The sequence below is a fragment of the Hypanus sabinus genome, chromosome 11 (assembly GCF_030144855.1).
Source record: "Hypanus sabinus isolate sHypSab1 chromosome 11, sHypSab1.hap1, whole genome shotgun sequence".
NCBI classification, from domain to species: Eukaryota; Metazoa; Chordata; class Chondrichthyes; order Myliobatiformes; family Dasyatidae; genus Hypanus; species Hypanus sabinus.
The window spans coordinates 11,875,238-12,148,054 of record NC_082716.1 but is presented as its reverse complement, the minus strand read 5'-3'; the positions used below and the strand labels follow the sequence as shown (position 1 = coordinate 12,148,054).

Sequence of the window (272,817 nt, the reverse complement as noted above, 5' to 3'; positions counted from 1 at the left end):
AACCATTATCCATTCCAACCAGTTTTGCTCTCTGCCCCTGGCTTTTGCTGGGGTTGAAGAAATAACAGGCAGGACAGACAAAGTTTGAGGAAGTAAAGTAAGCCAAAGTCAGTATGGCTTCCCTGAGGGGAGATCTTCCCCGACAAAGCTGTTGGAATTCTTTGAGGAAATAAAGAGAGTCAGTGCACGTGGTTTATTGGATTTATGGAAGGCCTTTGTCGAGGTGCCACAAATGAGGTTGCTAAATAAGAGCCCGCAGTATTACAGGAAATACTTGCAGGCATAGGAAACTGGCCAACTGGTAGGAGGCAAAACGTGGGAATAAAGAGTCTTTTCCAAATGGCTGCTAGTGACTAGTAGTGTTCCACAGGGGTATGTACTGGGACAGCTTCTTTTCATGTTACATGTTAATGATCTAGATAATGGAGTTGACGCCTTTGTGGCAAAGTTTGTGGATGATACGAAGGTAGGTGGAGGGGCAGGTAGTGTTGAGGGAGCAGGGAAACTGCAGAAGGATATAGACAGATTAGGGGAATATGAAAGGAAGTGACAGATGGAATATAGTTTAGGGAAGTATATAGTCATATATTTTGGCAGAAGAAATAAAGGTGTAGACTATCTTCTAAACAAAGAGAAAATTCAGAAATCAGAGCTTCAAAGGGACTTTGGAGTCCTCGTGCAGAATTCCTTAAAGGTTAACTTGTAGGTTGAGGAAGTGGTAAGGGAAGCAAATTCAGTTAGCATTCATTTCAAGAGGACTAGAATATAATAGTAAGGCTACAATGTGGGCTGTACTTGGAGTATTGTGAGCCGTTTTGTGCCCCTTATCAATGAAAGATTGTGCTGGCATTGGAGAGGATCCAGAGGAGGTTTATGAAAATTATTACAGGAATGTATGGGGTGTTTGATGACTTTGGGCCTGTACTCATTGGAGTTTAGAAGAATGGGGGAGGGAGTTCATTGAAACCTATTGAATATTGAAAGGGCTAGATACAGTGAATGTGGAGAGGATGTTTCCTAGTATGCTGGAGTCTAGGACCTGAGGGCACAGTGTCAGAATAGAAGGACACCCTTTAGAATGGAGCTGAGGATGAACTTCTTCAGCCAGAGGGTGGTGAATCTGTGGAATTCATTGCCACAGACAGCTGTGCAGGCCAAGTCATTGGGTATATTTAAAGTGGAGATTGACAGGTTGTTGATTAGTCAGGGCGTTAAAGGTTATGGGGAGAAGGCAGGAGAATAAGAATCAAGTTTAATATCATTGGCATATGGCATGAAATTTGTTGTCTTTGCAGCAGTAGTACAATGTAATACATAATAATAAAGAAAAACAGTTGCGAAATACAGTAAGTTTATATATATTAAATAGGTAAATTAAATAAGTAGTGCAAAAATAGAAATAAAAAAGTAGTGAGATGGTGTCCATGTGTTCAACGTCCATTCAGAAATCAGATGGCAGAGGGGAAGAAGCTGTTCCTGATTTGTTGAGTGTTTGGCTTCAGGCATCTGCACCTCTTCCCTGATGGTAGCAATGAGAACAAAGCACAACATCGGTGATGGGGGTCCTTAATGATGGATGCTGGTCTTCTGCACAATAGTTGTTGTCAGTCTTTGTTTGTGCATAGTTTTTCATAAATTCCATTGTATTTCATTATTTTCTTGTAAGTAGCAGCAAGGTGGTAATCCTTAATGTTGTATATGGTGACGTAATATGTACTTTGTTAATAAATTCACTGACTGACTTTGATCTACCTGTTTCTGCAGTAGGCAAATCTGCAGTGGGCCGAGATTGTCTGGAAGGCTGGAGGTAATATATACCATAACCAGCCTCTCGAACTACTTCATGCTGACCAGAAAGGAAATATTCTAACCAATCTCACCTCTGCTCAGGCCACAGCTTTGTCAGTGCAGTACTAGAGGAACTTCTCCAGGTGGATTCTGTTAAATATTCAACAGGGTTACACTCAATGGCCTCAATATTCTCTCTCAAGTGTTAATTAACCTTCCTTTAGAAGGCACTGAATGGTTTTAATATCGCCACTTTTGTACACTTAGTGACCACTTCATTAGAGACCTAATAAAATGGCTGCCAGGTGTAGGCTCTTTGTCCTCTGCTGCTGCAGCCCATCCACTTCCAGTCTCGACATGTCGTACACTCAGAGGTGCTCTCCCGCACACCACTGTTGTAACTTGTGGTTATTTGAGTTACTGTCACCTTCCTGTCAGCTTGAACCAGTCTGGTCATTCCCCTCCGGCCCCTCTCATTAACAAGGCAGTGATGTTCACTGGTTTTATTTTTGTTTGTTTTTTAATACCATTCTTTATAAACACTGGAGACTGTTGTGAATGAAAATCCCAGCAGATCAACAGTTTCTAAGATCCTCAAACCACCCTGTCTGGCACCAACAATCATGCCACAGACAAAGTTCTAAGTTCAAAGACTGTTCATTACAAGGAATGTATACACGATACAGACTTGAGATTCGTATCCTTATAGGCAGCCACAAAACAAAGAAATCCAAAAGAACCCATTAAAAAAAAACAACAAATACCCAATGTGCAGAGAGAAAAAGACAAATTGTGCAAACAATACAAGTAAGCAAATAGTAGTTAGAACAAAAGTGAGTCCTCAGACGCAAAGCCCGGAGCAGGTCAGCAGCTTCAGCCTTAGTTCAGCTCACAGCAGAACTAACATCATGGAGCCCACAGACAAGATGCTCAGAGCAGCTGGGGCAGGCCACAGCCTCAGGCTCAGTGCAGCAAAGAGCAAATTAAATGTCATGGAGCAGCACACAGAAGCGGCCCGGCACCCTGCCTTTTCAATCCATCTGGCCCAGTGTTTAAATTGTTTAAATTTAAATTTAAATTTAAATTGTCCCATCTCGTTTCTCGCTCTAAGACCCAGACTCTGTCGCTTTGATACGCTCTGGGCCTGGACCCTCTCACCACCTTCCAGCCCATACCCGACCATCCCAAATTGGTCCAATGAGATTGATCAAACCTCACTCTCAGTTTAGGGGGTCGGGCCCCAACTCTGTCTTTTCTCCTCTCTGCTCACTCCAACTCCCCCTCAAACTTGCCTCAACCTCTCTTTAACTCTGTCTTGCACCCACATGCTTTGACTCTTGACTCAGCCTCGCCTTCATATGCCAGTTCATTGTTCGCAGTGATCGTTTACCATAATTTTTTTTACAGAAAAAGTATTAATAATATATTTAGTTGTATTTGTTGCTTTGGGACCAACCAGTAAATTGTGGCCTGCCTTCAGCAGTACCATCTTAAACCAGAAGCCCCATTCTGATGTTTGGACTGAACAGCAACTGAGCCTCTTGACCATGTCTGCGTGCTTTGATGCATTGAGCCACATGACTGGCTAATGAATTACTTACATCAACAAGCAGGTGTACAGGTGTACAGTACCGTGGCCACTGAGTGTATGCCTTATTATTGAAGCAGACGCCTCCACCTGCTGGTCATGGAGTGGAATGACAGTGTAAAGATTAAAGTTTGGCTGGATTTGACATCCAAACACACAGTGTTTGTGTCAATGACTGATGCAGTTCTACATGTGCTGGTGTCAGCCTGTGAGTGTCGTCGTGCATGCTTCTTGAGCAAACACAGTACGGCGACGGCTTACTAACTCATATGTCTCTGAAATGTGTGAGGAAGCTGGACCCCCTGAGGTCAAAGTTCAAAGTGCATTTATTATCAAAGTATATAAACTGTATAGTTACACCTTGAGATGCCACTTCTTGCAAACACCCACGAAATGAAGCAACACAACAGAGCCCATTAAAAAACCCCACAGAACAAACACTGTCAAATACCTAAACTGCGAAAAAAAGAACAAATCATGTCAACAATAAAAAAGTAAACAAATAACACACAGAGAACATGAATTGCAAAATCCCCGAAAGTGGGCCCAGAGCCACAGAGCCAGGTCAGTGCTGAGGTGCTTAAGCGAGGAAATGCATACGGTCACGGAAATGGAATGCCAATCTGACAGCTGGCACTGTAGAATGTTGTGTTAACTGCTATGTAACCATGAAGCTGGGGAGGTTTGTATATCTAACTAATTTATTTATTTATTGACATACAGTGCAGAATAGGCTCTTCTGGTCCATTAAGCCACATTACCCAGCAACCCCTGATTTAACAGTAGCCTAAATCACAGGACAATTTACAATGACCAAGTTAACCTACCATCCGGTACATCTTTGGACTGTGGGAGGGAACTGGATCACCCGGAGCAAACCCACGTGGTCACGGGGAGAACGTACAAACTCCTCACAGGCAGTGGCGGGAATTGAACCCAGGTCGCTGTAGAGCATTGAGTTATGCGCTGCACTACCGTATATGGAATGAGCTGCCAGAGGAAGTGGCCGAGGCAGGTGCGTAAACAACATTTAAAAACCAGTTGGACTGGGTACATGGATGGGAGATGTTTCGAGAGATATGGGCCAGAGCCAGAGGGTGGTGAATCTGTGGAATTCATTGCCACAGACAGCTGTGCAGGCCAAGTCACTGGGTATATTTAAAGTGGAGATTGACAGGTTGTTGAATAGTCAGGGCGTTAAAGGTTATGGGGAGAAGGCAGGAGAATAAGAATCAAGTTTAATATCACTGGCATATGGCATGAAATTTGTTGTCTTTGCAGCAGTAGTACAATGTAATACATAATAATAAAGAAAAACAGTTGCGAAATACAGTAAGTTTATATATATTAAATAGGTAAATTAAATAAGTAGTGCAAAAATAGAAATAAAAAAGTAGTGAGATGGTGTCCATGTGTTCAACGTCCATTCAGAAATCAGATGGCAGAGGGGAAGAAGCTGTTCCTGATTTGTTGAGTGTTTGGCTTCAGGCATCTGCACCTCTTCCCTGATGGTAGCAATGAGAACAAAGCACAACATCGGTGATGGGGGTCCTTAATGATGGATGCTGGTCTTCTGCACAATAGTTGTTGTCAGTCTTTGTTTGTGCACAGTTTTTCATAAATTCCATTGTATTTCATTATTTTCTTGTAAGTAGCAGCAAGGTGGTAATCCTTAATGTTGTATATGGTGACGTAATATGTACTTTGTTAATAAATTCACTGACTGACTTTGATCTACCTGTTTCTGCAGTAGGCAAATCTGCAGTGGGCCGAGATTGTCTGGAAGGCTGGAGGTAATATATACCATAACCAGCCTCTCGAACTACTTCATGCTGACCAGAAAGGAAATATTCTAACCAATCTCACCTCTGCTCAGGCCACAGCTTTGTCAGTGCAGTACTAGAGGAACTTCTCCAGGTGGATTCTGTTAAATATTCAACAGGGTTACACTCAATGGCCTCAATATTCTCTCTCAAGTGTTAATTAACCTTCCTTTAGAAGGCACTGAATGGTTTTAATATCGCCACTTTTGTACACTTAGTGACCACTTCATTAGAGACCTAATAAAATGGCTGCCAGGTGTAGGCTCTTTGTCCTCTGCTGCTGCAGCCCATCCACTTCCAGTCTCGACATGTCGTACACTCAGAGGTGCTCTCCCGCACACCACTGTTGTAACTTGTGGTTATTTGAGTTACTGTCACCTTCCTGTCAGCTTGAACCAGTCTGGTCATTCCCCTCCGGCCCCTCTCATTAACAAGGCAGTGATGTTCACTGGTTTTATTTTTGTTTGTTTTTTAATACCATTCTTTATAAACACTGGAGACTGTTGTGAATGAAAATCCCAGCAGATCAACAGTTTCTAAGATCCTCAAACCACCCTGTCTGGCACCAACAATCATGCCACAGACAAAGTTCTAAGTTCAAAGACTGTTCATTACAAGGAATGTATACACGATACAGACTTGAGATTCGTATCCTTATAGGCAGCCACAAAACAAAGAAATCCAAAAGAACCCATTAAAAAAAAAACAACAAATACCCAATGTGCAGAGAGAAAAAGACAAATTGTGCAAACAATACAAGTAAGCAAATAGTAGTTAGAACAAAAGTGAGTCCTCAGACGCAAAGCCCGGAGCAGGTCAGCAGCTTCAGCCTTAGTTCAGCTCACAGCAGAACTAACATCATGGAGCCCACAGACAAGATGCTCAGAGCAGCTGGGGCAGGCCACAGCCTCAGGCTCAGTGCAGCAAAGAGCAAATTAAATGTCATGGAGCAGCACACAGAAGCGGCCCGGCACCCTGCCTTTTCAATCCATCTGGCCCAGTGTTTAAATTGTTTAAATTTAAATTTAAATTTAAATTGTCCCATCTCGTTTCTCGCTCTAAGACCCAGACTCTGTCGCTTTGATACGCTCTGGGCCTGGACCCTCTCACCACCTTCCGGCTCATACCCGACCATCCCAAATTGGTCCAATGAGATTGATCAAACCTCACTCTCAGTTTAGGGGGTCGGGCCCCAACTCTGTCTTTTCTCCTCTCTGCTCACTCCAACTCCCCCTCAAACTTGCCTCAACCTCTCTTTAACTCTGTCTTGCACCCACATGCTTTGACTCTTGACTCAGCCTCGCCTTCATATGCCAGTTCATTGTTCGCAGTGATCGTTTACCATAATTTTTTTTACAGAAAAAGTATTAATAATGTATTTAGTTGTATTTGTTGCTTTGGGACCAACCAGTAAATTGTGGCCTGCCTTCAGCAGTACCATCTTAAACCAGAAGCCCCATCCTGATGTTTGGACTGAACAGCAACTGAGCCTCTTGACCATGTCTGCGTGCTTTGATGCATTGAGCCACATGACTGGCTAATGAATTACTTACATCAACAAGCAGGTGTACAGGTGTACAGTACCGTGGCCACTGAGTGTATGCCTTATTATTGAAGCAGACGCCTCCACCTGCTGGTCATGGAGTGGAATGACAGTGTAAAGATTAAAGTTTGGCTGGATTTGACATCCAAACACACAGTGTTTGTGTCAATGACTGATGCAGTTCTACATGTGCTGGTGTCAGCCTGTGAGTGTCGTCGTGCATGCTTCTTGAGCAAACACAGTACGGCGACGGCTTACTAACTCATATGTCTCTGAAATGTGTGAGGAAGCTGGACCCCCTGAGGTCAAAGTTCAAAGTGCATTTATTATCAAAGTATATAAACTGTATAGTTACACCTTGAGATGCCACTTCTTGCAAACACCCACGAAATGAAGCAACACAACAGAGCCCATTAAAAAACCCCACAGAACAAACACTGTCAAATACCTAAACTGCGAAAAAAAGAACAAATCATGTCAACAATAAAAAAGTAAACAAATAACACACAGAGAACATGAATTGCAAAATCCCCGAAAGTGGGCCCAGAGCCACAGAGCCAGGTCAGTGCTGAGGTGCTTAAGCGAGGAAATGCATACGGTCACGGAAATGGAATGCCAATCTGACAGCTGGCACTGTAGAATGTTGTGTTAACTGCTATGTAACCATGAAGCTGGGGAGGTTTGTATATCTAACTAATTTATTTATTTATTGACATACAGTGCAGAATAGGCTCTTCTGGTCCATTAAGCCACATTACCCAGCAACCCCTGATTTAACAGTAGCCTAAATCACAGGACAATTTACAATGACCAAGTTAACCTACCATCCGGTACATCTTTGGACTGTGGGAGGGAACTGGATCACCCGGAGCAAACCCACGTGGTCACGGGGAGAACGTACAAACTCCTCACAGGCAGTGGCGGGAATTGAACCCAGGTCGCTGTAGAGCATTGAGTTATGCGCTGCACTACCGTATATGGAATGAGCTGCCAGAGGAAGTGGCCGAGGCAGGTGCGTAAACAACATTTAAAAACCAGTTGGACTGGGTACATGGATGGGAGATGTTTCGAGAGATATGGGCCAGAGCCAGAGGGTGGTGAATCTGTGGAATTCATTGCCACAGACAGCTGTGCAGGCCAAGTCACTGGGTATATTTAAAGTGGAGATTGACAGGTTGTTGATTAGTCAGGGCGTTAAAGGTTATGGGGAGAAGGCAGGAGAATAAGAATCAAGTTTAATATCACTGGCATATGGCATGAAATTTGTTGTCTTTGCAGCAGTAGTACAATGTAATACATAATAATAAAGAAAAACAGTTGCGAAATACAGTAAGTTTATATATATTAAATAGGTAAATTAAATAAGTAGTGCAAAAATAGAAATAAAAAAGTAGTGAGATGGTGTCCATGTGTTCAACGTCCATTCAGAAATCAGATGGCAGAGGGGAAGAAGCTGTTCCTGATTTGTTGAGTGTTTGGCTTCAGGCATCTGCACCTCTTCCCTGATGGTAGCAATGAGAACAAAGCACAACATCGGTGATGGGGGTCCTTAATGATGGATGCTGGTCTTCTGCACAATAGTTGTTGTCAGTCTTTGTTTGTGCATAGTTTTTCATAAATTCCATTGTATTTCATTATTTTCTTGTAAGTAGCAGCAAGGTGGTAATCCTTAATGTTGTATATGGTGACGTAATATGTACTTTGTTAATAAATTCACTGACTGACTTTGATCTACCTGTTTCTGCAGTAGGCAAATCTGCAGTGGGCCGAGATTGTCTGGAAGGCTGGAGGTAATATATACCATAACCAGCCTCTCGAACTACTTCATGCTGACCAGAAAGGAAATATTCTAACCAATCTCACCTCTGCTCAGGCCACAGCTTTGTCAGTGCAGTACTAGAGGAACTTCTCCAGGTGGATTCTGTTAAATATTCAACAGGGTTACACTCAATGGCCTCAATATTTTCTCTCAAGTATTAATTAACCTTCCTTTAGAAGGTGCTGATTGGTTTTAATATGATTTGGATAGGGAAGTTGTAATAATCCCATCCTCACCCTCATCCAGCTGGTAGGACCTGTAACATTGGCTCAGTGCTGCACTCATGTGGACAATGCTGGTAATGCTACTGCTATCTTCAGAAACAGTCCCTTTAGTCCATTGAGTCAGTTCTGACCACCAAACATCCACTTACACAAACCCTACTCTAATAGCCGTGTATTCTCCCCAAGTTCACATCAAATCCCACTGGATTCTACCCCTCACCGGTGCACTATGGGCAATTAATAGTAGCTGGTATTTGGGATCACGGGGAGACTGGTGCACCTGTTGAAAAGCCATGAGCCACAGGAGATTCACACACAATGCTCATGAAACTCAGCAGGTCGGGCAGCATTTATGGAAGTGAATAAACAGTCGATGTTTTGGGCTGAGACCCTTCATAGGGACTGGAAAGGAAGTGGGGAAAGCTGGAAGGTGATAGGTGAAGCCAGGCGGGTGGGGTGGGAGAGGGGGGGCTGAAGAAAGAAGTTGGGTATTGATAGGTGGAAAAGGTAAAGGACTAGAGAAAAAGGAGTTTAGTAGGAGGAGAGAGTGGACCATAGGAGAAAGGGAAGGAGGAAGGGCACCAGTAGGAAGTTGACAGGCAGGTGGGAAGTAGAATTAAGAGGCCAGGGTGGCGAACTGAGAAGAGCGAAAGGGGAGGAAAAAAGATTACCAAAGGTTGGAGAAATCGACATTTGGGTCACAGGGAGAAATTGCAAACTCTATATAGACAACGCCAGGTGTCAGGAATGACCTAGGTGTCTGTAACTGTGAAGCCATCGCTCTACTAGCTGTGTCAATAAGCCAACTTTATTGCTTCTTATTCCGGGAAATAGATCAGTGTTAAGCGCAAATTTAGTCATCAAAATAGTTTTGAGCTATGGTTTCCGTCGAGATTGAGATCTTGTTTATTATGGTTCATAAGGATGGGTTTGGGGCCAGAGGGGAGTTAGGGGTAAGTTTAAGTTTTAGGGACAGGGATGTGGGGGAGTTAGAGATCAGATTAGGGTTTAGGGACAGGGATGTGGGGGAGTTAGAGATCAGATTAGGGTTTAGGGACAGGGATGTGGGGGAGTTAGAGATCAGATTAGGGTTTAGGGACAGGGATGTGGGGGAGTTAGAGATCAGATTAGGGTTTAGGGACAGGGATGTGGGGGAGTTAGAGATCAGATTAGGGTTTAGGGACAGGGATGTGGGGGAGTTAGAGATCAGATTAGGGTTTAGGGACAGGGATGTGGGGGAGTTAGAAATCAGATTAGGGTTTAGGGACAGGGATGTGGTGGAGTTAGAGATCAGATTAGGGTTTAGGGACAGTGATGTGGGGGAGTTAGGGGTAAGTTTAAGTTTTAGGGACAGGGATGTGGGGGAGTTAGAGATCAGATTAGGGTTTAGGGACAGGGATGTGGGGGAGTTAGAGATCAGATTAGGGTTTAGGGACAGTGATGTGGGGGAGTTAGAGATCAGATTAGGGTTTAGGGACAGGGATGTGGGGGAGTTAGAGATCAGATTAGGGTTTAGGGACAGTGATGTGGGGGAGTTAGAGATCAGATTAGGGTTTAGGGACAGGGATGTGGGGGAGATAGAGATCAGATTAGGGTTTAGGGACAGTGATGTGGGGGAGTTAGAGATCAGATTAGGGTTTAGGGACAGGGATCTGGGGGAGTTAGAGATCAGATTAGGGTTTAGGGACAGGGATGTGGGGGAGATAGAGATCAGATTAGGGTTTAGGGACAGTGATGTGGGGGAGTTAGAGATCAGATTAGGGTTTAGGGACAGGGATGTGAGGGAGTTAGAGATCAGATTAGGGTTTAGGGACAGGGATGTGGGGGAGTTAGAGATCAGATTAGGGTTTAGGGACAGTGATGTGGGGGAGTTAGAGATCAGATTAGGGTTTAGGGACAGTGATCTGGGGGAGTTAGAGATCAGATTAGGGTTTAGGGACAGTGATCTGGGGGAGTTAGAGATCAGATTAGGGTTTAGGGACAGTGATCTGGGGGAGTTAGAGATCAGATTAGGGTTTAGGGACAGGGATGTGGGGGAGTTAGAGATCAGATTAGGGTTTAGGGACAGGGATGTGGGGGAGTTAGAGATCAGATTAGGGTTTAGGGACAGGGATGTGGGGGAGTTAGAGATCAGATTAGGGTTTAGGGACAGTGATGTGGGGGAGTTAGAGATCAGATTAGGGTTTAGGGACAGTGATGTGGGGGAGTTAGAGATCAGATTAGGGTTTAGGGACAGGGATGTGGGGGAGTTAGAGATCAGATTAGGGTTTAGGGACAGGGATGTGGGGGAGTTTGAGATCAGATTAGGGTTTAGGGACAGGGATGTGGGGGAGTTAGAGATCAGATTAGGGTTTAGGGACAGTGATGTGGGGGAGTTAGAGGTCAGATTAGGGTTTAGGGATGGGGATGTGTGGAGTTAGAGGTCAGATTAGGGTTTAGGGACAGGGATGTGGGGGAGTTAGAGATCAGATTAGGGTTTAGGGACAGTGATGTGGGGGAGTTAGAGGTCAGATTAGGGTTTAGGGATGGGGATGTGTGGAGTTAGAGGTCAGATTAGGGTTTAGGGACAGGGATGTGGGGGAGTTAGAGGTCAGATTAGGGTTTAGGGACAGGGATGTGGGGGAGTTAGAGATCAGATTAGGGTTTAGGGACAGTGATGTGGGGGAGTTAGAGATCAGATTAGGGTTTAGGGACAGTGATGTGGGGGAGTTAGAGGTCAGATTAGGGTTTAGGGACAGGGATGTGGGGGAGTTAGAGATCAGATTAGGGTTTAGGGACAGTGATGTGGGGGAGTTAGAGATCAGATTAGGTTTAGGGACAGGGATGTGAGGGAGTTAGAGATCAGATTAGGGTTTAGGGACAGGGATGTGGGGGAGTTAGAGATCAGATTAGGGTTTAGGGACAGGGATGTGGGGGAGTTAGAGATCAGATTAGGGTTTAGGGACAGTGATGTGGGGGAGTTAGAGATCAGATTAGGGTTTAGGGACAGTGATCTGGGGGAGTTAGAGATCAGATTAGGGTTTAGGGACAGTGATCTGGGGGAGTTAGAGATCAGATTAGGGTTTAGGGACAGTGATGTGGGGGAGTTAGAGATCAGATTAGGGTTTAGGGACAGGGATGTGGGGGAGTTAGAGATCAGATTAGGGTTTAGGGACAGGGATGTGGGGGAGTTAGAGATCAGATTAGGGTTTAGGGACAGTGATGTGGGGGAGTTAGAGATCAGATTAGGGTTTAGGGACAGTGATGTGGGGGAGTTAGAGGTCAGATTACGGTTTAGGGACAGGGATGTGGGGGAGTTAGAGATCAGATTAGGGTTTAGGGACAGTGATGTGGGGGAGTTAGAGATCAGATTAGGGTTTAGGGACAGGGATGTGGGGGAGTTAGAGATCAGATTAGGGTTTAGGGACAGGGATGTGGGGGAGTTAGAGATCAGATTAGGGTTTAGGGACAGGGATGTGGGGGAGTTAGAGATCAGATTAGGGTTTAGGGACAGTGATGTGGGGGAGTTAGAGGTCAGATTAGGGTTTAGGGATGGGGATGTGTGGAGTTAGAGGTCAGATTAGGGTTTAGGGACAGGGATGTGGGGGAGTTAGAGATCAGATTAGGGTTTAGGGACAGTGATGTGGGGGAGTTAGAGGTCAGATTAGGGTTTAGGGATGGGGATGTGTGGAGTTAGAGGTCAGATTAGGGTTTAGGGACAGGGATGTGGGGGAGTTAGAGGTCAGATTAGGGTTTAGGGACAAGGATGTGGGGGAGTTAGAGATCAGATTAGGGTTTAGGGACAGTGATGTGGGGGAGTTAGAGATCAGATTAGGGTTTAGGGACAGTGATGTGGGGGAGTTAGAGGTCAGATTAGGGTTTAGGGACAGGGATGTGGGGGAGTTAGAGATCAGATTAGGGTTTAGGGACAGTGATGTGGGGGAGTTAGAGATCAGATTAGGTTTAGGGACAGGGATGTGGGGGAGTTAGAGATCATATTAGGGTTTAGGGACAGGGATGTGGGGGAGTTAGAGATCAGATTAGGGTTTAGGGACAGTGATGTGGGGGAGTTAGAGGTTTACCGTCCACTCTGCGGTTGAAGGCCAATGATGTGGACAGGTGACGAAGGGCATATGTGGATGTCAGGCTATCTTAGGTCAGTGGATCCTGGGCTTGGATGTCCATGAAAGCTCAAGGCACGAGGGCCAATGAGTTGGTGCAGCTGGGGTTCAGGCCTGGAGCTCAGGGTTCATTCATTGGTTGATCCTGGTGCTGTAGACTGCAGCCCAAAGCTCAATCAGAAGTCTCCAAGTCGAGGCCCAATTGCTGACTGGAGGCCCGTTCTGTAGTTGGAGGACTGCCCATGTGGGTGGGAGAGAGGGAGGGAGGAAAGGGACTTGTTTTGATGCTTGTTGCGTTCTGTTTTGTGGCACAGTTCTGTTGAACATAATGTATACTATGTTGGTGCTGGAGCATGCGGTGACACATGTGGCCAGACCCACCACATCCTTGGGTTGTGTTGGTTGATCACAAATTTTCTACGGAAGTGGTTTGCCACTCTGGGCACTCTCTCTACAAGATGAGTGACACTAGCCAATGTCAATACTTTTTGGAGATCGACTGCCTGATGTTGGTGGTTGCATAACCAGGCGCACCAGCTGCTCTTATGACAATCCACCGCCTGCTCCCAATGCTTCACGTGACCCTGATCGGTGGGGGGGGGGGGGTTTAGCAGCTGCCACACCTTGTCCAAGGATGACCTACAGGTGAGCAGACAGAAGGATACATAATATAGAGGTGGGAAAATTGTTTGCACTGGTAGGTGAAAATAGAACTAGGGGACAAGGCCTCAAGATTCATAGAATATAGAGTACTCCAGCAGAGTTCAGGGCCTTTGGTGCATGATCTTGTGCTGATATTTTAACCTACTCCAAGATCAATCTAACCCTTTCCTCCTACATAGCTCTCCATCTTTCTACCATCCATGTGCCTTTCTAAGATTTTCTGAAAACCCCTGAAATTACGAGCCTCCATCACCACCTCTGAAAGGTTGTTTAAGATCTCACCTATCTCCTCCGGCTCCACTCAAAGACAGTTACCTTGGTCTTTAAGGGGACCAGTTCCTCCTTTGGTCAGGACATATATCCATCCCACCACCCACAGGGTCCATGTACATGCATCTGTAAAGGGGGTTTCTTCTTTTTTCTTTGTTACTGTGTATGTAATCAAAATGGCTTCTTTGTTTTGTTAAAAGCAGGAATGCTTCTTTGTTGCGAGAGAGTGCTGGAAGCTTGTTTGGGTTAAAATTTACTGATAACGAGAATTGTATTCCTTTGTAAACCAATTGGGATTAATGTTGTTCTTTCTTCTGAGTCTGTAAGCTATTGTTGACGGGCTTTTGGGCAGATCGGCACGAGGGGTTGAGAGAGAGAGGACACGATGCTGTAAGCTGGGCGAGGAACGGACCCCAAGCGGGGGTCCAAGGCCAGGAGGTACTCCGAGGAGAGGAGATGAAGCAAGATGTGCTTGGTTGACCACTTCAGATGGTCCTAAGCTGTGAGTCGAGGAGTTCGGAGGGGATCGAATGGTGGCCAGAAGACTTCAGTAATTGAGCTCCAACAGTTGTGCATGAAGTGGTTTGGACCTTGATAAGTTTGGCGCCTTTTCTTTACTTTTTTCTTCATATATACTGTATTGTTATTAATCACTTAGTTATAGTAACCTTTATAAATTGTACTCATTTAATTGCATATGGTGTATGGTCTGTTTTTGGGCAAGGCGGGGACATCACACAGCATCCACACCAGCTGATTACCCAGTTTGGCGGGGCTGAAGGCTGCTCCCCCTAGACGAGAACGAGCTGAGCGAGCCTGAGGCGACCCAGGGGGTTACATTGTGGGGACTCGTCCAGGATTGATTTCTGTGGAAGCTGCGTGATCACCCTCTTTAAATTATGTCTGCGGCGAAGAGCTGGTGTGCCTTTGTGGGTGTGCGATTGATGGTTATCACTGTGTGTGTGTTGGGTGGGGTGGCTGCTGTTGGTAGCCCAGAGGTCGTTGTTCGAGTTCCGACTAGCGCTGACGAAATGGTGGTGGGACCATGGGTTGTCCGTACTGTTTGGACAGTGAGGAGTGACAGGTTGGGATGTTTCAGCAGTGGTGAGCTCCGCCCGGTTGTTGGAATAATGTCCAGCCCTAAAGGGGCGGAGGCGTGGGCGGAGCAGACCCCTCAGTTGTTGGGTGAGTGGCAGTGCTTGGCTGAGGGAAAGCAACAGGGATTGGTTGAAAGTTTGAGTAGGCGGGCTGGTGACGTTGTTAGAACTGTCGGGTACAATTACCTCGAAGTGATAGCTGCCAGTTCCGGGAAAATGTGGGAAATTGCGTGTGTTTCGACTGGAAGTCAAATGCCGCAGCTGGGGGGCGTATCATATCCATGGCAGGAGATTAGTGGAAAGTTTTCAGGGTTTCCCTTTTGGCTAGGGGGGCAGATAAATTGCCAGTTTGTTTTATAACCGTTATTGGAAGCATTTACCCTTGACGACATTGAGGGCATTGGAGATTTGGGGTACCAGTGCCGGTGATTATCCAGACGACGGTTGTTGGTCAGTGAAAATGGAGTTCTTAGAGGCAAATGTGGGGGTGACTGAGGTTCGTGAATCGTTAATACTGATGTGTCTGGACACTGTTGAGACGGACAGCGCTTCGTTCTAGAGAGAACCAATATCCTGCTGGTGCGCTTGGGGGCCTGCCCGGAGGAGGCGGGTGAGCGCTGTTTGGAGGCATTGTCGATGCACCCAGAGTTTCGAGCTGCTTGTGTGGACGTGTGTAGCAGCATTGGGCCGATACCAAATTCAAACAAGAGCCGGTGGTGGAACGGCCTGGGGGAAGTATCTGAGGGTGAGACCCGCTTCGTGGACGCTGCGAAATACCACGAGGGAGGGGAGTTGACCGCTGAAGACACCTTGGAGAGAGAGAGGTTGCGGCGACTGGCCCCTACAGCCGTGGAAGATGTAGGCAGCGTGTGTGTGGATTATAGTGCACTGAAGAGGCGCACTGTCAGTGACCAGAATATGGCCCTGAGGGACGAAGAGGCGATGGCCTGTCTGAGTGGTGCGAAGTGGTTTAAGGTGCTGGATCTGAGGAGTGGATGTTGCCAGATCCCGATGAGTGGGGCCGACAAGGAGAAGACGGCCGTTATAAGTTCCCTAGGAGTCTTCCGGTCCGAAAAGATGCCACAGGGCATATCTGGAGCCCTTGCAACCTTCCTGCTGGGCAGGTGGAAGACCATAGGGGATGTGGAGGCGTTTGGAGTTTTGGTGTATGTGGATGATCTCCTGGTATTTGGATTTGCCTAGGAGAATATGAAGTAAGGTCGTTACAGGAACGGCTGAGAACTACAGAGTTAAAGTGTTTTCTGGACACGTGCCAGGGCTGGCGAAGGTCGCAGCTCGTGAGTGACTGTCTCTATGGAATCAAGTTTGAAATGAAGATGGAGATTCTGGAGAAAGTTGATCTGGAAGAAGTCATGAGGAAGAAAAAGCTGAAGAGAAGTGCAGTGAATACTGAACAGGAGGCTGACCAATGTTGAACTGCTGCTTTTCAGGTCGGGGTGGAAGAAGCTGTTAGAGTAACTGCGTCCCAGATTGAGGTGGCCGGGATGCGTGAGTCAGAACTGCTGAGCCTGTGGCGAGAGTTGCAAGGGCCAGAGAAGAAGCTGATATCTCAATTGCAGGAGGCTGAAGAGACTGCAGGGGCAGTGCAGGCCACGTGTTTCCATTTGGAGAAGATCAAACAGCAGCTACCGATCGCAGAAATGAGGAAGAATACAGATTCGATGGATAATGTGCTGGATGTTTGGTACATGCTGCCTTTTACTGACTTTCCCTCGATTGAGGAAGAGACCTTAGGCCCTTCTCCCATTGAGTCAGGTGTAGCGGGGAGGGTTAGCTGTGTGCAGCGTGGGGCATGAGTGAGAGGTTGAGAGAGGAGTTGGTAGTGGGCCCAAGGTATCCCCAGTTGTGTCTGAGCCTGAAGGGTTTAGGTGAGGGGGTACGTAGGTCTCAGAAGGGTTAGGGAACTCCCAGATAGTTGGCTTATGTAGCGCCTGAGGAACAGGGCATGAGGTTTTACTGTGTGGGGAGGAGATGTCACTGTTTGTGTTTGGGTTACGGTGTGTTGGCAGGAAAGGTGGCGAGTTATTTAGTAGTCATGAGGACATGACTTTTATTTGGTGGGGGGAGAGTGTAAAGGGGGTTTCTCCTTTTTTTCTTTGTTACTGTGTATGTAATCAAAATGGCTTCTTTGTTTTGTTAAAAGCAGGAATGCTTCTTTGTTGCGAGAGAGTGCTGGAAGCTTGTTTGGGTTAAAATTTACTGATAACGAGAATTGTATTCCTTTGTAAACCAATTGGGATTAATGTTGTTCTTTCTTCTGAGTCTGTAAGCTATTGTTGGCGGGCTTTTGGGCAGATTGGCGTGAGGGGTTGAGAGAGAGAGGACACGATGCTATAAACTGGGCGAGGAACGGACCCCAAGCGGGGTTCCGAGGCCAGGAGGTACTCTGAGGAGAGAAGATAAAGCAAGATGTGCTTGGTTGACCACTTCAGATGGTCCTAAGCTGTGAGTCGAGGAGTTCGGAGGGGATCAAATGGTGGCTAGAAGACTTCAGTAATTGAACTCCAACGGTTGTGCACGAAGTGGTTTGGACTTTGATAAGTTTGGTGCCTTTTCTTTATTTTTTTCTTCATATATACTGTATCGTTATTAATCACTTAGTTGTAGTAAACTTTATAAATTGTACTCATTTAATCGCATGTGGTGTACTGTCTGTTTTTGGGCGAGGCGGGGACATCACACAGCATCCACACCAGCTGATTACCCAGTTTGGCGGGGCCGAAGGCTGCTCCCCCGGAACAGGGGTCGGCAACGTTTATCACTGAAAGAGCCATATGGACCCATTTCCCACAGAAATGAAAACACTGGGAGCCACAAAACCCGTTTGACATTTAAAATGAAATAACACTGCATACAATATTTTTTTTTGCCTTTATGCTATGTATAAACAAACTATAATGTGTTACATTTATGAAATTGATGAACTCCTGCAGAGAAAACGAAATTACATTTCTGCATGCAACAAAAACATTTTGAACTCCGAACAAAAGACGTTGGGTTGAAGGTTACTCCATAGTTAGCCTACCTTTGATTGAAAAATTAAAAGAAATCGCGCACTGGTGGGTGTCAGGGATTGACAGTGGTGACGTATATTAATAGCGATAAAAAACACGTTGTGGCGGTGTGCTACACGCAGCGCTAAGATAACGACACTGCAGTCAAAGATAACTTTATTCGAACTAAACAGCCTTGCTTTAAAGCCTCCCTCAACCCGCCCCCCCCGTGGGCGCAGATGCTCCAAAAGACACGTACTCACAAACCCCCGTAGGCTATCTCCCTTAGCCGGAACGGTGGCTAATTGTGAGCCGGTTCGGATGTGCCAGGAAATGGGGTCTCCACAACGTTTTATTTAGATTGTACAAGATCACCATAATCTTCAAATTTCGAATTACATTTTAAAAACTAACAAACCACGGGGAGCCGCAGCACAGAGATGAAAGAGATCGCATGCGGCTCCGGAGCCGCGGGTTGCCGACCCCTGCCCTAGACGGAAACGTGCTGGGCGAGCCTGAGGCGACCTGGGGGTTACACGTCATTGTGATAAATAAATGAATCTGAAGTTACATCTAGCCCTGCGTGAGAAGGTTGGCAGGTTTCACTTCCTGAACAATTTCAAATTACTTTCTAGGATCTGGTCGTTTCTTGCAAAGCACCAATTAGTATTAGAAAAGCTTATTGTTGAGGATTCCTGCAGCCCTGGCTATTCCTTTTTCTCTTCTACCTTCTGGGAGAAACCCAGAAGAGGACTACAAACTTGCCATGGTTTGGAGGCTTGCTTGCATTGATGACCTGGAGAGCTACTTTGGTTGGAGTCAGGGATTTATGCTTTGGCTTTTGGTAGGGTCACCCTTGCCAAGCAGGTCAAACGGTAGAGACCAGATGAAGAGTGGTCAACCGGCCCTCCAGGTTCAGGTCTACAACCGTGACTGGTAAAAGAAAATTATTACGGAAGCAGCAATGAAGAATCCTTCAATATCTGAGTGCGACGGTATTCCTGAATCTTAACCCAGGGCATGCATGGCTGACAGTAGTGACAACTGAGAAGAAGCAACTGGCACGATGAAGGAAGCCCTGAACACCACCAGAGGTAGAGGACCTTCTTTGCTGCCCTAAATGCTAGGGTATAACAGGCAGTAAATAAATAGGTCTGGGAGAAGATACAGGAACTTGAAAGCCCAGATGTCCTGACTTAAGACCAGCTTCTTCCCTACAGCTATACGACACTTGAACCAATCAGCTCTTTCACATCCTTTTCCCGGCGGTTCTGCCATTCTCAAACTCTTAATTCTACCCCTACTGTTATTATACTAACCCTAGTTCTTGTTTCTGACTACAATGCAGTCTCTTCACCACTCTGCCATATTGTGCTCCCAAATGTCTCTATTATATTTATTAATGTTGTTCAGGGTTTTCCCCAATCAGAAGCCCTGGATGAACAATGAAACGTGGACCCTGCTGAGAGCCAGGTCAGAAGCATTCAAGCCTGGGTATCAAGAACGCTACAAGAGGTGCAGGTATGATCTCTGGAAAGCCATCTCTCGGGCAAAGTGGAGATTCTGGACTAGACTGGAATCAACAAGCGGAGCTCGTCAGCTGTGGTAGGGTTTGAATTGCCATAAACTCTTATAAAATTAAGTCTTTCAACATAGGAGACAGCAGAGCCTCACATCCAGATGAGCTCAATGCCTTCTATGCTCACTTTGATCACCAGAACAGGGAGGAGCCATTGAACAACCCCATGTCTCCCAAAGATCCTTTGGTCTCAGTATCCAAAGATGACATGTGGGCTTCCTTCAGGAGAGTGAATCCAAGGAAAACATTCAGTCTGGATGGAGTGTGGAAGACCTGTGCTGGTGTATTCACAGATATCTGCAACCTCTTGCTCGTGTGGTGCCCACCTGCTACAAGCAGACATCAGTCGTACCAGCGCTCAAGAAGAGTGTGGGAACCTGTCTAAATAGCTGTCGCCCCGTGGCACCCAGTGATGAGAGGCTGGTGTTGAAGCTCCCATCTGAGTGGCAACTTGGATCTACTCCAATTCGCCTACTGAACCAACAGGTCTACAGTAAATGCCATCTCATTGGCTCTTCACAATACCCTGGAACATCTGGACAGCAAAGATGCATACATCAGGATGCTCTTTATTGATTACAGATTGGCATTTAATGCGATCATCCCCTCTAAAGTAATCAGTAATCTCCAAAACCTAGGCTTCGATAACCTCTGGTGCAATTGGATCCTTGATTTCCTCACTTCAAAGGTTTCAAAGGTACATTTCATGTCAGCGAAATGTATACAATATACATCCTGCTTTTTCTTTGCAACCACCCACGGAAACAGAGGCATGTCCCCAAAGAATGAATGACAGTTAAATGTTAGAACCCCTAAGTCTCCCCCAGCTCCCCTCCCTCCCGTACGTAAGCAGCAGTAAGCAACGATCTCTCCTCCCCCCACCAGCAAAACACAGCGTCGGCACCCACTACCGAGCTCTCAAGCGAAGCAACAGCAAAGACACAGACTTGCAGTACCCCAAAGACTACTTGTTCACCCGGTATTCGACACACAACAGGCTCTCACACTCCCTAATAAGGGAGAAAGAGGTGTCTCCGTTCCACAGCAAGGGCATTTCACTGTGAGCTTATTGCCTTTCAGATCGGCAAGAACATCTCCTCCAGTGGAGCACCACTGTGATATGTACTTGGCCCCCCTGCTCAACTCGTTTCACACCTACACCTAGGTACCACTTCAACATCATATACAAGTTTGGTAATGACACCAATGTTATGGGTGTATCAATGGTGGTGATGAATCAAAGGTGGAGACTGAGTAATAACAACAATCTCTCACTCAATGTCAATAAGGCCAAGGAACTGATAGGAGGCTTCATGAGAGGGAAACCAGAGGATCATAAGCCTTTAGTCATTGGAGGATCAGAGGTGGAGAGCGTCAGTAACTTTAAATTCTTGGGTGTCACTATCTCAGAGGACCTGTCCTTGACCCATCATGTTCGTAAATATCGATGTGGAGAAAGCCTCTACTTCCTCAGGGGTCTGCAGAGATTCAGCATGTTATCGACAACCTTGGCAAACTTCTAAGCATGATTGGTGGAAAGTGTGCTGACTAGTTGCATTACAGCCTGGTGTGGGAACACTGATGCCTTTGAGTGGAAAATTCTACAAAGGTAGTGAATTCGGCCCAGTATGTCATGAGTAAAGCCCTCCCAACCATTGAGCACATCTACATGAAACATTGCTGTAGAAAAAGCAGCACCCATCATCAAAGATCCTCACTACCCAGCCCATGCTCTGTTCTCACTGCTACCATCAGGTAGAAGGTTCAAGTGACTCAGGACTTGCACCAGCAGGTTCTATAGATCTGCTAAGTTTGGCCCACAGAAAAAAGAGTCACAGTATTGTATGTGGTGACATGTATGCTCTCTGATAATAAATTTTACTTTGAACTTATAGAATCAGAAAATCATAGAGCACAACAGCACAGAAACAGACCCTACATCCATCTAGTCCAGGGGTCAGCAACCCGCGGCTCCCCGTGGTTTGTTAGTTTTTGAAATGTAATTCGAAATTTGAAGATTATGGTGATCTTGTACAATCTAAATAAAATGTTGTGGCGACACCATTTCCTGGCTCACAATTAGCCACCATTCCAGCTAAGGGAGATAGCCTATGGGGGTTTGTGAGTACGTGTCTTTTGGAGCATCCGCACCCACGGAGGGCGGGTTGAGGGAGGCTTTAAAGCAAGGCTGTTTAGTTCGAATAAAGTTATCTTTGACTGCAGTGTCGTTATCTTAGCGCTGCGTGTAGCACACCGCCACAACGTGTTTTTTATCGCTATTAATATACGTCACCACTGCCAATCCCTGACACCTGCCAGTGCGCGATTTCTTTTAATTTTTCAATCGAAGGTAGGCTAACTATGGAGTAACCTTCAACCCAACGTCTTTTTTTCGGAGTTCAAAATGTTTTTGTTGCATGCAGAAATGTAATTTTGTTTTCTCTGCAGGAGTTCATCAATTTCATAAATGTAACACATTATAGTTTGTTTATACATAGCATAAAGGCAAAAAAAAAACCGTTGTATGCAGTGTTATTTCATTTTAAATGTCAAACGGGTTGTGTGGCTCCCAGTGTTTTCTTTTCTGTGGGAAATGGGTCCATATGGCTCTTTCAGTGGTAATGGTTGCCGACCCCTGATCTAGTCCATGCCAACCTATTTCTCTGCCATTGACCTGAACCGGAGCCCAAGCCCTCCATACCCCTCTGTTAGCGTACTTATCCAAACTTCTCTTAAACTCCTCCTCAGGTTCATGAACATCATCCTGGGAATGAAAGGCTTAGCATTTGAGGACTGTTTGATCAGAATCAGAACCAGAATCAGGTTTATCATTGGCATGTGACGTGAAATTTGTTAACTTAGCAGCAGCAGTTCAATGCAATACATAATCTAGCAGAGAAAGAAAAGAAAAACATAAGAATAAATAAACAAGTAAATCAATTACGTATATTGAACGGATTATTTAAAAATATGCAAAAGCAGAAATACTGTATATTACAAAAGTGAGGTAGTGTCCAAAGCTTCTAAGTCCGTTTAGGAATTGGATGGCAAAGCGGAAGATGGCTCTGGGTCTGGAGTTCAGAAGAATGGAGGGGTGGGGGAACCTCATTGAAACCAATCAAGTATTGAAAGGCCTAGATAGAGTGGATGTGTAGAAGATGTTTCCTATCGTGGGTAAATTCAGGACCAGAGTAGAAGGATCCCCCTTCACAGCAGAGATGCAGAGGAGTTCCTTTCTTTACTCAAGGGTGCTGCATTTGTGGAATTCATCGTCAGAGTCATTGGTGGAAGCCGAGTCATTGGGTATATTAAAGTGGAGGTTAATAGGTTCTTGATTTGTAAGGACGTCAAATGTTACTGGGGGAAGGTAAGAGAATGGGGGTTGAAAGGGATAATATATCAGCCATGATGGAATAGCAGACAGACTTGATGGACTGAATGGCCTAATTCTACTCTTATGTCTGATGGTCTTAAGTGTTGAAATTGAACTTGATACTTACCTTGTGTGCTTCACATAAGTAAGAAATTTCATTACACACTGGTGTATATGGCAAAAGAAACTAAGCTATTGTAAAAATTACTTTTTAGCAAACAAATTGGGTTTTAAAAGTCATGTGGACTTTTTGGGAGAAAATTCATCTTTTCGATTACGAGTGTTTTCTTTTCCAGATCAATGGTGTTCATTCCACAGAACCCGGACATCAGACCTGCTCTTCTCGTCCGAACTCACTGGCCACTTTATTATATTCACTGGTTCTTTAATTCATATATCGAATCAGCCAATCATGTGGCAGCAGCTCAATTCATGAAAGCATGGAGACATGGTTAAAAGGTTCCGTTGCCGTTAAGAACAAATATCAGAAGGGGAATAAATGGGACCTAAATGACTTTAATCATGGACTAATTGTTGGTGGGGTGGTCTGAGTATAGTAGAAACTGGTGATCTGGAAATTTTATACACAATATTCTCCAGTGTTTCTGGAGAATAGTGTGAAAACAAACAAAATAAAATCGAATGAGTGGCAGTTCTGTGGCCGAAATTGCCACAGAATGGAGGTGGGAGGAGAATGCCCAGTCTGGTTCAAATTGACAGGAAGGCAATAGTAACTCAAATCATCATGCGTTACAACAGCAGTGTGCAGAAGAGTTCTTTAAACGTACAACACGTCGAGACTTGTACAAGTGGTTGGGCTACAACAGCAGAAGACCACGAGTCTGCATTTAGCGGTGACTAAGGGTTTGCTAAGTGTATTAAATTTACAAAAGCTCGACCAATTTCAGTTTCGTTTTCCGATTAAACTAGATCAGTTTAGGAAGTAGCCACTCCTCGCGTTTCTTGTCCTCCTATTCCTCTCTCCAAACAAGCGGACGGATCCTCTAGCCTTTCGACATTTGCTTCTCGTCTCTTATCTGGTCGAGCGTTGCTTGTGCGAAAAACCAGGTGAAATGTGATTTTTTTCCCTCTCGCTATTACTGTTATAAATACAATTATATTGTTCTTATTAAGCACCAAAGCGGAGCGATAATCGGGGAAACTAGCAGAGCGAATCTTGGGCGGCAGTTTTTGTGTTGATTATTCGGCGGCCTATTAAGTGATTTCGTAAACACAAAAAAGTACACTGCAGATGCTGAACATGTACAACAACCCGTACGTGTTACTTAAGTGATTCGTCGGAATGTTGGCAGGAAGAAACTTTGCAAAGAGACTTTTGTCGGATAGAGCCCGCTAGGCGGACAGTACCTTTGGAATGAGAAACAGCTAAGCCTGCGACTCGGTGATCTTCCCCGAGGACCCACCTCGTTGCAGGCTGCCAGGGCGGCGAAAACAAATGATCACTTTTGAAGGCTGACCGCAAAGTTTCTTGCTGAGTGTGTGGCATGAGTGGTGGTAGAATGTGGTACTTTAGGGACACTTAAGGAACTCTTGATAGGCACTTGGATAATGGAAGAATGTAGGGCTTTGTAGGAAAGATGGGTTATATGGATCTTGCAGTAGGGTACTCTCACTTAGAGGTCAGACTGTCCCAACTACTCCTTAAAGGCTGGGTCACGTCCCCATTTCTCCTCCATGGCATGCTTAGCTGTCAATATCCGCTATTGAGCAATGGGATCCTCTTTCCTAATAAAGAGGACATACTTCCATCTACCAAACTAGCTTAAACACTGCTAATTTATTTTTAATGATACACATTTAAATCTAGACAAAATTCTTAAAACACGTTCAAAACTCATGGAGGATTTTCACCTTATAAAAGATGTCCTAATCGCAAATGATTTCTAAAGCACTAAGGATTTCCAAAACACAGGTATAATTCCTAAAGGTTATAAAGAGAATCTTGTGAGTTGCCAACGAATTAGCCATCTGTTGCAGAAACTGAAGGCAGCAGAAATCATGCCGGTGGGTAGATGGACTGAATGCACTCAGTCTTTTTTTACCCCAGAGATGGGGAATCAATAACTGAAGTGCAACACACACTAAGTGTGGGAGGTCAGACAGCATCTATGGAGGGAATAAACTGTGGGCAATTCAGGGTAAGATCCTTCATCAGGATTGAAAAGTATGGGGGCGAGGGAGGTGTACAGGTTGGAAGTAAAGGGGAAGATGAATGGATGGGGGAAGGGGGTGAAGTAAGAAACTGGGAGATAATAGGTGGAAAAGATAGAGCTGAAGAAGAGGGAATCTGATTGCAGAGGACACTGGACCATGGGAGAAAGGGAAGGAGACTTCTTCCCAGGGATGCCACAAGAGGACACAGGTTTAAGATGCTGGAGAGTTGGTACAGAGGAGATGTTGGAGTAAGTTTTTTACACAGAGAGTGGTGAGTACGTGGAATGGGCTGCCGGCAACGGTGGTGGAGGCGGATACAATAGGGTCTTTTAAGAGATTTTTGGATAGGTACGTGGAGTTTAGTAAAATAGAGGGCTATAGGTAAGCCGGGTAATTTCAAAGGTAGGGACATGTTTGGCACAACTTTATGGGCCGAAGGGCCTGTATTATGCCGTAGGTTTTTTATGTTTCTATGAAGTGGGGAACCAGGGAGAGGTGATGGGAAGGTTATGAGAGTGGAGGAAGAGTAACCAGAACAGGGAATGGAATAAGAGAGAAGGGGGAGCACTTTCCCCAGGGTAGCCATAGCTAACACCAGAGGAGATCCATTTAAGGTGAGTGCAGTAAAGTTAGTGGAGAGGTTGGCACTGTTCCCTCTAAGCTAAGAGGGTGTGCAACCGCACGGTAACTGAAATCCTGCCACACACATACCCTTTGTTGCAGAACAGCTGTAATTTTATTTTATGTAATAATAATATAATTTTGAAATACCCTTTAATTATGTGTTAATAAATAATGTATAATCCATTAATTTTCTAAATAAGAAACATAACACAGCCTTTACTTTGCAACAGTTTAGAGCGCAATGTATTTACATTGTCAATGTTTCAAGTTGCAACACTCATAAATTGTAACAATAAGCACAGAATGGATGTCAGTAGATCAATGTTAATAAACTGCCAACCCACTGAACGCCAATGGTGTCCAGTCAAAATGTTTTACTGTTGCCATTTTGCCTATCAGTTGCTTTGACTTCCTGACATTTACTTGTGTTAGTTGAGCTTTCTGTTTGATGTGTGTATTACAAAAAAAACATTTAAAGTGTGATGCATTTTTCAGGCCCTGTTCAGAGTAATGATTGGTCTGTACAGCTGTAAAATAAAAACTAGAGAAGATATTTGATGTCAGTGGTAGGTGCCTATCACACTGTTGGGGGTTGTGGCAGAGGCTGAGAGAGACATTTAGGAAATCCTTAGATCACCATTTGGAGGTAAGAGAAATGAAGACTGTGAAGGATTTATTGTGAAGTAGGATTGTATGTATCAGCCCAATGTTGCTTGTTAAAGAGTCCGTACTGTGCTATACTGTTTTATATTCTAAGGTGACCCCTCATTTTCCTGTTCTCTAGGGAATAAACTCCTAGTTTGCATATCTGTTTACAACCTGGGCTCTTGAGGCCTGGAAACATGGTAATAAATCTTGACATCATTCTTGTAAATTGTGCTGTGATGAGTTTGTGAAAGTAGATTTTAATCAAGTGTTTTTACTTTTTCAGCATGTCTGTGATAATATCTCATCTCACAGAAGAAGACTTGAAACTTGTGTTTGAAATTCTTGGTGAAATCAAGTTACACCTTCTCTATAAAGCCAGTGTCCATGGGTTTAGTAAGGATTCCTTCAATGCTAAATGCTCTCAGCAGGGACCAACATTAACCGTAGGTTATGTAGACTCAAATTACATTTTCGGAGGTTACATTACCAAAGATGTCAATTATTCTGTAAAAGACAATAAAGCTTTCCTCTTCCAAATAACTGGCAAAGAGTCAACAAGAGTGCTTTCTAAGTTTGATGTGAATCCAGGTGCTGAGGCCTTTACTTATTCAAAGAATGGCATCTGTTTTGGTGATAGCCTTGTGTTCTTGTTCAATAACAAGCCGATTATGAAGATTAGGACTGGCAAGTCCTACAACCTGGATTATACTGGTCCAATTTGCTGTGATAAACCAATCGCTCTCACCGAATTAGAAACTTACAGAGTGGAAGGTAAACTCACCCATTTCATCCAGAATAACTGGGAACTCAGGGGAAAGTCCACAAACAAAGCTAAACTTGATAAATTTCTCATCTTTTGCAGAGTTAAAAGTCCCCTTGAGGAAAATGGATTGGTCACCAAGGTAAGTTTCCTAATGAAAATTACTTCTTAAATAATGGATAGAAAACTAAACTGAGAAAAACCAATATAAAGTAAATCAGCAGTGATTTTTTTTCCCAAAGTCAAACCATTCATTCTTTTTCAGTGCATGGTTCAGAACTATTTTGATGCATGGAACTTTACAACACAGTGCAGGCGTTCAGTCCAGTGTTGTGCTGACCTTTTCACCTGCTCTAAGATCAATCTAACCCTTCCCTCCTGAAAATCCATCTATTTTTCCACACTCCCATGTGCCAATCTGAGTTTCTTGCATGTCCCTAACATATCTGCCTCTACCACCACCCCTGGTGCCTACCACTCTATAAAAAATACATATCTCTGACATATAACAATTACTGCACAGAAACAGGCCATCTTGGCCCTTCTAGACCGTGGCGAACGCATACTCTCAACTAGTCCTACCAACCTGCACTCAGCCCATAACCCTCCATTCCTTTCCTGTCCATATACCTATCCAATTTTACTTTAAATGACAATATCGAACCGGCCTCTACCACTTCTACTGGAAGTTCGTTCCGCACAGCTTCCACTTTCTGAATAAAGAAGATCCCCCTCGTGTTACCCCTAAACTTTTGCCTCTTAACTCTCAACTCATGTCCTCTTGTTTGAATCTCCCCTACTCTCAATGGAAAAAGCCTATCCACTTCAACTCTATCTATCCCCCTGATAATTTTAAATACCTCTATCAAGTCCCCCCTCAACCTTCTACGCTCCAAAGAATAAAGACCTAATTTGTTCCACCTTTCTCTGTAACTTAGGTGCAGAAACCCAGGTAACATTCTAGTAAATCTTCTCTGTACTTTCTCTATTTTGTTGACATCTTTCCTATAATTCGGTGACCAGATCTGTACACAATACTCTTTGGCCTCACCAGTGCCTTGTACAATTTCAACATTACATCCCAACTCCTATGCTCAATGCTCTGATTTATAAAGGCCAGCATACCAAAAGTTTTCTTCTCCACCCTATCCACATGAGATTCCACCTTCAGGGAACTATGCACCATTATTCCTAGATCACTCTGTTCTACTGCGTTCCTCAGTGCCCTACCATTTACCATGTATGTCCTATTTGATTAGTCCTACAAAATGTAGCATCTCACAATTAGCAGCATTAAACTCCATCTGCCATCTTTCAGCCCACTCTTCTAACTGGCTTAAGACACTACACCGGATAAATCTGTAACCGAAGCTTTTTTTAGACAATAGACAATAGGTGCAGAAGTAGACCATTCAGCCCTTCGAGCCTGCACCGCCATTTTGAGATCATGGCTGATCAATTACTATCAATACCTGGTTCCTGCCTTGTCCCCATATCCCTTGATTCCCCTATCCATAAGATACCTATCTAGCTCCTTCTTGAAAGCATCCAGAGAATTGGCCTCTACTGCCTTCCGAGGCAGTGCATTCCAGACCCCCACAACTCTCTGGGAGAACAAGTTTTCCCTTAACTCTGTCCTAAATGACCTACCCCTTTTTCTCAAACCATGCCCTCTGGTACTGGACTCTCCCAGCATCTGGAACATATTTCCTGCCTCTATCTTGTCCAATCCCTTAATAATCTTATATGTTTCAATCAGATCCCCTCTCAATCTCCTTAATTCCAGCGTGTACAAGCCCAGTCTCTCTAACCTCCCTGCGTAAGACAGTCCAGACATCCCAGGTATTAACCTCGTGAATCTACGCTGCACTTCCTCTACAGCCAGGATGTCCTTCCTTAACCCTGGAGACCAAAACTGTACACAATACTCCAGGTGTGGTCTCACCAGGGCTCTGCACAAATGCAAGAGGATTTTCTTGCTCTTGTACTAAATTCCCTTTATAATAAAGGCCAACATTCCATTAGCCTTCTTCACTGCACTTGCTCATTCACCTTCTGTGACTGATGAACAAGGACTCCTAGATCTCTTTGTATTTCTCCCTTACCTAACTCTACATTGTTCAGATAATAATCTGCCTTCCTGTTCTTAGTCCCAAAGTGGATAACCTCACACTTATTCACATTAAACGCCATCTGCCAAGTATCTGCCCACTCACCCAGGCTATCCAAGTCACCCTGAATTCTCCTAACATCCTCATCACATTTCCTTTGTTTTTACCCTCCGTGCATGCTAAAATGGGGTTTTCATTCCTCGAAACTGGAGATTTTCAGAAACGCACTTCAAAGTGTGTAATTTTGAAAACATCAGTGTGGACGGGGTAACCGAAGAAATCTAACAATGCTGTCATGGCGTACCAGAACAGATGGTGACGGCAGCGCAGAGTTTCATTGTTTTCATGAACGAAACCTCCAACACCAAAACAACAATGGCAGACGGCTTCATGTGGAGGTTTTCTGTGTATTCCTCGCAGACATTGTTGAAAACTTCCTTTCACTGTTGTTGTATGAACTCTAGTTTTTGACCAACGTAAATAGAACAATGCCACAGTGGAAACGGAAATAGTAAACCACTTCCTCTTCGGTTGTTTTCGGTAGATGTGTCCTGTGCATGCCCAGGAGGAGGAGATTCGCCGAAATATCCATTTTATTATGGACAGAGATATTTTTAAAAAAGCATAGTGTGGACGCCCATAATTTTTATGCAAAACCGGCGTTTTCAAAATTATCCAGTCTAGTGTGGATGTAGCCTAAATCTCTCTGCAAGCTTTGAAAATCTACTTCATCATCTACAACACCACCTGTCTTAGTATCATCTGCATACTTACTAATCCAATTCACCACCCCATCATCCAGATCATTAATGTATACGACAAGCAACATTGGACCCAGTACAGATCTCCGAGGCGCACCACTAGTTACCAGCCTCCAACCTGACAAACAGTTATCCACCGCTACTCTCTGGCATCTCCTATCCAGCCACTGTTGAATCAGTTTTACTACTTCAATATTAATACCTAACAATTGAACCTTCCTAACTAACCTTCCATGTGGAACCTTGTCAAAGTCCTTACTGAAGTCCATATAGACAACATCCACTGCTTTACCCTCGTCAACTTTCCTAGTAACCTCTTCAAAAAATTCAATAAGATCTGTCGCTCCTAATCAGACCATGTCTATCCAGTTAATTATATATACCATCTCTAAGAATACTTTCCATTAATTTACCCACCACTGACGTCAAACTTACAGGCCAATAATTGCTAGGTTTACTCTTAGAACCCCTTTTAAACAATGGAACCACAAGAGCAATACGCCAATCCTCTGGCACCATCCCCGTTTCTAATGACATTTGAAATATTTCTGTCAGAGCCCCTGCTATTTCTACACTAACATCCCTCAAGGTCCTAGGGAATATCCTGTCAGGGCTCGGAGACTTATCCACTTTTATATTCCTTAAAAGTGCCAGTACTTCCTCTTCTTTAATCATCATAGTTTCCATAACTTCCCTACTTGTTAACCTTACCTTACACAATTCAATATCCTTCTCCTTAGTGAATACCGAAGAAAAGAAATTGTTCAAAATCTCCCCCATGTATCTTTTAGCTTTTCTAATTTCTTTCTTAAGATTCTTTTTACATTCTTTTTATTCCTCGAGCACTTGATTCACTCCATGCTGCCTATATTTATTGTAGATATCTCTCTTTTTCCGAACCAAGTTTCCAATATCCCTTGAAAACCATGGCTCTCTCAAACTTTTAACCTTTCCTTTCAACCTAACAGGAACATAAAGATTCTGTACCCTCAAAATTTCACCTTTAAATGACCTCCATTTCTCTATTACATCCCTCCCATAAAACAAATTGTCTCAATCCACTCCTTCTTCCTTTTGAATCTCCTCAAAGTTAGCCTTTCTCCAATCAAAAATCTCAACCCTGGGTCCAGTCCTATCCTTCTCCATAATTATATTGAAACTAATGGCATTGTGATCACTGGACCCAAAGTTCTCCCCAGCACATACCTCCGTCACCTGACCTATCTCATTCCCTAACAGGAATTCCAACACTTCCCCTTCTCCAGTTGGTACCTCTATGTATTGCTGCAAAAAACTATCCTGCTCTCACTTTACAAACTCCAAATCATCCAGCCCTTTTACAGTATGGGCTGCCCAGTCTATGTGTGGAAAATCAAAATCTCCCACAATCACAACCTTGTGCTTACTACAAATATCTGCCATCTCCTTGCAAATTTGCTCCTCCAATTCTCGCTCCTCATTAGGTAGTCTATAATACACCCCTATAAGTGTTACTACACCTTTCCCATTCTTCAGTTCCACCCAAACAGCCTCCCTAGACGAGCCCTCTAATCTATCCTGCCAGAGCACTGCTGTAATATTTTCTCTGACAAGCAATGCAACACCTCCCCCTCTTGTTCCTCTGATTCTATCACAACTGAAGCAACGAAATCCAAAAATATTTTGTTGCCAATCATACTCCTTCTGCAACTATGTTTCACTAATAGCTACAACATCATATTTCCCGGTATCAATCCATGCTCTAAGCTCATCCACTTTTCTTACAATGCTACTAGCATTAAAATAAATGCATTTAAGACATTTTCCACCTCTTACTCTCTGTTTATTACTAGCGGTGCAAACAACTTTACTATCTTTTTCTTCCTTCTCCCCTACATCTGTTCCTACACCAGTTCCCCTCCGCCCTAGTATCTAGTTTAAATCCACTAGAGCCTCTCTAGCAAACCTACCTGCAAGAATATTTGTCCCCCTCCAGTTCAGATGTAAACCATCCTGCTGGAACAGGTTCCACCTTCCCTGGAACACTGCCCAATTATCTATAAATCTGAAGCCCTCCCTCCTGCACCATGTCTTCAGCCACATGTTGATCTGTGCTATCTTACTATTTCTAAACGTGCCTGCACGTGGCACTGGGTGCTATCCTGAGATTGCTATTCTGGAGGTCCTGTCCTTTAATGGCGCCTATCTCCTTAAACTCACCTTTCAGGAACTCCTCACTCTTCCTACTCATGTTATTGGTCCTTACATGGACCACGACATCCGGCTGCTAACCCTCGCTCTTGAGAATACTGAGAACTTGATCAGAAATAAGGCGGACCTTGGCACCAGGGAGGCAACAGACCATCTGGGATTTTCGATCTCTTCCACAGAACCTCTTATCTGTTCCCCTAACTATCGAATCCCCTAACACTACTGCTCTCTTCTTTTCCATCTTTCCCTTCTGAGCTGAGGGTCCAGTCTTGGTGCCAGAGACGCAACCACTGCAACTTGTCCCTGGTAGGTCGTCCCCATTGATAGTATCCAAAATGATATACTTATTATTGGTGGGAACGGCCACAGGGGTGCTCTGCTCATTCTGTCTAATCCCCTTCCCTCTCCTGACAGTCACCCAGCTACCTGTCTCCTGACTCTTAGGGGTGACTATCTTCCTGAAACTCTTGTTTATTTCTGCCTCTGCCTCCCGAATGATCTAAGTTCATCCAGCTCCAGTTCCCTAACTCAGTTTGTCAGGAACTGCAGCTGGATGCACCTCTTCCAGGTGTAGTCATCAGGGACAACTTTCCTGCTGCCTCACGGGTGGACTTACACGTGCTTGCGCAGTCGTGCCCTGTTCAACTGCCGAAGAAAACAAAACACCCCCCCCCCCCCTATACTATCCTCCAAACAGGTTTACATTTATACCCTTGGGGAAAAAGTCTCTGGCTGTCATTCAGTTTATGCCTCTTATCATCTTGTATCAAATCACCTCTGATCCTCCTTGGCTGCAAAGAGAAAATCCTTAGTTCACTCAAACTATCCTCATACGACATGCTGTCTAGTCCAAGAAGCATCCTGGTAGATCTCCTTTGCACCCTCTCTGAAGCAATGATGAGGAGACTAGAACTGAATGCAGTATTCCAAATCGGGTCTAACCCAATTGAGGTGCCACATGAACTTGGGGCTTTTGAATTCGATCCTCTAACTAATGAAGGCCAACACACCATATGCTTTCTTAATTTCAACTTGCACAGAAGATAGATAGTCCCTTACAGTGGCCTGTCTCATTCTTGCAGGCTGAGTTTCAGATCCTACCATTTTCTGGGTGGAAATAGTTTTCGTTGTCTCCTTCTAAGCATGATCTTAAGTTTGTTCCTCCCGATTGTGCTATTTATGGTTAAAAGATGAAGGATTAAAGATTAGCTTTATTTGTCACATGTACATTGAAACATCGCAGCAGACAGTGAAATCTTTTCCTTTGGTGCTGACTTAGCATGCCTACAATTCACTAATAATAACCCGTGCATCCTTGGAATGTGGGATGAAACCAGCGCACCCAGAAGAAACCCCTACGGTCAAAGGGAGAAAGTACAAACTTCTTAGAGTGGAGGGAACTGGTCCCCGATCAGTGATCGCTGGCGCTGTACACATCAATTAAATCACCTCTCGGCCTCTTATTTCCCAAATAAATTAAGCCCTGGCTTCTCCGATCTTTTCTAATGGCTAGAACACAGACAAAGTCGTTCAGCCCCTTGTCCAGTGCAATCTGTAATTCATCAGCCTGATCTGAATGCAGTATTCCCAGTACGTTTCTTTATTCATTCAGGGGATATCATAGTATGATAGAATTCACCCTGCAATTTGAGAAGGAAAAGCAAAAGTCAGATGTATCAATATTACAGTGGAGTGAAGAAAATTACAGAGGCATGAGAGATGAGTTGGCCAGAATTGATTTATTGGAAAAGGGAAAGGAATAATAGTAGAGCAGCAATGGCTGGAAATTCCAAAAGTAATTTGAAAGGCACAGGATCTCTGCATGCCAAAGAGAAAGAAGCATTCTAAAAGAAAGCTGTCACAACCGTGGCTGACTAGAGAAGGCAAAGCCAACATAAAAGCCAAAGAGAGATTATATACTAGAGCAAAAATTAGTGGGAAGTTAGACCATAAGACCATAAGATATAGGAGTAAAAGTAGGCCATTTGGCCCATCGAGTTTGGTCCACCATTCAATCATGGGCTGATCCAATTCTTCCAGTCATTCCCACTTCCCTGCCTTCTCCCCAAACCCTGGCTAATCAAGAACCTATCTATCTCTGCCTTAAATACAACCAATGACTTGGCCTCCACAACCACTTGGGGCAATAAATTCCACAGATTTATCACCCTCTGACTAAAGTAATTTCTCCGCATCTCAGTTCTAAATGGATGTCCTTCAATCCTGAAATCCTGCCCTGTTCTCCTAGAATCCCCTACCATGGGAAATAACTTTGCCATATCTAATCTGTTCAGGCATTTTAATGTTTGGAATGTTTCTATGAGATCCCCCCTCATTCTCCTGAACTCCAGGGAATACAGCCCAAGAGCTGCCAGATGTTCCTCACACGGTAACCCTTTCATTCCTGGAATCAATCTCATAAATCTTCTCTGAACCATCTTTAATGTCAGTATATCCTTTCTAAAATAAGGAGCACAAAACTGTACACAATACTCCGTGTGGTCTCACGAGTGCCTTATAGAGCCTCAACATCATATCCCTGCTCTTATACTCTGTACCTCTAGAAATGAATGGCAACATTCCATTTGCCTTCTTCACCACTGACTCAACCTGGAGGTTAACCTTAAGGATATCCTGCACAAGGACTCCCAAGTCTCTTTGCATCTCTAGATTTTGAATTCTCTCCCCATCTACTGGTAAATAATAGTCTCCTCATTTATTTCTTTCACTGAAGTGTGTGACCATGCACTTCCGAACGTTGTATTTCATTTGCCACTTCTTTGCCATTTCCCCTAAACTATCTAAGTCTCTCTGCAGGCTCTCTCTTTTCTCAACACGACTTGCTCCTCCACCTATTATTTTATCATTGGCAAATTTAGCCAAAAATCTATTAATCCCAATCATTGACATACATAGTAAAAAGCAGCGGCCCCAACACCGACCCCTGTGGAACTCCACTGGTAACCGGCAGCCAGCCAGAATAGGATCCCTTTGTTCCCACTCTCTGTGTTCTGCCAATCAGTCAATGCTCCACCCATGCTAGTAACTCCCCTGTAATTCCATGGGCTCTTATCTTGCTAAGCAGCCTAAGTGAGGCACCTTGCCAAAGGCCTTCTGAAAACTCAAGTACACCACATCATCTGCATCTCCTTTGTCTACCCTGCTTGTAATTTCCTCAAAAAAGTGCAGTAGGTTTGTCAGGCAGGATTTTCCTTTCAGGAAACCATGCTGGCTTTGGCCTATCTTGTCATTGCCTCCAGGTATTCTGTAATCTCATCCCTAACAATTGATTCCAACAACTTCCCAACCACTGATGTGAGGCTAACAGGTCTATAGTTTCCTTTCTGCTACCTCCCACCCTTCTGAAATAGAAGAGTAAAATTTGCAATTTTCCAGTCATCTGGTACAATGCCAGAATCCAGCAATGCTTGAAATATCATTGCTAATGCCTCCGAAATCTCTCCAGCTACTTCCTCCAGAACCCGAGGGTGCATTCCATCAGGTCCAGGAGACTTATCCACCCTCAAACCATTCAGCTTCCTGAGCACCTACTCAGTTGTAATTTTCACTGCACAAACCTCACTTCCCTGACACTCTTGAATGTGCTGCCAGCGGTGGTGGTGGGGCGGAAACGATAGGGTCTTTTAAGAGACTCCTGAATGGCTACATGGAGCCTAGAAAAATAGAGGGCTAGGGGTAAAGCCTAGGTAGTTCTAAGGTAGGGGCATGTTCAGCACAGCTTTGTGGGCCGAAGGGCCTGTATTGTGCTGTAGGTTTTCTATGCTTCTACGTCCAGTATACTGCAGATGTCTTCCACTGTGAAGACTAATGCAAAATACGCATTCCGTTCCTCTATCTCTGCATCTCTCATTACAGTATCCCAGTGTCATTTTCTATTGGTCCTTTATCTACCCTCAACTCTCTTTTACCCTTTATATCAGGTGTGACCAACCTCATGCGTCAATTTTCCACGCATGAGTTCAGATGGGCCATACAACTCTTGTACCCTCATTCAATTCTTGCAAAAATATGTTAATATAGACATACTTAGCATTTTTACATGATATATTGATTTAATATAAAAACAAGATAAACATTACTTACCTTAAGACTTTTTACAAATATATGTTGTCTTCTGTTGATTTCTTCCTTTTTACTACTACTATGTCGACTCAGGCCTGGGGGGCCTTTTTCTTAACCACATATTCCAAGGTTGTCAGGCCGAGGTGTGGTAGTGGTGACAAGCTCCCACTACCTAAAAGTGCTCCTCATGGCATGCGCTTCAAATAGCCTCTGACAACCAAGTCCAACTCCTGGCCTTCTCATGTGGCTTCGCCTCTAAGTCTGGCGGAACTGTTTCTACTGACAGGAGAGGGGCGAAGGCAGGTCCAGGTGCCTTAAAACCAGTGCTTCGGGTGGATGGAGCTCGTCAGCCTGGGAAGGCAGTCCATCTAAGACAGGGAAAACTCTGATTTCAAACCTCCACTGCCTTGTGGCCATACCCACTCGTGGGAAAGGCTTCAGGAGTAAACCCTGAGGACAAATCCGGAGCTGGAGTCCCTAAGGCAGTCCGGCGTTGTCCTCAGCCTCGATCTGGCAACTCCTGCGACAGCACTGATGCCAAGCTGTATCGGCCCTTGCCCTTCCCTTGGATAACATTAGTCGGGTGGTAAACACTGCGGATACTGTGGTCACATCAACACATACAAACAAGCTGGATGAACTCAGCAGACTGGGCAGCATCCGTTGAAATGAGCAGTCAACATTTCAGGCTGAGACCCTTCTGCAGGACTGAAGAAGGAGGGGGCAGGGGCCCCATAAAGAAGGTGGGGGGGGAAGGTAGAAAATCAATCAGAGGAAAGATCAAGGGGTGGGGGAGGGGAAGCAGGGCGGGGATAGGCAGGAGAGGTGAAGAAGGAATCTAAGGGGAAAGCACTATGGGTAGTAGAGAAAGGCAGAATCATGAGAGAGGTGATAGACAGCTAGAAGAGGAGACAGTAAAAGTGGGATAGGGGAAGGGAGAAGGAGGGAATTACCAGAAGTTGGAGAATTCGATGTTCATACCAAGGGGCTGGAGGCTACCCAGACGGTATATGAGGTGTTGCTCCTCCAACCTGGTTTGGCGTCATCATGGCAGTAGAGAAGGCCATGTATGGACATATCCGAATGGGAATGTGAAGCAGAGTTGAAGTGGGTGGCAACCGGGAGGTCCTGTCTATTGTGACGGATGAAGTGTAGGTGCTCGACGAAGAGGTCCCCCAATCTGCGTCGGGTCTCGCCGATGTAGAGGAGGCCGCACCAGGAGCACCGGATGCAATAGATTACCCCAACAGACTCACAAGTGAAGTGTTGCCTCACCTGGAAGGACTGTTTGGGGCCCTGAATGGCAGTAAGAGAGGAGGTGTAGGGACAGGTGTAGCACTTACACTTGCAGGGATAAGCACCAGGTGGGAGATCTGTGGGGAGGGACTTGTGGACCAGGCAGTCACGGAGGGAACGATCCCTGTGAAAAGCAGAGAGGGATAGAGAGGGAAATAGTCTGTTCCCAAGATGAGGCTTTCCGTTCCAGGACATCATAAATGTCTTCTTTCTTTAAGAATCGTGGTTTCCCTTCTGCCATCATCAATGATGCCCTCACCTGCATCTCCTCCATTTCCTGCACATCAGCCCTCACCCCATCCTCCCGTCACCACAACAGGGACCGTGTTCCCCTTGCCCTCACCTACCACCCCACCAGCCTCTGGATCCAGCATATTATCCTCTGCAACTTCGCCACCTTCAACAGGACCCCACCACTGAGCACATCTTTCCCTCTCTACCCCGCTCTGCTTTTCGCAGGGATCGTTCCCTCCGCGACTGAGCTAAGCTAAGCTGACCTTTCCATAATAAGCTGTAGGTAGAGCAAAGTACTAACCCTACAGATATGCTTTCTAATCCTCAAAAAATGCAAGGAGAAATGAAGTCCACTTGTCTGCTTGCCCACTTACCTCACCAAAGCCCGCTTTTGCCGAAGCCCGAATGAGCCAATGCCCTATCACTCTAACTCAGACCACTCTGATGATGACTGCTCTCTAGGCTCTGACTCCCTTTTATGCCGGAACCTTTCCTGCTCTCCAACACAGGATTGGTGCGCCGGTTATGGCTGAGTCCCCGCAAAGCTCTCCCTTCGCACCCGGACCTGTGCGCTGCCTGTGGAGGCGGCTTCTTTTTCATTAGTAGAGGATTGGGAAGCTTTTAAGTACTAACAGAAGGCAACTAAAATAAAAATCATTAAGAAGAAAAAGATGGAATAGGAAGGGTGGCTAGCTATTACTGTTAAAAAGAATACCTAATGTTTCTTCAGATACATAAAGAGTAAGAGAGGTGAGAGTCTGGAAAATGATGCTGGAAAGGTAGTAATGGGGGACAAACTGAATACATATTTTGCATCACTGTTCACTGTGGAAGACATTAGTGGAATGCTGGAGGTATCAAGGGGCAGAAGTGTGTGAAGTTACCATTAGTAGGGAGAGGTTCTTGAGAAAATGAAAGGTCTGAAGGTAGATAAGTTGCTTGGATGAGATGGTGTTTAGAGGGTTTTGAAAGAAGTGGCTGAAGAGATTGTGGAGGCATTAGTAATGACCTTTCAAGAATCACTAGACTTTGGTGTGGTTCCAGAGGACTGGAAAATTGCAAATATCACTTCATTCTTCAAGAAGGGTGGTAGGTAGAAGAGAGGAAATTACAGGCCAGTTAGTATGACCTCAGTGGCTTTGGGGTACAGGATGCACATGGTTAAATAGTCCATAGTCAGCATGGTTTCCTTAAGGGAAAGTCTTGCCTGAAAAATCTGTTGGAATTCTTTGAAGAATTAACAAGCAGGATAGACAAAGGAGAATTATTTGATTTTCAGAAGGTCTCTGACAAGGTGTCACACATGAGGCTGCTTAACAAACTATGGCGAGCCCGTGGTATTACAGGAAAGATTCTAGCATGGTTAAAGCAGTGGCTGATTTGTTGTTGTTCCTTTCTGCACTTTGTGTCACATCGGGCAGCAACCTTGACATTTCTTTTGCATTTTTGTCTTTTTTATGAGGCAGAATTGTTAGGTTATCGCTTAGCCAGCACAGATAGAAAGTGTGCAAGAAGCTAGCCAGATTTGAACCCTGGACCATTCGCCTTGAAGCCCAGTGTGGATGTCACTACATCACCAGTTGGCTAGTGGCTGATTGGTAGGAAGAAAAGAGAGGGAATAATGGGATCCTTTTCTGGTTGGCTGACAGTGTTCAGTGGTGTTCCAAAGGGCCTGTGTGGGACCACTTCTTTTCCGTTATGTCAATGACTTGGGTGATGGAATTGATTGATTTGTGGCCAAGTTTGTGGATGATATGAAGATAGATAGAGGGCATATTGTTTTGAATAAGTAGAGAGACAATGGACTAAACAGATTAAGAGAATGGGCAAAGAAGAGGCAGATGGAATACAGTGCCAAGAAGTATATAGTCATGTACTTGGGTAGCAGAAATAAAAGGGTTGACAATCTTCTAAATGGAGGGAATATTCAAAAACAATCTGAGCTGCCAAGGGACTGGGGAGTTCTTGTGCAGGATTCCTTAAAGGTTAATTTGCAGGTTGAGTCAGCGGTGAGGAAAGCAAATGCGATGTTAGCATTCGTTTGAAGAGGACTAGAGTATAAAATCAAGAGCGTAATGTTGAGGCTTTATAAAGCACTGGTAAGTCCTCACTTGGAGTCCTGTGAGCAGTTTTATGCCCCTTTTTCTAATCGAGAATGTGCTGACATGGGAGCTGGTTCAAAGGACATTCACAAGAATGATTCTACAATTGAAAGGCTTGTCAAATGAGCAGCGTTTGATGACTCTGGCACTGTACTCACTGGAATTCAGAAGAATGAGGAGTGATCTCATTGAATCTTACTGAATGTTGAAAGGCTTAGAAAGAATGGATGTGGAGTGGATGCTTCCTGTGGTGTTGTGGTCTAGGACCACAGGACACAGCCTTGGAATGGAGGGGTGTCCTTTTAGAATGTAGATGAGGAGGAATTTCTTCAGCTAGAGACTGATGAATCTGGAATTTGTTGCCAGAGGCAGCTATGGATGTCATGTCATTTGGTGTGTTTGAGGCAGAGGCTGATAGATTCTTGATTAGTCAGCAAATGAAGGGATACGAGGAGAAGGCAGGAGGTTGGGGCTGAGAGGAAAAATTGGATCAGTCATGATGAAATGACGGAATAGTCTTGATGGGCTAAGTGGCTTAATTTGCACCTATATGGATCTTATGGGATGTAGGCTTCACAGGTTGAACTGACATTTAATTGGTCCTCCCTACTTGAGAAGCCCTTGAGAAGCTGGTGAGCTGCCCTCTTGAACAACTGTAGTCCTTGAGGTGTGGGTACATCCACAGTGGCATTAGGGAGGGGGTTCCAGGAGTGACAGTCCAGCAATGGCAATATATTTCCAGGTCTGGATGGTTTGTCCCTTTAAGGGTGACTCCTAGGTAGTGGTGTTCCCCTGTTTTTCCAATTCTTGTCATCTAGCTGGCAGAGGTGTTGGGTTTGGAGGGTGAGTTTCTATAGTATGTTCTGCAGATGGTATAAACTGCTGCTGCTGTGTGTCTGTGATGGACTGAGTGAATAGTTGTGGAGTGGGCTTCTTATATGGTGCTAAGCTTAGAACCATAGAAAATTACAGCACAGAAACAGGCCCTTCGGCCCTTCTCAGCTGTGCCGAACCATTTTTCTGCCTAATCCCACTGACCTGCACCTAGACCATATCCCTCTATACTCCTCCCATCCATGTACCTGTCCAAGTTTTTCTTAAATGTTAAAGGTGAGCCTGCATTCACCACTTCAACTGGCAGCTCATTCCACACTCCCACCACTCTCTGTGTGAAGAAGCCCCCTCTAATGTTCCCTTTAAACTTTTCCCTTTTCACCCTTAACCCATGTCTTTTTTCTTCTCTATCCTCAGTGCAAAAAGCCTGCTTGAATTTACTCTAACTCTCTCCATCATAATTTTATATACCTCTATCAAAATCTCCCATCATTCTTCTACGCTCCAGGGAATAAAGTCCTAACCTATTCAACCTTTCTCTGTAACTCAGTCTCACAAGTCCTGGCAACATCCTTGTAAACCTTCTCTGCACTCTTTAAACCTTATTAATATCCTTCCTGTAATTAGGTGACCAAAACTGCACACAATACTCCAAATTCGGCCTCACCAATATCTTATACAACCTCACCATAACATTTCAACTCTTATACTCAATACTTTGATTTATAAAGGCCAATGTACCAAAAGCTCTCTTTACAACCCTATCTACTTGTGATGCCACTATTAGGGAATTATGTATCTGTATTCCCAGATCCCTCTGTTTTACTGCACTCCTCAATGTCCTACCATTTACCTTGTATGTTCTACCTTGGTTTGTCCTTCCGAAGTGCAATACCTCATACTTCTCTGCATTAAACTCCATCTGACATTTTTCAGCCCATTTTTCCAACTGGTCCAAATCCCTCTGCAAGCTTTGAAAATCTTCCTCACTGTCCACTACACCACCAGTCTTTGTATCATCAGCAAATTTGCTGATCCAATTTATCACATTATCATCCAGATCATCGATACAGACGACAAATAACAATGGACCCAGCACTGATCCCTGTGGCACACCATGAGTCACAGGCCTCCACTCAGAGAAACAATCCTCCACTACCACTGTCTGGCTTCTCCCATTGAGCCAATGTCTAATCCAATTTACTACCTCACCATGTATACCCGGTGACTGAATCTTCCTAACTAACTTCCCATGCGGGACCTTGTCAAAGGCCTTACTGAAGTCCATGTAGACAACATCCACTGCCTTCCCTTCATCCACTTTCCTAGTAACCTCCTCGAAAAACTCTATTGGATTGGTTAAACATGACCTACCATGCACAAAGCCATGTTGACTCTCCGTAATAAGTCCCTGTCTATCCAAATAGTTGTAGATCCTATCTCTTAGTACTCCTTCCAATAATTTACCTACTACTGATGTCAAACTTACTGGCCTATAATTTCCTGGATTACTTTTAGATCCTTTTTTACACAACGGAACTACATGAGCTATCCTCCAATCCTCTAGCACCTCATCTGTGGATATCGACATTTTAAATCTATCTGCCAGTGCCCCTGCAATTTCAACACTAGTCTCTTTCAAGGTTCGAGGGGATACCCTGTCAGGTACAGGGGATTTATTTACTCTGATTTGCCTCAAGACAGCAAGCACCACCTCTTCTTCAATCTCTATAGGTTCCATGACCTCCTTACTTGTTTGCCTTATGTCCATAGACTTCATTCCAGTTTCCTTAGTAAATACAGATGCAAAAAACCCATGTAAGATCTCCCCCATTTCTTTTGGTTCCATACATAGCCCATCACTCTGATCTTCAAGGGGACCAATTTTTATCCCTTACTATCCTTTTGCTTTTAATATACCTGTAGAAGCTCTTAGGATTATCCTTCACTTTGACTGCCAAAGCAACCTCATGTCTTCTTTTAGCCCTCCTGATTTCTTTCTTAAGTATTTTCTTGCACTTTTTATACTTGTCAAGCTCCTTATTTGCTCCTTGATGCCTATACCTGTCATATATCTCTCTCTTCTTCATCAGATTTCCAATATCCCTCGAAAACCAAGTTCTTTATTCTTATTTACTTTTCCTTTAACCTTGACGGGAACATACAAGCTCTGCACTCTCAAAATTTCTCCTTTGAAGGTCTCCCATTTACCAATCACATCCTTGCCAAAGAACAACCTGTCCCAATCCACACTTTTTAGATCCCTTCTCATTTCTTCAAATTTGGCCTTTTTCCAGTTTAGAACCTCGACCCGAGGACCAGATCTATCTTTATCCATGATCAAGTTGAAACTAATGACGTTATGATCACTGGACCCAGAGTGTTCCTCAACACAAACTTCCATCACCTGTCCTAACTTGTTTCCTAACAGGAGATCCCCATCACCTGTCCTAACTCATTTCCTAATAGATCTTGAATGTTGTGGAAGCTACACTTGGCCAGGCAGATGGAGAGTGTTCCATCACACTCCTGACCTGAGGTGTTGAACAGGCTTTGGGAAGTTACTCACTGTAAGTTCCTAGCCTCTGACCTGTTCCGGCTTGCTCTTGTAGTCACAGTGCCAATGACTACCCCAGCTCAATCGTCCAGCGTATTGCAACACACAAAATGCTGGAGTACCTAAGGGGGTCAGGAGGGAAATTGGTCATTAATATTTTGGCTGGACACCCCTTAGCAGGACTGGAAAGAAAGCGGTGAGAAGTTGGTATATACAGGTGAGGGGAAGAGGCAGAGTAAGAGCTGGTGGGCGATAGGGAGGGGCAGTGAGAAGTGGTGTAATTTATTGCATTCCGATGCTTCCAGTGTGGCCTCTGCTACATCACTGGGACCCAACGCAGACTGGGGGATCGCTTCATCAAGTGGCCACACAATGTCTTTCATAACAGCCAGGATCATTTGGTGCCCAACTATTTTAACTCCGTGTCTCATTCCCACGCCTATATGCCTGAAATTGACTGATATAAATGTGCTTGTCAACAGGAGAAAAGATGAACTACTTGACTTTGTCAAGACATACAACCCATTCCTAAACTCGAGCATTCGGCCAACAATTTTACTCATTGGACCTCTAGGAGCAGGAAAATCCAGTTTCATCAACTCTGTGGACTCGGTTTTCCATGATTATGTGACCAATCGGGCTTTCGCTGGAAATACCACCACCAAAGTAAGAATACAAATGTACTTCAGAACCAGAAACGCAATCAGGTTTAATAACATTAAGTTTATTTGTCGCGAAATTTGTTGTCTTTGCGGCAGCAGTGGTATGTAGTATATAATAAAGAAAAAACAGTGAATTACTCTGTGTGTGTGTGTGTGTGTGTGTGTGTGTGTGTGTACACACATATATATGTATAATATTAGTTTAATTAAGTAAATTGGAAAATTAGAAATAAAGTACAAAAATACTGAGCTAGTGTTCATGGGCTCAATGTCTGTTCGGAAATCGGATGGCAGAAGGGAAGAAGCTGTTCCTGAATCACTGAGTGTGTGCCTTTAGGCTTCTGTACCTCCTTCCTGATGGTAGCAATGAGAAGAGGGCATGTCCTGGGTGAGGAGGGCCCTGAATGATGAACGCTGCCTTTTTAAGGCATTGCTCCTTGAAGATGAGCTGAATACTACAAAAGCTAGTGCCCATGATGGAGCTACCTAGGTTTACACATTCAGCATCTTCTTGTGATCCTGTACAGTATTCCATCAATACCAAACAGTGATGCAGTCAGTCAGAATGCTCACTGTGGTACATCTGTAGAAACTTGTGAGTGTCTTTGGTGACATACCAAATCTCCTCAAACTTCTAATGAAATATTGCTGCTGTTGTGCCTTCTTTGTAGCTGCATTGATACATTGGGCCTAGGATAGATCTTTGAGAGATTGACACCCATGAACTTGAAATTGCTCACTCTTTCTTTTGATGATCCCTTGATGAGGACTGCTGTGTGTTCCCTTGTCTTACCTTTTCTGAAATCCACAATCAGTTGTTTGATATAATTGACATTGAGTGCAAGGTTGTTGATGCGACACCACTCGTCTAGCTGATATATCTTGCTTCTGTACTCCTCTTCATCACCATCTTATGCTCTATTATGGCCTTAAGCAATACAAATGATCTCTGGCCTCCCACATCATGCCCTTCTGACATCCTGACAGATCAATGGCCATCGACAGGCTTTGAATCATAGAAAAGTACAGCACACAGACCCGCCCTAGACCGTGCCAAAATCATTTAAACTGCTGACTCTCATTAATCTTCACCGGGACCATAGCCCAACATACCCCTATCGTCCATGTACCTAGTCAAACTTCACATAAATTTTGATATTGAGGTCACATGCACGACTTGTGCTGGCAGCACTCATTCCACACTTCCACGACTCTTTGAGTGAAGGAATTTCCCCTCATGTTCCACTTCAACTTCTCACCTTTCACCCTTAACCCATGAGCTCTAGTTGTAGTCACAGTCAATCTCAAAGGAAAACATTTGCTTGCATTTACCTTATCTGTACGCCTCATGATTTTGTAAACTTCTATCAAATTTTCTCTCAGTCTTCAATGTTCTAAGGATTAAAGTCCTAACTTATTCAATCCTTCCTTATAACTCAAGTTTTCCAGATCTTACAATATAGTTGAACATTTTTGCTGTACTCTTTCAATTTTCTTACACGTTTCCTGTAGGTAGGTGACCAGAACTGCATACAATACTCCAAATTAGTTCTCACCAATGTCTTGTATAACTTCAACACAGCATCCCATCTGATGTGCCAAATACTTTGATTTATGAAGGCCAATGTGCCTAAAGCTTTCTTTACAATGCTACCTACCTATGATGCCACTTTCAATGAATTATGTAACTGTATTCCCAGATGCTTATGTTCTGTCACACTCCTCAGTGCCCAACCATTCACTGTGTAAAACCTACCCTGGTTGGTCTTACCGAAGCACAAGACCTTGCACTTATCTGCATTAAATTCCACCTGCTACTTTTCAGCACATTTTTCCAGCTGATCCAGATCCTTCAAGCCATGACAGTCTTCTCTGCTGTCCAGTACACCCCAATCATGGTGTCATCTGAAAATTTGCTGATCCAGTTAACCACGTTATCACCCAGGTCATTGATATCGATGACAAACAACAATGGACCCAGCACTGATCCCTGTGGCACTCCACTGGTCACAGGCCTCCAGTCAGAGAGGCAACCATCTGCTACCGCTCTCTGGCTTCTCCCACAAAGTCATTGTCTAATCCAATTTTCTACCTCATCTTGAATGCTGAGCTACTGAACCTTCTTGACTAACCTCCCGTGTGGGACCTTGTCAAATGCCTTGCTAAAGTCCATGTAGACAATATCCATTGCCTTGCTTCCATGTACTTTTGTGGTAACTTACTCAAAAGTTTCTATAAGATTGGTTAGACTTGAACTACCATGTGGAAGCCATGCTGAATATCCAATTGTACAGAATACTTTCCAATAACTTTCCCACAACCGATGTCAGACTCAACAGCTTATAATTTCCTGGTTTATATTTAGAGCCTTTCTTAAACAGTGGAACAACACTGGCTATCCTCCAATCCTCTGGTATCTCTCCTGTCACTAAGGATAATTTAAGATGTGCTAGGGCCCCTGCAATTTCTGCTCATGCCTCCCACTGAGTCTGAGGGAACACCTTGTCAGGCCCTGGGGATTTATCCATCCCGATTTGCCTAAGGACAGCGAACTCCTCCTCCTCTCTAATCTTCATAGATGAAGTTGGTGCAGCTTTGCCTCACTTCTATAGACTCTGTCTGTCTCCTGAGTAAGTACAGATGCAAAATATTTATTAGGTGATCCCTTGTATAGGAGAATTTCCTGAACATTTGAGGAATCTGCAGCATGATCTTAGCGAGAGGTAAAGACTGTTTACGAACCTTGACAGGGAAATTGCCTTCCAACTTCTCCAGGGATGATTCCCACTACCCTCCTGCTGTGGGGTTGACCTGTGAATTCTGTATTCAGTACCAGTAGGCAGTGTTAAACCATGGGGAAAGTGGGCTGTTGGAAAGTACAACTGTTGAAACTTCGGTCCATCCGTACTCCCATTCTAGAAGTTGGCAGGTTTCTCCAATGTGTTTTTAAATGACGTCAGAGTTGACAATGCAGCCTTGTGTTTCAATTACAGTTTTCAAAGTACTCCTTCCAGGCAGAAAAAGCGACAGCAAGCCTAATCCTCTGTGATACATTGGGCCTTGCAAAAGATGGAGAATTTGGGATTTCCGATGAACAGATTATCAACATTCTTAATGGATTAATTCCCAACCAACATCAGGTATCGATGACTCTCTGACTCTAATAATAAATTCAATAGTAGATACAGAAGGGAAGCATGGTATGGCATAGAGCAGAGAAGAGTACAGCACAACAACAGGCCATTCAACAGTGTCACATCGAACCAGCTAAAAAGCAAATCGAAAACACCCAAGCACTATACCCTCCTACCTAATTCCATGTCCATTTCCCTCCATCTTACCTTACATCCATGTCTGTCCAAACATTTCTTGGAAGCCCCTATTGTATTTGCCTCTACCACCATACTAGGCAGCGCATTCCAGCCATCCATGACTCACTGAGTAAAAACAAACGTACCCCTCACATCCCCCTTGAACCCACCCCTTCTCACCTTCACTGCATGCTGTCTGGTAAAGACTGGCTCTGAATCCTGCCAGGGGAATAGCCTTCAAAGTGCTCCAGCAGTGATTCCTGCTGTCAGAGTAACCTATGATTTGTGTATTCATTACCAGCAATCACTGTTAAACCATAGGGCAAGTGGGCTGTTGGGTTCTGTGTTGATCTACCAAGCATTGTGGGAATTCTGTGTTGGCACTGGAACATGACAACATGTATGGCAAAGATGATATTGCAGTCAGAAATATTGCTAGAACAAGTCCTAAAGTGACAATAGTGGAAGAGGTAGAATTAAGGATTTGAGAACTTGACGACACCATTGGGAAGAAGATGTAAACAGGTAATTATGTCAGCAGTGGGGGTCCTGGGTCTGAAAGTCTTGGCTTTCAAGCTCATGCATCTTATCCTGGAAGGTAGAATAGAGAAAAGGGAATGGCTAGGGTGGCAGACATCTGCGACAACACTGTTCGCTTTCCTGATGCTAATTGTTGCATTACATGACAAGATCAGCTCCCAGAAAAGAACTTGAAATCCTACAGGAAATGAAGTCTCCTATCCTAGAACATAGAACATAGAATAGTACAGCATATTACAGGCCCTTCAGCCCTCAATGTTGTGCCGACCCTCAAACCCTGCCTCCTATATAAACCCCTCACCTTAAATTCCTCCATGTACCTGTCTAGTAGTCTCTTGCACTAACTTCACTAGTGTATCTGCCTCCACCACTGACTCAGGTAGTGCATTCCATGCACCAACCACTCTCTGAGTAAAAAAAAACTTCCTCTAATATCCCCCTTGAACTTCCCTCCCCTTACCTTAAAGCCAAGTCCTCTTGTACTGAGCAGTGGTGCCCTGGGGAAGAGGTGCAGGCTATCCACTCTTTCTATTCCTCTTAATATCTTGTACACCTCTATCATGTCTCCTCTCATCCTCCTTCTCTCCAAAGAGTAAAGCCTTAGCTCCCTTAATCTCTGATCATAGTTCATACTCTCTAAACCAAGCAGCATCCTGGTAAATCACCTCTGTACCCTTACCAATGCTTCCACATTCTTCCTGTAGTGAGGTGACCAGAATTGGACACAGTACTCCAAGTGTGGCCTAACCAGAGTTTTATAGAGCTGCATCATTACATCGCGATTCTTAAACTCTATCCCTTGACTTATGAAAGCTAATATCCCATAAGCTTTCTTAACTACCTATCTACCTGTGAGGCAACTTTCAGGGATCTGTGGACATGTACCCCCAGATCCCTCTGCTCCTCCACACTACCAAAATTTACTTTGCACTCTGCCTTGGAGTTTGTCCTTCCAAAGTGTACCACCTCACACTTCTCCGGGTTGAAGTCCATCTGCCACTTCTCAGCCCACTTCTGCATCCTATCAATGTCTCTCTGCAATCTTTGACAATCCCCTACGCTATCTACAACACCACCAACCTTTGTGTCATCTGCAAACTTGGGTGCAAACCCACCCTTCTACCCCAACATCTAGGTCATTAATAAAAATCACAAAATGTAGAGGTCCCAGAACAGATCCTTGTGGGACACCAGTAGTCATAACCCTCCAATCAGAATGTACTCCCTCCACCATGACCCTCTGCCTTCTGCAGGCAAGCCAATTCTGAATCTACCTGGCCAAACTTCCCTGGATCCCATGCCTTCTGACTTTATGAATAAGCCTACCATGTGGAACCTTGTCAAATGCCATATTAAAATCCATGTAGATCACATCCACTGCACTACCCTCATCTATATGCCTGGTCACCTCCTCAAAGAACTCTATCAGGCTTGTTAGACACGATCTGCCCTTCGCAAAGCCATGCTGAGTGTCCCTGATCAGACCATGATTCTCTAAATACACATAGATCTTATCTCTAAGAATCTCTTCCAAGAGCTTTCCCACTATCCCTACTACCTTTTTTGAACAAGGGGACAACATTCACCTCCCTCCAATCTTCCGGTACCATTTCCGTGGACAACGAGGACATAAAGATCCTAGCCAGAGGCTCAGCAATCTCTTCCCTCACCTTGTGGAGCAGCCTGGGGAATATTCCGTCAGGCCCCGAGGACTTATCCGTCCTAATGTATTTTAACAACTCTAACACTTCCTCTCCTTTAAGTACAACATGCTCCAGAACATCAACCTCACTCATATTGTCCTCATTGTCATCAAGTTCCCCCTCATTGGTGAATACCGAAGAGAAGTATTCATTGAGGACCTCGCTCACTTCTACAGCCTCCAGGCACATCTTCACACTTTTATCTCTAATTGGTCCTACCTTCACTCCTGTCATCCTTTTGTTCTTCACATAATTGAAGAATGCCTTGGGGTTTTCCTTTACCCTACTCATCAAGGCCTTCTCATGTCCCCTTCTTGCTCTTCTCAGCCCCTTCTTAAGCTCGTTTCTTGCTACTCAATATTCCTCAATAGACCCATCTGATCCTTGCTTCCTAAACCTCATGCATGCTGCCTTCTTCCACCTGACTAGGTTTTCTACCTCACTTGTCACCCATGGTTCCTTCACCCTACCATTCTTTATCTTCCTCACTGGGACAAATTTATCCTTAACATCCTGCAAGAGATCCTTAAACATTGACCACATGTCCATAGTACTTTTCCCTGCAAAAACATCATCCCAATTCACAACCGCAAGTTCTAGCCTAATAGCCTCATAATTTGCCCTTCCCCAATTAAAAATTTTCCTGTCCTTTTTGATTCTATCCTTTTCCATGATAATGCTAAAGGCCAGGGAGCGGTGGTCACTGTCCCCCAGCTGCTCACGCACTGACAGATCTGTGACCTGATCCAGTTCGTTACCTAATACTAGATCTAGTATGGCATTCCCCCCAGTTGGCCTGTCAACATACTGTGTCAGGAATCCATCCTGGACACACTTAACAAACTCTGCCCCATCCAAACCCTTGGAACTAATCAGGTGCCAATCAATATTAGGGAAGTTAAAGTCACCCATGATAACAACTGTTATTTTTGCACCTTTCCAAACTCTGCCTCCCAATCTGCTCCTCGGTATCTCTGCTGCTACCAGGGTGCCTATAGAATGCCCCCAATAGAGTAACTGCTCCCTTCCTGTTCCTGACTTCCACCCATACTGACTCAAAAGAGGATCCTGCTACATTACCCACCCTTTCTGCAGCTGTAATAGTATCCCTGACCAGTACTGCCACCCCTCCTCCCCTTTCCCCCCCTCTCTATCCCTTTTAAAGCACCGAAATCCAGGAATATTGAGAATCCATTCCTGTCCTGGTGCCAGCCAAGTCTCTGTAATGGCCACTACATCATAATTCCATGTATGTATCCAAGCTCTCAGTTCATCACCTTTGTTCCTGATGCTTGCATTGAAGTACACACAGCTTAGCCCTTCTATCTTACTACCTTTACATTCTTTATTTTGCATCTCTTTCCTCAAAGCCTCTCTATATGTTAGATCTGGCTTTACTCCAAGCACTTCTTTCACTGCTCTATCGCTCCGGGTACCATCCTCTTTGCAAAATAGTTTAAACCCTCCCGAACCATGCTAGCAAACCTACCTGTAAGGATATTGCTCCCCCTCGAGTTCAGGTGCAACCCATCCAATCTGTACAGGTCCCACCTTCCCCAGAAGAGATTCCAATGATCCAAAAATGTAAAACCCTGCCCCCTGCACCAAATACTTAGCCCCAAGTTAAAATGGTATGATGTTCCTATTTCTGCCCTTACTAGTGCGTGGCATGAGTAGTCACACATTCAACTGCCATCTCCTCCAATTCTTACCATCACTATCACACAGCGCTGGCAGCAATCCTGAGAATGCCACCCTTGAGGTCCTGTTCTCAGCCTTCTGCCTATTTCCCGAAACTCACACTTCGGGACCTCATCCTTCTTCCTGCCTATGTCGCTGGTCCCAACATGTATCACGACTTCTGGTTGCTTTCCCTCTCATGCCAGGATGTCTTGCACCTGGTCAGAGACATCCTGGACCCTGGCACCTGGGAGGCAACAAACCATACGGGTTTCCTTCTCACGTCCACAAAATCTCCTGTCTGCTCCCCTGACTATTGAGTCTCCAATGACGACAGCTCTCCTCTTCTCTGTTGCACCCTTCTGCACCACAGGGTCAGACTCAGTGCCAGAGGCCCTGCCACCGTGGCTCACACCTGGTCAGTCGTCCCTGCCAACTGTATCCTGGATGGTAAACTTATTATTCAGGGGAATGGCCACAGGGGTGCTCTGCACTACCTGTCTACTCTCCTTTGCTTTTCCCCCTCAGACTGTCACCCAATGACCTGCTTCCGGCAGCCTAGGTGTGACTATCTCCCTGTAGCTCTTATCTATGACTGCCTCATTCTCCCTTATGTCGAAGGTCATCCAGCTGCTGCTCCAGATTCCTCACACGGTCTTCCAGATCGCCCAGCCGCAAGCACTTCCGGCAGATGTGACTCTGCGGGAGAGCGGAGTTCCCCCAAGACTGCCACATCTCACAGGAGAGGCACATCACCGTCTCAGGAGGCATTGTAAAGACTAACTGGGAACAAGCTCGTCCTCTGCCTCTTCTCGTCGAAGCCTCTGGAGTCAAAGCCTCAAAGCTCCACTCCTTCACTGGCCCATTCACTCACTGGCCGCTATCCTCATCCAGGGCTACGTGTGACTTCAGATTCAGATTCATATTTATTTCTCATGTGTACATCAAAACTTGCAGTGAAATGCATCGTTCGTGTTAACAGCCAACACAACCTCAAGGATGTGCTGGGGGAAGCTCACAAGTGTTGCCATAACAACACAGAACCCAGAAACGTGGAACACAGCAGGCAACAGAACAACAACAAGATTCACCAAAGGTCAATTTGCCGGTGGAAGGCAAATATGATGTTAATATTCATTTCACGAAGACTAGAATATGAAAGCAAGGATGTGATGTTGATGCTTCATAAAGCACTGGTGAGACCTCACATGGATAATAATGAGCAGTTTTGGGCCCCTTAGAAAAGATGTGCTGAAACTGGAGAGGGTTCAAAGGAGTTCCACAAAAATGATTCCAGGATTGATCAGGTTGTCATATGAAGAGTGTTTGATGGCTCTGGACCTGTATTAACTAGTGGGGTGACCTAATTGAAACCTATCAAACAATGAAAGACCTTGATAGAGTGGATGTGGAGAGGACGAAACCTAGGACCAGAGGGCACAGCCTTGGAACGGTGGGACATACATTTTCAACTGAGAGGAGGAGGAATTTCTTCAGCCAGAGTGGTGAATCTGTGGAATTCGTTGCCACAGACAGCTGTGAAGGCCAAGTCAATGGGTATATTTAAGACAGAGGTTGATAGATTTTTGATTGGTAAGGGTATGAAGGAATGTGGGGGCAGGAGATTGGGGCTAAGGGGAAAAATGGATCAGCCATGATGAAATGGCAGAGCAGACCCGATGGTCCCAATGGTCTTAATTCTACTCCTGTATCTTATATTCTATTGTCTTAAGAAAGCTATCTCCTTTCCTCCCTCCCACATCCCTCCGAACTACTGACACAAACAGGCCCCTAGGCCTCCAGTCTCTATGTGCCAGCCATCGGGGTACAACTTGGACTACTGATCAGATTATTTTATTCTTGCCATATGATCTCGCCTCTGCCTGTTCTCATTGAAGCCTGTTGAGCTGAAGCCTCACCACTCTGACTCAGACCAACCCCATGATGACTCTGCTCTGCCAGGTGTTACCTCTCTTTTATGGAGACTGGGTTTTTCAACCTCCACTCCAGGCCTTAGCAAAAATGCTTCACTGTATCTGTGCTGCTGTCCACTGACGACAAGTAGGGTCATCGTCTCGTAAAGACAATGTCCAGAAGAAAGCAATGGAAAACCACTTATGTAGAAAAATTTGCCAAGATTATTGTCATGGAAAGACCATGGTCACCCACATCATACAACAGCGCCAACAAACGAATATATTAAAAATGGCTGACTGACAACCAACATGCAAATGCGGATAAATTGTTAAAACAAAAAAATACTGAAAGCAGGAGTTGTAGGCCCATGAGTTGCAGAGTCACGAGGGACTGGGCCCATTAAAGATTGTCTATGTGTGGGGCCAGGTGAGTTTGAGATCCTAATTAACCTGCCAGAGGTGGTAGTGGAGGCAGATAAATTTGGGACGTTTCAGTAAATCTTAGATAGGCACATGGTTGATAGAAAAATGGAGGGCTATGTGGGAGGAAAGGGTTAGGTTGATCTTGATGTAGGTTAAAAATGATTGCACACATTTGCAAGTCAAAGGGCCTGTACTCTGCTGTAGTGTTCTATATTCTGTGAATTTTTGAGACTATGTCCCCTAGTTAATTGTAGGGGTCCATGACAATTTAAAAAGTTGGAAAACCCTGCTGTAGAGGGTAATGAATTTCAGGCAATAAATTAATGCTTTGTTACTGTATTGTTTAAAAATTTCTCTTGCAGTTCAATTCACCTGCAAAAATTGAACATGAAGAAAACCGTCCCACTAGTCCAACTGTGCACTGTGTTGCCTACGTCATCGATGCAAGCCAATCTCCCATTCTTCCCAGGCCAATGAAAAAAAGAATGCTTGACATTCAGTCACAAATTAAAGAACTGGGTGAGCTTTGTGGTCTCAACTATCCATTGTGGATTATTGTCCTGTGGGGGCTGTTGGCACACATTTTACATGCCACAGTCCTGAGGAGACGCCGGATTGCTTGGAGTGAGAGTTCTGGTCTCCATACTTGAGGAAGGATATACTGGCTTTGGAGGTGATGCAGAAGAGGTTCACCAGGTTGTCCAGAGATGAGGGGGTTAGACTATGGGGAGAGATTGAGTCGCCTGGGACTGTACTCGCTGGGATTCAGAAGAATGAGAGATCTTATAGAAACATATAAAATTAGCAATGGGATAGATAAGATAGAGGCAGGAAAATTGTTTCCACTGGTAGGTGAGACTAGAACTAGGGGACATAGCTTCAAGATTCAGGGGAGTAGATTTAGGATGAAGATGAGGAGAAAATTCTTTTCCCAGAGGGTGGTGAGTCTGTGGAATTCTCTACCCAATGAAGCAGTGGAGGCTACCTCAGTAACATATTTAAGACAAGGTTGGATAGATTTTTGCATAGTAGGAGAATTAAGGGTTATGGGGAAAAGGAAGGTAGGTGGAGATGAGTCCATGGCCAGATCACCCATGATTTTATTGAATGGTGGAGCAGGCTCGACAGGCCAAATGACCTACTCCTGGTCCTAGTTCTTATGTTCTTATGACACAGGTAATTGGGTGACCATCAGGAGCAGAAAAGGGAATAGGTAGACTACCCCTGTGCCCATTCCCCTCAACATTTGGGACTGTTAGAGGGTGTGACCTAGCAGAGAAAAGGCACAACAATCAGGTTTCTGGCACTGAGTCTGATTCTGTGGCTCAGGAAGAAAGTGGAGGGAAGAGGGGAGCTGTAGTGATTGGTTAGGGGAACAGAAAGGATATTCTGTTGATGAGAATGAAGTTCCTGGATAGTTTGTTGCCCTCTGGGTGTCAGGGTCCAATCCTGAGGATCGAATCCTCAGCATTCTCAAGTGGGAGGGTGAGCGGCCAAAGGTTGTGGTCCATGCTCCAGGGTTCTGGAATCAGGATTGCTGCCAATGCCACACGCTAGTAAGGGCAGAAATAGGAAGATCATACCATTTTAACTTGGGGCTAAGGATTTGGTGCAGGAGGAAGGGTTTCAGATTTTTGGATTATTGGGCACTCTTCCAGGGAAGGTGGGACCTGTACAGAAAAGACGGTTTGCACTCGAATTGGAAGGGGACTAATATCCTAGCTGGAAGGCATGCTAGCGTTGCATGGGGCTGGGTGTTAGGGTTTAGACAGATAGTGGATGTTGTTTAGACTACAGACAAAGTCAGAACTCAAAAGTTGAATTGGCGAGCCTAATGTTGGAGCAGACTTTGTTGGACTGTACTGTGTCAGAATGGTTCTTTGAGGCTTTAGCTCTTCATAGCTTCAGCAAGGAGAGGCTTGAGTGAGAGAAGGCAAAAAATAAACTGGAGATAGATTTTTCCAGTTTATTTAATTTTTTTTTATATACGTGAACAGTTAGAACTGTAGGGATGCCAAACAGGATAGTGAAATGCTCCTCTTGTGGGATGTGGGAAGGCAGCGCCAGTGTCCCTGACAACTTCACCTGCCAGAAGTGGATCCAGCTGCTGCTTCTAACGCTCAGTGTTAAGGAATTGGTGCTGGAACTGGATGAACTCTGGATCATTCGGGAGGCTGAGGGGATGATAGACAGGACATATAGAGGTACCACTGAGATGCAGGACAGGAGATTGGGTGACAGGAAGGGGGAAGGGATTAAACAGCCAGTGCAGAGTACCCATGTGACCATCCCCCTCAACAACAGGTATATCACTTTGGAAACTGTTGAGAAGGTTTCTAGTACTGCGTAGGGTGGTTTGTTTAAACCAGAGTTTCAGGGTGATGGGAATCAGAGAGCCAGAACAGATATTGGAAAGGATGTGGAGACAGATGGTGAAGTCACAAATTGAGCATGGTGCGACTAATGCTCTGAGCTGCATAGATTTCAAAAAAAGTATTGTCAGAAAGGCAGATAAGCTCAGCTTAGATCACCACATAGAATTATGGCATCGTAGCCATTAGTGACACTTTGTTGCAGGAGAGGCAGGACTGGCAGCTGAATATTTCAGGGTTCCATTGTTTTAGATGTGATAGAGCAGGAGGGATTAAAGGGGATGGGTGACGTTACCAGTCGAGGAAAATGTCACAGCAGTACTCATTGAGGACGAACTGGAGAACTGGTCCAGTGAGGCTTTATAGGTGGAACTGAAGAATAAGAAAAACATTAGTGGGGCTACTCAGAGATCACCCAACAGTCCATGCAATTTAGAGGAACAAATTTGTAGAGCGATCACATACTGTTGCAAGAAACATTTGGTTGTTATAGTAGGTGATGTTTAACTTTCCACATTGATGGAGAATCCCACACTGTAAAAGGACTATATGTGATTGAAGTGACTTTGAGTGTGGAATAATTGATGGTGCTAGTTTGAACCAATCTGGCCATTCTTCTCTGACCTCTCTCATAAACAAGGCTGTTTCATCCACTGAACTAGAAATTTTTTCACACCATTCTCTGTAAATTCTAGAATTTACATGAAAATCCCAGCAGCTCAGCAATTTCTGAGGTACTCAAACCACCCTGTCTGGCACCAACAATCATTCTAGTCAAAGTAATTTAGATCACATTTCTTTTCCATTCTGGTGTTTGGTCTGAACAAAAATGGAACTTCTAGAGCATGTCTGCATGCTTTAAAGCACTGAGTTGCTGCCACCTGATTGGCTGATTAGATTTTTGCATCAATGAGCAAGTGTATCTAATAAAGTGACCACTGAGTAGACCATAAGATATAGGAGTAGAATTGGACCATTTGGCCCATCAAGTCTGCTCCACCATTTCATCATGGCTGATTCAATCTTCCTCTCAGCCCCACTTTCCTGCCTTGTCCCTCTATCCCTTCATGCCCTGACCAATCAAGAGTCTATCAACCTTTACCTTAAACAATCATACAGTTTTGGCCTCCACATCTACCTGTGGTAACGAATTCCCTAAATTCAACACTGTCTGGCTAAAGAAATTCCTCTTCATCTCTGTTCTAAAAGGACACCACTCTCTTCTGAGGCTGTGTCCTCTGGTCTTGGCCTCTCCCACCATAGGAAACATATTTTCCACATCTGTTCTATCAAGGCCTTACATCATTTGATAGGTATCAATGAGGTCACTCCTCATTCTTCTGAATTCCAGCAAATACAGGCCCAGAACAATCAAGTGCTCTTCATATGACAAGCCTTTCAAACCTGGAGTAATTTTCGTGAACCTCCTTTGAACCCACATCAGTTTCAGCATATGCTTTCTTAGACAAGGGGCCTAAACCTGCTCACTATATTCCAAGTGTTTTATAAAATCTCAACATCACATCCTTTTATATTCTAGTCCTCTTGAATTGAATGTTAACATTGCATTTGCCTCCCTCACCACAGACTCAATCTGCAAATTAACCTTTAGGGAAACCTCACATGTCCCTTTTCACCTCAGTTTTTATTTGTATTTTCTCTCCATTTAGAAACTACATGTCACTTCCTGACACTGTATTCCATCTTGTCATTTCTGTGCCAATACTCCTAATCTGTTTTAAGTCCTTAAGTAGCCTCTCTACTTCCTCAGAACAAATTGCCCCTGCACCTATCTTCGTATTGTCTGCAAAGTTTGCAACAAAGCCATCAGTTCCATCATCAAAATTATTGTTTATGTTTGTATGCTCATGGATGCTTGTGGTTTACATTTTGGCTGCCATATTTCTTTTATGTCAACAGCGGCTTCACTTCAGAAGTAGTTTATTTGCTGTGAAGCGTTTTAGTTTTGAATATCTTTTCACTGTAAAATGCTGTTGATAGGGTGGAGACCCTAACAAACAACTTGCTTCTTCTTTTAGACATACCGCAGATCGTTTTACTAACAAAGGTGGATAAAGCATGCAGTTTAGTTGAAAAAGATTTGAAAAATGTTTATCGGAGTGAACACATTACCAAAAAGGTATTTGCTTCATTTCAATACCATTATTATAGAGATAAAATGATATAAGTTAAAATGCACTTGTCTAGCTTGATGGTGGATGTGATTTGGAGGGATGTGGACCTAACATAGGAAATTGGGAGCTGTGCCAGGCATGGATTGTTGCACCAACAACAATCTAAACCCATGCTTTATTGCTCTTTGACTCCGTGTCCTTTATTTAAACCTTAATTTGCTCATAGAGAGTTTCAAGGCAATGCAGGTGGTGGAATCTGGAGCAATGCACAAGAAGTCAGAGGAACTCAACAGGTCAGTCAGCTTCTTTGGAGGAAAATAGACAGCTGACATTTAGCCAAATCTTCTCATGTGGGCCATCGAGATCAATTGGAAAGTCGATGCTTCATTTCCATTTGTAAACATTATCAAAACCTCCAGCTTTTTGTCTACTACTTTTATGTAGAATTTGTTCTGTTTATTGCCAATAGCTGAGAACACAACTCAGGCACTTGATGGAAATTAATTTCTAGAGCTTGGGAGAAAAACTGGAGAATGGGACTGATTAAATTTGTCTACAGAGGTAGTATTGCCTCAGTGGCTTTCCTCTGTGCCTCAAAGTCTCTGCCCTTTGCTTTACAAAATGTCTGGTGCTGAATCTAGAGGGTAAGATCTGGTCTGGATGGAAGCCTTGAATTGTCAATACAGTTGGACAAAATTTCCCTTCCTGTTGAAAAACTCTTAACGGCAATGAAGGTAATTGAGAGCAGGGCTAGGAATGATTTGTCTCAGTGCAAGATTGATGAAGAAAGCGTATTCTCCCACATTCTAAAGATGTACAGGCTTGTGTTGGTCTGTTGTAGGCATGGTACTTTGGTATTTGAAAAGTGGCACACTTGTGGCACTCAAACAATGACTGTAAGTTGGAATGGGTGCAGAGAAGATTCACAAGGGTTTTTCTAGGACTGGCTTGATTATAAACAGAGGTTGGATAATTATTTGCTTAAGCTCAATGTCCATATTGGGGCATAGATCGCTGACAGCAGCTCACTAGGTTCCTTTGTCCAGGGCCAGTCTTACAAGTTGTCCCCAGTTGTAGACCCTCTTTGAAGATCCTTCCTCTCCCAGGGATGAGGTGCTTGGAGCTTCTTCTGGCATTAGTGTAGCTCTGGGATTTTTACATGTTGCTAGCCCCATGCCCAGACCTTCTCCTTTCACATCCATGTGTGGGACCAACCATGGCGGACTGAGAGACTGGATAGGCTGGGTGATGAATGAGGTCCTTAAGTTCAAAGTTCAAAAAGGTCAAAGTTCAAAGTAAGATTTATATTACCAGAGTACATACATGTCATCACATACAACCCTGAGATTCTTTTTCCTGTGGGCATACTCAGCAAATCATTAGAACAGTAACCATAAACAGGATCAATGAACCACAACCTGTGCAAATGTAAATATGAATAACTAGCAATAAATGAAATGATAGAGCATGTATTAACAAGATAAAGAGTCCTTAAACTGAGACCATCGGCAGTGGGAATGCCAGAAATAGAATGAGTGTAGTTATCCCCTTTTGTTCAGGAGCCTGATGTTGAGGGGTAGTAACTGTTCTTGAATCTGGTGGTGTGAGTCCTGAGGCTCTTGTACCTTGTACCTGATGGCAGCAGTGAGAAGAGAACACGGCCTGGGTGGTGGGAATCTCTGGTGGATGGATGCTGCTTTCCTATGACAGTGTTTCATGTAGATGTGCTCAATGGTTGGGAGGGCTTTACCTGTGATGTACTGGGCCGAGTCCACTACCTTTATTAGGATTTTGTAGGATGTTTCAGAGAAGGTGTACCATCACCTAACATCTGTCTGACAACAAACCCAGGTGTATATGGTTGAGCATCAAAAACATTACTGACAGTTCAAGAAAAAACTGTGCTGATCGTAGCAGTGACACCTCCCTTCCTGACCCCCCGAACAACTTTTATGCTCGCTTTGAGGCCTGCAACAGAATGCCAGACATGAAAACCAGCCCCCTCCCAGGTGAGCAGCCATTGTGTGTAACAGCAGCAGACTTGAGGTAGTTTGCAAAGAGTTAACTCCCATAATGCTGCTGGGCCAGACAACATCTCAGGCTGGGTACTCAGTGTGCACGTCAGCTTACTCGTGTCTCCACGGACATCTTCAACACTTCACTCATCCAGGCTGCTGTCCCCACATGCTTCAAATCATTTGCCATCATCCCTGTACCAAAGAACTCTACACCTTCAGAACTAACCAATTGCCTGTTGGCACTGACACCAGTCATCATGAAGTGGCACATATCAAAACTCCATTCTGGCCACACTGGACACTTGACAATATGCTTACCGAGAGAACCGCACCTTGACAAATGTCATACACCTGGCCCTAATGCCTCTAGAAAATAAGGACACTTATGTCAGTATGCTGGTTCTGGATTTCAGTTAGGCATTCAACATTATTGACCGCAGTGCACAATTTCCTACTCCTCGGTCTAAATACACCTCTGGGCTTCCTATTGGACTTCCTAACTAACAGACTTCAGAATCAGGATGCAGAACCACTCCTCCCTCCCCATAATGCTCAACATGTTGCCCCCACCCCTCCCCGGCTGTGTAGTGAGCCCATTGCTGTACACTCTGATCAGACATGTCAGCACAGCCAGACATCTGAGTATCATGGTGTCAAGTTCGCTGATGACACGGCAGTGGTGGGGCTCATCACCAATAACGATGATATGGTCTACAGAGAGGAAGGCAAGTAACGTCATCCACAATATCAATGAGATGGTTATCGACCTCAGGAGAATTTGCACCATTCACACCTCTCTTCACAGCAGTGGAAGCTGTGAGCGGTTTCAAAACTCTTGTGAGCAAACCTCTCATGGTCGCAGAACACATTTGACACAATAAAGAAAGCTCAACAACATCTCTGCTTTCTGAGGAGGCTGAAGAGAGCCTCATCTACTGATGTGCAGTAGAGAGCATCCTAACAATCTGCGTCACTGCATGGTACAAGAAGGTGTTGTAACTGGTAGACAAAACTGCCAACGCAACTCTGGAACATGTCAAGGACAAGTATACAGAAAGGTGCCAGAAATAAAAGCCTGTAACATGATGAAGGATCCTACCCACCCTGTTTGTCCCATTCCCATAGAGTCATAGAGTACAGTACAGAAACAAACCCTCAGCCCATCTTTCTTTTTCAGGTGCCTTGCCATTTGGCGTGGGCGATCATGTCTCTCCATCCATCGTGGTCCCTGACCCTCCGAATTGTAGTTGTTGCCTCCCCTGTTTCTAACCGTGATCCATCTATCATTTTCATTGCCTGTCTGCCTCTGCTTCTTTTTCCTTCCAGCTTTTCAGTTGTAACTAAATGTCCTAATGTCTCTCTTCGCATGATGTGTCCAAAGAAGAAGAGGTATATCGTGGTGATAAGGGATTCGTTATAGGAATGGACAGGAGGTTATGTGGGCAAGAATGAGATTCCTGGATGGTATGTTGCCTCCTGGGTGCCAGGGTCGAGGACATTTCAGATTGAGTCCACACCATTCTTAAATGGGAGAGTGAACAGCCAGAATTCATGGTCTGTGTAGGACATGGGTAGGACAAGTGACGATGTTCTGCATTGGGAGTTCGGGGGGTTGGGTGCTAAGTTAAAAGGAAGGACTTCCATAGTTGTGATCTCAGGATTGCTACCCTGGCCATGTGCTAGTGAGGCCAGAACTAGGCAGATTAAGCAGTTTAATATGTGGCTAAGGAGTTGGTGTAGGAGGGAGGGCATACGACTTTTGGATCATTGGGCTCTCTTCCAGGGAAGGTGGGACCTGTACAGAAGGGATGGTGTGCACATGGACTGGAGGGGGACTATTCTCCTAGCAGGAATGTTTGTTAATTCTACATGCAGGGGTTTAAACTAGAGTTGTAGGGGGTGGGAACTAGAATGCCAGGATAGTTAGTGGAGAGAGGTTGTGGAGGCAGATGTTGGTCAGACCTCAGACAAAGTTAGGAATCTCAAAAGGTTGAGCATGATGCAGCTAGTGTCCTGAGTTGTGTATATTTCAATGCAAGAACTGTCGTAGGAAAGGCAGATTATAGTTCTGAAGAGGAGGTAGCTGGTTTAACAAACAGAGGCAATGAGTAGTGAAGAGAGACTGTTGATAGGGCAAAACTATGGTCAACAGGATGATTTGCAATGTAAAAGGTGGACAAAATCAAAAAGGGTGAAGCAGGACTGAAAGTGCGCACAGTATATGGAATGAGGTGGATAACTTATAGCACAATTACAGATTGGCGTGTGTGATGTTGAGGTCATCACTGAATGACAGCTGAAAGAAGATTATAGCTGGGAGCTTAATGTCCAAGGATACACATTGTATCGAAAGAAGAGGCAGGGAGGCCGAGGAGGTGGTGTGCTCTGTTGGTAAAAAAAATGAAATTAAATCATTTGAGAGAGGTGACATAGGGTTGGAAGGTGTTGAATCATTGTGGATAGAACTAAGGAACTAAAGGGTAAAAAGACCCTGATGGGAGTTGTATACAGACCCCCAAACAGTAGTAAGGATGTGGCTTACAAACTACAATGGCAGATAAAAAAATGCATGCCAAAAGGACAATGTTACAATTGCCAAGGGGCATTTCAATATACAAGTAGACTGGGAAAATCATGTTGGTGCTGGATTCAAAGAAGGGGACTTCCTAGAATGGCTAAAAAAATGGCTTTATAGAGCAGGTCATGGTTGAGCCCACTAGAGGATCAACTATTTTGGATTGGGTGTTCTGCAATGAACCTGAATTGATTTGAGAGCTCAAGGTAAAAGAACTCTAAGGTATTTGTGATCATAATATGATTGAATTCATCCTGAAATTTGAGTAGGAGAAGCTAAAGGCAGATGTATTGGTATTACAGTGGATAAAGGGAATTACAGAGGCATGAGAGAGGAGTTGACCAGAATTGTTTGGAAAGGTACACTGGCAGGGATGACAGCAGAGCAGCAAACACTGTAATTTCTGGAAGCAATTTGAAAGGCACAGGATATATATGTCCTAAAATGGAAGAAGTATTATCAAAGAAAGATGACATAACTGTGGGAAATGAGAGAAATCAACATTAAGTTAGACCAAAGCCAACATTAAAGCCAAAGAGAGGGCATATACTAGAGCAAAAATTTGTGGGAAGTTAGAGGATTGGGAAGCTTTTAAAAACCAACAGAAGGCAACTAAAAAAGTCATTAAGAAGGTAAAGATGGAATTATGCAAGTAAGCTAGCTAATAATATTAAAGAGGATACCAAAAGTTTTTTCAGATACATGAAGTATAAAAGGGAGGTGAGAGTGGTTATTGGACTGCTGGAAAACGATGCTGGAGAGTTAGTAATGGTGGCCAAGGAAATCAAACTGAATAAATATCTTGCATCAGTCTTCACTGTGGAAGACACTAGCAGTATGGTGGAAGTCCTTGGTGTCGGGGTTATGAACTGTGTGAAGTTGCTATTACTAAAGAGAAGATTCTTCAGAAACTGAAAGGTCTGAAGGTTACTGGGGCCAGATGGTGTACACCTCAGGGTTCTGAAAGAGGTGGCTGAAGAGATCGTGGTCATTGGTAATGGTCTTTCAAGAATCACTAGAACATAGAACAGTACAGCACATTACAGGCCCTTCGACCCACAATGTTGTGCTGACCCTCAAACCCTGCCTCCCATATAACCCCCCACCTTAAATTCCTCCATATACCTGTCCAGTAGTCTATTAAACTTCACTAGTATATCTGCCTCCACCACTGACTCAGGCAGTGCATTCCACGCACCAACCACTCTCTGAGTGAAAAACCTTCCTCTAATATTCCCCTTGAACTTCCCTCCCCTTACCTTAAAGCCATGTACTGAGCAGTGGTGTCCTGGGGAAGAGGTGCTGGCTATCCACTCTATCTATTCCTCTTAATATCTTGTACACATCTATCACATCTCCTCTCATCCTCCTTCTCTCCAAAGAGTAAAGCCCTAGCTCCCTTAATCTCTGATCATAATCCATACTCTCTAAACCAGGCTGCATCCTGGTAAATCTCCTCTGTACCCTTTCCAATGCTTCCACATAATTTCTATAGTGAGGCGACCAGAAGTGGACACACTACTCCAAGTGTGGCCTAACCAGGGTTTTATAGAGCTGCATCATTACATCGCGACTCTTAAACTCTATCCCTCGACTTATGAAAGCTAATACCCCATAAGCTTTCTTAACTACCCTATCTACCTGTAAGGCAACTTTCAGGGATCTGTGGACATGTACCCCCAGATCCCTCTGCTCCTCCACACTACCAAGTATCCTGCCATTTACTTGTACTCTGCCTTGGAGTTTGTCCTTCCAAAGTGTACCACCTCACACTTCTCCGGGTTGAACTCTATCTGCCACTTCTCAACCCACTTCTGCATCCTATCAATGTCTCTCTGCAATCTTTGACAATCCTCCACACTATCTACAACACCACCAACCTTTGTGTCAGCTGCAAACTTGCCAACCCACCCTTCTACCCCCACATCCAGGTCGTTAATAAAAATCATGAAAAGTAGAGGTCTCAGAACAGATCCTTGTGGGACACAACTAGTCACAACTCTCCAATCTGAATGTACTCCCTCCACCATGACCCTCTGCCCTCTGCAGGCAAGCCAATTCTGAATCCACCTGGCCAAACTTCCCTGGATCCCATGCCTTCTGACTTTCTGAATAAGTCTACCATATGGAACCTTGTCAAATGCCTTACTAAAATCCACTGCATTACCGTCATTTATATGCCTGGTCACCCCCTCAAAGAACTCTTATCAGGTTTGTTAGACATGATCTGCCCTTCACAAAGCCATGCTGAGTGTCCCTGATCAGACCACGATTCTCTAAATGCCCATAGATCCTATCTCTAAGAATCTTTTCCAACAGCTTTCCCACCACGGAGGTAAGGTTCACTGGTCTATAATTACCCGGACTATCTGTACTACCTTTTTTGAACAAGGGGACAACATTCACCTCCCTCCAATCCTCCAGAACCATTCCTGTGGACAACGAGGACATAAAGATCCTAGCCAGAGGTTCAGCAATCACTTCCCTCGCCTCGTGGAGCAGCCTGGGGAATATTCTGTCAGGCCCCGGGGACTTATTCCTCTTAATGTAATTTAACAACACCAACACCTCCTCTCCCTTAATATCAGCATGCTCCAGAACATCAACCTCCCTCATATTGTCCTCACCGCCATCAAGTTCCCTCTCATTGGTGAATACCGAAGCGAAGTATTCATTGAGGATCTCACTCACTTTCAGGCACATGTTCCCACCTTTATCTCTAATCAGTCCTACCTTCACTCCTGTATTCCTTTGGTTCTTCACATAATTGAAGAATGCCTTGGGGTTTTCCTTTACTCTACTCATCAAGGCCTTCTCATGCCCCCTTCTTGCTCTTCTCAGCCCCTTCTTAAGCTCCTTTCTTGCTACCCTATATTCCTCAATAGACCCATCTGATCCTTGCTTCCTAAACCTCATGTATGCTGCCTTCTTCCATCTGACTAGATTTTTCACCTCACTTGTCACCCATGGTTCATTCACCCTACCATTCTTTATCTTTCTCACTGGGACAAATTTATCCTTAACATCCTGCAAGAGATCCTTAAACATCGACTACAAGTCCATAGTACATTTCCCTGAAAAAACATCATCCTAATTCATACCCGCAAGTTCTAGCCTTATAGCCTCATAATTGCCCTTCCCCAATTAAAAATTTTCCTGTTCTCTCTGATTCTATCCTTTTCCTTGATTATGCTAAGGGCCAGGGAGCGGTGATCACTGTCCCCCAGATGCTCACCCACTGAGAGATCGGTGACTGACCTGGTTCGTTACCTAATACTAGATCTAGTATGGCATTCGCCCTAGTCGGCCTGTCAACATACTGTGACAGGAATCTGTCCTGGACACACTTAACAAATTCTGCCCCATCCAAACCCTTGGAACTAATCAGTGCCAGTCAGTATTAGGGAAGTTAAAGTCACCCATGATAACAACTCTGTTATTTTTGCAACTTTCCAAAATCTGCCTCCCAATCTGCTCCTCGGTATCTCTGCTGCTACCAGGGGCTCTATAGAATACCCCCAACAGAGTAACTACTCCCTTCCTGTTCCTGACAAACCCAGACTGACTCAAAAGAGGATCTTGTTACATTACCCACCCTTTCTGCAGCTTTATCCCTGACCAGTAATGCCACCCCTCCTCCCCTTTTCCCCCCTCTGTATCCCTTTTAAAGCACTGAAATCCAGGAATATTGAGAATCCATTCCTGCCCTGGAGCCAGCTAAGTCTCTGTAATGGCCATTATATCATAATTCCATGTATGTATCCAAGCTCTCGGTTTATCACCTTTGTTCCTGATGCTTTTTGCATTGAAGTTTCTAGATTCTGGAATGTATCCACAAGTTGGAAGTTTGAGTTGGTTATTAAGGATAAGGTCTCAGGTTATTTGGAGGCACATGATAAAATAGGTCATAGCATGGTTTCCTCAAAGGAAAGTCTTGCCTGACAAATCTGTTGGAATTCTTTAAAGAAGTAACAAGCAGGAGAATTGGTTGATGTGCATTTGGATTTTCAGAAGGCTTTTGACAAGGTGCCACACAAGAGACTGGGTAACAAGATATGACCCCGTGGTATTACAAGGAAGATTCTAGCATGGATAAGGCAGTGGCTGATTGGCAGGAGGAAAAGAGTGGGAATAAAGGGAGCCTTTTCTGGTTGGCTGCCAGTGACTAGTGTTCCACTAGGGTCTGTTTTGGGACAGATTCGTTTTACTTTATATGTCAGTGATTTGGATGATGGAATTGATGGCTTTGTTGCAAAGTTTGCAGAAGATATGAAGATAGGTTGCTATGAGGAAGTAGAGAGGCTACAGAAGGAGTTAAGACAGATTAGGAGAATGGGCAAAGAAATAGCAGATGCAACACTGTGTTGAGAAATGTGTGATCATGCACTTTGGTGGGAGAAATGAAAGAGAAAATACAAAACAGAGACAAAATACAAAAAACTGAGGTACAAAGAGGACTTGCCAGTGCTTGTGCAGGATTCCCTAAAGGTTAATTTGCAGGTTGAGTCTGGTGAGGAAGGCAAATGCAATGTTATCTTTCATTTCAAGAGGATTACAATACAAGAGCAAGGATGTAATGTTGAGACTTTTTAAAGCACTGATGAGGCCTCATTTGGAGTATTGTGAGCAGGTTTGGGCCCCTTAGAAAGGGTGTGCTGAAACTAAAGAGGGTTTAAAGGAGGCTTATGAAAATAATTCCAGGATTGAATGGCTTGTCATATGAAAAGTGTTTGATGGCTCTGGGCCTATATTCACTAGAATTCAGAAGAATGAGGGGGTGATCTAATTGAAACCTGTCAAATGGTGAAAGGCCTTGATTGAGTGAATGTGGAGAGGATGTTTCCTATGGTAGGAGTGTCTTCAGACCAGATGACACATCCTCAGAATATGGAGCATCCTTTTAGAATGGAGATAAGGAGGAATTTCCTCAGCCAGAGAGCGGTGAATCTGTGAAACTCTTTGCCACAGGCATCTATAGAGGCTAGGTCTTTTTGTATATTTAAGGCATAGGTTGATGGATTCTTGATTAGTCTGGGAATGAGGGGATGGGGGGAGGAGACAGGAGTTTGGGGCTGAGAGGAAAATTGGATCAGCCATGATGAAATGGCGGAGCAGACTCGATGGGCCAGACGGCCGAACTCTGCTTCCATATCTTATGGTCTTATGGGTAGCAATCCTAAGATCACAACCCTGGAGGTCCTGCCCTTTAACTTGGCACCTAACACCCTGAGCTCCCTATGCAGAACCTTGTTACTCATCCTACCCATGTCATTGGTACCTACATGGACCATGACCTTTGGCTGTTCACCTTCCCACTTAAGAATACTGAGGATTCGGTCTGCGGTATCTCGTACCCCGGCACCCAAGAGAATCCGTTCTCGCCCACAAAACCTCCTGTCCATTCCTCTAACAAATTACAGTGTTCCGCTTCTCAGCCCCCTTCCCTTCTGTGTCACAGAGCTGGACTCAATGCCAGAGACCTGACCTCTGTGACTTTCTTCTGTTAGGTCAAGCCCCCCAACAGTATCTAAAGTGATATACCTGTTGTTGAGGGGATGGCCACAGGGTAATCTGTACTGGCTCCTTAACCCTTTTCCCCCTCCTGTCACCCAATTTCCTGTGTCCTGCACCTTGGGTGTAACAGCCTCTTTATATGTCCTATCTACCACCCCCTCAACTTCCTGAATGATCTGGAGTTCAACTAGTTCCAGCTCCAACTTCACGTGTTTGTTAGAAATTGCAATCTTCAGGGACACTAGAGGTCTCCCTGCCTTCCCACATCCCACATCCCACAACAGGGGCATTCAGTTATTCTGCCTGGCATCTCTACTGTCCTAGAAGGAAAAAAAAAGATTACCCATAGCTTTTTTTCTGCTGTCTTTGACTAAAGCCTCTAGATCACAACTTTTAACTGTCCACTGCGATGAGTGCCACTGTGCTTGCCAGTGTTCCTTTAATTTGCTCTTGCTAATTATTTCCAAATGTCAGATTGTCAGTGGTCAGAGCTCATTTACACTGCTGTGATCAGCCACTTGCCTTTTTCTACTAAGGCTGTGGACGTCAATGAAATCCCCTCCTTGCAAACTTCTGATGTCTGGATTGTTTGCTGGTCAGAGCTCAATCAGGGAGGAGGCTACATAGCACCCTACTAACTCAAAAGTCAGTTACTTTCCCTAAGTGGTAAGGATAATTAACACACCTCCAATGTCCTCTAATTTATTATTTCCTGTCAGTCACCTTGTGCCTAGCGTCTCTTTATGGACATACAATCAATGTATATGTTATCTTGCGTATTTATTTATTGTGTCTTTTTATTAGTGTGCTTACTTTATTGTGATATTTTTTGCTGCATCAGATCTGGAGTAACAATTATTTTACTCTCTACACTTGTGTACAGGAAATGACATTAAACAATCTTGAATCTTAATGAGATTAAAGACTTAGATAAGGAATAACCATTGGGAAAGGAGAGCTTGATGAGCAACCTGTCTTAGTCTGTTCACACACTTCTAATAAACTGTATGCTCTTATTCTCAGATAATGGAAGTCGGAGAACAACTCAGAATCCCAGTTTCCTGCATAGTCCCCGTGAATAACTATTGGTTCTCTGATGAGCTGGATTGTGTGATTGATATTCTATTACTCTCCGCCATCAAGCTGATGCTGCAGTCTGTCAATTCCTGTGTTGAAAACATGGCTAATTTATCTTTAGGATGATGCAATTTTGGGTGATGGTCAAGCTCAATGTAAATTTTATTATGCAAGTACATATATATCTGAGATGAATATTCTTCTGGGCATACTCAACAAATCTATAGAACAGTAACTACAATAGAATCAACGAAAAACCGCCCAAGCAGGTCTTTCAACCAAAGTGCAGAGGGGAACAAATTGAAAATGCAAAAAGAAGAAACAATAAATAATAATAAATATACAATAAAGTTGTATGGCTGTTGTTGAGGAGAACTGACTGCTTAACCTATTTCATTCTTTTGACTGTCACCCAGTTTCCTGTGTCCTGTACCTTGGGTGTAACTACCTTTCTAAACAGTTCAACCTATCTATCACCCCCTCAGCCTCCTGAATGATCTGGAGGCCAGTTCCAGCACCAACTCCTTAACGTGGAGTGTTGCAAACTGCAGCTGGATGCACTTTTTGCAGGGACACTGGAGATCTCCCTGCTTTCCCACTTCCTGCAAGAGATGCCTTCAACTATCCTGCCCAGCATCTCTACTGCACCAACTGTGCAATTCTAAAAAGGAAATAATATATAAACAGAAAAAAATATCTACCAACAACTTTTCACCCTCTCTCACTTAAGCCTTTCCTTGCTAAAGCCTCAAAGAGCTAAAGGTTCAATTCCCTACTCTTAACACTCTCCACTCCATCGAAGGCTGCTCCAACAAAAAAAAACCCTGCTTGTAATGAATGTTAACATTGCATTTGCCTTACTCATCACCAACTCAACGCGCAAATTAATTTTTAGCAAATCTTGCTCAATGACTTCCAAGTCCCGTTGAACCTTGGATTTTTGACTTTCTCTCCATTTAGAAAAGTCTATGCTAACATGTCTTCTATAAAAATACACTTCCCAACATTGTATTCCATCTGCTAATTCTTTGCTTATTCTCCAAATTTAAGTCATTCCGCAGCCTCTCTGCTTCCTCAACAACACCTGACCGTCCATCTGTCTTCATGTTGTCTGCAAACTTGGCCACAAAACCATCAATTCCATCATCCAAATCATTGACATACAGCATGAAAAGAAACTGTCCCAACACAGACCCCTGTGGAACTCCACTAATCTCCAGCAGCCAACCAGAAAAGGCTCCCTTTATTCCCACTCTTTACCTCCTACCAATCAGCCACTGCTTTATCCATGCAAAAACTTTCACTGTAATACCATGGCCTCTTAACTTGTAAAGTAGCCTTATGTGTAGCACCTTGTCAAAGGCCTTCTGAAAATCCAAGTGTACAACGTCAACTGATTCTCCTTTCTGATTGCTATTTCTTTAAAGAATTCCAACAGATTTGTCAGGCTTAAGGAAACCATGCCTCCAAGTACCCTGAAATGATATCCTTAACAATTGAATCCATCATCTTTTGGAAGAGGACAGTGAAGCTTTGAGAGGAAGTGTGGCGGCGGCCATTTTCAAATTGTCCAATTGCGTCTCAGATCGGAGTTCTGAGCGGCGGGACTGCGCAGGCACGTGAGGAGGCCTGGGAAGGTGGGAAGATATAAAAAAGGAGAGACTGAGTGAGGTAGTTCTCTTTTTGAAGAGGACAGCGAGGCTTTGAGAGGAAGTGCGGCGGCGGCCATTTTCAAATTGTCCAATTGCGTCTCAGATCGGAGTTCTGAGAGCCGGGACTGCGCAGGCGCGTGAGGAGGCCTGGGAAGGCGGGAAGATATAAAAAGAATGCAGCCTTAAGAAGCGGGCAGCCTCGTTTGCGGGCAGCGGAGTGCGCCGGGAGCAGAGTGTAGAGCTTGGGCTCAGGGGGCTTAGGCAGAAGAGGGCACAGTAGGCTTATCTTTTAGTTCTTGTTATTTTTCAGGAAGTATGAGTGTGAGGGCAGCTTGTTCTCGGTGTCGGATGTGGGAGGTCCTGGAGTCTCCGAGCCTCCCGGCCGTCCACATCTGCGCCAGGTGCACCGAACTGCAGCTCCTGAGGGACTGAGTTAGGGAACTGGAGCTGCAGCTCGATGACCTTCGCCTGGTCAGGGAGAGTGAGGAGGTGATTGAGAGGACTTACAGGCAGGTGGTCACTCCGGGGCCACGGGAGGCAGATAGGTGGGTCACGGTCAGGAAGGGGAAGAGGCAGGTACTAAAGAGTACTCCGGTGGCTGTACCCCTTGACAATAAGTACTCATGTTTGAGTACTGTTGGGGGGGGACAGCCTTCCTGGTGGAAGTGACAGTGGCCGGGCCTCCGGCACAGAGGACGGCCCTGTAGCTCAGAAGGGTAGGGATAGAAGAAAGAGGACCATAGTAATAGGGGACTCGATAGTCAGGGGTTCAGACAGGCAGTTCTGTGGAGATGATCGGGAGTCCCGGATGGTAATTTGCCTCCCTGGTGCCAGGGTTCGGGACGTTTCTGATCACGTCCAAGATATCCTGAAGTGGGAGGGTGAGGAGCCAGAGGTCGTGGTACATGTAGGTACCAGTGACATAGGTAGGAAAGGGGAAGAGGTCCTGAAATGAGAGTATAGGGAGTTAGGAAGGCAGTTAAGAAGAAAGACCGCAAAGGTAGTAATCTCGGGATTACTGCCTGTGTCACACGACAGTGAGAGTAGAAATGGAATTAGGTGGAGGATGAATGCGTGGCTGTGGGATTGGAGCAGGGGGCAGGGATTCAAGTTTCTGGATCATTGGGACCTCTTCTGGGGCAGGCGTGACCTGTTCAAGAAGGACGGGTTACACTTGAATCCTGGGGGGACCAATATCCTAGCGGGGAGGTTTGCTAGGGCTACAGGGCAGACTTTAAACTAGTAAGATGGGGGGGGCGGGAATCAATTTGAGGAAACTATGGGAGAGGAGGTTAGTTCACCAGTAGAGCAAGTAAAGAGACAGTGCGTGAGGGAGGAAAGGCAGGTGATGGAGAAGGGATGCGCTCAGCCCGAAGATATAGGGGAGAAGAAAGAAAAGGATAATAAATTTGAATGCATTGTTAGGGATGAAGAGAGAGGAGGAGGTGGAGAGTATCTTAAATGTATCTATTTTAATGCTAGGAGCATTGTAAGAAAGGTGGATGAGCTTAAGGCGTGGATTGATACCTGGAATTATGATGTTGTAGCTATTAGTGAAACATGGTTGCAGGAAGGGTGTGATTGGCAACTAAATATTCCTGGATTTAGTTGCTTCAGGTGTGATAGAGTAGGAGGGGCCAGAGGAGGAGGTGTTGCATTGCTTGTCCGAGAAAATCTTATGGCGGTGCTTTGGAAGGATAGATTAGAGAGCTCCTCTAGGGAGACTATTTGGGTGGAATTGAGGAATGGGAAGGGTGCATTAACACTGATAGGAGTGTATTATAGGCCACCTAATGGGGAGCGTGAGTTGGAAGAGCAAATGTGTAAGGAGATAGCAGATATTTGTAGTAAACACAAGGTGGTGATTGTGGGAGATTTTAATTTTCCACACGTAGACTGGGAAGCTCATTCTGTAAAAGGGCTGGATGGTTTAGAGTTTGTAAAATGTGTGCAGGATAGTTTTTTGCAACAATACATAGAAGTACCGACTAGAGATGGGGCAGTGTTGGATCTCCTGTTAGGGAATGCGATAGGTCAGCTGACAGATGTATGTGTTGGGGAGCACTTTGGGTCCAGTGATCACAATAGCATTAGCTTCAATATAATTATGGAAAAGGACAGGACAGGACCTAGAGTTGAGATTTTTGATTGGAGAAAGGCTAACTTTGAGGAGATGCGAAGGGATTTAGAGAGAGTGGATTGGGTCAAGTTGTTTTATGGGAAGGATGTCATAGAGAAATGGAGGTCATTTAAGGGTGAAATTATGAGGGTACAGAATCTTTATGTTCCTGTTAGGTTGAAAGGAAAGGTTAAAGGTTTGAAAGCACCATGGTTTTCAAGGGATATCAGAAATTTGGTTTGGAAAAAGAGGGATGTCTACAATAGATATAGGCAGCATGGAGTAAAGGAATTGCTCGAGGAATATAAAGAATGTCAAAGGAATCTTAAGAAAGATTAGAAAAGCTAAAAGAAGATACGAGGTTGGTTTGGCAAATAAGGTGAAAGTAAATCCGAAAGGTTTCTACAGTTATATTAAAAGCAAGAGGATAGTGAGGGATAAAATTGGCCCCTTAGAGAATCAGAGTGGTCAGCTGTGTGTGGAGGCGAGGGAGATGGGAGAGATTTTGAACGATTTCTTCTCTTCGGTATTCACTAAGGAGAAGGATATTGAATTGTGTAAGGTGTGGGAAACAAGTAAGGAAGTTATGGAACCTATGACAATTAAAGAGGTGGAAGTACTGGCGCTTTTAAGAAATTTAAAAGTGGATAAATCTCCGGGTCCTGACAGGATATTCCCCAGGACCTTGAGGGAAGTTTGTGTAGAAATAGCAGGAGCTCTGACTGAGATCTTTAAGATATCATTAGAAACGGGGATTGTGCCGGAGGATTGGCGTATTGCTCATGTGGTTCCATTGTTTAAAAAGGGTTCCAGAAGTAAGCCTAGCAATTATAGACCTGTCAGTTTGACATCAGTGGTGGGTAAATTAATGGAAAGTATTCTTAGAGATAGTATTAATAATTATCTGGATAGACAGGATCTGATTAGGAGTAGCCAGCATGGATTTGTGCGTGGAAGGTCATGTTTGACAAACCTTATTGAATTTTTTGAAGAAGTTACGAGGAATGTTGACGAGGGTAAGGCAGTGTATGTAGTCTATATGGACTTCAGCAAAGCCTTTGACAAAGTTCCACATGGAAGGTTAGTTAAGAAGGTTCAGTCATTAGGTATTAATGCTGGAGTAATAAAATGGATTCAACAGTGGCTAGATGGGAGATGCCAGAGAGTAGTGGTGGATAATTGTTTATCGGGATGGAGGCCGGTGACTAGCGGGGTGCCTCAGGGATCTGTTTTGGGCCCAATGTTGTTTGTAATATACATAAATGATCTGGATGATGGGGTGGTAAATTGGATTAGTAAGTATGCCGATGATACTAAGGTAGGAAGTGTTGTGGATAATGAGGTGGGTTTTCAAAGCTTGCAGGGAGATTTATGCCAGTTAGAAGAATGGGCTGAACGTTGGCAGATGGAGTTTATTGCTGAGAAGTGTGAGGTTCTACATTTTGGCAGGAATAATCCAAATAGAACATACAGGGTAATTGGTAGGGCATTGAGGAATGCAGAGGAACAGAGAGATCTAGGAATAACAGTGCATAGTTCCCTGAAGGTGGAGTCTCATGTAGATAGGTTAGTGAAGAAGGCTTTTGGAACGCTGGCCTTTATAAATCAAAGCATTGAGTACAGAAGTTGGGATGTAATGTTAAAATTGTACAAGGCATTGGTAAGGCCAAATTTAGAATATTGTGTGCAGTTCTGGTCACCGAATTATAGGAAAGATATCAATAAATTAGAGAGTGCAGAGACGATTACTAGGATGTTACCTGGGTTTCAGCACTTAAGTTACAGAGAAAGGTTGAACAAGTTAGGTCTCTATTCATTGGAGCGTAGAAGGTTGAGGGGGGATTTGATCGAGGTATTTAAAATTTTGCGAGGGATAGATAGAGTTGACGTGAATAGGCTGTTTCCATTGAGAGTAGGGGAGATTCAAACGAGAGGACATGATTTGAGAGTTAGGGGGCAGAAGTTTAAGGGAAACACGAGGGGGTATTTCTTTACTCAGAGAGTGATAGCTGTGTGGAATGAGCTTCCTGTAGAAGTAGTAGAGGCCAGTTCAGTTGTGTCATTTAAGGTAAAATTGGATAGGTATATGGACAGGAAAGGAGTGGAGGGTTATGGGCTGAGTGTGGGTAGGTGGGACTAGGTGAGATTAAGAGTTCGGCATGGACTAGGAGGGCCGAGATGGCCTGTTTCCGTGCTGTGATTGTTATATGGTTATATGTTATATCTTCTCAACTACTGACATCAGTCAAGCTGGGCTATAATTTCCTTTCTTCTGCTTCTCTCCCTTTTTGAAGAGTGGAGTGACATTTGTAGTTTTCCAATCCTTCAGAATCATGCCAGAATCTATTGATTCTTGAAAGATCATTACTAATGGCTTCACAATCTCTTCAGCCACCTCTTCCAGAACCCCGGCGTGTAGACCATTTGGTCCAGGTGGCTTATCTACCTTCAGAACTTTTAGATTCCTAAGCACCTTCTCCCCAGTATTGGCAACTTCACTCACTTCTGCCCCATGACACTCTCGAACATCTGGCATACTGCTAGAGTCTTCCAAAGTGAAGATTGATGCAAAATACTTATTTAGTTCAACCATAAATTCTTTGTCCCCCATTACTGCCTCTCCAACATCATTTTCCAGCCATCCGATATTCAATCCCTGCTCTTTTACACTTTATGTATCTGAAGACACTTTTGGTAACCTCTTTAATGTTATTCAGTAGCTTACCCCTGTACCAGTTTCTCAGGTCACATGTTCATCTGCCAAATACTTCTATTCTTACCCTTACTAATGTACACATGGCACAGTTCGCAATCTGGAGGTTACTAGAAGTCCTGCTTTTCCTCTTCCTACCTGGCACACAAAAATCTCTCTTCAGGACCCCCTCATCTTTCCTACCTACATCATTGGTGCAAATAGGTACCAAGTTTCTAGTTGCTTTCCCTCCTCCTTTCGAATGCTGTGGACCTGATCTGAGACATCTCCAACCCTGGCACCTGAGAGGCAACGTACCATCTGGTGTCTCTATTGTCCCCACCATCCCTGTTCAACTATTACCACTGCAGTCCTCTTTATCTTTCTTCTCTTCTGAGCAACAGTGGCAGAAGACGAGAGGTGAAGAGGATTGCAGTGGTGATAGAAGATTCCAGTGCCAGACTGTATGCCAGAGACCTCTCCTTAATAGATTGTTCCTCTCAACAATATCCAAAATGCTATACTTATTATTGAGGGGATGACCTCAGAGATACACTTTACTGGCTGCCCATTCCCCTTCTTCCTCTGACAGTCACTTAGTTACCTGCCTTCTGCAACCTAGGGGTGACTACCTCCCTGTAGCTTCTGTATAACACCTCCTTATTCTCCCATATGAGCTGAAGGTCATTGAGCTGGAGCCCCAGTTTCTTAACATTCTCTGCAGCTTGGGAGGTTATAGCTCTCCCAGAATTCCAATATCTTACACAAAGAACGCAACACTGCCTCTGAAATCATTCTCACTGATAGATGAGGAATGAAGAATATAGAAGAAGAAAAAATACCTACCTCGCCCAAGCCTGATCTTTTCAAAGACAAAGACTCACCACCCTAACACTGGCCCACTCCAACAATGGCAGCCCTGCATACCCCTGCCTTACTTTTATTTGCCCTTGGTAATAAATTTTATTCACTGATTGGCTGTAGTTCAAATTTGGAAAAGTACTGTGAAGTGCTGCTTCAATCTTCAATCTCGGACTGAGTGAAATTGCATCCCCTTATGCTCCCGTTCACTGAGTGACCACAGTTCAAACTCCAAAACTTGTCTTGAAGCACTGGTTTTTAAATCTTCTATCATGAACTGTGTGAAACTACCACTTCTTCTCTTTCTCCCATTCACTGATTGGCCACAGTCAAACTCCAGGCCAGTCAGGACATTTATGTCCATATGAGAGACAAGTACATCTCTGCCTTTTTCTGTCCTGCTACAAGTACACTGAGTGGTAACTTTATCAGGTATCCCCAATACCTAAAGGAGTGGCCACTGAGTTCATGCTTTACTACTGCTGTAGCCCATCCATTTCAAGGGTCGCAGTGTTGTGCATTCAGAGAAGCTCTTCTGCACACCACTCTTGTAAGGCATTCCTGACAACTTGAACGAGACTGGCTATTCTCCTCTGACTTCTTTCAAAGTGTTTTCACCCTCAGTACTGCTGATCCTTTTTGTTATTTTGCATTGTCTTCTGTAAAATCTAGAAACGATTGTGAGTGAAAATCCCAGGTTCTGAGATACTCAAATCACCCCATCTAGCACGAATAAACATTCCATGGTCAAAGTAACTTAGATCTCATTTCTTTCCCATTCTGATGTTTGGTCTGAACAACAGCTGAATCTCTTGCTTTTATGAATGGCTGATTAGATATTTGCATTAATGACCAGGTGTACAATAGACCTAATAAAATGGCCTCTGAGTGTAAATTGAAGATCAAGGGTACTTTATGGCAGACACAAGAGGCAGCAGATGCTGGAGTTCAGAGTGATAAACAGACTGCCTGATATGGAAACATCAGAGCTTCGGAAGAGAAAAGCTCACAAAATGTGGATACTGTCCAGTCTGTCACAGGGAAAGCCCTCCCCACCATTGAATACACCTACAAGAAGTGATGTCACAGGAAAGCAGCATCTATCATCAAGAACCCCCACCATCCAGGCCATACTGTCCTCTTGCTATTGCCATCAAGGAGTTGTCTTTGGTTCCACACCATCAGCTTCAGGAACAGTTACGGGTGCCCCCTGCTTTACGAAAGTTCACTTTAAGCCACTTCGCTTTTATGAAAGACTTACCTGTTTTTGTTAACCGAAAGAAATCCAAAGAAGATTTTCACTTTTATGAAAACGGCACCCCCTTTAAACTTGTGTTTACCCCGAGAAAGACTACCATGACTGTGAACCCTTGCGCAGGCAGGTGTGTGCGCATGCGTGTATGTGCCGATTTTTTTCTACAGATCGGTTTTGGCTAATTCTTCCTGATTCTGTTAAGTGAAACTACACTGTACATACATTATTTCTACTTTATATAGGCTGTGTAGTTAACATATCATTCTTGCTTTTACTATATGTTAGTGTTATTTTTGGTTTTATGTCTTATTTGGTAGGTTTTTTTTTGGGTTTGGGAATGCTCAAAAATTTTCCTATATAAATTAATGGTAATTGCTTCTTTGCTTTACTCCATTTCGGCTTATGAAAGGCTTCATAGGAACACTACTTTCAGACAGCGGGGGAAACCTGTATTACCCTACACTCTCAGGCTGCTGAACCAGCATGGACAACTTCACTCATTTCAACTCTGAACTTTCACAACCTATGGAACACTCCCAAAATGCTGGGGGAGCTCAGCAGATCAGGCATCTTCTGTGGAAAAGAGTACAGTTGATATTTTGGGCCGAGGGCTTTCATCTGGACTGGAGAAAAAAAGATGATGAGTCAGTGTTAGAAGGTCGGGGGAGAGGAAGAGGAGGAAGAAACACAAGGTGAAGTAAAGAGTCGGGAAGTTGATTGGTGAAAGATAAAGTGCTGGAGAAGGTGGAATCTGATAGGAGTGGACAGAAGGCCTTGCAAAAAAGAAAAGGGAGAGGAGCACCAGAAGGACAGGTAAGGAGAAAAGGTGAGAGAGGAGGAAATGGAAATGGGGAATGTTGGGATGGGGGATTACCAGAAGTTCAAGAAATCAATGTACCTGTCATCATGCTGGAGGCTACCCAAACAGAAAAGAAGGTGTTTATCCTCCAAGCTGAGTGTGGCCTTATCGCGACAGTAGAGGAGGCCATGGACATGTATGTGGAATGGTTTTGGGAAGTGGAATTAAAGAAGGGTGGCTACTAGGATATCCTACTTTTACTGGTGGATGGAGCATAGGCGCTTGGCAAAGTGGACTCCCAATCTATGTTGGGTCTCACCGATATACAGGAGGCCACACGGGAGCATTGGACACAGTAGATGACCTCAACAGACTCATAGGTGAAGGTCATCTCATTTGGAAGGACTGTTTGGGGCTCTGAATGGTAGTGAGAAAGAAGGTGTACAGGCAGGTGTCACACTTGTTCCGCTTGCAGGAATAAGTGCCAGGAGAGAGAACAGCGGGGCGGGATGAACGGACAAGGGAGTCATGTAGGCAGCGATCCCTGAGGAAAATAGAAAGTGGGGGTGGAAAAGATGTGCTTGGTGGTGGGATCCTGTTGGAGATGGCAGAAGTTAGGGAGAATTGAGTGTTGGATGCAGAGGCTGGTGGGGTGGTTGGTGAAGGCAAGTTGAACCCTATCCCTGGTGGGGTGGCAGGAGGATGGGGTGAGAGCAGGCATGCATGAAATGGAAGCAATGCAGTTGGGGGCAGTGTTGATGGTGGAGGAGGGGAAGCCCCTTTCTTTGAAGGAGGAGGATATCTCCATAGTTCTGGAATGAAAAGCCTCATTCTGAGAACAGATGTGGCAGAGATGGAGGAAGTGAGAGAAGGGAATGAGTTTCTTACAGTTAACAAGGTGGGAAGAGATATAGTCCAGGTAGCCATGAGAGTCCGTGGGTTTATAATAGACATCAGTAAATAAGCTGTCTCCAGAGATAGAGACAGTTCGAGAAAGGGGAGGGAGGTATTGGAAATGGACCTGGTAAATTTCAGAATCAGGTTTATTATCACCGGCATGTGTCATGAAATTTGTTAACTTAGCAGCAGCAGTTCAATGCAATGCATAATATAGAAGAAAAAAATAAGTAAATCAATTGAAGTATATGTACATTGAATAGATTAAAAATTGTGCAAAAACCCAGAAATAACACATATTAAAAAAGTGAAGTGGTGTTCACGGATTCAATGTCCATTTAAGAATCGGATGGCAGAGGTGAAGAATTTATTACTGAAATGCTGAATGTGTGTCTTCAGGCTTCTTCACCTCCTACCCAATGGTAACAATGAGAAAAGGGCATGTCCTGGGTGATGGGGGTCCTTAATAATAGATGCTGCCTTTCTGAGACACCGCTCCTTGAAGATGTCCTGGGTACTTTGTGGGCTAGTACCCAAGATGGAGCCGACTAAATTTACAACCATTTGCAGCTTCTTTTGGTCCTGTGCAGTAGACCTGTCCCCACCCCCTGCCCCGCCATACCAGACAGTGATGCAGCCTGTCAGAATGCTCTCCAAGGTGCACCTGTAGAAGTTTTTGAGTGTTTTTGTTGACATACCAAATCTCTTCAAACTCCCAATGAAGTACAGTCACTGTCTTGCCTTCTTTAAAGCTGCATCAATATGTTGGGACCAGGTTAGCTCTTCAGAGATCCTGACACCCAGGAACTTGAAACTGCTCACTCTCTTCACTTCTGATCCCTCTATAAGGACAGGTATGTGTTCTTTTGTCTTACCCTTCTTGAAGTCCACAATCAGCTTTCATCTTACTGATGTTGAATGCAAGGTTGTTGCTGCAGCACCACTCCTCTAGCTGGTATATCTCTCTCTCCTGTATGCCCTCTCATCTCCACCTGAGATTCTACCCACAATGGCTGTATTATCAGCAAATTATTACAGTAGATGGTATTTCAGCTCCACTTCGTGGCCTTCTCCCTGTAACCTTTGGTGCCATGGCCAATCAAGAACCCATCAAAGTCCGCTTTAATACACACTGGTCTCCACAGTTGCCTTTCTACAAATTCACCATCCTCTGGTTGAAGAAATTTCTCCACATCTCTGTTTTAAATGGATGCCCCTCTATCCTGAGGCTGTACCTTTTTGTCCTAGACTCCCTCATCACGTGAAACATCCTTTCTACATCTACTCTGTCTTGGCCTTTCAATTTCAACAGTCTAAATTCCAATGAGTACAGACCCAGAGTTATCAAATATTCCCCATATGATAATCCTTTCTTTCCTGAAATCATCCTTGTGAACTCCTCTGAACCCTCTCCAATGACAGCAAATCTTTTCCTAGCTAAGGAGCCCAAAACTGTTCACAATACTCAAGGAGAGGCCTCAGCATTACATCTCTGCTCTTCTAGTCCTCTTGAAATGAATGCTAACATTACATTTGCTTTCTTCACTTCTGATTCAACCTGCAAGTTATCCTTTGGGGTGTTCTGCACAGGGACTCCTAAGTCCCCCTGCATCTCAGATTTTTGGATTTTCTTCCTGTTTAGAAAATAGTCTGCACATTTATTTCTTCTACCAAAGTGCATAACCATGCATTTTCCAACATTGTATTTCATTTGCCACTTTCTTGCCCATTCTCCTAATCTGTCTAAGTCAGGGGTCAGCAACCATTACCACTGAAAGAGCCATATGGACCCATTTCCCACAGAAAAGAAAACACTGGGAGCCACAAAACCCGTTTGACATTTAAAATGAAATAACACTGCATACAATGGTTTTTTTTTGCCTTTATGCTATGTATAAACAAACTATAATGTGTTACATTTATGAAATTGATGAACTCCTGCAGAGAATACGAAATTACATTTCTGCATGCAACAAAAACATTTTGAACTCCGAAAAAAAGACGTTGGGTTGAAGGTTACTCCATAGTTAGCCTACCTTCGATCGAAAAATTAAAAGAAATCGCGCACTGGCGGGTGTCAGGGATTGGCAGTGGTGACGTATATTAATAGCGATAAAAAACACGTTGTGGCGGTGTGCTACACGCAGCGCTAAGATAACGACACTGCAGTCAAAGATAATTTTATTCGAACTAAACAGCCTTGCTTTAAAGCTTCCCTCAACCCGCCCTCCATGGGCGCGGATGCTCCAAAAGACACTACTCACAAACCCCCATAGGCTATCTCCCTCAGCCGGAACGGTGGCTAATTGTGATCCGGTTCGGATGTGCCAGGAGATGGTGTCGCCACAACGTTTTATTTAAATTGTACAAGATCACCATAATCTTCAAATTTCGAATTACATTTCAAAAACCAACAAACCACGGGGAGCCGCAGCACAGAGATGAAAGAGCCGTGGGTTGCTGACCCTTGGTCTAAGTCCTTCCGAATTCTACCTGTTTCCTCAACAGTGCCTGCCCCTCCACCAATCTTCGTATCATCTGTAAACTTGGCAACAAACCATCTATTCCATCAGCTAATTCATTGATATACAGCTTAAAAATAAGTGGTCCCAACACTGACCCCTGCGGATCATCACTAGTCACTGGCAGCCAACCAGAAAAGGATCCTTTCATTCCCACTCACTGCCTCCTACCAATAAGCCAATGCTCTAACCATGCTAGTAACTTTCCTGAACTACCTTCTTATAAGGAAGGGGCTTCCCTTTTTTCATCATCAATGCAAAATGTCTTCCTCCTTTAAAGAAAGGGGCCTCTCTTCCTCCACCATCAATGCTTCCCTCAACCACATGTCTTCCATTTCACACACCCCTGCCCTCACTGCATCCTCCCATCATTTCACCAAAGATAGGATTCTCTTGACCTCACCTACCAACCCACCAGCCTCCGCATCCAGCACATAATTCTCTTGGACTTCTACCATCACCAATGGAATCCCATCACCAGGCACATCTTTCCTTCCGATCAACCTTCTGCTTTCGGCAGGGATTGCTTCCTTTGTGACTCCCTCGTCCATCCCTTCTGATCTCTCTCCTGGCACTTACCCTTGCAAGCAGAGCAAGTGCTACACCTGCCCCTACACCTCCTCCCTCACCATCATTCAGGGTTCCAGACAGTCCTTCCAGGTGAGGCGACACTTAACCTGTGAGTCTGTTGCAGTCTTATACTGTGTCCGGTGCTCCTGGTGTGGCCTCCTGTATATTGGTGAGATCCAGCATAGGTGGGGAGAGAAAGCAAGATCTCCCAGTGGCCACCAATTTTAATTCCACTTTCCATTCCCATTCCAACTTGTCAGTCTATGGCCTCCTCTACCGTCGTGATGAAGCTACACTCAGAGTGGGGGAGCAACACTTTATATTCCATCTGGGTAGCCTCCAACCTGATGACGTGAATATCGATTTTCAAACTTCCTGTAAAGCTTGCCCCATCTCTCCTTCACCATTCCCCATTCTCATTTTCCCCTCTCACCCTATCTCCTTACCTGCCCATCGCCTTCCTCTGGCGCTCCTCCCCCTTTTTTGTTTCTCATGGCCACCTGTCCTCTATTTTGAGGTAAGTTCTGATGCAGCATCGTGACCTGAAGCAAGAACAATTCCACTTCCGCTACAGGTGTTCTTCAGCCTGTTGAGTTTCTTGAGCAAAGTGTTCTCTGCCACTTCATGGTTGCAATCAATAATCAAATTCTATTCACAATGATTAGATCATTTTGCTTGGTAAATGCAGATTTATTGAATTCAACAAACGAATGTTTCAATGTATCTAAAACTAACTCATTAAAAAAATTTATTAGGTGCATTTTTACTTCATTGCATTATTTTCCCCCTCTAACTTGCACCTAAGGCTTGTGCTTTGAACCAATTAGAGAGAAGTTCCCAGCGCTCTACTTATTTACATTCTGAACTGCATGAACATTCAACAGGAACGTCAAAGGGAATTGTTACATCCTCACTCTTCTGGGCAAAGGTGGCAGATTTCAGCTGTTCATCTGTAGGGCTTGCGTGTGAATCTGCAAAGTATTAAGTCATGTTTAATTCACCGTGAAGGAAACTAGATAATCGTGCATTGTAATAATGATAATTATAATAATAGTAATAATACTTTATTGATTCCAAGTGGGAAAATATTTTGTTACAGCAGCAACATTTAAAAACACACTTAGCAGTGTGCAGACTTAACTAATAATAAATGCAGAATAATAGTATACACAATAGTTTACCAATGTGCAATAATAATGTCAGAAATAGTAAAACACAGACTATTGTACTGTGATGTGTGTTCTTCTGTCGCATAGGGATGAACTGTTTTATGTGCTTATTGTGGATCTGAATGGGTCTGTTTGAAAGGGTGCTCCGCTGCTTATTCAGTAGGTCACAGAGAGGATGTGCCTGATTGTCCATAATGGATAACAGTTTGTTTAGTGACCTTCTCTCCAACACCAACTCAGAAGAGTCTGCTTTGCAGCCAAGGACAAATGCAGCCTTTTTGATGAGTTTATTTAGTCTTTTTGCATCACTTGTACCGATGCTGCTTCCCCAACATAAAGCAGCAAAGAAGACTGAACTCACAACAACAGACAGGTATATGTGTCCGGGATAATGTAATACCGAGGCTTTATAAGGCATTGGTCAGACTGCATCTGGAGTATTGTGAGCTGTTTTGGCCTCTATCTAAGAAGTGCATTGGAGAGGGCTCAGAGAAAGTTCATGAGAATGAACCAAGAATGAAAGGGTTAGTGTATGAGGACCGTTTGATGTCTCTGGGTCTGTGCTCATTGAAGTTCAGAAGAATGAGTGGGGATCTCACTGTAACTTATTGAATATTGAAAGGTTTAGATAAAGTGGATGTGGAGAGGATGTTTCCTATAGCAAGGGAGACTAGGACTAAAGTGCACAGTCTTGGAATACAAAGATGTCTGATTACAACAGAGATGAGGAGGAATTTCTTAAGCCAGAGGGTGGTGAATATGTGGAATTTATTACCATAGGTGGCTGTGAAGGACAAGTTAATGGGAATATTTATGTGGATGTTGATATGTTCTTGTTTAAGACCATAAGACATAAGATATAGGAGCAGAATTAGGCCATTTGGTCCATCGAGTATGCTCTGCTATATCATCATGGCTGATACATTTTCCTCTTAGCCACAAGCTCCTGCCTTCTACCTGTATACCTTCATACCTGGACTAATCAAGAGTCTACCAACTTCTTCCTTCCTCCTCATCGCTGTTCTAAAAGGACACCTCTCTATTCTGAGGCTACGTCCTCTGGTCTTAGACTCCCCCGCCTTAGGAAATATCCTCTCAACTCTATTGAGGACTTTCAAAATTGAATAGGTGTCAATGAGGTCACTCCTCATTCTTCTGAATTTTGATGAATACAGGCCTAGAGCCAGAAAATGCTCATCATATGACAAGCCTTCAATTCCAGAATAATTTTCGTGAACCTCCTTTGAACCATCTCCAATGTGACGACATCCTTTCCTAGATAAGAGAACTAAAACTGCTCACTGTACTCCAAATGAGGCTTCACTAGTACTTTATAAAGCCTCAACAATACATCCTTACTTTTATATTTTAGTCCTCTCAAAATGAACGCTAACATTATATTGCCTTCCTCAACACTATCTTAACCTACAAATTAACCTTTAGGGAATCCTGCATGAGGACTCCCAAGTCCCTTTGCACCTCAGCTTTTTGAATTTTCTCTCCATTTAGAAAATAGTCTATGCTTCTACTTCTTCTACCAAAGTGCATGACAATACAATTCCCAACACTCCATCTGCCATTTCTTTGCCCATTCTCCTATTCTGTCTCCATCCTTCTATGACCTCTACTTCCTCAAAACTATCTGCCAGTTCACCTATCTTTATATCGTCTGCAAACTTGGCCACAAAACCATCAGTTCCTTCATACAGGGGTGTTAAAAGTTATGGAAGAAGGCAATTGTGAGGGATAATAAATCAGCCATGATGGAATGGTGAAGCAGACTCGGTGGACCCAATAGACTTACTCTGTTCCTATGTCTTATGGAATTGGGGTATTAGGGTCAAAGTATACCGCTGTTATTGACCTTGCAATAGCAAGTCTGTCCATGACTAGCAATAGAGCTCGGCCCATGTTGAAAACCTGCCACCTCACTCTGGACTCTGCTACAGTTCTTGGTGCCTTGGAAAAGCAGCTAATATAATCAAAACTCCACACACCCAAGACATTTTCCCTTATCCAACCCTCCATCAGAAGATAGAAAAGCTTGGAAACATTCACTACTAGGTTCAAGGGCACCTACTATCCTGTTTCAGACTTTCAAATCTACATCTTGCATGCTAAAGACGAAACTTAAGATAAAGATAAATGTTAAAGTTACAGTTTTAAGATAGCTACCGATGAGAATAAGTGTTGACTTTGCAGAAAAGTATTAAATTGGAGCAGGGCAAATTATCAGAGCATAAGGTAGGAACTAGGGAAAGTTAATTTGAGACAAATATATTTGGGCAAATCCACATCCGCTATGTGAAGGGTTTTTAAAGACCAGCTGCGCAGAGTACAGGGCAGGTATGTTCCAGTCAGAAGGAAGGATAAGGAAGAAAAGTTAAGAGAACCTTGGATATCGAGAGAGGTGATGAATTTAGTCAAGAAGAAAATGTAAAGCACGTAAAGCTTAGGAAGCTTGAATCATGGGTGGAAGGGCAGGTATTGTGCTGTAGCTTTTCTATGTTCTATGTTCAAACAGAGTCATTGAGGATTATAAAGAAGTCAGAGAAAATCTCAAGAAAGGAATTCGGAAAGCCAGAGGGGTCATGAGAAGTCCTTGGCAAGTAGGATTGAAGAGACTTCCAAGGCCATTCTATACATACATCATCAGTATTTTACAAGGAGATGGATGTGGAGGATAGGGAGATCAGTGCTAGGCATATTAATTGTTAGGGCATTTTGAGGTAAAGGAGGGAATAGTGTTGGGTCTTTAATAGAGCATTAGGATGAATAAGTCCACAAGCCTTGATAGGACATACTCCAGGTTATTGACGTAGACAAGAAATGAGATTGCTGGAAACCCAAAGCTATAAGCACAAAACGCTGGAGGAATTCAGCAGGTCAGGCAGCGTCTATGGAAAAGAATAAACAGTTGACGTTTTGGGCCGAGACCCTACATCAGGACTGGAAAGAAAGAGAAGTCAGAGTAAGAAGCTGGTAGGTGATAGGTGAAATCAGGAGAGGGAATGGGGATGAAGTAAAGAGCTGGGAATTTGGTTGTTGAAGAGATAAAAGGCTGGAAAGGGGGGAACCCTGATAGGAGAGAAAGAAAGGGAAGGGGGAGCAGCTCCAGAGGGAGGTGATGGGCAGGTAAGGAGATAGGTGAGAGTGGGAAACAGGGAAGGGGAATGGTGAAGGAGAGGAGGGTGGGCAATTACTGGAAGCTTGAGAAATTGATGTTCATGCCGTCAGGTTGGAATATAAGGTGTTGCTCCTCCTGCCCAAGTGTGGCCTCATCACGGCGGTAGAGAGGCCATGTACTGATGAGGTTGCTGGTGCCCTTATCTTTATATCCTCTCCACAACAGGTGAGTTCCCGGAGGACTGGTGAGTAGCTCATGTTCCATTATTCAGGAAGAGAACTAGGGATAATCTTGGAAATATTGACTGCTGAGTCTCACATCAGTGGCAGGAAAGTCACTGGAGAGAATCCTTAGGGATAGAATTTAGGAGCATTTGGAAAACCCTGGCCTACTTAGAGAGTGCCGGCATGGATTTGTGTGGGGCAAATCATTTCTTCGTAACAACTGAGATTTTTGATGAGATGACGAGGGTGACTGATAAAGGTAGAGCTGTGGATATTGGCTACATGGATTTTAGTAAGTCATTTGACAATCATGAGAGGCTCAGCTAGAAGATTAAGATTCATGGGATCTATGGTGAAATGGCCATTTGGATTCAGAACCAAATAGAAAGGTAGTGGTCGAAGGGACTTATTCTAGCTGGTGGTCTGAGATTTGTAGTGATTGAAGGACTTATTCTAGCTGGTGGTCTGTGATTAGTAGTGTTGTAGTGATTGAAGGACTTATTCTAGCTGGTGGTCTGTGATTAGTAGTGTTGTGCGGGGATTGGTGGTGTTTCGGACACCATAGAAAACTGGCAAAGAATACTATGGGATGTTGATCAGGTACAGGTTTAGGCAGAGGAATGTCAGGTGGAGTTTAACCCGGCCAAATGTGAAGTGTTGCACTGTGGCAGGTCAAATGTAAAGAGATAGTACACTGTTAAGATCAAAACCCTTAACAGTGTTGATGAGCCAAGGGAACTTGAGGGCCAACTTCATAGCTCCCTGAAAGGGGATACACAGGTTGATAGGATGGTTAAGAAGGCATATGGCTAGTTGCCTTTATTAGTTAAAGCAATGAGTTCAAATGGCAGGAGGTTATGTTGCAACTTTATAAAACTCTGGCTAGGTCTCATCTGAAGTATTGCATACAGTTCTGGTCGCCCCATTACAGTATAGGAAGAACATCGAGGCTTTATAGAAGATGCAGAAAAGATTTACCAGGATGCTGTTTCGATTAGAGCATATGCTATAATGAGATATTGGACAAACTTGGGCTGTTTTCTCTGGAGTGGTGGAAGCTGAGGGCAGATCTGATAAAAGTTTATAAGATTATGAGAGTTATAGATAGAGTAGACAGACAACATCTTTACCCAAGGGTTGATACATCTAGTACCAGAGGGCATGCATTTAAAAGGAGAAAGGGTAATTTCAAAGGAGATGTGAGAGGCAGGTTTTTTTTAAAACACAAAAATTAATTTATTTAGAGATACAATGTGGATTAGGCTCTTCCAGTCCAAGAAGCTGCACTGCCCAGCAACCCACCTATTTTTAATCCTAGCCTAATCCAGGCCAATTTATAATGACCAATTAGTCTACTAACCAGTGTGACTTTGGATTGTGGGAGGAAACTGGAGCACCTGAAGGAAACCCATGTGGTCACGGAGAGAACATACAAACTCTTTACAGAGGGCACCAGAACTGAACTCCGAACTTCAACGCCCTGAGCTGCAATAGTGTTGTGCCAACCGCTACACTACTGTGGCACCCTCGTGGAGGGTGATGCCTGGCGTGCTGGTAGAGACAGATCCAACTGGGGACTTTTGAGAGACATTTAAACAGGCATATGAATGTGAGGAAAATGGAAGGATGTGTAAACAGAAAGGATTAGGTTTGAAGGTCATTTGTTTACTAATTTAATTGGTTCAGCACAACGCTGGGGCTGCAGGGCCTGTTCCCGCATTGTACTCTTCTATGCTCCATATTCTGCACTCCGTCATTGCTTTTCCCTCATATAGTCTTAAAGTACTTAGGTTTTGAAATGATCTGTGTAAATGGTGTGCAAAGCAAAACTTTTTCTTCATTGTACAATAATAAACCATTTCCAATTCTACCTGCAACATTGGATATTGTCAGCATTATTCTGCCCTCATTCAAGAGTTTTCACCATTCTCTTAAGATAGGCAGATAGGTAAACTCCAGTCCCAGTGTAGTTGTAGTTTGAAGCCAATTTTGTTGTTCACGAATGCATTATAGAATATAAGTTGAGAAATAATACAGGCTTCTAGGCGTTCTCATGAGAGATAGATTCAAATATTGATTAAAATTTCTTCAAATCGAAGCAAAGCACTTTTAACTAATAGTGACTAAATGAAATGTACAAATAATATAAACAATGGCTGACCTGATGTCAAAGTTCAATAGCTTAGCAACACAGTAATCAGTAATGAACAACAGCTGTAAACTTACAAGTAGTCAGTGAGATCTAGCGGCTAGAAATAAAATAGCAAACTGAATCGGGTGGGGACATAATAAGCATATTGCTAGGTCTTGATGAAGCTTATTAAGAATTCTTAGGTCATTTCCTCACTATCTTAAACCAGCTCTCTTCAGGGGGCAGTGAGGTGTCAAATAGATTACAAAGAGTTCTTAAAATTCATTTGCATGATATGCTTGTCAGAGTAGACTCACATTTATGTCTCATTCTTGTTGCCCTTGAGAAGATGGTGGTCATAGAAAAAAACATATTCCACCAAAGCACGCAGCGTAGGTCCTTTGGCCCACATATTGTGCCAACCTCTTCACCTACCTCCTCACTTCTCCCCATAACCTTTGATACCCTTACTAATCAGGAACCTATCAACTTCTGGTTTAAATGTACCCCAGTACATAGCCATACTTGGCCTCTGTAGTCATTTTTGGCAATGAATTCCACAGAGTCACCACCCTCTGGCTGAAGAAATTTATCCTCATCTCAGTTTTAAAGGGACATCCTTTTATTCTGAGGTGTGCCCTCTGGTCCTAGACTCCCCTACAATAGGAAACACCTTTTCCACATCTGCTCTTTAAGCCTTTCAATAATTGATATTATATTACAGCACAGTGCAGGCCCATCGGTGCATAATTTTCAGTGGACTTTTTAACCTACTATAAGGTTAATGCAACCCTTCCTGCCCACATAGGCCTCCATTTTCATCCTCTGAGTTCCATTAATCTTGCTAAATAATGGAACTCGCGTTCATGATTGTCCATGCTGGGAATTTGTTTTTGTATCTCCAGGTATTAAATTTTAACAACAGCCTTTCATCCATGTATGATCCAAATATCTCTTAATTGTTGCAACTAAACCCAAATCTACACTCACACCATCCTCTGAGTGAAGAAGTACCTCCTCAGATTCTCCTTAATATTTCACCTTTCAACCTAATCTACTCTCACCCAACCTGAGGGGGGAAAAGCTTCAATAATTTGCTCTGTCTATACCCCTCATTATTTTGTGTACCACTATATGATCTCCCATCATTCTCCGGTGCTCCAGCAGATAAAGTCCTCACCTAACTCAGGTCCTTAGGTTATCACAATGTCTTAAACAAATAGTGCAAGAGGTGGTCTGTAGTGTTTCATTGCCGAGGTAGGGTTAGGGTGGTGCAGGTTAGTTCAGGAACCTGATGCTTGTCAGAAAGCAGCTATTTCTGAACCTGTGTGGTGTGGGGGCTTTGGGATTCAGGCACTCTCACACCACCTCTGGAAAAGCCTACTACAGAAAGTTGCAGACATGGCCCAGTCCGTTACAGGAAAAACTCTCCCCACCATTGGGCACATCTACAAGGTAGCACCAATCATCAGGGACCCCTTCCATCCAGGCCATACTCTCTTGCTGCTGCCATCAGGTTTGATCCCAACATCACCAGGCTCAGGAACAGTTCAATCATCAGGTGTGGATAACCACCTGAACACCTACCACGACCTAGGTACTCACTTTCAAGAACTCTACAACACATGTTCTCAATACTATTAGTTATTTATCTATTTATTCATTTTTTTGGTATTTGTACGGTTTGTCTTTTGCACTTTGTTGGTATGTGTTTTTTCATTGATACTATTCTTGCTGTGTACAAGAAGGGCCCGAGTCTCCTCTACTTCCTGAGGAGACTGAGGTGCTTTGGAGTGTGCAGGCCTCTCCTTCACATGTTCTATCAGTCTGTTGTTGCCAAAATAATCTTCTATGTGATGGTGTGTTAGAGAAATTACATCAACATGGGTGATGCCAACAGGTTCAATAAACTGATTAGAAAGTCTGGCTCTGTTATAGGAGTCAAACTGGACACACTGGAGGCTGTGGTAGAACAAAGTACCCCATGGAAAATCCTGGCAATTCTGTACAATGTTTCTTACCCTCTGTGTGCCACCTTGGCTGAACAGAGGAGCACTTTTAGTAATAAACTAAGACAACTACGCTGCTCCAAAGAGCACCATATGAGGTCATTTCTGCCCTCGGCCATTATGCTCTATAATGCGTCAACCTATAGCTGAGGAAGTGATGATCCCAACCTGTTAGACTGTTTGAGGCAACTTATTTTTTATTCTTTCTTACTTGTCTTTTGATATTTATATATCTGTGCACTTGTAATGCTACCGTGACACAGTAATTTCCTTTGAGATCTTTGTATCTACTGTGAATGTCCACAAGAAAACCTCATAGTAGTGTATGCTGATATATTAATAGTTTGGTAATAAATTTATTTTGAACTTTCAATTTAAACTATTTTGTTGTTATTTTGGGTGACATTGATTGGGGTGGTCTGAAGATAATGAATGAGACAGTACCGGATTGAACTAGAACTGAGTTGAATTGAATAGGCCTGAAATCTCTCAATTTTGTGTTTTATATTCTGTGTTTTTCACTTGCTTTTGCCGCTTGCATGATTTATTTGTTTTGTATGTTGATGTTTTTCTTTGAATGGGTTCCATTTTTTTCTTTGTTTCGTGGCTGCCTACGGGAAGACAAATCTCTTGTTGTATATTGCATATATACTTTGATAATAATTGTACTTTGAGTCTTTGAATCTTCAAAGTTCAAAGTAAAAACTTTATTATGAAAGTACGTATATGTCTTCATGTGACATGCAGTTTGGCATTTGGTCGAATGTTCTAGCACTCTGCTGTCCTCGAGAGCACAAGCTGCCTCGTGGTGAAGATCAGAGACCATGGTCGACTCCATTTTGAAGCGTCAAGGAAGATTGAAGCATCAAGCTGAATGCAGAGGAGGTTAGCGGTCACTCTCCACGGTGGCCATGGGGTTGACGGTAGGCGGTAGCTGAGTTGGCATGGTGTTTCGGATCTGGCATGGTGGTCGCTCTTCAGGGAAAGACCGCGTTTGTGCATCCACTCTCCTCAATGCTGACGAGAGGATGTTTTCTAAGTTCTGAAATTGATGTGGTTATTGGACTGTAGTTGATATTGGCCTCCTTTTGTCTTCTGTGTTTTCTTTCTTGTTGCTGATTGGCGGAAGGGCAATACTTTTTACATGAAGTAGGATTTGGGGTCTGATGTTCTTATTGGTGTTTTTCTGTGTGGGTGAACTGCTAGTTTTGTGTGTGAGAGAGAGGTTTGATGCTATTGTCGATGGTCTTTCTTTGAGAGGGAGGGGGTTGGGGTTTGATGTTACTCGCTGTTTTTTGCGAGGGAGGGTGGTTGGGTGTTTGGGGTTTGATGTTCTCGCTGCTGTTTTCTGGGTTTTTGATCTGTTAGTTTTTGTGTGAGGGAGGAGGTTGGGGGTTTGGAGTTGATGTTCCAGCTGGAGGGCGATATACTAGATTTTTATTTGAGGGAGAAGGTGGGGGGTTTGGGGTTTGCTAGTTTTGCTTCTTATTCTTTTCATGCATGTGGGGAGGGGGTTAATTTCTTTTCTTTCAACAACGTCCATGTTTTTCTGTATTTCGTGGCTATCTGGAGAAGACGAATATCAGAGTTGTATTGTACATGGATAGTTTAACAATAAAATGAATCTTTGAACCTTTAAATCATTTATAACCTTGAGATACATTTTCCTGTGGGCTTACTCAGCAGATCTATAGAATAGTAACTATAACAGGTTCAACTGGAGTGCAGAAAACAACAAACTGTGCAAATGCTAATATGAATAAATAACAATAAATAATGAGAACATGAAATAACAAAGTAAAGATTCCTTAAGGTGAGATCATTGGCTGTGGGAACATCTCAGTGGATGGGCAAGTGAGTGTAGTTATCACCCTTTGTTCAAGAGCCTGAGGGTTGTGGGGTAGTAACTGATCTTGAACCTGGTGGTACCTTCTTCCTGATGGCAGGAGTGAGAAAAGAGAAGGCCAAGGTGGTGAGGACCTCTGATGATGGATGCTGCTTTCCTATGACAGTATTTCATGTAGATGTGCTCAATGGTTGGGAAGGCTTTACCTGTGATGTACTGGTCTGAATCCACTACCTTTTGTAGGATTTTCCATTCAGAGGCATTGATGAATCTAGTTCACGTTGTGAACAAGGCCATGATAGAAACATAGAAACATAGAAAGTAGGTCCTTACTGCCATTCAGTATGATCATGGCTGATCATCCAACTCAGAACCCTGTACCTGCTTTCTCTCCATACCCCCGATCCCTTTAGCCACAAGGGCAAATATCTAACTTCCATGATAAATGGGACATTCTTGATTGTATATAAAACTAGGCACCAATGTATAGGTGTTGGGTGAATAAGTGACACCTACCTTCTCTTCAGTCATGATTCACACTGGACCGTTGGCAGTAGTAATGAGATGGAATAAATCAACACAATAACTCAAGTCTCGGAAACTTACTTACCTATTGGTATGCAATGGAAACTATAGTTGATTGGGACAGTCTTAACTCGTGAACATCCACGATCACAATCCACTATTGGCTCCGTTGAGTAGCATTGCACATCCTTCCCAAGTATTTTCACTGGTTCATCGAGTTTCACATGCTGTTTTATTAGTTTACAGGCTGCAAAAATGGTAAAGCACGAGTTAGATAATGACTCTACTGTGGACAGTCCCAAGCCTGGCTGTGTAAGAAGGAGGGCCAGACATGGGGCTAGCAACTGTAAAAAAAAAGTGCAACAGAAACAGCAACAGGTTCTCCGAAGATCTCATTCCTGGGAGAAGGGGGGTCTTTGCCGAGGAGATGTTGGTGTCAAGTGGTGGAAGCAGAAGCCCCAGGGCTGAGCAAACTTTGGCCAAGGACTGAGGACTCTGGCAAGCTGCTATCGTCAGCCTATGCCCAGTAGAGACGATGGCTTAAGAAGGAAAAGGGAAGAAGAATTAGATATGAACACATTGGAGGCTGGTTCTTTCTGATGGCTGTGATGTCAGGGTGTTTGAGCAGGAAGCCATTTTGTTACCTCCCCTTGGAGGTCCCAGACTCAGATGAAGCATAATGAAATGAGATATTAATGACGGGACCTGTGACAGAAGCCATCAGACAGGAATGTGATTCATAGTGCAGTATACCATGAAAATAGGCCATTCAGCCCATCATTTCCTTTAGCTGGGAAGAACATAGGGGAGATTCATGGGAATGTTGCCAGGTCTTGATGGGCTGTCTTGTGGAGAGAGCATTCTTTGGTGCATAGGAAAATGAGGGAATGGCCAATATAGATTGGGAATGGAGAGCATGCTTCCTGTAGTTGGAGAGTCTAGAACCAGAGGGCCAGCCTCCAAATGAAAGGGTGTCCCTTTAGAACAGAGAAGAATATAGAGCATAGAACAATACAGCTCAGGAAGAGGCCCTTCAACCCACAATGTCATGAATAACCAAATAAATTAATAATCAAATGGCCAACTAAACTAATCCTTTCTGCCTATACAATGTCCAGGTCCTTACATTTTCCTCACATTCATGTGCTTAGCTAAACATCTCTTAAAAGTCCTTTATATTTCTGCCTCTGCTAACCCCACCCCCAGGCAGTGCATTCCAGGCACCCAGCACTCTCTGTATGAAAACCTTGCCCCTCATATCCTCTTTGATATTGCCCTTCCTTACTTTAAATGCATGCCCTCTGGTGTTAGATGTTATAACCCTGGGAAAACTGCGGAGGAATTTTGTTAGCCAGAGGATGGCGAATCTGTGGAATTCATTGCCACAGATGGCTGCAGAGGCCAAGTCATTAGGTATATTTAATGCAGAGTCTCATAGGTTCCTGATTAGTAAGGGTGTCAATGGTTTGGGGAGAAGGCAGGAGAATCGGATGGAGCAGGAAAATAAATTAGCCATGAGTTAATGGCAGAGCAGACTCTACGGCTGAATGATCTAATTCTGCATCAATATATAGGTGCTGGAAGCATGGCAATACTTATGTGCTGTCCCCAGCTCATCCTCGAACTGTGTTGGCTATTGATGCAAATGATACAGTTTACTGTATGTTTTGATGTTTATGTGGCGACCCATTTCCTGGCACATCCGAACCGGCTCACAATTAGATAGCCTACGGGGGTTTGCGAGCACAGAGCTTTGGAGCCTCTGCGCCCCGGGGGGGGGGCAGGTTGAGGGAGGCTTAAAAGTGAGGCTGAGGATTTCGAATAAAGTTTTTTCCTTCGACTGCAGTTACCGACTCCGTGTCGTAATTTTAGCTCTGCGTGTAGCTCACCGCTACAATTGGTGACCCCGACGGTCCAAACAATTTTTGGACCAGAAATGACCGACGCTGCCTCTGTTCATGCGGTTTTGTTGAAACTGCCGGGTTTCTGGACACAGCGACCGAACCTATGGTTCCAGCATGCCGAAGCCCAATTCCATGTTCGCCAGATCACCTCCAGCCTGTGGTCAGCTATGGCCAGCCTTTTGGGTACTCAGCTGCACCACACAACTGCCTACCACCCACAGTCGAACGGGCTAGTGGAGCGTTTCCACTGTCACCTGGAGTCGGCCCTCATGGCCCGCCTGCGAGGAGCCAACTGGGCGGACGAGCTTCCCTGGGTCCTACTCGGCATCCGCACAGCGCCCAAGGACGACCTGCACGCCTCGTCGGCCGAGTTGGTATACGGCGCGCCCCTGGTCGTCCCTGGGGAGTTCCTACCAGCCCCACAGGGGCAAGAGGAAGATCCCGCAGTGGTCCTGGGCAGACTACGCGAGAAGCTCGGTAACCTGGCCCCCATACCCACTTCACAGCACAGGCGGAACCCGACTTGCGTACCCAAAGACCTGCAGAACTGTAAGTTTGTGTTTGTACGAAGGGGCTGGCATCGGCCACCGCTGCAGCGGCCATACAAGGGGCCTTTTATGGTGCTCCGGAACAACGGGTCCACGTTCGTGCTGGACGTTGGGGGGAAAGAGGAGGTTTTCACGGTGGACCGCCTCAAACCGGCCCATGTGGACCTGGCGCAATCGGCTGAGTTTCTGGCACCTCGGCGCAGAGGCCGACCTCCCAAGCAGGTTCTGGCCCAGACTGTGGACATTGGGGGGTGTATCGCCGGTTCTGGGGTGGGGGTTATGTGGCGACCCATTTCCTGGCACATCCGAACCGGCTCACAATTAGATAGCCTACGGGGGTTTGCGAGCACAGAGCTTTGGAGCCTCTGCGCCACGAGGGAGGCTTAAAAGTGAGGCTGAGGATTTCGAATAAAGTTTTTTCCTTCGACTGCAGTTACTGACTCCGTGTCGTAATTTTAGCGCTGCGTGTAGCACACCGCTACAGTTTGATGTACATGTGACAAATAAAACTAATCTTATGACCTGTAGTTTTAGACTTCCCCTCCCTGAGATAAAAAAAGGCTGTGATCCAAGATGGCACCAGCGACCAACACGACTAATGATGTCGTCTTGCAGAGAGCTCACAGGATGACTTCTTCTTCTTTTAGATATTTTTCTACTGCTAACCTGTGTGCAACTGGAGCCTGTAATTTACATGATAATGATGTGTTTTTAGGCTGATGGAGTGATCTGGCGCTTTTGCTGTGTCTGAGAGAACTCACCGAGGCTGGGAATGGAGCGTGCGGCCGAATGGCAGAGCACAACCCATGATCAGCGACAATTTTTGATCAACTCGCCGATTAAAGCATTGGACATGTTCGGAGTCAGCTAGGATGAAAGTGGAAGGTGAGCAGGTGCTTAGTGCCATCTGCCTGCGTTTAATCGATCTTTCTCTCCCTCTCATTTGGTGTTGCCAAGGGACATTGCAGAAGTCTTGAGTACTGGGGAAGGTTTGATTGGTGCAGTTTGTGGATTTGACTAACTTTTAGGGGAATCTGCAGTTCATGTTGTAAGTGTTTCTGGTTACTTCTTATTTTAATTGCTATGTTCTGAGATTTTGATTGGGGCAGACTGGCTCTGCAGACTACAGTCAATGACCGACACAACACTTAAAATTAACTGTATTGAATGAAACTGAGCATTTCTAGACTGTTTCAAGGTCTGCTTTGATTTGATGTTTAATATTCTGTGTGTTATTCAGTCATTTTTTGCCATTTGCACGTTTGTCCTTTTTTAGTGCTTTGGGTGTGTGATGGTATCAGAAAGGATCTGGCACGTGTGGATGGGGACAGGCTGTTTTCTGGCAAAGGTGTACTCGGTAAATGGGAGGCCCTCCTAAATGAAATTTCGAGAGTACAAAGCTTGTACGTGCCTGTCTAAACGAGATAAAGATAACACGTGTGGGGAACCTGGATTTTTAAGAGATATCGAGGCCCTGGTTAAGAGAAAAAGGTGAATAGCAAGAATAGGCAGGTAGGAACAAATGAGGTACTTATGAAGTATTATAAATGCAAGAGAACACTTAAGAAACCAGGAAGGCTAAAAGATGGCACGGAGTTGCTCCTGCAAACAAGATGAAGGAGAATCCTATGGGATTCTACAAATACATTAAGAGCAAAAGGATTCCTAGGGACAAATTTGGTTCTCTGGATGACCAGAATGGTAATCAATTTGCAGAGTCAAAACTGATGGGAGAGATGTTTGCATCTGTATTTACTCAGTAGATGGATACAGAGTCTATAGAAGCGAGGGCAAGTGACATCAACTTCATGGACCCTGTAGAGATTACTGAGGAGGAGGTGTTTGCTACCCTGAGGCAAATCAAGGTGGATAAATCCCCAGGGCCTGACAAGGTGATCCTTCGGACCCTACAGGATGCAAGTGCAGAAATTGCCAGAGCCCTAGCAGAGATAGTTAAATCATCCTTAGTGACAGCAAATGTACCAGAGGATTGGGATATAGCTGATCACAAACAAGCGAAAATCTGCAGATGCTGGAAATCCAAACAACATACACAGAATGCTGAAGGAAATCAGCAGGCTGGTCAGCATCTATGGAAAAAAGTACAGTCAACATTTCAGGCTGAAACCCTTCAAGGAAGTTATCAAGAAAGCGGATCAAGGCAAGGCAGTGGATGTTGTCTACGTGGACTTTAGTAAGGCTTTGACAAGGTCCTACATGGAAGGTTGGCCAAGAAGATTCAGTCACTCAGCATTCAGGATTAGGTAGTAAAATGGATTAGACATTGGTTTTATGGGAAAAGCCAGCGAGTGATGGTAGAGGGTTGCCTCTGACTGGAGGCTTGTGACTAATGGCGTGCAGCAGGAATCGGTGCAGGGTTCTTTGTTTGTCAACTATATCAATAATCTGGATGATAATGTGGTTAACTGGATCAGCAAGTTTGTGGATGACACCGAGATTGAGAGTGTAGTGGGCAATGAGGAAGACTATCACGGCTTGCAGAGGGATCTGCATCAGCTGGAAAAGTGGGTTGAAAATGGCCGATGGATTTTAATGCAGACAAGTGTGAGGTTTTGCACTTCAGTAGGACCAACCAGGATAGGTCTTACAGACTGAACAGTAGGACACTGAGAAGTGTGGTAGAACAAAGTGATCTGAAATACAGGTACATAATTTGTTGAAAGTGGTGTCATAAGTTGATACGATTGTAAAGAAAGCTTTTGGCACATAGGCTTTCATAGATCAATGTATTGAGTACTGAAATGAGATGCTATGTTGAAGTCAATTAAGATCTCAGTGAGGCCTAATTTAAAGCATTGTGTGCAGTTTTGGTCATCTACCTACACAAAATATGTAAACAAGGTTGAAAGAGTGCGAGAACATTTACAAGGATGTTGCCAGGTCTGGAGGAACTGAGTTATAAGGAAATATTGAATAGGACTGTATAAGGACTGTATTCTTTAGAATGTAGAAGGTTGAGCGGACATTTGATAGAGGTATACAAAATTATGAAGGGTATGATTAGGGTAAATGCAAGCAGGCTTTTTCCACTGAGGTTGTGTGGGACTACACCTAGAAATCATGGCTTAAGGGTGAAGGGTGAGAAGTTTAAGGGAAACATGAGGGGGGAATTCTCAGAGAGTTGTGAAAGTGTGAAATGAGTTATCAGCACAAGTGGTGCATGTGAGCTCAATTTCAACATTTAAGGGAAGTTTGGTTAGGCACTTGGATGGCTATGGTCCTGGTGTAGGCCTATGGAAGTAGGCAGTTTAAATGGTTTTGGCATGGGCTAGATGGGCCAAAGGGCCTGGTTCTGTGCTGTACACGATATTTTCCCTGGCATTTCTTTGTTTTATGTCTGTCTGGAGGAACTGAATCTCAGGGTTGTATATTGCATACATACTTTGATAATAAATATACTTTGAATCTTTGACCTCATAATCCCCAAAAATGAATGCCAGATTTCTCCTTAGCTGTTCCTGCTCATTTTAAATGCAGGAGATATTTAGTGTATCAGATTGTATCACTGGAGCGAAGTCATGTTAATGATTCAAATCCACAACGCTTCATCAGAACCAGATAACATTAAGTGAACTTCTTACTGTCATTGCAGTGTTCGCTGGGTATGAGCCAAGAGAGTGCAAACTTGAGAACCTCCTTGGTTTTCCGCCTGTTTGGTTGCTGATACTCGTTACTCCCTTGCCCGCATAATCCGCATGTGGTCCCAAATATCGATGGCATAGCGGCCACCTGGTTGAGGCAGATAAAGAGAAATCAGAATCAGGGAAGCTTAGACAAATCATTCCATCTCCTTCATTATGGTTCAAGAACTTAATTATTGTCATTTAACAATAGACATGCATACGGCTAAACAAAACATTGTTCACTTGAGGCCAAAGAGCAAAGTACTTAACACACAGTCACACACGTCACAGGTAGTTATGATCCAGCAAATATAGTCACTAATAATATTAGTACAATTCTCTTAGTGGCATGGCCTGTCGATCGACAGGTTGACATAAAGTGCAAGGTGCACGTTTGTGTAAGGTAGGATAATGTTACTGGCACGACTATAATAAAACAAAAGCAGATATATAAATATGTGAAACAGCAGCAATAAAAGATAAAAAGTGACCTGTGCAGGAAGGGAGTGGGGGTGGGGGTGGTGTCAGCACATTCAGACAGGGTGCACCTGTGTGCTGTGTAGCAGCAGAGTGTAAAGAAGTCTGACATCCTGGGGAAAGAAGTTGTTACCCAGCCTGACAGTTCTGGTTCTCATACAGTGGTACGGTCAGCTTGACGGCAGGAGGTCAATGAAATCTCCTCGTCCAGTCATGGTGTTCTCAGTTGTTGAGTTGTAAGACAGAAACAGGCCCTTTGGCCCGACTTGTTCCTGCTGACCATTGTACTTCAAGTCAAGTCAAGTTAATTGTCATGTGCGCAAGTATATGTACAGGTCCAACCACAGCAGCATCATGGGCCCGGACGTACTGGCTACATACAGAGTCAAGGGCAAAATTATGGGCAAGCAGGTACAGACCACACACCGAATCACAGGCAGATGGGTACAGACTACACACCAAATCACAGGCAGACAGGTACAGACCACACACCAAATCACAGGCAGACGGGTATAGACCACACACCGAATCATAGACAGATGGGTACAGACAACAAACTGAAACACAGGGAGATGGGTGCAGACAACACACTGAATCACAGGGAGACAGGTGCAGAACACACACCAAATCACAGGGAGACAGGTACAAGCCACACACCGAATCACTGACAGATGGGTACAGACCACACACCGAATCACAGGGAGACAGGAACTGACCTCACACCAAATCACAGGAAAACGGGTGCAGACCACACACTGAATCATGGACAGACAGGTACAGACCACACAACAAATCATGGGGAGATGGGTACAGACCACACGCCGAATCACAACCAGAAAGGTACGGTTCACACACCAAATCACAGGCAGATGGGTGCAGACCACACACTGAATCACGGGGAGACGGGTACAGACCACACACCAAATCACGGGGAGATGGGTACAGACCACACACCAAATCAAGGGCAGACGGGTGCAGACCACACACAGAATCATGGGGAGACGGATACAGACCACACACCGAATCACAGCCAGACTGGTACAGATCACACACCGAATCACGGCCAGACGGGTATAGATCACACACCGAATCACAGGGAGATGGGTACAGACCACACAACAAATCACAGGGAGTCAGGTGCAGAGCACACACCAAATCACATGCAGACGGGGACAGTCTACACAATGAATCATGGGGAGACGGGTACAAACCACAGACCGAATAACAGGAAGACGGGTACAGACCAGACACCGAATCACAGGCAGATGGGTGCAGACCGCACACCAAATCAAGGGCATACGGGTGCAGACCACACACTGAATCACGGGGAGACGAATACAGTCCACACACTGAATCACAGGGAGACAGGTACAGACAACACACTGAATCACAGGCAGTCGGGTATAGATCACACACCGAATCACAGGCAGACGGGTACAAACCACACATTGAACAACAGGGAGACAGGTACAGACCACACACCAAATGACAGGGAAACAGGTACAGACCACACACCAAATCACAGGCAGATGGGTAGAGTCTATACAATGAATCACGGGCAGACGTGTACAAACCAAACACCGAATAACAGGGAGATGGCTAAAGACCACACACTGAATCACAGGCAGATGGGTACAGACCACACACCAAATCACAGGCAGACAGGTACAGACCACACACCAAATCACAGGCAGACGGGTACAGACCACACACCGAATCACAGCCAGATGGGTACAGACAACAAACCAAAACACAGGGAGATGGGTGCAGACAACACACTGAATAACAGGGAGACAGATACAGACCACACACCAAATCACAGGGAGACGGGTACAGGCTACACACCGAATCACTGCCAGATGGGCACAGACCACACACTGAATCACAGGGAGACAGGAACTAACTTCACACCAAATCACAGGCAGATGGGTGCAGACCACACACTGAATCACGGGGAGATGGGTACAGACCACACGCCGAATCACAACAACAAAGGTACGGACCACACACCAAATCACAGGCAGATGGGTGCAGACCAAACACTGAATCACGGCCAGACGGTACAGACCATACACCGAATCATGGGCAGACGGGTACAGACCACACACTGAATCACAGGCTGAAGTGTGCAGATCACAGACCGAATCACAGGGAGACAGGTACAGACCACACACCAAATCACAGGGAGACAGGTAGAGACCACACACTGAATCACAGGGAGACAGGTACAGACCACATACCGAATCAAAGGGAGACGAGTACAGACCACACACTGTATCACAGGGAGACAGGTGCAGAGCACACACCAAATCACATGCAGACGGGGACAGTCTACACAATGAATCATGGGGAGACGGGTACAAACCACAGACCGAATAACAGGGAAACAGGTACAGACCACACACGAAATCACAGGCAGTCGGGTATAGATCACACACCGAATCACAGGCAGACGGGTACAGTCTACACAAAGAATCACAGGGAGACGGGTACAGAACACACACCAAATCACAGGCAGACGGGTACAGACCACACACAGAATCACAGCGAGACAGCTGCAGAGCACACACCAAATCACAGGCAGACGGGTACAGACTACACAAAGAATCACTGGGAGACAGGTACAAATCCTACACTGAATAACAGGGAGACGGGTACAGAACACATGCAGAATCACGGCCAGACGGTTAAAGACCACTCATAGAATCACAGGCTGATGGGGACAGACCACACACTGAATCACAGGGAGACAGGTGCAGACCACACACTGAATCACAAGGAGACGGGTACAGACCACACACCAAATCACTGGCAGACCGGTACAGACCACACACCAAATAACAGGCAGACGGATAGAGATCACACTCTGAATGACGGCCAGATGGGTATAGATCACACACCGAATCACAACCAGATGGGTACAGACTACACAATGAATCACGGGGAGACGGGTACAAACCACACACGGACTAACAGGGAGACGGGTACGGACCACACACCGAATCACAGGCAGACGGCTACAGACTACACAATGAATCACGGGGAGACGGGTACAAACCACACACGGACTAACAGGGAGACGGGTACAGAGTACACACCGAATCACAGGGTGACAGGTACAGACCACACACCAAATCACTGGCAGACCGGTACAGACCACACACCAAATAACAGGCAGACGGATAGAGATCACACTCTGAATGACCGCCAGACGGGTATAGATCACACACCGAATCTCAACCAGATGGGTACAGAGCACACACTGAATCACAGGGAAACAGGTACAAACCACACACTGAATCACAGGGAGATGGATTCAGAGCACACATGAAATCACAGGCAGTCGGGTATAGATCACACACCGAATCACACGCAGACGGGTACAGTCTACACAAAGAATCACAGGGTGACGGGTACAGAACACACACCAAATCACAGGCAGACGGGTACAGACCACACACAGAATCACAGCGAGACAGCTGCAGAGCACACACCAAATCACAGGCAGACGGGTACAGACTACACAAAGAATCACGGGGAGACAGGTACAAATCCCACACTGAATAACAGGGAGACAGGTACAGACCACACGCCAAATGACAGGGAAACAGGTACATACCACACACCAAATCACAGGCAGACGGGTACAGTCTACACAAAGAATCACGGGGAGACAGGTACAAATCCCACACCAAATAACAGGGAGACGGGTACAGAACACATGCAGAATCACGGCCAGACGGTTAAAGACCACTCATAGAATCACAGGCTGATGGGGACAGACCACACACTGAATCACAGGGAGACAGGTGCAGACGACACACTGAATCACAAGGAGACGGGTACAGACCACACACCAAATAACAGGCAGACGGATAGAGATCACACTCTGAATGACGGCCAGACGGGAATAGATCACACACCGAATCACAACCAGATGGGTATGGACCACACACTGAATCACAGGGAGACGGGTACAGACCACACACCAAATCACAGGCAGACGGCTACAGACAACACAACGAATCACGGGGAGACGGGTACAAACCACACACCGAATAACAGGGAGACGGGTACAGAGTACACACCGAATCACAGGGAGACGGGTACAGACCACACACAGAATCATGGCCAGATGGGTGCAGACCACACACTGAATCACGGGGAGACGACTACAGACCACACATTGAATCTCAGCCAGACTGGTACAGACCACACACACAGTATCATGGCCAGACAGGTACAGACCACACACAGAACCATGGCCAGACGGGTATAGATCACACACCGAATCATGGGCAGACGGGTACAGACCACACACTGAATCACAGGGAGACAGGTACAGACCACACACCAAATCACAGGGAGACGGGTACAGACCACACGCCAAATCACAGGGAGACGGGTACAGAGCACACACCAAATCACAACCAGATGGGTACAGACTACACAATGAATCACGGGGAGACGGGTACAAACCACACACGGACTAACAGGGAGACGGGTACAGACCACACACCAAATCACAGGCAGACGGCTACAGACTACACAATGAATCACGGGGAGACGGGTACAAACCACACATGGACTAACAGGGAGACGGGTACAGAGTACACACCGAATCACAGGGAGACAGGTACAGACCACACACCAAATCACAGGCAGACTGGTGCAGACCACACACCAAATGACATGCAGACGGGTACAGTCTACACAATGAATCACAGGGAGACGGGTACAAACCACAACCCGAATAACAGGGATACGGGTACAGACCACACACCGAATAACAGGGAGACAGGTACAGAGCACACACCAAATCACAGGGAGACTGGTACACAATGAATCATGGGGAGACGGGTACAAACCACACACCGAATAACAGGGAGATGGGTACCGACCACACACCGAATCACAGGGAGACAGGTACAGAGCACACAGCAAATCACAGGCAGACGGGTGCAAACCACACACTGAATCACAGCCAGACTGGTACAGACTACACACAGTATCACGGCCAGACAGGTACAGACCACACACAGAATCATAGCCAGACGGGTATAGATCACACACCGAATCATGGGCAGACGGGTACAGACCACACACTGAATCACAGGGAGACAGGTACAGACCACACACCAAATCACAGGGAGACGGGTACAGACCACACATCAAATCACAGGGAGACGGGTACAGTCTACACAATGAATCATGGGGAGACGGGTACAAACCACACACCGAATAACAGGGAGACGGGTACAGACCACACACCAAATCACAGGGAGACGGGTACAGAGCACACATCAAATCACATGCAGACGGGTACAGTCTACACAATGAATCATGGGGAGACGGGTACAAACCACACACCGAATAACAGGGAGACGGGTACAGACCACACACCGAATCACAGGGAGACAGGTACAGAGCACACAGCAAATCACAGGCAGACGGGTGCAAACCACACACTGAATCACGGCCAGACGGGTACAGACCACACAGCAAATCACAGGCAGATGGGTGTAGACTGCACACCAAATCACGGCCAGACGGGTATAGATCACACACTGAATGACAGCCAGATGGGTATGGACCACACACTGAATCACAGGGAAACAGGTACAAACCACACACTGAATCACAGGGAGATGGATACAGACCACACACGAAATCACAGGCAGTCGGGTATAGATCACACACCGAATCACAGGCAGACGGGTACAGTCTACACAAAGAAACACAGGGAGACAGGTATAGAACACACACCAAATCACAGGCAGACGGGTACAGACCACACACAGAATCACAGCGAGACAGCTGCAGAGCACACACCAAATCACAGGCAGACGGGTACAGACTACACAAAGAATCACGCGGAGACAGGTACAAATCCCACACTGAATAACAGGGAGACGGGTACAGACCACATGCCAAATGACAGGGAAACAGGTACAGACCACACACCAAATGACAGGGAGACAGGTACAGACCACACACCAAATCACAGGCAGACTGGTGCAGACCACACACCAAATGACATGCAGACGGGTACAGTCTACACAATGAATAACAGGGAGACAGGTACAGACCACACGCCAAATGACAGGGAAACAGGTACAGACCACACACCAAATGACAGGGAAACCGGTACAGACCACACACCAAATCACAGGCAGACGGGTACAGTCTACACAAAGAATCACGGGGAGACAGGTACAAACCCCACACCAAATAACAGGGAGACGGGTACAGAACACATGCAGAATCACGGCCAGACGGTTAAAGACCACTCATAGAATCACAGGCTGATGGGGACAGACCACACACTGAATCACAGGGAGACAGGTGCAGACCACACACTGAATCACAAGGAGACGGGTACAGACCACACAGGAAATCACCGGCAGATGGGTGCAGACCGCACACCAAATCATGGCCAGACGGGTATAGATCACACACTGAATCACTGGCAGATGGGTATGGACCACACACTGAATCACAGGGAAACAGGTACAAACCACACACTGAATCATAGGGAGATGGATACATACCACACACCAAATGACAGGGAAACAGATACAGACCACACACCAAATCACAGGCAGACGGGTACAGTCTACACAAAGAATCACGGGGAGACAGGTACAAACCCCACACCAAATAACAGGGAGACGGGTACAGAACACATGCAGAATCACGGCCAGACGGTTAAAGACCACTCATAGAATCACAGGCTGATGGGGACAGACCACACACTGAATCACAGGGAGACAGGTGCAGACCACACACTGAATCACAAGGAGACGGGTACAGACCACACACCAAATCACCGGCAGACCGGTACAGACCACACACCAAATAACAGGCAGACGGATGGAGATCACACTCTGAATGACGGCCAGATGGGTATAGATCACACACCGAATCACAACCAGATGGGTACAGACTACACAATGAATCACAGGGAGACGGGTACAAACCACACACGGACTAACAGGGAGACGGGTACGGACCACACACCAAATCACAGGTAGACGGCTACAGACTACACAATGAATCACGGGGAGACGGGTACAAACCACACACGGACTAACAGGGAGACGGGTACAGAGTACACACCGAATCACAGGGAGACAGGTACAGACCACACACCAAATCACAGGCAGACTGGTGCAGACCACACACCAAATGACATGCAGACGGGTACAGTCTACAATGAATCACAGGGAGACGGGTACAAACCACAACCCGAATAACAGGGAGACGGGTACAGACCACACACCGAATCACAGGGAGACAGGTACAGAGCACACACCAAATCACAGGCAGACGGGTGCAAACCACACACTGAATCACGGCCAGACGGGTACAGACCACTCACCAAATCACAGGGAGACAGGTACAGAGCACACACAAATTCACAGGCAGATGGTTGCAGACCACACACCAAATCACGGCCAGACGGGTACGGACCACGCACTGAATCACGGGGAGACAGGTACAGACCACTCACTGAATCACAGGGAGACGAGTACAGACCACATACCGAATCAAAGGGAAATGAGTACAGAGCACGCACAGAATCACAGGGAGACGGGTATAGATCACACACCGATTCACAGGCAGTCAGGTACAGATCACACACCGAATCATGGCCAGACGGGTATAGATCACACTCCGAATCACAACCAGACAGGTACAGAACACACTCTGACTCACAGGGAGATGGGTACAGACCACACATTGAATCACAGAGAGACAGGTACAGACCACACACAGAATAAAAGGGGGATGAGTACTGAGCACACACAGAATCACAAGGAGATGGGTACAGATTGCACACCGAATCATGGCCAGACGGGTATAGATCACACACCGAATCACAGGCAGTCAGGTACAGACCACACACAGAATCATGGCCAGACGGGTACAGACCACACACCAAATCATGGCCAGACGGGTTACAGACCTCACACTGAATCACAGGCTGACGGGTACAGACCACAGTCCAAATCACAGGGAGACAGGTACAGACCACACACCAAATCACAGAGAGACAGGTATAGACCACACGCAGAATCACAGGCTGAAGGGGACAGACCACACACTGAATCACAGGGAGACGGGTACAAACCACAACCCGAATAACAGGGAGACGGGTACAGACCACACACCGAATAACAGGGAGACAGGTACAGAGCACACACCAAATCACAGGGAGACGGGTACAGAGCACACACCAAATCACAGGGAGACGGGTACAGTCTACACAATGAATCATGGGGAGACGGGTACAAACCACACACCGAATAACAGGGAGACGGGTACAGACCACACACCGAATCACAGGGAGACAGGTACAGAGCACACAGCAAATCACAGGCAGACGGGTGCAAACCACACACTGAATCACGGCCAGACGGGTACAGACCACACAGCAAATCACAGGCAGATGGGTGCAGACTGCACACCAAATCACGGCCAGACGGGTATAGATCACACACTGAATGACAGCCAGATGGGTATGGACCACACACTGAATCACAGGGAAACAGGTACAAACCACACACTGAATCACAGGGAGATGGATACAGACCACACACGAAATCACAGGCAGTCGGGTATAGATCACACACCGAATCACAGGCAGACGGGTACAGTCTACACAAAGAAACACAGGGAGACGGGTACAGAACACACACCAAATCACAGGCAGACGGGTACAGACCACACACAGAATCACAGCGAGACAGCTGCAGAGCACACACCAAATCACAGGCAGACGGGTACAGACTACACAAAGAATCACGCGGAGACAGGTACAAATCCCACACTGAATAACAGGGAGACGGGTACAGACCACATGCCAAATGACAGGGAAACAGGTACAGACCACACACCAAATGACAGGGAGACAGGTACAGACCACACACCAAATCACAGGCAGACTGGTGCAGACCACACACCAAATGACATGCAGACGGGTACAGTCTATACAATGAATAACAGGGAGACAGGTACAGACCACACGCCAAATGACAGGGAAACAGGTACAGACCACACACCAAATGACAGGGAAACAGGTACAGACCACACACCAAATCACAGGCAGACGGGTACAGTCTACACAAAGAATCACGGGGAGACAGGTACAAACCCCACACCAAATAACAGGGAGATGGGTACAGAACACATGCAGAATCACGGCCAGACGGTTAAAGACCACTCATAGAATCACAGGCTGATGGGGACAGACCACACACTGAATCACAGGGAGACAGGTGCAGACCACACACTGAATAACAGGCAGACGGATAGAGATCACACTCTGAATGACGGCCAGACGGGTATAGATCACACACCGAATCACAACCAGATGGGTACAGACTACACAATGAATCTCGGGGAGACGGGTACAAACCACACACGGACTAACAGGGAGACGGGTACAGACCACACACCAAATCACAGGCAGACGGCTACAGACTACACAATGAATCACGGGGAGACGGGTACAAACCACACATGGACTAACAGGGAGACGGGTACAGAGTACACACCGAATCACAGGGAGACAGGTACAGACCACACACCAAATCACAGGCAGACTGGTGCAGACCACACACCAAATGACATGCAGACGGGTACAGTCTACACAATGAATCACAGGGAGACGGGTACAAACCACAACCCGAATAACAGGGAGACGGGTACAGACCACACACCGAATAACAGGGAGACAGGTACAGAGCACACACCAAATCACAGGGAGACTGGTACAGTCTACACAATGAATCATGGGGAGACGGGTACAAACCACACACCAAATAACAGGGAGATGGGTACCGACCACACACCGAATCACAGGGAGACAGGTACAGAGCACACAGCAAATCACAGGCAGACGGGTGCAAACCACACACTGAATCACAGCCAGACTGGTACAGACTACACACAGTATCACAGCCAGACAGGTACAGACCACACACAGAATCATGGCCAGACGGGTATAGATCACACACCGAATCACAGGGAGACAGGTACAGACCACACACCAAATCACAGGGAGACGGGTACAGACCACACATCAAATCACAGGGAGACGGGTACAGTCTACACAATGAATCATGGGGAGACGGGTACAAACCACACACCGAATAACAGGGAGACGGGTACAGACCACACACCAAATCACAGGGAGACGGGTACAGAGCACACATCAAATCACATGCAGACGGGTACAGTCTACACAATGAATCATGGGGAGACGGGTACAAACCACACACCGAATAACAGGGAGACGGGTACAGACCACACACCGAATCACAGGGAGACAGGTACAGAGCACACAGCAAATCACAGGCAGACGGGTGCAAACCACACACTGAATCACGGCCAGACGGGTATAGATCACACGCTGAATCACAGGCAGAAGTGTATGGACCACACACTGAATCACAGGGAAACAGGTACAAACCACACACTGAATCATAGGGAGATGGATACAGACCACACATGAAATCACAGGCAGACGGGTACAGTCTACACAAAGAAACACAGGGAGACAGGTACAGAACACACACCAAATCACAGGCAGACGGGTACAGACCACACACAGAATCACAGCGAGACAGCTGCAGAGCACACACCAAATCACAGGCAGACGGGTACAGACTACACAAAGAATCACGCGGAGACAGGTACAAATCCCACACTGAATAACAGGGAGACGGGTACAGACCACATGCCAAATGACAGGGAAACAGGTACAGACCACACACCAAATCACAGGGAGACAGGTACAGACCACACACCAAATCACAGGCAGACTGGTGCAGACCACACACCAAATGACATGCAGACGGGTACAGTCTACACATTGAATAACAGGGAGACAGGTACAGACCACACGCCAAATGACAGGGAAACAGGTACAGACCACACTCCAAATGACAGGGAAACCGGTACAGACCACACACCAAATCACAGGCAGACGGGTACAGTCTACACAAAGAATCACGGGGAGACAGGTACAAACCCCACACCAAATAACAGGGAGACGGTTACAGAACACATGCAGAATCACGGCCAGACGGTTAAAGACCACTCATAGAATCACAGGCTGATGGGGACAGACCACACACTGAATCACAGGGAGACAGGTGCAGACCACACACTGAATCACAAGGAGACGGGTACAGACCACACAGGAAATCACCAGCAGATGGGTGCAGACCGCACACCAAATCATGGCCAGACGGGTATAGATCACACACTGAATCACAGGCAGATGGGTATGGACCACACACTGAATCACAGGGAAACAGGTACAAACCACACACTGAATCATAGGGAGATGGATACATACCACACACCAAATGACAGGGAAACAGATACAGACCACACACCAAATCACAGGCAGACTGGTACAGTCTACAGAAAGAATCACGGGGAGACAGATACAAACCCCACACCAAATAACAGGGAGACGGGTACAGAACACATGCAGAATCACGGCCAGACGGTTAAAGACCACTCATAGAATCACAGGCTGATGGGGACAGACCACACACTGAATCACAGGGAGACAGGTGCAGACCACACACTGAATCACAAGGAGACGGGTACAGACCACACACCAAATCACCGGCAGACCGGTACAGACCACACACCAAATAACAGGCAGACGGATGGAGATCACACTCTGAATGACGGCCAGATGGGTATAGATCACACACCGAATCACAACCAGATGGGTACAGACTACACAATGAATCACAGGGAGACGGGTACAAACCACACACGGACTAACAGGGAGACGGGTACGGACCACACACCAAATCACAGGTAGACGGCTACAGACTACACAATGAATCACGGGGAGACGGGTACAAACCACACACGGACTAACAGGGAGACGGGTACAGAGTACACACCGAATCACAGGGAGACAGGTACAGACCACACACCAAATCACAGGCAGACTGGTGCAGACCACACACCAAATGACATGCAGACGGGTACAGTCTACAATGAATCACAGGGAGACGGGTACAAACCACACCCCGAATAAAAGGGAGACGGGTACAGAGCACACACCAAATCACAGGGAGACGGGTACAAACCACACACCGAATCACAGGGAGACAGGTACAGAGCACACACCAAATCACAGGCAGACGGGTGCAAACCACACACTGAATCACGGCCAGACGGGTACAGACCACACACCAAATCACAGGGAGACAGGTACAGAGCACACACAAATTCACAGGCAGATGGTTGCAGACCACACACCAAATCACGGCCAGACGGGTACGGACCACGCACTGAATCACGGGGAGACAGGTACAGACCACTCACTGAATCACAGGGAGACGAGTACAGACCACATACCGAATCAAAGGGAAATGAGTACAGAGCACGCACAGAATCACAGGGAGACGGGTATAGATCACACACCGATTCACAGGCAGTCAGGTACAGATCACACACCGAATCATGGCCAGACGGGTATAGATCACACTCCGAATCACAACCAGACAGGTACAGAACACACTCTGACTCACAGGGAGACGGGTACAGACCACACATTGAATCACAGGGAGACAGGTACAGACCACACATTGAATCACAGAGAGACAGGTACAGACCACACACAGAATAAAAGGGGGATGAGTACTGAGCACACACAGAATCACAAGGAGATGGGTACAGATTACACACCGAATCATGGCCAGACGGGTATAGATCACACACCGAATCACAGGCAGTCAGGTACAGACCACACACAGAATCATGGCCAGACGGGTACAGACCACACACCAAATCATGGCCAGACGGGTTACAGACCTCACACTGAATCACAGGCTGACGGGTACAGACCACAGTCCAAATCACAGGGAGACAGGTACAGACCACACATTGAATCACAGAGAGACAGGTACAGACCACACACAGAATAAAAGGGGGATGAGTACTGAGCACACACAGAATCACAAGGAGATGGGTACAGATTACACACCGAATCATGGCCAGACGGGTATAGATCACACACCGAATCACAGGCAGTCAGGTACAGACCACACACAGAATCATGGCCAGACGGGTACAGACCACACACCAAATCATGGCCAGACGGGTTACAGACCTCACACTGAATCACAGGCTGACGGGTACAGACCACAGTCCAAATCACAGGGAGACAGGTACAGACCACACACCAAATCACAGAGAGACAGGTATAGACCACATGCAGAATCACAGGCTGAAGGGGACAGACCACACACTGAATCACAGGGAGACGGGTACAAACCACAACCCGAATAACAGGGAGACGGGTACAGACCACACACCGAATAACAGGGAGACAGGTACAGAGCACACACCAAATCACAGGGAGACGGGTACAGAGCACACACCAAATCACAGGGAGACGGGTACAGTCTACACAATGAATCATGGGGAGACGGGTACAAACCACACACCGAATAACAGGGAGACGGGTACAGACCACACACCGAATCACAGGGAGACAGGTACAGAGCACACAGCAAATCACAGGCAGACGGGTGCAAACCACACACTGAATCACGGCCAGACGGGTACAGACCACACAGCAAATCACAGGCAGATGGGTGCAGACTGCACACCAAATCACGGCCAGACGGGTATAGATCACACACTGAATGACAGCCAGATGGGTATGGACCACACACTGAATCACAGGGAAACAGGTACAAACCACACACTGAATCACAGGGAGATGGATACAGACCACACACGAAATCACAGGCAGTCGGGTATAGATCACACATCGAATCACAGGCAGACGGGTACAGTCTACACAAAGAAACACAGGGAGACAGGTACAGAACACACACCAAATCACAGGCAGACGGGTACAGACCACACACAGAATCACAGCGAGACAGCTGCAGAGCACACACCAAATCACAGGCAGACGGGTACAGACTACACAAAGAATCACGCGGAGACAGGTACAAATCCCACACTGAATAACAGGGAGACGGGTACAGACCACATGCCAAATGACAGGGAAACAGGTACAGACCACACACCAAATGACAGGGAGACAGGTACAGACCACACACCAAATCACAGGCAGACTGGTGCAGACCACACACCAAATGACATGCAGACGGGTACAGTCTACACAATGAATAACAGGGAGACAGGTACAGACCACACGCCAAATGACAGGGAAACAGGTACAGACCACACACCAAATGACAGGGAAACCGGTACAGACCACACACCAAATCACAGGCAGACGGGTACAGTCTACACAAAGAATCACGGGGAGACAGGTACAAAGCCCACACCAAATAACAGGGAGACGGGTACAGAACACATGCAGAATCACGGCCAGACGGTTAAAGACCACTCATAGAATCACAGGCTGATGGGGACAGACCACACACTGAATCACAGGGAGACAGGTGCAGACCACACACTGAATCACAAGGAGACGGGTACAGACCACACACCAAATAACAGGCAGACGGATAGAGATCACACTCTGAATGACGGCCAGACGGGTATAGATCACACACCGAATCACAACCAGATGGGTACAGACTACACAATGAATCACGGGGAGACGGGTACAAACCACACACGGACTAACAGGGAGACGGGTACAGACCACACACCAAATCACAGGCAGACGGCTACAGACTACACAATGAATCACGGCCAGACGGGTACAGACCACACAGCAAATCACAGGCAGATGGGTGCAGACTGCACACCAAATCACGGCCAGACGGGTATAGATCACACACTGAATGACAGCCAGATGGGTATGGACCACACACTGAATCACAGGGAAACAGGTACAAACCACACACTGAATCACAGGGAGATGGATACAGACCACACACGAAATCACAGGCAGTCGGGTATAGATCACACACCGAATCACAGGCAGACGGGTACAGTCTACACAAAGAAACACAGGGAGACGGGTACAGAACACACACCAAATCACAGGCAGACGGGTACAGACCACACACAGAATCACAGCGAGACAGCTGCAGAGCACACACCAAATCACAGGCAGACGGGTACAGACTACACAAAGAATCACGCGGAGACAGGTACAAATCCCACACTGAATAACAGGGAGACGGGTACAGACCACATGCCAAATGACAGGGAAACAGGTACAGACCACACACCAAATGACAGGGAGACAGGTACAGACCACACACCAAATCACAGGCAGACTGGTGCAGACCACACACCAAATGACATGCAGACGGGTACAGTCTACACAATGAATAACAGGGAGACAGGTACAGACCACACGCCAAATGACAGGGAAACAGGTACAGACCACACACCAAATGACAGGGAAACCGGTACAGACCACACACCAAATCACAGGCAGACGGGTACAGTCTACACAAAGAATCACGGGGAGACAGGTACAAACCCCACACCAAATAACAGGGAGACGGGTACAGAACACATGCAGAATCACGGCCAGACGGTTAAAGACCACTCATAGAATCACAGGCTGATGGGGACAGACCACACACTGAATCACAGGGAGACAGGTGCAGACCACACACTGAATCACAAGGAGACGGGTACAGACCACACACCAAATAACAGGCAGACGGATAGAGATCACACTCTGAATGACGGCCAGACGGGTATAGATCACACACCGAATCACAACCAGATGGGTACAGACTACACAATGAATCACGGGGAGACGGGTACAAACCACACACGGACTAACAGGGAGACGGGTACAGACCACACACCAAATCACAGGCAGACGGCTACAGACTACACAATGAATCACGGCCAGACGGGTACAGACCACACAGCAAATCACAGGCAGATGGGTGCAGACTGCACACCAAATCACGGCCAGACGGGTATAGATCACACACTGAATGACAGCCAGATGGGTATGGACCACACACTGAATCACAGGGAAACAGGTACAAACCACACACTGAATCACAGGGAGATGGATACAGACCACACACGAAATCACAGGCAGTCGGGTATAGATCACACACCGAATCACAGGCAGACGGGTACAGTCTACACAAAGAAACACAGGGAGACGGGTACAGAACACACACCAAATCACAGGCAGATGGGTACAGACCACACACAGAATCACAGCGAGACAGCTGCAGAGCACACACCAAATCACAGGCAGACGGGTACAGACTACACAAAGAATCACGCGGAGACAGGTACAAATCCCACACTGAATAACAGGGAGACGGGTACAGACCACATGCCAAATGACAGGGAAACAGGTACAGACCACACACCAAATGACAGGGAGACAGGTACAGACCACACACCAAATCACAGGCAGACTGGTGCAGACCACACACCAAATGACATGCAGACGGGTACAGTCTACACAAAGAAACACAGGGAGACGGGTACAGAACACACACCAAATCACAGGCAGATGGGTACAGACCACACACAGAATCACAGCGAGACAGCTGCAGAGCACACACCAAATCACAGGCAGACGGGTACAGACTACACAAAGAATCACGCGGAGACAGGTACAAATCCCACACTGAATAACAGGGAGACGGGTACAGACCACATGCCAAATGACAGGGAAACAGGTACAGACCACACACCAAATGACAGGGAGACAGGTACAGACCACACACCAAATCACAGGCAGACTGGTGCAGACCACACACCAAATGACATGCAGACGGGTACAGTCTACACAATGAATAACAGGGAGACAGGTACAGACCACACGCCAAATGACAGGGAAACAGGTACAGACCACACACCAAATCACCGGCAAACGGGTACAGTCTACACAAAGAATCACGGGGAGACAGGTACAAACCCCACACCAAATAACAGGGAGATGGGTACAGAACACATGCAGAATCACGGCCAGACGGTTAAAGACCACTCATAGAATCACAGGCTGATGGGGACAGACCACACACTGAATCACAGGGAGACAGGTGCAGACCACACACTGAATCACAAGGAGATGGGTACAGACCACACACCAAATAACAGGCAGACGGATAGAGATCACACTCTGAATGACGGCCAGACGGGTATAGATCACACACCGAATCAGAACCAGATGGGTACAGACTACACAATGAATCTCGGGGAGACGGGTACAAACCACACATGGACTAACAGGGAGACGGGTACAGAGTACACACCGAATCACAGGCAGACTGGTGCAGACCACACACCAAATGACTTGCAGACGGGTACAGTCTACACAATGAATCACAGGGAGACGGGTACAAACCACAACCCGAATAACAGGGAGACGGGTACAGACCACACACCGAATAACAGGGAGACAGGTACAGAGCACACACCAAATCACAGGGAGACTGGTACAGTCTACACAATGAATCATGGGGAGACGGGTACAAACCACACACCGAATAACAGGGAGATGGGTACCGACCACACACCGAATCACAGGGAGACAGGTACAGAGCACACAGCAAATCACAGGCAGACGGGTGCAAACCACACACTGAATCACAGCCAGACTGGTACAGACTACACACAGTATCACGGCCAGACAGGTACAGACCACACACAGAATCATGGCCAGACGGGTATAGATCACACACCGAATAACAGGGAGACAGGTACAGAGCACACACCAAATCACAGGGAGACTGGTACAGTCTACACAATGAATAATGGGGAGACGGGTACAAACCACACACCGAATAACAGGGAGATGGGTACCGACCACACACCGAATCACAGGGAGACAGGTACAGAGCACACAGCAAATCACAGGCAGACGGGTGCAAACCACACACTGAATCACAGCCAGACTGGTACAGACTACACACAGTATCACGGCCAGACGGGTATAGATCACACGCTGAATCACAGGCAGAAGTGTATGGACCACACACTGAATCACAGGGAAACAGGTACAAACCACACACTGAATCATAGGGAGATGGATACAGACCACACATGAAATCACAGGCAGTCGGGGATAGATCACACACCGAATCACAGGCAGATGGGTACAGTCTACACAAAGAATCACAGGGAGACGGGTACAGAACACACACCAAATCACAGGCAGACGGGTACAGACCACACACAGAATCACAGCGAGACAGCTGCAGAGCACACACCAAATCACAGGCAGACGGGTACAGACTACACAAAGAATCACGGGGAGACAGGTACAAATCCCACACTGAATAACAGGGAGACAGGTACAGACCACACGCCAAATGACAGGGAAACAGGTACATACCACACACCAAATGACAGGGAAACAGGTACAGACCACACACCAAATCACAGGCAGACGGGTACAGTCTACACAAAGAATCACGGGGAGACAGGTACAAACCCCACACCAAATAACAGGGAGACGGGTACAGAACACATGCAGAATCACGGCCAGACGGTTAAAGACCACTCATAGAATCACAGGCTGATGGGGACAGACCACACACTGAATCACAGGGAGACAGGTGCAGACCACACACTGAATCACAAGGAGACGGGTACAGACCACACACCAAATCACCGGCAGACCGGTACAGACCACACACCAAATAACAGGCAGACGGATAGAGATCACACTCTGAATGACGGCCAGATGGGTATAGATCACACACCGAATCACAACCAGATGGGTACAGACTACACAATGAATCACAGGGAGACGGGTACAAACCACACACGGACTAACAGGGAGACGGGTACGGACCACACACCAAATCACAGGTAGACGGCTACAGACTACACAATGAATCACGGGGAGACGGGTACAGAGCACACACCAAATCACAGGGAGACGGGTACAGTCTACACAATGAATCATGGGGAGACGGGTACAAACCACACACCGAATAACAGGGAGACGGGTACAGACCACACACCGAATCACAGGGAGACAGGTACAGAGCACACAGCAAATCACAGGCAGACGGGTGCAAACCACACACTGAATCACGGCCAGACGGGTACAGACCACACAACAAATCACAGGCAGATGGGTGCAGACCGCACACCAAATCATGGCCAGACGGGTACAGACTACACAAAGAATCACGGGGAGACAGGTACAAATCCCACACTGAATAACAGGGAGACAGGTACAGACCACACGCCAAATGACAGGGAAACAGGTACATACCACACACCAAATGACAGGGAAACAGGTACAGACCACACACCAAATCACAGGCAGACGGGTACAGTCTACACAAAGAATCACGGGGAGACAGGTACAAACCCCACACCAAATAACAGGGAGACGGGTACAGAACACATGCAGAATCACGGCCAGACGGTTAAAGACCACTCATAGAATCACAGGCTGATGGGGACAGACCACACACTGAATCACAGGGAGACAGGTGCAGACCACACACTGAATCACAAGGAGACGGGTACAGTCCACACACCAAATCACGGCCAGACGGGTATAGATCACACACTGAATGACAGCCAGATGGGTATGGACCACACACTGAATCACAGGGAAACAGGTACAAACCACACACTGAATCACAGGGAGATGGATACAGACCACACACGAAATCACAGGCAGTCGGGTATAGATCACACACCGAATCACAGGCAGACGGGTACAGTCTACACAAAGAATCACAGGGAGACGGGTACAGAACACACTCCAAATCACAGGCAGACGGGTACAGACCACACACAGAATCACAGCGAGACAGCTGCAGAGCACACACCAAATCACAGGCAGACGGGTACAGACTACACAAAGAATCACGGGGAGACAGGTACAAATCCCACACTGAATAACAGGGAGACGGGTACAGAACACATGCCAAATGACAGGGAAACAGGTACAGACCACACCCCAAATGACAGGGAAACAGGTACAGACCACACACCAAATCACAGGCAGACGGGTACAGTCTACACAAAGAATCATGGGGAGGCAGATACAAATCCCACACTGAATAACAGGGAGACAGGTACAGACCACACGCCAAATGACAGGGAAACAGGTACAGACCACACACCAAATGACAGGGAAACAGGTACAGACCACACACCAAATCACAGGCAGACGGGTACAGTCTACACAAAGAATCACGGGGAGACAGGTACAAACCCCACACCAAATAACAGGGAGACGGGTACAGACCACACACCAAATCACCGGCAGACCAGTACAGACCACACACCAAATAACAGGCAGACGGATAGAGATCACACTCTGAATGACGGCCAGATGGGTATAGATCACACACCGAATCACAACCAGATGGGTACAGACTACACAATGAATCACGGGGAGACGGGTACAAACCACACACGGACTAACAGGGAGACGGGTACAGACCACACACCAAATCACAGGTAGACGGCTACAGACTACACAATGAATCACGGGGAGACGGGTACAAACCACACACGGACTAACAGGGAGACGGGTACAGAGTACACACCGAATCACAGGGAGACAGGTACAGACCACAAACCAAATCACAGGCAGACTGGTGCAGACCACACTCCAAATGACATGCAGACAGGTACAGTCTACAATGAATCACAGGGAGACGGGTACAAACCACACCCCGAATAACAGGGAGACGGGTACAGACCACACACCGAATCACAGGGAGACAGGTACAGAGCACTCACTGAATCACAGTGAGACGAGTACAGACCACATACCGAATCAAAGGGAAATGAGTACAGAGCACACACAGAATCACAGGGAGACGGGTACAGATTACACACCGAATCACAGCCAGACGGATATAGATCACCCACCGATTCACAGGCAGTCAGGTACAGATCACACACCGAATCATGGCCAGACGGGTATAGATCACACTCCGACTCACAACCAGACAGGTACAGAACACACTCTGACTCACAGGGAGACGGGTACAAACCACAACCCGAATAACAGGGAGACGGGTACAGACCACACACCGAATAACAGGGAGACAGGTACAGAGCACACACCAAATCACAGGGAGACTGGTACAGTCTACACAATGAATCATGGGGAGACGGGTACAAACCACACACCGAATAACAGGGAGATGGGTACAGACCACACACCGAATCACAGGGAGACAGGTACAGAGCACACAGCAAATCACAGGCAGACGGGTGCAAACCACACACTGAATCACAGCCAGACTGGTACAGACTACACACAGTATCACGGCCAGACATGTACAGACCACACACAGAATCATGGCCAGACGGGTATAGATCACACACCGAATCATGGGCAGACGGGTACAGACCACACACTGAATCACAGGGAGACAGGTACAGACCACACACCAAATCACAGGGAGACGGGTACAGACCACACACCAAATCACAGGGAGACGGGTACAGTCTACACAATGAATCATGGGGAGACGGGTACAAACCACACACCGAATAACAGGGAGACGGGTACAGACCACACACCAAATCACAGGGAGACAGGTACAGAGCACACATCAAATCACATGCAGACGGGTACAGTCTACACAATGAATCATGGGGAGACGGGTACAAACCACACACCGAATAACAGGGAGACGGGTACAGACCACACACCGAATCACAGGGAGACAGGTACAGAGCACACAGCAAATCACAGGCAGACGGGTGCAAACCACACACTGAATCACGGCCAGACGGGTACAGACCACACAGCAAATCACAGGCAGATGGGTGCAGACCGCACACCAAATCATGGCCAGACGGGTATAGATCACACACTGAATCACAGGCAGATGGGTATGGACCACACACTGAATCACAGGGAAACAGGTACAAACCACACACTGAATCACAGGGAGATGGATACAGACCACACACGAAATCACAGGCAGACGGGTACAGACCACACACAGAATCACAGCGAGACAGCTGCAGAGCACACACCAAATCACAGGCAGACGGGTACAGAACACATGCAGAATCACGGCCAGACGGTTAAAGACCACTCATAGAATCACAGGCTGATGGGGACAGACCACACACTGAATCACAGGGAGACAGGTGCAGACCACACACTGAATCACAAGGAGACGGGTACAGACCACACACCAAATCACCGGCAGACCGGTACAGACCACACAGCAAATAACAGGCAGACGGATAGAGATCACACTCTGAATGACGGCCAGATGGGTATAGATCACACACCGAATCACAACCAGATGGGTACAGACTACACAATGAATCACAGGGAGACGGGTACAAACCATACACGGACTAACAGGGAGACGGGTACGGACCACACACCAAATCACAGGTAGACGGCTACAGACTACACAATGAATCACGGGGAGACGGGTACAAACCACACACGGACTAACAGGGAGACGGGTACAGAGTACACACCGAATCACAGGGAGACAGGTACAGACCACACACCAAATCACAGGCAGACTGGTGCAGACCACACACCAAATGACATGCAGACGGGTACAGTCTACAATGAATCACAGGGAGACGGGTACAAACCACACCCCGAATAACAGGGAGACGGGTACAGACCACACACCGAATCACAGGGAGACAGGTACAGAGCACACACCAAATCACAGGCAGACGGGTGCAAACCACACACTGAATCACGGCCAGACGGGTATAGACCACACACCAAATCACAGGGAGACAGGTACAGAGCACACACAAATTCACAGGCGGATGGTTGCAGACCACACACCAAATCACGGCCAGACGGGTACGGACCACGCACTGAATCACGGGGAGACAGGTACAGACCACACACTGAATCACAGGGAGACGAGTACAGACCACATACCGAATCAAAGGGAAATGAGTACAGAGCACACACAGAATCACAGGGAGACGGGTACAGATTACACACCGAATCACAGCCAGACGGGTATAGATCACACACCGATTCACTGGCAGTCAGGTACAGATCACACACCGAATCATGGCCAGACGGGTATAGATCACACACCGAATCACAGGCAGTCAGGTACAGACCACACACAGAATCATGGCCAGACGGGTACAGACCACACACCAAATCATGGCCAGACGGGTTACAGACCTCACACTGAATCACAGGCTGACGGGTACAGACCACAGTCCAAATCACAGGGAGACAGGTACAGACCACACACCAAATCACAGAGAGACAGGTACAGACCACACGCAGAATCACAGGCTGAAGGGGACAGACCACACACTGAATCACAGGCAGATGGCTACAGACTACACAATGAATCACGAGGAGACGGGTACAAACCACACACGGACTAACAGGGAGACGGGTACAGAGCACACACCAAATCACATGCAGACGGGTACAGTCTACACAATGAATCACAGGGAGACGGGTACAAACCACAACCCGAATAACAGGGAGACGGGTACAGACCACACACCGAATAACAGGGAGACAGGTACAGAGCACACACCAAATCACAGGGAGACGGGTACAGAGCACACACCAAATCACAGGGAGACGGGTACAGTCTACACAATGAATCATGGGGAGACGGGTACAAACCACACACCGAATCACAGGGAGACAGGTACAGAGCACACAGCAAATCACAGGCAGACGGGTGCAAACCACACACTGAATCACGGCCAGACGGGTACAGACCACACAGGAAATCACAGGCAGATGGGTGCAGACTGCACACCAAATCACGGCCAGACGGGTGTAGATCACACACTGAATGACAGCCAGATGGGTATGGACCACACACTGAATCACAGGGAAACAGGTACAATCCACACACTGAATCACAGGGAGATGGATACAGACCACACACGAAATCACAGGCAGTCGGGTTTAGATCACACACCGAATCACAGGCAGACGGGTACAGTCTACACAAAGAATCACAGGGAGACGAGTACAGACCACATACCGAATCAAAGGGAAATGAGTACAGAGCACACACAGAATCACAGGGAGACGGGTACAGATTACACACCGAATCACAGCCAGACGGGTATAGATCACACACCGATTCACTGGCAGTCAGGTACAGATCACACACCGAATCATGGCCAGACGGGTATAGATCACACACCGAATCACAGGCAGTCAGGTACAGACCACACACAGAATCATGGCCAGACGGGTACAGACCACACACCAAATCATGGCCAGACGGGTTACAGACCTCACACTGAATCACAGGCTGACGGGTACAGACCACAGTCCAAATCACAGGGAGACAGGTACAGACCACACACCAAATCACAGAGAGACAGGTACAGACCACACGCAGAATCACAGGCTGAAGGGGACAGACCACACACTGAATCACAGGCAGATGGCTACAGACTACACAATGAATCACGAGGAGACGGGTACAAACCACACACGGACTAACAGGGAGACGGGTACAGAGCACACACCAAATCACATGCAGACGGGTACAGTCTACACAATGAATCACAGGGAGACGGGTACAAACCACAACCCGAATAACAGGGAGACGGGTACAGACCACACACCGAATAACAGGGAGACAGGTACAGAGCACACACCAAATCACAGGGAGACGGGTACAGAGCACACACCAAATCACAGGGAGACGGGTACAGTCTACACAATGAATCATGGGGAGACGGGTACAAACCACACACCGAATCACAGGGAGACAGGTACAGAGCACACAGCAAATCACAGGCAGACGGGTGCAAACCACACACTGAATCACGGCCAGACGGGTACAGACCACACAGGAAATCACAGGCAGATGGGTGCAGACTGCACACCAAATCACGGCCAGACGGGTGTAGATCACACACTGAATGACAGCCAGATGGGTATGGACCACACACTGAATCACAGGGAAACAGGTACAATCCACACACTGAATCACAGGGAGATGGATACAGACCACACACGAAATCACAGGCAGTCGGGTTTAGATCACACACCGAATCACAGGCAGACGGGTACAGTCTACACAAAGAATCACAGGGAGACGGGTACAGAACACACTCCAAATCACAGGCAGACGGGTACAGACCACACACAGAATCACAGCGAGACAGCTGCAGAGCACACACCAAATCACAGGCAGACGGGTACAGACTACACAAAGAATCACGGGGAGACAGGTACAAATCCCACACTGAATAACAGGGAGACGGGTACAGAACACATGCCAAATGACAGGGAAACAGGTACAGACCACACACCAAATGACAGGGAAACAGGTACAGACCACACACCAAATCACAGGCAGACGGGTACAGTCTACACAAAGAATCATGGGGAGACAGATACAAATCCCACACTGAATAACAGGGAGACAGGTACAGACCACACGCCAAATGACAGGGAAACAGGTACAGACCACACACCAAATGACAGGTAAACAGGTACAGACCACACACCAAATCACAGGCAGACGGGTACAGTCTACACAAAGAATCACGGGGAGACAGGTACAAACCCCACACCAAATAACAGGGAGACGGGTACAGACCACACACCAAATCACCGGCAGACCAGTACAGACCACACACCAAATAACAGGCAGACGGATAGAGATCACACTCTGAATGACGGCCAGATGGGTATAGATCACACACCGAATCACAACCAGATGGGTACAGACTACACAATGAATCACAGGGAGACGGGTACAAACCACACACGGACTAACAGGCAGACGGGTACGGACCACACACCAAATCACAGGTAGACGGCTACAGACTACACAATGAATCACGGGGAGACGGGTACAAACCACACACGGACTAACAGGGAGACGGGTACAGAGTACACACCGAATCACAGGGAGACATGTACAGACCACACACCAAATCACAGGCAGACTGGTGCAGACCACACACCAAATGACATGCAGATGGGTACAGTCTACAATGAATCACAGGGAGACGGGTACAAACCACACCCCGAATAACAGGGAGATGGGTACAGACCACACACCGAATCACAGGGAGACAGGTACAGAGCACACACCAAATCACAGGCAGACGGGTGCAAACCACACACTGAATCACGGCCATACGGGTACAGACCGCACACCAAATCACAGGGAGACAGGTACAGAGCACACACAAATTCACAGGCAGATGGTTGCAGACCACACACCAAATCACGGCCAGACGGGTACGGACCACGCACTGAATCACGGGGAGACAGGTACAGACCACTCACTGAATCACAGGGAGACGAGTACAGACCACATACCGAATCAAAGGGAAATGAGTACAGAGCACACACAGAATCACAGGGAGATGGGTACAGATTACACACCGAATCACAGCCAGACGGGTATAGATCACACACCGATTCACAGGCAGCCAGGTACAGATCACACACCGAATCATGGCCAGACGGGTATAGATCACACTCCGAATCACAACCAGACAGGTACAGAACACACTCTGACTCACAGGGAGACGGGTACAGACCACACATTGAATCACAGGGAGACAGGTACAGACCACACATTGAATCACAGGGAGACAGGTACAGACCACACACAGAATAAAAGGGGAATGAGTACAGAGCACACACAGAATCACAAGGAGATGGGTACAGATTACACACTGAATCATGGCCAGACGGGTATAGATCACACACCGAATCACAGAGAGACAGGTACAGACCACACACCAAATCACAGAGAGACAGGTACAGACCACACGCAGAATCACTGCCAGACAGTTAAAGACCACTCACAGAATCACAGGCTGAAGGGGACAGACCACACACCGAATCACAGGGAGAGAGGTACAAATCCCACACTGAATAACAGGGAGACAGGTACAGACCACACGCCAAATGACAGGGAAACAGGTACAGACCACACACCAAATGACAGGGAAACAGGTACAGACCACACACCAAATCACAAGCAGACGGGTACAGTCTACACAAAGAATCACGGGGCGACAGGTACAAACCCCACACCAAATAACAGGGAGACGGGTACAGAACACATGCAGAATCACGGCCAGACGGTTAAAGACCACTCATAGAATCACAGGCTGATGGGGACAGACCACACACCAAATCACAGGGAGACAGGTACAGACCACACACCAAATCACAGGCAGACTGGTGCAGACCACACACCAAATAACAGGCAGACGGGTAGAGATCACACACTGAATGATGGCCAGACAGGTATAGATCACACACTGAATCACAACCAGATGGGTACAGACCACACACGGAATCACAGGGAGACGGGTACAGACCACACACCAAATCACAGGCAGTCGAGTACAGAACACACAGTGAATCAGGGCCAGATGGATATAGACCACACACCAAATAACAGGCAGACGGGTAGAGATCACACACCAAATAACAGGGAGACAGGTACAGAGCACACACTGAATCACAGGCAGATGGGTGCAGACCACACACCGAAACACAGGGAGACGGGTACAGAACACATATAGAATCACGGCCAGACGGGTACAGAGCACACACTGAATCACAGGCAGACAAGTACTAACCACACACCAAATTACGGCCAGACAGGTATAGAGCACACACCGAATCATGGCCAGACGGGTACAGAGTAAACTCTAAATCATGGGCAGACAGGTACAGACCACACACCAAATTACGGCCAGATGGGTACAGAGCAGACACCGAATCACTGGGAGACGGGTATAGAGCACTGAATGAATCTCTGACAGGTAGGTATAGACTACACAGAAAATCAATGGCTTTTTCACAGGCACATAGGTTCAGACTACACACAGTATCATGGGCATGTTCATGGGAACATAGGTAAAGACTACACAGAAAATAATTTTTACATAAATATATATTGAATTACACTCAGTGGCCACTATATGGCCACCTGTAGCCCTGCTCATTAATGCAAATATAGACTCAGCCAATCATGTAGCAGCAACTCAATGCATAAAGGCATACTCGCATGGTCAAGAACAGACATCAGAACGGGGAAGAAATGTGATCTAAGTGACTTTGTGGAATGATTGTTGGTGCCAGATGGGGTGGTTTGAGTATCTCAGATACTGTTGATCTCCTGAGATTTTCACACACCATTGCCTCTAGATTTTACAGAGAATGTGCATAAAACAAAAATAATCCTTCAGTAGCTGAATGGTCAGGGCAACATCATTGGCCAAAGGGCCTGCACTTTGCTTTAGTGTTTTATGTTTTTAATTAAATAAAAAATCCCTCACTTACTACATTGGGATTTGAACTCTGGTCACAACAATGCTTTTCCAGACACATAACCAACATACCATTTGGCATAACCAGCATGCTACCTTTTCCCATACAGAAACAGACTGATCTGTGTTTATCTGTAATCAAAGTTACCCCATGGAATATTTAGTACCTTAATAATTTTGCCATCGAAGAAGAGACTTTCAAGGCCAAGTTCAGGGCCTTTTATCTTCAGCCCATTGTCAGTCCGCTCAATGGACAAGGACTCTGCAAGTAACATGGTTGCCATGAACAGTTGTGCCTAGAGCGCAGACGCATTGAATTTGTTTTTGCTATTTAGAGATAGATACAGCACTGTAATGGGAACTCTTATCAGGCCCACACCTCCCAATTACACCCATGTGATGAAGTAACACCTAACCGGTATGTCTCTGGAATGTGGGAGAAAACCTGAGCACCTGGAGGAAACCCATGCAGCCGTAGGGAGAACGTATAAACCCCTTATAGACAGCAGCAGAATTGAAACCGAGCCACTGGAGCTAGTGGTTACACTACCACTGTGAAAGCAAATATGATTTGAGCCAAATTATTGTTGTTGATAGAGTTATAGAAATTCACGACAAAACACTTTTCAGAAAGGAAATTTTGGTTTAAAGATTTGTTAATTAACCTTGTTTTAAATTAACATTATTTTTGTCTTTTATTTTTATGTTTGCACTCTATTGCATTTGTAAAGAACTTTGAACTACATTGTTTATATGAAAGTTCTGTAGAAATAAGTCCTGAAGAAGAGTCCCAGCCTGAAGCATCAGCTATTTACTCTTTTCCATAGATAGTGCCTGACCTGTTGAGATCCTTTAGCATTTTGTTGTGTGTTGCTTCTGATTTCCAGCATCTGCAGACTTTCTCGTGTTTGTACGTTATTGTTATTATTATTAAAGAATTTCTGTGAACACATTGAATAAAAGTTGGTTAGCATGATATGGTTTCAGTTTGGGGTGTCACAGTTCGGAATTCAATTCCGGTTTCCACTGTAAGAAGCTCGTACGCCTTCCCCGTGTGTGCGCGGCTTTTCTCCCAGAGTCTGAGGGAGTACCATGAAGTAGGTTAGTTAGTCATTGCGAACTGTCCTGTGATTGGGCTAGGGTGGCTGAGCACAATAATATATGTTGTGAAAGTGACTTGCAAGACAGTGCTTTATGCTTGTGTAAGGAACAAATGTTTTGTGCCCATATGGTAGTAAATGTGACCAGGACCATGGTGTCAAACAGTGATGGGACGGGAGTGGGGGGGCGGGTGTACACTCAATGGACACTTTACTAGGTATATTTTACATGGAGGTTGATAGGTTGTTGGTTAGTAAGGACTGTAAAGGTTATGGGCAGAAGATGGGGTTGAGAGGGATTATACCCTCAGTAGCCACTTTATTAGGTACACCTGTACATTAATGCAATTATCTAATCAGCCAATCATGTGGCAAAAACTCAATGCATAAAAGCACGCAGACATGGTAGAGAGGTTCAGTTGCTGTTCAGACCAAATATCAAAAGGGGAGGAAATGTGATCTAAATGACTTTGATCATGGAATGATTGTTGGTTCGAGATGGGGTGGTTTGAGTATCTTAGAAGCTGCTGATCTCCTGGGATTTTCACACAACAGTCTCCAGAGTTTACAAAGAATGGTGCAAAATACAAAAACATCTAGTGAGTGGCAGTTATGTGGGAAAAAATGCCTTGTTAATGAGAGGGGTCAGAGGAGAATGGTGAAAGTGGTTCAAGCTGACAGGAAGTTGACAGTAACTCAGATAAACACACACCCACACACACTACAACAGTGGTGTGCAGAAGAGGATTTCCAAATGCACGGCATATTGAACCTTGAAGTGTTTGGGCTACAGCAGCAGAAGAGAATGACTCTGTGACCATTTTAGGAGGTATCTAATAAAGTGGCCACTGAGTATCTTTGTCTTATATGTGCCATAGGTATTGTCCGTGCCACTTGAATCATGCTGTGTTGTTACTTAGAGGACTTCCTCTTGCCAAAAGGCTCCTGGTCACTTATTGTTCCCTGTCAGTCACTTTATGTTCAGACACTCCTGCATCTAGCTTCACTTTCTGTGCTGTATATACAGTCTATGTATACAAGTTAAACTTCTGTATGTACTACTGCATTCAACAGTTATTTTTACACGGCATTTTAAAAGGTTGCTTTTATATTTATATTTATTGTGTTTTTAAGCTAATTATGTTTTTAATGCTGCATCAGATCTGGATTAACAATCATTACTATCTCCTTCATGCTCGTTTACTGAAGAATTGCAATAAATAATCTTATATGCACAGAGTAACACCCACAAAATGCTAGAGGAAGACAGCAGGTCAGGCAGCGTCTATGGAGAGGAATAAAAAGTTGACACTTCATTCATAACCAGGCTCTTCAGCTCATGTAGTCCATGATGACCTGATTTTCTGCCTAGTCCATTCTGCCTGCATCCAGACCATACTCTATCCATATACTGATCCAAGGTCCCCTTAAACGTTACAACTGAAGCTATATTCACCTCTTCTGCTAACAGCTTGCATACTTGCATCACAGTCTGAGAGGAGTTTCTTCCCAAATTCCCCTAAAATATTTCACCACAAACCCACAACCTCTATTTCTGGTCTCATCCAGCCTGAGGGGAAAACGCAAGCATTCGTCTTATCTATTCTCCTCATACTTTTGTTTATCTCTATAAAATCTTCCCTCTTTCTCCTATGCTCCAGGGAATAAAGTCCTAACCCTTTTCATCTTTCTCTATAAATCAGGTCCTCAAGTCTTGGCAATACACTTGTAAATTTTCTCTGTACTCTTTCAATCATGTTGATATATTTTCTGTATGTAGGCAACCAGAACTGCACAGAATACTACCAGATTGGCCTTTCCAATGTCTTATGCAACTTCAACATGAAATCCTATCTCCTGTACTGAGTGCACACAAAATGCTGGTGGAATGCAGCAGGCCAGGCAGCATCTATAGGGAGAAGAAATGTCAATGTTTCGGGCCGAGACCCTTCGTCAGGGCTAACTGAAAGGAAAGATAGTAAGAGATTTGAAAGTAGGAAGAGGAGGGGGAAATCCGAAATGATAGAAGACTGGTAGGGGTGGGGTGAAGCTGAGAGCTGGAAAGGTGATTGGCAAAAGGGATACAGAGCTAGAGAAGGGAAAGGATCATGGGACGGGAGGCCTAGGGAGAAAGAAAGGGGGAGGGGAGCACCAGTGGAAGATGGAGAACAGGCAGAGCGATGGAGAGAAAATTCTCTGTAACTTCCGCCACCTCCAATGGGATCCCACTACCGAACACATCTTTCCCTCCCTTCCCTTTCTGCTTTCCACAGGGATTGCTCCCTACGCGACTCCCTTTTCCATTCGTTTCCCCCCCCCCCCCCCCCATCCCTTCCCATCGATTTCCCTCTGTGGTGAACTGCCTGTCTGGACACGCCCCCTGCTGACTGCTCCTGTGGCTCCTCCCACAGGCCCCTGTATAAAGGCGATCTGAGGCCTGACGCTCGGCCTCAGTCTCCAGGACTTAGTATGATGGACACTCACTCCTGGTTCCTTCTTCCAGTCAATAAAAGCCGATATCTCGCCTTACGTCTCAGTGTGAGTTATTGATGGTGCATCACCCTCCTGGCACTGGAACAAGTGCTACACGTGCCCTTACACTTCCTCCCTCACCACCATTCAGGGCCCCAGACAGTCCTTCCAGGTGAGGTGACACTTCACCTGTGAGTCGGCTGGTGTGGTATACTGCGTCCGGTGCTCCCGGTGTGGCCTTTTATATATTGGCGAGACCGAACACAGACTGGGAGACCGTTTCGCTGAACACCTACGCTCTGTCTGCCAGAGAAAGCAGGATCTCCCAGGGGCCACACATTTTAATTCCATGTCCCGTTCTCATTCTGATATGTCTATCCACGGCCTCCTCTACTGTCAAGATCAAGCCACACTCAGGTTATATACTGGCTGGGTAGCCTCCAACCTGACGGCATGAACATTGACTTCTCTAACTTCCGTTAATGCCCCTCCTCCCCTTCTTACCCCATCCCTGATATATTTAGTTTTTCCCCCCCTCTTTTTTTCTCTCTCTCTCTGCCCATCACTCTGCCTGTTTTCCATCTCCTTCTGGTGCTCCCCTCCCCCTTTCTTTCTCCCGAGGCCTCCCATCCCATGATCCTCTCCCTTCTCCAGCTCTGTATCCCTTCTGCCAATCACCTTTCCGGCTCTCAGCAGAGACAACCATCTACTATCGCTCTCTAGCTTCTTCCCCGAGGCCACTATTTAATCCAATATACTCCCTCTTCTGCCTTCTACCACCTGGTCCAGATCCTGCTGCAAGCTGCATGCTTTGATAGCCTCCCGCACTCTCCACTATACCTTCAATATTGGTGTCAACTGCAAATTTGGGAGTTTGTGCATACTCCCTGTGACCACGTGGCTTTCCTACGGATGCTCCAGATCCCTCCCACAGTTCAAAGATGTACTGGTTGGTAGGTTATTTTGTCATTGTAAATTGCCCCAGGATTATGCTAGTAGTAAATAGATGGGCTGCTAGGCAGTGTGGCTCGATGAGCCTGGAAGGGCCTGTTCTGCACTATATCTCTAAACAAAATTTTAAAAATTGCTGATCCAATATACCAGATATCCAACTCATTTCATCCTGTCTCAGATGCTCAGATGGTCAGATGGTCATCTGTAGTCGGCATGAACCAGGTTTTCTGCGCTGTATGACCCTCTTACTCTTTTTCCATCTTCTGCTTGGATCTGAGTCCTTTCACATCTCAGGTCAACCTTATGTCACTTTTTTCATCACTTCCTGTGCTAGTGTTGAAGCAAAAATCTCATATATGGGAATATTAAACCAGGGATGTATGTAATGACGAGGCTTTATAAAACATTGGTGAGGCCTCACTTGGAGTATTGTGAGCAGTGTTAGACCCCTTATCTAAGAAAGCGTTCAAAGGAAGTTCACAAAAATGATTCTGGGATTGAAAGGCTTATTGTATGAGGAGCATTGGATGACTCTGGGCCTCGACTCACTGGAATTAAGAAGATTCAGAAGAATGGGTGGGGGAGAGATCTCAATTGAACCTGTTAAATGTTGAAAGGTTTTGACAGAGTGGGTGTGGGGAGGATGTTTCCTATGGTGGGAGAACCTAAAGCTGGAGGACACAGCCTCAGCATAGAGGGGTGCCCTTTGAGAAAGGAGATGAGGAGAAATTTCTTTAACCAGAGAGTGGTGAATCTGTGGAATTCATTGCCATAGGTGGCTGTAAGGGCAAGTCTTTATGCATATTTAAGGAAGAGGTGGATACATTTTTGATTAGTCAGGGTATGAAGGGATCTAGGGAGAAGGCAGGAGATTTGGGCTGAGAAGGAATTGTGTCAGCCATGATGAAATGGTGAAGTGGACTCGATGGGCTAATTGGCCCGATTCTGCTCCTATATCTTATCTATGTATTTCTCTACATTGAAGGAATGATTTTACTCACTTAAACTGACTGGCAGGCTCTCGATTGGTACTTTGTTTTCATCAATTGTCAGCTGGAGATCTCCTGTCGTCGTGGACTCTATCTTTATTATGCTTTAATAAAAGGAAAGACAATTCATTATCTAAAATATGAATCAGTGGAAAGCTTCTCACATGCTGACTACATGGGCATTGCTTACCTGTAATGCAAATTTATCTGTAGGGTCAGAGATTCTGCATAACGAGTTATCAGTACTACAAACTTCATGTCTGAGGTACAGTCCTGGACGAGTATGTGAGAACATCCTTCAGGCATTTTATATTTAAAACTGTTCTCACTAAATGGTGTGACCATGTCTTGGACAACCGTGCATTCAGCTGAAAAATAAATGATTTATTCATTTGAGATACAGCGCAGAATAGGCCCCTCTGGCCCTTTGAACCATGCTGCCCAGCAATCCCCCAACAACCCCCAATTTAATCCTAACCACGGGATTCATACCATCAGGTTTAGTGTGAGGGGTAATGAACCTGGTGGTGCGAGTCCTATACCTCCGGTACCTTCTTCTGGAAGGCAGCAGTGAGAAGAGAGCATTCCCTGGGTGGTGAGGGTGCCTAGTGATAGATGCTGCTTTCCTGTGAGTGTTTCTTGTAGCTGTGCTCGATAGTGCAGAGGGCTTTACCTGTGATGGACTGGGCTGGATCCACTACATTTTGAAGGATTTTTCTTTTTAAGGATAACCAGCCAATATACTCTCCACCACGTATCTATAGAAATCGGTCAAAGTTTTAGATGTCCTGAAGAAAGAAATACAATAGAATCTTGAAGAGCCATACATAATCAAAGACTGACAAACGACAAATGTGCCAAAGAAGACAAAATGTGCAAAAAATACTGATAGAGTATGAGTTTATTGATTTATTGACAGACACCATGGAGTGGGCTCTTCTGGCCTAGCATTCTCCCATTTTATCCTCACCTAATCACACGACAATTTATAATGACCAATTAACCTACCAAACAGTATGTCTTTGGACTGTGGGAAGAAACTGGGAGCCTGGAGGAAACCCACGCTGTCACACAGAGAAAGTACAAACTCCTTACAGGCAGCGGCAGGAACTGAACCAGGGTCACGTGTATTGTAAAGCATTGTGCTAACCACTAGAAGAAGCTAAAGTCAGATGTATCTGTATTACAGTGAAGTAAAGGGAATCACAGCGGCATGAGAGAGGGGTTGGGCAGAATTGATTGGAAAAGAACACTGGCAAGGATGGTGGCAGAGAAATAATGGCTGGAATGTCTGGAGGAAATTCAATGGGATGTACAGTATACATCCCAAAGCGGAAGGAGTATTCTAAAGGGAAGATGACACATCCATGGCTAACAAGAGAAGTCAAAGCCAACATAAAAGCCAAAGAAGAGCATATAATAGAGCAAAACTTAGTTGGAAGTTAGAGGATTTGGAAGGTTTCAAATACCAAAAGAAATCAACATTTCATTAAGAAAGTAAAGATGTAATACAAAAGTAAGCTAGCCAATAATATTAAAGAAGATACCAAAAGTTTCTTCAGATACATAAAGTGTAAAAGAGAGACAAGAATGGGCGTGGCAGGCCACTGGAAAATGATGCTGGAGAAGTAGTAATGGGGGACAATGAAATGGTGGATGAATTGAATAAGTATTTTGCATTAACCTTCACTATGGAAAACACTAGCATTATGGCGAGAGTTCCAGGGGTCTGAATAGAAGGAAGAGAGTAGTTGGGAAGACATTGGAGTTGATTGTTAAGGATGTGGCTTTGGGGTTCTTGGAGGCGCTTAATAAAATAGGATATAGTCGGCATGTTTTCCTCAAGAGAAAATCTTGTCTGATTAATCAGTTGGAATTCTTTGAAAAAATAACAAGCAGGATAGATAAGGGAGAATTGGTTGATGTGTATTTCAATTTTCAGAAGGTCTTTTACAAGGTGCCACACATGAGGCTGCTTAACAAGCTATGAGCTCATGGCATTACAGGCAAGTGGTCAGCAGCACTGGGGCTCCACAGGGGACTGTCCTGTCTCCCTTTCTCTTCACCATCTACACCTCGGACTTCAACTACTGCACAGAGTCTTGCCATCTTCAGAAGTTTTCTGATGACTCTGCCATAGTTGGATGCAAGGGAGATGAGGCTGAGTATAGGGCGAAGGTGGGAAACTTTGTCACATGGTGCGAGCAGAATCATCTGCAGCTTAATGTGAAAAAGACTAAGGAGCTGGTGGTGGACCTGAGGAGGGCTAAGGCACCGGTGACCCCTGTTTCCATCCAAGGGGTCAGAGTGGACATAGTGGAGGATTACAAATACCTGGGGATACAATCTGACAATAAACTGGACTGGTCAAAGAACACTGAGGCTGTCTACAAGAAGGGTCAGAGCCGTCTCTACTTCCTGAGGAGACTGTCCTTTAACATCTGTCAGACGATGCTGAGGATGTTCTATGTGGCTGTGGTGGCCAGTGCTATCATGTTTGCTGTTGTGTGCTGGGGCAGCAGGCTGAGGGTAGCAGACACCAACAGAATCAACAAACTCATTTGTAAGTTCAGTGATGTTGTGGGGGTGGAACTGGACTCTCTGACGATGGTGTCTGAAAAGAGGATGCTGTCCAAGTTGCATGCCATCTTGGACAATGTCTCCCATCCACTCCATAATGTTCTGGTTAGGCACAGGAGTACGTTCAGCCAGAGACTCATTCCACCGAGTTGCAACACTGAGCGTCATAGGAAGTCATTCCTACCTGTGGCCATCAAACTTTACAACTCCTCCCTCGGAGTGTCAGACACCCTGAGCCAATAGGCTGGTCCTGGACTTATTTCCACTTGGAGATTAACTTATTATTATTTAATTATTTATGATTTTATATTGCTATATTTCTACACTATTCTTGGTTGGTGTAGCTGTAATGAAATCCAATTTCCTTCGGGATCAATAAAGTATGTCTGTCTGTCTGTAAAGCATGGGTAAAGCAGTGGCTGATTGACAGGAGGCAAAGAGTGGGAATAAAGGGAGCCTTTTCTGTCCGGCTGCTAGTGATTAGTGGTGTTCCACAGCCCAATCCGTTTTATGTTATATGTCAGTGATTTAGATGATGGAATTGATGGCTTTGTTGCAAAGTTTTCAGATGATATGAAGATAGATTGAGGGGCAGAGAGGCTGCAGAAGGACTTAGACAGATAAAGAGAATTGGCAAAGAAGTTGCAGTTGGAATACAGTGTCGGGAAATGTATGGTCATGCACTTTGGTGGAAGAAATGAAAGGGTTGACTATTTTCTAAATGGAGGGAAAATACAAAAAAAAAACTGAGGCACAAAGGGACTTGGGAGTGTTTGTGTAGGATTCCCTAAAGGTTAATTTGCAGGTTGAATCTCTGGTGAGGAAGGAGAATGCAATGTTAGCATTCATTTCAAGAGGACTAGAAAATAAAAACAAGGATGTAATGTTGAGACTTTATAAAGCATTGGTGAGGCCTCACTTGGAGTACTGTGAACAGTTTTATACCCCTTATCTTCGAAAGAATGTTCAGAGGGTTCAAAGGAGGTTCACGAAAATGATTTCAAGTTCGAATGGCTTGTCATATGAAGAGTGCTTGATGGTTCTAGGCCTGTAAACTCTGGAATTCAGAAGAATGAGGAGTGACATCCCTGGATCCTATCAAATGGTGAAAGGTATTGATAGAATGGATGTGGAAATGATGTTTCCTATGGTGGGAGAGTCCAAGAGCGGACGACATACCCTCCGAATAGAAGGGTGTCCTTTTAGAACAGTGAAGAGAAGGAACTTCTTTAGCCAGCAAGTGGTGAATCTATGGAATTCGTTGCCACAGAGAGCTATGGAGGCCAAGTCTTCCTATATATTTAAGGCAGAGTTGACAGAATCTTGATTGGTCAGGGAATGAAGGGATATGGGGAGAAGCCAGGAGATTGGGGCTGAAAGGAAAATTGGATCAGCCATGATGAAATGGTGGGACAGACTCGATGGGCCAAATGGCCTAATTCAGCTCCTACATTTTACAGTCCTATGGTCTTATGAATTGTAAAAGTCCTTGAAAATGAGTATGTTGGTTGTAGAATCAGTTCAGAGTTGTAGTCAGTGAAACTATCCACATCAGTTCAGGATCCTGATGGTTGTAGGGTGATAACTGTTCCTGGAACTGATGGTGTGGGACCCAAGGCTTCTGACCCTGCTGCCTGATGGTAGAAGTGAGAAGAGAAAATGGCCTGGATGGTGGGGGTCTTTAATAATGGGTGCTGCTTTGTTATGGCAGCACTCCATGTTAATGTGCTCAGTAGTGGTGATGGCTTTGCCAGTGATGGACTGAGCTGTGTACTTTTACGTTCCTGAAGTTTCTTTACCAGGCCATAATGCAAAGAGTTAGAACGCTCTCCACTGTCTATTTATAGAAGCTTATCAAAGCTTTTGGTGACATGTGAGGTATTGCACTTTGGAAGGAAAAAACAAGGTAGAACATAAAAGGTAAATGGTGGGACACTGAGGACTGCAGTAGAACAGAGGGATCTAGGAATACAGATACAAAATTCTGTAAAAGTGGCATCACAGGTAGATAGGGTAGTAAAGAGAGCTTTTGGTACAGTGGCCTTTATAAATCAAAGTATTGAGTATAAGGTTTGGAATGTTACTGTGATGTTGTATAAGGCATTGGTAAGGCCGAATTTGGAGTATCATGTGCAGTTTTGGTCACTGAATTACAGGAAGGATATTAATGAGGTTGAAAGAGTGCAGAGAAGGTTTACAAGGATGTTGCCGGGACTTGAGAAACTGAATTACAAAGAAAGGTTGAATAGTTTAGGTCTTTATTCCCTGGATGTAGAAGAACGAGGGGAGACTTGAAGGGGGAAAAGTTTAAAGGGAAAACTAGGAGGAGCTTCTTCACACAGAGAGTGGTGGGAGTGTGGAATGAGTTTCCAGATGAAGTTGTAAATGCAGGTTCACTTTTAACATTTAACAAAAACTTGGACAGGTACACGGTTGAATGTGTATGGAGGGATATGGGCAAGGTGCAGTTCAGTGGGACTAGGCAAAAAAATGGTTTGGCACCGCCAATAAGGGCCAAAAGGCCTGTTTCTGTGCTGTAATATTCTATGGTTCTATGGCAGCGTCCCTTTGTTCGTAACTGCTTGGATGTGTGCAATTTAAGGAATTCTTATGAAGCTAAATACATTTCAGAATCAGGTTTAATATCAACAGCATGTGACGTGAAATTTGTTAGCAGCAGCAGTTCAATGCAATACATAATCTAGCAGAGAGAGAAAAAAGTAGTAATAAATAAACAAGTAAATCAATTACGTAAATTGAATAGATTATTAAAAATGTGTATCAGCAGAAGTATTGGCTTGATTGACACCCTGTTCAACATCTTTAACATTAATTTTTTGGCGCACCATCAGGCAGCATGCATTGTCCACAGAATACGCTGCAGCTACTCACCTAGGCTATTCTAACAGCATTTCTCTGACTTGTAATCTCAACCACCAAGGAGGACAAATCCGTCAGGCACATGGAAATATCCCCACTGCAGGATCTCCTCCAAATAGCCCATCGAATGGGGGCAACACCATTGAGCACATTTACAAGGAGCACTTGTAAAAAAGCAACAACTACCACCCAGGCTATGCTCTCTTCTCACTGGGCAGGAGGGAGAGAAGCCTTAGGTCCCACACCACGAGGTTCAGAAATACTGTAGTTATTACACCACAACCATCAGGTTCCTGAACCAGTGTGGATAACTTCACTCTCCTCAAATTTGAACAGATTCCACAATCTCTGGACTCACTTTCAAGGACTGTACGACTCATGTTCTCAATATTGTTTATTTGTTTTATTTGCTCATTTTGTTTTCTTTTATACATTGGTTGTTCATTCGTCTTTATGTATAGCTTTTCATAAATAATATTGTATTTCTTTTTTCCTTGTAAATGCCCGCAAAGAAATGAATCCAGATGCATTATATGGTGATATACTGTATACATACTTAAATAATAAGTTTACTTTGACTTCGAAATTGTCACAACCAGGGGTAATTTTTTTAAACGAAAGAGAATTGCTTTTAGTTAGTATATGAACTGTGTTTTCTTGGTGTCATCTTGTGAGTATGCAGAGTTCCTTGGATTGTTTACCTTTTATGTCTGATTGTTTGTCTTTAGACCGGCTCTGGTTTTTCACTTTGATTTGCTGATGTCTCATTTGTGATCATGAGGATTGTGCAGCTCTCTATCTGTTTGTCACTTTTATTCAATTTGGGGTAACTTAATTACCCCAATTTTCAATGTTCTGTATTGTCTTTGGGGATTATTGCTTCGTTTGGACACTGGGGCAGTCTGATTGGTCCTGAACTCCTATGTGCTCAGGGGGACATGCCAACACTTCTTTGCTCAGTCACTGGGGATCTTTGGTGGAGTTCAGACCCAGTACTTCTGTGAATCATGAGTGATTTCAGTTCTTCCTGCGCCCTTGTTAGTTTTGCTGGCTAATATCCATACCAAATATTTTGCTTTGTTTGATTTGCTGAAGTCTCCGTGATTCCTCCACTTTGAGTTCATAGGACTAGAACATAGAAATTTACAGCACATTCCAGGCCCTTCAGCCCACAATGTTGTGCCGACCATGTAACCTACTCTAGAGACTGCTTAGAATTTCCCTAGTGTATAGCCCTCTATTTTTCCAAGCTCCATGTACCTATCTAAGAGGCTCTTAAAAGACCCTATTGTATCCACTTCCATCAGCGCTACCGGTAGTGCATTCACCCACCCCCTCACTCCCTGTGTAAAAAACTTACCTCTGACAGCCCCTCATTGCCTGTTTCCAAGCACTTTAAAACTATACCCCATCATGTTAGCTATTTTAGCTCTGGGAAAGTGCCTTTGGCTATCCACACGATTAATGCCCCTCATCATCTTATACACCTCTGTCAGGTCACCTCTCATCCTCTGTTGCTCCAAGGAGAAAAAGCCAAGTTCACTCAACCTATTCTCATAAGGTGCCCCCTCCAATCCAGGCAACATCCTTGTAAGTCTCCTCTGCACTCTCTCTATAGTATCCACATCCTTCCTGTAGTGAGGTGACCAGAACTGAACACAGTACTGCAAATGGGGTCTGACCAAGGTCTTACAAAGCTGTAACATTACCTTACGGCTCTTGAACTCAATACCATGGATGATGAATGCCAACATACCATACCCCTTCTTAACAACACTGTCAACCTACGCAGCAGTTTGAGTGTCCTATCGACATGGACCCCAAGATATCTTTGATATTCCACACTGCCAAGAGTCTTACCATTTATATTACATTCTGTATTCAAATTGGATCTTCTAAAATGAGCCACTTTACACTTATCTGGGTTGAAATCCATCTGCCACTTCTCAGCTCAGTTCTACATCCTGCTGTATCAATGTCCTGCTGTAACCTCTGACAGCCCTTGAGACTATCCACAACATCCCCAACCTTTGTGCCATCATCAAATTTACTAACCCACCCTTCTACTTCCTCATCCAGGTCATTTATTAACATTACAAAGAGGAGGGGTCCCAGAACAGATCCCTGTGAAACACCACCGGTCACTGACCTCCATGCAGAGTATTAACCATCAACAACCACTCTTGGCCTTCGGTGGGCAAACCAGTTCTGATCCACAAAGCCAGGTCTCCTTGTGTCCCATGCATCCTTACTTTCTGAAGGAGCCATGCATGGAGAACCTTATCAAATGCCTTACCAAAATCCATATACACTACATCCACTGCTCTACCTTCATCAATGTGTTTTGTTACATCCTCAAAGAATTCAATCAGGCTCGTAAGGTATGACCTGCCCTTGAGAAAGCCTTGCTGACTATCCCTATGCCTCTCCAAATGCTCATGAATCCTACCTCTCAGGATATTCTCCAACAACTTGTCCACCATTGAAGTCAGACTCACTGGTCTATAATTTCCTGGGTTATCTCTACTCTCTTAATTGAGCAAGGAAACAACATCTGCAATCCTCGAATCCTCTGGTACTTCTCCAGTCCCTTTTGACAATGCAAAGATCATCGCAAGAGGCTCAACAATCTCCTCCCTCACTTCCCATAGTAGCCTGGGGTTTATTTCATCCAGTCCCAGTGACTTATCTAACTTAATGCTTTTCAAAAGCTCCAGCACATCCTCTTTCTTAAGGTCTATATGCTCAAGCATTTCAGTCCGCTGAAAGTCATCTCCACAATTGCCAAGGTCTTTTACCCTGGAGAATACTGAAGCAAAATATTCATTAAGTACCTCTGCTATCTCCTCCAACTCCATTACATTTCCCCTATTGTACCTGATTGGTCCTATTCTCACACGGCTCACCCTCTTGCTCTTCACATAATTGTAGAATGTCTTGGAGTTTTCCTTAATCTTGCTCACCAAGGCCTTCTCATGGCCCCTTCTGGCTCTCCTAATTCCTATCTTAAGCTCCTTCCTAGCAACCTTGTAATTTTCTAGAGCTCTAACAGTATCTAATTTCTTGATTCTTTAAGTTCTTTAGTAATCCTTACAGAAATGTATTGCTGGACTTTCCTCATCTGTGTCTTAATCTCGGGACTCCTGATCCAATAGCACCTGTGGTGTACCATCATGAAGGACTGAGAAACTTTAACATAGTTCACCATAATCTTCTCAGGAGGAGTTAGGGAAGGCAATATATGCTGGCCTTGTCCGAAATGCCCAATCACAAAAATAAATAAACAGCTGTTAACTGTATGCATGACTATTCTCTGCCCCCAAGATGTTTCTTTCTTGCTTCTCTGGTTTCTCACCAATTTTCATAGATGCACCAGGGAAGCATCTGGATGCATCACAGCTTGGTATGGCAACTGCACTGCCTAAGACTGCAAGAAATCAGAGGGTTCTGAACATTAACCAGTCCATCATGTAGACCAGCTTGCCTCCATTGGTTCTGCCTAAACTTTCCACTGCCTCAGAAAAGCAGGCAACATCATCAAGGATGTCATTCTCCTGTTTCCCTCTTCCCATAAGGCCAAAGAGACAAAGCCTTGAAAACACATACCACCTGGCTCAAGTACACCCACCATCCTGCTGTTAGAAATCTCTCGAATATACTTCTCATCACAAAAAGCCGAACTCTTGATCTCCCAATGTACCTCGTCAAGGCCCTTGCACTTTATTTGCCTTCTCGCTCGGCACTTTTTCTGTAACTGTAACACCGTCTTCTGCATTCTGTTTGTACTTTTGTATGACATAATCTGACTGGTTGTTATAGCCAGGGATGGTAATGGGTACCCCAAGTAACAGAGAGCAATGGGTGTGTCTAACTCGATGCCACGCATGGTGGTAGAGGCGGATACATTAGGAACATTTAAGAGATTATTAGAAAGGCACACGGATGAAAGAAAAATGGAGGGCTATGTGGAGGGAGGGGTTAGATTGATTGCGGAGTAGGGTAAAAGGTTGGCATATCATTGTGGGGCAAAGGCCTATACTATGCTGTAATTCATGTTCTACGTATCTCAATACATGGACAACAATAAACCAATCCCACTTCAGCCTTTTCATAAACAAGAGAAAATCTGCAGATGCTGGAAATCCAAGCAGCACACACAATATGCTGGAGGAACCCAGCAGGCCAGGCAGCATCTATGCAAGAGAGTACAGTTGATGTTTCAGGCCAGAATCCTTCTGAAGTCCTGCCCGGCTTGCTGAGTTCCTCCAGCAGTTTATGTGTGTAGCTCAGCCTTTTCATATCCGCTCCATCCTTCTCAAGACATTGACATCCTTGCTAAATATAGAAGTCAAAATTATGTATTTCAGCTATCCTATTTATTTATATTTATTGTGCTTTTAAAAAAAATTATTGTGCTCTTTTTCTTGTGTTTTTTTGTGTTGCATCAGACATGGTGTCATAATTATTTGGTTCTCCTTGAAAAAGAGTAAACAGTTGATGTTTTAAGCTGAGACCCTGCATCAGGACCTGATGAAGGGTCTTGGCCCAAAACATTGAATATTTACTTTTTTCTGTAGATGCTGCCTGGCCTGCTGAGTTCCTCCAGCATTTTGTGTGTGTTGATCTGGATTTCCAGCATTTGCAGATTTTCTCTTGTGTTGTTCTCCTTTACACTTGTGTACCGGAAATGACATTAAACAATCTTGGATGCACTTCCCTTGAGTGTACTCAGACAAGTGGAGCTGAAAATCAGGTGACAACAAAAGTGACATACCTGTGGAAGTTGATGAGAACATGACAGGTAAGTAAGGAAGGAAGTGAAACCCTTTTGGTTGCATTGAAGGGGATTTGACATCAAATGGGAGAGATGCTGGGATGAGGAGAGCTGTTCGGCTGTATACATGCTGGAGGTGAAGAGAAAACACTGTGATCGAGCTGAGTTGGAGAAAGGAGTCCGAGTATATATTTTTCATGACTTTCTATAGGTTTTCATATGCCACAGAACAGGCCATTGAATCTATGCTAGCGCTTAGAGCAATCCCAGTAACCCCATTCCCCAATCAATTCTCTCATGCCTATCAATTCTCCTGATTCTCTGACTACCCCATCACCACAGGGACAAAATGGTAGCATAGGAATTATGACAATGCTTTCACAGTGCCAGTGATTGAGGTTCAATTCCTCCCTGTGTGTTCTCCCTTTGAGTGAGTGGGCTTCTTCCCAGCGCCCTGGTTTCCTTCCCTGTTCCAAAGACGCACGGGTTGGTAGGTTAATTGGTCACATGGTTGTAATTGGGCAGAATGGACTCATTGGGCTGGAAGGGCCTGTTACTGTGCTGTATCTGTAAATAAAGTAAAATACATTTGGGTTTATTCATGCAAACCAATTAATCCAACAACATAGAGGAAACTGGAGCACGTGGAAGAAAATATGGCCGCAGGGAGAATGTGCAAACTCCACGTATCTGATTCCTGAGGCCAGCATTGAACCAGGCTGACTGAGGCTATGCAGCAGCACTGATGGCTGCACCATAATGAAATATTACCATTGCTGTCAAATAGGAAATGAGGCTCAGGATTCCACAAGTGGAAAGGGAAAGCTTCAAAGGTTCATTTATTATCAAAGTATGTGTGCAGTGTACAACTCTGAGATTCAAATTCTCACAGATAGCCATGAAACAAAGAAAATCTTTGAGTTGTTCAAAGAAAAACAAGCACCAACCCTCCCGTGCACAGAAGGAAAACAAATCATGCAAATGGCAACAAAAGCATCAACCCACCCACATGCTAAAAATAACATCGCCACCCCCCATGCAAAAAAATTGCGTAAATGGCAACAAGAAAGAATGAAAAAAAAGCGCATAAAACAGAAAACTGAAGAAGTCCCATTGGAACTACAGTCTACCCATAAATTGCAGAACTGGATAGTCTGCTTTTATAAATGCTGGTTCACTTCATGAATAGTCAACTTGCAAGGACCTCAGAACCATGAGTAGGATGATTCAGTTGTGGTGATGAGTTCTAGATAGTGTAGGCATTGAGAGGATGTTTCCTATAGTGGGGAAGTCTAGGACCAGAGGACACAGCCTCAGAATAAAGGGGCATCCTTTTCGAACAGAGATGCAGAGGAATTTCCTTAGCCAGATGGCAGTGGATCTGTGCAATTCATCGCCACAGATGGTTGTGGAGGCCAAGTCATTGGATAGATTCAAAGCAGAGTCTGATAGGTTCTTGATTAGTAAGGGTGTCAGAGGTTACAGGGAGAAAGTAGGTGAATGGGGTAAATCAGCCATGATGGAATGGTGCTGCAGACTTGATGGGCCAAATGGCCTAATTCTTCCCTAATGTCCTAGGGATTAAAAAAAAAGAAAAATACCTTAGAGTCTTTGATCATGATATCAAAGGTTCGTTGAGATGTTGCGGCCAAAATGGCAGATATTTGATGAGGTGTTCCCTTTATGTGCCTTTGGGAGAATCCCATCAGGAAGAGAATCCCGGCCAGTTGGTCACCAATCCTGTAATGGAATTGACAGGAATTAATACTCCTTCTCATGCACGGAATGCGCAGTAATCCAGTGAAAAATGAGTGTTACGTGCAATGATGCCTACAATTGGGCAGTATCTTTCAAGGACTGTGACATCCTGCCCCACTTTGCCTTGAGCAGAACAGCAGGATGAATCCTTACATGACCCATGCTTGCTTTTCCTGCAATCTTGTAGTCCTGGCAATCCTGGCCCCATCTCAGTGTTCCCTGAAATGTAATACAGGAAAATCAATCAATATTATTTCCATTCTTAGGATTCATTAAAAAGTACTTCTTCTATAAAATGTCCCATGCCTTTTCCCAGTGGAGTGTATTCTAACTGGTTCATCACCATTTGGTATTTTGGTGGGGGGGGCACGACTGCACAGGATCAGAAAAAGCAAAAGAAAGCTACGATCTCAGTCGGCTCCATCATGGGCACTAGCCTCCTCAGCATCCAGGACATCTTTTAAAGCCTCAAAAAAGCGAAATCCATCATTAAGGACCCCCATCGCCCAGGACATGCCCTCGTCTCATTGCTACCTTGAAGGAGGAAGTACAGGAGACTGAAGATAACCATTCAGTGATTTAGGAATAGCTTCTTTCCCTCTGCCATCAGATTTTTTTTTTTTTTTTTAAAGAGGACAATAAACCCATGAACTCTACCTCACTACCTCACAACCCATAGGGAGCACTGGGTGGAAAGAGTCAGTCTTCAGGGTGGGCCACATGGATCCCAGCAGGGTCACCTCCCAGGCAGAAACACATATGCCTGGGCAAGGCGCAGACACCTGGGCAGGTGCAGGCACAACCCATCAGAGGTGAGGAGTAAGGAAGGGAACAGAGTCCCTCCACCAGGCAATGGCAGACAGCCTAGCTTCCCCAATAGAGGCAAGGGACAGGAAGGGGCAGAACCACCCAAGGGGTAACAGCAACAGCCTGGTTTACCCAGTGGAGGCAAGGGAACAGAAGGGAGCTGGGTCCAGGGTGAGCAGCAGGACAATCGGGATACACCGGTAAATTGGGAGAAGCAAGCAGACAGCACAGGCAAGGCAAATAAGGCAGAACAGCAGGACCAGCGCACCCAAGAGAAGCAGGAAAACAAGACAAACCAGGCAGAGCAGGATACGGCACAAACAAACCAGCTTCAGAGCAGGCAAGGAGCAAAACAACCACTCAACTAGGCTCAGTCCCCGAGCCCCTTATAAACACCTGCCCCCCCAATAGGCAACAGGTGTACCTCCTTAAGCCTAGATGATCCAGTGGCTCCGGGTGACAGGAGGGCTGGTTGCAAGGCCCGGAGTCCGTGGATCGGAGCAAGACCCGGAAGGCGGGCTCTGGACCGGACCCTAACATGTCCTAAGTTCAACCACTCATATTACTCATTTCTTTCATCACCCATAAGTGTGAAGTGATGCATTTTACAAAGTCAAACCAGCTGAAAACTCTTACTATGAATGGTAGGGCACAGAAGACCATAATGGAATAGAGAGACCTGGGAGTACTAGTACATAGAAACAGAGTCACAGGTGGACAGGGTTAAAGTCTTTTTACCTGGGTGGTAATGGCAAGTATTCGATGGCTTATGTTTACAGTGAGAGGGAGAATGCAGGAAGGAGAATTGTGGGGCAAGATTTTTTAATATTTAAAAATGCAGAGAGTGGTAGCTACTTGGAACATGCTGCCAGGGGATGGGGAAAGAACCAGACATTGTATGAGATCAATGTTTAAAAGGCATATAGACATGCGTGAACAGGCAAGGACTTGAGGGATATCCATGTGTTGTACAGTTGGAAGTCGAGGCTCAACAGCCAGAGCTGAGGCTGCGGTTCTCTGTGAAGTCAAAACCCAATGTCTGCAAATCTGAGCCCAAGACTACAGGCCGTAGGTTTGAGGCCAAAGAAGGTGGCCAGTCCTGGAGTTAAAGGACTGTGGATGTGCATGAGTAGGGGAGAGGAATGAGACTTAATTTGCTGCTGTTGTTTGTTGCTGATTGTGATCTTTGTTCTTCTGTTGAGCATCGTGAGCATGTTAGGTTGGCGCCAGAATGCATGGCAACAGTTGTGGGCTGTCTCCAGGTGCGTTGGTTGCTAACACAAACAATGCATTTCACTGTATGCTTTGATGTACACGTTAATAAACTGAATCTTGGACTGAATTACTTTGAGAGATTGTGCAGGTTTTATTAAAGTGTAGAAGAACTATAGGTGATCTTACAGAGATGCATAAAATCTAGAGGGGTTTAGATAGGGGAATGCACAGTCTTTTACCCAGAGCTGAGGAATCAAGAACTAGGCTTAAGGTGAGGGGGGAGTGATTTAATAGGAACTTGAGAGACAACTGTTCACTCAGAAGTTGGTCAGTGTATGGAAAAGACTGCTAGAGGAAGAGATTGAGGTGGGTACATTAATAATTTTAGAAGATACGAGCAGGTACATTGATAGGAAATGATATGGGCTAAATGGGATTATCGTAAGTGGGAATCTTAGTTAGAATGGACCAATTGGGTTGAAGGACCTGTTTCTGAGCAGTATGACTCTGTGGTACTACCAGGTATAATTTTGAATTAAATAGAGCCTTTGTCAAGAAGAGAAGTACTTTACCAATGCCAGGCGATCATAGGGCAACTCTGCATTGACACAGACTTTCCATTTGCCACCATCTTGAATTTCGTCCACAACAACTTGCCACAATCGTATGTCCATTAAATTGTCCACAAAAAATCTCGTCTGGTAGCCTTTTTCTTCATTATCGGTGGTAATGGCTCGAGTGAACAAAGTGAGTATCGGTGGCATTAAACCTCCAAGGAATGTGGACTGGAGAAGACAAAATACCCGGGAACATTTGTGTTATTGTTTGGAACTGCAAGAGGTCGATAGATCTAGTTTATAATGTCAGATCTAATTTATAATGATAAGTTGACAAAAAAAAAGAATTATCAAATAACAATTTAGGTAAAATTATGATGAGGTGCTTTGGAAGAGATATAAAAGAAATTATTAGGACAGGTTGCCTGTTCAATACATGGGTCATGACCAAAGCCAAAATTGGCTGGAGTCACTTAGGACTTTAGTGCAAGGGTGTTTATTACAAAACTTACAAAAATTAGTGAAAATAATGAAAAGAAAACTGCCAATATTTACAGAAAGATATCTACCAGAAGGTTCAATAGTAGTTCCATACTATTTTTGTCCATTGTGAACTCCTGGCAAACCCAATTTCTCTCTCTCACTGAGAGCGATGAGCCACATTTATTGGACACCAGGACATACTATCTTTAATTACCCACAAAGTTAACAAGATTACACATGAATTAGAATATGGTGCACCCCACAATGTGGATACAAGCATATTACAAAATAAACAGAAGTATCTACCTTAAATACAGTATATAAATAATATATACACATTTACACATCCCATTACTAAAGAAATGGAATATTCTGCTGTGTATGGTGGGAAAGGCACCACAAAGCCAACTCAAGCATATCAGCTTAGTTTAGAACCCATAATGAGAATACACCAGGGAAGATATTGAAGTGCGTACACTCAGCATAACAACAGCAGAACGATATATACACATATACATACACACACACACACACACACACACACACACACACACACACACACACTCACACTCACTCACACTCACGCACTCACATGCACACGCACACTCACACACACTCACGCACTCACATGCACACGCACACTCACACACACACACACACACACACACACACTCACACTCACTCACACTCACGCACTCACATGCACACGCACACTCACACACACACTCTCACACACACACACACACACACACACACACACACACACACACACACACACATATATATATATGAATCTCACCATGGCAAATGGTAAATCAAAGCTCAATTAATTAAAAAAATCTAGAATTACAAGCTGATACTAACAATATATTAGTATTTTGATACTAAATACTCTCTAATATATGTAGATATATATTGATACCCTCACTATAGTGAGGTTATACTGTATCAAGGACTAGCTTACTTTCCTGTCTAGTCTCTGAGCTGATGCCCAACTGCCAATACCCACTCAAAATGCTGGTGGAACACAGCAGGCTAGGCAGCATCTATAGGGAGAAGCGCCGTTGACGTTTTGGGCCGAGACCCTTTGGCCCGAAATGTCGACATCACTTCTCCCTATAGATGCTGCCTAGCCTGCTGTATTCTACCAGCATTTTGTGTGTGTTGTTTGAATTTCCAGCATCTGCAGATTTCCTCGTGTTTGCCAATACCCACTGCCTGAGTCGGTATTTCATTGGGAGTTTGGAATGTCTCCAAAGACTCTTGCAAATTTCTGCAGATCTATCTTGGAGTGCATTCTAACTGGCTATATCACTGTGTGTGTATATATGCGCACACACATACACACTCTGTACATACATCACTGCAAAGAAGTCATAGGCACATAAGTTGTAGATGCTCAAGGTTTTTGCATGGTACTGTAGTATTGCACCATATTGCACATTGGTGTGGTCTTTCATTGATTCTATTATGGTTATTATTCTATTATGGATTTATTGAGTATGCCTGCAAGAAAATGAATCTCAGGGTTGTATATAGTGATATATATGTACTTTGATAATAAATTTACTTTGAACTTTGCTGTCGCAAAAAAATCATGCCACATGTGCGGGATGATAAACCTGATTTTGATATGGGTCTCCATTGTGGACTGAGAGTGCGAAGGGAGCAGGGAGAGGGGTATCATGGCTGGGGAAAAGAGAAGGGAGAGGGGATGGAGTGGGAATCATCAGAGAGACATTCTATAATGATTAATAAATCAATAGTTTGGAATTAAATGACATTGGCTGGTGCCTCAGGGCTGGGTGTGTCTGCACCTGTGTCATCTCCCCCATCCCCAGGCACTTCTTCTCTGCCACCTGCCCCACACTCCTCCCGGGGCACTCCACTCTCACCATTCTTAACATTCTTTGCTTCTGCCAGATTTACAAATTTACCATTGCTCCATGTTGAAAAATACAGTTCTGTGCAAAGTCTTAGACACTCTAGGGGTGTGCATATATGCGTATATATTTCTGATTGTAACTTATAGTGTTTTTAATGTATGCACCATACTGTTACTGCAAAACAACAAATTTCATGACATATCTGATTCTAATTCTTATTATTGAGTCCAATTTTTAATTGAGCTTAAGTTCCCAAACTGTTGAGGTGTGATTCAAATTCATGCCTTCACCCGTTGGATCAGAAGCTTCACCTATGCATGTCTACCTTGTATGGATCAATGTCTGCAAGCAGTAATCTTCAGGGGAGGGGAACGGTCCAGAGGTGAACAGAAAACTCTGATTCCTGGCAACTAGTTATCAGAAACTCTTTCAGGTCTAATTAATCATCTTACCTGCTCCAGTGAATTTGAAGATGAAGATGAAGCTGAGCTGGAGAAACTCATTGTTGTGTCGAAACTGGTTTCAAATGAGTGTAATTGTTTGTTTTGTGACTGAAATCAGAGATCACCCATATTAACAAAATAAAGTTTCTAAGCATCCCCACTCATTTATCAGGAACACTGCATACAGAGTCCTTAGATGGCATAAACATGGATTTCCCGAACTGCTGGTAAATAGCTCCCTCCTCTTTCACCATTCCCCATTCCTGTTTCTCTCTCACATCTTCTCTTCTTACTTGCCCATCACCTCCCTCTGGTGCTTCTCTTCCTTTCCTTTCTTCTATGTGTCTTCCACCCTCTCCTGTCGGATTCCCTCTTTGCCAGCTCTTTACCTCTTCCACTAGTCCAATTCCCAGCTCTTTACGTCACCTCCCTCCCCTCCCAGTTTCACCTATCACCTACCACTTTGTACTTCTTCCTCCCCTCCCCCTCATCTTTTTATCCTGACTTCTTCCCCCTCCCCTTCCAGTCCTGATGAAGGGTCATGGCCTGAAACATCAACTGTTTATTCCCATCCATAAATGCTGCCTGACCTGCTGAGCTGTGCCTGCACTTTGTGTGTATTGCTCTAGATTTCCATTGTCTCCAGTCCCTCTTGAATCCTTAGCATTGTCAAAGATTCCTTCTATCTGTCCAACAAGCTCTTTGATCCCCTACCAACAGCAGGGGGTACCATAGCATTAGGACAAGGACTATTAAGAAGTCCTAACAGGCTGGGAAAGTTCATCTTTCCCAGGCTGTGAGACTACTGAATTCCCTGCCACCATAGATATCATCAAGTACAAAGTGCCAGTAGCATTATACTGCCCACTTTTTAACTTGCATTGTATAATATTTGTGGTAATATTACTTTAAGTTGCATGTGAATTACGCGTACTCAATGTTTCGTTTGGTGGTATACGTGTATACAGTTGAAATGACAATAAACTTGAACTTGAACTACCTTTAACAATAGCTATCTGAACTTTATTTAATCACTTGTATTTAAATTCCCCAGCAGAATTTGAACTGATACCTTTGAATTAATGGTACCTAATGTCCAGTTCTTTAGGTACCATCAAATTAAACACTTCATTAATCCTTTATTATCCAATTTTCCTACAATGCCCGAGATAAATGTTGTGGACCTGTTTCTTTCTATTAATCCATTGAGCAAAGGCTTAGTATCTTTTATTTGTGATAAACTAGAGACCCCAAGGCATGCCCCCTTTGACAAAATTAGAACTGCTTGGGAGCATGATTTAAATATTTGTTTATCTTATGCGGTTTGGGACTGAATTCTCAAGTCAGTTAATTCAACCTCTCTATGTACTTGCCACTGTCTTTTACAGTTTAAGGTTGTACATAGGGCTCACATGTCTAAAACTAAATTGTCCTGATTTTATCCTGACATTAGTCCTGTTTGTGACAAGTGTAAAAGGGGGGAGGCTTCTCTTATCCATGTGTACTGGGCTTGTCCTAGTCTAGAGAAATTTTGGAGAGAAGTTTTTTAAACTTTATCCCATATTCTTATTGCCACTTAGAACCGAACCCTCTGATTGCTCTTTTTGATACCTTGGGTGAGGCAGATATACATTTGAGTCTGACTAAATATCGAACATTATCTTTTGCCTCTCTTTTGGCTAGATGCTTAATTCTTCTTAGGTGGAGAGATATTGCCCCACCCACCCATGCTCAATGGCTTAATGATATTATGTCCTGTTTAGACCTTGAAAAAATTCACTACTCACTTCTTAACTCGGACATAAAGTTTCACAAGGTCTGGGGATCTTTTCCTGAATACTTTCACAACTCCTCTTTAGATTAAGTCTGTTTTCTTTAATCCCCTACTTTCAGCTTTTTTTTTCTTTCTGTAAGTTCTGTGTTTTCTTCTTTGTTTGAAATTTCATTTTAGTTTTGGTAGTATGCATTATTAGTCTTTGTTTTTATTTATATTTACAGTTTTGGGGGTTTGACTGCTCCAATTAATTTTTTTTACATCTTGTAATGGTTGGCCTGGAGTTTTTTTTTCCGTGGGAGGGTGGGGAGGATACTAACTTTATATGATTTTATTCTGGGTGCTATTTCCTTATTGTTTTGAACTATATAATTGATATATTTATTTTGCACTATTAATCTCCATTTTGCTGTTGGGTTTTTGCTTGTAGTGGTTGTAGAAGTGCATAAAAAATCAATAAAAAAAGAATTAATGGTTCAGATCCTCAGCTACTTGTCAAGATGCACTTTGGTAGCGGATATACTAAACTTGGAACAATACAGAGAAGATTAGCGTAGACCTTGTGCAGGGATGCCACATTTTTGAAACATTCCATATTTTTAGGGCAGCTTGGTAGTGTAGAGTTAGTGCATTTTACAGTGCCAGCTGTAAGATCAATCAGTGTTCAATTTGTGCCGCTGTCTGTAAAGTGTTTGTACGTTCTCCCCATGAGCACGCGGGTGTCCTCTGGACACTGTGACTTCCTTCCACATTCCAAGGACGCACAGATTAGTAGGTTAATTGGTCATATGGAGAGGGTCCAGAGAAGGTGAATTGTGGACTTGGCTTCCAAATCCATCTGTAGCAATGAATTCAGCAGGTTCACCACCTTCCTCATTCCTCCTCATCCCGGTTCTAAAGGGAAGTCCTTGTATTCTGAGGCTGTGCCTCTGGTCCTAGACTCGGTCTCTATAGAAAACATCCTTTTCACATCCATTTTAACTAGGCCTTTCAATACTCGCTAGGTTTCAATGAGACCGCCCTTCATTCTACTAAACTCCTACAAGTACAGACCAAGAGCCGTCAAACACTCCCCAATCATTAACTCTTACATTCCCAGGATCATTGCCACTCCAATTCCTTATTATACGGGACTTCCCTTATTTCAATGAAATAGAGTCAGAGTCATAGAAAAGTACAGCAGAGAAACAGGGTTCCTTGGCCTATCTAGTCCACGCCGAAACCATCTAAACTGCCTACTCTCAGCTACTGCACTGGGACCATAGCTCACCATGCCCCTAACTACCTGAAGTTCTCTTAACCATTGAAATCGAGCTGATATGTACCACTTGTGCTAGCAGCTTGTTCCACACTCTCATGACCCTGAGTGAAGAAATATCCCCTCATGGTCCTTTAAATTTTTCACCTTTCACCCTTAACCTGTGACATCTAGATGTAGTCACACCCAACCTCAGTGGGGAAAGCCTGCTGGCGCTTACCTTATCTATACCCCTCTTAATTTTCTATATTTCTCCTCACAATCTTCTACATTCCAAGGAACAAAGTCCTAACTTATTCAATCTTTCATTATACTGAGGTCCCCCAAACCCGGCTGCATCCTTGTAAATCTGTTTCAACCTTATTTACATCTTTATCGTAGGTAGGTGACCAAAACTGAACACGATACTCCAAATCCAAAGTGGGTTTCCTCATGTTAAAGCACACCAGATACTCATTCTAGGGTATGTTAACCATCTCGTATACATACTGTGTTAATTGAAGATGGCTTGAAATGAAACTGGAAGTCATTTCCATCTGTGCTCTGTAGTATTGAACAATACAAAACACATAGTACTGTAATAATCTGAACAACTGAGATCAGAGTCAGAAACAGAAACAGGTTCTTCTCCTCCACCACCAGATTCCTGAACAGTCCATGAACCCAAGAACATTACTTTGCTTTTCAATGGTTCAATGGTTCTATTTAATATCAGAGAATGTATATAATATATAACCTGAAATTCTTACTCTTTGCAGACATCCACAAAACAGAAGATATACCCCAATTTCCTATTCATTTATTCTTGCAATTTATGATAATTTCATGCTAATTTTTCAGAGCAGCCAGGGGTTTTGTTCTTTGGAGGAAAGAAGGACACAAGGAGACTTGATAGAGGTATACAAGATAACAAGAAGCACAGCTCAAGTGAACAGCCAGAGACCCTTATCCAGGCTGGAAATGGCTAGTAGGAGGGGGCATAATTTTAAGGTGATTGGAGGAAGGTATAGTGGAGGTGAATGTCAGAAGTAGGTTTATTACACAGAGGGTCGTGAGTGTGTGGAATTGCCTGTCAGGGCTGGTGATGGAGGCAGATCCGTTAGGGACATTTAAGAGACTCTTTGGTAGGCACATAGACAATAGAAAAATGGAAGGCCACATGCAAGGAAAGGGTTAAATTGTACTTAGTGCAGGTTATAAGTTCGGCACATTGTGGCCGAAGAGGCTGTACTGTGCTGTAATGTTCTCTGCTCTGTGTCTTTGCGATTCAGTACTGCCATATAACAACAAATTTCACATCATATAGACAGTGACAAGACACCTAATTATGATTCTGGTTCAAGATGAAGATACTATTGCTGGAACTCTTTACCTCTTTCCATGGTTTTGAATCAGAAATCCAGACAAAATGATGCTCTTTAGTCTTGTGAGTTGTGGCTGAGAATGTTTTGTGTTTGGTATAGATGCATCTACCATTCTTACACATTCTCTCTGAGCCTGTTTGATACGTCGGGGTTGGCCACGCATCCACTGTATCACTACGCGCGGAAGATGAGTCAGTGGTGGAGTCTCCCTTCACTGAAGAACTGGATTGCCCTTGAGGCGTTTGCCTACTGTGCTCCCGCTTTGACTCAGCAGACGATGAGACACTGGAGCTGGACTCGCTCGAAGACGATGAAGTCGACGAGGAGTTCCTGACCAGGTCACCATAATCCTCTTCTGACTGTGCAGAGGATGTGACAGAACTTGAAAGGCTGAGGGTGTCAGTCGAAGACAATGAGCTGTTCCTGATCGAGGGCCGGCCGAACTTTTCACCTCTGCAGCTGGAACTGTGACATCTTTTGGTGCTGCCTTGGTAAAACGATGACCGGGTACTGACCCTCCTGTGCCCTGAATTCAGTGCAGATGCACTGCTGGAAACTCGATAGCCTTTCGATTTCCTAAAGGAGCTGTGTCGAGATGGCCTTTCCTTCGATAGACCAGATGTTGAGCTGGAGGAAAGATGAACAGTTGTATGATGTTCATCTTTTGAAGGCACACGTTGACCTGGCGTGTCATGTCTACGTTCTTGACCGAGTTTTTGGTGTCTTCCATACTTGTTACGTTTAGGTTCTTGTCTGTTCACTGGTGAGTGCATACCATAATTTCTTAGGTGTTTATTATAATGTTCCTTTGAGCTTCTCATTCTGCTCGATGACTGGGAACTTGACGTCGAATAATGACGTGGCTTACTGTGTTCCTCCAGCTTGTGTTTACCACGCCTATCACGACTGCCATGTTTCTTGTCTCTGCTCCCTGACTTTAATGAGTGGATGCCACGAGTCCTTGAGAATTCTACCTTATCCTGCTCTGATCTTCTTCGTGAACTTTTGCTTGACGTCTGGGAACTCGACATAGAACTGCTCAAAGTATACTTATGCTCTCGTCTTTCCTGCTGTTAAATGACATGTTAGTGACAGTTATTTTGAAAGTACATGGTTAAAAAAAAACTTAACACCTTTTAAGCAAAGCTGCCCACATGGCACCATCCCTCAGGGAATTAAAATACACTCACTGGCCACTTTATTAGTTACCTCCTGTACAAATCAAGTAGCCAGTGAGTATCTGTTTGAGGTTTTCTGCTCCTGTAGCCCGTCACTTCAAGCTTTGATGTGTTGTGCATTCAGAGGTGCTCTTTTGTACATCACTGTTGTAATGTGTGGTTATTTGAGTTACTGTTACCTTGAACCAGTCTGGCCATTCCCTTCCGACCTCTCTCATTAACAAGGTGATTTTGCCCACAGAACTGCCACTCACTAGATTTTTTTTTGTCTGTTGCACCATTGTCAGTCAACAAACTATAGCCCCTCTGTTTCCTCAAAGCTACCTGCCCCTTCACCTATCTTTGTATCATCTGCAAACTTTGCAACAGAGCAAAGACCGAGGCACTAAGTGACTTCTGAGTCTTTGTGCAGATTGAGTCTGCAGTGATGAAGTCAACTGCGATGTTGGCATTAATTTCAAGAGGACTAGAATATAAAAGCAAGGGTATAATATTGAGGCTTTATAAGGCACTGGTGAGGTCTCACTTGAAGAATTGTGAACAGTTTTGGGCCCCTTATTTTAGAACAGATGTGCTGAAACTGGTAAGGGTTCAAAGGAGGTTCACAAAAATGATTCTAGGATTGATTGGCTTGTCATATAACCATATAACTATATAACAATTACAGCACAGAAACAGGCCATCTTGGCCCTTCTAGTCCATGCTGAAGGTTTACTCTCACCTAGTCCTACCGACTTGCAGTCAGCCCATAACCCTCCATTCCTTTCCTGACCAGCCTTTCCAATTTTTTTAAAATGACAAAATCGAACCTGCCTCTACTGCTTCTACTGGAAGCTCGTTCTACATAGCTACCACTCTCTGAGTAAAGAAGTACCCCCTCGTGTTACCCCTAAACTTTTGCCCCTTAACTCTCAACTCATGTCCTCTTGTTTGAATCTCCCCTACTCTCAATGGAAAAAGTCTATCCACGTCAACTCTCCTTAGCCCCCTCATAATTTTAAATACCTCTATCAAGTCCCCCCTCAACCTTCTATGCTCCAAAGAATAAAGACCCAACTTGTTCAACCTTTCTCTGTAACTTAGGTGCTGAAACCCAGGTAACATTCTAGTAAATCTCCTCTGTACTCTCTCTATTTTGTTGACATCTTTCTTATAATTCTGTGACCAGAACTGTACACAATATTCCAAATTTGGCCTCACCAATGCCTTGTACAATTTTAACATTACATCCCAACTCCTATACTCAATGCTCTGATTTATAAAGGCCAGTATACCAAAAGCTTTCTTCACCACCACATGAGATTCCACCTTCAGGGAACTATGTACCATTATTTCTAGATCACTCTGTTCTACTGCATTCTTCAATGCCCTACCATTTACCATGTATGTCCTATTTTGATTAGTCCTACCAAAATGTAACACCTCGCACTTATTAGCATTAAACTCCATCTGCCATCTTTCAGCCCACTCTTCTAACTGGCCTAAATCTTTCTGCAAGCTTTGAAAACCTACTTCACTATCCACAAAGCCACCTATCTTAGTATCATTTGCATACTTACTAATCCAATTTACCACCCCATCATCCAGATCATTAATGTATATGACAAACAACATTGGACCCAGTACAGATCCCTGAGGCACACCACTAGTCACTGGCCTCCAACCTGACAAACAGTTATCCACCACTACTCTCTGGCATCTCCCATCCAGCCACTGTTGAATCCATTTTACTACTTCAATATTAATAGCTAATGATTGAACCTTCCTAACTAACCTTCCATGTGGAACTTTGTTAAAGGCCTTACTGGTCCATATAGACAACATCTACTGCTTTAGCCTTTTCTACTTTCCTAGTAACCTCTTCAAAAAATTCAATAAGATCTGTTAAACATTACCTTCCATGCACAGATCCATGTTGACTGTCTCTAATCAGACCCTGTCTATTCAGGTAATTATATATATCATCTCTAAGAATACTTTCCATTAATTTACCCACCACTGATGTCAAACTTACAGGCCGATAATTGCTAAGTATACTCTTAGAACCCTTTTTAAACAATGGAACCACATGAGCAATATGCCAATCCTCCGGCACCATCCCCGCTTCTAATAACATTTGAAATATTTCTGTCAGAGATCCTGCTATTTCTACACCAACTTCTCTCAAGGTCCTAGGGAATATCCTGTCAGGACCTGAAGACTTATCCACTTTTATATTCTTTAAAAGTGCTAACACTTCCTCTTCTTTAATCATCATAGTTTCCTTAACTAACCTACTTGTTTCCCTTACCTTACACAATTCAATATCCTTCTCCTTAGTGAATACCAAAGAAAAAAATCTTTCAAAATCTCCCCTATCTCTTTTGGCTCCACACATAGCTGTCCACTCTGATTCGCTAATGGACCAATTTTATCCCTCACTATCCTTTTGCTATTAATATAACTGTAGAAACCCTTTGGATTTATTTTCACCTTACTCACCAAAGCAACCTCTTTTAGCCTTTCCAATTTCTTTCTTAAGGTCCTTTTTACATTCTTTATATTCCTTGAGCACCTCATTTACTCCACGCTGCCTATATTTATTGTCGATCTCTCTCTTTTTCTGAACCAAGTTTCCAATATCCCTTGAAAACCATGGCTCTCTCAAACTTTTAACCTTTTCTTTCAACCTAACAGGAACATAAAGATTCTGCACCCTCAAAATTTCACCTTTAAATGACTTCCATTTCTCTATTACATCCTTCCCATAAAACAACTTGTCCCAATCCACTCCTTCTAAATCCTTTTGAATCTCCTCAAAGTTAGCCTTTCTCCAATCAAAAATCTCAACCCTGGGTCCAGTCCTATCCTTCTCCATAATAATATTGAAACTAATGGCATTGTGATCACTGGACCCAAAGTGCTGCCCAACACATACCTCCGTCACCTGACCTATCTCATTCCCTAACAGGAATTCCAACACTGCCCCTTCTCTAGTTGGTACCTCTATGTATTGCTGCAAAAAACTATCCTGCTCACATTTTACGAAATCCAGGAATATTTAGTTGCCAATTACACCCCCCCTGCAACCACGTTTCACTAATAGCTACAACATCATACTTCCAGGTATCAATCCATGCTCTAAGCTCATCCAGCTTTCTTACAATGCTCCTAGCATTAAAATAGATGCATTTAAGAAATTCTCCATTCTTACTCTCTGTTTATCCCTAACGGTGCAAACAACTTTACTATCTTCATTTTCTTCCTTCTCCCCTACATCTTCGGTCTGAGCGCTCCCCTTCTCTGTCACCTGCCTATCCTCCCTCACACACTGTCTACTAGCTTTCTCTATTTGTGAACTAACCTCCTCTATCCTAGTCTCTTCAATTTGATTCCCACCCCCCAACCATTCTAGTTTAAAGTCTTCCCAGTAGCCTTAGCAAATCTCCCCGCCAGGATATTGGTCCCTCTAGGATTCAAGTGCAACCCATCTTTTTTGTACAGGTCACACCTGCCCCAAAAGAGGTCCCAGCGATCCAGAAACTTGAATCCCTGCCCCCTGCTCCAATCCCTCAGCCATGCATTTATCCTCCTCCTCATTCCATTCCTACTCTCACTGTCATGTGGCACAGGCAGTAATCCCGAGATTACTACCTTTGTAGTCCTTCTTCTCAACTCTCTATATTCTCCTTTCAGGACCTCTTCCATTTTCCTACCTATGTCATTGGTAACTATATGTATCATGACCTCTGGCTCCTCACCCTCCCACTTCAGGATATCTTGGACGCGATCAGAATCATCCCCGACCCTGGCACCAGGGAGGCAAACTACCATCTGGATCTCCTGACTGCATCCACAGAATCGCCCATCTGACCCCCTAACTATTGAGTCCCCTATTACTACTGCCTTCCTCTTCCTTTCCCTACCATTCTGAGCTACAGGGCTGGACTCTGTGCTGGAGGCACAACCATTGTTGCTTCCCCCAGGTAGGCTGTCCCCCCCCCAGCAGTGCTTCCCAACAGGACTCAAACAGGACTGTCTGATTACATGAAGACTGTCTGATGTCTCTGGGCCTGTATTGACTAGAATTTGGAGGAATGAGGGGTGACCTAATTGAAACCTGTGGAATGGTGAAAGGCCTTGATGGAGTGGATGTGGAGAGGATGTTCCCTATGGTGGGAGAGTCTAAGACCAGAATACAAAGCCAGAAAGATGTTCTTTTAGAATGTAGATGAGGAGGAGTTTATTCACCAAGAGAGTAGTGAATTTGCAGTATTAATTGCCACAGATGGCTGTGGAGACGTGTTATTGGGTATATTTAAGACAAAGACTGATAGATTCTTGATTGCTCAGGGCATGAAGGGATACTTTACTTTATTGTCACCAAACAATTGGTACTAGAGCGTACAATCATCACAATGATATTTGTTTCTGCGCTTCATGCTCCCTGAAGTACAAATCAAAGTAAATATAATAAAAATTTTAATTATAAATCATAGTTAGAAAATAGAAAAGGGAAAGTAAGGTAGTGCAAGTCAGGTCCAGATATTTGGAAGGTACGGCCCAGATCCTTGTCAGGATCTGTTCAGCAGTCTTATCACAGTTGAAAAGAAGCTGTTTCCAAATCTGGCCGTACAAATCTTCAAGCTCCTGAACCTTGTCCCGGAGGGAAGTGGGACAAGAAGTGTGTTGGCTGGGTGGGTCTTGTCCTTGATTATCCTGGCAGCACTGCTCCGACAGCATGTGGTGTAAAGTGAGTCCAAGGATGGAAGATTGGTTTGTGTGATGTGCTGGGCTATGTTCACCATCTTCTGCAGCTTCTTCCGGTCTTGGACAGGACAACTTCCATACCAGGTTGTGATGCACCCTAGAAGAATGCTTTCTACGGTGCATCTACAAAAATTAGTGAGGGTTTTAGGGGACAGGCTAAATTTTTTCAGCTTTCTCAGGAAGTAAAAGGATACAGGGAGAAGGCAAGAGATTGGGGCTGAGAGGAAAAATGGATCAGCCATGATGACATGGTGGATTGGACTCAATGGTCCAAATGGCCTAATTCTGCTCCTACATCTTATGGTGTTATGGTCTAAACCAGGTGTTGCCCACCCAATTTCCATTGGTCCAAAGGCATTTTAATTTTAAAACTGTGGTCCTTGTATTGAAATCCTTCAGTTCCCATCTTTCTTCGTAACACTGCTGGCTTTTCCGGTCCTACACCCTATATCTGAGGTGTCTGCAGTTCTGGGTTCTTATCCCTTCCTGCTAAAGATCATTCTTCCATCTGAGTCCATTTGCTTTGTCTCCCCATCCCTCTGATTGTCATAGAGTGATACAGTAGGGAATGTGGCTCTTTGGCCCACTGAATCCATGCTGATCATCAAACACTCATCTAAGCAAATCCCACATTAATCCATTTTCTTTTTGATTCATCCCAAATCTCATTGAGACCTATTGAATTTTGAAAGGCTTAGATAGAGGGGACACAGAATGGATGTTTCCCCCAGTGGGAGAGTATAGGACCAGAAGAGACAGTCTCAGAATAGAAGGATGTCCCATTAGAACAGAGATATGGAGGAACCTGCACAAAATGCTGGTGGAACGCAGCAGGCCAGGCAGCATCTATAGGGAGAAGCGCTGTCGACGTTTTGGGCTGAGACCCTTTGTCAGGACTAACTGAAAGAAGAGATAGTAAGAGATTTGAAAGTGGGAGGGGGAGATCCGAAATGATAGGAGAAGACAGGAGGGGGTGGGATAAAGCTAAGAGCTGGAAAGTTGATTGGCAAAAGGGATACAAGACTGGAGAAGTGGGGAGGATCATGGGATGGGAGGCCTAAGGAGAAAGAAAGGGGGAGGGGAGCACCAGAGGGAGATGAAGAACAGGCAAGGAGTTATTGTGAGAGGGACAGAGAGAGAAAAAAGAGAGAGAGAAAAAAAGGGGAAAAAATAAATCAGCCATGATGGAATGGCAGAGCAAACTTGATGGGCTGAATGACCTATTTCTGCTCAAATGATTTACGGCCTTATGGTCATATTCCCATCAAGTCCTTCCTGATTTTGCCACTTAATGACATTCGAGGACTAATATACGTCAGCCAATTGACCTACCAACTAGCACATTATAGTCATAAAGTAACACAGCACAGAAGCAGGTTCAACTGCACAGTGCAAGACATAAAAATTAATAAGTTACAAAAAATATACAGTGCAAAAGATGAATAATGAGGTAATGTTCATGGATTCATTGACCATTCAGAAATTGATGGTGGAGAGGAATCACTGCTTCCATTGTCAAAGTGTCATAGAATAATGCTGCATGAAAACTAGTCCTTCTGTTCAAATGGTTCATGCCAACTGTGATGTTCCATTCAATCAAATCCCACATAGCAGCATTTGGCCAGTAAACTTCGAAAGTTTTCCAATCCATTCCCTGTCAAACTATCTTCTAAACCTTTCCGATCTATTCCTTGTCATACTGTTTTCTAAACCTTAAGACCATAAGATCTTAAGACATAGGAGTAAAATTAGGCTATTTGACCCATTAAGTCTGCTCTGACATTTAATCAGACATTTACTTTGTCTAGGCATTTCAACATTCAGAAGGCTTCAATGAGGTACCCTGTTATTCTCCTAAATTTGAGTGAGTACAAGTATTCCTTGTATGATAACCCTTTCATTCCCAGAACCATCCTTGTGAACCTCCTCTGAGCCTTCTCCAATGCCAGCACATCTTTTCTAAGATGAGGATCAAGGAGAGGTTCACCAGTACCTTATAAAGCACCAGCACCACATCCCTGCTCTTGTATTCTAGACCTCTCGAAATGAATGCTAACATTGCATTTGCCTTCCTCATCACTACCTCTACTTGCAAGGTAACCTGTACTCCCAAGTCCCTTTGCATCTCAGATTTTTGGATTTTCTCCCTATTTAGAAAATAATCTGCAGTTATTTCTTCTACCAAATTGTATGACCATGCATTTTCCAAAATCGCATTTTATTTACTACTTTCTTGCCCATTCTCATAATCTGACTAAGTCCTTCAGCAGCCTACCTGTTTCCTCAACAGTATCTACCCCTCCACCAACCGTAGTATCATCTTCAAACTTTGCAACAAAACCATCTATTCCATCATCTAAATCATTGATATACAGCATAAAAGTGGTCCCAAAGCCAACCCCTGCAGAACACCACTAGTCACTAGCAGCCAAACAGAAAGGATCCTTTTATTCCCACTCACAGCTTCCAATCAGCCAACTCTCTAACCATGCTAGTAACTTTCCTGTAATACCGTGGGTTCTTAACTTGGTAAGCAGCCTCATGTGTGACACCTTGTCAAAGGCCGTCTGAACATCCAAATATACAACATCCACTGCATCCCCTTTATCTATTCTACTTGTAATCTCCTCAAAGAATTCCAACAGGCTCATCAGGAAAGATTTTCCCTTAAGGAAACCATGCTGACTTCGTTCTATATTACCATGTGTCACCAAGTATTCCATAACCTCATCCTTAACATTTGACTCCCAACATCTCCCCAACCACTGAGGTCAGGCTAACTGGTCTATAATTTCCTTTCTGCTGCTCTCCTCCTTTCTGAAAGAGCAGGCTGAAGAGATTGTGGAGGCATTAGCAATGATCTTGCAAGAATCAACAAATTCTGGACTGGGTCCGCTTCTTTTTATGTTATATGTCAATGATTTGGATGATGGAGTTGATGACTTTGTGGCCAAGTTTGCAGACGATATGAAGGTAGGTGGAGGGGCAGGTTGTTATGAGGACGTAGAGAGGCTACAGAAGAGCTTAGTGAGCTTAGGAGAATGAGCAAAGTGGCAGATGGAGTACAGCATTGGGAAGTGTATTGTCATGCACTTTGGTAGAAGAAGTAAAAGTGTTGACTATTTTCTATATGGAGAGAAAATTCAAAAGTCTGAGGTGCAAAGGGACTTGGGAGTCCTTGTGCAGGATTCCCTGAAGGCTAAGTTGCAGGTGAGTCGGTGGTGATGAAGGCAAATGCAAATGAAAGCAAATTCATTTCAGGAGGACTAGAATATAAAATCAAGGATATAATGATAAGCCTTTATAAAGCACTGGTGAGGCCTCACTTGGAGGATTGTGAGCAGGTTTGGGCCCCTTAACTCAGAAAAGATGTGTTGATATTGAAGAAGGTTCAGAGTAGGTTTATCAAAATTATTCTGGGGTTGAAAGGCTTGTCATATGAGGAGCGTTTGATGGCTCTGGGCCTGTACTCACTGGAATTCAGATGAATGAGGGGTGACCTCATTGAAACCTATTGAATGTTGAAGGAACTTGACAGAGTTGATGCGGAGAGAATGTTTCCTATGGTGGGGTAGTCTAAGACTAGAGGATACAGCCTCAAAATAGAGGGACATCCATTTAGAATAGAGATGAGGAGGAATTTCTTTAGCCAGAGAGTGGTGAATCTGTGGAATTCTTTGCCATAGATGGAGGCCAAGTCACCGGGTATATTTAAGGCAGAGGTTAATTTTTTTTTAGTGTGTCGCACCAGACAGCCAGCCATTCTTGTCTGGCGCGTGGTGTCAGGATTGGTCTCCTTTTGGATTAACCGGGTCACGATTTGAACGTTCCTGACTTGGCCCTTTTCTTTCATGAGGCCCAGTGGCTAGCTCGGCACTCAACCCAGCACGGATGGAAAGCGTGCTTGGGGAGGGGGTGGCCCGACTTGGATTCGAACTCAGGAGCCTTCACTCCGGACTCCCGCGCTGATGCCATTGCGCCACCAGAGGTTAATGAATTCTTGATTAGTTAGGGTGTGAAAGGTTATGGGGAGAAGACAGTAGAGTGGGGCTGAGAGGGAAAATGCATCAGCCATAATGAAATGGCAGAGCAGACTTGATGGGCCAAACAGCCTAATTCTGCTCCTATATCTTATGGATCTAATGCAAAGAGGCAGATGGAGTTCAATCCAGAAAAATGTGAAGTGATTCACTTTAGAATACCACATGGAAACAAGTCCTTCACCCTAAATGGTCCACGTTCCCATTGAAGCTAGTCATAATTCCTGCATTTGGCTTTCATCCCTCTAAACTTTTCCTATCCATGTACCTGTCCAAGTATCTTTTAAATGTTGCTAATGTACTCGCCTCAATGACTTCCTGAAGCAGATCATTCCATATAATGACCATCCTCTGGGTGAAAAAAGCTGTTCCTCACGTTCCTTTGACTTTAAACATTTCCTCTCTCACCCTAAACCTTCGTCCCTTTAATTCTTGTTTCTCTGGCCCTGGGGCAAAGGCTAGCATTGGGACTGTCTTCCTCAGAGTTCCAAAGACGCCTGGCCCCCTGACAGAAATAAAATATCACATCCGCTTCACATTCACCCTGATAGGAACACACAACATCTTAAGCGTGATATTGAAATAGCGGTATATCATAAACACATGAGATTCTGCAGACACTGGAAGTCTAGAGTAACACACAGAAAATAATGGAGCACCTAGGGAGGGGAATAAAAAGTCATCTCTTTGGGTTGAGACCATTGAGCAGCTCTGGAAAGGAAGGGGGAAGAAGCCAGAATAAGAAGGTGGGGCAGGGGAAGGAGTCCAAGCTGGCAGGTGATGGATGAAACCAGGTGAGGGGGAAGATGCATGGGTGGGGAGGAGGAATGAAGTTAAAAGCTGCAAGCGGATAGGTCGAAGAGGAAAAGTGCTGAAAAAGAAGGAATCTGACAGGAGAGTGGACCATGGATGAAAGGGAAGGGAGGTGATGGGCAGGTGAGAATGGGTAAGAGGGGAGTCCATAAGAAATAGGAGCAGAATTAGGCCATTCAGCTCATCGAGTCTGCTCTGCCATTCCATCATAGCTGATACCGGATTCCACTTAACCCCATACACCTGTCTTCTGGCCATATCCTTTGATGCCCTGACTGATCAGGAAATTATCAGCTTCCACCTTAAATATACCCATAGACTATGGAACATTCCATAGTTTTATTACTCTCTGGCTAAAAAAATTCTTCCTTATCTCTTTCTTAAAAAGGTCACTCCTCGGTTTTGAGGCTGTGCCCTCTTGTTCTGGACACCCCCACCAAAGGAAACATCCTCTCCACATCCACCATATCTAATCATTTCAACATTTGGTATATTTCATTGAGATCCCCATGCATTCTTATAAGTTACAGCGAGTACAGGCCCAAAGCTGCCAAATGCTCCTCATATGTCAACCCCTTCATTCCCAGAATCATCCTAGTGAACACCCTCTGGGCTCTCTCCGATGACAACACATCCTTTCTGACATATGGGGCTCAAAGCTGTTGACAGTACTCTAAGTGTGGCCTGACTAGTGTCTTATAAAGGCTCAGCATGATCTCCTTGGTTTTATATTCTATTGCCATTGAAATAAATGCCAACATTGCACTTGCCTTCTTTACCACAGACTCAACCTGTAAATTAACCTTCTGGGAGTCTTGCACGAGGACTCCAAAATCCCCCTATTGTTCCTTTTATTGACATGCATTATCATATATTTCCCAGAACTGTATTCCACCTGTCACTTTTTTGCCCATTCTTCCAATTTCACTCCTACTACAATTGTATTGCTTCCTCAGCACTACCTACCCTTCCACCTGTCTTCATATCATCAGCAAACTTTGCCACAAAGCCATCAATTCCATTATCCAAATCACTGACAATGTGAAAAGTAGTGGTCCAGATACTGACCCCTGAGGAACACTGCTAGTCACGGACAATCAACCAGAAAACCAGAAAAAGCCCTTTTTATTCCCATTCGCTGCCTCCTGCCCGTCAGCCATTCTGCTATCCATGCCAATATCTTTCCTGTAACGCTGCAGAATTTTATCTTATTAATTAATCTCAAGCGTGGCACCTTATCAAATGCCAGGCAGTTGCCCAACCCTGCCATTTGAGAACTTCTTCTGTGGGGCATATCTGTCTTGAACCTTGTTAACCATTCCCTTTAACTTCAGCCACCTCTGCTCTGCCATCATCCCCACCAGAATCCTCCTCCAGTCCACCTGGGCAAGCTGTAACCTCATGCCTCTGTAATTCCCGTTATTCCATCGCGATACTGGTGTATGTAACTTATGCTTCTTCCTCTCAAGTTGCAGTATGAATTCAATCATATTATTATCTCCTGTCTCCTTACTTTAAGCTCTCTAATCAGATCTGGGTTATTATACAACACCCAATCGAATATAACCTTTCCCCGAGTAAATTTAAGCACAAGCTGCTCTAAAAAGCCATCTCAAAGGCATTCAACAGAGTCAGATTGGATAAAAAGAAAAAGAGAGAATGAGAGGGAGAAGAACTTATCAACGGTTGGACAAATTGATGTTCATGCTGTCAGGTTGGAGGCTACCCTTCAGAAGATGAGCATAACCTGGCTACCTTCATATTCTGGCTCCCCTCTTACCATTTCTCTTTTCCTCTACTCATATGACCTATCCACCACCTACCTCTGGTGGCCCTCCTCATTCCCTTTCTCCCATTATCCTCTCCTATCTGATTCTTTCTTCTGCCCTTTGCCCTTTCCACCTGTCACTTCCCAGCTTCAATCCCCTTCCAAACCCCAGACATCTTCCTCCTCACCTGATCTCACCTGTCACCAAGCAGTTTGACACCTTCGTATTCTGGCTTCAGTCCCCTTCTTTTCCAGTCCTGATTAAGGGTCTCAACCTGAAACATCAACTGTTTATTCCCCTCCATTCGAACACTGATGTTGTAATTGCTACTCTTGATGTTTATAGTTTAATCCATGATGCTTCAGTTAAACCGTGCCATTTATCAGAAAAGGGGGGACAGAGGTGGAAACGAGCAGAAGGACTTTCTTGTATTTGGAGAAGAATGTTTACCTGATGCTGCTTTTTAGCTTGGAGGATTTTCTTTAGCTTGAGAAGGACTAACTTGCCTTCAGCTTGCATTTTTTCAGAGGAATCTGCATTAGTCCAGTTGCTTCTCATCAACAGGTGATTTACTCTTGTGAGCGACTCATCCATTTGTAATTCGATTTGCAACTTTTTGATTGGAATGTCAGTAGGAACTAAAAGTAAGGCAAAAATAAATCACATTTCCTGTTTTAAATAGTGCAACAATCAGATGATTAGAAGAATAAAATGGGGATTCAAACCTATGGAATACTGTGCTCAGTTCTGGCCATCTCATTATAGGAAGGATGTGAAAGCTTTACAGAGGGTGCAAAGGAAATTAACCAGAATGCCTGAACTAGAGAGCATGTCCAGTCATGTAGGTACCATGGTAGCGTAGCTGTTAGTAAAGCAGCATTGCAGCTCAGTGTGTCGAAAAGTTTGATGATCAATCCCAGCTTCTCTGTAAGGAGTCTCTGTACATCCATCCCGTGGAATGCACGAGTTATCTCCTGTCCTCCCATGATCCTCCCAGATGTCCTCCTAGATGTAATAGTGGCCAAAGGAACTAGGGTAAAGGATGAACTGAAGGAAATTTATATTTAGGCAGGAAACGGTGTTGGATAGACTGTTGAGTCTGAAGGCTGATAAATCCCCGGGACCTGATGGTCTGCATCCCAGGGTACTTAAAGAGGTGGCTTTAGAAATAGTGGATGCATTGGTAATCATTTTCCAATGTTCGATAGATTCAGGAACAGTTCCTGCTGACTGGAGGGTGGCTAATGTTGTCCCACTTTTCAAGAAAGGAGAGAGAGAGAAAACAGGGAATTATAGACCGGTTAGACTGACGTCAGTGGTGGGAAAGATGCTGGAGTCAATTATAAAAGAGGAAATTATGACACATTTGGATAGCAGTAGAAGGATCAGTCTGAGTCAGCATGGATTTATGAAGGGAAAATCATGCTTGACAATCTTCTGGAGTTTTTGAGGATGTAACTATGAAAATGGACAAGGGAGAGTCAATGGATGTAGTGTACCTGGACTTCCAGAAAGCTTTTGATAAAGTCCCACATAGGAGATTAGTGGGCAAAATTAGGGCACATGGTATTGGGGGCAAAGTACTGACATGGATTGAAAATTGGCTGGCTGACAGGGAAACAAAGAGTAGTGATTAACGGGTCCCTTTCGGAATGGCAGGCTGTGACCAGTGGCGTACCGCAAGGTTCGGTGCAGGGACCGCAGCTGTTTACAATATACATTAATGATTTAGATGAAGGGATTAAAAGTAACATTAACAAATTTGCTGATGACACAAAGCTGGGTGGCAGTGTGAAATGTCAGGAGGATGTTATGAGAATGCAGGGTGACTTGGACAGGTTGGGTGAGTGGGCAATTGTATGGCAGATGCAATTTAATGTGGATAAATGTGAGGTTATCCACTTTGGTGGCAAGAACAGGAAGGCAGATTACTATCTAAATGGAGTCAAGTTAGGAAAAGGGGAAGTACAATGAGATCTAGGTGTTCTTGTACATCAGTCAATGAAAGCAAGCCTGCAGGTACAGCAGGCAGTGAAGAAAGCTAATGGCATGCTGGCCTTTATAACAAGAGGAACTGAGTATAGGAGTAAAGAGGTCCTTCTGCAGCTGTACAGGGCCCTGGTGAGACCCCACCTGGAGTACTGTGTGCAGTTTTGGTCTCCAAATTTGAGGAAGGACATTCTTGCTATTGAGGGAGTGCAGCGTAGGTTCACAAGGTTAATTCCCGGAATGGCGGGACTGTCATATGTTGAAAAATTGGAGCGACTGGGCTTGTATACACTGGAATTTAGAAGGATGAGAGGGGATCTGATTGAAACATATAAGATTATTAAGGGATTGGACACACTGGAGGCAGGAAGCATGTTCCCGCTGATGGGTGAGTCCAGAACTAGAGGCCACAGTTTAAGAATAAGGGGTAGGCCATTTAGAACAGAGATGTGGAAAAACTTTTTCACCCAGAGAGTGGTAGATATGTGGAATGCTCTGCCCCAGAAGGCAGTGGAGGCCAAGTCTCTGGATGCATTCAAGAGAGAGTTAGATAGAGCTCTTATAGATAGCGGGGTCAAGGGATATGGGGAGAGGGCAGCAACAAGGTACTGATTGTGCATGATCAGCCATGATCACAGTGAATGGCGATGCTGGCTAGAAGGGCCGAATGGCTAACGCCTACACCTACTGTCTATTGTCTATTGATCCAAAAATGTACTGGGTAGATTAATTGGTCATTGTAAATTGTCCCCATGATTAGGTTGTGGTTAAGTTGGAATTGTCAGTGGCTGCTGGGTGGTGTGGTTTAAATGACCAGAAGGGCCTATTCTGTGCTGTATCTCTAAATAAAATAAAACAATTGTCTTACAAGGCAGGTTGAGTGAGATAGGGCTTTCCTCTTTGGAGCAAAGGGTGTTGAGAGATGACTTGATATCGGTGTACAAGATCATAGGAGGTATTAATCAAGTGGTCAGCCAGAGACCTTTCACCAGGGTAGAAATAGTTAATATGAGGGGGGCATAATCTTAAGGTGATTGGAGGAAATTATAGGGGGTGACCATCTGCTCCAGTCTATGTGGATCATAGGTCAGCTTCCACAAACACTTGAGGACTCACTAATGGAAAAGCCCTTAGAGGATCACAAGTTCTGTGAGGAACTTCTTAGACACGGAGTCAGAATTGAACTCCAAACTCTGGTGACTTGAGCTATGATAGTGTTGTGCTAAACCGCTGTACTACTGTGGTTATGAGCACAATAGGTTCTGCAGATGCCGGCAACTTTCTGGAGAAACTCTGCAGGTCTGTGGAAGGGAACAAATAGTTGATGTTTTGGGCCAACACTTCATCAGGACTGGAAAGGAAGGGTGCAGAAGCCAGAATAAGAAGGTGGCTATAGGATTGGTGAAGGGCCTTTTATCTCAACATTGTTTTTACCTGGTCTGATTGTGATATCCAATGCTCTCTTGCTGATCATTTCGTACAAGGGAGAGTTGGTGGGGAAGTCAGAATTTTCTGCACTGGCGTCATAACAAACTTCAAATCCAAAGGTTTTGGCTGTCGTGCAGATGCGATAGACACTCTGGCTTAGGGTGTCTGGAAGCTCTTCAGCCGAGCACACAGATCCTGGGACAATGGCGAGAGGCAGCACTTTGTCCTGTAACACGGGCACAATTGAGACCAGTCGAAGAACCCTCTGAACACAGGTCAGAGACAAAACGACAAGAACCATTATTTACCATCACTTTGCGATTCACAGTTGAGTTCTTTGCCAATCGGAGAGCTTTGATCCTCAGCACAGACTCCTCACTCGGAAGCAGCGGGAATATGTTCTTTGTAGCGGGCTCTTCCACATTCCTCGAGTACGCAAATGCTTGTGTGCTGCATATATTTTGGAATTGGAATTGATACAATATCGATACATGTACTGAGATACAGTGGAAAGCTTGTGTTGCCAGTGGCGATACTTCACTAGGAATTTGAGATTTCTACATACGAATCATGGAGAGCATTCTGACTGGCTACATCACCGTCTGGTACGGAGGGCCCACTGCAGAGGCTTGTAGACTCAGTCAGCTCCATCATGGGCACTAGCCTCCCCAGTACATATAATATTACAGCACAGGAACAGGCCATTCGGCCCACAGTGTTGTGCTGAACCAGCTTAAAAGCAGATCAAAAACACCCAGACACTAATTCCTCCTATCTTCACTGTGTCCATGTCCCTCTATCTTCCTTACATCCATGTGCCTATCCAAACGTCTCTTAAAAGCCTCTAATGTATTTGCCTCTACCACCCTACCGGGCAGCATATTCCAGGTATCCACCATTTTCGGAGTTAAAAACTTACCCTCACCTTCAATACATGTCCTCTGGTGTTAGACATTTCAACTCTGGGAAACAAATACACTTTGTCCACTATATCTATACCTCTCATAACCTTATAAACTTCTATCAGATCTCCCATCAGCTTTTGATGCTTCAGAGAATACAACACAGATTTACCCAGCCCCTTGTGATCACTCATGCTCTCTAAACCAGGCAGCATCCTGGTAAATCTCTTCTGCAGTTGAGGACATCTTCAAGGAATGATATTTCAAAAATGCAGTATCCGTTATGAAGGACCCCACCACCCAGGACATGCCTTCTTCTTATTACTACCATCAGGGAGGAGGTACAGGAGCCTGAAGATACACACCTATTTAACCCTAGTCTAATCACAGGATAATTTCCAATGACCAATTAAACTACTAACCAGTATGTCTTTGGAACGTGGGAGGAAAGTGGAGCACCTGGAGGAAACCCATGTGCTCACAAGAAGGGCACACGGACTTCTTACAGATGGCGTCGGAATTGAACTCTGAATACGGATGCCCTGAGCTGTAAAAGAGTTGTGCCTACTGCTTTAGGAACAGCTTCGTCCCTTCATCGTCAGGTTTCTGAATGGACGACGAAACCATGAACCTCGATATTCTTGTTCTCATTTTGCACTACTTATTTAAAATTTTACATATTTTTATATTTCTTATAATAATTTATGGTATATTTTAATAATTGCAAGGTACTGCTGCTGCAAAACAACAAATTTCATGACATGTGCGGTGTTATTCTGAAATGCTGCCTTCAGCAAGTCATGCAGTATCGATGCAAAGAGATGCTGAGGTTAATGTTCAAGACTCCGTAAGAGTTCAAACATTGACCCTATGTTCCTTTCCACAGATACTGCCTGACTTGCTGAGTATTTTCACTACTTCTGACTTTGTTACTAAAGAAACAAAAGTTGTTTTTGATTGATTGATCGGCATGTGACTAAATGTTGACCTTCACTACGAGCAGCTATGTTGGTGTTACCTGAAAGAGAACAGCTGATTTTCCTGTTGCAGAGGAGGTGATTCAATTTTAATGTTCCTCTTTTTGTAGCTTATTCTTGCAGTGAAGTTCAGTGGGATGACAGTGCTGGTCTTCAGCTGAACTTCCACTCCGGTCTGGATCATAGGGCTGTTTATTCCCATGATTCCTTTGACATCTTTCACGGAACTGGGAGGAAGGAAGACAGCAGTCAAGTCACAAAGTTCCTTGGTGTGCACATCACCATCTATTCTGAACCCACAACTCATTAGTCAAAAGTGCACAGCCGTATCGATACTTTGAGGTGATTGAGGCATGCAAGGTTCTCACCCCCCCCCATTCTAACAACTTTCTACAAGAGCACCATCAAGAATGTTCTGTTTGTCTGCATTATTGTGTGGTACGGAATCTGCCATGCATCGGACTGCAAGTCCCTGCAGAGGACAGTAAAAACTACCGAGAGGATCAGGGGTCTTCCTTCCCCACCCCCCACCCACGTGACATTTTCTGGCAGCTCTGTATAAAAGTGCTTGAAGCATTATTGAGGATCTCTACCACCTATCCCACAATCTCTTTGACCCACTACCGTCAGGAAGGAGATACAGGAGCATCGGTTGTCATGAACCCTGCTGGTCTTGCACCAGTTTGTTAACCGCTGTTTTATCTAGAGTCATTAAGCCCATGTGCTTTCTGTTTAACCTTGATAAGTTTATTTTGACTGGCATGGGTTTTCAGTGTACTGCACCCGTTTAAAGCAGACTCCCAATTAGTGCAGTTTGTGTGTGCTTCGACAATGATTCACCTCACGCTCTCACTTGGTCAGGCCACTGCTGCTCAGCTGGAAATCCTATGAATAAACCTGACTATCATTCCTTTGCACCTGGGTTTGCTCAGAGCACACTGTGGCATCAGGAGTAGGACTGCAAGGCTGGGTAACAGCTTCTTCCCTCAGGCTGTGAGACTAACACATACCTGGCCACCACAGAGGTCTTATCACTAGGACAGTGAGCTGCTTACTGTTTACATTACTGTGCTGTGCACTATATGACAATAGACAGTAGGTGCAGGAGTAGGCCATTTGGCCCTCCTAGCCAGCACCGCCATTCACTGTGATCATGGCTGATCATACATAATCAGTACCCTGTTCCTGCCCTTTCCCCATATCCCTTGACCCCGCTATCTATAAGAGCTCTATCTAACTCTCTCCTGAATGCATCTGGAGACTTGGCCTCCACTGCCTTCTGGGGCAGAGCATTCCACATATCCACCACTCTGGGTGAAAAAGTTTTTCTGCATCTCTGTTCTAAACGGCCTACCCCTTATTCTTAAACTGTGGCCTCTAGTTCTGGACTCACCCATCAGCGGGAACATGCTTCCTGCCTCCAGTGTGTCCAATCCCTTAATAATCTTATATGTTTTAATCAGATCCCCTCTCATCCTTCTAAGTTCCAGTGTATAAAAAGCCCAGTCACTCCAATCTTTCAACATACGACAGTCCCGCCATTCCGGGATTTAACCTTGTAAACCTACGCTGCACTCCCTCAATAGCAAGAATGTCCTTCCTCAAATTTGGAGACCAAAACTGCACACAGTACTCCAGGTGGGGTCTCACCAGGGCCCTGTACAGCTGCAGAAGGACCTCTTTACTCCTATACTCAGTTCCTCTTGTTATAAAGGCCAGCATGCCATTAGCTTTCTTCACTGCCTGCTGTACCTGCAGGCTTGCTTTCATTGACTGATGTACAATATGCATTTTGTATTCTATTTTATTAACTTATTTATAGTAATATCTTGTCTTATGTGCTTTATGTGATATATGTTGGTGCACCATGGTCTGGAGGAATATTATTTTGTTTGGTTGTATATATGTAGAGTCAAAGGACATTAAACTTGAACTTGACTTGTCTAAGCAGCAATGGTATCAGTAGCTTGTGAGCATGTTCTGTTGGTGCCAGAAGCTCAGTGACACCTGAGGGATGATCCCAGCACAATCCTTGCTGATTTGATTTCATTTGATGCAAATAACATACAATCAGTGGCTACAGTGGCTGATTGGTAGGAGGCAGCGGGTGGGAATAAAAGGATCCTTTTCTGGTTGGCTGCCAGTGACTAGTGGTGTTCCGCAGGGGTTGGTGTTGGGACTGCTTCTTTTTAAGTTTTACATAAATGATTTAGATGATGGTATAGGTAGCTTTGTTGTCAAGTTTGCAGATGATATGAAGATTGGTGGAAGGGCAGGTAACGTTGAGGAAACTGGTGGGATGCAGAAGGACTAGACAGATGAGGAGAATGGGCAAGAAAGTGGCAAATGAAATACAATGTTAGAAATGCATGGTCATGCACTTTGGTAGAAGAAATAAATGTGTGGAGTATTTTTTAAATGGAGAAAATCCAAAAATCTGAGATGCAAAGGGACTTGGGAGTCCTTGTGCAAAACACCCTGAAGGTTAACTTGCAAATTGAGTCAGTGTTGAGGAAGGCAAATGCCATGTTAGCATTCATTTCAAGAGATCTAGAATACAAGAGCAAGGGTGTGATGCTGAGGCTTTGTAAGGCACTGGTGAGGCCTCACCTTGAGTATTGTGAACAGTTTTGGACCCCTCATCTTAGAAAAGATGTTCTGGCAATAGAGAGGGTCCAGAGGAGGTTCACAAGGGTAATTCCAGGAATGAAAGGGTTATCATACGAGGAACATTTGATAGCTCTGGGTCTGTACTCACTAGAATTCAGAAGGATGAGGGGGGATCTCATTGAAACTCTTCGAATGTTGAAAGGCCTAGACAGGGTAGATGTGGAAAGGATGTTTCCCATCTTTGGAGAGTCCAGGCTAAGACGGCACAGCCTCAGGATAGAGGGGCGCTCTTTCAGAACAGAGAAGCGGAGGAATTTCTGTAGCCAGGGGTGGTGAATTTGTGGAATTTTTTGCCACGTGCAGCTGTGGATGTCAGGTCATTGGACGTATATAAGGCAGAGATTGATAGGTTCTTGATTGGACATGTCATCAAAGGTTATGGGGAGAAGGCCGGGAACTGGGTTTGAGGAGGAAATAGAAAAAAGGATCAGCCATGATTGAATGGCGGAACAGACTCGATGGGCCAGATGGCCTAATTCTGCTCCTATGTGTTATGGTCTTTACGAGGCACACCTGTACACACCAGACCATAAGACAGAGGAGCATAATAAGGCCATTCAGCCCATCAAGTTTGCTCTGCCATTTCATCATGGCTGATGCTGGATCCCACTTAACCTCATACACCTGTTTTTTTTGCCATAACATTTGATGCCCTAACCAATCAGGAAACTGAATTTTCGCTTTAAATATACCCATAGACTTGATCTCCATTGCTGTCCGTGGCGGAGCATTTTGCAGATTCACTACTCTCTGGCTAAAAGAATTCCTCCTTACTGTATTCTAAAGGGTTGACCCTCAATTTTGAGCCCATGCCCTCTTGACACTCCTACCACAGGAACCATCCTTCCCACATCCACCCTATCGAGTCCTTTTAATGTATGCTAAGTCAAGAGGTTCAGTTGTTGTTCAGACCAAATATCAGAATGGTGAAGAAATGTGATCTAAGTGACTTTGACTGTGGAATGATTGTTGGTGTCAGACAGGTGGTTTGTGTAATGCCCTGGTTCATCTTTTTTTTGTGCTGTTCCGTGTGAGCTGCTTGGTTTCCGCTTTTGTTGAGTTACTGTTGAAGATAAGAAATAAGAGAATTGTGTGACATCCAATTAGGATGGTTGGATTAAGGGGAGGTTTCTCTGGTGAGGGACACTAAGGTTGGGCTTGGGGCTTTTGTTAGCAAGAGATGAAGAGAGAAGATGCCAGAGAGAGGAGGTCGTAGGATTCAACCCGGAGCGAAAATGTGATTCGATGAAGCCCAGGGTGAGATTGATGGAGGATTGGTGAAAGGGGAGCTGCGAGCTCCAACTTGTGCCCTTTTCTATTGCTTTTGTTCCTTCTTTACTAATGCTCAAGTCAAATTAAGAATTATAAAACTAAATCTTTTAATTGTATGCAGTATACTGTCTGCTATTTCATGGTACTCATTTGTAACAGGGTAACGAATCACACAGCACCCACATAAACGGGGTTTCAGGGTGCACTCCTGCCTCAATCTCACATATCTGGCGGGGCCAGAGATTGTTTCCCTTAGACTTACGCAGCTGAATGTTTCATTTGTGTAACTCGGAAACTGCTGATCTACTGGGATTTTTGCACATAACAGTCTCTAGAGTTTACAGAAAGAGGTGTGTAAATCATAAAAAAATCCAGTCAACGGCAGCCTCTGCTGGCGAAAATGCTTTGTTAATGAGAGCGGCCAGGGGAGAATGGCCAAACTGGTTCAAGCTGACAGGAAGGCGACATCAAAAAGCCACACGTTACAATGCTGGTGTGCAGAAAAGCAAAACACGTCGAACTTTGAAGTGGTTGGGCTGCAGTGGCAAAAGACCATGAGCATACACTCAGTGGCCTCTTTATTTGATTCAGGAAGTACCTAACCAAGTGGCCACTGAGTGTAGATATCATTAGGTTAATCAGTTTGGCACAACATTGTGGGCCGAAGGGCCTGTTTCTGTATTATATTCTACCATGTTCTTTGGAGTTACAGCACAACCACAGTGGGCAGCTGGGAGTTACAAGTTGGCCAGACTGGCTAAAATATAATGCAGGATTTTCTCCATAAGGGCATCTATAAACCAGGTGAGTTTTAAATGATGAACTTGAATGGCCATTTATTTATTGAGAACCAGTGTGGAGTAGGCCCTTTTGGCCATGCCAACCAGCAATCCCTAATTTAACCCTAGCCTAATCGCAGGAGAATTTATAATGACCAATTAACCTACCAACTGGTATGTTTTTAGACTGTGCAACTGGAAACTGGAGCACTTGGACGGAGAACGTACAAACTTCTTACAGGCAGCTGTGGGAATTGAACCCTGGCTCGCTAATCTCTACACTACCATGCTGTATTATTAGCAATACAGAATTTTTATTCCATATAATGTGGGCACTGGGTGTATTCCGCTCTATTTTTTGATGTACACTTGGCAATTAAAGTTAATCTTATATCTTAGCTTCTCATCACCCAAATCCTTTAAATGTATTTGCCCATCTGTTCTGTGAAAGAATTACCTGGCAGTGAGCTGAGATTCAAGATGAATGGCTCTGTTGAGGACGTGAGACAATGTTGTGTTGGAAAGGGGTGGAGTGAAAGTTGCCTTGGCTGTGGGAAAAGCAAGACAATGGTTATTTAGTTCATAAGCCCTTCTTCTCCCCTTCTGATCAAATAAATGTTGCTTTTTAGAACTCTGGAATAAATGATGGGAGTGTTAGAGGTACACAATAGGTCAGTCCATATCAGAAATAGGAAAGATTTGCAAATCATAAACACAAGTGATTTTGCAGATGCTGGGAATTTAGAGCAACACACACAAAATGCTGGAAGAACTTAGTGGGTCAGGCAGCATGTATGGAAATGAATAAACGATCAATGTTTTGGGCCGAGACCCTTCTTCAGGACTAAGAAGGAAGGGGGAAAGATGACAAAACAAAAAGGTGGGTTGGTGGGGAAGAAGGCTGGCTGGAAAGAGGTAGGTGAAGCCAGGTGGGTAGGAAAGGTCAAGGGCTAGAGAAGTAAGAATCTGATAGGAGAGTAGAGTGGACAATAGGAGAAAGAGAAGGAGGGGAGAACCTAAGGGGCAGTAATAGGTGGGTGAGAAGTAGAGAAAGTGGGGAATAGGCAGGGGGGGTGGGTTTGTTCACTGGAAGAAGAAATCAATATTCTGCCATCAGATTGGAAGTACCCAGATGGAACCTAAGATGATGCTCCTCCACCCGGAGGGTGGCCTCATCTTGGTACAAGAGGAGGTCATGGACTGGCGAATCGGAATGGGGAGGGGAATGGGAATTGGAATTAAAATGTTTGGCCTTCGGCGAATTCCACTTGTGGTGGATGGAGAAGAGGTGATTGATGAGGCGGTCCCTCCAATTTATGACGGACCTTACCAATATAGTGGAGGCTGTATCAGGAGCACTGGACACAAATAGACGACCCCAGCAGATTTGCAATTCCTGGAAGGACTGTTTGGGGCCCTGAACAGAGGAGAGGAAGGAGGTGTATGAGCAGTGTAGCACTTAAACCACTTGCAGGGATAAGTGCCGGGAGGGAGGTTTGTGGGGAGGGATGAATGGACAAGGAATTCGTGGAAGGATCAAGGTTTCATGCTCTTTGTATAAGAGGTCTATTCAGAGTCTTTTAGAAGTTGTCATCAAGTCTGGTGATACGTGTTCTCAAAGTTAGTGCCTTCTGCCAGGTGGGATGGGGCAGAGGAGACAATGACTGGGGAAAAAGCTGAGTCACTTATTGCAAGGAGATCTTTGCCATGCTTCAAGTACTCCCATTAGTCTACATTGCGTTCACCTCTGCGTCTAACGGCAATTCAGTGAAAGTGAGCTAACGACATGATTGGTGACAGATCGATTGATTGAAAATCCTACAGTTTCTCGAGGCATGATACATCACCATTTTCTCAAGGGCAACTAAGAAAGCGCAACAATTGGTGGCCTTCCATTGTAGGAACTCTACAAGTCACACAGCATCTGTGGCAGGAAAGAGCGGTTGACATTTTGGTCGAAAACCTGCAGTTCCTGATTCTTTATTTGTCCAGGTTCTGGCACCTACAGTCAATTGTGTCTGGAATACTCTCTGTTTTATTTCTCTAGCATTTATTTCCAACACTTATTTCAAAGACTTTGCTGTAAATGCCCAAGGGATAATTACCATGTGCTTGTACAGCTGACACTGTAGTGTAATAGAAGGCTAGCTCCAAGGGAAGACCAAGTGATGTTGGCACCATGTGTCGAAGCTCAGATACCAGCAAGGATTTGGTACATTTTATTGAAATCCCACGTTGAAGAGTGTTGATAAATTTCCTGAAAAGTCCATCCAGTTTTCCTTGGTTGCTAATCATCTGCAATAAAGGAAAACGAAGCAAAAGTGAATGACCTTGCTCAGTCCTTATACAGTCGACGACATGAGGGAGTGGGAATCCCTTGCTGGGGAATTCTTGCTTCCTGCCTCACTTGTGAATGAAAGCAAATGGATTGAGTGAGCAATGGTCAAGATAGACACAAAAGGCTCTGTGCTGGGATTCCAGGCTCCAGAAGTGGTAAGGAATTTTAGATCTGGATCCTTAATTAGGGGATGGTTGGGAAAACATACAGTAGATTATTGCTCGAGCAATCGTCAAAGTGGGAGATGTCAGATTTTGCAATCGCTCTGGAAAAGCCTACACTGGTGACCGTCCCGCACTTTTCCTACACTACATCGATGACTGCATTGGCGCTTCTTCCTGCACCCATGCTGAACTTGTCGATTTATCCACTTTGCCTCTAACTTCCAACCAGCCTTCAAATTTACCTGGTCCATTTTCAACAATTCCCTCCCCTTTCTCGATCTCACCATCTCTATCGCTGGAGACAGCTTATCCACTGATGTCTATTATAAACCCACTGATTCTCACAGCTACCTGGGTGATACCTCTTCCCACCCTATTACTTACAAAAACACTATCCCCTTCTTTCAATGTCTTTGTCTCCACTGCATCTGCTCTCAGGATGAGGCTTTTCATTCTAGAACAAAAGAGATATCCTCCTTTTTCAAAGAAAGGTGCTTCCCTTCCTCCACCATCAACACTATTATATTGTATTGCTTGGAAAAGTATTCCTAGGACATACTGCAAGAATACAAATCAGCTGTCCAGTGGCCTTAAATAAATGAGATGCACTCTAATATAACCAGTTAAAGCCTGCATAGAGATATAGAACATATAACCGACTCTCAGTAACCACTTTACCTCTCGTAATGAATAAAGTGCCCACCAAGTTTATACTCATGGTCTTTTGCTGCTGTAGCCCATCCATTTCAAGGTTCAACGTATTGTGCATTCAACAATGTTCTTCTGTACACCTCTGTTGTAACATGTGGTTACTTGAGTTACTGATGTCTTCCGGTCAGCTTGAACCAGTCTGGCTATTTTTTGCTGACCTCTCTCATTAACGTGGTGTTTTCGCCCACAGAACCGCTGCTCACTGCACGTTTTTTTTCTGGTTTTCACACCACGTTCTGTAAACTCTTGAGACCATTATGCATGAAAATCCCAGGAGATCAGCAGTTTCTGAGATGTTCAAACCACCTGGTCTGGCACCAACAATCATTCCATGGTCAAAGTAATTTATATCACATTTTTTTCTCCGTTCTGTTGTTTGGTCTGAACAACTGAACCTCTTGACCATGTCTGCATGCTTTGACTTATTGAATACATATTTGCTTAGGTAATAAAGGTAATAAAGTGACCTCTGGGTGTAGAATAGCATGACACAGTACAGGTCTTTTGGCTCATGATGTCATGCTGCCATTTTAATCTATTCCAAGGTCAACATAATGCGTCTCCCTCTCACAACCCTCCATTTTTCCATGAACCTCTCTAAGAGTTCCTTAGATGTCCCTAATGCCTGAGCCTCTATCAGCACCCCTGACAGGATATTCCATTCACTTTCTGCTCTCTGTGTAGAAAACCTACCTCTGACATCCACCCCCCATACTTTGTTCCAATCACCTTAAACTTACACCCATTCATGTTAGCCAATACTGCCCTGGGAAGAAGTGATTCTCTGTCTACTCAATCTATGCCTTTTATCATCTTGTATGCCTTTATCAAATCACCTTTCATGCTCCTTCAGTCCAAAGAGAAAAGCCCTAATTTGCTCAACGGTTCCTCATTAGACACACTCTCTAATCCAGACAGCAGCCTGGTAAATAGATAGATACTTTATTCATCCCCAAGGGGAAATTCAACATTTTTCCAGTGTCCCATACACTTATTGTAGAAAAACTAATTACATAAGTATTTAACTCAATATAAATATGATATGCATCTAAAATCACCCTCCCAAAAAGCTTTAATAAATAGCTTTTAAAAAGTTCTTAAATAGTTACTAAAGTGCATTGAGTGGTAACTTAAGCTCAGTCCTAATCCCGGCACTTTAACATATCTTGCCCCTGGTGGTTGAATTGTAGAGCCGAATGGCTTTGGGGAGTAATGATCTCTTCATCCTGTCTGAGGAGCATTGCATTGACAGCAACCTGCCGCTGAAGCTGCTTCTCTGTCTCTGGATGGTGCTGTGCAGAGGATGTTCAGGGTTTTCCTGATTGACCGTAGCCTACTCAGCGCCCTCCGCTCTGCCACCGATGTCATACTCTCCAGTTCTGTGCCCACGACAGAGCCCGCCTTCCTCACCAGCTTATTAAGACGTGAGGCGTCCCTCTTCTTAATGCTGCCTCCCCAGCACGCCACCACAAAGAAGAGGGCGCTCTCCACAACTGACCGATAGAACATCTTCAGCATCTCCCTACAAACATTGAATGACACCAGCCTTCTGAGGAAGTACAGTCGACTCTGTGCTTTCCTGCACAGGGCATCTGTGTTGGCAGTCCAGTCTAGCTTCTCGTCTAACTGCACTCCCAGATACTTGTATGTCTTAACCTCCTCAGAACCCTCACTAAAGCTTCCACATCCTTCCTATCATGAGATGACCAGAACCAAACACAATACTCCAAGTGTAGCCTCACTGAAACATTACCTCACAGTCCTTGAACTCAATCCCCCAACTAATGAAGGCCAACAACCCATTCGCCTTTCCAACCACTCCATGAACTTGCATAGCAACCCTGAATGATCTATGGATGTGCATCTCAAGATCCTGTATTCTGAGGCCTTCTGGTTCTAGACTCCTCCTCTGTAGGAAACATCCTCTCTACATCCATCCTATCCTATCCCATTCTCCTGCTTTCTCCCCATAGCTTTTAATGCCTTTACTAATCAAGAATCTATCAACCGCCACTTTGATTATGACTTGACCTCCAAAGTCATCTGCAGCATTGAATTCCGCATATTCACCAGGCTCTCGTTAAAACAAATTCCTTCTCACCTCTGTTTGAAAAGGACATTCTTGTATTCTGAGCACTTCTGGTCCTAGACTTCTCCGCTATTGAAAACATCCTCCTGACAAGCCTGCACAGACAGTTATCTCCCAGTCTCCACCTCGCAAGTAGGGGTCACCTGCCGCTGGTTTCCAGCTCATCACCTGCAGCCTATTTAACAGCCTTTGTTCACTCATATGAACCAGATGCTCTTTGCCTTTGGTAACCTTGTTGTGTTAATTATTTGCTCCCTCTTGTTTTGTAGCCTCTAATGGCTTGTTATTTCTGTAGTTTATGACTAAAATATTGTTTACTGCTAAATCCTCTCCCCTGCTCTGCTTTTGGGTCAAGCCTCTTCTATGTTTCTTGACACATCTTCATGTTCACTCAATCTCAGCCGTTCAATACTTGGTAGGGTTCCTCCTCGTTCCTCTAAACTCCTGCAAGTACAGGGCCAGAGCAACTTAATGTTCCTCATACAGTAATTTTTCTTTCCCAGGATTACTTTCATAAACATCCTCTCCAATACCAACACATCTTTTCTTAGCTATGTCCACAACTGTTCACATTACTCCAAATGAGGTCTGATAAAGCATCATTGCTTTTATATTTTAGTCCCCTCAAAATGAATGCTAACATTGCATTTGCCTTCCTTATCACTGACTCAACCTGCAAGTTGACCTTTAAGGAATCCTGCACAAGGACTCACAAGTCTCTTTGCACTTCTGATTCCTGGTCTGTGCCTTTATTCCTTCTACCAAAGTGACCAAACACTTCCTACACTGTATTCATCTGCCACTTTTTTGCCGTTCTCCCAATCTGTCCAAGTGCTTGTGTAGATAGATACAGCCTGATCTACAGAATTCCTTCAGCTTTCTATAGTGTTGTTCTTGACTATTTGATATTTTTACTCTTGGAGAAAGATTCTATCTATCTCCCTGTCTTTTCCTCTCATCATCTTGTCAACTTCTATCAGGTCTAAAATTCTGAACTTTTGCCTATATTAGAAACCTCAAGTAAATTTGCTCTTAAAAGGATCGAAAAAAATAGCAATTTCAATTTCTCATTTCATACCTTCATGATTTCTTGAATATCATTCTGGTTGAGCTCAACAAAAGTGATCTCTTGGCCAAACAGTTTGATGTAAAAGCTCACCAATGGTTTAATTGCAGGCATCGATTTCCAGTCAGACACCTAAAGGGGGACCAAGAGAAGAGGAAGAAGCAATGTGGAACCTTTGGAAGTCTACAACAAAAAACTGAGAATTACCCTGAGACTCAATTTTGTTGGGGAATGAACGGTTCATGTGTCACTTGTAGATAGGAGGAAGGATAATGGCTGGGTCACTGATTGATCTTTCTCAAAATCATAGCCACAGTGTGCACCATTTACAGGATGCAATTGGATAACTCACTAAAGCTTGAGGGGTTGATGAAGATATGGTAGGGGTTAGAGCTGGGGTCAGGCATGAGACCAGAGGATGTCATTGGGTCGGAAGGCTGAGAGTAAAAACTGAAGTCCGGATGCAAGGTCTTGACTGTCCATTTCTATCATAGATGCTGCCTGACCTGTTGAGTTCCTCCACCATTTTGTGTGTGACTTCAGATATTCAGCAACTGTAGTATCTGGTGTCTCGAACTCACAAAGGTTTTCCAGATCCATGGCTTTGCCCTTCCAAAGGAAAGGACCATGGGGCTTTTGCTGACAAGTTTCTCTCCAAGTGACAAATCTGGATGTACCTCTATACTGGGGACATTCTAGAACCTCCCAACAGTGCTTCGGCGATAGATCCACCAGATTTAAAAGGAGCTCACCACCTCGCTTATCCTGAGGTCAGCAAAAAAGTGCTCGAAGTAAAATAAACAGGAGTTCCTGGAAATACTCAGCGGGTCAGAAAGGGTACGCGCAGTCACTCAAGTCTGCTGGAATCTAGAGCAACAAGTAAGATGCTGGAGGAACTCAGCTGGTCAGGACAGCGTCTCTGGAGGGACATGGACAGCCAACATTTTGGGTCGAGTCCCTTCATCGAGACTGCAAGGTAGAGAGGAATTCACCCATATAAAAAGGTGGAAGGAGGTTATAGAGCGTGAGCTGACAAATAATAGGTGGTCCAGTTGAGCAGGGGTGATAGGCAAATAGGGGAGGGTCTTTGACCTGAAATTATAACTTTATCTCTCTCTCTCTCTGCAGATGCTGCTTGACCTGCTCTGTGTTTCCAGCATTTTCAGTAAGGGAATAGAATTTTCAGGGAGGGAGAAGGGAAATGGTGAAGGGGTGGGGTGGGGGGTCAGGGACATTACCAGAAGTTTGAGAAATCAATGTTCATGCCATCAGGTTGAGGCTATCCAAATGGAATAGAAGGTGTTGTCCCTCCCTCACCTTACCTCCTTGCTCACCCATTGCCTCCCTCTGGTGCTCCTCCCCCCTTTTCCTTTCTTCCATGGCCTTCTGTCTCCTTCACCAATCAACTTCCCAGCTCTTTACTTCATCCCACCCCCTCCAGGTTTCACTCATCACCTGATATTTCTCTCTCCCCTCCCACCCCACCTTTTAAACCTACTCATCAGCTTCTTTTCTCCAGTCCTGCTGAAGGGCTTCGGCCTGAAACGTCAACTGTACTTTTTTCCATAGGTGCTCCCTGGCCTGCTGAGTTTCTCCAGTATTTTGTGTGTAACTCTCTCCTGCCCCAGCTGTTCAAGGAGGAGGGTTGGACATGGGGCTAGCAACTCCATCCCATTAAAACCCAGTGATACCGAAACAACAGCAGAAGCTCTAAAGTCCTCATTCTTGGGAGAGAAATTTATCTTTGCCAAGAAGACATATGAAATTTTGCAAACAGAAGCCATGGGGCTGGTGAACCTTTAGCCCAGGACTGAGGACCCTGGTGAGCTGTCATTGGCGATCTAGCCTCAGGTGGAGTAATGAGTATAAGATGAAGAAATAGGTTAGAGGAAATTTGTGGATTTCTCAAGTAATCCACCAACATGCAAAGCTCTCTCAGTTGACATCTTTCTGATAGCTCATGAAAATAGCTTTTTAACTTCTTAATCATCTGTTTTTCACCTTAAGCATGTTTCTGGGCCTTTCAGAGCCTGCGATTTACAGCTTGGAGGTTGTTTGAGTGATCCAGCACTTTGCCGTCTCCGAGAAGATTTCAGGAAGTGAGTGCGTCCTTGGATGGCTTCAATGTGAAGAAACTTGGAGACGAGGCATGAACCGATGTTCCACTCTGTCTAGCCACTGAAAGCATCCATTAGAGGCATCGAGGAAGGCTGAGACATCGAGATGAATGCAGAAGGCGAGTGAGAGTTTCGGTGCCTTTTGATCAGTTTCAGGGAAGGCACCTGTGAGCAGCCTGTCACTGTGTGGCCCACTGTGGCAGGCAGGTAGGCCTTTGCCTCGTGTGGGAACCTGCTCCTTCGATGAATATTGGTGAGATCGTAGGATGGTATTGGGATTCAGCATTTATGGACGGGACTATTTGCGTTTATGGACTGTGGAATTTTACAGCCTTATGGTTTTTATATTCTGTGTTTTTTATCACCTGTTCCTTTTCCATTTTGTTGTGTGAGGGGATGATGATTGGGGGTTGATGTTCTGTTCTGTTAGTTTTTGTGTGGGTGGGGGGTTTGATGTTCCTATTCCATTTTGTGTGGGGGCATTGGTTTGGGGGGGTGGTTGATGATCAGGACGTCATTCTTTTTTTGTCTGGGGGGGGGTGAGGGTTTGTCGTTCTTTCTTTGTTTTGTGGCTGTCTGGAGAATCCAAATTTCAGAGCTGTTAATAAATGCATGCTTTGATAATTAACCTTTGAACCTTTAATTGATAGTAGTTTCTTATTTCTAGATTTTTAAAGAACTGAATTCAAATTAGCAAATGGAGAAGATAGGATTTTAAATCACTTTTTCTTATTTGTCCAGATCACTAGAGTAATTTTCCAATAACTAAATCCACATAGATTTTGATTTCATTCATCACACATGTATTGAAACAGTGAAATGTATTCTTTTCATTCACAGCCAACACACCCAAGGATGTGCTGGGAGCAGCCAGCAAGTATTTATATCTTACTTTAATTTGTAGTAATTTTTGTGTATGGCACTGTACAGCCACCACAAGACAACACAGTTCATGACATTTATCAGTGATAATAAACCTAATTCTGATTGTCAGACCATGAGAGAGAGCACTGTGGAATGAAGAATCATCCTCCTTACCTTTTTCAAAATCTGCTCCATGCTGTTTTTCTTCGGTCCCTTCCAGAAGGCTGGTTTGCTCTTTGACAAGGCTTGTTGTATTCCTTCGACCTGGATACCAACCTTTATAAAGACAACCAGATGTTCGTCAGTAACCCCGACAGTTGGAGAGTCGGATGCAGGTGACAACTCTTACTGACGGATACTTTGTGGTAGAATTACCTCCAGAGAGTCCATGAGAGCTCCAAGGCCATAATATCTGAAGTTGGCTATGGCTGAAGTTGGAAGAATACCATCGAATTTCTTCAGTAAATAAAGGTTGGTATCGATTCCAGCCAGAAACCGATCTGCAAGAATAGTTCTCAACATTCAAGTGGCTCTGCTAAAGAGTTACACAGTCATAAAGCATGTAAACTGACCCTTCAGACCAACTGATCCTTTCAATTGTCCTTTCCAACTGTCCATTCAGGCTTGTCCCATGTGCCAGCATGTTGCCCATGATCCTCTAAACCTTTCCTATCCATATAACTGCCCAAACTCTCTTTTAAAAGTTGTTATCACGAAACGTCAGGGGTAAGTTTTTTACTCAGAGAGTGGTGAGTGCGTGGAATGGGCTGCTGGCAACAGTGGTGGAGGCGGCTATGATAGGGTATTTTAAAAGACTTTTAGATGGGTACATGAAGCTTAGAAAAATAGAGGGCTATGGGTAAGCCTAGTAATTTCTAAGGTAGGGACATGTTCGGCACAACTTTGTGGGCCGAAGGGCTTGTATTGCGCTGTAGGTTTTCTATGTTTTTATGTAAAAAGACTTGTCTGAGTGTCAGATGCAGATGGGCAACCCGATAGAAGTACATAAAATTATGAGACATATAAGGTAGAGTGTTTTTAAAGATATAAAAATATAATGATAAAGATTAAAATGCACAAAATGCTGGAGCAAGTCAGGCAGTATCTCTGGACGTGAGTAAACAGTCAGCATTTCAGGCTGACTTTATCACCACTTGGCCTAGAATGTTGCCGTTCATTCATTTCCATAGAGGCTGCCTAACTTGCTGAGTTCCTCAGAATTTTGTGTGTGTTGTTCTGGATTTACAGCAACTGCAGAATCTCCTGTGCTTATGAAAAAGATCAAATCTGCCAGATTTGTGCTGTTATCAACACCACATTTCAAACTCATTAAATAACCAGCTCTCTCTATCTTAATGATAGCCCAATGTAAGCGGTGTTGTCAATGTGCAGAGAGAGGCAGCAATGGATGAAGAAATTGAGGAGATTTGTGCAATTTTTTATTCTTCATCTGTTGTTTCTTCTTGAGGGCAACGAAATGTCATGGCTAGTTTGGAGTCATGTGGAGGGTGAGTGAGGAATGTCTCCCAGTCTGTGGGTGGACGAAAGGACAATTTGAAAGTCAGATCCCAAAGTTTGATCGGACGTCCTGAAATTGAAGTCCAACTGCAAAAGCCTGGAGACTGGAGGCTGGAGGCCTTTTTTGAAGTTGAAGAACAGTCTACGCAGGTGGGAAGGAGGGAAGGTTTGCTGTGTTGTTTGGTTGCTTGTTGTGTTCTGTGTTGTTCTGCCGAGCATTGTGGGCATGCTATGTTGGCAACAGAAAGTGTGGTGACACTTGCAACCCTCCCCCACCCCCTAGCACATTCCTAGGTTGTGTTGTTGTTAATGCAAATGACATATTTCATTTGATGTACATATGATAAATAAATCTGAATTTGAATCTGAAGATTAGACAGATGTTGTGTGGCTGGCAAGGATAATCAGCAGATTTAATGTTTTATTTCCTGATTCTCTGCCATCACCCAGGCCTCTTCATGTATGAAGCGCCAGTAGCGTTATGCTGTTTACCCTTTAACTTGTGTCGTAAATACACCTTATTATTTGTTAATTGATCTGTGCCAATATGACTTTATGTGTTATGTGTGTGAGTTACAGTACAGTGCAAGAATCTTAGGCACCCTAGATTTTTCATATGGTTGAGATGGTATGCCCTCCAAAGAGTCCTGATCTCAATATTTTTGAGGCTGACCTGATTTACATGGCAAGACAGAAGCAGGTGAGACAACTGAAAAACAAAGTCTGCAGATGTACCGTGACAAGTTCTCCAAGATGCTTGGAACAACCTACCGGCCGATTTTCATAGCAAACTGCATGCCGGTGTACCTAAGAGAATTGATGCAGGTGTAACACCCTGGGAAGGGTTTCACTGCTGATGTAATGGTCTTCCTGTGGAAGCAGTGTTTGGGTTACGGTTAGAGATAGCGGGTGCTTTGGAATGTGAGCATCCAATGAAAGGGGTGTGTTTTCGTGTTTTCGTGCCTGACACGGGGGTGAGCTGGGTCTTTTGTTCCGTTGGGAAATGAAGGGAGAAGATGCCGGAGAGAAGAGGTTGTAGGACTTGACCCCGAGCGGGGCTGTGATCTGACGAAGCCCGGGGAGATCGAAGGAGGATCGGCGAAGGGGAAACCGTGAGCTCCAACTTGTGCACATTAGACTGTTTCACTAAAGTGGGCCCTTCTCTTTTTTTTTGCTTTTTCTTTACTAACTCTTTAGTCAAATTAAGAATTATGAAGCTAAGTCATTTAATTGTATGCAGTGCACTGTCTGTTATTTCGTGTTACTTTCTTGTAACAGGGTAACGAATCATGAAGCAGCCACACAAACGGGGTTTCAGAACTAGAGGGTTTCAGTTTTAAAAGCAAAGGGAAGGTCACACCAAATATTGATCTGATTTAGTTTGTTTTTACTGTTTACTGCTCTTTATAGTATTTTTTTTGATATTCAGAAGCTTTTTGTTTTATTATTTTTGAAAGCATCTTCCCTTTACAGATTTTTTTTAACATGTGCCTAAGACTTTTGCAGATTATTGTATTCTCTGGATGCTTTCAAGAGAGAGTTAATTAGAGCTCTTAAACATAGCGGAGTCAAGGGATATGGGGAGAGGGCAGGAACGGGGTACTGATTTTGGATGATCAGCCATGATCCCATTGAATGGTAGTGCTGGCTTGAAGGGCCAAATGGCCTACTCCTGCACCTAGTGTCTATTGTCTATGATTTCTAGGCTCAAAACAGAAACCTGAAGTCCAAGACCACAACTTTGTATTGGTACGCACAAGAGTCAGAACCTGCAGTGAAATGTGCCATTTGCATCAACAACCCAAGGATTGTGTGGAGGGCAGCCTGTACATGCCGCAATGCTTCTGGCGCCAACATAGCATCCCCAGAGCTTACTAACCTAACCATAACCTGTACATGGGAGGGAACCAAAGCACCTAGAGGACATCCAGTCAGTTATGCGGAGAATGTATAAACTCCTTACAGATAGCGGTGGGAATTGAAACAGGAGCATTGGCAGCAGAATCCAATTACTCTAGCTGTCACCCTATCATGCTGCCTACATGGTATTTATTTATTAATATAATTATTGTTAATGCTTTAATAATATTATTAAATGATGTTAAATTAAATGTTATTATTCGCTATTTGTTTATTGTGACATTGATTGGGGGGATGAATCTCCACCATGTTCACTGCTGAAAATTTCCCCATTGTTCGTTTGTAAAGGTGTGCAAAGAAAGGAACATCGATGAAGGGACCAGCGACAGATTCTCCCTCCCACTTACCACTGAACAAGCCAAAATGAATTCCTTTGCTGTACTGGTAGCTGAGAGTGTCACATTTCTGACTCAGTCGTTTGACTGCGATGTTGAAAACGGCAGCCCTGCGGAATTCAGAGGGGAGAGAGTTCAGCTGCAGCTTGTAGGACCACAGAGTCACAGATTTGTATAGCCCAGGAACATCGGTAGATCCATAAGTATTCACAGCAGAGGAGGCTTTCATTCCCTTGTGATGGTATTGTGCATCATATACTCATTCCTCTATCTCAAGTTCTTCTTATCTGAGTGTGAGCTTTTAAAGCTGATCTATCATTCAGGACCTCACTACATGGGGCATATCTTCAAAACCACTATCAGGGAGGAAGTGCGGGAGCCTGAAGACCCATTCTCGATGAATCAGAAACAATGTCTTCCTCTCTGCCATCAGATTTCTGAGCAGTCTATGAACCCTGAACACTATCTCACTATTATGCTCTCTTTTTGCAGTATTTATTTTAAAAAGGTGGCATCTGTGATGAAGGAACTCTGCCCTCTTCTCATTACCATCAGGGAGGAGGCACAGGAGCATGAAGATCCACCCTTAAACGCTTTTTCCCCTCCTCAAGTAATAAATAGTGCAAAATTATAGTGATGCTACATCTGCCCTGCACCACTGCTGCAAAACATCAAATTTCAAGTTACACAAGTGAGTGATAATAAACTAGATTCTAATTCTGATTATTTCTAACACTCTAACACCCTCTCCTGTGAGATGCACACCCATTCATTAGCTGCAAAAAAATTCTCCTCATGGACCTTCTGATGTTTCTACAGTTTTCTTCAGCTGAGGAAAAGTGGTCTTGTCATTCCCCCCAGTATCTTTTTTGATTTTCCCCATTCTGGTAGCCCTCTCACCCCTTCTCATCACCTTACCTGTTCCCCTTACCATTGCATCACCTCCCTCAGATTCCCTTTCTTGCATGGTCCACTGTCCTTCTCCTATCTCATTCCTTCTTCTTCTTCCCTCTACCTCTTCCACCTATTGCTTTCAAGCTTCTTATTACACCCCATCCCCCACCCACCCAGCTTCTCCCTCACCTAGTTTCAGTTATCACCTGTTAGTTTATACTCCTCCCCTTACCCTACCCACCTATTCTGACTTCTGTCCTTTTCCTTTCTAGTTCTGGCAAAGGGTCTAGGCCTGGCTATTTATCTTCAGAGATTCTGAGCTCCCCCAGCATTTTGTATGTGTTGCTCTTGATTTCCAGCATCTGCTGAATCTCTTGAGTCTCCTGCCATCTTGTCATACTGTCTCAGCTGCTCATTTAAATCAACATAGAAATATAGAAGGCAGAAGGAGGAGTAGGTTGTTCCACCATTCAATATCATAAGACACAGGAGCAGAATTAGGCCAATCAGCCCATCAGATTTGTTACACCATTTGATCAACACTGATTCATTTTCCCTCTCAACCCCTTTCTCCTAACTTCTTTGTACCCTTATTAATCAAGAACTTATCAACTTCTGCTTTAAATATGCCAAATGAGTTGGCCTCTGCAGCCATTTCTGGTAAAGAATTACACAGATTAACTACCCTCTGGATAAAGAAATACTTCCTCATCTCTGTTCTAAAGGGATGTCCTTCTATTCTGAGTCTGCACTATCTGGTCCTAACTCTGTCAGTATTGGAAACATCTTCTCCGTGTCCACTCTAGGCCTTTGAATATTCGGTATTTTTCAATGAGATTCTACCTCATTCTTCTAAACTCCAGGGCTATCAAATGCTCCACATATGTTAACTGAGTCATGTGTTCTCAGCCAAGTCCATCATGGGCACTAGTCTCCCCACAACCTTCAAAAGGTGATGCCTCAGAAAAGACAGTGTCTATCAAGAAGGACATTCACAGCCTGGGGCATGCCCTTTTCTCATTATACCCTCAGGGAAGGAGGTACAGAAGCCTGAAGACACAATGCTTTAGGAACAGCTTCTTTCCCTCCCCCATTGTAATTTAAAATGGTCCATGAAACTATGAACACCAAATCATTATTTGGCTCTCTTTTTTGCAATACTTGCTTATATTTTTATATATTCGTATCATAATTCATAATAATTTTTATGCATACAAAGAACTGCTGCTGCAACTAGCAAATTTCACCACATACTGTATGTTAGTGATAATAAACCTGATTTTGATTCTGATCCACATGTCTATCTAAGAATCTCTTAAATGTCCTAATCTATGTTATAAGCTCCTCCAAGAGGATTACATCCTTGTCGTAGGGTTTGCCTCAATGGCCTGGAGAGCTATGTTGGCTGGAGTCACAGCCTTGTGCTTTGGCTCTTGGTTTAGGTCACCCATGCCAAGCAGGTCAAACAGTAGAGACCAGGCTAAGAGTGGTCCACTGGTCCTCCAAGTTTGGGGGTTCAGCTCAGGACTAACAACCCTGACTGGTCAAAAGCCAATTGTTATGGAAACAGCAATGAAGAATCTTTCTGGACAGACAGAGATGGAGGACCTTTGTTGCTGTTCTGAATACCAGTGGGCAGGAAGTAAATATGTTAGAAGCTACAGTTTAAAAACATGATGGCTCACTGGCGTGAGATTGTTCTGTACTCACAGTGAATGTTGCTCTGGCACTAAGGTTCCTGACAGCGATTTCATGTAGGAATATGCAAAGCTGGCCAGATGCAAGTTGGTGTCTCTGATCAATGAGTCAGTCACTGTGGCCACTAAGGCCATGGATGGTTTGGTTTCCATCAACACAATAAAGGCCCTTATTCGCATTTGCGCACGGTTCTTTTTGTTCATAAGTAACTGCATGGCGATGTTTTGCACCTGTGTGAGAGATTATGGTCAGGATCTTGGTTATGTAGATGGTCGCAAGTGGCAAGGCCTATGTTTCTACCATCCCTCTTCAGGAGAGCTTGCACCACTCCTTACTCAGTGGCACAGCAGTGAGCAGCTTCACACATCTCACACAACCACTCATGGTCCCAGGACATACTCTGCACCACCAGGAAAGCTTACCAATGCCTCTACTTTCAGAGGAGGCTGGACAATCACATCTACACTCACACCATTTTACAAATGCATGGGAGAGAGCATCCTGACAAGCTGCATCACTACATGGAACAGAAACTGCTCCACAACAAACAGGAAGGCTCTATAACATGTAGTCAAAACTTCCCAAAGCATCACTGGCACCAGCCTGCCCACCATCACGGACATATATACAGAAAGATGCTGGAGTAGGGCCAGCAATGACATAAACGTACCCACCCACCCTGCACATGGACTGTTTGTCCCACTCCCCTCAGGGAGGAGGATATGTAGCATCCACACCAGGACCACCAGACTGAAAAGCAGTTGCTTTCCCCAAGCAGTGAGGCAGATCAATACATCCACCCCCTAGCTCACACCCCCCAACCACCATCATTTCCTGTCAGTCACCTTATGTAAAGACACTCCTGTGCCTATACAATCAATCCATGTGTATAAACTATCTTAAGTGTTTATCTTTATATTATTGTGTTCTTTTTCATACTGTGTTGTTTTTTTATGCTGATTTGTATCTGGCCTAACAATTATTTCATTTTCCTTTACATTTGTGTACTGGAAATGACATTAAGCAATATTGAATCTTGAATCTTCTATCACACCTCTCATGATCACTGGACCTGCCAGAGGGTTTTAGGGTCAAAGAGCTGTTACACTGGACAACAAAGATTTTGCTTCCATAATACTTTCAGGCATATCTTATAGATCATGAAATTTCTGTCACATGTTTTGAAATTGCCCATATTTGTTATTTCACTTTATAATTCAAGTCAGAGTAGCTATTGCAAGATTAAAGAAGGCATTTTTGTTGGTCCACAAATCAAACAGGTCATCAGTGGTAATTTGAAAAACTTTTTGTGGGATCAGAGAAAATCACATGGAAGGCATTCAAGGATGTTGTTGAAATTTTTCTTGGCAACCAGTGCACCAAACTCCATACTTCAAGCATACAAAGCATGAAATGCAACACCTCATTCATTTCCTGCATTCCCATTTAGACTTCCTCCCTGCAAATCTCGGTGCTGTCAGTGATGAGCACGGTGAAAGGATTCACCAGGGCATTGTGGTCATGGAGAAATGGTATCAGGGCAACTGGAAACCATCAATGCTGGCTCAACATTGTTGGACAGTTAAGTGAGAAGCTTCAGACACTGAGTACAAACAAAAACCACCAACAAAACATTTTTAGCTTAGTTGAACCATTGCGAAGTATCAACACCATTATGTAATTTAGCACATTATATTCAATAGAAGTTAATTTCTTCTTTCTCCTAATGTCTATGTGATACAAATAGTCTGAAATTATTTTTATGTTCAGCTTCAAGCACTCTATCAGAAACAAAAAAACAACATTCTGAGGTAGCAACACTTTCAAAAAGATTAGTTGTCCAGTGTTATTAGTGCACTGTGGAGAATATGGCAGAGAAAGATCCCTTTACCAGTTAGAGTCTTCGCATCTTGCAGCACGGAAGCAGGCTCCTCAACCCAACTGGTCCGTGCTGACCAAGAAACCCAAATAAGCTTGTGCCATTTGCCCATAACTCTTCAAATCTTTTCTAATCATGTACCGTCCAAGTGCTTTTGAAATTTTGTTAATGTGTCTGCCTCAATTTAGGAAAAGGGAAAATACAACGAGATCTAGGTGTCCTTGTTTATCAGTCACTGAAAGTAAGCATGCAGGTACAGTAGGCAGCGAAGAAAGTTAAAGGCATGTTGGCCTTCATAACAAGGGGCATTGAGTATAGTAGCAAAGAGGTCCTCCTGCAGCTGTACAGGGCCCTGGTGAGACCATACCTGGAGTATTGTGTTCAGTTTTGGTCTCCAAATTTGAGGAAGGACATTCTTGCTATTGAGGGAGTGCAGCATAGGTTCACAAGGTTGATTCCTGGGATGGCGGGACTGTCATATGTTGAAAGATTGGAGTGACTGGGCTTGTATATTTTGGAATTTAGAAGGATGAGAGGGGATCTGATTGAAGCATATAAGATTATTAAGGGATTGGACACACTAGAGGCAGGAAACATGTTCCTGATGTTGGGGGAGTCCAGAACCAGAGGCCACAGTTTAAGAATAAGTGATAGGCCATTTTGAATGGAGCTCAGGAAAAACTTTTTCACCCAGAGAGTTGTGGATCTATGGAATGCTCTGCCCCAGAAGGCAGTGGAGGCCAATTCTCTGGATGCTTTCAAGAAAGAGTTAGATAGAGCTCTTAAAGATAGCGGAGTCACGAGATGTGGGGAAAAGGCAGGAACAGGGTACTGATTGTGGATGATCATCCATGATCACATTGAATGGCGTTGCTGGCTCGAAGGGCCAAATGCCCTACTCCTGCACCTATTGTCTATAATCATTTCCTCATGCCATATACAGATCACTCTCTGGGTCAAAAAGTGGCCTGTCAGGTTCCTATTCTCTCCCCTCTGATCTTAAACCTGTGCCCTTTCGTTCTTCACCCGCAAGCCCTGGGGAAAAACTGTGCATTTTCGCAATCTATAATTTTATACGTCTCTCAGTCTCCTAAACTATAATGAAGCAAGTTCCAAACTGCTCAACCTCTCTAAAATTCTGGTAACAGCCCAATCGAATCACGATGAGAGAGGAGGCAACTTAAAGATCTTTCAGTGAGATACTTTATATTTGTCACGTGTTCATCAAAACATACAGTGAAATGCATCATTTGTGTTAACAAACCAATTTTTTCCAGTAGCTCAGTTGTATCAGGACCAAGAGAGGAGGTGACTCACAGGACCGTGAGTGAGATCTGGAAATGAACGCTCATGGGCTTTCGACATTTTCCAGTGGCCCAATCAAATCCTGATTCATTAGCAAGGGCAAATAAAGTAAGGCAGGGGCAAGTGGAGCGGCCATTGTTGGAGTAAGCAGTGTTAGAGTGGAGAGGCTTTGGCTCATCAGACATGGGTGAGGTACATAGCTGGTAAGTTTCCTCTTCTTCATTCTTCGGCTGTAAGTGCATAACTAGTGCAGTGAGAGTGGCTCCAGGGCTGTGTTGTGTTCTTTGTGTGAGAAGTAGGAATTCTGGGAGACCTCCAGCCTCCTGGATAGCCACATCTGTACCAGGTACACCGAGCTGCAGCCCCTCAGAGAATGCATAAAGAACTGGAGCCGCAGCTCAATGATCTTTGGCTCTTACCGGGGCTGAGGAAGTGATAGATAGGAGTTATAGGGAGGTAATAATTTTTAAGTTGCAGGAGGCAAGAAAACGGGTGACTGTCAGGAGAGGGAAGGGAACTGAACAGCCAGTATAGAATACCCCCGTGGCTGTTTCCCTCAATAAGAAGCATAGCGTTTTGGATACCGCTGGGGAGGACGACCTACTGGAGGGAGCTGCAGTGACAGGATCTCTGGCACTGTAGCTCAGAAAGGAATGGGGCGAAGAGGACTGCAGTAGTGATACGAGATTCCTTAGTTAGAGTAGTAAGCACGAGATATTGTGGATGTAGTAGAGAGCAATGCTCGGATGGTATGCTACCTCCCAAATGCCAGGGTCAGGTATGCCTTGGATCAGTCCCACAGGATCCTAAAGGGGGAGGCTGAGCAACCAGAAGTTCTGGTACATATTGGCACCAATGACATAGGGAGTTCGAAAGCAGGACCTCCTCCTGGGAAGTAATCTCTGGATTGCTGCCTGTGCCACACTCCAGTGAGGATAAGTTTAGGATAATTTGGTAGATGAATGCTTGGCTGAGGAATTGGTGCGGGGGGGGGGGGGGCAGGGTTTCAGGTTTCTTGATTATTGACCTGAACAAAAGTGCAGGTTACACCAGTACCTGAAGGAGACCAATACCCTTGCAGGCAGGTTTGCTAGAGGGATTTGTCCGAGAGGGTTTGAAATTTGGCAGTGGGATGGTAAACAGTGATAGGGGTGAGGAGGGGGCAGTTGGTATACAAATAGAGGCAATGTTCAGTGAGACTGTCAGGAAGGCCAGGAGATGTTAGGGCAAAATTGAAATCAGTGGGTGAGTTGCAGCATTGATACGTTCTTGATTAGTTAGGGTGAGAAAGGTTTCAGGGAGATGGCAGGAGAATGGGATTGAGAGGGAAATGGGTCAGGCATGATCAAATGATGGAACAGATTCAATGGACTGAATTCTCCTCCTGTGTCTTTTGGTCATATTGTTAATATACCCAACAATGTGCTGAGGGAACATAGCCAATCTTCTAATCTCAGGACAGGCTATTTTCTCCGGCCTCCAACCTCCAGACGATTTGTGGACTTGTAGACATTGGGCCTTCGACATCCCCAGTAGATTCGCAGACATTGGGCCTATGATATTCCCAGTAGTTTTGTAGACATTGGGCCTTTGACAACCTCAGTAGATTCGTAGACATTAGGCCTTCGACATCCCCAGTAGATTCATAGACATTGGGGCTTCGACATCCCCAGAAGATTTGTAGACATTGGGCCTTCGACATCCCCAGTAGATTCGCAGACATTGGGCCTTCGACATCCCCAGTAGATTCGCAGACATTGGGCCTATGATATTCCCAGTAGTTTTGTAGACATTGGGCCTTTGACAACCTCAGTAGATTCGTAGACATTAGGCCTTCGACATCCCCAGTAGATTCATAGACATTGGGGCTTCACTATCCCCAGCAGACTCACAGAGATTTTCAGTCTGGGGCTCCAGCCGTCAGGCCTCAATTTTTGGACTTCTGACCAACTGCTGGCCTTTGATCTGAACTTCCGATCAATCGCATATTGACTGCTAACATTGAAAGGGTGGCAGGAAATATCACCCCACCACCACTACCATCACTCACCCCTCAACCACAGTGCTATCCTCAACATCCAGTCTTCCAACCCATCTCTCTCACCTTGTGTCGCTCCTTCTTGCCGATATTACGTAAGGCCATCACAGCCTCCATCTGGACTCTGTTTGAGACGCTGTTGGCAGAACTGCTGAATCCTGGCAGGAGCTTCTGGATGCGCTTCAGGCTGGCTGGCTGGCCTGCATTGCCAATTGCTTTGAGACCCAGGATTATTTCTTCTTCATGACCCCTGTTGCCAGCTTCGACCACAAAGTCGTGGATTGGCTGCAGAGAAAAGAAGACACGGTAGTATAGTGGTTAGCATAGCACTATTACAGCGCTAGTGACCTGGGGTCAAATCCTACCACAGCAAATCATGAACACGGGGGATTCTGCAGATGTTGGAATTCCAGACTAACACACACAAAATGCAGCATCTATGCAAAAGAATTAGAAAGTCCTGATGAGGGGGTCTTGGCCCGAAACGTCAATTCTTTATTGTTTTCCAGAGATGCTACCTGATCCAGCATTTTGTGTGTGTTAGTCTGTCAGCAGTTTGTACGTTCTCCCCATAACCGCATGGGTCTCCTCTGGGTGGTCTGGTTTCCTCCCACATTCCAAAGCTGTATGGGTTAGCAGGTCATTGGTCACATGGGACGAATTGGGCAGTCTGAGCTCATTGGGCACAAAAGAGCCTGTTAACAGGCTGCACCTCTCAATAAAATAAAAAAAAGACGAGAATTCAATAACAAAGAACATCGACAGAGACCACAAAGAAAAGAAAACCTGCAGACGCTGGAAATCCGAGCAACACACACAAAATACAAGAGAAGATGTCCTGCTGAGGAGTTCCGACCTGAAACGTTGACTGTACTTTTTTCCATAGATGCTGCCTGGCCTGAGTTCCTCCAGCATTTTGTCTGTGTGTTGCTTGACAGAGACCAGTACAGCACAGGAACAGGCCCTAGGAGCCACAATGTTGTGCTGACCAGATGTACAACTAACCTAATCTCTACTGCCTACATATTGTGCATATCCTTCCAATTCCTGCACGTTCATGTCCCCATCCAAGAATGCCTCTTTCATGTTTGTCTTCACACATTTCAGGCACCCAGCACACTCTGTGTTAAAAAAAACTGTCCCACACAAACGTTCTTTGAACTTAACCCCTCTCACCTTAAATGTATTAAACAAAAAAATTAACAGCTGGGGCTGGTCGACTGCCCTACCATCCATACTTGCATCCTTCTACAGATGTACAGTAGAGAGCACCGTAACAAGCTGCAACACTCCATGATGTAGAAATGACAGCAGATAGAAAGGCTCTACAACAGGTAGTCAAAACCCCCCAAGTCACTGGTAGCAGCCTACCCACCATTGAGGGCACATACACAGAAAGTTGCCGGTAACACCAGGAGGATTGACCAGGAGGATTATTTGTCCCACTCCCATCAGGGAGGAGGCTATGTAGCATCCACACCAGGGTCACCAGATACAAAAACAGTTACTTTCCCCAAGCAGTCGAGCTGATCCACACCTCCAGTCACTAACCCACCCCTCCACAAACCCCCCACCACTTTATCATTTCCTGTCAATCACCTTATCTACAGACACTCTTATGCCTAGTGCCACTTTATGAATATTCAGTCAGTCTATGTATATAAGCTATCTTATGCATTTATTCTTATTTATTATTGTGGTATTTATCTTCTGTGTTTTTTGTGCTGATCTGGAGTAACAATTATTTCGTCCTTCTTTACATTTGTGTACTGGAAATGACATTAAGAATTTTGAATCTTGAATCAGGGGCAAGCGAAATGCTTGGTATATAACTCCACTTCGTAGATGTAACAGAGAATTCCCTTCGGTCTATGAGATCTGGACGAGTATTTCTACAAGGGCCATTATAGAAACCATCCCCATTTCTCCACACTCTCATGCAATCAGCCAGACCAGGTTCCTGATACTCAACATACCTTGATAGCTTGGTCAGGACAAACCTGGACTCTCGAGCAGTATTTCTGCACCAAAGATCCATATGAGAGCAAGGTGATTTTGCGAAGGAAGGGGTCCTTGTTCATGTAAGGGCTGGACAGAAGTTCCTTAAAAAAATAGAGATGTTCACTAACATGAGAGAGTCTACAGTAGCTGGCAACCCAAAGTTCAAAGTAACTTTATTATCAAACTTTATTATGGTTGTCACCATATACAACCCTGGCATTTGTTTTCTTGCAGGCATACTCAGTAAATCCAGGAACTGTAATTGAGTCAACGAAACAGGACGGGCAAACACCCAATTTGCAAAACACAACTAACTGTGTAAATACATAAGAAAAAAGAAGGAATAAAAATGAATAAATAAGCAAAAAATATCGAGAACATGAGATGAAGTGTCCTTGAATATGAGTCCATAGGTCGTGGGAACAGTTCAACGATGGGGCAAGTGAAGTTGAGTGAAGTTACCACTAGTTCAAGGGCCTGATGGCTGAAGGGTAATAACTATTCCTGAACCTGGTGATGTGAATCCTAAGGCTCCTGTACTTTCTTCCTGATGGCAGCAGCAAGAAGAGAATACGACCTGAGTGGTGGAGGTCCCTGATGATGGATGCTACTTTTCTGCGACAATGGTCCATGTAGAAGCCCTCATTGGTGGGGAAGGCTTTACTTGTGATGGACTGGGCTATATTCGTTACTTTTTGTGCATCTTCCGTTCAAGGGCATTGGTGTTTCTATCCCAGGCTGTGATGCAGCCATCAATACACTCCCCCCACACATCTATAGGTTTGTCAAAGTTTTAGGTGTCATGCGAATCTTTGCAATTCTCTAAAGAAGTAAAGGCATTGCCATGCTTTCTTCATTATTGCACTTGAGAGCCGGGCCCAGGACAGGCCCTCTGAAATGACAAAACTTGCTGACACTTTCCACTTCTGATCCCGTGATAAGGACTGGATAATGATTTCCTCCTCCTGAGATCATTAATCAGCTCCTTGGTCTTGCTGACATTGCGTCCAGAGCAACACACACAAAATGCTGGAGGAACTCAGCAGGTCAGGCAACATCTATGGAAATACACGGTTGATGTTTTTGACCTCTTCTTCCCCTTTTCTTTCCACTCTAGATGAATGTTCTGGGCTCGAAATGTTGAATGTTTATTCACTTCCAAAGTTGCTGACTGACCTGCTGAGCTCCTCCACCATTTTGCATGTGTTACACAGAGATGTCCACTGTCACTTTAGTGGATTTCTTACCTTGAAGACTACAGAATCCTCAGATTAATCGAGGATAGAAAATCATCATCAAATATCTCCACCATCTAGGCCTTATGATCTTCTCACAGCTGCCACTGGGCAGGAAGTACAGATGCCTGAAGGCCCACACCTCTAGGTTGAAGAATAGTAACTTCCCTTTGACCATTCAAATCCAGTACCAACCTGCACAACCCTAATCTTGATGCAAGTATAGCAACCCTGTCACCACATTGTGTAACAATGAATTTGTTTCTTTTCCCTTTGTGTTCTTTCTGCAATTTTGAATAAGGTATGTTTTTCTTGTGAATGTTGTGGATCAGATGTTATGAACCTATGATGCTGCTGAGGCCTGTCCTGGAGTTGGATTACTTTTATCCTTGTTTGTCAATGATTTAAATAATGGAATTGATGGCTTTGTGGCAAAGTTTGCGGATGATACGAAGATAGGTGGAGGGGTAGGTAGTGCTGAGGAAGCAATGTGATTACAGCAGGACTTAGATAAATTGGAAGAATGTGCAAAAAGTGGCAGATGGAAGTATATTGTTGGGCAATGTATGATAAAGCATTTTGATAAAAAGAATAATAGTGCAGACTATTATCTAAGTGGGGAGAAAGTTCAAACATCAGATTTGAACAAGGGACTTAGGAGTCCTTGTGCAAGACTCTTAGAAGATTAATTTACGTTTTGATTCTGTGGTAAAGAAGGCAAATGCAATGTTGGGATTTATTTCAAGCATAATAGAATATTAAAAATAAGGGGATAATCTGAAACTTTTGAAGACACAGGTCAGGCCCCACTTGGGTATTTTCAACAATTTTGGGCCCCATATCTCAGAAAAGATGTGCTGTCATTGAAGACAGTCCAGTGGAGGATCATGAGGATGATTCCAGGAATGAAGGGGTTAACATATGAGGAGCGTTTGGCAGCTTTGGGCCTGTACTCACTAGAATTTAGAAGAATGTGGTGGGATCCCACAGAAACATACCAAATGCTGAAAGGACTAGATAGGGTGGATGTGGAAAAGGTGTTTCCTATGGAGCGGTTATCCAGAACTAGAGGGCACAGCCTCAAAATTGAGAGGTGACCTTTTAGAACAGAGGTAAGGAGGAATTTTTTTTAGCTGGGGAGTAGTGAATCTGTGAAATGCTCTGCCACAGACTGTGGGTATATTTAAAGTGGAAGTTGATAATTTTCTGATTGGTGAGAAGGCGGGTGCATGGGGATCAGCCATGATGAAATGGCAGAGCAGACTTGATGGGCTGAATGGCCTAATTCTGCTCCCATATCTTATGGACTGTTGCTGTACGTGGGTGGGTGGGAGGTATGAAAGGGGCTTGTTTTGCTGTTATTTAGTAAATTGCTGTGTTCTGTTTTGTTCTGTTGAAGACACCATTTTCTTCCTGCTTCAACGGGTTTACACACATCTCAGTGAGCCAGGCAGCACTATGAGAATCATGTTCCTTGACTTCTCCGGTGCTTTTAACACCATATGACCTGCTTTACTAGGGAGTAAGCTCACAGAGATGCAGGTGGATGCTCCACTGCTGTCCTGGATAACAGGCTACCTGTCCAGATGGTCACAATGTGTGAGATTGTAGAGATGTGGATCAGATACTGTGGTTAGCAGCGCAGGGGCACCTCAGCAGACTACAACGTAGAATAGAATTCTGGCCCCCACTGAGTTGTAGATCATCTGCAGCTTAGTATTGCAGATATTGAATAACCAGAACCTCCTCAGGAAGTCCAGTCAGCTCTGTCCCTTCCTGTATAGAGCCCCTGTATTTTTAGTCCATTCCAGTTTATTGTCCAGGTGAGTTTCCAGGTACTCGTAGTCCTGGATGACTTCCACACCCGTTCTCTTGATGGAGACGGGAATACAGGGTGTTTTCACCTTCCTGAAGTCCACCACCAGCTCCCTTGTCTTAGTGATGTTGAGCTGCAGGTGATCCAGCCCACATCACTCAACAAAATTGTCCACCACTTTTCTGTACTCAGCCTGTTGACCCTTCACCATCTACACCCCAGACTTCACACACAGTTCAGAGTCCTGCCACCTACAGGTGGTTTGACAATGCAGAAAAGCATGGTCAAGAGGTTCAGTTGTTGTTCAGACTAAACATCTGGAAGAAATATGATCTAAGTGAGTTTGACCATGGAATGATTGCTGGTGCCAGATGGGGTGGCTTGAGTATCTCAGAAACTGCTGATCTGCTGGGATTTTCATGCACAGCAGTCTTTGGAGTTTACAGAAAATGTTGCGAAAAACAAAAAAAAAGTTCTGTAAATGGCAGTTCCAGTTGACTGCTTACAGGAAAGGCAACAGTAGTTCAAATGATCATGTGTTACAATAGTGGTGTGCAGAAGAACATCTCTGAATGCACAACACGTCAAACCTTGAAGTGGATGAGATACAGGGGAAGACTACAAACATACTCTCAGAGGCCACTTTATTAGGTATAAGAGATACCGAATAAAGTATCCACTGAGTACATATTGTATGTTCAATTATTGTAATCTCTTGCCCCTCTGGTTTAACAAGCTTCTATCTACCTTCTTCCATTTCCCTTTGAGGAAGAGAGTTCTGATGATTCACGACCCTCTGAGTGACAGGGTCATTTATCTTAAATGGAGAATTCTATGTTAACTCAGCACATAAATCAAAATATTACCATCAATAAGTTAAGAAAATATAATTTAAGAATTTGCCTGTGCTGCACACTACAAGCATTTTGAATTATACTTTATTAAGTTATTTGTGGTAATATTGTGTTTTATGTGCTGTGTGTAGTATATGTTGTGTGGGTGCACCGTGATTTGATTCTGCATAGTTATTGCTTTATCTTTTTCTGCCTCAATACATTGTTTAATTATTTGATCTGTATGAACCGTGTGTAAGACAAGCTGTTCACTGTACTTCAGTCCATGTGACAATGATGAGCCAATTACCCAATGAACAGTGGAGGGCAAGTTTAGTGTGAATGGTGCGGTTAACTCAGACTTGTCTTCTTAGTATGTTAAGAGGAACTCTTGATTTCACAATTTTTCTCATTATGATTTTGCACCTTACTGTCTATTTTTATTGGACTTTCTCTCTGACTGTAACAATTTATTCTGCGTTCTGTTATTGTTTTACCTTGTACTACCTCAATGCAACGTGTAATCTATTGATCTGTATGAACTGAAAGTGAGGCAGATTTTTCACTCTACCTTGGTAAATATGACAATAATAAGCCGATCTACCAATGAATGACAGTGCTGGTGCAGAGCTAGTGGGGGTAGTATAGTGTAAACAGTGGGTTGTTAATTCAGATTCGGGTCCCGGAGGGGGTCCTGGTCTTCTAAGAGCAGAGGAGTGAATATTTACCGTAGCATTGTCCACACCGTGACAGTCAGGTTTGATGGAGTGCAGGACGAAGAACAGTGCCTGGGCCGCCTCGACCTGCGAAAGTTTGTCCTGTTCAATTTTGTTTCGGATGAATCGAATAGCATCTTGAGTTGCAGTGATGGAGATGCTGTCCAGAATCCACTGTCTACATACACAGGAAAACAGATTTGAGACAGAGTATATCCGCTCATTCATTCATTGGCCTCTTTATTAGGTACACCTGAACCCCTGCCTGTTAATGCAAGTATCTAATCAGCCAATCATCTGGCAACAGCTCAAAGCATAAAAGCATGCAGACGTGGTCAAGAAGTTCAGTTGTTGTTCAGACCGAACAGGGAAGAAACGTGATCTAAGTGACTTTGACTGTGGAATGTTTGTTGGTGTCCACCAGGGTGATCTGAGTATCTCAGAAACTGTTGATTTCCTGGGGTTTTCACACACAACAGTCTCCAGAGTTTACAGAGGATGGCATGAGAAACAAAAAAAAATTCAGCGAGTGGCAGTTCTGTTGGAGAAAATGTCTTGTTAATGAAAGAGGTCAGAGGAGAATGGCTAGACTGGTTCAAGCTGGCAGGAAGGTGACAGTAACTCAAATACTAAGTGTTATGACTGTGGTGTGCAAAAGAGCATCTTTGAAAGTACGACACGTCAAACCTGTAGCTTCTTGCATTGCGATGGTGCCGCTATCCAACATCCACCTCCTACATACACAATACTATAAGCAGCAGAAGACTAAGAGCTATATGTAGAGGCCACAACATCATTGACCAAAGGGCCTGCACTGTGCTGTAATGTTAGATGTTCCATATTATCTGCTGCTGAAGTTATTTTATTACACCAGTGCATGGATTAGTTGTGTATTTGACAATAACTTTATTTATTTATTAAGCTTGTCTTTGAAGTAACTGGGGATGGAGTGAGAGTGTCTATGGTGGCATGAACAGAAAACATATTAATGGCATGAAACAGAGAGGTTGCTCTTTGGTCTGGAGGGAAAGGTACAGTGGAGTTCACTCAGGATTGATGCTGGGACAGTGCTTTTCTCTCTGTATGTTAATGATGTGTTTTATTGAGCACCATTTTCAAATTTAAAGATGACAGGAAGTGCAAAAATGTACTGAACCGTGAGTGGAATATTTGATAATTTTATTTATTTCTCTATTTATTTATCTATCTATCTACTGTATTTATTTAGAGATACAGCATGGAAAAGACCCTTCTGGCCCAATGATCTGCTTCACCCAACATCTCACCTTTTTAACACTGACCTAATTACAGGACAGTTTTCAATGACCAATTTACCTACTAACAGGTATGAATTTGGACTGTGGGAGGAAACCAGAGCACCCAGTGTCACTGGGAGGGCACACAGACAACGGTGGGAATTGAACCTGGTTTCCTGATGCTGTAGTAGCGTTACACTGGAATTGAATTCCGAACTCCAAAATGCCCCGAGTTGTAACAGTATTGTGCTACTGTGATGACCTAATAGTAAAAGACTTCAGGAGATACAGGCGTGTTACTGGAATGAGCAGGTAACTGGCAAGGGAAACTTAATGATGTGGAAGTGAAATGTTCCAGTTTGATATTGGAACATCGAACTGTACAGGCTCTTCGGCCCATGATGTTCTGCCGACCCTTTAACCTACTGTAACATCACCTAACCCTTCCTTCCTACTTAGCTCACCATTTTTCCTTTCATTCATGTACCTATCTTAGAGTTTCTTAAGTGCCCTGAATGTATCTGTCTCGACCACCAGGCCTGGCAGGGAGCTCCACGCACCCACATTAGGACGGTGAAGAAGCAAGATAAACTCGGGAGCTCTGTTCAGATCTGGAGGGAGATATGCTCAGTATGTTAGAAGTACAGGGCATGTTGAGAAAGCAATTTAAAAAGCTGAGGGAATCCTGAGATTTATAAATAGAGGCAGAGAGTACAGCACAGGGAGGTCATGATGAAATACTGAGTCATAGCATGGAACTGGTGCATCCACACAATGGACCCGTCCCAAATCTCAAGCATCCATGCACTCTATTCCCGTTATATTTTCCCATATTCCCATCAACTGCCCTGGCATTTTAAGACTCACCCACACAGAATGGATTTTTATCATATTGTTTATTTAGAGACACAATGCGGAACAAGCCCATCCACACCCGCAACTCACCTATTTAACACTAGCCTTAACACCGGGCAATTTACAATGAGCAATTAATCTACTGACCAGTATGGCTTTGAACTGTGGGAGGAAACCAGATTACCAGGAGGAAACTCACACACACACACACACACACTGGAAGAATGTACAATCTTTCTTACAGAGGATGCTGGAATTGAACTCCGTACTCCGACACCTCCAGCTGTAATAGCATCGCGCTAACCGCTACGATTCCATGGTGCCTCATAGTTTACCGAGTCACCCCATACACTGCATGTCATTTAATTTACTCGGCCGGTTAACCCACCAACTTTCATGGCTTTGGGATGTAGGAGGAAACTGGAACACCTGCGAGAAGCCTGTAGAGTTATAGAGAGAGAGCATGCAGATTCTGAGAGAGTATGTCCTCTTGGTGTCCTGGCTTCCATGTACAAATAAATCATATTATGTGTGACCCCATCACATTACAGTGCACAGCTCCAGTACCCCGAGGAAACCTAAGTAAGGATGTTTAATTGGTCTTTGATGTCACAAGTGACAGCAGATGTTGAACCTGGAGCAAAACACATTCTGTTGGAGGAACTTTGAGAGGGACAGTATTTGTGGAGGGGAAAGAATAGTCAACACTTTTGTTCGACACCCCACTTACTGAGTTCCTCCAGCAGATGGCTTGTTGCCTTTACCTCTGCCGCACCAATTTTTACCCATTCTCCCTGCTTCATCGTCCATTTTCACCTGCTACTCTGTTTGTTTGCATTCTTTTCCCACAGGTTTTGGAGGTTAGCCAGGTTTGCTGAGCGCAGCAGCTGAGACAGATGCAGGAACATCTGGGGAGCATCAGGATGAGCTTTGACCTGGTTCTTTTGCACCAACTCTTCCAGCATCTTGGTAACCTGTCAAACAAACCGAGGGAGCATACATTCAGGACCGTGGATGTGAGGGGAGCACCTCCAGCTCCATCTCCGTTAAAATGTTTGGAGCCACTAATTCTATTGTATTCTTTGTTTTATTGTGAATGCCGTACAAAAATGAATCTCAAGGTAGTATATCATCAGGAAATGTAGAGGAGGCTTGACTAAAGTGCAGAGCAGCAGAGATCACTTAGAAGTAAGTGAAAAATGACAAGCCATGGGAGGGGGGGGGGGTATAAGACAAAAGAGAATGGATACCTAAAATGACAAGGTAACTGAAGGCTTGGAGCAATTGGTTGAGAGTAGCTAGTCCATATGAGTGAACCAGAACTGTGGATAAGAGCTGGGTAAAATGGGCTGTAGGAAATGAGTTAGAAATGAGTAGCAGGTGACTCCTATTAGCTGGGTGGAGACTGGGAGGTGCCTGCACATGCTGGCCTGACATTATATAGTGATATATATGTACTTCGATAATAGATTTACTTTGGATTGATGGAGAAGAGAAAATCTGTCGTCTTTTCTCAGACAGTGTAAGCACCTCAGAACGCACTGGAGATGGGATGTTATGTTGAAGTTGTATAAGACATTGGTGAGGCCTAACTGGGAGTACTGCGTGCAGTTCTGGTCACCAGGAAATATATCAACAAGACTGAAAGAGTGCAGAGAAAATTTACAAGGATGTTGCCCGGACTTGAGGACCTGAGTAATGGGGACGGGAGGAATAGGTTAGGACTTTATTCTCTGGAATATAGGAGAATTATGAGAGATTTGAGAGATATATACAATTTTGAGGGGTATAGATAGGGTAAAAACGAGTTGGCTTTTGTCCACTGAGATAGGGTGAGACTAGATCTAGATGTGATAGGTTAAGGGTGAAAGGAGAAAATTTTAAGGGGAATGAGGGGGAAACTTCTTCATACAGAGGCTGGAGAGAATGTGGAACCAGCTGCCAGCAGAAGTGATGGATATTGGTCCAATGCAACATTTAAGAGAACTTTAGATAAATACATGGATGAGGGAAGTATGAAGAACTGTGGCTCATGTGCAGGTTGATGGGACTAGACTGAATATTTTGGCACAGACTAAATGGGCTAAAGGGCCTGTTCTGTGCGGTAGCACTATATGACCCCAGAACACACATCAAAAGTAACAGACAGCCATGAATTCTAAACTTCATCAAAAGCTGAGGCCCCATCCACAGAAGCCAAAATACTAGGACTTACTGTATGCACATATCAAAATGCATGGATGGCTATCTACCTCACTGAACCTGTTCCTTTGTTTAATAAGGTCATTACTGACCTGAAAAGAATATGATGAGCAGTTTTAAGAGAGGATATGCCGGCACTGGATGAGGAAGTTCATGACAATGCTACTGGGAATGAAAGGGTTAAAGTATGAAGGCTGTTTGATGGCTCTGGGCCTGTACTCGCTGGAGTTTACAAGAATGAGAGGGGATCTCTTTGAAACCTATCAAATACTGAAAGGCCGAGATAAGGTGGATGTGGCGAGGCTGTTTCCTCCAGTGAGGAAGTCTTGGACCGCAGGGCACAGTCTCAGAATAGAAGGATATCCCTTTAGACTAGAGATGAGGAGAATGGTGAATTCATTGCCACAGATGCTGTGAAGACCAGGCCATGATATATTTGAAGTGGAGGTTGATAGCTTTTGATTAGTAAGGGGATCAAAGATTACAGGGAGAAGGTAGGAGAATGGAGTTGAGAGGGATAACATAGAGAGTGGTGGGTGCATGGGATGTGCTGCCAGATGGCGGTGGTAGATATATTAGAGGCATTCAAGAAGCTCTTAGATACCACATGAGTGAGAGCAAAATTCAGGGCTATGTGGGAGGGGAAGGTTGAGATGGATTTTAGAGTGGTTAAGGGGTCAGCACGTCATCAAGGCTGTAGTGTTCTGTTCTAGAGCCTTTTGAGACAACTGACGTGAGCCTGGCAAGCAAGCGGGCCTTGAGAGGACGGGGGAGGGAAAAGCCTGTGATGTGTTGGATGTCTACGAGCCTTGCTGCTGAAGTCATGGCTGCTGTTGATGGAGACCAGAATGTCCAAGAGGCTTGAACTACAAAGGTCTTGTGCTGGAGGAACTCCCAGATACTGACTTAGGCAAAATCATGGAGAAGGTGAATGTAGAAATTTTCAAAGGTATAACTAGGACATAGTTGCACGTACCTTGGAGTCACTATATGAGGGCTTGACCAACTGCATTGGCATTTGCATCAGCTCATTGGAAAACTGGAACTTCAGACCTCCTCTCTTTTCCATCGAGTTAATGGGCATGGGTAATGACTCATTTTTCAATTCCAACAAGGAGAGGTGTTGCCTGTTTTCAAAATCAAAGACAAGCTCCTTAATGAGAGTGGGAAACAGAGTCATACAATCATAGAGTAACATAGCATTTTAAAAGGCCCTTCAGCACATCTGGTCCATGCCAACCATCGTTCCCACAGAGCTAATCCCACTTACCTCTATATGGCCCATGTCATTCTTCCGATCCAAGATGTCTATCTAATCTAGATCCAATTGCCTGCATTTGGCAAATACTATATTGCTCTAAGCCTTTCCTTCTCCATGGTGCACTTCAGTTCTTTTAATAACTTGTCACATTACTTGCTCACTTATGGTCTTTGGTAATATTCAGTTTGGCAAAGGTACAGCATGCAAAGGACTGAAGGACATTTTCAGGTATACTATAACTAGGATTTTAAAACTGCTTCTTGTAGCAATGTAACCATGCCATGATAGCCTCAAACCCATCTGTGAAAGGGGAAAGGTTGCGCATTCTGCTAGCAATCTCATCACGCAAAAACTCAGTGCTACAGAAATAGAAGCTCCGAAGATCTTATTCCTGGGAGAGAAAGGATCTTCACCCAATGACTGATCCAAGACAGAGGACTCTGCTAAGTTGCTGCTGGCAACCTACTGTATGCTCCAGTAGAGGAGACAGTAGGTAAATTATATCACTGGAAAATCTTTCTCTCATCCACTCTTTCTGCTTTACAAGAAATGCCAGCATTTATTTCTTACTTTTCATTATACTCATGATAATATTGTGAGCAATTGTGGGCCTTTTGTATAAGGAAGATGTGCTAACCCCGGAGGCCCACAGGAGGTTCACACAAATCATCCAGGGAATTAAAGTCTTATGAGGAGAACTTGGTGGCTCTAGGTCTGTAGTAAATGGAGTTCAGAGGGATGAGAGGGGGATTTCATTTAAATCTACCAGATGCTGAAAGGCTTGGATAAAGTGGAGTGGAGAGGATGTTTTCATTAGTAGGAAAGTCTAGGATCTGAAGGCACAGCCTCAGAATAGAAGCATGTCCCTTTAGAAGTGAGATGAAGAGGAAAGTCTACAGTCAAAGGGTGGTGATCTGTGGAATTTAGTTATTTACAATCATAAGTGTTTGAAAGGTTTGTTCAGCTCCTCCTATACATAGCTTTCAGTGACTATCAATGGCTTAGCATCCATCTTCATCCACGTGAAAATATTGAGTCTCTTAATGTCTGTATATAAATCCTTAAACATATTTATAGATTGTTCGAACGGTCTCATTAAACATACTCATGATGCATTCACTCTAAATATTGTACACTATTGGTCCAGATTCCAGCATCCACCATCTTTTGTGTCTCCAAAGGGAAGGGATAGATTAACTTTTTGTTTTAGTTTAAAAAGTCAACACAGCATTGTGGGCTGAAGAGTATTACTGTGCTATATTGTTCTATGTAGAAACATAGAAAACCTACAGCACAATACAGGTCCTTCGGCCCACAAAGTTGCGCCCAACATGTCCCTACCTTATGTTCAAAAATGCAGGATGGACGGAGAGAGAGATTTCAATAAAGGAGATTTCACCTTTTTTCACTCATATTTATAAGAATGGGGAGTATTACATTGAAACCTATTGAATATTGAAAGGCTTTAGGTAGAGTTAATGTGGAGAGGATGCTTTGTATAGTGGGGGAGTCCAGGACCAGAGGGCACAGACTTATAATAGAGGGACGTCCACTTGGAATGGAGATGAGGAAGAATTTCTTTAGCCAGAGAGTGGTGAATCTGTGGAACTCATTGCCACAGGTGACTGAGGAGGCCAAGTCACTGGGTGCATTTAAGTTGGAGGTTGATAGGTTGAAAAGGTTTGGGGGAGAATGCAGGGGAATGGGGTTTGGAGTGAAATGGATCAGCCATGATAAATGGTGGAGCAGACTCAATGGGCCAAATGGCCCAATTCGACTTCTATGTCTTATGGTCTGGTGATAACAAGATTTAGACTTCATACCCCAAAATAATAAATTCTCATTTTTACGTTCACCTTGAGTCAGTGCTTGCTGCACCATCGAGCTCATTAAATGGTGTGAACTGGTGGGATTCTTTGCTGACAACTTCAGCAACCTCTGCTTCCTGCTCTGCAATTGTCAAGATGTAGGTGTACGTGGAAACACTTCGGAGATTCTTGCCTTTCTGCGTAAGAAGAGACGAGTGTTATTCAGCTTCACTTAGATCACTGAAAGTGCAAATCATGGTAATATGATGTTCTACAGCACTGGCAGTCTGGGTTCAATTCCCACCATTGTCTGTAAGGAATTTGTACATTTTCCCCCTGACCCCGTAGGTTTCCTCTGTGTGCTCCAGTTTCCTCCCACTTACAGATTAGCAAGTTGTGAGCATGCCATGATGGCGCTGGAAACGTGGCAACACTTCTCTGCACATATTCAGATTATGTTAGTCACTGATGGAAACGGTGCATTTCACAGTTCGTTTCGATATTCTGATGTACAAATGACAAACAAAGCTAAAATTTTCATCTCTGCCCCTTCAATGACTGTTTTATTGTTGTCTGGTGACTTGAATCTGAATGGGACCCGAGATGACTTCAATTGAAGTGAATGGAAGTTGAACTTGGCAGAATTTTCAGCTAACTGTGGTGAAGGGAAATACTACCGCATGGTTTCTCTCCTGACATGAGGAACTTCAGCACATTCTTTAGAGTTAATGGGGGAATTTTTTTTTATAAAGAGAGGGGTGGGTGCATGGAATGGAAGCAGATTTGATACAAATTTTTAAGGGGCACATGAACAGGCAGCAGATTGTGGGATATATATCATGTGCAGGCAAATGGGATCAGTTTGGAAAGGTATCGTGGTTGGCACAAATACAAAGAGCTTTGGGAGACCTCATGCAGGATTCCCTAAAGGTTAACTTGCAGGCTAAGTGGGTAGTAAGGAAGGCAAATGCAATGTTAAGCATCCATTTTGAGAGGTCTAGAGTATAAAAGCAAGGATGTAAAAGCAAGGCCTTTATAAGGCCTTGGTCAGACTGCACTTTGAAGTATTGTGAGCAATTTTGGGCCAATTAACTAAGAAAGCATGTGCTGACATTGGAACATGTCTGGAGGATGATCCCGACGATGAAAGGCCCAACATACAGTATGAAGAATGTTTGATGGTTCTAGGCAATGTTCTATTTTTTTTTACAGCTGCACAGACCAACCATTGCTCTGAGTAGGAAATGCTTACAGGAAATGGCCTAATTCTGCTCCCATGTCTTATAGTATTCTGGTCCAAAAGGCCTTTTCCTGTGCTGTAATGTTCTGTGTTCCATGTTCACTGCTGTCTTCTTGCTGCACACGTCCAGATGTTATGAACACTACAAGGTGGTTTGCAAAAGGACTTGAGCTCATTAAGAGCCAGCTTACAAGGCAGTTTAACCTACTTTGATTTCTCCTTTTCCTCCCTGTCCCTCTCTACAGCTCCTACCCTGCTGTATTAAATAATTCACTAGTATGGTGAGATGGACTCTTGACCTCACAATCTACCTCGTTATGACCTGGTACCTTATTGTCTGCCTGCACTTTCTCTGTAGCTGTAGCACTTTAGTTTTACTGTGTTCTTGTTCAATGCATTATGTAATAGTTTGATGAACAATATGCAAGGTAAGATCTTAACTATCTTTGTGCATGTTGCAATAATAAACTGACTTCAATTCCAATTTCAATTTAATATCCCTTTGTATTTTTTCAGGTTTGAAGTAAATTGGTTGCATTTTATTGGCCTTGATCTGGGTTTTCCTATCATGACCTGTTATTTTCCTTCATTTCACCTGTATTTCAATCTAGTCATCCTTTAATTATGGGGAAGGCAACCTGTCTTTACTGAGCAAGGATGTTTCTGGGAGTTGAGGACCTGAGTTATAGGGAAAAGTTGAAGATGTTAGGACTTTATTCCCTGAGTGTAGAAAATTGAGGGGAAATTTGTTGGAGATATACAAAATTATGAGGGGTGTAGATAGAGTAAATGCAAGCAGGCTATTTCCATTGAGGTTGAATAAGACTAGAACTAGAGGTCATGGTTTAAGGGTGAAAGGTGAAATATTGAAGGGGAACCTTAGGGAAATTTTCTTCACTCAGAGGTTGGTGCGAGTGTGAAAGGAGCAGCTTGTGGAAATGGTGGATGTGGGTTTGATTGCAACATTTAAGAGAAGTTTGGATAAGTACATGGATGGGAGTGCTATGGTCAAGGTGTTGGTTGATAGGACTAGGTAGATTAATAGTCAGAATAGACTAGCTGGGCTGAAGGGCTTGTTTCCGTGCTTTAGTGCTCTATGACTCTATAATTCTTGTAGTGTAGTCCTTCCAGTCTGCAAATTGGCTATCGACCACCATGCCCCACGAAAGTGCTTCTTATTCAACGTGGCTGCAGACTAACTTGCATATGCACATCCCACATGCCTTCTGGAAACCCACTGCAAAACTATCCACAATCAATCTTATCAATCTGTCCATCACCATATTAACTCTTGGCTAAACAGACTTCCTAGGGAAATCTTTAAAGAAGCTGAATTCCAAGGTACACACACAAATTGCTGCAGGAACTCAGTAGGTCAGGCAGCATCCGTGGAACCAAATAAACAGTTGACTTTTCAGGTCTAGACTTGATTCTGACGATGAGTCTTGACCCAAAATGTCAACTGTTAATTTTTCTCCACAGATGTTGCCTGACCTGTTGAGATCATCCAGCATTTTGTGTGTAGCTTGTGATTGCCAGCATCTGCAAAATTTCTTGTGGTTATGGAGGGAAATGGACAGCCAACATTTTTGGGTTGAGATATTAGAGAGCCCAAAACATTGATAATCTGTTCCTCTGCATGAATGCTGCCTGACCCAGTGAGTTCCTCCAATGCTTTTTTCATGTTGCTCTAGGTTTTATGCACCTGCAATCTGTTGTGTCTACAATAAGGCAATAGGACATATGGTGCAGGCATGCATAGGGTGCCTTTGCTTTACCAGTTCCTCTTTCATGTCTTGGTAGCTACCATTATTCCACCACCGATTCATCCAATTTTAGCTTCTCCCTTTCAAACTGCAGGGTGAAATCTATCATATTGTGATGATTTTCTCTTAAGGGTTCCTTTACCTTAAGCTCCCTTATCAAATCTTGGTCATTACATAATACCCAATGTAGAATTGCTATTCCCCTAGTGGGATGAACCACAATCTGTTCCATAAAGCCATCTAGTAGACATTCTATAAATTCGTTCTCTTGGGATCCAGCACCAACCAGATTTTCCCAATCCACCTGCATTTTGAAATCCACCATGACCATCCGAACATTGCCCTTTTTACATGCATTTTTTTTTATCTTGCATTGTAATTTCTACAACTTAGAAGTGATGGGCCAAAGGACCTGTTTCTGTGTTGCACGATCCTGTGGCTGATGACCATCAGACTCAGTGGGGGGGGGGGGGGGGGGAAGAAAGTTGCCTACTGAGTTGGGATTGAACTTTGAAAATTGATATGTGTTTGCATGATACTTTTCTCTTTGATGAAGCAGTGCAATACATTTACCATTTGGCAGGTTTCGCATCGCTGGGAGTAATCACTGCCCTTAGACTCTGAGATCTTTTCCTCGCAGGCATTCAGATCCTTGGACTTTGTGATGATAATATGCTTGGCTTTCTTGTCTTCTTGGATGGTGTAACTCGTGTGACAGACGCCTTCCAATCCATTCTAGGCAGAAAAGCAGTTGATCAATGCATGTGTGTATATCAACAAGGGGAGAACATCACCAACACACTAGACCAGGGGTGACAAACCTTTCTGAGATCATGTGCCCAAATTGGCTATAACTTGCTGTGGTAATTCTGAGCAAAGACTGAAGAATCAGTAGCAACAACTATGGACATTTTTAAGGAAAAAGATGGGGTGATAGGGTTTGTTGCTTATTTAGTGTTTTATTATTAATAAAAGTATAATAGAGACAGATTGAAATACATGAAGTATTGTAGAAACCCTATTCAAAAATTAATCTTTAAAAAAACATAATTTCAAAATAGTATTGTTATTGCACCATTTGCAATCCAAATACTGATGCATACACCAGGTCTGCGAAGATTTCAAAGCGTATCAGTTGAAGTCATTTGAACTTGAACTTGAATTTGAATTGACTTTATTCACATACACAAGGAGTAAAAATCTTTATGTTACGTCTCTAAGTGTGCAATGTGTAAATTATAGTAATTTGTAGTAAATAGTATGTACAGTAAGATATACAACTGAGGAGTCAATGTAGATTAGAAATACAATTGCGTCAGCGTGAATTAATCAGTCTGATGGCCTGGTGGAAGAAGCTGTCCTGGAGCCTGTTGATCATGGCTTTAATGCTGCAGTATTGTTTCTAGGATGGTAGCAGCTGGAGCAGTTTGTGATTGGGGTGACTCGGGTCCCCAATGATCCTTCGGGCCCTTTTCATGTGTCTGTTGCTATAAATGTCCTGAATAGAGGTAAATTCACATTCACTGGGCTGTCCACACCACTCTCTGCAGAGTCCTGCGATTGAGCGAAATATAGTTCCCATACCAGGCAGTGATGCAGCCTGTCAGAATGCTCTCAATTGTGCCCCTGTAGAAAGTCCTTAGGATTTGGGGACTCATGCCAAACTTCTTCAACCATCTGAGGTGAAAGAGATGCTGTTGTGCTTTTCTCACCACACAGCTGGTACGTACAGACTATGTCAGATCCTCGGTGATGTGTATATTGAGCAACATGAAGCTGTTTGATTTCTCATTGATGTTAATAGGCGTAAGCCTGTCTCCATTCCTCCTGTAATCCACAACCAGCTCCTTTGTTTTTGCGACATTAAGGGAGAGGTTGTTTTCTTGACGCCACTGTGTCAGGGTGATGAGTTCTTCTCTGTAGGCTGTCTCATTACATGCGGCAAGTCCAATCAGTGTAGTATCATCTGCAAATTTAATTAGCAGGTTGGAGCTGTGGGTGGCGACAGTCATGGGTGCACAGAGAGTACAGAGTGTAAAGGATCAACGTCATGTTTTCTTGCAACCATATATCTGGCATCAAACTAGTGTGAAATGTTTCCTGTAAAAACATCTCACAGCTCTCGGGTTGTAAAAAAGCATTTGCTGCTTCACTTTACAGCAAGGATGATTTAATTTGTTTTTTTAAATTATGGGTTGGGTTTCTCGATTCTAAAGGCAGCACGGCAAACCATGTACTAACAAAATTTTTGCATGTAACATAGGTTCACCATTGCTGCTAAGAGAATGACAGCTGCATGAAAACATGATCAAAGTACCTATATATTAAACTATACTACCCTGAAATTCATTTGCTTTTACATGGAAATAAAGAAATATTATAGAACTTATGAAAAACTATACATCAACAAAGACTGACAAATAACCAATGTGCAAAATGATGAGAACCAGTTTCTTCCCCCAGGCCATTAGGCTTCTGAACTCCTGACTGCATAGTATTCAAAGGGCCTCTGATTAATCTGTTCCATACCTTCCGATATTTAAAATTAATGTACTTTAGTTTGTTATTTATGTGTGATTTTATCTGTACCTTCATAAGTTATATTGTGTTACGTCTGTCATGCGTACTATTGTCCTTTACACCCTAGTTTGAAGAAATGTCTCATTTCTATATACAGTATATGGTTATATATGTTTTATATATATAGCTAAATGACAAAAAACTTGACTTGAAAAGAGAAATGGTGCAAACAGAAAAGTGTGTGTAATACCGAGAACATGAATTGTAGAGTGCTTGAAAATGAGTTCATAGGTTGTGGAATCAGTTCAGTGTTGTAGTGAGTGAAGTTATTCATGCTGGTTCAGAACACTGATGATTGTCAGGTAATATCTGTTCCTTAACTTAGTGGTGTGAGACCTAAGGCTCTTCTACTTCTTGCCTGATGGTAGTAGTGAGAAAAGAGCATGACATGATGGTGGAGGTCCTGAATAATTGATGCTGATTCCTTGTGACATGTAAATGTGCTCAATGGAGGGGAGAGCTTTGCCCATGAAGGATTGGGCTGTGTCCACCGCTTACTGTAGGCTTTTCCGTTCCCATGATTCAAAGTAGTATTGAAGAATGTATAAATTATACATCCTTGAGATTTGTTTGCTCACAGGTAGCCACAAAACAAGAAACCCCAAAAGAAAAATTAAACAAAAGACCAACACCCCATGCACAAGAGAAAGTAAAAAAAAACCCCGCAAATCATGCAAACAATTGAAGTGAACAACTACATATAGCCATTGCAACAACACCTTCCACACCAGGCTATGATGCAACCAGTTAGGATGCTCATCATGATGCATCCACCGATCATATGCAATTTGACCTGGAAGTATATCCCTCTTTCTTCATTGTCATTGGACCCAAATCATGGAACTGCCTTCCCAACAGCACAGTGGGATTCCTTCACTACACGGACAATTATAGTTCAAGCAACCAGCTTATTGTTCCTCTCTCAATGGTGGGCAAAACAAGTCAGAAGCTAGGTGTTCAAAGTCAATGGATCAACCTCATGACTGTCGCAAGCTTTTTCATTGAGATGTTGTTTCTCTTGCTGGGATGAAGCAGCTGCAGCAACGCATAGCAAACTCAGCACAATTTAAGCCAAGTAATCCCGCTGGTTTATTAACCAAACAAATATTGTATCTGAAACAAGTGACGGGTGTGGTGAAATAATCTGTATGGATGACATAGAAAACAATGTTTTCACTGTACCTCAGTACGTTGGCACTAGCCTCTAACTCCTGCAGTCAATGCCCTGATTTATGAAGGCCAATAGACTAAAAACTCTTTTAACAACCATATTGAGCTATGATCTCAGTCTCAGGAAGCTATGTTGTTCTTCACTTTCTTTGGATCCATATCTTGGAATTCACTCACCAACCTACAATGAACAGGATCAGAGGCATAATCCTCCCCACCCTTGACAACATCTTTAATAAGGCGGCACTTATTGTTAAAGAACCTTTAACATTCGGAACACGCTCTCTTCTCATTACTACCATCATGGAGGAGGTACAGGAGCCTTAAGACACATAGTAAATGATTTAGGACCAGCTTCTTCCCCTCCACCATCCGATTTCTGAACAGGCAATGAACCCATCAACACCACCTCATTATTTTGTTCTCTTTTTCCACGGCGTATTTATTTTAATTTTTTTTTATTGCGAAATAAAAAATTATGTATTCTTTTGCAGCTGCAAAATAACAAAATTCACAACATATCTCACTATTTTTGCTCCCTTTTTGCACTATTTATTTATTTCTTATATTTTCTTATTGTAGTTTATAGTATATTTTCTGAATTTCACTGTACTACTGCCAGAAAATAACAGATCTCCTGAGCTATGTCAGTGATAATAAACCTGAAAATATAAGCTAATCTACCAATTTCTTGCACAGCAAGTACCCACCGAGGTTTCATTTAGAATGAAGTGAACATCATTGTGATGTGAATATAGACCGCTGTTTCTTCATTAGCACAGTGAAGATTTGCTACCTCACACCACCAGAGACCCGGTCATGTCTGTGTGGAGTTTGGCAATCCCAAAACTCCAAAAATTGCAAAGTGTTAGGTTTGCTGACTGGAAGTTGCCCCTAGTGTGTTGAGTAACTGGTTGAATCTGGAAAGTGTTGCTCAAGGGTCAAGAATCAGCTTTATTTGCCACATGTAACAGGAATTTGTTGAGATGTGTTGGTGCGACATGCAACGGAAACAACATTCAACTACTATAAAGAGTTATCTAAAAAAAGTTAGAAGTATGGAAATGGAATAAAAGTGCTTAAATATATAAATACCAGCATGTATTTACAATGTAAGTAGCATTACAAATAGTGTTTACAGTGCAGATGCTCTGATTTCCTCCCATGTAGATAGAATGGGGTGAGGCTAACTAGAATGGTTGATCAGATTAAATGCCGGGGGAAAGGAATTTTTAAGATGGTGTGAAGTTTGTTTGTTTTGTTTTTTTGGTTTCAAAAACCCTGTAATGCTTTCTGGAAGGGAGAATTTGGAGAAGACAAATTGCAAGGTGGATAGTATCCAGAACCATTTTCTTCTGCCTACTTCTTTGTCGTGGATAAGTCCTGCAGGGTTGGTAGGTTACAGCCAATAATCTTTTCTGCTGTCCTGAAAATGGTTTTGTAGTTTTGGGACAGTGGGGAGAATAAAAACGGATTAAGAAAAGCATTTGTAGGCAGCGCGGTCGCATAGTGGCAAACAGACACTTTACAGAGCTAGCAGTCACTGATTGGGGTTCAAGCCCTGCCGCTGTCTGTAAGGAGTTTGCATGTCCTCCGCATGAACACATGGGTTTCTTTCAGATGCTTTTATTTCTTGCCACATTCCGAAGACGTTTGGGTTGGAGTTAGTAAGTTTGGGGGCATGCTTGATTTGCACTGGAAGCGTGGTGACTCTTGCAAGCTGTGCCCAGCACATCTTGGACTGTGTTGGTCCTTGATGCAAACAGCTCATTTCACTGTACGTTTCTATGCATATGTCACAAATAATGCTAATCTCCAATCTTTAAATCTTTTGGAAAGGATTAGTGTATAAGTGGACACTTGTCTAGGAGTAAAGATGTGATGGGCCAAAAGGCCTGTTTCTGAGCTCAGTCCCTGTTTGCTTCCATGAATATAGTGGTATTCCGTGTCAATGGCAATCTCCTCATCGTGTGGAATCCTGCTTGCCATTAACTATACACAGAAAATTGTATCTGAACAATTAATGTCCCTCATCTTGTAAGTGGTGACAATCAGAAACAAAATACCTCTTGCAACTCATAGATGTTCTGATTCCTCTTAATGCTGATCTGAAACATGTTGAGGATGCCCCGGTGGATGTTGAGGATGTTTTCGGAAATGCCTCGAGGGGCAAAGAGATTTCCAACTCGCCCCTGGTTGTACTCAAATACGACAGGCTGGGTCAGTTGGGGAGTCAACTTCCGAGTCAGTTTCCGAGATGGAATCAACTCCTCATCCGGCCAGGATCCACTGAACTCTTGGATTTCAGGTGACAAGATCTGAAGATAGAAAAGAGTAATATGCTTTTAATGATATGTCTTTTTACAGAGTATTGTCTACACTTCCTGCCACCTCATGAAAGAAGCCAATGTAATCAAGGACCCCTCCCACCCTAATCCTTCTTTCCTCTCCCCTCTCATCCAGCAGATGACAGAACACTTCAGGTGCGGGTACCACCAGACTCAAGGACAGCTTCTATCCCACCGTTACCAGACTCTAGAAAGTTCACCTGCACCTCCACTTCCTCAGGAGGCTAACAAAATTCGGTATGTTCCATTTGACCCTCACCAAATACTTTTGATATAGCACAGAGGACTGCTTATCCTGATATATATGGCAACTGCTCTACCCATGACCACAAGAAATTGAGGAGATTGTGTACACAGCTCAGCACATCATGGAAGCCTCCCCTCCATGAACTCTGTCTACTCTTTCTGCTGCCTTGAGAAAGCAGCCAACATTATCCAGGACCCCTTCACCCTGATCGTTCTCTCTTCTCTGCTCTCCTATCCGGCAGAAGACATAAAGGTTTGAGAGCATGTATCATCAGGCTCAAGGACAGTGTTTATCCCATTGTTATCAGATTCTTGAATGGATCTCTCATATGCTAAAGGATGGAAATCTGTCTCTCCAAGTTGCCCCACTGGAGCCCATGTACTTTATTTGTTGACCTGCACCTTACTTTCTCTGTAACTGCAACACAAACTTCTGACCTGCCCGGGTGAAGGCTCTTGACCCAAAACATCGACTTTCTATCTCCTTCTATAGACAACGAGTTTCCCTCCCAACCTGCCGAGGTTCCTCAGCGTTTCGCGAGTTACTCAGATTGCAGCATCTGCAGACAGAAGTTTAAATTGTGTCCGGTGCTCCCGATGCGGTCTCTGCTACATTGCTGAGACCAATCGTAAATTGGGGGACCACTTCGTCAAGCACCTCTGCACCATCTACCAGAAGTGGGGCAACCTAGTGGACAAACATTTTAATTCTGTTTCCCATTTCCTTTCCGAAGTGTCAATCCATGGCCTCCTCCTGTGCCAAGATGAGGCCACACTCAGGATGTAGGAGCAACACCTTATATTTCATCTGAGTACCCTCCAACCTGATGTCATGAACATTGACTTCTCCCACCGGTGAACAAAACTTACCCCTCCTCTATTCCCCACTCTGGCCTTTTACTTCTTCACCTGCCTACTACTTCCTCCTGGGACCCCTCCTGCTTTCCTTTCTCCATTGTCCACTCTCCCCTCCTATCGAATTCTTTCTTTTACATCCCTTGGTCTTTTCCATCCACTTGGCTTCAGCTTGTCTCATTCCCCTCCCTCCACTTTTTCATTCAGGCATCTCGCCACTTCCCTGTCATTCCTGAAGAAGGGTCTTGGCCCAAAACGTGAACTGTTAAATCTTTTCCATAGATGCTGCCTGACCTGCTGAATCCGTACAGCATTTTGTGGGTGTTGCTTTGGATTTCCAGCATCTACAGATTTTCTTGTGCCTGAAGTTTAAATCTTCTTGTGTTTATGACTTCCTATGTTGTGATGTGTCGGAATCATAGCAACACTTGTGGGCAGCCCCCAGCATAATCCTCAGATTGTGTTGGTTGTTGGCAGAAATGATACATTGCACTGAATGTTTCAATGTACTTATGCTAAATAAAGCTAATCTTTAATCTCTATCTTTAAACAACTGCAGATGCTGGAAACCTGAAATAAAAAAAACATAGAATGGTAGAACCATTCAGCAGGTCAGACAGCACCTGTGGAAGGAGATTGCCTTTGGCATATGCAGTTGTTAACATTGTTTCTCTTCCCATAGATGGTGTCTGACCTTCTGCGTTTTTCCTACATTTTCTGTTTTCATTCCAAATCTTAATTGTGTTTTCTATTGGTCAACAAGACTGGTTGTGGAGACACAAGAGATTGAGGTGCTGAAACCTGGAGCAAGAAACAAAATGTTGGAGGAACTCAGTGGATCAGGCAGCATCTGTGGGTGTCACGAGCCCTGCGGGCCTGTGCAGCATCCGGAGCATTGGGCTCCAAGGTGCCTAGTGCCCCTGAATTTGTTATTTGTTGTCTTAGCAAGCCATTGGTTTTCTGTTCAGTCTTGTCAAGTTTATTTTGATTGGCATGGGTTTTCTGCATACTGTGATTTTTTAATATGGACTCCTGATTAGCACTTATCATGGTATACTTGTGTTGAGAATGGTTCGTCTCACAGGGTCACTCGATCAAGCCATCAATGTCAGGAAGAATTCCTTTGTGTAAACTCTTGTTTCTGTCTCTACATTAGAGTCTGTCATGCCTTTGCATCTGGATTTAGTTATTGCCAACACTCACCATGAGACAAAGACCCCGCGATCAGTGGACCCAGTAGAGCTTCAACAGCAGCTTGGACAACATTTGGCTGAAGGTGAGAGTGCTTTCTATTTTCGGTACTTGAACCCAGCTTGAGTCTCCCCAACCTATGTTCCGAGCTAATCCAGTTTACGTTCATAGTTTCTTCCTGGTCTCCAGGTTGACAAGTTTTGCTGGGTCTCTAATTGTTTACCATGTTTCAAACTTATATGCAATGTTCCTCAGTTTACCAACCCTGTCTCAGAGCTTACCAGCCCTGTCCCAAGTTCCCCAGGGCTCCCTGAACCATCCAGGCTGAAGGTACAGTCATGAGTCCCTGCGGACCTGTGTGTTGAGTCATAGTGCATTGGGCTCTGAGGTTTCTAGGGCACCTGTATTTGTTAATTGTTGCTTCACTTAGAGTCATTAAGCCCTTGTGCTTTTTGTTTAATCTTGTCAGGTTTATTTTGACTGGCACGGTTTTCAGTCTACTGTGATTATTTAAAGTGGACTCCTAATTAGCGCTTATCGCGGGTGTTCTTGTGTTAAGAACGATTCATCTTGCGGTGTCACTTGGTGGAGTCACCGATTTTCTGCTGGAGTTCCTATGTCTAAGCCTTTGTTTCTGTCTCTACATGGGTTTAGTCATTGTCAACACTCACTGGGACAGTGGGGGCAGTGCAAGAGTCGACAGTTCGCCCCAGGCCCTTCATCATGGCCCTCTGTACAATTTGAAACTCAGTGTCAGCCCCTGCCTCCACCTATGTGACTTGAGTTTCCAGGGTGTTGTTTTTTATTCAGTGCAAAAGTAAATAGAAATCTGAATTGATGCAAATAGTACATTGGTTGGTGGGGTGGAGATACGTCTGTATCAAAGGAGGTGTAAGGCGCTCTTTCCCTCCACTAGCCTGCAGGTCACCCTAGGGAATGGTGTAGTACCTGCTTAGCTCCCTATCAGAGCCATGGGAGCGAGTAGTGTAGATCACAAGTCCTGGTTATGTGACCACTGACGCCAGGCAAACAATCTCTGAAGAGTATTGAAAATGGCTGGTGTCACCTGTCTTGTAAAGACACTGCCCAGAATGAGGCAAACCACTTCTGTAGAAAAGTTTGCCAAGAAAAGTCATGGTCATGGAAAGGCCATGATCACTAACGCTATACGACACAGTGCATAATGATGATGATGGCCCTGGGAGAAAGACTGTAGATGTTACCTCTCTAACCTCTTCATGATTTTATAATCCTCTCTAAGGTCACCCCTTGGCCTCCTTTATTCCAGAGTAGACATCCCCACCCTATCCAGCCTCTCCTTATAATTCAATCCCTCCAGTCTATGAATCATTCCTGTGAATTTTTCTGCACCCTATCTTGCTGATATCACAGCATGGTGACCAGAAGTGCACTTAAAACTCCAGGTGGACAAGTGTAACATGACCTTTATAGCTGATGAAGGCAAACATACCGTATGTGCACCTTCCTGTTCAGTCTGTGTCGCCAATTTCAGATATCTATATACATGTACCTGGAGGTATCACTGTTCAATAACTCTCCCCAAGGCTCTACCACCTTCTCTTCATGTCCTGTCCTGCCTTAACATATGAAGACCGTTTTGGTTTACCTAATGGTGAGGCCATCCTCAGGCTGGAGGAGAACAATCATGCTCTTGGAAATACCATGATCGCCCACATCACACAACATGACACTTAACAATAGAACAAACGTGTTTCACTGCACGTTTCAATGTACGTGTGACGAACAAAGCTGATATCTTTATTTAAACACAGATTTCTGACTCACAGCTGATATTGTGACTTGGCTTCCAGTGAGATTTCCTGAGGCCTCAAACAGAAAGCATGCAGTGCCTTCTGATTTAGTTTAGTTCATGTCATGTACAGCAGGGTGAAATGAGATTCATTGTTCATGTGAAACTCACAGAGTAAAATGGCAATAGTTCCTTCAGGTTGTTATAGTGGGGGGGGGGTGTGATAATGGAGATAAGCTTCCACAGCTTATTAAATGCTCCCAGTGACATGCTCCTCAAATAGCCTCTGACATCCAAGTCAAGCTCTTGGCCTTCATGAATGGCTTAGCTACTGAGCCAGGTGGAGCTGTTTCTACTGACAGGAGAACAGGCGAAGCCAGGTTACTGGTGCCTTAAAATATCTTGATTTGGGCAGATGGGGCTCCTCAGCTGAGGTTGGCTGCTTCTCTAGGAGAAGGAAAATGATCTTAAACCGCCGTAGCCTTGTGGCTATACCCACTCATGGGGAGGATTTCGGGAGTAAACCCAGAGGAAACTTTCCAGAGCTGGAGTCCCTAAAGCAGTCTTACATTGGGTTCAACACTGACTGGCAATTTCTGTGATGCTGCTGCTGCCAAACTGAATCGATCTCTGTCCATTCCTTTGGTTTCATCAGATGCATGGAGAGGGGGGAGCCTGCTGCATGGGCAACAGCTTGCTCTCCATATTGTACTGTCCTGGCTGGCATATCATATAGACAGCTCGGACACAAAATCCATGGTCTACAAAGACCAACGGAGGGCCTCCAAAACGTGGCAATAATAAATACAACACTAAATACTGCAACAAGAACATAATAGATCAGAACGGTGCAGAGATCACAGTGCACACTGAGGCAGCGCTAAAAGAAGTGCTGAGGTAACAAGAGCAGAAGAGATAGACTTAAGGACTCGCCAACATGGCAGCTCTGCCGGGAAGGGGACGTGAGAGAGGTGTTCGGTTCAGGTGGCTGACAGCTGCGGGAATGAGGATGTTTCTGAGGCTGGTCATCTGGGCTTTCAAACTCCATCATCTTCTCCCAGAAGGTAGAAGAGAGAAAAAGGAATGGCTAGGGAGGCAGGTAGCCTTGATGATACAGTTAACCTTTCTGAATGAACACATTATGATGATGGACTAGATGGAAGGATACGGGGGGTGGGGGGTGATGCACCATCAATAACTCACTCTGAGACATAAGGCGAGATATCGGCTTTTATTGACTGGAAGAAGGAACAAGCAGTGAGTGACCACCATACTACATCCTGGAGACTGGGAGGCCGGGCTCAGGCCTTGATCGCCTTTATACAGGGGTCTGTGGGAGGAGCCACAGGAGCAGTCAGCAGGGGGCGTGTCCAGACAGGTATACGTAGTTCACCACAGGGGGGTAGCACGGTTAGCCTAACAGCATCACAATGCTGGTAACCTGCTGTCTGAAATGAGTTTGTCTGCTCTTCCCATGACTACCGGATGCTCTGGTTTCCTCCCACATTCCAAAGACGTACAAGTCCGTAAGTTAAATGGTCACATGGGTATAACTGGGCAGCGCAAGCTCATTGGGCCAGAAGGGCCTGTTAGCATACTGTATCTCCAAATAAATAAATATCCAGACATTCGCAGAAGATAGAAGCTCCTTACCTTGAGGACGTAGGTACTCTGCCCCTTCGCACTAATTTCCACTTGGCTGGTGAGCTTTAGACCTCCTTTAGTCAAGCCTTTTTCTGGAAGCCCCGTAAGAATGACCCCTTGATACTGGTAAAGGTAAACTTTCTTTGGATTGAAAAATGGCTCTGTAAGTGAAAAGCACTCAATGAGTGATTAACTACCACCAGGGCCTGTATAAAGGATTGTGAGGACTGCTTGAGAGGATCATTGAGGTCTCTCTTCCACCCACCTGAGATATTTATCATGAGCACTGCATAAGCTGGGCTCCTAGCATTGTCAATGATCTCTCCCATCCGTCCCACAATCTTTCTGATTCCCTACTATCAGGGAGGAGATACCATGGCATTAGGACAAGAACTGTCATGAAGGGAAACAGTTCTTCACCCAGGCAGTGAGATTACTGAACTCCCTGCCGCCACCTAGGTCTCAACATGTACGGTATGAAGCACTAGCAATATTAAACTGTTTACTTTTTAACTTGTGTTGTAAATGCACCTCACTCCAAATGTCAATTGCCTGGAATTTGTTTTATTATTTATTAATTTACTTGTACTAACATTACATTATGTATTGTGTATAAATTATATGTACTGCATTGTGCACCTTGCAATAAGATTAGAGTTAGGGTCCGGATTAATATTTTTTTTGTTTGGCGGTATGCATGTATATGGTTGAATGACAATAAACTTGAATTTGAACGTCATAAAAGCTGGCATGCTTAAGCGAAGAGGTCCTTACCATACTGTAGTTGCTGGCTTCCTGTGGGATAAAAAAAAGAATCTTAAAACAAGTGCGAAGGTCACAAAGCAATTTGCAAATTTAGTCTGTACTTAATACTTCACTTGAATAATTAGAATCATGGAGTATAAAAGGTCTTGGCCCAAAACGTCATCTGTTTACTCCTCTCCATAGTTGATGCCTGACCTGGTGAGATCGTTTGTGTGTGTTGCCTCATGGTCACAGAAAAACAGGTCCTTTAGGCAACCCTACACGAATCTTTTCGCTATTCTCTTTATTTTCTCTCAATTCTTTCCATTACGGTTGGCAAATCAACTACCAATGTGAACACCTCTGGTATGTGGCTGGAGCTCAGGTAGGGGAGAACATGCAAACTTCACCTAGAGAGCACCTGAAGTCATGAGTGAACCCACGTCTCTGGTGCAATGAATCGAAGACATTACTATTTGTACCTTCTAGTAGAAGAGGTCATTTGATCTATCAGGTTCATGCAGTGCCCAATTTCAAATGGTGATGAGAGGAGGTACAGGAATGAGATATATCAGCTAGCTGAGTGGTGTCACAGCAACAACCTTGGACTCAACGTCAGTAAGACCAAAGAACTGATTGTAAACTTCGGAAAGGAGAAGATGAGGGAACACACACCAGTCCTCATAGAGGGATCAGAAATGGAAAGAGAGAGTAACTTCAAGTTCCTAGGTGTCAATATCGCTGAGGATCCATCCTGGGCCCAACTACAAATATCAATGTAACTACAAAGAAGGCACAGCAGTGGCTATATTTCACTAGGAATTTGAGGAGATTTGGTACGTCATCAAAGACACTCATACATTTCTACAGATGTACTGTGGAGAGCATTTTAACTGGCTGTATCACTGTCTGGTATGGGGGGGGGGGTTTACCACACAGGACTGAAATAAGATGCAGAGAGTTGTAAACTCATTCAGCTCCATCTTGGGAACAGCCTCCGTAGTATCCAGAAAACTTTCAAGGAACAACGCCTCAAAAAGGTGGTGAGGATGGGTCAAAATGACTTGATCCATGACTAAGGACTCCCATCACCCAGGATCCTGGTTCTCATCCTTATTTTCACCCATCACCCTTGTTCTCATTGCTCCCATCAGGAAGGAGGAGCAGGAGCTTGAAGGCACTCACTCAATGATTCAGGAGCAGCTTCTACCCTCTGCCATCAGATTTCTGAATGGACATTGAACCCATGAACACTACTTCACTATTTCTATTTTTGCACTGTTTATTTAACTATCACACACACACACATTGTACATACACACTATAGTGTATTTTTTTCTATTATCAGCAAATTGTACTGTTGTCGCAAAGAACAAATTTTGCCACATATGCTGATGATATTCAACCTGGTTCTGAAGCTGATTAATCTCAATCCAAAACTTCCTCCTCTGCTGAAGAGGAAAGAATAGTGGGGACTAATAACCAGTAAATAGGGACATGGATTGTTTTAATGTGGTACAGGGCAGTGCAAACTAAACCTAGAGTTAGAGACATGGAATTCAGCAGCAATGACACCCAGGTTTCAGGAACTTCACTCATTATGATATAGAGTGCCCCCATTGTTGTAATGGAACATTCAATCAATTTATTGTTAGATCTGTGCATAATCATTTTGTTTTGTAATCAGGACCTAGTCTGTTGCTTAATTAAGTCTTCCTGTAGCCACCATTCTGTTATCAAAATGTAGTTTTACAGATAATCTTGTCAACGGAAAGTGTAAGAGATGTCCCAAATTCTTGCTCAGGTAGATCAGCTTGGCTCATCTCCCAGTGCACACACATTTTTAATAAATTGTCTGGTATTTTTAACACCAACATGTGATCTTGCAGTTTGCTCCGACGTACTCATAAAAAGAGGCTGAAAAATGCCGATGGAATTGAATGCAGGTAAGTGTGATCTTTTGCACTTCTGCAGGACCAACCTGGGTAGGTCTTACACAGTGAACAGCAGAGCACTGGAGAGTGTGGTAGAACAAAGGGACCTGGGAATACAGGTACATAATTAATTGGAAGTGGCATCACAAATAGATAGGGTCAAAAAGAATGCTTTTGGCACATTGGTCTTCATAAATCAAAGTATTGGTGTAGGAGATGGGATGTTATGTTGAAATTGAATAAAATATTGGTGAGTTTTGTTCATCTACCTACAGGACAGATGTAAATAAGGCTGAAGGAATATAGATAAAATGTACAAGGATGTTGTTGTGTCTGGGGGACCAGAGGGAAGAGTGAATAGGTTGGGACTTTATTTCTTGCATTGTAGAAGACTGAGAGGAGATTTGATAGAGGGATACAAAATTATGAGGGTATAGATAGGGTAAATATAAGTAGGCTTTTTCCATTGAGGTTAGGTGGGACTACAACCAGAGGTCATGATTAAGGGTGAAAGGTAAATTGTTTAAGGGCAACATGAGGGTAGACTTACTCCCTCAGTGGGTGGTGAGAGTATGGAATGAACTGCCAGTGCAAGTGAGGTATGTGAGCTTGATTTCAATGTTGAAGCGAAGTTTAGATAGCTATATGGATGGCTATGGTCATAGAGTAATAGAGAAACAGATCCTTTTGCCCATCCAGTGCATGCCAAAACCATTTAAACTGCCTACTCCCATCAACCTGCACTGGGACCATAGCCTTCCGTATCCCTTCTATCCAGGTGCCTATCCAAACTTCTCTTATGCATGTACCACTTGTGCTAGCAGCTCATTCCACACTCTCACGAGCCTCTGAGTGAAGGTTATTTACAGTGCAGGTCAATGGAATGGGCAGTTTAAATTGTGCAGCATGGACTAGATGGGCCCAAAGGGCCTGCTTCAGTGCTGTACTTTCCTATGACTCCATGACTCCAACTCCAACTCCACAAGGCTATTTCTGAATAGCAGCTATCCGATTTCATTTTATAACCCACTGTAGAATTAGTTCCCCACATTTGGTAATATATTCCAAATTGCAAAAAGAAAAGGAAAATGAAATAAAGTCCCCTCATCTAGAACATAGAATGCAGTGCCATCTTTTAGCCTTCTCTATGAGTAGAGAACATGAAACATTGAACAGTACAACAGAGCAGGCCCTTCAGCCCATAATGTTGTGCCGATTCAATTAAATTAGCAATCAAATGGGCCACCTGACATCCCTGATGTCTACAAAATGCCCATATCCTTCCATTTTTCTCACATTCATGTGCCTATCTAACGTCTCTTAAAAGTACCTAATGTATCTGTCTGTACCACCACCCCAGGCAGCGCATTCCTGGTACCCACAACTCTGTGTAAAAAAAGTTGCCCCTCACATCTCCTTTGAAATTACCCCTTCACCTTATATGACTGCCCTCCTGTATTAGACATTTCTACCCTGGGAGAAAGATACTCTCTGCCTACTCTATCTATGCCTCTCATAATCTTATAAACCTCTATCAGATCTCCCCTCAGCCTCCACAGCTCCAGAGACTGACCAATCTTGTGACTGATCAATCAATTGCCTTTCCCTTTTTGCCACTTTTTAGAACCCTCTTTCAACTCACTGTTTTTCCATCTCTCAGACTATTGGAACCATTCAATATATCCTACACCCTTTAAAATCTTACAAGTAACTGGGGTCCTTTACCACTTGAACCAGTAAACATCACTGGCCCCCTCTCCCCTAGACCAGAATAATAGGACGTTTTAAACTTACCCACAACGCCAAAGGTGAGTGTAAGAATAATCCACCTCATTGTTATAAACAGCAAGGTGACTGTAGGCTCACTTTCTGCCTCTTTATAGCAGGTTCTCAGGTGCACGTGACTGCATTCACCCTCCTCAATAACCAATCGCTTTCCCTTGTGGTTGGCTTGACTTTTGCTCTGATGAAGGGAAAGATATCAAACTATTTTCAAAGTGGCAGAAGTCTGTCTATAATCAAGGTCCTTGGAGCCTGCTGCTGCAAGTGATTCTGGGGAGTTTGGCTGCCTGATTTAAAGGTTTATTTGCTATTACTCTCTGCCTTGCTTGGCTACGTAGGCCCGTGTGGGTTAGGGTGACCTCAGTTTTTTGCAATTTGTCATCTCAAAGTTCTGTTACACCTTTAAATATTCTGAATATTCCATCTCTTTTCCCATTGCATTTGCTAAGTTTATTTTTAAGTGCTCTTATGCTTCATTTAAAGAAATTTTATTTTAGTAGGGAGTCCTGGTAAAGGATCTCAACCAGAAATATCAAATGGTTCAAATGGTTCAATTTAATATCAGAAAATATAAACAGTATACTACCTGAAATTCTCACTCTTTACAGACATCCACAAAACAGAAGAATTACACTGAAGAATGAATGACAGAAAAAACGTTAAAACCTCAGTCCTCTCCCTCCTCCTAGAAGCAAAAGCATCAATCGTCCCCTCTCCCCCTTCCCCCCACTTGCTCCTGCAAAAGCATCAACCCCCCCCCCCCCCACACCATCACTCACCATGCAAGGAATAGCAAATCCTCCAATGACTACTTATTCCTCTCCATAGATGCTGCCTGACCTGCGGAGTTCCTCCAGCATTTGCATGTGTTGCTCAGGAGTGGAGGAGGCTTGTGGAAGGCAAAGCTGGAGACAATCAGTGTGGTGCACTGATCCTTTGGCGGGGTCTATGGAGTCACTACTGAGGGGTTGAGTTTGAGGGGAGGGAGATTGATGACATCAGATCTAATAAGGCATACCAAGGGTGGCTTCCTTGGGGGATGTAGTTGGTGACTGCAATTGGTAATGAGAACAATCCCCAGTTATGCTGGGTCTTCATTGTCCTCTTTCTTTGTTGTGGCGGTGGATCTAAGAAGCCTTACTTATTATTTAGTCAAATAGCTAATTAATTTGTTCAGCGCATTGTTCAGCAATCAACACTCCCTCTGAATCCTTGCACAAAGCTTCCTCATGGTCTTGGTATTGAGCAGTTTATTAGAGTAACCCTCTTTCAGAGACACAAATGAGTGCAGGTACTGGAATTTAGAATTATTCAGTGGGCCGAGTAGTGGTTGTGGAGGTAGAGGAATTGTGGATGTATCACCTAGAGTTCCTGAATGCTGACAGCATCTCTACTCCAAATATTCTGCTCGACTAACTGAGTTCCTCTATCTGTCAGTGTAATCCAGTGTCTGCACCCTCCCTCAGGAGATGAAAACCAAAAGTCCACAAGCCATTCCTCATCAGAGGATCAGAGGGGGATAGGGTTAGCAGCATTAAATTCCTCAGTGTTATTATTTTGGAGGAGCTGTCCTGGACTCAGCACGTAAGTGAAATTATGAAAAAGCATAGTAGTGCCTCTTCTTCCTTAGGAGTTTGTGAAGATTTGGTATGACATTTAAAACTTTGATGAACTTCTATAGAGGTGTAGTGGAGAGCATATTAACTCGCTGCATCACAGCCTGGTATGGAAACACCATTGTCCTTGAATGGAAAATTCTACAAAATATAGTGGATACGGCCCAGGCCATCACAGGGAAAGCCCTTCCAAGCATTGAAAACATCTGCGTGAAATTCTGCCGCAGAAAAGTAGCCTCCATCATCAGGGACCTCTACCGCCTCGCACCTGGTTTCTCCTTGCTGTCATCAGGAAGAAGGTACAGCAGCCTTAGTATCTTTATTACCTGGTTCAGGAACAGTTACTACCCCCCAACCATCAGGCGCTTGTGCAAAGTTTCAGAGGGAGAGTTGATTGCAAAACCAATGTATTTCACTGTATGCTTCAATGTTTTGATGTACATGCATGTGACAACTAAAGGTAATCTTTATCTTAACAGTCTGAATATGCAGCCCCAAGTGTCGCCATGTTTACAACACCAATCTAGCATGCCCTCAACTTGCCATTCCTCATTAGCATGTCCCCCTTTGGAATATGGGAGGAGACCAGAGCACCTGGAGGAAACAATTACAGGGAGAACATACAAGCTCCTTACACACAGCAGCAGGAATTCAATCAGTGGTCGCTGATGTTGAAAAGTATTGCGCTAACCACTACGCTGCCATGCTGACCTGTTGAATTAAAATCTCCACATTTCCCAAACACCCAGCACAAGCAATAATAATTAAAACCAGGTGAATGGTCAGTGAAGTTGTGTTTTGGCTTGAGGGAGAAATGCCAACATGTGCTCCAGGGGATCTCCCACTGGTCCCTCACCAGAAGTGTTGATCACATGACTTGAGAGCTCACTCCCCACCAGAAATGATCTCCATCTATAATGTCCTATGGCTTGTGTGTGGGGTTTTGAATCTTCGACATATTGACTTGCAATTAAGTGTAACCTGCCAAGTCAAACCAACACTCGTTTGGACAAATGTTAGGGTTTGTGTTACACAAGCCTCCAGCTCCAGGTCATGGAAACCTTCTGTCATATCTGGTTCACACAGACTGCAGACCTTGGAGAGGTTTACCCAATAAAATAAATAATCACATTGGACGGTAGCCCTAACTGGGTGGAAAAATGTTCAATAATTTTGCAGTTAGTGATTCTTTGCTATGAATTGCTGTTCAGTTTGTGAAGGTCACAACTTTCATCAAGGAGAAGTTTCAGCTGGAGTCATAGAATACTACAGCACAGAAACAGGCTCTTCAGCCCATCTAATCCATGCTGACCCATTAATCTACCTCATCCCACACACCTCCACCCAGATCATAGCCCTACATACCCCTCCCATCTATGTACCCATCCAAATTTCTCTTAAATATTGAAATTAAACCCAAAATCAAATCAAACATTCACTATTGTGCTGGCAGCTCATTTCTCACTCTCACCACTCTCTGAATGAAGAAGATCCCCTGCACATCACCTTAAACATTTCTCCTTTCACCCTTAACGCATGACCTCTAGTTGTAGTCTTACTCAATCTCTGTGGAAAAAGCCTTCTTGCATTTACCCTATCTATACTCCTCATATTTTATATACCTTTATCAGTCTTCTAGGGAATAAAGTCATATCTATTCAACCTTTCCTTATAACTCAGGGGGTCTTCAAGTCCCAGAAACTTCCTTGTAAATTTTGTCATCATTCTTTCAATCTTACTTACATCTTTCCTGTAGGTAGATGACCAAAACTGCACACAATAATCCAAATTAGGCCTCACCAAAGTCTTACGCAGTTTCAAACATAATATCCTAACTCCTGTATTGAACGTTTTGATTTATGAAGGCCAATATGCCAAAAACCTTTCTTTACAACTCTGCCTACCTGTATCATTTTAAAGGAATTATGGAAGTTCTACCCACTCCTCAGTGCCCTACCACTCACCATGCAAGGCCTATCCTGGCTGTTCTTCCCAAAGTGCAACACCTCATACTTCTCTGCATTAAATTCCATGCACCATTGTTCAGCCCATCTTTCCAGCTGGTCCAGATCCCACTACAAGCACTGATAATCTTCTTCGCTGCCCACTACACCCCCAATCTTGGTGTCATCCGCAGATTTGCTGATGCATCCAGTTTACCACATTATCATCCAGATCTTTGATATAGCTGACAAACAACAATGGACCCAGCACCGATCACTGTGACACACCACTAATCACAGGCCTCCAATCAGAGAGGCGACCATCTACAACCACTCTCCGGCTTCTCCCCCAAAGCCAATGACTAATCCAATTTACTACCTCATCTTGAATGCCAAACAAATGAAGCTTCTTGACCAACCTCCCATGCGAGACCCTGTCAAAGGCCATGCTAAAGTCCATGTGGACAATATCAACTGCCTTATCTTCATCGATATTCTTGATAACTTCCTCCAGTATCTCTAAGATTGGTGTTAGACATGACCTATCACACACAAAACCATCCTGATTATCCCTAATCAGTCTATCTCTATCCAAATACTCATATATCCAATCCTTTAGAATCGCTTCCAAAAACTTTACCACGTTTATTTTTAGAGTATTTCTTAAACAGCAGAACAACATTAGCTATACTCCAATCTTCCAGTACCTTGCCTGGATGATTTAAATATTTCTGCTAGGACACCTATAAGTTCTGCAGTTGCCTCCCACAGGGTCTGAGGGAACACCTTGTCAGGCCCTGGTGATTTATCCACCCTAATTTGCCTCAAGTCAGCAAGCACCTTCTCTTCTGTAATCCGTATAGGGTCCAAGACCTCACTGCTGCTTTGCCTCACTTCTATAGACTCTGCATCTGTCACCCGAGTAAAGGTAGGTGGAGAAGTGGGTAGTGTTGAGGAAACAGAGGGCCTACAGAGAGACTTAGATAGTTTAGGAGAACGGCCAAAGAAGTGGCATATGAAATACAATTTTGGAAAGTGTATGGTCATGCACTTTGGTGTAAGAAATAAACAGGCAGACTATTATTGTATTCTGTATTGGGACCACAGCTCTTTACGATTTATGTCAACGATTTAGATGAGGGCATTGAAAACTATATCAGCAAGTTTGCTGACGATACTAAACTGGGTGGCAGTGTGACATGCGAAGAGGACGTTAGGAGAATACAGGGAGACTTGGATAGGCTGAGTGAGTGGGCAGATACTTGGCAGATGTCATTCAATGTGAATAAATGTGAAGTTATCCACTTTGGAAGCTGGAACAAGAGGGCAGAGTATTGTCTGAACGATGTCGAGTTAGGTAAGGGAGAAATGCAAAGAGACCTAGGAGTCCTAGTTCACCAGTCAATGAAGGTGAATGAGCAAGTGCAACAGGCAGTGAAGAGGGCAAATGGAATGTTGGCCTTTGTTACAAGGGGAATTGAATACAAGAGCAAGGATATTCTTTTGCATTTGTACAGGGCCCTGGTGAGACCACACCTGGAATATTGTGTACAGTTTTGGTCTCCAGGTTTAAGGAAGGACATTCTGGCAATTGAGGAAGTGCAGCGTAGATTCACTAGGTTGATTCCTGGGATGGCAGGGCTGTCTTACGCAGAGAGATTGGAGAGATTGGGCTTGTACACGCTGGAGATTGAGAGGGGTTCTGATTGAAACGTTTAAGATAATTAAAGGATTTGATAGGATTGAGGCAGGAAATATGTTCCAGATGTTGGGAGAGTCCAGTACCAGAGGGCATGGATTGAGAATAAGAGGTCAGTTATTTAAAACAGAGTTGAGGAAGAGCTTCTTCTCCCAGAGAGTTGTGGAGGTGTGGAATGCACTGCCTCGGAAGACGGTGGAGGCCAATTCTCTGGATGCTTTCAAGAAGGAGCTGGATAGATATCTGATGGATAGGGGAATCAAGGGATATGGGGACAAGGCAGGGACTGGGTATTGATAGTGAATGATCAGCCATGATCTCAGAATGGCGGTGCAGACTCGAGGGGCCGAATGGTCTACTTCTGCACCTATTGTCTATTGTCTATTATTTAGATGGGGAGAGAATTCAAAATGCAGATATGCAAAGGGACTTGGGAGTCCTTGTGCAAGATACCCTAAAGGCTAACCTCCAGGTTGAGTCGGTTGTGACGAATGTGAATGCAATGTTGCCATTCATTTCTAGAGGTATAGAATATAAGAGCACAGATGTGATGTTGAGGTTCTATAAGACACTCGTGAAACCAAACTTGAAGTATCGTGTGCAGTTTTGGGCTCCTTATTTTAGAAAGGATATACTGACATTGGCGAGGGTTTGGAGAAGATTCATGAGAATGATTCCAGGAATGAAAGGGTTACTGTATGAGGAACATCTGGTAACTCTTGGACTGTATTCCCTGGGGTTCAGAAGAATGAGGGGGATCTCACAGAAACATTTCGAATGTTAAAAGGCCTGAACAGATTAGATATGGGAAAGTTATTTCCAATGGTAGGGGATTCTAGGACAAGAGGGCACGATTTCAAGATTGAAGGACGTCCATTTAGAACTGAGATGCTGAGAAATTACTTTGGTCAGAGGGTGGTAAATCTGTGGAATTTGTTGCGACGAGTGGCTGTGGAGGCCAGTTCACTGGGTGTATTTAAGGCGGAGATAGGTAAGTTCTTGATTAGCCAGGGCATCAAAGGGTATGGGGTGAAAGCAAGGAAGCGGGGATGACTGGAAGAATTGGTTCAGCCCATGATTGAGTGGCAGAGCAGACTTGATGAGCTGAACAGCCTAATTCTGCTCCTATATCTTATGGTCTTGAGTACAAATGAAAAACATTGATTTAGGATCTCCCCCATCTCTTTTGGCTCCGTGCATGGATTATCATTTTGATCTTCCAGAGAACCAATTTTGTCTCTTTCAATCCTTTCACTCTTAACATACCTGTATAATATCTTTGAATTCTCCTTCACCTTCACAGCTCAAACAACCTCACACATTATTTTAGTCCTCCTGGTTTAAGTCCTCCACACATAAATGTTCTCTTGCATTTCTGATATTCCTCAAGTAAATCATGTGTTCCTACCTACCTATACCTGTGATGCACCTCCTTCTTTTTCTTAACATGGGCCTTAATACATCTTGAAAACCAAGGTTTCCTAAACCTGTAATCCTTGCCTTTTGTTATGACAGGAACATACAAACTCTGTACTCTCAAAATCTCACTTTTGAAGGCTTCCCAATTACCAAGTACATCTTTACCAGAAAACAACCTGTCCCAATACACACTTGCCAGGTTGTTTCTGATACCACCAAACTTGGCCTTTATCCATTTTAGAACATCAACTCAAGGACCAGGCCTATCCTTATCCAGGGTGTCGAAGACTTTTGTACAGTACTATAGACCATTGAGAGTGGAGTCAAAGTCAAGGTCAAAGTAAATTTATTATAGAAGTATATACAGTACATGTCACCATATGCTACCCTGAGATTCATTTTCTTGAATACATTTAGTACAGAAATAAAATGGAATTTATGAAAAACTATACATAACCAAGACTGACAAATAATCAATGTGCAGAAGACAAAATGTGCAAATACAGAGAACATGAGTTGTGGAGTCCTTGAAAGTGAGTCTGTAGGTTGTGGAATTAGATCCGAGATGAGGTGAGTGAAGTTATCCATGCTGGTTCAGGAGCCTGATGTTTGTAGGATAATAACTGTTCCTGAACATGGCGATGTGGGATCTAAGGCCCCTGTATCTCCTGACTGTAGTAGTGAGAAGATTGGACAGTAGTGCAGAGACGCAGTAGGAGCAGGTCCAGAGCAAGGCTTGAAGGGTAGGGAACTGAAGGGGATGGCAACAGTAACAGGGGACTCTAGTTAGGGGGACAGATAGGCAACTCTGTTGATGTGAAAAAGAAACACGGAAGGTAGACTGCCTCCCTGGTGCCAGGGTCTGTGGAGTTTTTGAACACGTCTACAATATCCTGAAAAGGGAGGGTGAACAGCCTGAAGTTGTGGTACATATTGGTACCAAAGACATAGGGAGAAAAAGGGTAGAGGTCCTGAAAACAGAATACAGGGAGTTAGGAAGGAAGTTGAGAAGCAGGACCTCAAGGTTAGTAATCTTGGGATTGTTGCCTATACCATGTGACAGTGAGGATGGGAATAGAATAATGTGGCAGATAGATGTGTGGCTGAAGAATTGGAGCAGGGGGCAAGAATTCAGATTTCTGGATAATTGGGACCTCTTCTGTGGTAGATTTCACCTGGACAGAAGGGTAAGGTTGCATTTGAATCTGAGGAGGATCAATATTCTCATAGGCAGGTTTGCTAAAGATGTTGGGAGTGGTTTAAACTAGTATGACGGGGGATGGGAACCAGTATGATGGAGCTGAGGATGAGACAGCAGGTTTACAAGTAGATGATGGGTATAACAGGAATGTGAGGAAGGACAAGCCAATGGTTGGTACAAATGCAGTGCAAATGGTTAAATTGTACTACAGAGGCAACATTCAAAAGGGAGAAGAATGCAGGTCTGAAGGCGATCTGTGTAGCATTTGGAATAAGGTGGACGAACTTGTGGTGAAATTAGATTGGTTGGTGTGACGTTGTAGGAATCACTGAGTCATGGCTGAAAGAAGGTCATAGTTGGGAACTTAATATTAAAGAATATACTTTGATTGAAAGGACAGGCAGGAAGGCATAGGTGGTTTGACTCCGTTGGTAAGAGATAGAACAATATCTTTAGAAATTGGTGACATAGGGTCAGAGAATGCCAAATCTTTATAGGTAGAGTTAAGAAACTGCAAGGGTATAAAAAAAATTATGGGAATCGTATATAGGCCTCCAAATAGTAGCCATGGTGTAGGGTTGAGATTGCAAATGGAGTTGGAAAGGGCATGTAATAAGGGTAATGTCACAATTGTAATGGGGGACTTCAATATGCAAGGGGACTGGGAAAATCAGATTGTTGAATTGCAAGAGAAAGAATTTGATTAATGCCTACAAGATGGCTTTTTAGAGCAGCTTGTGCTTGAGCTTACTGAGGAAAGACTATCTTAGATTGGGTGTTGTGCAATAATCCAGTTTTTCTTAAAGAGCTTAAGACAAAGGAACCCTTAGGAGACAGTGATCATAATATGGTTGAATTCATACTGCAATTTGAGAGGGAGAAGCATAACTCACATGTAGCAGAATTGCAATGGAATAAAGAGAATTAGAGGCATGAGAGAGGAGCTTGCCCAGGTGGACTGGAGGAGATGGCAGAGATGGTGGCAGAACAGAGGTGGCTGAAGTTTCTGAGAATAGTTCACAAGGTGCAGTATAGGTATGTCCTATAGAAGAAGTTGCTCTCAAATGGCAGGGGTAGGAAACTGTGGCTGACAGGGAAGTTAAGACTCCATAAAGGCCAAGGAAGGGGCAAATAGTGTAGCAAAAGTGAGTGGAAAGTCGGATGATTGGGAGGTTTTTAAAATCCAACAAAAGGCAACAGAAGAAGGGAAAAGATGAAGAATGAGGGGAGACTAACCAATAATATAAAGCAGGATACTAAAAGTTTTAACAGTTATATAAAAAGTAAAAGGGAGGTGAGAGTTAATATTGGACCATTGGAAAATGATACTGGTGAGGTAGTAATGGGGGACAAAGAAATGACAAATGCACTTAATGAGTACTTTGCATCTGTCTTCACTGCAGAAGACACTAACTGTATGACAGAAGTTTGTGAGTGTCAGGGAGCAGGGGTGAGTGCCATTGCTGTTACAAAGGGAAAAGTACTAGGCAAACTGAAATGTCTTAGGGTGAATAAATCACCTGGGCCAGATGGACTACATCCCAGAGTCCTGAGAGAGGTTGCTGAAGAGATAACGGTTGCATCGGTCTTGATCTTTTAAAAATCACTTGATTCTGGCATGGTCCCAGAGGACTGGAAAATTGGAAATGTCATTCCATTCTCTAAAAAGGGAGGAAGGCGAATGAGAGGAAATGATAGGCCAGTTAGCCTAACTTCAGTGGTTGGGAAAGTGTTGGAGTCTATTGTTAATGATAAGAACTTGGAGACCAATGATAAAATGGATCAAAGTCAGCATCGTTTCTGTAAAGGGAAATCTTGCCTGACAAATCCGTTGGAGTTCTTTGAGGAAGTAATAAGCAGAGTGGATGAAGGAAAGATAGTAGATGTCATTTACTTGGATTTTCAGAAGGCATTTGATAAGTAACTACACATGAGGCTGGTAACAAGATAAAATCCTATGGTGCTACTGGAAAGATACTGGCATGGATAGAGGAATGGCTGACAGGCAGGAGGCAGTGAGTGGGAATAAAAGGGGCATTTTCTGATTGGCTGCTAGTGACTAGTGGTGTTCCACAGGGGGTCAGTATTGGGACTGCTACTTTTCACATTGTTTATCAATGATTTAGATAATGGAATTGATGGCTTTGTGGTAAAGTTTGCAGATGATATGAAGATAAGTGGAGGGGTAGGTAGTGCTGAGGAAGCAATGTAATTGCAGGAAAACTTTGACAAATTGGAAGAATGGGCAAAAAAAAGTTGCACATGGAAGACAGTGATGGGAAATGTATGATAATAGATTTTGGTAAAAGGAACAATAGTGCAGACTATTATCTAAATAGGGAGAATTTTCACAACTCAGAGGTGCATGAGACTTATACAAGATTCCCAGTAGGTTAACTTACAGGTTGAGTCTGTGGTAAAGAAGGAAATTGCAATGTTGGCATTTATTTCAAGGGAAAGAGAATATAAAAACAAGATAATACTGAGGCTTTTTAAGACACTAATTAGGCTACCCTCGGAATATTTTCAACAGTTTTGGGCTCTATATCTCAGAAAGGATGTATTGTCATTGGAGAGAATCCACAGGAGGCTGACAAGGATGATGCCTGGAATGAAGGGGCTAACCTATGAGGAGTGTTTGGCAGCTTTGGGCCTGAAATCGCTGGAATCTAGAAGATTTCTTGAAACCTACCGAATGTTGAAAGGAATACAAGGTGGATGTGGAGAGGATGTTTCCCATGGTGAGGAATTTATTTAGCCTGAGACTAGTGAATATGTGGAATGCTCTGCCACAGACAGCTGCTATGGCCAAGAACGTGGTTATATTTAAAGTGAAAATTAATAGTTTCCTGATTGGTCAGGTCATCAAAGGTTATGGTGAGAAGACAGATGTATGTGGTTGAATAGGATCCAAGATCAGCCATGATGGAATGGCAGAGCAGACTCAGTGCACTGAGCAGCTTAATTCTGGTCCTATGCTTTATTTCGTAAGAGAGCGTGGAATGGATGATGGGGATCCTTGATGATAGATGCTGCTTTCTTGTACAGTAGCGGGGAGCACTTTGCCTGTGAAGGACTGGGCTGTATTCACTATTTTCTGTAGGCCTTTCCATTCCTGGGCCATGATGAGCCAGTTAGGATAGATTTCTGGTGACATGCCAAATTTGTGTAAACTTCTCAGAAAGTAGAGGTGCTGTCCTGCCTTCTTTGTGACGGCACTTATGTGCTGTCCCTAGGACAAATCCTCTGATGTGATAACACCAAGGGATTTAATGTTACTGACCATCTCCACCTCCAACCTGCTAACGAGGATTAGTTCATGGACCTCAGGCTTATTCCTCCTCTCATTGATCACCAGCTCTGTTTTGCTGAGATCAAGTGCAAAGTTGTTTTTTTGTGGCACCATTGAACCAGATTTTCAGTCCCTCTCTGTGACAACATCTATGATTCCTCCGACAACAGTGGTGTCATCAACAAACTTAAATAATACAACGAGGTTTGCAAGATTATGAAAGGCATAGAGAGAGAGCGGACAGTGTGTATTGTTTGCCAGGGTTGAAATGTCTAATACCAGAGTACCTGCATGAAAGGTGAGAGGGGGTCAGGTTTGAAGAGGATGCGAGGGGTAAGTTTTTTTACTCAGAGAGTGGTGGATGCCCGGAATAAGCTGCCCGGTAGGGTGGTAGAGGCAAATATAATATAGGCTTTTAAGAGACGTTTGGATAGGGTCATGGATGTAAGGAAGGTAGAAGATATGGACATAGTATAGGTAGGAGAGATGAGTATTTGGTATTTTTGATTTGCCTTTTAGCTGCTTCAGCACAACGTTGTACTCTTCTATGTTCTAAGACATACGACAGTCACTGTTAAATAGATTTGGAAAGGCTTGAATTTACTAAATTTAAGGATGGTGTGCAGGGTGTAAGCACAAAAGATCATATTTAAAAGATGAAGACAAGATAACAAAATACAAACAATGCTTGACATTAGTCAGCTTGTTGTCAACTATTAGTTACTTATCAACTATTAGTTACTTAGGTTGATAGGTTCTTGGTTGGTCAGAGTAAGAAGGGATATGGAAGAAGGCAGGAGATTTGGGTTGAGGGGAAAATTGGATCAGCCATAATGAATAGCAGAATAGACTCGATGGAAGCCCATCATCTCTACTCTGGCATGGGCTGCTTGCCAGAGTCCTTTGTCCTGGGCCAATTTTTTAAATTGTCCCCAGGTGAAACCCATCTTCTTGGTGCTTCCTTCCTCTCCCAAGGGGGAAGTCTTTGGAGCTTCTGTTGGTATTTATGTAGCTCTGGACTTTTATGGGATTGGGCTGCTAGTACAACCCTACTTCTTTCCCAACTGGGCTTGGGACCATCTTTGACCGAGTTGTCAGCTAATAGAAGGTGAATTTATAGGAAATGCATCATAGTGTACTCCTGATGAGTGCGTTTTGAAAGTGTTACATAAAACATGGGTGGCAGGGTAGAGATACATCTCTCCTAAAGGAAGTGTAAGATGCTTCTTCCCTTTGCTAGTCTGCAGGGTACCCTTGGGCAAAATGCTTAGCCACCCTGATCAGGGTCACATGAAGCCAGGAAGCAGGTGGTAGATGATAAAATTTTGCCAAGAACAATCATGGACTATAATTGCCTATGTCATGTGACATGGCACATAATGAATGAATGAACATCATGACAAGAGACATACGTTTGTAGATAGAGTGGGCAGTCAGAGACTTTTTCCCAGAGGACAAATGGCCAGTACAAGGAAGGGAAGTGCAGAAGCGATGTCAGAGGTAGGCATCCTAAGGTTCAAGGTTCAGTTTATTATCAAAGTATGCACGTACAATCCAACTCTGATATTTGTCTTCTCCAGATAGTCATAAAATACACAAAAAAGTAAACTAAACAAAATTCGTAGACCTCAGAGTCCTTCACCACCTCCCCATAGAAAAGCAACAGTGACAATAACAATCCCTAAGCTCCTCCCCCACAGAAAAACAGCAGCAATACTACCCCAAACCCCCTCACTCTCAGGAAAAAACAGACAGCGACAGTAGCATCAAAAACCCCCTTCCCCCAACACAGACATAAAGAACTTACAGACCACCCACCTGCCAATCGGCCACAAGAAAGAAAACGCTGAAAAAAATGAAGGAGACCAATATAGAGTACTGCCCAATCACATAAATCTCGGAGCATCGGACATTGCTTCCGTGACTCTGAACTCACGCCTGGTCGGAAAGTGGCATGTAGTAAAGGCAGTTAATTAGGAACGTTTAAGAAACTCTTAGATAGGAACATGGATGAAAGGAAAATGGAGGGCTAATGTGGAAGGGAATTGTTAGATTGATCTTAGAGTAAGTTAAAAGGTCAGCACAACTTTATGGGCCACAAGGCACGTACTGAGCTGCATTGTTCAATGTTCTATGTTCATTTTTTTTGTTACGTCGAACGTCGAATTGCATGGGTGTTAATTGCCTTTCCATGACCATGATTGTTCTTGGCAAACTTTTCTCTGGGAATGGTTTGCTATTGCCTTCTTCTGGACGGTGTATGTACAGTTGGGTGACCTCAATCATTATCAATTCTTTTCAAAGACTGTCCGCCTGGTGTCAGTGGTTGCATAACCAGGACTTGTGATATGCATCAGCTGCTCAAACGGCCATCCACCACCTGATCCTTTGGTAGAGACTTATCTCCACCCTGCCACTCTTATCATCATGCATTCCTCTATAAAGTCATCTCTCATCTTCCTTCAAAGTGAAAAAATCCAATTGATCCTTGTAAAATATTCTCTCTAATCTGGGAAGCATCTTGGTAAATCTCCTCTGCAAACTCCTGAAAGCTTCCATATCCTTCCTGTAATGAGGCAACCAGATTTGCACATAATACTCAAAGTGTGGCCTAACCAGGGTTTTATAGAGCTACATTACTTAACAACACTTGCTGTACCAAAATGGAGCCAAAGTTGTTGGCTATGTTATGGCAGTGCAATTACTCAAGCTGAGTATAATGTCCTCCTAAGGGGTTGTCTTTGGTGGGCTCTCAAGTGGCAGAAGGGGGCATTCTGGGATCCACATATTCTGGTGCAGTGTGGGCAAGAGTAAGTGGTGTCTGTGGTTTGTGGTTACTCAGTCTCTCCTTTCACAGTTGCCACTTGTTCTCTGCAGCACAGCAGCAATTGCCCTCATGTAGTGCAACCCCCTCTTGAACAGATTTCCTCCATCTGTACTATATCTATTGAAATATACTATGAATTATAATAAGAAATATATATCAGTTCAAAGTAAATTAATGAACTATATATATATCATCTAATACAACCCTGTGATTCATTTTCTCATGGGCATATTCAATAAATCCATAATAAAATATTAACCGCAACAGAATCAATGATAGACTGTACCAACTTGCGCGTTTAACTAATGTGCCAAAGACCACAAACCGTGCAAATACAAAAAGAACAAAATAATAATAATAAATAAATAGGCAATAAATATCGAGAACATGAGATGAGGAGTCCTTCAAAGGGAGTCCATAGGTTGTGGGAACATTTCAACGAAGGGTCAAGTAAAGTTGAGTGAAGTTATCCCTTATGGTTCAAGAGTCTGATAGTTGAGGGGTAAGAACTGTTCTTGAACTTGGTGGCGTGAGTGTTGAGGTTCCTGTACCTTCTTCCTGATGGCAGCAGGGAGAAGAGAGCATGAGCTGTGTGGTGGGGGTCCCTGATAATTGATGCTGTTTTCCTGTGACAATGCTTCATATAGATGTGCTCGGTGGTGGGGAGGGCTTTACCTATAATGGGCAGGGCCAAATCCAACACATTTGTAGGATTTTCTGTTCTAGGACATTGGTGTCATACCAGGCTGTGATGCAGCCAGTCAATATACCCTCCACCACACATCTATAGAAGTTTGCCAAAGTGTTGTGTCGAATCTTTGCAAACTCCTAAGGAAGTAGATGCTCTGTGTGCTTTTCTTGTTATTTCACTTATGTGCTGGACATGGATAGGCCCTCTGTAATAACAACAACGAGGAATTTAAAACTGCTGACCCTCTCCACCTCTGATCCTCTGATGAGGACTGGCTCAAGGCCTTCTGTATTCCTCCTCTTGGAGTCAATAATCAGCTCCTTGATCTTGCTGATCTTGTTGAGCGAGAGGTGGGTTGTTCTGGCACCACTCAACCAGATTTTCAATCTCCCTCCTATGTGCTGATTTGTCACCACCTTCAATTTGGCCTACAACAGAGAAAGTAAAAAACATTAACTAGCCAGCTCTGGTCTTTGCTCTGTGAACTCCGTGTAATTTGTTGTTTTACCTTATCATTGAAAGGCTCAGGTCAGGCAGACCTTCATGATGCTATGTTTGTTCTTCATTTTGGGTGGGTGGGTGTTAAAGAGACACCGTTATCTGAAAGAATTAGTTACAACTATTGTGTAACTACAGACAAACTAAAGCAGAGAGAATCTTTTGAAACCTTGACATGAGACCTCAAAGAGGTTTTAAAGATTTTTTTTATTAAACATTAGCTTTATTTGTCACAAATACATTAATTTACGAGAAACATGTCATTTACATCAAATTAAATCAGCTGGGATTGTACAAGCAGCCTGCAAAGAATAAATTATAGAGTCATTGTATCAGAGTTGTCAGCACAGGAACAGGCCTTTCGGCCCATCCTGCCTATGCCAACCTGTATGTCCCTCCACTCTAATTCTATTTGCCCCTATTAGGAATGTACTCTTGAAGGTAGGTTCTATTTGTCACATGGGCAGTTAAATGTGTTGTTTGCATCAATGACCAACATAATCTGTGGATGCACGGGTGGCGGGAGGCAGCATACAAGTGCCGTCCCCAGTATAACATGTTCACAACTTGCTAACCCTAACCTTTGCATCTTTGGACTGTGGGAGGAAACCGGAGCACCTGGAGGAGACCCACATGATCACAGGGATGCTGTCACTCAGCTTATGTAAAGCAGGGAATCAAGATTTAAGATTCAAGATTACTGAATGTCACTTCCAGTACACAAGTGTAAAAGAGAATGAAATAATTTTTAATCTGGCAGCAGAAAAATAACATGATAAGATAAAGAGTAAAATAATAATAAAAAAACAGAATACATACAAATACAGAAGCAGTGTCTGTACATAAGGTGACTGACAGGAAATGATAAAGTAGTGGTGATGGAGGAGTGAGTTAATGGGTGGAGCTGTGAATCAGCCTTTCTGCCTGGGGAAAGTAACTGTTTTTGAGTCTGGTAGTGCTGGTACCGATGCTGGTAACCTCCTCACTAATGAGAGTGGGACAAACAGTCCATGGACAGGGTGGGTGGGATCCTTCAAGATTTGCTGGCCTATTTCCAGCAGCTTTCTGTATACATGCCCTTGATGGCAGTTAGGCTGGTACCAGTGATGCACTGGGCAGTTTGGACTACCTGTTGTAGAGTCTCCCTGTCTGCTGCAGTGCAGTTTCCACATCATCCAGTGATTACAGCATGTTTAGATGCTCTCTACTGCACATCCGTAAGAGTTTGTGAGTATTGAATTGTATAGTCTTGGCAGAGGAAACATCCTCCCTGCACCCATCCTGTCACCCCATGTCACCTCTGAAAGTATTTTGTAATGAGATCTTCTAAACCCTTGTGGATAGACACCAAATCTACACAAACTCCCCTATGATGGAAAATGGGCCATTAAGGAAGTCAGACACTTCCTTCAGGTACAGGTAAGGAGACCATGTCTTCAGGCAGGTCTCCAGGAATGATCTCACAATGAGATATCTTCCCTCCTCTACTCCAGTCCATGGACTATTCCTGAGTAACACACACAAAATGCTGGAAGAACTCAACAGGTCAGGCAACATCTACAGAGCGGAATAAGCAGTTGATGTTCTGGGCAGAGATCCTTAATTAGTCCAGATGAAGGGTCTTGGCCCAAAACTTTGACTGTTAGTTCCACTCCACAGATGCTGCCTGACCTGCTGAGTTCTGCCTACATTTTGAGTGGGTTGCTCTGGATTTCCAGCGTCTGCAGAATTTATGGACTACTCCTAATTAAGTCAAGAACAGCACATGCAGTGTCCCCCAGACCAATGCTTTTAAGTTTACTAATTCTCTGAAGGAAGAGGCTCAAAATTTGAATTATCCAATTCCTATTGGACAATTTCCTGATGGCTAACTCTCTAAACTAGCCAATCATTGAGGTTGTGGAATGGCAATGACATAATCAAATGGTTTAGACTCTCTTCCCTGGTACAAATAGCTTCAGGAGTCACTGGTCTGGGTGTTTTAAAAGGAGATACTGGGGTGCTGATTTCCTGAGCTTCCATAGTTTGAAGAATGGGGTTATTTGGTGAAGGGACTGGCCACTCTGATTTCATTAGAGCTGTTTGCTATTCTAATAATTTGCAGCAGTTTAGAAGTTGGAATGTTGAGAATTCAATGTCAGGGAAATGTATACAATATACATCCTGAAATTCTTTTTCTTCGCAAACATCCACAAAAACGGAGGAGTGCCCAAAGAATGAATGACAGTTAAATGTTAGAACCCCAAAGTTCCCCCTGAGCTCTCCCTCCCACACACAAGCAGCAACAAAGCAATGATCCTCTCCCCACCGGCAAAAAACACAAGGATTCTCCTGTATTGGATTCTGCTGTTTATAATCCAAAGTTCTTTCTGAAATCAGGAAGGAGGCACACACTGTGTTACTTAACAATCATGTTATTAAGTGCTAATTGACCAAAGAAAATTAAGAATGGACAGTAAAGGAGTGGAGAATAGTGAGTGAATGGAGAGAGAAACAAATGATGCTGTGTGGTCAGCTCTTTTTTGTACACCATCAATAAGATACACTCCATTCAAATTTGGAGATAGGAGACAACCAAACAGATAAAACCATAAAACACAGGAGCAGAATTAGGGCATTTAGCCCATTCGGTTTGCTCCGCTATTCAATCATGGCTGATCCTTTTTCTTCCCCCCTCCTCAGCCTCATTCTCCAGCCTTCTGCACATAACTTATGATGCTTTGGCCAATCAAGAACCTATCAATCTCCACTTTAAATACACACAATGATCTGGTCTCCACAGCTGCTTTTGGTAAGAAATTCCACAAATTCACCACCCTCTGGCTAAAGAAATTTCGTTGCATATCTGTTTTAAATGGATGCCCCTCTATCCTGAGGCTGTGCCCTCTTGGCCTAGACTCCCCCACCATGGGAAACATCCTTTCCACATTTACTCTCTCTAGAGCTTTCAACATTTGAAAGGTTTCAATGAGATCCACCCATCCTTCTAAATTCCAGTGAGTACAGATCCTGAGCCATCAAACGTTCCTTATATGATAACCTTTTCATTCCCAGAATCATCCTTGTGAACCTCCTCTGAACCTCTACAATCCCAGCATGTCTTTTTTTTTAAGATAAGGAGCCCAAAACTATTCACAATACACAAGGTGAGGACTTGTAGGGCCTTAGCATCACATCCCTGCTCTAATATTCCAGACCTCTTGAAATGAATGCTAACATGGCATTTGCTTTCCTCACCACCTTCCTCACCTGCAAGTTAACCTTTAGGGTGTTCTGCACAAGGACTCCCAAATCCCTTTGCATCTCAAGAGCTTTGGATTTTCTCACCATTAAACAAAAATAGTCCGTACATTTATTTCTTCTACCCAAGTGCATGACCATGCATTTTACAACACTGTATTTCATTTGCCGCTTTCTTGCCCATTCTCCTAACCTGTCTAAGTCCTTCAAATAATGTAGAACCAGAGCTATGCAGAAGGATACAAAGAAAGCTAAACAGCGGGGGACTCACATATTGCATAGTCATACTGTAGCCTCTAAGAAATGTACGAAAAAGTTACAAGTATATAAGTAATTATATAAATTACAAGCAGGCATAAATTGTTAAATTGAAAAGAAAATAATTAAACAGTCTAATTGAAAACCTGCTCACTCCTTGCCCCCCCCGACCTTCCTTTGGTCTGGTTTCCCTGTGTCTGGGGGGGGGTGGTGAAGTGTGTTTCTACTGCAGACTGTTATTAAGCAGTGTGCGGAGTACAGCATGGGCTTCAAAAGCATTTCACATCTTAAATGACTTCTCAAACAAGATGACATTCTTGAATTTCATTGCCCCTTCCTCAAATTTTCCAATGCCAATGTATTCCCTAAGGACGCCACAGGAGAAGTGTTCATTTAAAATCAACATGGCTTTGTGAGCATCAGGTTGTGCCTGATATCCTGATTAAATTCTCCGAGGAAGTGACAAAACAAATTGATGAAAGTAAAGTCAAATCTCAAACAAGAGAAAATCTGCAGATGCTGCAAGGTGTTTGATAAGGTTGGAGCTCAGAAAATTAAGAGGAACGGTACTTAGGGGAACTTGGGTGTGTGGCTACTGAATTGGTTTGCCCATAGAAGGCAGAGGGTGGCTGTAGATGGAGTGTATTCTGCCTGGAGGTTGGTTACTAGTGGTGTTCCATAGGGATCTTTTCTGGGACCCCTGCTCTTTGTGATTTTTATGAAGAGCTTGGATGAAGAACTGGAAGGATGAGTTAGTAAGTTTGCAGGTGACATGAAGTTGGAGGAAATGTGGATAGTGTAGGCAGAAAGGATGACTTAAATGATTTGTTATTAAAATGTTCATGACGATCAAAAATATTGCTTTAAAATCCATTGAATTTTTAAATGTTTATACTGAAGTATTAGATTAGAAGCTGTGGGAGCAAACTTAAAAACCACATGGAGTTTGTGTTCAAAATAACAGGCAATTTATTAAAAACTAGAGCACACCAGGAGACCAGCCAAAGCTGATCTACCTGAGCATGAATTTGGAGAATTTTACACCCCTGTTCATGAGATTACCAGTAAATCTACATTTTCATGAGAGTAGTGGCTACAGGAAGGTTTAAGATGGAATTTAATGCAGTTAAGTGTGAGGTGTTGCACTTTGGAAGGACCAGCCATGGTATGATATGAATGTTGAACGGTAGGGCACTGAAGAGTGTGGTAGAACAGAGGGATCTGGGATTATAGATCCATTATTCCTTCACAGAGGCATCACAGCTAGATAGTGTGAAATGAGCTGCAATGGAAGTGATGGATGAAGACTCCGAATAGTTGTTCCCAGTCCCTGGTCATTTCACCTGCTTTTCATGAGATCTTCCCATATGGAAATTGTTATTTTCTGTATTACAACTGTAACCGAGTGTAGTGGAAAATAAGGAAGGCCATCAAAGCTTGCATTGAGATCTGGACCAGCTAGGAAAAGGGGATGAAAAAAAGGGAGATGGAATTTAATGTAGACATGTTTAATTCTTACCATAGAGGGAGTATAGAGAAGGTTCACCAGATTGATTCCTGGGATGGCAGGGCTTTCATATGAAGAAAGACTGGATTGACTAGGCTTATACTCACTGGAATTTAGAAGATTGAGGGGGGATCTTATTGAAACGTATAAAATTCTAAAGGGATTGGACAGGCTAGATGCAGGAAGGTTGTTTCTGATGTTGGGGAAGTCCAGAACGAGGGGTCACAGTTTAAGGATAAAGGGGAAGCCTTTTAGGACTGAGATGAGGAAAAACTTCTTCACACAGAGAGTGGTGAATCTGTGGAATTCTTTGCCACAGGAAACAGTTGAGACCAGTTCATTGGCTATATTTAAGAGGGAGTTAGATATGGCCCTCGTGGCTAAAGGGATCGGGGGTATGGAGAGAAAGCAGGTACAGGGTTCTGAGTTGGATGATCAGCCATGATCATACTGAATGGCGGTGCAGGCTGGAAGGGCTGAATGGCCTACTCCTGCACCTATTTTCTATGTTTCTATGTTTCTACGAGTGGGAGGTGTTGCACTTGTAGGAACAACCACGGTAGGACTTACACAGTGAATGGTAGAACAGAGCGACCTGGGAATACAGATCAATAATTTCTTGAAAATGATGTCACAGGTGGAGAGAGTCATAAAGGGAGCTTTGGCACATTGGCCTTCATAAATTAGAGCAGGAGTTGGGATGTTATGTTAAAGTTGGATAAGACAGTTGTGAGGGTTAATTTGGAGTATTGTGTGCAGTTTTCAATAAGATTGAAAGATATCAATAAGATTGAAAGAGTTGAAAGACATTTTACAAGTATGCTGGCAGGACCTAAGTTATAAGGAAAGGTTGAATAAGTTAGGACTTTATTTACTGGAATGCAGTAGAATGAGGGGGGATTTGATAGAGGTATACAAAATTGAGGGATATAGATAAAGCAGACATTTTCCACTGAGGTTGGGTGAGAATAGAACAAGAGGAGATAGGTTAAGATGACAAGTGGAGATAGGTTAAGGTGAAAAAAGTGAAGAATTTAAGGGGAAACTCAGGGGGATCTTTGTCTCTGAGAGTCATGTGAGTGTGGAACAATCTGTCAGCAGACATGATGGACATGGGTTTGTCCAATATGTAAGAGAAGTTTCCGTGACAACAAACTAGTCTAGTGATGCCATCCGTTGACCAGCACTCTGGTTCCTCCACATGCCACCAAGGTGGCTGGATCATTGACCCTTTTGGATTCATCTGCCTGAAGAGGCATAACCTACAAAGTAGCTAGCCGTGATCCTATTACTAGATCCCGTTTATTAGTATACCAATGAACATCATCTTCACGGCTAGGTTAGACCTGCCAGAGAACGAATCTCTGCCGTACTTTGCTGATGTTTGGCCAGTGTCATTCCTACTCCACGGTCAGGTGTCAAAATAGGATTTTGCAAAGGCTGCAGCCAACGAGGACGCTGGCAGCAGGATGTCTGATGGTATCTGTGGCAGATGAATCCAAAGGGGTCAATGGTACAGCCACCTTGGTGGCATGCAGAGGAACCAGAGTGCTGGTCAACAGATGGCATCACTAGGCTAGTTAGTTTTCACTGTGGGGCAGCTTCCTTATCTGCTAAGTCTGTTACACTCCCGTGTACAACTTAGCATCAGATTTGGAAGCCCAGAGAGACTATATTGTGGGGGCACGACACCATCTGTCTTATTACTGTGCAAGCTCACCACAGCCAACGGGTCTTCACCACTGCGGTAAGAAATTTAAGAAGATGAAACTGACTGCGAACTCCAATATGCGAACAATGCTGGATAATGACTCAAGACCAGAAAGGAGAACTGCTTTGATAGCTAAGGAATTGGCAAGATACAACATTGATATTGCTGCACTCCAAGAGACAAGGATTGAAGGACAAGGCCAGATCCAAGAAAATACTCATACTTTCTTGGAAAACCAACAAAAGGAAAGATGCAGGTATGGCCTTTGCTATTTCCAACAAGATTGCTAGCAAATTGCCAACACTTCCGATAGGGACATCTGAAAGGATCATGCGACTATGTGTTCCCATTGGAAAGGATCGTTTCCTGAGTTTGATCAATGTATATGCACCAACCATGGTATATTCTGATGAAGACAAGGAGTCCTTCTATCAGGAACTGGCTGAAGTAACTGTTGATGTCCCTAGGGCAGACAAATTGCTCATCTTGGGAGATTTCAATGCCAGGGTAGGCAAGGATCACAGTACCCATGAAGGTGTAATTGGCAAATTTGGTAAAGGCAAGAAGAATACCAATGGTGACCTTATGCTAAACTTCTGTGCTCCGAGGGTTGCCAATACTTTTTTTTTGTCAACCCGAGAAGAACTACTTCACCTAGATGCACACAAGGTCAAAGCACCTCCATTGCTTGCCTATGTTATGACTCGCAGAGCAGATACTCCAGAGGTTCTATCGACAAAAACAATGTGTGGAGCAGAGTGCTCATCTGATCATTACATGGTACAATCACAACTTAGACTTAAACTGCTGCTGCCAAGGAGAAAAACACCCAGTGAAGCACCCAAGAAGTTGGATGTCAACAATGTTAGCCAGTGAGGAACATCAGAGGAGACTTGTCACAGCATCAACGTTATCTCTCCAAGAAGACAAAGACCCTCTCAAAGACCCAACCAATATTGAAGAATGCTGGAAGCAGCTCAAGAAAACCATCCATTCAACTGCAAGTGTGGTGCTTGGCCACCCTAAGAGAACAACTCCTGACTGGTTTCAAGAACAAATTGATTCAATTCAAGAACTGTTGGAGATAAAACCAGGCTTTATATGTGTCACCTGAAAGAGAACTCTGAAAGAAGCAAAGCAGCATTTAAGGTCGTGAAAGCCAAAGTTCAAAGGGCTAACAGGGCTATGAAGAACAACTGGTGGAATAAGAAAGCAGAAGAACTGCAAGCAATGTCAGACAGGAGTGACTACCATGGGCTCTTCTCAGGACTGAAAGCTGTCTATGGTCCAAGAAGCAATACAGTGGCCCCAGTAAAAACTGCAGATGGGAGGAAGCTATGCACTGACAGGAAAGACATCACTGAGCGATGGAGGGAACACGTCTGTAACCTTCTAAACCAACAAGGTGTGGCTGATCGCAATGCATGTTCAAGGCTCACAACTAGACTGGTAAGAGAAGAGTTATGTGGACTCATCACTATGACAGAACTTAATGAGGCTTTAAAAGATACCAGAAGTGGTAAAGCACCCGGGCAAGACGGCACTCCATCAGATGTGATGAAGCCAGGTGGTTCTGCTCTGAAGACTGAACTGTTGACCTTATATAACACTTGTTGGCAGAATCAATTTCTCCCTCAGGACTTCAAAGATGCACTGATAGTCATCATCTACAAGAAGAAAGGCGACCGTAGTGTTTGTGGAGACCACCGAGGAATCTCCCTTCTGTCCACCACTGGCAAGATTAGGGCAAAGATACTGCTTGACTGGCCCAAGATCATCTCAGAAGATGTGCTTCCTGAAAGCCAATGTGGTTTTAGGGCTGGAAGAGCAACCATTGACATGATTTTTACTTTGAGGCAACTCCAGGAGAAGGTGGTAGAACAGCAGCAAACATTGTACATTGTCTTTGTTGATTTCTCACAAGCATTTGATACAGTGGACAGAGAAACGCTCTGGGAAGTGCTCAAAACTTATGGCTGTCCAGACAGGCTGGTTGCGATGATCAAGTTGGTTCATGAGAACATGCCTGGCAAAGTATCTATTGGAGGAGACATCAGCGAAGCCTTCATCATCAACTGTGGGGTAAAACATGGATGCATTATTGCTCCAACATTGATCACAGTATATCTTGCTGCAGTTTTGAAATAATGGACCATAACTTGGACAAAGGTGTGTACATCAGGACTCGCTCTGATGGAAAATTGTTCAACCTGTCAAGACTCAAAGCCTCAACCAAATCAAGAGAGGTATGTGTCAGAGAGTTTCTGTATTATACGACTCAGCCCTGGTTGCTACTGATGTTAACGTGATTCAAGAAATTGTAGACCGCTTCTCACTTGCTGCCACCCTTTTTGGCCTAAGAATCAATGTCTCCAAAGCCGAACTTCTGTACCAGCCTCCTCCTCTGTGTAGTCCCAGTGAGACCCAACCACCAGTCATATCGGACATTGGGGTAGCACTGAAATGCTCTGACTCTTTCACATACTTAGGAAGCGCTGTGACCAACACCAACTCATCAGATCTGGGAGTTGAGAGGAGAATTCAATCAGCTACAAAAGTCTTTGGTGCTTTGCAGAAGCGACTTTGGTCTCGCCACGACATTAAAATGGCAACCAAGATCAAAGTGTATTGCACAGCTGTTTTACCATCTCTGCTTTATTCAGTTGAAACGATGACATTGTATCGGAAGCACATCAAGAAATTGACCAAGACACAACTCAGGCATTTATGCCAAATATTACACATCAAGTGGCAAGAGAGGGTACCAGATGTGGAGGTGCTCAAACGTGCTGGGACAGTCAGCGCAGAATCGCTCATCCCAGCTTCTCAGCTGCGTTGGACTGGTCACGTCACAAGGATGTGATGATCGTTTATCCAAAGCTGTTTTCTATGGCGAGCTACGTGAAGGAAAGAGGAAGCATGGTGGTCAGAAGCTGTGCTCAAGCGTCATATGAAGAACACTGACATGAATATCAACACCTGGGAGAAATATACTTTGCACAGAAGAAGCTGGCACTTTATTCTCAAGAAGTCAATCCCAGCTATTGAGGAGAAAAGGCAAAAGAAATATGAAGCAGGTCATACACGCAGACATTCAGTGTTAGACCAGTCAAATCACAAATGCGACCAATGCGGGAGACAGTGCTGATCCAATGCTGGTCTTGTGGCCATAAATGTGCCTGTAGAGACTAAACTCTCAGCACTGATTACAATGTTGACTATGGACAGCCAAAGAAGAAGAGAAGTTTGTCTATGTACATAGATGGGAGGGGCATAGAGTGCTCTGAATGAGATGCATGTCAATGGGACTAGGCCAAATAATAGTTGGGCATGGACTAAATGGGAAGAAGGGCCTGTCTTTATGCATTAGTGCTATACAACCAAGTAACAGACAAACTTGATTACAGGAATACAATTATTATCTACAGACTATTGTAAAATCCAATGTTCTATTACAGCAAGACGTGCATGCTCAGACACAATGAGTGAAATTCCTGAAACCTCAGTGTTATTGCTGCTGCATCCCATGTCTCTTCCGCTAGGGCTTTTCTGTGGTACCCTGTTACCACATTAGCACAATCTACATCCCTGTTTACTAGTTAGTAGCTCCACTATTCTTTCACATACAATACATAGAAAACAAATTATTTGGGTACAGGAAATGTCAGAAATAAGCCCATAAGACATAGGAGCAGAAGTAGGCCATCTGACCCATATAGTCTGCTCTGCCATTCAGTTATGGCTGATCCTTTTCTTCCCTCCGCAGCTTCACTCCCCAGTCTTCTCCCATAACCTTTAATGCTGTATCCAATCAAGAACCTGTCAAGCTGTACCTTAAATACACCCAGCGACCTGGCCTTCACAGCTGCCAGTGGTAATAAATTCCACAAATTCATCACCCTCTGGCTAGAGGAATTTCTCCACATCTGTTTTAAATGGATGCCCATCTATCCTGGGACTGTGCCCTCTTGTCCGAGACTCCCCCACCAATGGAAACATCCTTGTATAGGATTTTACTGTCTAGACCTTTCAACATTTGATAGGTTTGCATGAGATACCCTCATCCTTCTATATTCCAACAAGCATAGACCCAGAGCCATCAAATCTTCCTCATACGATAACCCTTTCAGTCCTAGAATCATCCTTATGAACCTCCTCTAGACCTTCCCCAATGCCAGCACATCTTTTCTAAAATGAGACTAAAAGTGTACACAATACTCAGGGTGAGGTTTCACCAATTGTCAGGGCACAGGAGCAGGGATCCAATCACAGACCCAGTACTGTGCACACAGTGATATTAATTGAGTAAGAAATCCTGAGGTGCGAACAAAGTCAGCGTCAAAGTTCAGGCAGAGATCAAAACATCCAGAGGAATCCAAAACCAGAATAAGGAAACAGGCAGAGTCAATATTAAGACAGACAGGGTACAGATACGAATGCTGGAAAGGCTCAGGAAAATTCACCTGCATAATGTAGCAACAAGCAGCTGAAAACATAGGACTGAAATACACTGAGCAATAAACAGAGAGGCAGATGATAGGTGGAGCACAATGAGATGTGGGTGGCAGCAATACAGGTAATAATGAGAAACAGGTGAGAGACGGATACTCAGTGATACAGGGGCCGGAGTAGAGCAGGAGCAGAGACAGGAGCACACGGCAATACAAAACCACAGACTGACAGCTAGGGGGATACATACAAAAAGACAGAGTTCAACTGGAGGTGCTGACAACAGTGCCTTATAAAGCCTCAGCATCACATCCCTCTCTTGTATTCTAGATCTCTTGAAATGAATTCTAACATTGCATTTGCCTTCCTCACCACTGACTCAACCTGCAAGTTAACCTTTAGGGTGTTCTACACAAGAACTCCCAAGTCTCTTTGCATCTCAGATTTTTGGATTTTCTCCCCATTTAGAAAATAGTCTACCCATTTATTTCTGCTACCAAAGTGCATGACCATGCATTTTTGCAACATTGTATTTCACTTGCCACTCTTGCCATTCTCCTAATCTGCCCAAGTCCTTCTACAGCCTACCTATTTACTCAACATTACCTGCCCCTTCACCAGTCTTCTTATCCTTGGCAAACTTGGCAACAAAGCCATCTATTCCATCATCTAAATCATTGATATACAGCATTAAAGGAAGTGGTTCCAACACTGACCCCTGTGGAACACCACTGGTCACTGGCAGCCAACCAGTAAAGGATCCTTTTATTCCCACTTGCTGCCTCCTACCTATCAGCCAATGCACTAACCATGCCAATAACTTTCCTATAATACCCCGGGCTCTTATCTTGTTTAGCAGCCTCATGTGTGGCACCTTGTTAAAGGCCTTCTGAAAGTCCAAATATGCAACATCCACTGCCTCCCCTTTATCTTTCCTATGTGTAATCGTCTCAAAGAATTCCAACAGGTTCATCAGGCAGGATTTTCCCTTAAGGAAACCATGCCGATTTTGTCCTGTGCCACCTAGTACTCCATCACCTCATCCTTAACAATTGACTCCAAATTCTTCCTAATCACTGAGGTCAGGTTTACTGGTCTATAGTTTCCTTTCTGCTGCCTTCCTCCTTTCTTAAAGTGTGGAGTGACATTTGCAATTTTTCAGTCCTCTGGCTCCAAGCCAAAGTCCAATTATCTTTGAAAGATCATTACTAATGTCTCCACAATCTCTACCGTTACCTCGTTCAGAAATCTAGGGTGCAGTTCATCTGGTCTGGGTGACTTATCTATCCTTAGGTCTTTCAGCTTTTTGAGCACATTCTCCCTTGTAATAGTAACTGCACTCACTTCTCTTCACCCACATCCTCAACATCTGGCACACAGCTAGTGTCTTCCACAGTGAAGACTGATGAAAAAAATTAATACTCACTTAATTCATCTGCCATTTTCTTGTCCCCCATTATTATTATTTCTCCGCCCTCATTTTCTAGTGGTCCTATATTTACTCTCATCTCTCTATTTTTTATATACTTCAAAAAGCTTTTACTATCCTCTTTGATATTGTTTGCTAGCTTGCTTTCATACTTCATCTTTTTCCTCCTAATAATTCTTTTAGTTGCTCTCTGTAGGGTTTTAAAATGTTTCCAATCCTCTGTCTTCCCACTAATTTTTGCTTTGTTGTATGCCCTCTCTTTTGCTTTTACATTAGCTTTGACTTCACCTTGTCAGCCACAGTTGAGTATTTCTTCATTTTTGGAGTACATCTATCCTGCAGCCTCCTCATTTTTCCCAGAAACACACACCATTGCTGCTCTGCTGTCATCCCTGCCAGTATCTTCTTCCAATTTACTTTGGCCAACTCCTCTCTCATACCACTGTAATTTCCCTTACTCCACTGAAATGCTGCTACATCAGACTTTACTTTCTCCCTATCAAATTTCAAGTTGAACTGAATCATATTGTGATCACTGTCTCCTAAGGATTCTTTTACCTTAAGCTCCCTAACCACCTCTGGTTCATTATATAGAACCCAATCCAGTATAGCTGATCAAGTAGGCTCAATGACAAACTGCTCTAAAAAACATTCTCATAGGCATTCAACAAACTCACTCTCTTGAGATCCATTTCCAACCTGATTTTCCCAATCGATCTGTATGTTGAAATCGCCCACGACCATCAGAACATTGCCCTTTCGACATGCCTTTTCTATTTCCTGTTGTAATCTGTGGTCCACATCCCAGCTACTGTTGGAAGGCCTGTGTATAACTGCCATCAGAGTCCTTTTACCCTTGCAGTTTCTTAACTTAACCCACAAGGATTCAACATCTTCTGATCCTGTCATATCTTTCTAGTGGTTTGATGCAATTCGTTACCAGCAGAGCCACGCCATCCCTTCTGCCTACCTTCCTATCCCTCCGATACAATGTGTAACCTTTAGCTCCCAGCTACAACCATCCTTCAGCCATGATTCACTGATGGCTACAGCTTCATATCTGACAATCTGTAATAGGGCAACCAGATCATCCACCATATTTCTTATACTCTGTGCATTGAGATATAACACTTTGACTACTGTATTTGCTATCATTTTTGATTCTGTATCTCTAATAAAATGATTCTCACCCTGCTGGCTGCAATTACCTCCTATCATCTGCCTGCCCTCCCTGACAGTCTGTCTGCATGCATTCTTTGCTTTTTACCATCTGTCCTATCCTGAGTTCCTTCACTCTGGTCCCTACGCCCCCCCCCCCCCCCCCCGCCAAATGAGGTTAAATCCTTCCCAACAATTCTAACAAACCTGCCCACGAGAATATTGGTTCAGGTGCAACCCATCACTTTTGAACAGGTCATACCCCCCCTAGAAGACATCCCAATGAAGTTCTGACCCCTGCACCAGCCTCTCAGCCATGCATTAATATGCCACATAACCCTATTTCTACCCCCATAGGCAGCAATCTAGAAATTACTACCCGGGAGGTCCTCGCTTCTCAACTTTCTTCCGAGCTCTCTAAATTCTCTTTTCAGGACCTCTTTGCTTTTTGTTCCTATGTCATTGGTACCAATATGTACTAAGACATTTGGCTGCTCTCTCTCTCTCTCTCTCTCTCTCTCTCTCTCTCTCTCTCTCTCTCTCTCTCTCTCTCTCTCTCTCCTCTCTCTCTCTCTCTCTCTCTCTCTCTCTCTCTCTCTCTCTCCAAAATGCTGTGGATGTGATCTGAGACATCCCTGACCCTGGCATCTGGGAGGCAACATACCATTCGGGTGTCCCATTCATGTCCACAGAATCTCCTATCTGTTCCCCTAGCTGAAATGTTCTGTGTTGTATGTTTAAAAAAAAACAATTTTGCAATCATTCAATAAATCGGTCAGCAGCTGTGGGAGAGAAACAAGGTTAATGAGAGGCAACCTTACTGAAAGGTCCTGATAAAGTAGATATGGAGAGGATATTTCTTATGGTGAGGGAGTCTAGGCCAGAGGAAGCAGCCTCAGAATAGAGGAAAATCCATTTAGAACAGAGATAAGACCATACGGTATAGGAGCAGAAGTAGGACATTCAGCCCATCAAGTCTGATCTGCCATTGAATGATGGGCTGATCCAATTATTCCAGTCATCCCCCCCTCCCCTGCCTTCTCTCCATACTCTTTAATACCCTGGCTAATCAAGAACCTATCTATCTCTGCCTTAAATATACCCAATGACTTGACCTCCACAGCCACTTGTGGCAACAAATTCCACAGATTTACCACCCTCTAACTAAAGTAATTTCTCTGCATCTTTGTTCTAAATGGACTTCCTTCATTCCTGAAGTTGTGCCCTCTTGTCCTGGATTCCCCTACCATGGGAAATAACTTTGCCATATCTAATCAGTTCAGGCCTTTTAACATTAGAAATGTTTCTATGAGATCCCCCCTCATTCTCCTGAACTCCAGGGAATACAGCCCAAGAGCTGCCAGACGTTCCTCGTACGGTAACCCTCTCATTCCTGGAATCATTCTTGTGAATCTTCTCTGAACCCACTCCAATGTTAGTTTATCCTTTCTAAAATAAGGAGCCCAAACCAACCCACAATACTCCACTTGTAGTCCTGACGAACGGTCTCGGCCCGAAACGTCGACAGTGCTTCTCCTGTAGATGCTGCCTGGCCTGCTGTGTTCCACCAGCATTTTGTGTGTGTGGTTAGAAATTTCCAGCATCTGCTGATTTCCTCATGTTTCCACAATACTCCAAGTGTTGTCTCATGAGTGCCTTATAGAGCCTAAACATCACATCCCTGTACTTATATTCTATACCTGTAGCAATGAATGCCAACATTGCATTTATCTTCTACACCATCGACTCATTTTAGGATTTTATCACATGTCGAACAGTTCTGGCAATTTATTTTGTTTTAATTTCTATGATGAGAAATTGATGGTGTGCCAAATGCAATCGAAACCGGATTTCAAAATCAAGAAGAAGAGATTGAACAAGTGCAGACTGATGAAAATTGCAGATTATCCAGTATTCCTGTGCTACAAGAGATGCTGCATATGCTGGAAATCCTGAGCAATGCCCACAAAATGCTGGATTTGTTCAGCAATTCAGGTGGCATTGAAGGGGGGATCAAACAGTCTAAATGGACATTGAACTCATGAACACTACCTCACTTTTTTTTTAACTTCTACTTCTGCACTATTTATGTAATTTAACTATTTACTTAAAGTGTTTTTTTCTATTATTATGTACTGCATTATACTGCACCGCAAAGACAACACACGTAACCTTGCTCTCCTGACTGGGCAGGTTTTAGCACCATCATCTGGTGGCAGAAATAATAGCAGGAAATGCATCAAAGTTTCCAGTTTTGGAGCTATCCCATGAGATATAGGAGTAGAAATAAGCCATGTAGCCCATCGAGTTGAATATCTTACAAATAAGTTATCATGATTTTGTAAACAAATAACTTAAAATCTATTTTTAGAAGAACCTGGCATAAAGGAGATTGAGGGGTGACCTGACAGTTTGTATAATATTACAAGATATTTATAGCACATATATATAGCTCAGCTGCCTAAGACTTTTGCACAGTACTGTAGTAATTTTATGTATTGCACTATACTGCGGCCACAAAAAAACAAATTTTATGAAGAATATGAGTGATGATAAACTTGATTTCAATATGGATCTCCATTATGGACTGAGACTGGGAAGGAGACAGGGAGAGGAGGAGGGAGCAGGAAGCACCAGAGACACTTTCTGTAATGATCAATAAACCAATTGTTAGGAATCAAATGAACTTGCCTGGCGTCTCAGTGCTGCCTCTGTATGTACTCACTCCGTTTCCCGCCCCGTCACTCCTTCCCTGCCACTTGTTACACAGCCCTCACATCACTCCACCCTCACCTTTCCCAACATCCTTTGCTTCTGCCAAATTTATAAACTTGCTCTCCATGCCTTGTTGACAAATACAGTACTGTGAAAGAGTTATAGGCACCCTAGTTATATATGTGCCTATGACTTTTGAGCACAGTACTGTGAGTTGAAGAGTTGGAAATTTTCCTTCCCCATGTATCAAGAGGGCATATGTTTAAGGTAAGAGGAAGAGATCTCAAAGGGATGTGACTGTGGTTAATATCTGAAACTCATTTCCAGAGGTGGTGGTGGAATCAGATTAGCTCAATGTTTAAAAGATTCTTACAGAGGCAATTAAATACAACAAAAAATGTAGATAAGAACTGAACGATGACACGATTTATTTATTAATTGCATATACATTGAAACACATAGTGAAATGCATCATTTGTATGAGTAAGCAACAGACTCTAAGGGCATGCTGGGGATGGTCTGCAAATAATGCCACACACTCCAGCACCAACATAGCATATCCACAATGTTCAGCAGTGCAACTTACAGCCAACATCCTTTTTTGAATAACCACACACACCCAGGAGGACAGGCTGCCTCTGGGCCTCTGCCTTCCAGTCCTTGGGCTTGGACTCATAGACATCAGGCCTCTGATCTCCAGACTCCCCAGCCTTGGGAATTTGACCACTCAGCTTCAGCCTGAGCGCTTGCCAACCTCTGGGCTTCAACCCCAGAACTCACTGCTCATGAACCTCCGACCTCAGGACCGGATGATTGACCTTGGACCTCCAACTGCTGGGCCATGCTGACCTCAGGGATATCTGGCCCCTGTTCTTATCCCCCCGACCTGGGATCTTGATCCTTGTTTCTCAGGAATCACTGACCTCCATTTTCGGAGAGGGAGAGAGGGAGAGGGAAAGTGGTTCTGTTGTGTATTCAGAGAGTAGTTTTGAAACTGTTAAATAGTATATGGTTGGTGGGGTGGAGATCAGTCCCTACCTTGAGCAAGGTGTAGGACCTGCTTAGCCCTCTCCTCCCACCGATGAGGGTCACATGAATCCATGGGAGCAGGTAGTGGATGGTCGTATGAGTAGCTGGTGCATATCACAAGTCCTGGCTATGTGACCACTGGCACTGTTGTGTCTGTGCACAACTACATATCAATCAAATCAAAAAACATGCATGCGGGAGCTGACTTTAACGAGAGAGAGAGAGAGAGAGAGAGAGAGAGAGAGAGAGAGAGAGAAAACAATGTACATTCATAGACAATAGATCAAAATGTAATGTTGGGGGGGTGTCATTGTTCTAAAAGAAATAGATCTATACATTACACTGCTTCCCCCTTTTGATTAATGCAACATAAACCGTGTATGTACGAAACATTCAATTTCCCTTTCATAAACCCATATTCCAAATAAACATGATTTTGCAATAACTGTCCGTAACTAACTTCACAGTGCTAAAGGTTCAGTCTTTTGGGTGTTGTTCTGTTTCTTTCAGGATAGAGCCTCTGAACCTGTGAAGTGGCATCAAGTTTGGCAGGTGTCTTGTCTAAGACAACGATCTTGGCTTCCAGTGTCACATTGCTGTCAGTGACATGATCATCACTGAGAGGTAAGTCCAGTGGTTGTAATATGTCCATTTTTTTGGACGCAGTTGACTAAGGTGTGTTCTTCCGTTGAGCATACAGTACCTGGTCCACATGACGTCTCCATGTCTGATCGCCAACATGAACAGGCCATCCTTGTATGGTGATTTCACAGGTCTTTGTTTCCTTCTGTTTTTCGGAATTTGCTGCCAGCAACTGGTCCACCAGTGTGGAGTAGAACTCTTCTGCTGGGTCACAGAATGAAAACTTTTCTTCTTCAGTTGCCAATAGTGGAAGACATAACAAGCCATCTGTATTGCTGTTTTGTTTTGTGCCCTTGAACTCTATGTCATAAGAGTAGGCTCTTAAGAATAGAGCCCACAGTTGCAACTGGGTAGCAATCATCTCTGGAATTCCCTTCCTTGAATTGAAAATAGACACAAAGGGCTGGTGATCTGTCACTAGCATAAATTTTGTCTGTAGGGATAGTGGTGGAACTTCTTTATTCCCCATATTAGCCTAAGGACCTCTCAGTCAATCTGTGCATAGTTGCGTTCTGTGCTCGTCAGTGATCTTGAACCAAACAGAATTGGGCATTCAGCATCCACTTTAGGACGTAGTATGTAAGCCACTGGATGGGCTTTATGGAATCTAGGTGTTGCTGTTTCATCCAGTTCAATTATGGTCTTCATGCCTTTGAGTTTACCAATCGCCTTCTCAAATACCTTCTCATTAGCATTAAGCAGCTGTGACAATTTCTGGTCGGTGCTACCATTTGGTCTGCCGTTGCTTGCTGATGTCTCACTAAGAGCTTTAATTGAGTGTCAGTCTAGGTGGATTTTTCTCAACTATTCACATCTGAAAAGCGCTGCCCTTCCACTTTTCAATACATAAAGCTCTAACTGTTATATTTGACCTCCATACATCACATTCACTTGCAGTTTGCCTTGAGAGCCATCTTTTCACCTGTGTAAGTCTTTAGCCTCACTGAGGTTTCTCTAATGATATCTTAGTAAACGATCTGTTGTAGTCAGCCTCTGGAATTATAGTCAAAGCTGGTCATGTATCCAGCTCTATTTTCAGTTTTACACCAGACACATCTATTGTGATCTAGATGATTTTGTAATCTATTTCAGTTATACTATACAGTTCTAGGCATGACAGTTCACCTTTGACCGACTCTATGTTGTCTGATTCTGTTTTACATTCCGTAATTTTATGCTCTTGTTTAGTTTTGTGTTTCAGACTTTTCACTGGGTTGTGCTTTTTGTCTGCCTTGTATACTCTCTCCATGTGACCTTGTCTGTGACACTTCCTGCAGAGTTTTTCTTTGAACCAACAGTCATTTGCATCATGGGAGGATTTGCTACATTGATAACATTTTTGGCTTTTTGCATCATTCAGGGACACTTTGTGCATTTCCCGTTCTAACCTTCTTTTCTATAGTTCTGCCGCAGTCTTTAACAATATTACAATGGTCAATGCCCGTTCTAAGGTAGTAGTCTCATTTGAGTGCTTTGACTATGCTTGTCACATACAAGCCTGTCCCTTAATGCATCAGAAAGTCCATCTCCAAAGTCACAGTACTGGCAAAGTTTGTGTAGTTCTGCAATGTATTCAGAAAAGCTTTCATCTTTTCACTGGTTCCTTTTGTAAAATCTAAATCTCTCAGCTATTGGGAGCAGTTTATAGCTCAAGTGATTTTGTAAAATTGCAACAATTTCATTGAACATCTTGCTTGTCTGGCTTTGCAAGGCTTACTAAGTTAGTAAGAGGCTGTATGATCTTGGGCCCATTAAGCTAAGAAGTGTAGGGGTTTTCTTTCGCTGTTCACATTACAGAACAGTTTGGCCCTCTCAGTATGTGGCTCCCAGCCTTCATTAGCACCATCAAGTTTGTCAATTTTCCTGACAGAAGCCATTGCCATGTTATTTTCACTTTAAATTCACATGTCTTTCAATATTACTCACAAGTTCCTTTGTTCGCGTCTGTGATGCCTTTCTTGTTCTGTCTAACACTCACTGTTTTGTCCCGTAACTGTTGGAGCAGTTTGTGATACTGTCTGACATTCAGGTTCATACTTGTCACCAATTTGTTGTGTTTGTGCACAACTACATATCAACTAAATTGAAGCACGCTTTAGGGAGATGGCTTTAACTGGTGTATTCACATTGCAGCGAGAGAGAGACAGTGAAAAATGCACATGTGTAGACAACAGGTCAGTACGGAGTGATGAAAGGGTGGGGGTTTACCCATACATTACAGACATGAGGCAGACAATTTCTGAAGAATATTGATAATAGCTAGTGTCACCCACATGTAGGAAACATGTTCCCGATGTTGGGGGAGTCCAGAACCAGAGGCCATAGTTTAAGAACAAGGGGTAGGCCATTTAGAATGGAGTTCAGGAAAAACTTTTTCACCCAGAGAGTTGTGGATCTATGGAATGCTCTGCCTCAGAAGGCAGTGGAGGCCAGTTCTCTGGATGCTTTCAAGAAAGAGTTAGATAGAGCTCTTAAAGATAGCAGAGTCAAGGAAAATTGGGGAGAAGGCAGGAACAGGGTACTAATTGTGGATGATCAGCCATGATCACATTGAATGGCGGTGCTGGCTCGGGCCGAATGGCCTACTCCTGCACCTATTGTCTATTGTCTATTATATTGTAAAGACACTGCCAGAAGAAGGCAATGGTAAGCCACTTCTGTAGAAAAATCTACCGTGAACAATTATGGTCATGAGACCATGATCACCTACATCGTATGACAAGACACATGGTGATGATGATGATGGCATCAAAATTTCCTGCGTTTGGAACGTTCGTTTTTGTGCAAGTGAGGGGTAGGGGAGGTTGAGTTTTGTGAGTTTTTGTTTCTTTTTATGTCAGGAGATGGGGGTCTTTCTTTCAACTACTTCTCTGGTTTTCTGTATTTTATGGCTCTCTGGAGAAGACAAATCTCAGAGTTGTATTCTGCATATGATAAAATGAACCTTGAACCTTTGATGAAGTGGCCATTTTGTGTACAGTACATGGTGAAGAAACCTTTATACGGCTTCAGAGAACTGTCCTGTAGCTGGTGCTAGTGAGCTACTCTGATAAAGTGCAGACCATTCTCCTATTACTGCCATCTTTTCACAAGTTTTCTAATTCCTGATTGTAGCTTTTTGATTATTAAGCACAAAGTCTTTTGGATAGGATGAAAGAGGTAAACATCCTTATAGCATTTATGGAGCTCTTTAATGCTCTGATGGCAAATTGTAGGATTTAACGGATTAGCTGAGTTAGATAGACTTAAAGGCTTTCCTTAGGCAAGCTGCGTTGAATTTCATTTGGGGCCTAAATTCCATGGTCACTAATGAAACCTTTTCATAGTTCCCGTGCCCGAGGCAGACAACCACTAAGAATTTCATTTTAAATCCCTTAGCTCAAATCGGCAGCTAATTTTCTGAAAGCTTCCAGATAAGCTTATTATAAGTGAGGTTTATAGAGCTTGTGATTATACTCTTAAGGACTAAACTGCTCTACTGCTATTAACTAATCTTACTATGGAGGTTATTCTGAAACATGTGTCACAGTCAGAGAGCGAAACAGGATGGAAACAGGTCCTTCAGCCCCACTTCACCCATGCCAACCAAGATTCCTGCTTAAGCTAGTCCCATTGAACTTTTACTTCTTAACCTTTTCTATCCATGTACCTGTCCAAATGTCTTTTAAACTTTGTTCTTGTACCTGCCCCAACCACTTCCTTCGGCAGCTTGCTCCTCCCTTGCCAACCATTGTTTAAAAATTTGTAAACAGTTTATGAGTGTTTGATGACTCTGGGACTGTACCCACTGAAGTTTAGATGAATGAGGGGGGATCTCATTGAAACCCATTGAATATTGAAAGGACTAGATAGGGTTCATATGGTGTAGATGCTTCCTATGGTAGAGAAGTCTAGGAGCAGGGAGCCTCAGAATACAACAACGTCCTTTTTGAACAAAGATAAGGAGGAATTCCTTAACCAGAGGGTGGTGAATCTGTGGAATTCATTGCTACAGATAGCTATGGAGACCAAGTCATTGCGTTTATTTCAAGCTGAAGTTGACAGATTTTTGATTAGAAAGGACATTAAAGATTACAGGGAGAAGGCTTGAGATGGATAATAAGTCAGCCATGATGGAATGGCAGAGCAGACTTGATGGACCAAATGGTCTCACTCTGCTCCTATGTCTGATGAGATCCTGATTATTGGATAGTGTTTTGCTATTTTAATAAACTTCAGTGAAATAAATGTAGTTTTGCAGAGATACTCGTTTCTTCCCACTTGGAACGTCCAGAAGGTTTTCAAAGTAACGGTGCAGCTGGTAGTTCTGCTGCCTCACAGTGACCCAAGATCAATCCTGTCCTCGGGTGCTGTCTGTCTGGAGACTGTGCATTCCACCTTGTCACTGTGGCTTTCCTCTGGGTGCTCTGGTTTCCTCCCATTTCACCAAAATAAACTGTACAGGCTAATAGGATAATTGGCTGATGTAAATTGCCTCGAGTGTGTAGGTGTTGTTAATGTGGGGAGAATAAAACACAGGATTAACCAGGAGCCCAAAGAGGCATGAGCAGTGTGACCACTTCTGCAGGAAGTGTAAAATCAAACCCCCCTCTGCCTGTGAATGCAGTGGAGTCCTGGAGCATGGTACCCTTCAGCCCAGCCAGTCCGTGCTGACCATAGCCTTCCTCCTCTTCTGCCACAACGAGGCCACTCTCACTTTGGTGAAGGAGTAGCACCCCATATTCCATCTGGTAGCCTCCGACCTGATGGCATGAACATCGATTTCTCCAACTTCTGGTAATTATCATCCTCTCCCTCTTTCCATCTTCTTCATTTCCCCTCTCTGCCTCCCGTCCCCTTATCTGTTCTCCTCACATGCCTATCACCTCCCTCTGATGTCTCTCCTACTTCCCTTTCTCCCATGGTCCACTCTCCTCTCCTATCAGATTCCTTCACCTTTCCCACCTATCACCTCCCAGCTTCTCAATTTGCCCTCCTTCCTCACCTACCTGGCTTTGCTTTCTAGCTTCCTTCCTTCCCTTCCCCCCACCTTTTCTGGCATCTTCCTGCTTCATTTCCAGTCCAGATGAAGGGTCCTGGTTCCAAACTTCAACTGCTTATTCATTTCCATAGATGCTGCCTGGCCTGCCGAGTTCTTCCAGCATTTTGTGTGTGTTGCTTTGGATTTCCAGCATCTGCAGAATCTCTTATGTTTATCCATGCTAACCCTGTTGCCTACCCAGCTAAATTTCCTGCATTTGGACAATATCCCTCCAGGTCCCACCTCTCCCTGGATCCATCCAGTTTTTAAAATATATATTGTACCTGACTTCTTCTGACAGTTCATTCCATATACTTAACATCTTTTGTGTGCAAAAAGTTGGCTCTCAAATCTCTTTAAAATCTTTCCTATCTCACCCTAAATCTGTGCCCCTAGTTTTGGACTCACCTACACTGGGGAAAACACTGTGACATTCCACCCTACCTCTGCCTTTAGTGATTTAAAATACTTCTGTAAATTTGTCCCTCATTCTCCTACATTCCAAGGAATAAAGATCTATAACTTAGACTCTTGACTCCTGCCAACATCCTTGTAAATCTTCTCTGCATTTTTTCCAGTTTAAGCACCTTTCCTATAAAAGGTTGTCCAAAGATATACACAGTACTCCAAGTGCAGCCTCACTATTATTATACAATAGAAACATAATGTCCCATTCCCTATGCTCAATGCCCTGACTGATGAAAGCATAAACCAGATCAAAGACTGCACCACAATTGGCACGTTCAATAGAGATTCCTTTCTGATAACCTCCCTCTCTGAATCCGGTGCTTTAATGAATCCAAAGGTTAATTTTAAAATGTTACTCCAACTGTATTCATGGACCAGAACAAAGAAGTATTAGTTAATGTTATGTTGATTAAACTGCAAGAAAACTATCCACAAGGATCCCTGAACATCAATTGGATGCAAAGCGACATGACCAACGCTCCCTAGTCTCTACCCATGAAGATCACAATTGATGTGACAAATTTGACAGAAATTGGGCACAAATTTGACTGGCCACAAGCAAACAGACAGCATGCAAGAGAATTCCTAGAAGCATGGTTTCCACGAACAATTCTGTAAACAAGCACGTAGACCTCGATCCTTTTTATGAGCTGATGTGGGCAAAATTCCAGACCAGGACGCACGAAGTTCACCGCACAGCCAATCATCCGCGAGATTTCCTCCTCACATCACAATTGAGATTCCGAAGTGATGTCCGATCAGCTGATTGAAAAGTACAGAAAGGCCAAGCGTTCAGAAGACACCCTAGAATGAGCAGTGCACTGACAAAGTCTCCTCGCATGGTGACGAAACGTTCGCAAGCAAATTGCCAAGATCAGAGAACAACTCAACGCAAGCAGACTTATCAGTCTCTAAATTTAAAATGAGCACTTGGTCACAGCATTGGTAAAATTGCTTTATTATTGTCACATGGCTAATACATGGCATAATTTTAAGGTGCTGAGGAATGTCAGAGGGAAGTTGTTTACACAGAGTGGGGAGTATGTGGAACACCCTGCCAGCTGGTGGTAGAGGTAAATACATTAGGGACATTTATGAAACTCTCTATATCAACTTGGCATCCATCTTTATTCATGTGAGAATACTGTCTCTTACTGCCTGTCTATAAGCCCTAAAGCATACCTACACGTTCTTCCAATTGTCTCATTAGATAACCTTACGATGCAGTCACACTAAATACATCTTTTGCTCCAGATTTCAGCATCCACCGTCTCTTGTGTCTCCAGACACCCTTCATCGGGACAGGAAAGGAAGAAGGGAGATAACCAGTATAAGAAGGTGAAGGATGGGGAAGCATGAAGTAACAATTGGCCGGTGATAGGTGGACCTCGGGTTTTCCCAATCTATTATTCTAACTTGTTCAAGGTGATTGGAAGGACGTCAGTGGTAGGTTCTTTACACAGGTGGTAGAGGCAGGAATATTAAAGGGACTTAAGAAACTCTTATATAGGTGCTTGGATGACAGAAAAATGGAGGGCTATGTATGAGGGAAGGATTAAGTTAATCTTAGAGTAGGTAAAAATTTTGGTACATCGTGACAGAAGAGCT

At 44.2% G+C, this 272,817-nt stretch overlaps 2 protein-coding genes and 1 pseudogene across 2 annotated transcripts; 2 read left to right on the top strand and 1 right to left on the bottom strand.

Moving 5' to 3' along the window:
- The first annotated feature begins 23,700 nt into the window (after window positions 1–23,700).
- On the top strand, window positions 23,701–69,536 carry LOC132401692 (interferon-induced protein 44-like). The gene is made up of 8 exons (XM_059983774.1): window positions 23,701–23,949; window positions 26,612–27,099; window positions 27,191–27,230; window positions 43,739–43,922; window positions 46,912–47,058; window positions 53,854–54,010; window positions 57,903–58,003; window positions 69,129–69,536. The coding sequence occupies exons 2-8, from the start codon at window positions 26,613–26,615 to the stop codon at window positions 69,306–69,308; spliced, it is 1,296 nt and encodes a 431-aa protein (XP_059839757.1). The 5' UTR covers window positions 23,701–23,949; window position 26,612; the 3' UTR covers window positions 69,309–69,536.
- Window positions 69,537–83,250: 13,714 nt separating this feature from the next.
- LOC132402339 (vitellogenin-like) lies at window positions 83,251–228,266 on the bottom strand. The gene is made up of 31 exons (XM_059985217.1): window positions 228,203–228,266; window positions 227,947–228,098; window positions 221,949–222,200; window positions 216,706–216,867; window positions 213,175–213,323; window positions 211,034–211,184; window positions 208,672–208,829; window positions 205,757–205,922; window positions 201,120–201,245; window positions 199,210–199,428; window positions 193,934–194,151; window positions 191,342–191,439; window positions 187,932–188,056; window positions 187,731–187,832; window positions 184,588–184,707; window positions 180,313–180,502; window positions 178,665–178,755; window positions 173,528–173,713; window positions 171,916–172,057; window positions 171,614–171,833; window positions 168,641–168,828; window positions 156,167–156,711; window positions 155,857–155,971; window positions 151,255–151,353; window positions 148,449–148,661; window positions 145,931–146,073; window positions 145,698–145,836; window positions 128,515–128,643; window positions 99,635–99,782; window positions 93,666–93,827; window positions 83,251–83,520 (listed from the first exon to the last, which is right to left on the bottom strand). Exons 1-31 carry the CDS (start codon window positions 228,264–228,266, stop codon window positions 83,399–83,401), a joined length of 5,094 nt encoding a protein of 1,697 aa, XP_059841200.1. The 3' UTR covers window positions 83,251–83,398.
- On the top strand, window positions 153,522–153,620 carry LOC132402362 (U6 spliceosomal RNA; annotated as a pseudogene).
- Window positions 228,267–272,817: the final 44,551 nt, after the last annotated feature.

Bases quoted from the DNA above. Each gene is read 5' to 3' on its own strand.
- LOC132401692 (XM_059983774.1), top strand. From the start codon at position 26,613: ATGTCTGTGATAATATCTCATCTCACAGAAGAAGACTTGAAACTTGTG. The intron at 47,059-53,853 runs GTATCGATGACT...TTTCTCTTGCAG, and splicing joins TAATTCCCAACCAACATCAG to TTCAATTCACCTGCAAAAAT. The intron at 54,011-57,902 runs GTGAGCTTTGTG...TTCTTCTTTTAG, and splicing joins GTCACAAATTAAAGAACTGG to ACATACCGCAGATCGTTTTA.
- LOC132402339 (XM_059985217.1), bottom strand. From the start codon at position 228,266: ATGGGAGAGATCATTGACAATGCTAGGAGCCCAGCTTATGCAGTGCTC. The intron at 145,837-145,930 runs GTAGGCATCATT...ATTCCATTACAG, and splicing joins TTGAAAGATACTGCCCAATT to GATTGGTGACCAACTGGCCG. The intron at 83,521-93,665 runs GTAAGTAAGTTT...AATACTTTGCAG, and splicing joins TTTCCATTGCATACCAATAG to ATTCACACGCAAGCCCTACA.